General features: G+C 42.9%; 5 protein-coding genes and 5 long non-coding RNA genes across 30 annotated transcripts in view; 5 read left to right on the top strand and 5 right to left on the bottom strand.

The window, feature by feature from the left end:
* St8sia5 (ST8 alpha-N-acetyl-neuraminide alpha-2,8-sialyltransferase 5) overlaps positions 1-24,595 on the bottom strand; it is a 69,604-nt gene extending 45,009 nt beyond the window's left edge. For 2 of the 4 annotated variants that reach the window (NM_013666.2, NM_153124.2), the window contains exon 1: positions 24,217-24,595. In NM_013666.2, the coding sequence (NP_038694.2) occupies positions 24,217-24,347 (131 nt within the window). In that variant the 5' untranslated portion in view covers positions 24,348-24,595. The remainder of the gene's footprint in view (positions 1-24,216) is intronic. The other 2 variants (XM_006526430.4, XM_006526429.4) reach the window with 2 other exon arrangements.
* Gm7276 lies at positions 24,388-32,875 on the top strand. Its single transcript, XR_004691321.1, has one exon. It is a non-coding gene; the product is annotated as a predicted gene 7276 (long non-coding RNA).
* A 21,856-nt stretch (positions 32,876-54,731) lies between these two features.
* On the bottom strand, positions 54,732-145,266 carry Pias2 (protein inhibitor of activated STAT 2). Of its 11 annotated transcripts, none has more exons than XM_006526423.3 (14): positions 145,023-145,264; positions 112,719-113,193; positions 104,553-104,637; positions 90,480-90,530; positions 90,296-90,386; positions 83,451-83,585; positions 81,381-81,486; positions 80,319-80,392; positions 77,191-77,351; positions 76,375-76,508; positions 74,491-74,662; positions 65,300-65,439; positions 60,344-60,381; positions 54,732-57,830 (listed from the first exon to the last, which is right to left on the bottom strand). In XM_006526423.3, exons 1-14 carry the CDS (start codon positions 145,044-145,046, stop codon positions 57,648-57,650), a joined length of 1,869 nt encoding a protein of 622 aa, XP_006526486.1. In that variant the 5' UTR covers positions 145,047-145,264; the 3' UTR covers positions 54,732-57,647. The 11 variants fall into 11 exon arrangements, 8 of the variants coding, with proteins under 8 accessions (XP_006526486.1, NP_032628.3, NP_001157639.1 ...); NM_008602.4 differs by having other exon boundaries at positions 54,734-57,827; positions 145,023-145,234; NM_001164167.1 differs by having other exon boundaries at positions 54,734-57,801; positions 145,023-145,234.
* Positions 145,230-146,349, top strand: 4930520E11Rik. The gene is made up of 2 exons (XR_877578.3): positions 145,230-145,776; positions 145,864-146,349. It is a non-coding gene; the product is annotated as an RIKEN cDNA 4930520E11 gene (long non-coding RNA).
* Positions 146,350-149,108: 2,759 nt separating this feature from the next.
* Gm41782 lies at positions 149,109-149,950 on the top strand. The gene is made up of 2 exons (XR_877577.1): positions 149,109-149,353; positions 149,440-149,950. It is a non-coding gene; the product is annotated as a predicted gene, 41782 (long non-coding RNA).
* Positions 149,951-163,130: 13,180 nt separating this feature from the next.
* On the top strand, positions 163,131-234,413 carry Katnal2 (katanin p60 subunit A-like 2). 5 transcript variants are annotated; one of them, NM_001368657.1, is made up of 17 exons: positions 163,145-163,268; positions 187,677-187,888; positions 191,187-191,257; positions 192,815-192,981; positions 194,398-194,440; positions 198,338-198,458; positions 199,397-199,495; positions 202,559-202,657; positions 202,857-202,934; positions 205,621-205,719; positions 207,642-207,705; positions 207,893-208,011; positions 212,752-212,843; positions 215,938-216,048; positions 230,281-230,443; positions 231,910-232,012; positions 232,917-234,413. In NM_001368657.1, exons 3-17 carry the CDS (start codon positions 191,193-191,195, stop codon positions 233,054-233,056), a joined length of 1,563 nt encoding a protein of 520 aa, NP_001355586.1. In that variant the 5' UTR covers positions 163,145-163,268; positions 187,677-187,888; positions 191,187-191,192; the 3' UTR covers positions 233,057-234,413. The 5 variants fall into 5 exon arrangements, 4 of the variants coding, with proteins under 4 accessions (NP_001355586.1, NP_001355585.1, NP_001355584.1 ...); XR_001782393.2 differs by lacking the exon at positions 187,677-187,888 and having other exon boundaries at positions 163,131-163,268; positions 231,770-232,012; positions 232,917-233,295; NM_001368656.1 differs by lacking the exon at positions 187,677-187,888 and having other exon boundaries at positions 198,338-198,452.
* Positions 234,414-238,270: 3,857 nt separating this feature from the next.
* Hdhd2 (haloacid dehalogenase-like hydrolase domain containing 2) lies at positions 238,271-266,327 on the bottom strand. 4 transcript variants are annotated; one of them, NM_029826.2, is made up of 7 exons: positions 266,257-266,327; positions 259,219-259,329; positions 255,256-255,464; positions 253,519-253,603; positions 245,175-245,391; positions 243,235-243,298; positions 238,271-239,831 (listed from the first exon to the last, which is right to left on the bottom strand). In NM_029826.2, exons 2-7 carry the CDS (start codon positions 259,317-259,319, stop codon positions 239,728-239,730), a joined length of 780 nt encoding a protein of 259 aa, NP_084102.1. In that variant the 5' UTR covers positions 259,320-259,329; positions 266,257-266,327; the 3' UTR covers positions 238,271-239,727. The 4 variants fall into 4 exon arrangements, with proteins under 4 accessions (NP_084102.1, NP_001348156.1, NP_001034290.1 ...); NM_001361227.1 differs by lacking the exon at positions 266,257-266,327 and adding an exon at positions 265,911-266,058; NM_001039201.2 differs by lacking the exon at positions 266,257-266,327 and adding an exon at positions 265,915-266,058.
* A 2,500-nt stretch (positions 266,328-268,827) lies between these two features.
* Ier3ip1 (immediate early response 3 interacting protein 1) lies at positions 268,828-280,415 on the bottom strand. The gene is made up of 3 exons (NM_025409.3): positions 280,226-280,415; positions 270,773-270,874; positions 268,828-269,929 (listed from the first exon to the last, which is right to left on the bottom strand). The coding sequence occupies exons 1-3, from the start codon at positions 280,314-280,316 to the stop codon at positions 269,874-269,876; spliced, it is 249 nt and encodes an 82-aa protein (NP_079685.1). The 5' UTR covers positions 280,317-280,415; the 3' UTR covers positions 268,828-269,873.
* On the bottom strand, positions 271,589-280,217 carry LOC108167377. Its single transcript, XR_001782471.1, has 2 exons — positions 280,032-280,217; positions 271,589-279,818 (listed from the first exon to the last, which is right to left on the bottom strand). It is a non-coding gene; the product is annotated as an uncharacterized LOC108167377 (long non-coding RNA).
* Positions 280,398-287,539, top strand: Gm32058. The gene is made up of 3 exons (XR_386361.3): positions 280,398-280,632; positions 286,860-287,008; positions 287,414-287,539. It is a non-coding gene; the product is annotated as a predicted gene, 32058 (long non-coding RNA).
* Positions 287,540-288,358: the final 819 nt, after the last annotated feature.

Below are 288,358 nucleotides of genomic sequence, written 5' to 3'. Positions count from 1 at the left end.
ATACATTAATTTTCCATTCCCGTGTTAGTCTAGTGTATGGATCCACTTGCTCTCCTTTAGTATTATCCTATTATAAGTGCCTTTTAAGATTGAATTTTGACATAGCCAAAGCCAGTGTTCCAACAGTCCTAGAACGTCCTTGAGCAAGACCTTGGGCTTGGAATTCAGTGCTGCCCCTGGTATTACACTATCACTTTGAGTAAAAGTTAGGTCACTGCCCTTCACAGGAATTTACCATCACTAAGGAAGAAGGAAGTTTCAGACCAAAGGAGAAACCAGAATAGATACTTAGAACTATTACACCCATACACACATATTTACAATGGCCTAAGGGGAAGGTGGACTATACAATAGACTAAAATAGGAACTATGGCAAGGGTGCGAAGCCCTTGACCCTGGCTTCTAAGATTAGTGAATCTTAGGCGGAGCCCTTGTTGATCCCAGTTGTTAACAATGAATTCTATCCCAGGTGGTTCCCGTTAGACCTTTTGTGTTTGCATTCCTCTGTTTTATGTAAGATTCCGGTTACCTCTTTGTACCTTGCGAATATGTCACCCAACTTCCTTATTGTCTTCTGCATAAAAAGTCTGATGCTCGATTTGACAAAATATATTCAGATCCAACACAATCTCTCCTGTGTGCGTCTGTCTGTCAATTCATCCGACACTTTGCCCACCCACGACTAGAGACCCGTTCCACGCAGACAAAGGGACCCAGAGGGTCTGCAACAAGGATTATCAAAATATCTCCAGGTGCAAATGGCTTTTAGAGGTAAAATCACCCCTACTGGGAATCATTGCCATACAACAATGCCTAGAATTTCCAAAACCCACTTACATCTGCCTGGCCCTTAAATATGAGGACACTCTTAATGCCACTTCCAGTAGAATACACATTGAACTTAAGAGTCGGAATAGAGCTAAGGAGGAAGGAAAAGGGGAGTTCTAGGCAGGGGAAGAGGAGACAGAGGGAAAAAGCTGAGGAAAATAGTTAATAAAATTATTAATAAATAGCCTCTTTGCTGAGGGAATGAGGGCTGCATATGGGTTTTTGGAGCCATTCCAGCCACACCCTTCTAATTAGCCAGTGCCCTCAGTCAATTCTCTGCACTTCTTGTGGTCTCTGTTTTCATAATCTAATGAATGAAGAGTCTAGCATGTCTCTGGAGTCCTTGAGGGAGAGTATCAGAGACATGAGCTGCTCTTGTTGAGGTCATTTTGCTCTGCTCAGACAGAAATCACCAAAGGACAAAGAATTAGCTTTCCAGAATTCGTAGGCCTGGGCCCCTGAGCATCCTTGAGCTGACAGATTTGGATGCATATGGCTCTCAAGCCCTCAGAACTGGAGGTTTGTGGTTCCGGGTTGTAGAAGACAGACGCTTACAGTTTTAGGTACTCCCCTGGGGTTACTGCTCTGGGCCCTGACTACCAACATATCAGCACTTGCCAAGGCACATCTCTTTGATTAGTGGCAGCTGTCATAGCACTCAGCACCCACCTATGCCACAGTTCCCAAGGGTGCTAGAACCCTCGGCCCTGGTCCTCAACAGCAACTGTAAAGTTCTCAAGCCTTGTGGGTCAAACCCCTTGGATCTTTGGGCCTTGGAAGTTCTCTGGAGTCTTCCAGTAACTGGAGCACCAAGCCTACTTCAACATCTTCATAGCCTTAGGCTTGCTTCTCCATCTTCTCCATCTCCAAACCTTCACCACCCCTCACTACCTCTGCTCCCTGTAGGAGCCACTCGCACTCACTCCCCTGGGACACCTTCTTGCTTGTCTTTCTACTGCTAAATCTGCTGCTACAACTGTTACCATTGCCACAGTCATGGCCACTGCTATCCACTCCTCATGTTAGCAAGTCAGCTTGCCCCTACCCAGGACAACAACCACAAGTAAGCAAGAAAAGGTCACTTAGGAGGCATCTTTTATTGGAACTAATAATGCAACACAACCAGATAGAGCCCAGAAGACACCCTCACTGACTCAAAAAATACATAGGGAACAGCCTAGTTGTGTTGCTGCACTCAGAACGGGTGTGGCGTGTAAATGTAGAATTGTACTTTGCACCAATAACAGCACACCTTCCAGTTTCTCCCCAGAACAATCACAGCCCTTCATAAGAACTAGTCTCCGCCAACCACAAGCTTTTTGCTGGGTCACTCGGCGAGGACTCTTCCCCACTCTACCTGTTGAAGGTAGGGCAGAGCTCTGCAGCTGCAGAACAGCTTCATGCTTGGTCATCTGGAAATCCCTGAGGCTGGCAACGGCCAGAGTGCCATTTGCCAGTGCTGGCCTACTGGAGTAGCTGTAACTGCTGCGGCTGCCAGCGTGGTTGCAAGGGTTAACTTGTAGCAGGAGCTGTGATTTTTTTCAGTGTCCATACAGTATTCAAAGCCACCAGGCTGCCGTAGAACAACCCGGTCAGTCGCCTGCTTAGCTGGCAACTCCCTGCTCAAGATAACAGAGCATAAAGGATGCATCTATCAACTGTCAACCAAGGACGGATAAGTGACTGACTTCCCACAGTTTTGCTCATTCTCAAGGAAAAAGAAATGAAAGCTCACTCACAATAAAGACCTAGGAAATGCATGTTCCTTTCAGGATAGCCTTGCTGAGCACACAGCTATAAACCCTTAGGGAGAGCTGGGCTCCTTTGGTCTGCTTACTCCAGGGCCTTCCATCTCCCTCCTTGGAGTCTGCTCACTGCCCACAAGCATGCTGACCCAGCTTCTAGCCAGTTCTGGTGTGAGTCCTCCTGGGGTCTTCCTTATGGTAGCTACTATACATGAGGCCTTCACTCATACTCTGGTGAATGGCTGCTGTTGCTTTTCATCCCCTGCCCCAGGCTCCACAGTAGAGAGAACTTAACCCAGAACAGATGACAGCCCACAACGCCAAAGCAGAGGGATGCCGATCTAGTTGCCAGGCTGCTCAGAAAATGCAGCAATCCGCTGTGGTGCAGTCCTACACTGTACATGGCTGTTTTTGTTGATGTGACTGTGCTTTGTTCTTTAAGGAATCGGTGAGGCATCCGTCGGCTTACAGGTGTGGTTTACTTGGAAGAACAGCATCTGTTGAGCACTTTTCAGCAGCAGGCACTACGAATGCAGAAGGTCTCAATGGCTTTAGTTGCAGACGAAAAACAAGAATCCCAGAGTTTAGGCATATGCCCAAGATGCAGAGGCTTAAAGGTGAGCAAGATTTCTGCCCTGGGCTGACTTTAAAAGCTCTCATTTCTAAAAGGCCTTACCAAACCTACCTGTAGGCGAAGAAGACATTTCCACCTGAGGTTCTGACAACTAGCTGGTTGTGCTGGTTAATTTGCTGGTTAGTTTTTTGTCAACTTGACAGAAGCTAGGGTCATGTGGGAAGACGGAAACTCAGTTGAGAAAATACCTCCATTAGATGACCCTGTTACAGAGTCTGTGGGGCATTTTCTTGAGCAGTGGATTGCTAGGGGACGGTCCAGCCCACTGTGAGTGTTGCCATTTCCAGGAGGGTGGTCTTGGGTTATATAAGAAAGCAGTCTGTGCAAGCCAGACAGCAGGTGTCCTTAGTCATGACTTCCGTTGCTGTGATGAAATACAATAACTGAAGGTGAGTTGGGGAGGAAAGGGTTTATTCATCTTGTATTTCCCCATTGTAGTCCATCACTGAAGGAAGTCTGGACAGGACTTCAAACAGGAAAATAATCTTGAGGCAGGATCTGATGCGGAGGCCATGGATGGGTGTTGCTTACTGGCTTGCTCCTCATGGTTTGTTCAGCCTGCTTTCTTATAAATCCCAGGACTTCCAGCCCAGGGTTAGCACCACCTACTATGGGCTGGACCCTCCCCCATCAATCACTAATTAAGAAAATGCCCCACAGCTGGCTCTTTCTCAATTGAAATCCCCTCCTTTCAAATGACTCTAGCTTGTATTAAGTTAACATAAAACTATCCAGGACAGTTGATTCCCTTGCCAATTTGATGCACACACATATCACTTTTAAGCCTTGACCTTTCCTTTCTTGTTCCTCCCCAAGATCACACATTAAAATTAACAACACAACCTAAAACATTTTACAAACTTAAAAAGTCCCACAGTCTCTACAAATTCAAACACTTTAAAATTCAGTCTATTTTTAAAAAAACCAAAGTCTCTTTTAAAACCTAACATCTATTTAAAAATTCAGTCCCTCAACTGTGGGCTCCTGGAAAATAAAAAATAAGTTAAACACTTTCTTGCTTCAAGAGGGAAGAACCAGGACACAGTCACAATCTGAAAAAAAGAAAGAAAAAGAAAAACCAAACTCCAAATGTGTAAATAACTAAATGTTCAATTATTCACTCATGATCTTCTGGGCTCTTCCAAGGGGCCTGGGTCACTGCTCCACACACACAGCACACACAGCTTGTGTCCCACGCCTCTGGTAGGCTCCACTCCACCACTACTGCTATTCTTGGTGGTCACTGCATGGTACCAACATCTTCAAAATGCTGGGGTCTTTGCTGCAACTGGATGCTACTTTTACTGAAAGTCTCTCTTGAGCTCTCTTCATGCTTCTCTCCATGACTTCTTCAATCCTGAAATTCCAACTGCTGATGAGGCCGTACCTTATCCAATGGCCTCTCTCAGCACCAAACCTCAGTGGCTTTTGATGGCCCCTTCATACCTTCAAAACTAGTACCACTTGGGTGACTCCTACACATTAACAACTTTGGCTACCAATGCAAGGTACAAATTTGGCAGCTCTGTGAGCCGACTTTCAGGAAACACTTCCCAGAGGATTTCACCTCAATGATGCTGCTCTCTTCTTAATTACCACTAATTTCTTCGCTCCAGCTGACCGTCATCCATCGTCCCAGTAAGATAAAGGTTTTACTTTAGTGGTTCTGGCCTCTTGTTGATCGTAGCTGTTTCTTCAGCTCCCCAGCTGACCAGACAACACAAAGAGCCTTCACTCAAAAGACCGGGTAGAGTCTTAGCTTCCCTCTGAAACTTCACAAGAGAGGCCACCATCATCTCAATGGCCTCAACATTCTTACCTCCAAGCTACTACAGAACAGCTCACCAAGCTTTTGAACACTAAGTGGCTTTTCCCATCCAAAAATTCCAAAGTCCTTTCACAGCCCTCCCCAAAACAATACGGTCAGGATTGTCACAGCAATATGCAATGCTCCTTGTATCAATTTCTGTCTTAGATAGGGTTTCTTTTGCTGTGATAAAACACTTTGACTAAAAGCAAGTTGTAGGGAACGAATTTATTTGGCTTATACTTCCACACTGTAGTCCATCATTGAAGGAACTCAAACAGGGCAGGAACCTGGAGGCAGGAGCTGATGCAGAGGCCATGGAGGGATGCTGCTTACTGGCTTACTCCTCATGGCTCGTTCAGCCTGCTTTCTTATAGCAGCCGGGACCGCCAGCCCAGGGAATGGCACCGCCCACAATAGCCTGTGCCCTCACCCATTGATCACTAAGAAAATGCCCTACAACTAGATCCTATGCTAGCGTTTCCTCAGTTGGAGTTCTCTTCTCTCGGATGACTCTAGCTTATGTCATATTTTATGTCAAGTGGATATCAAACTTGCCAGGACAGCAGGCTAGCAAGTGGTGTTCCTCCAGGGCTTCTTTTCCTGCCTCTAGATTAATACTTGAGTTCCTATCCTGACTTCTCTCTATGATGGACTGTGATGTGGAAATGTAGGTCACATTAAACACCCCTCCCCCGTTTCTTTTGGTCATGGTCTTTATTATAGCATTAGAAAGCAATTGAGGATGGTAGTTTACAAGTAAATTTAGACAGCCTGGTGAGAAAAACTTACCCATGGACTGGTCACAAAGGTCATCTGGCCACACCATCGTCACCTTCCCACCCACAAAAGGCAGCCTCACCCAAGAGCTATACAAAGATTAATATATAGCCATTAAGTGCAAGGCCTGTGCACCAGATGAGGTGTTTGCTTAACTTAAATAGGCAAAAGCAGGCTACCAAAGAGGGTGTGACATGTCCTCGTTTATAAGGTTTTTGACCATAAAGCTGGTCATTGGTGTATGTGGCAGTAAAAGGTTTATTCTTCTTTTAAGCTAGTAAATTTTTTTCTGGTTTATCTAAAAATGATTTACACTGTTTCCAAAACCAAATATCATATAATTTAAACTTCCTTCCTGGGCCAAGCATAAGGAACTGTCCACTGCTACCCAATGTGACCATGATGAGAAAGGTATACTTGGGATGGAACAGGACAAGACGGGGAGAGGAGGTTTCTCCACTCTTCCCTGAGAGTAGCAAACATTTCTGGAGTCTCCGCTGGGATGACGAGTTGGGAGCATGCTCTGGTGTTTGGAATCCTTACCATAAAGGTGAGGTGGCAAAGCTAACCCACAGGAAAATCTCAACAAGCAGAAAACAACAGCCACGAGGACTAAACTAGGATGAAAACATCAGCACACATCTAAGTAAGAATACACGCTAGCAAGCATGATGGGCAAAACCAAGCACCAGGGAGAGGCTGCATCTATTTTGTTGGGTTTTATTTATTTTTTAAAAGGGGGACAAAATTAAAAATGAATATGGCAGAATGTCACCATGGTTGACTCTCTGTCCTGTCTTTGTGCATGCTTCTTACGTAGTGCACCATGCTCTCGGGCCTGCAGGATGGCACAGCGGGTCAATGACCTTATTACCAAGCCTGATGACCTGAGTGCTGTCCCTGGGATCCGTGTTACAGAAAGAGAGGACTGGCTTCAAAAGTGGTTCTCTGACCCCTACACCATGGCTCACACTTATGTGTGCGTGCACACACACACACACACATGCACGTGCACACACACACGCACACACACACACACGCACACACTACCCTTCCACCATAGGCAAGCCTGCATACTGTAAAATGCTGCAGGCTGACCTTTATTTGAAGGTCCTGTTATTGATCATGAGGCTATGACAAGCAGCTCATTTCTAAATTAAAATTTTACATTACATATGCTATGTGTCTGTATGTGTGTGCACACACACGTGCTCACACATGAAGTCAGAAGTCAACATTTGGAATCTTCCTCTATCGCCTTCTACCTTATTTTTCGAGACAGGGTCTCTCACTGAATCTGAAGCACACTGGCTAGCCAGCAGGCCCCAGGAATACCCTGTCCCTGCCATCCTAGTACCAGGATTATAGGTGTTTGCCACCAAACTCTACCTTTTTACATGGCGGGAGGGGGGGTCCTAAGGATCACATCCAAGTCGTTTTGCTTGTGTTGACTAAGCTAGCTCCCCAGCCCCCGCCCTCCACACACACAGCAAACAGCACAGGAAGAATTATCTCAGCTAATATATTGAAGGCCTAGGCTATCAATATTCAGTGGCTTCAAGCACTAAGAAGTGTACAGTACTCCCTGACTGTCTCTCAGGTACACACCTCTCAGAACAGTTTGGGTCCTGAGGTCCTGGCTATGAAAGGCAGATCCCCCAAGGCTCAGCTCAGTTTCCTACTGTGGTGGTGGCCGATGACCTGTGCCAGCCTCAGCTAGGACCCTGGTGCATGACCTTCAGATATCAAATTAGACCCTCTGCTCCCAAGATGATCTCACAGTCATATAAGGACTGGGGACCTGCCTAGGTAGCTGCCCAAGGTGGCTGGCTACCAAGGAAACTGTGTGTGTGTTGGGGAGGGGAGGGGTGTCACTTCTCAGAGAATTTAAAACAGAAGGAATAGCCCCCTGAAGTTTAATTACTTCCACTAACAATGCCCTCCAGAGACTGGAAAGCATTATCTTATTTAAGATTTACTAGTGGGTCTGAAAAAAACTGTGTGCTGTCTCCTTTTCTGTTTCCTACTCGACATGAAGTGAACTTTGCCCTTTGCCACACTCCCACAGCCATGATGTTTTGCTAAGTGAGTCCCTTAGAAAGGACACCAGCATTGAGGGGCAAAGGAGACACAAAGCCCCATCCCTAACCCAGAACCTGTCTGCAGCTGATAACCACTTGCAAATGGAAAAAGACTTGTTTTCTCTAGCAGGTCTCACTGGGTAGACAAACCACTCTCAGGGGCAGGCGGTAGACGGTTGGCACAAAATGGACTCAATGACATCTTTGGAGGGTCCTTTCTAGTTTTGTCAGAGCATTTAAAAGAAATTTTTAATTAACTAATTACTTAATTTAATACCTTTGCATATATATGTTATGGCTTGCAGTCCTGTGGTTTAACGGGATTCCTGTGTGTGCAAATGTGTCTCTGCACCTGTGTGTCTCTTGTTCTTCTCCTTTGGCTTTTTCTTTTGTTCATTCTATCCAACTCTGATTGGTTCAGTTTTGTCTTATCTCACTTTATTTTGTTGTATTATTACCCTTTAGGTGAATGTTTCTGTTCTAACAAGAGACAGAAAGGGGGTGGGTCCAGATGGAAGGGGAGGTGGCGAGGACCTTAGAGGGAAAAACATACACAGCAGGATATAGTGTATGAAAAAAATCTATTTTCAATAAAGGGAAAATAGAAAGAACGAGACGGGGGAGGGAATGGAAGGAAGACAGAAAGCCCCAGAGAGAGTACTGTTTGGATCAGCTAGACCTTGGCTCCAGAAATTTCCAGAAAGCAAAAGGCAGATCACCTGATCACACTGTGGTTCAGAGAGTCTCCCAAAGGTCTTGTTCCACACAAGATCCCCAAGCTCTTCATATGGCATTATGGGTAGAGAGAGGGCACCTCTTTTTTTCCAGCTGGCTGTGGTGCCTTGAACCTGGAATCTAGGCACTTGGAAGACTAAAGCAGAAAGATTTCGAGGTTGAAATCTTGTCTCAAAAATAATTGATTGATTGACTGATTGATTCCCACCAGTGATTGTTAAGACTTAGCAATACTTTTAATTAAATAATTTTAAATGACCCATTTCTCTCTCACGAAGGCTAGCTTGTGAAATTAAAGCTATAACCATCTTCAGTTAATAGTTATCAAATGTCACACATGAGCATATGTCTTTTATGCATTCATTCTATTTTTGTTACAGTATGTGACATATATTATATCATGCTATATTTATCATGCAGCCATAAGGCTGGATGCCAAGGCTCAGTGTCAGACCCAAGTGCTAAATCCCAGGTAATGTTTCTCAACCTGTGGGTCGCGACCCCTTGAGGATTGAATGTTCTTCTTATGTGGGGGAGGGGGGGCTAAGACCATCAGAAAACACAGAGACTTGCACTGCAATCTCTAACAATAGCAAGGTGACAGTTATGAAGAAGCTATGAAATAATTTTGTGGGGGGGTCACCACAACATGAGGAACTGTATTAAAAGGTCGCAGCATTGGGAAGGTTGAGAACCACTGCTCTAGAGAACACTGCTAACAGAAGAGTGTGCCAGAGGGTGAAAGGTACGATGGGTAACAGTAAATGGTAGAAGGAGAGACCTAGGACTTGGAGGGTGGCCTTTCAAGACAAGAGTAGGAGAACTCTCTTGGTAGCAGGGACTTCTGGGAAAGAGCGCCCAGCAAGGATGGGCAGCAAAGACCTGAAGCATATGGACACAGGGAAGCCAGGAGCAGGGTGGCAGCCGCTGAAGCCTCAGTTCATGGAAGTGATGCCACCTGTCTCTGCTCCCTTGAAGCTTCCTCCTCCAGGGAGGTGGCCCAATTTCAAAAAAAAAAAAAAAAAACCCAGTGTTTATGGGAGATTAATAGTATAATCGAAATGCTCCTCTGTTCCCCCTCACGACTGACTGACTCGTGATTTTTCTCTCAAAGCGCCATGATAACATTACTAGAGAAACGTGGGGCGGGGTGGGGAGTGAGGGGCGGTGCTGGTTTTCTCGTGGTTGGTCCACTGCGCATGATCATCCGGCTGGGCCCCCAACTCTCCCACTCTCAAATAGGGAAGGAGGAGATTGGCAAACTGGTGGCAGAGCCGGGGAGCGTGTGAGGGCTCTGAATGGACAAGGAATGGTTTCTTGAGTGACTCCTGGGGAGCAGCTGAGCCAGGGAAAGTCTAAAGCCCTGTAGCTCCGTAGAAGCCTTGGAAAGGTGCAAGACCCACAGTGCAGGGGGACAGAGAAAAGAAAGGAATGCCTGGGTGTCCACCAGCCAAGGACCGGTTCAGAGGAAGAACACAGAGCATGCTCCAGGCTAGGCTCCGGGACCAGTACAACAGCCACCTCGGCACAGCAGTAGATGGAGGCTGCGTCCAGGCCCGCACGGTTATGCTTAACGTGTGGCCGAGACTCTGAGCTTCAACTGAGCACCCCATTCCCTCCCAGGCTGGCCCACTTCCAGGTGGCACAGGCACAGAGGACTCTTGGACCACCCAGTGCTGCCACATTCTCCCCGAATGGGCACACCCCCACATCATGGGAGCCCCTGGGCAGGGTCCTGGGAAGTGGGATGAAGGAAGCACCTCTTGCCCGGACCTTACAGACTGTGGGCTTTACAACGGGTCCCTCAATGTCCCACAGAGACCCACCCTTTGAAGGCTTGGTCACCGGCCTGTGGTGCTATGGAGATGTGGTAGAGTCGGTAGGGGATGGATCTTAGTCACTGTTCTGTTGTGGGCTGGCTTCCAGTTTCAGAGAATCAGTCCATTATCATCATGGCAGGAGGAAGCATGGTGACAGGCAGTCACAGGGCTGAGAGCTTTATCCTAATCAGATGTACCTGGACCTGAGCTGAGCCTTTGAAACATCAAAGCCCATTCCCAGTGACACACCTCCTCCAACAAGGCCACGCCTCCTAATCTTTCCTAAACAGATTACCCACTGGGGACTTAGTACGCAAACATATGAACCTATGGGGCCACTGTCATTCAAACCACCGGTGGGGTCTAGAGGAAGTTAGCTATTATCCCTGAGGGATATGCTGGGCTCCAACCATTTCTCTCTCTACTGCTTCTTGGTTTTCATGAGGTGAGCAGCCTCATCTATGACCAAGTTCCCACCATGACTTATAGCCTCACCCCAGATCAGAGCAACAGCACAAGCAACCGTGCACTGAACCTCCAAATCTGCAAGTTCAGACAAACCTACCCTCGGCAAACTGGCACTCGCTGGGCCACTGTCCCCATGGCCCCTGGACAGCACACTTACCATCTGTGCACAGGGTGAAATAGAGAAGACCATCTATTGAACGGTGTGGAATAATTAGTGTATCCTCCCCTTGGAGCTAGAGCCTGGCTCGTGACTCTTCACCAATATTTACGGTAATATTACCTAATAATAGTATTATAAGAACAATAACAGAGCTGGACGTGGTGGCACAACGCCTTTAATCCCAGCACTCGGGAGGCAGAGGCAGGTGGATTTCTGAGTTCGAGGCCAGCCTGGTCTACAAAGTGAGTGCCAGGACAGCCAGGGCTATACAGAGAAACCCTGTCTCAAAAAACCAAAAAAAAAAAAAAAAAAAAAATAATAATAATAATAAACCTTCTCCTACTAAAGAGAAGGGCCCACAGGATCATCTTAGGGTTAAGAATGAAGTGGAGAAATATTTTTTAGGTGAGAGGTAAATGAACTTAAAAGGGGGAAAGCTAAACAAGGCTAACTTTCCTTCAAAAGAACGTGGTTCAAAAAGGACTGGAGAGAGACAGACAGGAAAGAAGAGATGGGATAAAGAGTGCATAGGGGATCACAGTGTCCCTGAGGGACACTGGGGAAGGACAGGCACTCCAACGCCTCTCCTCAGGCAGGGCACATAGCAGGGGAGGCTCTCCACTCAGGCTCGCGAGGCACAGGCCCGACGCAGAGAGCAGAGTCTCAACGCACTTTGCTCCCCTTTAGCCTCTCTCTCAACCCTGCAGCAGGCGCTCCAAAGCAGCTAGCTTTGAAGAGCCAAGCTGTAAAGCTATCACACCAACAGCATAGCTCCTGACCCGGGACCACGGTCTGATTGACGTCCTTTCTCCTTTCTATCCCCACCCACCAAGCGTCACGCTCTAGGTAGATAAACCCACCTGCCACTGTCCCAACCTCTCGGGCTACACCTGCTTCTTGGGGGCGGGGGGGGGGGGAGGGCTAGAACATCGAGCTTTGCCCCCCGGAGTGGGTTGGGGGGCCGCTCCATGATGAGAGCACCGGGGTGGGTTGGGGGGCCGCTCCATGATGAGCGCCTCAGAATGCGTGTGAAGGCGGCACAGAGGCAGGCTGTACTTTACCTTGACCCAATTTCCGAGGAGCCTCAAGTCTCAGGTGTGCCCCAGCCACAGCGTGCAGCCTAGATTCGTACCCTGGAGGCACCAGGAAAAGGAGGCTGGGCCGTACAGACGAACCCTCTACGCTTGTGCGATAAGAAGAGACCTCGGTCGATCCAGGGTACAACCAAGAAAGTCTCAGCCTGGTGCCGCACACAGCATCCGAGTGCTGCCAGCACGGGTGCTAGGAATTCAGGGGACAAAGGGGTACTGTGGACCGAGGAATGGAAGGAGTGGGAGGACTTAGATGGCCAGGCATCCAGTTAGGAGCAGGCACAGCAAGGCCAGAAGCTAGAATCAGGGCAGAGGTCACACATGTGAAAGACTCTTGACTGAGAAGGAAAGGCTTCAGGGTAGACTTGCAGCACACGCTGACCATTAGGAGGCAGACCACCATACGGCTCTGTGGGGTGGGAAACAAAGCCATTCAAGGAGTTCAGTTTCCAACAAGACCTGCAGCCTGGCAGTGCTGTGCAGAGCCTTCATGGCTCTCAGGAACGAAGGCCCCTTCCCCATCCGTGGGGGAGCACCATACCTGACAGAACCAGCTTTCAGCCAGGAGAGCCTCCTTCCCTGAGGTATGAACCCTGATCGTGGATCACGAACAGCCCTGATCCAGTAACTGATCACACAGAGCCACAGTGACCTAACTAACTTCTCACCCCGAACCTGGGCAAACCTGAAGGGGCACCCCCGTTGGGAGCCGTCTGTGTCCAGAGGAGGCTGCCTCCGTTTCTCCCTCTTGCTCCTTTCTTGGGGTCTTGATCCCTGAAGCTGCCCTCGGAGACTTCCTGCACTCTCATGTCTGGTCCAGAGCCTGCTTTTCAGGGAACCCAGCCCCATCAACCCCTTCCCACACAAACAGACACAACGAAGAACACATCCCTAAGTGTCTTCTTAAATGCAAGACGTTGGCAAAGAAAGAAGTGTTGGATGAGTCTAAAGCCAGAGCTACGGGGGCGGGGGTGAGGTGGGGGTGGGATGGGAGGACATCAGCCAATCCCGGGAATCTGTGCTACCCACTCAAGAGCCCAAAATGGCCTACCTAAGGTGAAGGGTCACTCGAGAAACTTCTGCCTAAATCCAAAAACTCTACTCAAAAGGGCAAGGACAGGGTTGGGAGATGCGGGATATGTAAAACACTCAGAAGAAGATGGTGAGAATTAACCCTTAGATGTCAGTAACCACAACAAATACAAATGTGTTATGCTTTCTAAGGAAAAGCCAAAGATTATGACAGTGGATACACAAACTGTGAATGCATGTACTCTGTTGCAATGGGAATAAAACAAAAGGCATGCAAATGCTGAAGAGTGTGTGTGTATCTGTGAGTGTATGTGTGTGCATGTATGTGTATGTGTGTATATGTGTGTATATGTGTGTGAATGTGTGTATATATGTATGTGCGTATATATGTGTGTGTGAATGTGTATGTGTAGGTATGTGTGTATTGTGTGAATGTGTGTGTATGTATGTGAACGTGTATGTGTGTATGTGTGTAAATGTGTGTGTATGTGTGTATATCTGTGTCTGTGTGTGTATGTGTACATGTATGTGTATGTGTGTATATCTGTGTCTGTGTGCGTATGTGTACATGTATGTGTATGAGTGAGTGTGTATGTGAATGTGTGTGTGAGTGTGTGTGAATGTGTGTGTGAATGTGTGTGTATGTGTGTGTATGTGTGTATTGTATGTGTATGTGTGTGAATATGTGTGTATGTATATATGTGTGTATATGTGTGAATGTGTGTATATGTGTGTATGTATGTCTGTGTGTGTATGTGTGTGTGTCTGTGTCTGTGTGTGTATGTGTATGAGTGAATGTGTGTGAGTGAGTGTGTATGTGAATGTGTGTGTGTGTGTGTGTGTGTGAATGTGTGTGAATGTGTGTATGTGTGTATTGTATGTGTATGTGTGTGAATATGTGTGTATGTATATATGTGTGTATATGTGAATGTGTGTATATGTGTGTATGTATGTCTGTGTGTGTATGTGTGTGTGTGTCTGTGTCTGTGTGTGTATGTGTATGAGTGAATGTGTGTGTGAGTGTGTGTATATGAGTGTTCATGTGTGTGTGTTAGGAATCAGCACTATAAATATCCCCTTCTCTCACCAAACACTTTGAGCCAATACAATTTTTTTTAATTCATTGAGTTGTATAGACTTTAAATGTGGTTCATTTTTGTATGTGTTGTTTTTATTTATTTTCATAATATTTTTTATTAAAAGCTTTTTCAAGAAGATAAAAGAACCTGAGCATGGTGGCTCATGACCTTATGCACTTAGGAGGCAGAAGCAAGCAGATCTCTGAGAGTTCAAAGTCAGCCTGGTCTACATAGTGAGCTCCAAGACAGCCAGGGATGTATAGGGAGACCCTGTGAAGAAAGAAAGAGAGAGAAAAAGAGAAAGAGAAAGAAAGAAAGAAAGAAAGAAAGAAAGAAAGAAAGAAAGAAAGAAAGAAAGGAAGGAAGGAAGGAAGAAAGAAGAAAAGAAGGAAGGAAGAAAGGAAGGAAAGACAAAAAAATAGGAAATTTTAAATATTTCTAAATTTGTAGGTGAAATCTACCAGTGGTAGGTGCTATGTCTGTAAACACAAGCGTATCAACACCTAAGGCGTGTGGGCTACTACTTGGTACCTGGTAAATGGAACAGCTCTGAGTTGGTGTTGCCATCACCCCTCAGCTGAAGAGGAATAGCTGACGCAGTACCCTCCTACCTTACTGGCTGGCATAGACAGTACGAAACATCTACCATTACAGAGGCAAGCATCCAGCATGGAACAGTAGAAAAATGCCCAACGGAGGACACCCAGAGCGTAAGCACAAGTGAACCAGGGAGTGTTCAGGAGAACACCAACGCAGGAAAGCCCCATCATGACAAAGATCAGCAAAACCACACAGAAAGCAGATGGGAAGATAGCTCAGCAGCCAAGAGCACACACTGCTCCTCAGAGGGCCCAGTTCCCAGCACCCACACCAGGCCTGTGGCTCTAGCTCCTGGGAATCCCAAGAACTCTGCTGGCCCCCTTGGACTCAACGCACACGCACACACACATAAAATAAAACTGAGGAGCTGGAGAGATGGCTCGGCTGCTAAGAGCACTTACTGTTCTTTCGGGGGACCTCGGGTAGGTTCTCAGCATCCACACAGTGGCTCACAATCATCTGTAACTCCAACCTCTGGGGTCTGACCCTTCTTCTGGCCTCCGTGGGCATCAGGCATGCCCGTGGTCCACATTCACACAAGCATCCAAGACACTCACATATGTGAAATTTTTAAATAAATGTTTAAAATATATATAAACAAATATGTAAACAAATGCTAAATTTTAAGGGATTTAAAGGAAGACAAAAATGCAGATATAGCAAAGACAGACTCTTAAACTTCATATCATTAAACTCAAGGTTTTGTTTTTTAATTTCTAGAAAAATCTTAACCAATGTTTAAAGGGATAGAAAGCCTAAATAGTCTCAACTCACTAAAGGAGCTAATTGACAAAGTTTCCCAAAAGAATTAAAAAAAAAAAAAAAAAAAAAAACCCTTTGGCGTGAATAGCTGTAAAGGCTAGCACTACTGAACTTTGACAGGGTAGTCTCAAAAACTTGCAGAAACAGCAAGTTTGGATTTTTGTCATTGATTTATTTTGTGTCTGGGTGTTTTGTATACATGTGTACCTGGGCACCACATGTGCGCCTAGTGTCTGCAGAGGCCAGAAGAGGGCTTCAGGTTCCCTAGGGCTGGAGTTACGGATGTAAACCACCGTGAAGATGCTGGGAATTGAACCCAAGCCCTCTAGAAGAGTAGCTGATGCCCACAACGCCGAGCCATCTCCTCAGCCCACAAAGAACAGTGTTAAAAGGATGATTCTGAATTCATCCCACAAGATTTTATTTTTAAGGCAAAGACAGTATGGGAAAGATACTGCATGCCAAGATCATCCTAACTAAAAATAATAGCAAAATCTCGCGTGGTGTGACGCATGAAAAGCTAGGCTTGTGCCTAAGACCGTGCACGGAGCGTCTTTTAGGAGAATCTTTTGGGGAGCACTTTTATGAGACTGGGTGTTTTTGTACAGCTTGAGCTTGCTTCAAACCCAAAATCCTTTGTCTTAGCTTCCTGAGTACTGGGATCACAGGTGTCCACTAGTGAGACCAGTTGTGTGAATATGATTTACCACACTAAATGGTAAGAAATGCAATATTTTTTAAAACAGGACTGTGTAAACATAGTCTATGAGTGCACGAAACTTTCTTATCTGCTTGAAGATGTCGACCAAAAGTACTAAAAGCTAAGTCATCAGTCGCAGCGCTGAGATGCTCTTGACAGAGTCGTTTTATAATCAGGGTGTACAATGTCATGCACAAACATGAGCTCAACATGGCTTAAAACCTCAGCGTGAGAGCAGAGGCCACGAAAACACTTCGAAGAAGGCGGATGTGTCAGCCTTTGTGGTCATGTTGTAGGTGATGATCTATAAACCTATAAACCTGATCTATAAACCAACAGTGAAAGAGCAGCCACCAACAGCAGCAACAAAATGATGGCTCGGGCCTCACCCAAACTTTAAGCTTCGGTGCTTCAAACAACACCATAAGCTAGTGAGAAGATGAGTGCTTGCTCGCTAGCCTGACATGGGCCTGATGTGATCCACAGGGCCACAGCAGTTTTATTTTAAAAATAGATTTGTTTGTTTGTTTGTTTGGGAGGAAAGGGTTTATTCGGCTTACACTTCCAAACTGCTGTTCATCACCAAAGGAAGTCAGGACCGGAACTCAAGCAGGGCATGAAGCAGAGCTGATGCAGAGGCCATGGAGGAGGGACAGGGAGACTGTCATCCACTGCCCTGGTCAAAATCCAGGTTCTGTTGCCAGCGCCCACACGGTGGTTTGTAACCCTCTGTATCTCCACTTCCTGGGGAACTGATCCCTCTTCTGACCTTCATGGGTATCGCATGCATGTGGCACACGTGAGGTAAACCCACACACATATCGTAAAGATAAGGAAGTGGATCTTGGGGCTGGAGAGGCGGCTCAGCCCTTAAGAGCACTGGCTGCTCTGCCAGAGGACTTACACTGATTACCAGCTGTTCACAACCACTTATAATTCCAGTTTGAAGGGGATCTGATTCCTTCTTCTGGTCCCTGAGGGCACCAGCCACACATCTGGTGCACAGACATACATGCGGGCAAAACACACCTGTACGTGACAGTAAGTGAACTAATAAAAATTTGAAATCTACTAAATAAAATGGAAAATAAAATTCATAGAATGAGGAAAGTGCTTTGTCAATAATACATAATAAGTAACTTACATTTGGAATATATAAATTAAAATTTAATTTTTTAAAAAAAGACAAACACTCCAATTTTAGAACAGACAAAAAAACCTGAAGAGATATTTTCCCAAAGAAGAGATAAACACAGCCAAGGAGCATATAAAAATGTGTTCCACTCCACTGGTCAACTAGAAAAGCCAGGAGCTTCCCACACTGCTGGGAGTGGAATGCTACCGCCACGTTGGAAAACATCTGCAAGTCTTCCTGGGCTACTGTGGGCACCGTATGATCAGCAATTCCACTCACAGATCCAAGGCCTAGAGAAACGAAAATACTGCCACAGAAAACCCTGCGCACAAACTAGTCATCACGCCAGAAACAGAAAGGGAGCCATCAAGATCCGAGACTTGAAGAATGGATAAACAACCCCCCATGCCTCTCACGTCTCCCAGCCTCGGGTTCCAGAGGCTGTGCCTTTCTACTCCTGAATGAAGGCATTCATTTCCCCCGAGGAACCCTTTGTGATTGACCCTCTGTCGCTTGACAGTCTGGTTCCTCCTGTTCCGTTCAGCTCTATCTATCACACAGATCAGAGAGGGGACAGGGATGAGGTTGAACCCAGAACCCTGCACGCACCAGGCAAATACTGTACCACTCAGCTACACCTCTAGTCCTAAAGACCAGAATTTTTCTAACTAAAGGCATATTCCCAATGGTCGGTTATAAAGCCAATTTAATGGATTGTTCCCAGATTTTAAAAAGCATTTTCCCATGGTAAAACACACAGCCTGGGGCCAGCAAGATAGGTCAGCATATAAAAGTCCCTGCTGCCAACCAACCCGACTACTGGAGTTTGTTCTCCAGGATCCACATAGTGGAAGGAGAGACTCAACTCCCAGCAAGTTCCCCTCTAACCCACACACTCATGCCCTGGCACCTGCACACATACAAGAAATTCCTACACACACAAGAGATCAATAACTGTAAAAAAAATAAAAAATTGCATAGTCAGAACGTGGCCATTTTAAGAAGTTGGAGTAGCAGTAAGCTCATCCATTTTGTTCTTGTGTCTTTTAACTTTTTACCCACTAAGTGATGACTAATATCCTTCCCAGAGCCTCCAGCTATCACCTGCCTACATTCTGTTTCTGTGTTTGACAACTCCAAATGCCTCATCAAAGTGGAGTCATACAGTGCCTGGCCCTTTTGTCTGTCTTGTTTCATTTAGCATGATAGCTGCAAAGTTCATCTGTGTTGTAGCTCTGTGTTAGAGCCTTCTTCTTAAGACCAAATGATAGGTAGATAGATAGTTAGATAGATAGATAGATAGATAGATAGATAGATAGATAGATAGATGAACTATAACCCCAGCTGACCTAGAACTTACTCTGTAAACAGGCTATCTTGAACTCAAAGGGATCCCCCCCTGCCTCTGCCTCCCAAGTGCTGGGATTAAAGGCATATGTCACCACTTCCTGTTTCCATTGGTTTTTGTTGTTGTTGCTATGAAATAGAAAAGAGGGTGTTGATTTTTGTTCCTGTGCTGGAGACTGACTCCAGGGCTTCCTGCATGCGAGACAATATACCAGTGCCATTAGTTACATCCCCAGCCCGAGAAAGTTCATCTAACGATTTTGTTTATTGCCTTTATTTTATGCATATGAGCATTTGCCCCCATGTGTGGAAAGTGTACCATGGTTGTGTGTTGCCCACAGCAACCAGAAGAGGGCGATGGACCCTCCAGAACTGGAACTACAGATGGTTGTGAGCCACCACGTAGGTGCTGGGAACCAAATCCATGTCTGTAAGAGGCTGTTGAGGCCATCCTCCGGCTCCCCTACGAAGCTGTGTTTTAATACAACTGGATAGAAAATATCAGAGCACATTCTCATACCAGAGCCAAATATTACTCCACAGAGTGTTTGTTGTCACCAAGAAGCCTGTGTTTCCTCACCGTACATGACAATCAGAAAGTTCAGAACGCACTGATTTGAGGCCGGTGATTCCAAAATCCTCGATGCCAGCCTGGTTCTTCCCCATGTGTCACTTCAGAGTGTCTTTCCAATGAGTTCGCTGGCTTGCTGCAGACAGACTGCCTTCCACAACCAAGCAAATACAGGCTCAAACTCATGCTTCTCCACTCCCCAGCGCACGCCTTCTCACACACAGTCCAACCTTGTCCTCGTTCCGTGACCGTCTCACCTGGCTGGCAATGCAGCTCTAGCCCTGTTCTCTGTGGGCCGCTCCATCCACTCCACTCTCCATTCCTTTCTCACACTGGGCTTCTGAGCCTCCCTCCCACCCCCACCTGTGCCCAGGGATCATGGCCCTTTCTTTAAGACCTCTTCAGATGTCCTCTACAAGCCAAGCAAACCCTTTCCTAAAGCAGCTCCCTCCTCACCTTCAGGGCCGCTAGTCTGTGCCTCCGTGGTGCTCTCTGTCTTCCTTGAAGCCCACACATGACCCACAGAACAGCCCAGGGGTACTCGGTGTGGAGTAAGTACTCAATGTACAGCAACTACTTAGTATATACTAAGTACTTGGGATATAACAAGTGCTCAGTGTATAACAAGTACTCAGTGTATATATAACAAGTGCTCAGTGTATAATAAGTACTCAGTGTATAAAAAGTACTCAGTGTGTATAAGTACTCAGTGTATAACAAGTACTCAGTGTGTATAAGTACTCAGTGTATAATAAGTACTCAGTGTATAACTAGTACTCAATGTGTATAACAAGTACTCAGTGTATAGGAAAGTATACAGTAAGGCTGAAGCAGACATGGGAAGCCAAACATCACAACTTCACTCCTTCTTAGTCCTTTCCTCCCGAGCCACCGTGTACGGCTTTTGCTGCGGAGAGATGGCACTCACTAGGCCACCACACTGCTCCCTTTGCTTCCTAATGAGGCACGTCACTACGATTTTAGCCATTTATGATGGCTCTGGTCAAAAGAGCCCATTGCACATTCCAGGGAAAGACAAAGAGGTCAAGATAGATAGATAGATAGATAGATAGATAGATAGATAGATAGATAGATAGATACGATAGATAGATAGATAGATAGATAGATAGATAGATAGATAGATAGATAGATAGATAGATAGATACGATAGATAGATAGATAGATAGATAGATAGATAGATAGATAGATAGATAGATAGATAGATAGATAGATAATAGATAGATAGATAGATAGATAGATAGATACGATAGATACGATAGATAGATAGATAGATATGATAGATAGATAGATAGATAGATAGATAATAGATAGATAGATAGATACGATAGATACGATAGATAGATAGATAGATATGATAGATAGATAGATAGATAGATAGATAGATAGATAGATATGATAGATAGATATGATAGATAGATAGATAGATAGATAGATAGATAGATAGATGATAGATAGATAGATAGATAGATAGATAGATAGATAGATAAAATGGATAGATAGATAGATTGGATAGATAGATAGATAGATAGATAGATAGATAGATAGATAGATAGATAGATAGATAGATACGATAGATACGATAGATAGGCAGGCAGGCAGATACATGGATCGAAGAATGCACATCAGCCAACATTGCCCGCTTCCTGCTGCAGCAACTTCACCTAGCATCACTAGACAAGCTTACCATCCTTGTGCCTCTACTGTGGGCTTCAGAATCCCCTGAGCCACGCTCCCACTTCTGCGAAGCTGTAAGCACACCCCCAGTGCCTCTCCCTCCCTGAGCCTTCCTGTACAATATCCGGATAGCCTTCCTTTCCAAGAGCTTTTATCAAGTTACTACCCTACTCAAGGACCATGTGTGGCTCCCCGTGACCTATGAAACAAGCTCAATCTGCCCTCAACCTTTGGAGCATGTCAGAGAGGTCACCAAGCACTGCTGTCACACAGCCCTGCCCCCCTTATATCATATGTCCCTTCCAAAGACTACACCTAAGTATAAAGCCATGCATGTATTCACACACACACACACACACACACACACACACACACACACACCTGCTCCAACCTTCAGTCATCTGTTCATTATCCATATTTATTAATGACTTCTTTTGTCACTCATGTGTGACACATGCAACCTCAGGCAAACCCATAATCCCTCCCTCACAGCTTGTGACCTAGTGCAGTTTCCAACCTCAGCACCACTGACATTTGGGGCTGAAATATCTTCATCGTGCAGGCAATCTGGACCTAAAGCGATTTTGGGGGCATCCCAACCCACTCCCTCCTGGATGTCAGCAGCATCTCCTCTCCCCATGTGGCAAACCAAAGATGTGGCTACGCTAATATCTAAGGGAAAATTGACCTTACAGAGATCTACTGGCCTATGGCGTCAAGTGGAGCTTTGCTGCTTGTCCCTCAGGGGACCTGCCAGAGAGGCAGCTTTTCAGATGACAACCTAGTTGTTTGATCCTGGAAAGGAGTTCAACTCACGGGCTCAGGAGTCTGCATCCCAGGCCCTTCCCAGGGAACTCCAGTGCAGATCTTTGCTGTTTCCAGATAGACACAAAACAAACACTCCCCTGGAGCCAACTCAGAGCAACTATGATGTGTGAGGAAACAGGACACATAAGCAAATGAGTCGGCCACAAGACACAGGACCAGGGAAGGCTGGTGACAGGCCAGATATGGAGGCAAGCATGGCAGTGCAGGTGGGGTCAGGTGCCAGTGAGAAGGAAGAGGACGAGGCCACTCTTGTATCCTGTCTCAGGGTTGCTCCTTCCTTCCTTCCTTCCTTCCTTCCTTCCTTCCTTCCTTCCTTCCTTCCTTCCTTCTGTTACAGGTGTGCCCCATCCAGATCTTACCTGCCTTCGAGGCCCACGAGAGCTCTGCCTCCTCCAGGCAGTCTCCCCAGCCATTCCCACCCACCACTCTTCTCAGCTGTGTACTTCTCCTCTCACTTGTGGCCATTTGTTTCCCCCAGAGAGATTTTAATCCCACTGAGCACCAGAACTCCATCATCGGCTTCTTTATAGCACTCTCCTTGACTCCCCTCCTGGATGGAGCATACACCAGTCTTGACTGTTTGGTTACCATTAAACAGGATTCCTGGAGTGAGGCCTGAAGGGTTTTATCTACTGTTTAGGGGTCAGGGTCTCTAAGAAATAGAGAATGGGAAGCAAACCATCCACCGGCTGGGTTCTGGACAACTAGCCCACCCATCCAAACCCAGGCAGGGTTTGCCAGAACAATCAGGCAGGAGTGTGGCTGGCACCTAGTGTGACCCTGATGCCTCTCTCCTTTCTGTCCCACCAGAAGCTCCAAGAATCCCAGACAGCTCTGGGGAATTACCAGCAGGGGGCAGAAACCGAGAGCTGCCCTACCAAGAAGCAGGTTCGAAGATCCAGCAAGGCTGCAAGGCAGAGCGTTCAGGAACATCCCAGCAGGTGGGGAGACTGGAGAGTGTTTAAAGCCAGCAGTGCCACACAGAACACATGAGCTGATGCCAACCCGGGAAGGAAATTATCTGGGGAAGTCGGGAGCAGTGCATGCCGGGAAATGAATGTATGTAGCAAAGGGGCCACACAGTCCTCAGTTCTGGGGAGTCAGGAGGAAGGAACAGCCAGACTGGTTAGCTTTCCTGTGGGGAGCAAATCACCAGCAGCAACTGTCACCACACACACACACACACACACACACACACACACACACTCACGCACACGCACACACACACAGAGAGACACAAACACACACACACATACACACACAGACACACACACACGTGCACACAGACACACACACACGTGCACACATACACACACGCATGCACACACACACACACACACACACACACACACACACACACACACTTTGAGCAGCCCGGAATGGGAGCGTATGTGACCGATGCAGACCCCCAAGGCTGAGAAGAGAAAGGGCAGCATTCTGTTACTGGGACAGTTCTGAAAAGAAAATTTCATTCCTATCCATTTGAGTGGAAGGCAGTCAGCTTCGATGGGCCCTGGTGGTGAAGGAGGGGCATCCAGCAGAGAGGAAAGGAGAGGAGAGGGGCTCTTTCTACCAGAGACTCTAGCATGGGGGGCATCCAAAGCAGAACTCCTACCTCCAATCAGGCACTAGCCTCAGCTCCACCAGACAGCAGAGCCTCGGGAGCCTGGCATATCCCTGTATGTTGCTCACACAGAGACAGAGGCCGGGCCTGAATTTTGAGCGTCATGTACTGCCCTTTCTCTTCAAGGAGTTTGGCTGTGGGTCACAAGGGGTGAGAGAGCCCAACGCCTGCTGCCTTTGATGCTAAAGCAAAAGAACCAATCTGCTTTGGAGGCGATCAGGTTGTCTCACAGGTCTGTAGAAGTCACCGTACCTGTGCCATCACCACCCCACCTAGTTGGGAGTTTCTGGGGAGAAATAGCCTATACCTCCAAGGTCCTCTACAAAAATTTAGACTTTGCCAAACTAAGAAGGAAAAACTATCTTCCCCCCCCCCCCTTCTGTCTGCTACAAATGGCCACGGAAATGTAGATTTGGGGGACAACAGCACAGCTTTGGGCATACACATGTATTTATGGTCAGCTTTGCTGCTTGGCATTCCAAGCTGCTGCCCACGTTCACACACACACACACACACACACACACACACACGTCTCCATAACTGCACCAGGACAGGCAACGCAGCTGGCGCTGTCCTCTGGCTGGCAGCAGAGATGCCATAGGGCACACCACAGAGGTGTCCCTGCTAAGGGACAGGCAGACCTCAGGAAGGCTACCGCCGGACTCGGTGTATCCCACCCCTCAGACTTTCTTACCTTTTGATGTAGCTCTTGCTGTACAGGATCTGCTGAAGCAAGGTCACCAAGGCAAAGGCGCAGATGAAGATAAAGAGCAAAGTTCGATTCCCCAACAAATCTCTGTTGGCGGAGGGGTCTGCGTAGCGCATCCTGGCGGCCCGGCGCCGCGGACGCACTGTGCGGGGCGGGGCAGCAATCACGCGCGCTATGCGGGGGCCCCGGGGGCCCTTAGGAGAACTGCGTGGTCAAGAGGGCAGAGGACTTGGCGGGGCAAAGTTTCCCGCGGGCGCAATCCCGGAGGCGGCAGCAAAAGGACAGGGCCGGCCGCGTGGAGATCCTCTGAGCCCCAGGCCTGCCCTCTCGTGCTGCGGCTTCTGGGAGCCGGTGTCCCGCAGCCGCGGATCTGCCCGTGGAGGGGCGACGGCAGGTGCGGGGACCGGACCGCCCTCCCGCCGAGGTGACGACCAATGGGGATCCGGGCCGGCGAGGCTGGGCCGAGACTCAGCCCGACGCGCCGCCCACTCTGGGCTGGCTCGGGATTCGGGGCGCCAGGCGCATGGAGCTGACCGGGGAACAGCGCGTCTGGTCCCCGCGCCCGCAGCCCGGGAGTGCGAAGGTTGGCCTCCGATGCTGCGGAGGCGAGGTGGGCGACGCAACCTCAGGACGCCGGGCCGTGGGGAGGGGGAGGGGCGTAGCGTAAAGAGCCAGGTTGGAATCGGGGTTCGGAGGACGCAGACCGCAGAGGCAACCTCATCGAGACGAGCATTTGCATGCGGTACGCAGGTCATTGAGTCACCGCGGCAGCGTCCTCGTGCGCGGCTGGAGAATCCTCCGTGAAAGCGGAGCAAGGTCAGCCGGGCAGACCTTCAAGGACGGCGCGCGCGGCCCCTGCATGCTAATGGACTGAGGGACTGTCCCTGGGGCCTTGACTTCCAACTCTGGCTGAGCAGAAATTCAGGGTCTGCCGTCCCGTTCCCCCACCCCACCGTGCACTATCCCTACCCCCGCCGCTACCCTCTCACCATCCCAACATCTGCAGCTCGCGGCCTTTTGTCAATAACCCCATTGTCACCCAGATAGTAGGACTTTGTCTCATCCTTTGGAGCTATTCATAGACAGTAGGTCAACAGCAGGCCGCCTTCGGGTACTACGGTTGCCCAAAGCTGTAAGAAGTCACTGGGTCCAGCAGTGAGCACTCTGTGCTTCAGTGTAAGCTGGGGAAACCGTCCCCAGAGATGCAACGGGAAGCCGTGCTATCACAGAGATCCTTACCTGAAAAATGCCACCCTTACAGGGTTCCTTACAGCCATCCCGACCCTGCGTAGGCTTGGGAGTCCACTACTAAGCGATCCACTACTAAGGCGCCGTTCCCAGAATATGCTAGAACACTCCAGAGGTTCCAGAGTCAGGGCTGCTTTACACCGAACTTGACAAAACTTGAATCACAGCAAGAAACGCAGCAAAGGTTTAAAAGTTAACATTTTTGGCCCATAGCTGGCCCTCTGTATGCATAACCAGGGCGAGGTGCATTCAAGAATGTCAGGTTGTGGGAGTTGGTGACTGGGAGGCAATGAGTGGGCAGTGAGTGCGATGTAAAGTGAATAAGTAAAAAGTAAATTTAAAAAAAAAAAAGGCGAGAGATAGCCATCTCTTCAGGCACATTCCTGGGGTCAATTCCGCAGGATGGAAACACTCAGAGAATCTGGTTACAGTTTAGTTCTAGGAACCTAAATTGACTTTCAGATCTGTCGCTATTCAACCATATGGAAGAGCTTTATAAAACGGGGTGGCTGACCCAGGCTAACCCCTTCCTCCGGTACTGTCACCTTGTTTCCTTTCATTCTCCCTCACCAGCGGGTACCATTCTGAGAACTGTCTTTGGATGTAAGCTTCCCTGGAGAAATGAACAAACCGTATTACAGTAATGAATCCAAGTTATTTCATGAGACTTTTAATTAAAGTGTAGTACATTTACTAAACGAGTATGGAGCATCGATATCTGAGTCGCTGCATTTTCATAAGCTGAGCACGGTGATGTGACCAGAAAATGGCTCAGGAGTCTTCGTCACCCCCCTGGATCTCCTCGTGCTCCTTTATGGCCTCTGCACACCCAATGGTTCTGAGGGTCAAACTCTATAGGCATCAGGTTTGCAAAGCCAGGGCTTTTACCCACTAAGCCACCTCACAGAGCCTCCTCTGACTTCCAATACCAAACTAAACGCGTTTGCTGTTCGTACATTTCCTGTAAATGTAAATGTGTCTGGTTTCCCTTGCTCACGGTCAGCTGTGAAGTCACCCATGTCATTGTTCATGGAAAGGGGGACTCATGTTCTCACACACACACCTTCCCCCGGGTCACTCAGCTTGAGTGTTAGTTAGCACAGGTGCTGCTGCACATACGGGTTTCTGTATGTGATCAGCTGGCCTCTCTCTCTCTCTCTCTCTTTCTCTCTCTCTCTCTCTCTCTCTCTCTCTCTCTCTCTCTCTCTCACTCTCTCTTGGATCAGTGGTTGTTCTCTATGGCCCTGATCACCGGTCCTTGAAGAGAACTGGACTCTGCCTTGGAGGTGATTTGAATCATGAAAGGGATTGATTCAAGACAGCACTTGCTTGCTGATGGCTTTGAAGATAGAGGGAAGCTCTTGGCAAAGAGCTCAGATGTCCTCTCAGAGCAGAGATTGGCTCCTAGCCAAGAGCCAAGAGCCGCACCAAAAAAGAGTGAATTCTCACAACAACCTCAAGAAGCTTCAAAGAGGGTCCTGAGCTCCAGCTGCCCTGACCTTGATTTCAGTCTTTGAGACTCATAAAAAAAAAAAAAATGAGACCCCATGGGGCTGGAGAGATGGCTCAGCAGTTAAGAACACCGGCTGCTCTTCCAGAGGACATGGGTTCAATTCCCAGCACCCACATGGCAGTTCACAACTGTAACCCCGATTCCAGGGGATCCAACATGCCCTCTCAGATATGCCTGCAGTCAAAACACCTATGCTCATAAAGTAAGTCATTTTAAAAAGCATAAAATTTATAAAGAGAGAGAGACACCCTAGCAACACAGCTTGAAGCTGTATGTGTGCGCCTTATGATACTAAATGTGTAGTCCTTTTGCAATGGAACAAAATGTATACAGTGCAAAGTTAGAGATTGTGCAATCTTTATGATGTACAGGACTGCAGCATAGCTTTTTGCTTTTTGTTTTTAAGACCTTAATAGGACCCAGTGTGTCTGTTAGGCAAGCATTATACTACCATACTACTACATGGCCACATTATCACTATTACATGGCCACACTATCACTACTACATGGCCACACTATCACTACTACATGGCCATCACTATCACTACTACATGACCAGTGCTATCACTACTACATGGCCAGCGCTATCTCTACTACATGGCCATCACTATCACTACTACATGGCCAGCGCTATCACTACTACATGGCCACACTATCACTACTACATGGCCACACTATCACTACTACATGGCCACACTATCACTATTACATGGCCAGTGCTATCACTACTACATAGCCAGTGCTATCACTACTACATGGCCATCACTATCACTACTACATGACCAGCACTATCACTACTACATGGCCATCGCTATCACTACTACATGGCCATCGCTATCACTACTACATGGCCAGCGCTATCACTACTACATAGCCAGTGCTATCACTACTACATGGCCAGCACTATCACTACTACATGGCCAGCACTATCACTACTACATGGCCATCGCTATCACTACTACATGGCCAGTGCTATCACTATTACATGGCCAGCACTATCACTACTACATGGCCAGCACTATTATTTCTACTGTTGACACACATCTGGCAGCTGCTGCCACAATCCATTCCAAGCCTTCTCTCTGATAGATGCATGCATGCGTGCATGTCAACTGGGCATCCTCGTTTGGAAGAGAAATTGTTCACTCAGATAATGTGTGGATATTCAGCTTCAGCGACTACTGCCAAATGGTTTTCTGAAAGGGACATATTTTTAAGTAGATATTTGTCTCGCCATCGCCATCGCCAACCGAGGTGACATGAGCATCACCTTCTGACCTAACAGGGAAAAGAAGAGCACGGGGGTCACCGAGAGACAACAGCAGCCCCAGACGTCCTTACTCTCTGTTACTAGCATGGATCTGCAGGAAATGAGATTGGTGCAGGTGATGGGCACAACTGAGGCTTTGTGACAACATGTAAGGGGCGGGTCTCCATCACTTGATACTCTGCGGAAAGGCCAGGAATAATCTGGTACATGTCTGCTGACACTGCTCCTCTAACCCAATGGCATTTGAAATCCGATTTCTTTCAGATCTAATCAAAGAGTTATATTTAACCCACTAGTTGCAAGTCTAGGGGAATCAGAGACCTAAGGTCATGAAATGAATAAGTTTGAAAACGTCGATGCTATGAACAGTGCAAAGCCGAATGATACTCTAGGCCGATAAAGCTCTGGTCGTAGATCTGCAGCTAACAGTCGGAAGGACTTAGCAGACAAAAGAGTAAACACGTGGCTAAGTGATCGCAATGCCAGATTCGGGCGAACACCATTTTATATTGTAATTGCCAGGAATGGGGACAGCTGCATCATTGTTTAAAACACACACTCATGCACAATTAAGCCGGGAACAAATGTCAACATTGGCACAATCTGCTAAATTACTGATAACTGATGGGAATTACTCATGCCGCGAGCATTGTCTCCAGTATAAAATGGAACAGCCTGAAAGGAGGAAGGAACTTAGCAGTTTCTGTGGGCTTCTAGAAGCTGGCTTTTATTTCATGCGGCCCAACCACGGCCTGCCAGATTATGTAAGTGATATTCCATGCATGTGCTCAAGGCATGTGTGATAAGTGTGTGCTGCTCTTGTGCCTCCTTACATTTGTGTTAACGAGTTAGACCTTTGAAGGCTGCTCTTGGCTTCCGGAGAGTGTTTGTGACGAAAGCATCGGTTACCATGTGAGCACAAATGCTCCAGTTACAGCCTCACAATCTACAGAGGCTGGGCTAACAACCTGAGTTCTGGTCCTGGGTTTTACATCATCCATCCTGATATTTAATCACTTAGCATTGGGTACTGGAGCTATGATTTCTACCCCTTGTTCATTGCCCCTATGAAGTACATAGACATCATTTCTAATCCTGAACCTTCCTGCAATGCCACCTCCAACCCAGGAAGCTCCTCCTTCCCACCTTCCAGCCGTCAGCCAACACAGCAGAGTGCAAAAAAGGTTCTGGCCCATCTCAAGTTTGCCACATTCTTGTAGCTAGCCAGGCACAGGCTGGCTGTGGGATAAGGTCATTTGGGTCCTGCTTAGATGATGTGGGCGCTAAATGGAATGCCAAACTTCCTTCACTCATCTTAAAGACTGGGTCCTGGGAAGGAAAGATGGCGTCAGTTTGTGCCTTCGCAGGAGATTAGCGTCCAGTGAGGAAGTCGGGTGGACAAGCCTTTAGGATAAGCCAGTGGGAGTGGCTGGGAGGGGTGGTGGGACTGCACAGAAGGTCTGTCTGGAGGAAGTGACTGGGGCTTGCACAGGATGGGAAAGGATGCTCATTCAGGTGCCGACAATGCTCTAGGTGAGAGCATGAGGTGAGTAGAGGCTCCAGCAGGGGCTGTGTCAATGCTGGCTCCATGCACCTTAGAGACAAGGTTGGTGGGTGAGCCTGAGGCAGAACCTTGGGAGCTGGGACTCTACCCATGGACTACTGCAAAACTGCATCTTTGCTATCCATGCTTCAAGCTGATGGACCCTTGTCTGAGACATGGAAGGCTCTTAGTCTTCTAGTCCCTACAGGCATTGGGCCTCACTCCTGGCATTCAGTCCCTCGTCCTATCAGCAGGCAGTACTAAGCAACCTAAGGCTCCATCCTTTGCCTTCTTCCATGGAAGCAGGAGAAGAGGAGTGAAATATGATCAGTGTTTTGTAAAAGCTGTCACGTTATTAAGTGTCTCATCATTCAGTTCATTTGAGATCCATGGCAGGAGGTTAAGCGTGGCTAGGGATGGTCCTCGGAAGAATTACACAGTTCCTAGAGCTTGTGTATGCTGTGCACTGCCCCTGCCTTCTGGGACTCTGTCCTCCAGATGGCTGGTACAAGTCGATGCTGTTCTCTGCTCTTCCAGTCTCCCCTCTTGGGAGAGACTCTGAGAAGTCTCATCTAATGCCTTGATGGAGAGACTGAAGCTAGAGTATCATCTGAGAACGTCGTCGTCGACGTCGCATCCCATTCGAATTGTGTTCCCAGCGCTGTAGAGGAACACACACTACTGACATCCTAATCACAGCCTCGGGTACTTTCAGCCACTGCGGCTGGTTTCCCCATGGAACACATACTTGATTTTCTAACAGAACTAAAGGGAATGGGAACAGAATTTGCTGTTCAGAAAATTTCTTGCCTCTTACGAGCCAATGCTCCAGACCGATGTGCTCTGCCTGAGAACCTGAGCAGAGGCCCCAGTCAGTGACATGTGTGGTCATCAGTTTGACAGTCGGGCTATGACATGAGTTTACCCTGACTCATTCTCACGAGCGAGCCAAGTGAACAATGAAAAATAACAGGAACCGGCATGATCTCAAAAGGCCAGATGCTAAGTGTCACACAATTCATGAAGCATAGTTTCCATAGCCAGTGTTTCACTAAGTTTCTCTAATGTGGAAGCATGGCCAACCCACAAGTAGAGCTGGCCTGTGGGCTGTGTCGCAGGCTCCACTCCACAGCGGAATATGCAGAACCTGTGCACAGACCTAGCCTGGACAATACAAAAGGCCTTCCCTTGGTTTATACATTGTCTCCACAAAGGCTCGATGAATCATAACATATGAACCTATTGTCTGCTACCAACCCGTCAGATTTATTTACCCTTGTGTTGGACCTGGAGCTCACGGTATGACACTTATATGCATAAATGACCCTCTGACTGTGACCTGCAGTCTCATAATACTTGTCTCTGGTCACCATGGGTTACAAAGCAAGTGTTCTTTTGGTTGTCTGATATGACCCCATCTTCCTCCTTGGAGACAATAGACTCTTTGGGTCCTGAAGACCAGTGTCAAGCCGCAGAGCACGAGCCACAGGGAAATTAATTAGTACATTCGGTGTGGTAGATACTTGTGATTCTGGGAAGTCAATTGAGGAAGTGCAGAAAGAGACTGAGAGACTCTCACGTGCGCGGTTATAATCATCAAGTTCATGGTGAGGTAATAAGCCAGTGTGGCCTCCTTGCCTAGGGTAGAGACAAATTTCTTTGTTGACTGAGTGCCTTGATGTTCGACTCCAAAGGCTGTGACAAGGCTGGAGGAGGTGGCCGGGTGGTGTCGCACAGCCTGGGGAGCACTGAGAACCGTGGCGCAGGAATAAAAGCAGCTTGTCAGGATCAAATGTGACCTTAGATGGGGGAAGTCTTCTCACTATTACACACTCAGCGAAAGGGTGACATTGGCCAGGTGTCCACTGTTCTCCCCTGTCCCCTCCAGCTTCTCACTCAAGCTCTCTGATCTCTGTCCGACTCTTCAGTGGTCGCAGTCCAGCCCGAACTGTGGCTGCTTTTCTTCCACCAAAACCTTGCTGCCATGGGTCTCGCCATCCCACCTTCTCGGCCAGGTCAGAAGCCTGCTGGGGCATATGGGCGGTGGGCAGGACGCAGGCTCAAGTGCCAAGCCTGGTGCTGCCACGGACTGGCTGTCTGTATCAATCAGTTAACACTAGACTTGAGGAACTTTGGAATTTTACCTGAATATCTTCAGATTCTTAGCAGATATCATTTGCATAGATGCAAACAAGAGCCGCATGAATTTGAGAGCAAATTTAAAATACATTAGGACTCAATAATCGCATGATGTTCAAAATTACAATAGGACTCAATGATTCTTTTCTTTGTAACCTTTGTAAAAAGTAGAACATATGCTCCAAAGAGGACATCAAATCAATCCTGATGTGCGGCTCTCTGTTAATAATCACAGCATGAAGATGACCATGTAAGAAAAACAATGAAGGAGAGAAACCGCCCAGCACCTGCGGCCCCTCGTCTTCCTCCAGGCTCAGGTGCCATATTGAACTCTTTCATCTCTGCTACTCTTCCGGGCCCCGTGTCTTCTGTGGTACACCCTGGGCCACCTCAGGAAACACACAGTGGAAAGAGCATGTCCTTTGGGTCCTACCTCCAAAAGTCTCTCTCGCCTCTCCCACTCACTAGTTTTGAAGGTCTGATAAGATGTATTATCTCCCTATGGGTCTCTAAGCACAGTCCTGGGGAACCACAGGACAGGGAGTAGCCAGTGAACTTTCCCATACATGCTCTGAGGACCTCTAAATCCCTGTATGGGAAGTCACTGAGTTTGGTTCACAGGTTGCCTCTGTGATTCCCACGAGGGAGGGATGGTTAGTCTGGTCTCAAACCCTAGTCATGACAGGTTGGAAGCTGTTTTGGAGCTCTGGTGCTGTTGAGTGTGACCCAGAGGTGACAAGACCAAGGACGGGATTCAGAATTACCTAGAGTCCCAAAGACATCTGAATGCAAGCTTGGGCCAGAGTGCTGGTCCTTAAAAGAGATTATCTTCATTAATATTTATCTCAGTCTTGCTAGGATGTTTCCTAAACAGACATATAAATGCTAGCCTTATGACACTTGCTAATAAAAACCAAATCCTTTGGCTTGATTGGGTTGCAGTGGTGCCTAATAATAGCTGCAGAGGCAGATGGGTGCTTAGCCGAATATGTGGGACACTCAGGGACAAGAGAATGTAGAGCAACCAGAGCCAAGGGCAGCATGAGCAGTCAGGGCAGGGGCCAGTCTGGCCTGGGGATGAAAGCAGCATTCGTAGGCAGTGGGGAAGAACATGCTGTCACATAATAAACATATCGGGCAGCGACTATGGAACGGGAACATCCTGGTGTATTTTGAGGATTCAGAGGAAAGCTCTTTACCCCTTCCAGAGATGTTCAGATGTTTGATTAGATGGAGGTCAGGTCTCTGCTTGTTTTAGAAAAACAAACCCAACAAGTTCTTAACTCTGGGCAGAGAGGCCTGAGGAATACATACACAGCGGAAGGTTCCTTGCTCTCTTTATGGCAAGCTGGCTAAGGGGAGGGACAGCCTGAGTCTGCTTGTCCATAAGGCAGCCTCCTCAACTGCCATGGAATCTTCATCACATCACAACTCTATGTCTTGTCCATGAGCTGAGAAGTGTGCACACTTCTCGCAGAGTTGAGGTTGCCCTCCCTATGCATAGGGAGTGGAGGGTCCTGGCTGGTTCTGTGTGTCAACTTGACACAGGCTGGAGTTATCACATAGAAAGGAGCTTCAGGTGAGGAAATGCCTCCATGAGATACAACTGTAAGGCATTTTCTCAATTAGTGATCAAGGGGGAAGGGCCCCTTGTGGGTGGTGCCATCCCTGAGCTGGAAGTCCTGGGTTCTATAAGAAAGCAAGCTGAGCCAGACAGGGGAAGCAAGCCAGTAAGTAACATCCCTCCATGGCCTCTGCATCAGCTCCTGCTTCCCGACCTGCTTGAGTTCAGTCCTGACTTCCTTGGTGATGAACAGCAATGTGGAAGTGTAAGCTGAATAAACTCTTTCTTCCCCAACTTGGTTCTTGGTCATGATGTTTGTGCAGAAATAGAAACCCTGTGTAAGACAGGCTGAGTGTTCCCTGGACTAATCCATTTAGCCATGATAATTTCATGAACTCAGAGCTGTGACTATATCTGACACGTGAAGACTCCAGGGTCACCCCTGGCCTAGGAATCGGTAATAGCTACACAACGGAGGAAAGGCGAGCTCCTTCTGCTGGTTCCCCTCCTGTTCTGTCAGTCCAATGTCTTCCTCTCCCATCTCACCCCAGAGCTCAGACACATGGCCATCCTGCTTTAGCTCATTTTACAGGACCATATTAAAGAAAGAAGAGCAGAGGCTGCACTAAGCATTGATCTGGCATGGCTGGTCTGCTCCCACAATAACAGTCACCATGAGCACTGCTCCTATCTAGAGACAGACACATCCGCCACTCTCCAACATTCCTGACCCAACCACTCATAATGCTTTTGCATGCAACATGGCTGTCCAACCAGGCATCCTGTTGCTTTCCTGCACTGTTGTTCAGGCAATGCTGGGAGTCTTGTCTCTTTCCCTCCCTGCCTCCAGCCTTGGACTTCCTTTTCATCCATCAAAGCTCCATCCCTGCTCGGGTGAGCAAAGGCAGGTTGTTTCCACACCAACACAGTGCCACCATGCGGCCAGCAAAACGGACCTGAGAGCTAAGAAATGACAGCTTCATAAGTTCTTATGGAAGCCCAATTCTAAACCTTCTCTAGGGGGAACTCAAGGCCCCAGGCAAGAAGGCAATCCTGTTCTCCATCAGCCCCACGCCTTTCCTCAGATGGGTGACTGAATGAAGCTCAGCATCACATTCATTCCATCAGCTTGGCCCCCTTGGGTGACAGGTCAGTCTCCATGTTTAGTCCCCAGGCTTGTAGGAATAGCATCCTGAAACACAGTCCACCTCCAAGAAAGGAAAACTACTTTGTGGAGAATGTCAGTATTTCTTGAGCTGAGGGGACAGTGCCTACATTCTTACTGGATGCCCTGGGCATTCCTTGCTGTTGCCTAGATCTGGAGGCTCCTGACTGAGTATGAAGGTGATTAGTAAGTAGAAAAGGGAGGGGAGGGGGAGGGGAGGAAAGGAGCAGGGGCATTTGAAGTCCACCCAAGCTTTCTGCAGTCTCTGGCACTGCCTACCAGAAGGCTAACCACCTTGGCCCCCAGGCCTAGCATTCTCTCTCCCCCTTGCTCCCACTGGATCTAATGAGGCTGTGGATCAGGAAACCACTTGGAGCCTTGTGTGAAGAGCCAGACTTGAAGGTTGCTATAAAAAGCAGAAGTAACAAATGTGACTTTTCACTTGTCTTTTGCTCCATCGAATTTAGCACACACATCTTCTAACAGCTACGCTCACGTTTGCAGACACTTCCTCCAACGTGCTCGATTAAAATAAGTCTTCTCAGGGTGAGCCTTGCATCCACATGAAGAGGGTACCTGTTCCAGGACTAGGGTTGAGCACAGACAAAGTGTCCAGCTTGGCTCGTCATGTCCTGCCCAATCTCAAGCAGTGCAAGGCAGTGCTGAGTGAGGAGACCTGGGGATCCCACCTGGATGATACTGGACATTCCCGAGGACAAGCTGAGCTATGAGCACAAGAGAAGATGCATGGAGAGAGCCCCTAACCAAAGACAGTGTCTACATTCTGTTGGACAAGTTGTCAGTATGCTGTGTGGCATGGGCAAGTTGCTTTCCCTCTCTGAGTCTCAGATCCCTTATCTGTAAAGTAGGGAATCTGAGGGCCTTTCCAGTGCTGGCTTCTGGCTAAGGCTCCTCCACATTCATGACAATCTTAAATCAGTTTCTTTACCACCCACTGCAACTTAAACTTGGCTTGCCCTTGACTTCGATACCTACTGACTTGATGCCTGACCTTATCTAAGAACTTTGAACTTCTTCCAGCCCCCAGGGCCAATAGCTGCCCTTAAGTTTGTTCTTCAACCTGACCTCAAGCTGTCCTGAATGCCAATCTCATGTCTTTAAATCCTTCATTGTGGAACTGAAGAGATGAATCAGCGTGGGCACTACTCTTGCAGAAAACTGGAGTTCTGATCTCAGGACTCACTCTAGCAGCTCAGAATCACATTAATTCCAACAGCAAGGGACTCAAGGGCTCCTCTGGATTTCCCAGTCACTGCAGCTATGTAAGCACACACACACACACACACACACACACACACACACACAACCTATTCATACCGTTTCTCAGAGAACCCTAACACACTGAGTAACTCATCTTCCTCATTTATGTGGTCCAGTGGCTGACCATCTGTGAGAGAGTTAGAAAGCACGCGCATGCTCACCAGGATTCCTGCCTTTAAGAGACATGTTTGAGCACTTTTTCCACCTCATGGTACCACTAATTCCCTTTCATTATTGATTTGTAGTTGTAGATAGTGACCGGTAATAAAAAGACAGATGGCAGATTTTATATATATATATATATATATATATATATATATATATATATATATATATATATATATACACACATACATACATACATATATGTATATATATGTATGTGTGTGTGTGTGTGTGTGTGTGTATGTACACACACATTAGATGATAGATTGCTGATAGCTGACTGATGATCTGGGTACTTTTATCAAATATATGTGACTTGTGAAATTTCCTCCCAGAATATGGTACATAGTTTAATTTTTAAAATTTATTTATTTAATGCATATGAGTACACGGTCTCTATCTTCATGCACACCAGAAGAGGGCGTCAGATCTCATTACAGATGGTTGTGAGCCACCATGGGGTTGCTGGGAATTGAACTCAGGACCTCTGGAAGAGCAGCTGGTGCTTTTAACCACTGAGCCATCTCTCCAGCCCCCCATAGTTTAATTTTTAATGCTGTTTTTAATTATAAGAAAAATTTCATTTTGATAAAGTCAAGTCTATTTTTTTTCTTCTTATTCCTTGGAATGTTTGTGTGCTAAGAAGTCTCCTAAAGTACTGTACACACCTCTGGTGTTTTCCTGTAGGAGCGTTACACACTTACCATTTGCAGATGTGTGATGTGTGCTGTAAGGCAGAGGCTGGATCCCACTTCTCTCCCATACGAGTATCTACCTCCTTCCAATACCATCTACTGATATCCCCACCACCACTACCACCAAGTTGGCACTTCTGTTGAAAACCAAGGTTACTACATGTATGGATTAATTCTGAATTTGAAGGGTTTTTTTGTGTTTTTTTGTTTTGTTTTGTTTTGTTTTTGTTTTTTTTTTTTGTTGTTGTTGTTGTTGGGTTTTTTTGGGTATTTTTTTTTTTTTTTTTTTTTTTTTTGGTTTTTCAAGACAGGGTTTCGCCTTGAACTCAGAAATCCTCCTGCCTCTGCCTCCTAAGTGCTGGGATTAAAGGCATGCGCCACCACTGCTCAGCTGAATTTGAAGTTTTATTCGATTGATCTACTCAACTACAGATATGCAATAACAGTTTCTAAATATAGCTTTCTAGTGTGTTTTGAAATCTGAAATCCTCAAACCTTAGTCTTCGAAATTATTTTGGTATAACTTAATGAATTTGTAGAGTCTGATAGAATTCTAGGAATTTTATTTAACAATGTCAAATCTTATCCATATTGTCTTTAAAATGATGGGATTAGAATGTGTGTGTGTATACACACATATATATATGTATCTGTCCATCCACCCACCCATCCATCCACCCATCCATTTATTCATTTATTCTTTAATTTCTCTCAAATAATGGCTTCTTATTCATTCACTTGAATCTTGGGTTAGCTTCAAACTCGAGATGTAGGTGAAGACAGCCTTGAATTCTAAGTCTCTTGCTTCAATATCTCAAGTGCTGAAATTGCAGGTATTCACAATCACAGCTGATTTATGCAGATCAAGCCCAGGACTTCATGCACACTAGACAAGTACTCTACCAACTGAGGTACACCTCTGGCCTAATTTCTTGAACACGTCTATATAAAATATTAAGAGAGTGCAAGAAGTTCTCACATTTTTTTGCACTCCACTCAGCTTCCCCATCACAACTCATATTCGTACGCTGTACCTGTCAAAATGAACGAACCAATATTAACACGCTGCTGTCATCTACAATCCAGAATTTACTCAACACTGGCCCCAAGTTCTGAGATCTCGTCTAACACTCATTAGTCTTCATGTCTCCTCATGAGCCTCTTGACTTGCCCTGCTGGACGACGTCAGAAGCCTGGAGGAGCACTGGGCAGACATTGTGGCAGAATGTCTCTCAGTGATGGCAGAGTGCCCCAGTGAAGACTTCTCAGATGCTTTTCTCATGGCTCTACAGGGCATTTAGTGGGATAAGATGCTGCCTTCATCATAACAAGAGCGTGTAAGAGCAACACTACTAATTACTGTTAAATTTGACCTTGATCACCTGGTAAAGCTTTCTTCTATAGAGAGACTTTCTGCCCTTTCCATGCTAGAAGGAAGTCACTATACACAACCTCGTTTGAGTTCCACATCTTTCAGGTTTTATAACAACATAAATTATCTGGAAGTTTGCATGGAAGAATTGTCTCATCTTCCATTTACTGACTCATTAATTTGATTGTTTATATAGCTCAGTATGGAATAAGCTCAGTGCTTATAAAATTTGACTATAGCCTAAAACTAATTTGTAGACCTTCCTGTATTTACTCTAGCTTACGCCTGTAGGTGTTGCTAAGGGGAGGAGAGGCCTCCTGCATCACTCTGGCATACCTTCATCCACACACTCTCCCATTTTGTTATGGCAGTCCCTTTCGTTTTGTTTTAAGACAGTCATCTGGAACTCCTGATCCTCCTGCCTCTGCGTCCTCAGTGCTAAGATGACAGGCGTGTGCCACCGTGCACAGCTTACCATTACGTGTCTTTCCAGTGCTGAGCTGCTTCTAGCTCGTGTATTTCCTGCTACCATTCTAGAATCCACCATATTTCCAAAGAGTTCTGGCTCCTGTTATTGGAGAATGCTTTAGAAACCCAAATCTCACCACGCTGTGTGCTTACCAGTAGGAGAAGCTGCTACTCAAATGGAATTTCTATTTTCCTCAATAATTCCTTGCCAGTATACAGAAAATGTAGACACATACTTGTTAATGTAATTCACTTATTAGTCCTGGAGATTTCTTGTTTAGGGTTTTATACATAAACAGTCATGTCATCTGTCTAATGAGAGTTAAACTCGCCTCCTTTACAGCCTCCTTTCTCTTGTCTCTTCCCATTTGCTGTGCCTTACAGAACTCTAGCCTAATGAGTAATGGTATTTTTTGTGTGGGTTTTTTTTTGTTTTGTTTTTGTTTTTGTTTTTGTTTTTTGGTTTTTTTGGTTTTTTGAGACAGGGTTTCTCTGTATAGCCCTGGCTGTCCTGAAGCTCACTTTGTAGACCAGGCTGGCCTCGAACTCAGAAATCTGCCTGCCTCTGCCTCCCGAGTGCTGGGATTAAAGGCGTGCGCCACCACGCCCAGCTGAGTAATAGTATTAAACATACATTTTTGGATTGAATATGTGTATACTTAATATACAACATATATATAAATTTGTTGAGATGTCACAGACTTTAAAATACAAAAAAATAGACATATAAGGTCAGCAAAGATTTAAAAAGAGTAAGACAAAATATATCCGAATGCCAAAAATAAAACTATGGCCGGGCAGTGGTGGTGCCTGCTTTTAATCCCAGCACTTGTGAGGCAGAGGCCAGGCTGGTCTACAGAGTGAGTTCCCGGACAGCCAGGGCTACACAGAGAAACCCTGTCTCAAAAAACCCACAACAACAACAACCCCCCCCCCCCGCACAAAAACCCCAAAACTAAAACAAACAAACAAACAAAAACTATGTGTATAAAAGAGAGTAGGAAGAACAGAGAAAGTTTCTGCCACTGAGTCACTGTCGTCTAAAACTTAAGCTGGATGTAGGAAAAGGGTTGTGGGGAGTAGTATCAAAATATGTTAAACAAGAATCTTCAAGAATACTACACACACACAAAGACTTTTTTGTGTTTCAGGGAACAGTTTCTCACTGGGAATTTGCACTGGGCAGCTTGTAGGCTTAGTTACTGCAGTTAGGTTTAGGTTTTGAAAGGGTACGTGGGCAACAAGAGTATATTGTCCCAGGAGGGTTGGCAAATGTGCTTTCATAGAACAGCTTGCACTGGCCAAGTTTTCACACTCAAAAGACAGGCCTCTTTGAGTAAAATTGGCTGAGGCGGTATTTTTTTTTTAACTGCCCCCCCCCCCCCAATCTCTCCTTTTCCGTGGAGTACCTAGTTTGAAGCTTGGCTGGGTTTTTTTGCTTGCTGAGCTGTTGTCAGTGTAAAAGTCTTCTAGGACATTGAGTCGCAGCTTCATGAGATTGGTCCCTTTCCTTTGAAGCTGAGCCTGTCCCAGGCTTTCCTTTCCTTGCTCCACACTAAGACTCACCTTCTTTGTATATTCTAGTTGCTCCTCCAGAGTCCAAGCCAGGCTTGAGTTTAACTATGTACTTTCCCCTACCTGCCTTACCAGTTCTTGTTGGACCAGACTTCTTGCTCTTTTTAAATGTCCGACGTTTGTTTTTTTCCTTTAGTGATGTTTTTCTGAAAAGAATGTTTCAGGTAATCATCAGCTTGTACTTTCCCCAGCTCTAAAAATGGAATCTTTCCTTAAAGAGTTTTTTATGGATAAAATACGCACTTGGCTACTTTGGGTCATTGAGTTTGGGGACAGGTGGCTTCTAAGTTCACAGGGTGTCAACTCCAAGATGACTCATCTGGAGGCTTCAGCTAGCTTCCTAGTAGACTACACATTCCTCAGAATCAATTATTTGGTTGAGAGAAGTGATCCTGCATGCACGTGTGTTTTGTTTTGTTTGAGACAGGGTCTCACCGTGTAGTCCTAGCTGGCCTATACAGAGAAGGCTGGTCTCAAGCTCACAGAAACCTATCTTCTGCCTTTCAAGTGCTGAGACTAAAGGCATGCACCACTATATCCAGCCTCTTTTATATCTACTCATACACTGTATTTTATATATTTTTGGAGGAAAGTAGAACTTTTATATTTTCTTCAAATTTCTACCTCATCCATTTTACTCGAATGTCTATGAAGATAGGATTTTATTGAAAAGTTCAGTATACCTGTTTAGATATTTAAGGCATTGATCTAAGAAATCTTTCTGCTTAATAAAAACATAGGCGCTTCCTTTGCTTTTCTTCTAAGCATTTCATGACTTTATGTATTTCATTTAGGTCTATGATCCATTTTGTTAACAGTTTCCTCCAGTCATTATACTTCGACAGCTGACATGTCTAAGATCCCCTTTTAACTGTTTGCTTGGGTACACTACCTTTTAGTTTAGTAGACCTTTTAGAGCAGTTTTAGATCTGTAATAAAATTAAGGGCCCAGTCCACATGCTTGCACAGCTTCTACCACTGTTAACACTGGACCAAGTGCTGTGTAGATTACAGTCTGTGACTTAACATCACCCAAAGTTCATAGTCTACATTAGGGTTCTCTATGTTACTCTTTAATGACCTTTGACAAATGTGGGACATATGACCTATCACAGCACCATACATAGTAATTTCGTTGTCCTCAAAACCCTGTATCCTCTGCTTCTTCATCCCTTCTGCCCCACTACCCCTGGCCACCAATCCCCTTGTCACTATAAACTTTTGCCTGCTCTAGTTTGCCATAGAGATGAAACCACACAGTGAACAGACTTTAATGACCAGAGTAATTCTATTACAATTTCTGTGTGTGCACGGGAATGTGGGGGGCAAGTAAGCAGCATGCCACAGTGCACATGCAGGACATGAGTCAGAGGACAATTGAGGGAGTTGGTCCTCTTTCCACTGTGTGGGTCCAAGGGATCTGATCAGGCTTGTCATGAGATGATCAGGCTGGTGATAGCTGTCTTTTCTTGTTGAGCCATCTTGCCAATCTTCTTTTCTTTTTGTGTGTTGTATATGTGTACATGTTTGTATACATGTGTGAGGCTGTTTATGTGCCCAGAGGCCAGAGATGGTGTGGGTCTCAACTTTCCTAATGCTACAACCCTTTAATACAGATCATGTTGTGGTGACCCCCAAACAACACATGCATTACTACTTCATAACTGTAATGTTGCTACTGCTACAAATCATAATGTAAAAATCTGCTATGCAGAATATCTGCTATGCAATGCCCATAAGGGTCAAGAGGTTGAGGACTGCTGATTTACACTATTCCGTTGAGGCAGGGGTTCTCTTTTGGAGTTCAAACTTTTAGCTAGGCTGGCAGACAGCAATTCCCAAAAATCCTCAAGTCTCTGGGCTCCACAGCAATGGTGTGATAAGTGTACAGAAGACCAAGCCCAGCTAATAATCTGGGTGATGGGATCCAAACGTAGGTCCAGATGGTTATGTAGCAAGTTTACTTAAACACTTTTGCTATTTTTCTATGGACTGCTGAAATAGACTTTTCTATTTTCTTTAATAAACGCTTCCTCCACATATACCATTTACTTACCCACTTGTCCACTAAAGGACGCGCACCCTGTTTGCTTTCAAGTGTCGGCAGTTTCTAACCAAGTTCCTATAAACTTTCACATTGAATTTTTGCAACATGTACTTTTTAAATTTGCGTAAACACTAAGGAAAATAGTGGCTATGGTCATATGGTAAGAGTATTCTCGATTTCCAAAGAAACTACCAAACTGACACGGCTATACCATGTTGTTTTCCCACAACTGAATAGAATTCCTGTTGGGCCACATCCCTTGAACATTTGGTCTTTCAGAGAGGGAGTGAAAGGGGAGGAGAAGGAAAGGGAGAAGCTACAATGTTTGTGCAGTAATATAATGTGCAATGCATATGTAGGCTCTATAACTGCAGTCAATGTGAAGACCTGAGATTTTATCAATTATCATGCATTAAAATAACAAGGTCAAATTCTAATATTTAGACCTTGCTAGCAGCCACGGGTTTCTGTGGCAATACTCCACAGGGCAAGTTCTGGGCCCTTTACAATGGACCTCTTCTACTTACAAAGTCTTACTTGAAATAACAAATGTCATCAAAGCCAAAGACACCACACAAAGAATTGCAAGAGCAAAGTGGAAAGGAATTTTCAGCTACTGATGAGTAATAGAAGTCACAGTAAACTTGTAATTTTGATTAATTTTTTAAATCCAATATTTGAAAAGAACAGAGGGCAAAAGTTTGACCAGATGCTAAACCATGTTGTAGAAGTATCAGCAGCAGTGGAAAGTCACAACCCAACCCAGTCTCCCTTTTCGGGGACCTCCACCCAGCTATTGACAGATCCTCAACTATACAGAAGAAAAAAGGATTTCAGGATGAAACAAAATCAGTAATTACTGTCTATGGAGACTAAAAGCTAATACATGGCTTAAATTCAAGCGCATTAGAGAACACAGCCACTGGGTGTTTCCAGTGGACACACACGATTCTGGCCAAGCTACCTTCCCCAAAAACTCAATTTACAAGGTTTAAAGATTCAACAAAGTTTAAATTTTAAGTAAAGTTTTTTTTTTTTTTTTTTATTTATTTATTATATGTAAGTACACTGTAGCTGTCTTCAGACACTCCAGAAGAGGGAGTCAGATCTTGTTACGGATGGTTGTGAGCCACCATGTGGTTGCTGGGATTTGAACTCTGGACCTTCGGAAGAGCAGTCGGGTGCTCTAACCCACTGAGCCATCTCACCAGCCCTTAAGTAAAGTTTTAAAATTAAGGGGAAAGTACCATTGGTTAGTAACTTCATTTTCCTATTTTATAGAGAATTTCCTTGTGTAAGTAAATTTTAGGTTTTATTTCTGAGGTGCACTGTCTAGAATTATGGATGTGAGCTGAGAAGTGGCATGGCCACAATTGCCACAGCCTTAAGTAAGCTGCTTTAGCATCCCCACTGAAGGTGCCTATACACGCTATCTGTAGGCAACTATAATTTCATCAGCTGTGTTAAAACTACAGATTCTCTGCGAGACTCCAGTATAAGGGTTCTTTTCCTTTGCATGCATGTTGCTTTAATTTTTTCTACCTTACTTGAAAACTGTATTAGTATGGTAGTAGAACGTGAACTATATTATTTCTAGTGAAACACAAGAGAACACACACAAACAGATCAATATGTACACAAATTTATTTTTATTTTTTTTGTAGTTTCTTTTTTTTCTTTTTTTTTAAGATTTATTTATTTATTATATGTAAGTACACTGTAGCTGTCTTCAGACACTCCAGAAGAGGGAGTCAGATCTTGTTACAGATGGTTGTGAGCCACCATGTGGTTTCTGGGATTTGAACTCCGGACCTTCGGAAGAGCAGTCAGGTGCTCTTACCCACTGAGTCATCTCACCAGCCCCACAAATTTATTTTAAATGAACAAAGATTGTTTATAAAACAGTTGAACTGCTTGGACCTCTCTGGATATGAAGGCTTTCCAACTTGAGATTTTTAAACTTTGTTCAAACTGTTAAACTTACCTGAATGTTTTAATAGTTCTGAGTTTTATTTGTTTGGTTTTTGGTAAATTAATTACCCATGAATAACAATTACCAAGATTAACTCAAGAAAGAGTAGGGAGTCTAACGAGGCAAAACTAAAAATTGCGAAAGAACCTAAAATCTCAAACACCTAACAGGAGTCTGAAGCCTTTAATCGCCATTTTAAAATCAGTAATTTTGAATGTAACCATCCTTTTTAATTCACAGGGGCCCAGTTCGCGAAGCCAAGGCTCACAACATCCTGGGCTGTCATAGCTAGGGTTTCCATGGCTTTGTAGAGACATCATGACCATAGCAACTCTTACAAAGAAACACTTCACTGGGGCTTGCTTACAGTTCAGAGATTTAGTCTATAATCATCATGGTGAGGCTTGCAGGCAGAGATGGTACTGGAGAGAGTTCTACAACCAGATCCACAGGCAGCAGGGAGACACACATGACACTTTGTCCATTAAGACTTCACCTCCTAATGCTGCCCTAAGCATTTAAATATGAGCCTTTGTGGGCCATTCTTATTCCAGCTACCAAATGGGCAGAAGTAGTTTTCATACCCAACTCTATGAAACCCCAGAAGACTAGAGGTACCAGCTTGGTTTTTGCCTGCATGTCCATTATGTCCCTTTTGCAAGCGTAACCTTTGCCTAAAAAGTCTAGCTATTGAAAGCTCTCTTCTGTAGCTTTTGGTTCTTTTTCTAGGTGGCCCCATAAAAGGACCAAGGTGATTCTCAGGTCTCCAAGAAAGTACAAGCCGATGCTGGATTTTGGAAGGACGTCTTTTCTGTTTCACTTTTAAGAACACCTAACTGCTCACTGACTTACTCTACTGTAATTTTTCCATACTGTAGATTTTTAATAAACTAAGTTTGTTTTATATTTATGTTCAGCCTTTTATTTTTTTCTTGTAATGTCTCAACTCTATACTTCATTTCATTTTTGCTAGTTTGTCCTTTTTCTTTTAGAAACTGGATTGTTCTGTAGCCCAGCTGTTCTTGAACTCTCTTGAATACCGGGGATTAAATGTTTAAGACACTATGCCCAGTTAATGTATTTATTTTTTAAAAAAACATGAATTTAGCTGGCTATGGTGGCAAGCATCTGTAATCCTAGCACTGGAAGGGGACAGGCAGCAGGATAGCGGGATCTTACGTCAAGGATAAAAATGAAGGCACTACTTTAAGTTGTATACTACAAGTATTAACGTATCTTCAGTATCATTCAAGATAGTTTCTAACTTCCTGTATGATTTCATTTGCTGTTAGAATTTACTAAAAGAATTTTTAATTTTACATGACTATTTTGTTTGCATATATTTTGTACCATGTGTATGCTTGGTGTCCAAAAGCCAGAAGGTGGTGCCCTAAAACTAGAGTTACAGATACTTGTGAGCCTGTATGTGGTACAGGGAATCAAACCTGAGCCCTGTTAGGGCAGCAAATGCTTGTGACTGCTAAGCTATCTCTCTGGTCCTCATATTATTTCATTTTCAACCCATGGAATTAATTCTAAATAGCTAGGGACTTTGCAGTTCTTTTTCCTAGCTTGATCCCACTGTAAGAGATCATGGGTTTTGTTTTTACTAGTAGTACGCTACGATCAATCCTAGCAAATACTTCAAAATAATTAAAATGAGTGTCAGGCTGGGGAGACAGCTGTTACTAACATGCCTACCTGCCACACAAGCATGAAGACCCAAGTTTGGATCTCCATCCCCCACATAAAGCGTGTGGTGTGGTGGCATGTATCTATAATGCCAGAGTGGGGGAGGTAGAGATGGGAAGACCCTTGGGGCTTGCTGGTCCATCTAGCTGAATCCGTAAGCTTTAGGTGCAATAACCAACTCTGTCTGAAGAATAGGGTGGAAAGATATTGAGAACCTGACATAGATGTTTGGCTATCACATGCACCCACCCACACATAAACATACACAAAAGAAGGGGCATTTTGCTGAGAAGGTGTGCAGCATTCAGCCAAGCATGGTGGCACAAACCTGAAATCTCAACACTTGGTGTAGGCAGAGAAGTAGGATGATTAGGAGCGCAACGTCAGCGTGAGCTACTTAGTGAGTCCAACGTTGGTTTGAGCTACATGAGAGTCTGTGTAAAGAGGGAGGAGAGTTGGCAGTGACCCAGGGGTTAAAAGCACTTACGTCTCTTGTAGAGGACCTACAATCAGTTCCTAACAACCACATGATAGTTACAACCAGCTGGAACTCCAGTGCCAGGGGACCTGGTGCTTTTATGGATTCCTTGACCACCATACACAATAGTGCACAAACACTCAAGAAAAAAAAAGCCACAGAACACACTTACACAAACACACGTACAGGAACAATATTTAAACTGTTGTACAACTGTTCAAAATTTCTTATCAGCTTTAGAAGTGGTTAAAATATTTTCCCCAAATTAAACTCCACATCGTATCAGTTAAAAAAAAAACAACAAAAAAAAAACATTTTATGCTTACCTTTATTCATTAGCTCACTTACTCTTCTGAGAGCATTAACAGCTGTTTTCAACTACTTACTGAACATAAGAACATTTTGTGTAAACACCTTGCTGAATTTCTTTTGTTCCTTTTAAAGTTACAGCAACTTAAGGAAGTAAGGGTTTATTCTGGTTCTTATTTCCAGGGGATATGTCGTCATTATCAGGGTAGTCATGTGGCTAAATCAACTGCTGGTCACCGCGCATCCACAATCGGGACACGGGGTGACGGCCCAGTGAGTGCCATGCCCAGCTAGCTTGCTCCTTTTCACTTGGTCTGGGATCTCAGTCCACGGAATGGACTAGCTAAATAACTCCTAATAAATGCCCCTGGCACTGTGACTTGTTTGCATGGTAATTCTACATCCTATCTTTCACTCCTACTTCCTACGCTCTGAGGAACAGAGCATATGGGTAAGGAAAAACAATTGGTGAAGTGAACCCCGGTTAAAATAAAAATTAGTAAACGATAGTAAGTTTACTACATTAAAACAAATGGATATTGTATCACACTAATGAGCAGTGCAAAACCAGGTTACTTTTAAACTCAAGGTTCAAATGAATACAACTGGCACATACTTTGGTACACTGGATCTGATAACTTATCTGCTTTTGCTGCCTCACTACTTTTTCAGGTCAGATGCATTCACAGTCCTCATGAAAGTAGAAAACAGTATTTGGGCTAAATTGAGGGCCGGATGAACAAACGAGCACCATTTATTACAACCCGGACGTTATAATCCATTATTTGTTGGCCACTTCTCCAAGTTAAGAAAATAGCTTTTAATAGTTGCTGAATAGTTTCCATTCTCAAAAATGACAAGTCTCCCTGTGCTGGGTAGTTTTATATCAGCTTTACTGTCATGTGAAAAGAGGGAAACTCAATTAAGAAAATGTCTCAATAAGATCAGGCTGTAGGCAAGCCTATAGGGTATTTTCTTAATTTGTGATTGATGGAGGGCCCAGCCCATTGTAGATGGTGCCACCCCTGGACTGGTAGTCCTGGGTTCCTTTAAGAGGTGCACGCCTTTAATCCCAGCACTCAGGAAGCAGAGGCAGACAGATTTCTGAGTTCAAAGCCAGCCTGGTCTACAGAGTGAGTCCCAGGACAGCCAGGGCTATACAGAGAAACCCTGTCTCCAGAAACAAACAAACAAACAAACAAAAAGAATGGCCCCTGTAGGTTCATGTTTGAATGTTCATGTCCATCCCATGTATGTCATCCCCATTATTGTCTACACACACATACACACTCACACAAACGACACATACACAGTTGTTGAAACTGTTTGGAAAGGATTAGGAGGTGTGGCCCTCTCGGAGGAAATGTATCATGGGGAGTGAGCTTTAAGGTTTCAAAAGCCCAGGCCAGTCTCATCTTGTCTCCCCTCCCCTATTCTTATTCCCTCCTCTCTTCTCTTCTTTTCTCTCTCCTCTCTCTGCCTGCTGCCTGTGGATCAGTATGTAAAGCTCCTAGCTCCATATCTAGCACCATGCCTGCTTGCCTGTTTCCCACCATGATGATCCTCTGAAATTAGGCACCCCCCCCCCCCGCCCCAAGTAAATGCTTCCTTGTGTAAACTGCCTTGGTCATGATGTTTCCCCCAAGCAACAGAATAGTAACTAAGACAAGTGATTATGCTCAATATGTGTTGAAAGTTCTATCTGGTAGAGTAATCCAAGAAAATAAAAGGCTGAATAGGCTAAAAATGAAATACTAAAATTGCATCTCTAAAAACTAACAGCGAACAAGGGTAATGACAAACAAACCAGAACAAAAAAAGCACCCCACAGCTTTATAAACACTCTCAAAAAATTAAAATTATATGTAAAAATATAATAGGCATACTGAGTTTATATGTTAAAAGCTACAAAAACTAGAGGAAAAAAATCTAAGAACAAATGTATTCTTCATGTGGGTTTTTTTTCAACCATCTTCCCCTAAACTATAATAGATGTTAAATAGTTAACTAAATCTCAGCAGGACATTTTGTGGACTCATGCTGATATTCTTCTAAACTGTACATAGAAAAGACAAAAGAACAAGAAGAACTGCTTTAATCTTTCTTTTAAAAGAACAGAGGGCTATGTGGCTCAGTGATGAGAGTGGTTGCGTTGCATGGGCAAGGTATTCAATCAACTCTCAGCACCAAACCACAAACAAACGGAGAGGAAATCAATCTATCCCAGCTTCACGATACAACTTCAATAATCAAGATTCTAGATTGTGTTATATCAAGCCGGGCATGGTGGTGAATGCCTTTAATCCCAGCACTTGGGAGGCAAAGGCAGGTGGATTTCTGAGTTCGAGGCCAGCCTGGTCTACAGAGTGAGTTCCAGGACAGCTAGGACTACACAGAGAAACCCTGTCTCAAAAAGCAAAGCAAAACAAAACAAACAAACAAACAAAAAGCAGGCTGAGCAAGCCAGTAAGCAGCACCCCTTCAGACCTCTGCATCTACTCATACTTCCAGGTTCTTGCCCTGCTTGAGTTTCTGTCCTGATTCCCTTCGATGAACTGTGGTGTTGAGGTGTAAGTCAAATATACCCTTTCCTCCCCACAAGTTCCTTTGGTCATGGTGTTTCATCAGAGCAACGTAACCCTAACCAAAAAAAAAAAAACAAAACAAAAAAAAACCAAAAAAAAAAACCAAAAAACAAAGATTCTATAAACCTCACTTTACAAAAGGAACCTGAGTCACAGGGAAACTAACTTTGCAAAACTCCCAAGTGATAGAGGCATCCTTCAAACAGACAGGCGGGCACAAAGTACACAACACACCAATACCATATATTTTGAATTATAAAACACATACTTTCAGCTTAGTTTATAAGTGGGTCTCTGACATTTGTGCCTGCACTTCAAGTTCTTCTTCCATTGGGTTACCCTGTCTAGCTTCAATGTGGTTTTTGTTTTATATCATATTTTATTGTTATGTTTGGTTATTATTGCATACGTTTGTTCTATTGAAACACGGTAGAGGGGAAACTATAATCAAGATATATGAGAAAAGAATCTATTTTCAATAAACTAAAAAATTCAAAAAAGTTAACTCATGATGAGTCAGTTACAAATTTAAGTTAAAATTATAAAACTCAGGAAATACAAATAATTTCCTTACTGTACTACTTAGGGCTTTGATTGTTATGATAAACACCATGATCAAAAAACAACTTGGGGAAGAAAGGGCTTATTCAGCTTACAATACCAGGTAACAGTCTGTCCCCAAGAGTAGTCAGGTCAGGAAACCAGGACAGGACCCTGGACACAGGACTGAAGCCGAATCCATGGCAAGTGCTGCTCACTGACTGCTTGCTACCCATGGCCTGCACAGCCCAGGAGTGACACCACTCACAATGGGCCAGGGTAGTCATGTAAATCATCAACCACAGACTTGCCTACGGACCAATCATATTGAGGCATTTTCCTGCTTAATTAAGGTCCCTTCATTCCAGATAACACTACCTTGTGTTAAGATCTAGCCAGCCAAACTACCTTGGATTTGGTAATGGAATCTTAACCATGACTCCAAAAACATAAGCAGCATGGGAAAGAAATAAACTAGACCCTATCAAAATTTAAAACACAGATTTTGAGGGTATCAAGATTCCGAAAAGATACTCCTCAGACAGGAAGTCTATGCAAATTAGTCTATTAAGGACTGGTAGCAGCAAACAACAGACCTCTTACAATTTAGTAAGACAAATAAACAATAAAAATGTGGGCAAAGAATTTGAATACATTTTCCCCAAAGAACACATACAACTGACTAGCTTATAAGGCCGGAGTTCAATTCCCAGCATCCATGTAAACAGGCAGGTATGGAAGTGTGTGCTTGTACTTTCAGCACTGGAGGGGTGGCAGAAACGCAGGCAGTTTCTTGGGACTTTGCTAGCCAGCTGTCTTTGACTAATCCTAACCCATGAGCCCAGGGTCCCAGTGGGAGACCTTTTATCAGAAAGGAGGGAGAGATGAAGAAAAAAGGGAAGAGAAGACAAGAGGAAGGAAGGAGAAGCAAACAAGGTGCACTGCTCCTATCCTCTAGTCTCCACATATGTACATATGCACACATCAACCCAGGAAAACATGCCCACAACACTGAGTACATGAATGAGCATAGCAACATAATCATAACAGCAAGCATAGCTCAAATGCCTCTGATGAGAAAATAGGGAAACAAATGTGTGAGGAGCGGGTGTGACGACAGTCCCAAGAAGGCGCCAGGGACTGCAGCTAAGTCTTATGACTTGCACCTGACTTCCTCATACACCTGAAAATAAGCCACAACCATCATGAGAGCTGCGCAGGTGTACCAGGATACTGGCGAATCCATTTTGGTGGAGATATGCCCCTGCTGCCCTAATTAGCTGAAGCTGCGTACCTGGTAAGGTGACGTGGCCTGTTGTGAGTGGATGAGGGCTGAGAGTATATAAGAGTGAGAGGCCCGGGTTAGGGAGAGGATTATTATTATTGGGAGATATAAACAAAGAGAAAGGAGAGAAAGACTGAGGTTTGCTGAATAAACTGCTGTTAGAAGGACTGGTGGTCTTGTCATTCTTGCTGGTCGAGCGTGGACGCGACACAAATGTACATACATGTAAGGAACAAAGCACATATACTTACTACAGCTTGGGCGAAACTTGCAGACCTAGGCTAAATTAAAGCTGCCATCGAACACAGATATTCTGATTCAATGTACACAAAAAGTTGAAACAGGCATCTGAGACCGGAGGTTAACAAGCTGGCTGCCTAGGGCTTGGTGAGGGTATGTATAGTATGATGAGAAATTAGGAGGGGTGCTAGTGAGTGTGGTGTCCTTTCAGCCTGTTGTATGGCAACCTGTCTATATCTTATCTAATATCATCTTTGGTCATCAGGTTAACTTATTCATGTTTCTATTTAAAGTCCTGAGTCTAATAGTGGGTCAGTTTACCAGCTTCAAGACTAAAAATAAATTATATTTATACATGCTACCTTCCTTCCAATTATACACTTCTGTAACCCACTCTAAATATGTTTCTTTTGGGTTATTTTTTTATTCTTTCTTTTTATTTATTTCTGCGTTTCTTTCTCGTAAATTGCTGCTGCTATGTGAATATTCAACAAGTATTAAATCTGCATATTCAGCGCAAGCCAGGTGCAAATGGTTATCATTGTTTCTTCACTAACAAATATGGAATATCCATCACGCATGACATACTATTATTGTGGGCTACAAGCAAAACCACCAGGCTGTCATGGAGCTTACAGTTTAGCAGAGGCTAACCAATAGCACAACCACCATTTGCAGGATATAAACAGGGTAAAGATGCAAGGCCCCTGAACAAATGATTAAAAACCAACTCAGTACTTAGATGTAGGATATTGGACAAGTCCTTTTGAATGTTTCCCTATCTGTAATGTAGAGGAAATGATCTAAGTTTACAACAAATCATTCCCGTTTAATGTAGTTTGAAAAACTCTCTCTCACCAGCTCACCTATTTGAATGTTTAGTCTTCTGCTGCTAATGCTGGTGGGGAAGTTTACAGAAACCTTGAGGTGGAACACTGGGCAAAGAGCATTCACTGCCGACTCTGAGGTTTCGTAGCCCAGACCTATTTCCTGTGCTAAGATGGAATGTGCCCATGACTTTCTGACCATGATAACTGTATTTCTTCTGTAACTTTAAAGCAAAATAAATCCTTTTTCTTAGTTTGCTTTGTGTTGGAGATATTTTAACAAAACAACAGAAAAGAACTAATATATTCTTCATAGGAAGCTCTCCAGGGCTATTTCACAAGGCCATTCAGCTATCCCTCCTGGAGGCAGACTTTACAACAGCAGGTCAGCAACTTCCTCTTGAGCAAGCAGAATAGAAGACACTGTGGGGATGAAGGGCTCAAGGTGGTACTGCTTGGTAGCAGAAGCAGTGAGGTGATTACAGGAAAGAGATAAGATGTAGCAAGGCTAGTTAAGGAGAGAATGGGCAACTGTGACTAAAAAGAATGTACACACTACAGAGGAAAGGCAAAATGGTTGACAAGGCAGGTCACACTAAACTGTCTCCTATAAAAGACTTGCACTGTGCCTGTCAATAGCAGCAAACACAATCTTGTTCCCAATGACCAGAGTAGGATACCTGACCTGTGCTTCAATTACTGTGGTCATCATCTGAAACTAATTGTTGTCTACAGTTTCACTCTAGTTTCCTAAACCCTACAAATTAGCAACACCTTAATTGAGAGGAAAGATTTTCTTCTTCAGTTGGTTCATGCCAGACTCCCTAGGTCAGTGTTCACCCTGTATTCTGCCAAGCACACTTTAAGATGACCAAAATAAAAAGAGTATCTCATCCTAACCCAGAACTTTAATACTTCAGTTTTAGAAAAAAAGGAAGCTGTAAAAGCCATAAACCAAAAGAAGCAGCCAGTCAAAGAAATAAAGTAGATGCCTATTAAAGTACTGTATCGTAGCCATCTGAACACATTAACCTACCTGGTTTTAGTTTCACTAGGTAGCGTGAGGAGATTCCCCGGCCTTTGCCTGTAGAGTGCAGAGGATTTGATTTGGAGCTCACAAGTAAAAGATGTCTGAAATCCAACCTAATACCCTGAGTTTGATACTTGGTACTCACATGATGGCAAGAAAACTGACTCCTGTACGTTGTTCTGACCTCCACTCACCTGGTGGCTCAGTAATCAAATAAACACTTTAGAAATGCAAAGTGAAAGGCAGATGGTTCTACTGTTTTGGCATTACCATCTTCCAGTTTAGTTGGCCTGTCTTTATCCCAGCAAATCCTGTTGGCATTAGTTCAGAAAGAAGAATGGAACCTACAAGAGCAGATGGCAGCTTAAGGGCTGGCCTTACCACAAATGGTTTAAGAACAAACCAAAACAACAACAACAACAAAAATCAAAATTTGGTCTGACAAGATAATGCTATCTTCATAGGGCTGAGTAAAACCGTGTAAATAGTAAGATGGGTGTCCACCCACATACAAAAGCTTCAAGAACACGTCACACAAGGGCGGGGCGGACAACTCTCCATGTCCATTTATCTTGTATCCATGGATCCAAAGCAGAGTTTAACTGCCAACAGGAGGGCTAAGATTGTATTCTGAGAACAGACTTCTATTCCCTAAAGTGTACCACCTATTTACAAAATTATTTGTATTAAGCATTATATTTAAGATGATTTAGCCTGAGAGTATAAATGTCTGTTTTATGACGAATGGCAAAAATATTTATGAAAATACTATGTCATTTTATAAGACTCAGGCATTTGTGAATGATTGATTGTACTGGAGGGGAATTCTAAAAATCACTCTCCTACACACACTGAGACAACTCTGTATTTAATATTGAAAGGTTGGGGGCTGGAAATACAGCTCAGAGGTTAAGAGCAAATATTACTCTACAAGGGGACCTACATTCAGTATAGTTCCCACCACTCACATCAGTTGGCTCAAAACTGCTTGGTAACCCCAACTCAAAAGAATCCAAGGCCCTCTTCTGGTGTTCACACAAATATGCACATAACAACCTTTTCAGGATATCTGCTGGTGTGTATGATGTGCGCCCTGCAACTATTAGAGGTGGTTGTTTGTTTTCTTTGGTTTTCTCCTTTGTCTCAATTCTCAGCAATGAACATACATTACTGACAAACAAAAAACAAACAACAAAAACATTACTCAAGGCAGGCAAGGACGAATGGGCAAAAATTCTGATCTACCTGTATCTGCTGCTTTTGTAAATTATGATATAACTGCTAACAAAAAGATACAAAACAGTCACTTACCAAGAGCATTAATCTCTGAAACAGCAAAGAAATTCTTCAAATCTTTTCTACAAGTTTCATCCTAATATATGAAGTATACCAAGAAAGATACTGAGTCAGACCCAACAATCAGTAGCCCTCCAGATGGCAACTCCAACTCCCACACTACCTGGACCCAGAGCTACTAAAATCAATGTCAGACTCAAATTAAATGGGCACTGATTTTTATTTTTAAGATGAAAAAAATGTGGGAAATAAATTATGATTTTCCATAGAACTGGAGATAAACTTCCAAGAAAAAAAAAGTTTCTAAAAAAAGAACTTATTTTTTCTTTTAAATAATCAAGCAAAGATAACTGAAAACAACAACAAAAATTACTTTATGAAAACCAACCTTACTTAAAAAACACAAATGCAACTAATGAATATCTTTATTCGCAAAAGTCAAAGGTGAGTGTCCAGGACTGATTGAAGACACATTAGGTCAATATTTTAAGTCTATTGACTTAACTTCATTCAACATGACTGTTTAAATTCAACACCTTCCCTTCAAATTCACTACTACTCCTCTAATGGAAGCTTGTGTGATGTAAAAGGTTAGGACCAACGGATTACAATCACTATCCCTTACCTATGATCATGTTTTCATTAGTGTTCTAGAACAAACTAAACTTATCTGACCTATTTCATTTGCCTTTACAATTGTCTCAGAACAGATATCAAGTATTAAGCTAGCTAGTGAGAGCTGTGCAGCAGCTATACTGCCTAACGTTAAGTAAAGCAAGAAAGCCCGTTCATAGGTCTATGTGTATTTTTTTAAAAAGGAGGTGGGGTGGGGATGAAAATGCAGGTTGGCCAAGTGACTACAGCATTAGCCACCACTCCTTGGGTGTAGATATCTCAGATAATGGCGAGGTGGAAGATCTCTTAATTCTAGTCTATCTAGTTAAACAGAAATCTGCATTACAGAGACTCTGCTTATCAGGATCTTCATAAAACGTGACATTAAGGAAAGAAGAGCTTTGCAACAACCATGTAAATACAGAGCCAAGTGCAGAAAGAAAATACTTGGTATGCCTTCAGAGACAGCTGCAAAGCAATCCCAACTTTAATATGCTAGTCAACTAAAGTGACTTCGTTTGTAATTTCATGAACTGTTGACATGCAAAGTGACAGATGCAGGACAACGACAAAAGCAGAGGCATGTTACGAGAGCTAAGGAAGCACTGCAACCTTCAGTACTCATGGGACTTCAGTGACCCCTAGTGAGGAGTCCTCGAGACTCTCCTGGGTAAACAGAATGATGGCAACTGCATCACTTCTTTATAACACACCACACTACAGAAGCCAGGTTATTTTTCCTGGTTACGTGGGTAACAGAAACTGGCTCTGTATGTAAAGCAGCAATAGCAGAACATCCTAGGGGAAGAAACCTTTACCTGGGCTGGCTAAGGTCAAGCAAGCCAGGGGCCACAATGCAGTAACCACTGTGATCGCAGGGGTTTGCTTTGCTTTCCATATCTTTGATGGCTCGAAAGCCCTATCAAAAGGGAAGATCATCAAACACGAGCAACTGAAAGCAAAGTAGGAAACATGTGGACAACTCCGCAGACGTACAAAAGGTGCACAGAGGCCATGAAAGTTTGAGAAAATAAAACACCAGCCACAGCCAGGGAAAAGCCAGCTCACTAGAGCTCCACCAATGCTGCAGTGGGGAACATGTCCCTGTTTGGGTGGAAGTAGAGCCATTATGTTAGTAGTTGAGAAATTAAGAGTAGCCACTTAAAAAAAAAGCTTTAAGTCGACATAGCAAAAGTAGAGATCACTAGGCATCAGGAAAATAATAAATTTAGGAAACTAAAAATTAAGGAACCTAAATGAAGCAAGTGGTAAATACGCCCAGCACTGCCACGTGAGAGGTGTGTTTTAAAGTGGGACTTTGGGCACTTTTGCTCAATTCATTTCAAATATTTGGTGTGTGTGTGTGCTCACAAAAGATTTCTTTTAAAAAAAAAATTAGGAAAATGAGATTTAGTACCACCCTCTGTCATTTACCACTGACTTTTCTTTAAACTTGAAAGTCACTGCTGAAATTATATTGATGAGAATTATGATCAGAGATCTTAAATATAATTTATGTATTAGTGCCATTAAAATGGGAAGAATTCCAACCAAGATAGTATACTACATTATCCTGTAAAATATATGAAATCAATTAAATTCTTAGGAAGAATTCAGTTATTTCCACCTCTAAGTATGTTCTGATGTTTTCCAACATTAAATATTTTTGAACACTGTGAAGAAAATCCTACCAGTATTCTAGCCACAACTTAACTCAAGCATATTTCACTCAAAGGATGTGACTTTCTGGGGGAAAAAAAAAGTCTCAAGTCTGCAGAAAATTCTACAAGAATGTATAGTAACCCAAAATAAAATAACACTTTATATCAGAACATCTGTGTAGTATTCTTAAACATAATTATAAAGAGCAACCAAGTCCCAGCACTTTACTCTGCACATATCAGCAAACAACATCAAAGCGTAAACGACAAGAGAAAAATGCACAGTACAAAGATTATTTGCTTTGATGGGATCATGAAGAACAGAAAACCTAAAGAAGAAAAGTAGAACCCAAATTCTGGCCAGTTATTGACACTTCATTACTTCAACAAAATAGAACAAATCTCCATAGAAAGTATTCATTCAGGAAATAAGACTTCTTCTATTTTTCCTTCATACTGGATTAAACAGAAGTTGTTGTTAGTCTATATCAGTGATTACATCTTTAATTAGAAAAGTTAACTATTTACATAACTTTATTGCTGTTTATTGTAACAAAAGATTAACTGGTGTGTAGAATCCATCCAGTAACGTAGAAACTGAAATCAACTGTCCCACAAGCCACCGTTGTGGATGAGATAGATCTGATGCTCCATGTACAGCATAAGAAAAGTCCTTGCATGTCATCTGGTTCTTGCTGAAGTCATCGATGTTCATCTCTCAGAGAGCAAAGAATCCATTTGACATTTCAATAAATATTAAGTTGCAAAAATCAGCTTCCATGGACTAAACATCCAAGAAAGAGTTTTGATGAATGATTCCCAGAATCAAGTATGTCCGCCTTTAGTCCAAAGAGATGATGTCAGGAATGTTCCTCCCACTGCTGGTTATGACCCCTGTCTCACTCCTGCTGCTGGATGAACTAACGTGAGTACTGCTTTCATGGGGGCTGGTGGTGGTGACAGACGTACTGCTTGCTGTTAAGGGTGAGGTGAGACTATCCAAAAACATAGGAGGACAGTACTGCTTGAAACAAACAATGATGCTGATGAGGAAGAGGCTACATTGGTCTTAAATAAAGAGACTAGAAATTGTTAGATATGTACAACTGACAGCCAAAAGGTCAAATCCTGGTGGGATTCAAAAATAGCAAATTTTCTATTTAAGTGGAAGACAGAATGGACTAGATATTTTACATTCTTTACTGAATGCCACACATTCTTAATTAATTGTCTTGAATGTGCAGAACTTGTTTATTGATCATATCATATATATATAGGGAAAATGTCAAAAATAACTGAAATCAGATCCCACCCACAAATTATGACTCAAATTAAACTAAAAAACTACTTAATAATTGAAACAAAATTGAGTGATTTTTTTTCAAAATCTAGACTCAAACAGACCCTTTGTGAGTAATATTAAGAGTAACAAGCTGAAAGATGGCATTTGATTCCTTTGTAAACAAATATAACAGTACTTATAATAATGTCAACATTCATTCTGAATTAGAGGGCATAAGGCAGCAAATTAGCATGGGATTTTCAGAGAATATCATAAATACAATTTTAATATTTTTTGTAATGTTTCTTAACATCCCTCTCTCCAAGTATTCGTATTTCAAGTCTTCTTGCATCTTGGGTGATTCACATACAAATAAAAACCTGAGTGTAGTAATCTAAAAATGAGGAGGCATTAATATAAGAGCTAAATGGAATCTTATATTTCACTTTAGATGTTTTACATGAGACACAACTGCATTGACTTTAGCACATGTAATATCTAGTGCGACTAAAATATTCAGTTAGACAACAGAAAAAAATCAATAAGGATACCTAATGTTATCTATATCTCATTAGATTCTTCTTAGAGACAATGAATTATGAACAGTAATTCAAACCTGAGCTGTTCACATTACATGACTTTCAGGGTGCATTAAAAGAAGAAAGAAAACAGCTGGAAGATTGAGCTACCTTTTTATTGATTAGTTGGTTGGTTGGTTGACTTTTGTTTTTGTTTTTTCGTTTTAAAGACAGGGTCTCACTATGTAGCTCTGGCTGTCCTTGAAGTCACTATGTAGACCAGGCTGACCTTGAACTCCTAGAAATCTGCCAGCCCCTGCCTCCAAGTGCTGGGATTAAAGTTGTGATCTACTATGTCCGAATGAGGCTTTCAACAAAGAAAGTTACTGGGTTTTTGGACCAGAATGCCACACATGAAGAAATTCAACAGACATTCATAAGAAGCTCTGACAATTGTCAAATGTTAAAATGTTTTTTCTCTAAAATCATGTCAACATTAGCAAAACTGAGGAAGGCCTAGATAATTCCATTGTAATTGCTACCATCCATGCTTGGCTTTGCCTGTAACAGAGTACTAAATTTTAAAAATGTTAAGTGCTGCTAATGGACCCTTAGACTCAGACTTGGGTTGCGGCCATCTAACTTTACTCTAGATCCCTTGGGTACACCACCTGCACAAGGTTACTAGGGATTATGGGCCACTATGAGGATGCAGAGGAGTTTGAAACCTGTGGATTCTATAGTCAAGAGAAAAGGCACCATTCTTACCCTCCTACCAAGTTACCAAATAAATCAGCCTCCCTCTAAGCATGTTAAATAAAACTATGAAATAAAACCCATGGATTCCAAGATTTCTTTTCTTTCAAAGCATTGTTCACATCAAAGTATATAATTTTCTTAAGCTTGAACAACTTACATTCTAGAAAAATATGTAACTCCCCTATAAGGACTCACTCATATAACAAAGTCAAGTTAGGGTGAGAAGAAAATGCTTAGTCCGCACAGATCTTGGGCTCAAATTTCCTGTGCTGTTTGTACAACCAGATGCCGATATTGACATAGGAGGCTCACACCGACCCTGTGGCCAGTCAGTGGTGAAGCTGATGAGACAGGTCAGTTCTTCCATCTCTCCCTAGGTGCCACATCTGTGCCTCAAGTACTTTCTTTTGCTGCTCCACCTTGCCCCTGTCGCTTTCTGTGTTTTGTCTCTGCTGTTAAAGACTGTCATGAAATCCATGCTCACCACGCAGTCTTAAGGTTGGAACTTTGGGATACTCCTAGAATTTCTTTTCTTTGATTGAAAACAGCAATACTGCAACTTTCAATTGAAGCCTTTTCAAAGTCTGACTCTGTCTGTCTTTCAAACAACGTCCAGTCTCAGTCAGTAATCCAAACTGGATGAGCTTTAATTGATGGTTTTATATAAGTGTTTAGTGTGTAAGATCTTAAGTTCTATGAACTTAGTACTGCTTGCACTCCTTCTAACCACTCAAATATTTGTAAGAAATACCAACTGATTATGTTTCATAAAAATAGAAAGTTTAATAAGAGCAATAAATAATAGATTGAACAAGAGTAACTTTATTCCTTCAAATGAAAGTGTGATATTTATATAGTACTTCCTTTCTAGCCACATGAGAATTTACTGTCCTGATTTTATGCAACTGATCATTTTTAGTTAGTATGACATAATCAACAACCAAATACAAATTAGTTGCTTAAATTCAGGATACATACCTGGGGATCAACTGGAATAAGGGAAAGAAAATCCAAACCTAAAACAAAAATGCTTTGTTAATAGTTGTCTCATATTTTGGAGACAAGAAATTATTTCCCAAGATCATTCTGTATTTATAAGCCAAGAGACATCTGTGGTAATGTTCATTTCACTGCCACAGTGAAGTTCTATGATCATAGCTGGTTATATTGAATGCATCTAAAACCCAAATACATTTTTTTTGACCAAAACAACTAGAAAAAAGTGCTTCCCAACACAACAACTCAAAAGCAGCAGTCCCAAAATTTCCAGTGCCAGACTACTTGAACCAAGGCTTTCTCTTTTGTCACTCAGAGGAAAAACCAGTCAAAATCATAATAATCTTTAGACCATTACGAAAAAACATTCTTAGGTTAAGACACTTTGTGTTTATTTTAAAGAAATACACATTAATCTAAAAATACCAATTCTTTAACAGCTATTTACTTCCTCAGGAGCTAGCTGTCTGTGCATTCCCATGTCAGAGTTCTACAGAGCTCTCTGCACAAAGCAAGCACTTAGGGGCTGCTATTCACCAACAAGTTTCTTTATAGCTAATAGGTCCTCAGCTAATAAAATGCCTTAAACAAAAAAACTCAAATTCTACAACTACATTTTGAAAATAGATACGTGAAAAAGATTTTCTTTGTAAGTACTCAAGTAACAATAAGGTATACGAAAAAAACCTCATGTCTGAAAAGTCTAGCAAAAGTCTTAAAAAGTCACCATCTGAAGACTTCCCTGTGTAATCAAAAGCTTTAAATTATTTTAAGACATTTAAAAAAGGAACTAAATACTTGAGTATAGGCTATTAAATTAGGGCAATGTTGCCCAGCATGTGGGATGCAGAGACAGGCAGATCTCTGAGTTCCAAGCCAGCCAGGGCCACAAAGTGAGACCCTGTCTAAAAAAAAAGAAAAGAAAAGAAAAAAGACCAACCAACAAACAAACAAACAAGCCAAAGGTCAATGTCTATTTGATCCCATAAATGTTTATGTTTTCAGCCTGGAACAACCTTATACCTAACATGCATCAATGCTTTCGCTCTCTTTCCAGTGCTTTGTTTGTTTGGTTGGTTGGTTGGTTGGATTGGTTTTTGGTCACCCTGTGCAGCCCTGACCTGGGCGTCTTGGAACTTACTCTAGACCAAGCTGGCCTCAACCAGAGATCCACATACCTCTGCCTCCCACGCACTGGGATTAAAGATGTACATCACCACTGCCCTGCACCCATTAACTTTTATATGCTGGCTTTAATGTAGCAACCACGTGGAGTGAAAGTCTAATACTTTATTACTATGAAAATAGAGATTAGTAAGAAAGATAATGGACACATTCAATAAAAACTATAAATAATTTAACTAAAAAATTTAAAGTATCACTAGTTCCTTATTTACAAATGAATTTTAGACACTTATCACACAAGCTATAAGCCCTGCAATTTGAAAGGAATTGCTCAATTTCTAAAGCATTTTTAAAAACTTGTTAGCATAATCTGTTACTAGCTACATGATATATCAGTTTAGTCTGATGAACAATGTAAATCATAATCCACTATTGCAATGATTTACCCATTAAAATGATAACCAGAAGGTAATATATTTAAATAAGGATAACACTTTAAATTATTCAATCAATCTGTCTGCTTTTAAAACCAATTCAAGCCTGTCTAGCCTTTATATACCTTTTGAGAGTTTTATAGTCAATGGTTCCACCACTGATCAAGACATCAAGATTTATTGGAATATCATTTAATAAACTGGGTTGATTTTATTCATTGTTGTTTCGCCCTAAGTAGTGTAACATTTTTTGTTCATCTTTACAAAGAGCTTCTACTTTTTAAAGACATTTTTAGTATGCATGCATGTGCGTGTCCACTCAATGCACATGTGTACAGGTGCCCACAGTGGTCAGAAGAGGGGGCACTGGATACCATAGAGTCGCAGTTAAAGGTGCTGGTGAGCTGTCAAGTACTATAAAATAAACTCAGGTCCTTTGCAGGAACCGTAAATGCTCTTAACTAGTTGAGTCATCTCGTAGATTCAGTTCCTGCCTTTTTAAAATCTTTTTTGTTGTTGGTTTGGTTTCATTCGTCAGGCAGGGATATAGCACAGGCTGACACACTGAACTCACAGACCTCCTGCCCCTGCTTCCTAAGTGCAGGGCTCATATGCAGAAGTCACTATGTCTGGCTCGCCACGTGTAGTGTTGGTTACTCATTCTATTTTAATAATAAGCTAAATAAAAGCTAAAGAAAGCATTACTATTTCAGAAGATGTACCACAAATTCAAACAACTCATTTGAGAATGCTCATTCGTCCCAATGTCCAACTGCTGCCACGTCATGACTCTAAGTAAACATGTAAGTTTGATAAACTATTCCAACTGTTTCTATACTCTATTATTACAGATCGTACACTGAGGGCCAAGGTCTTCCAATATTACTTATTCCAACCCAGCTTTACAGATGTACTGTGATTCTCTTTGCTGACTTCATGTGTACCAACAAATGTAAAATCTATTTAGAAAAGCTTTTAATTGTTTTTGGTTTGTTTTGCTCTCTCACCCACAGATAACTATATATACTACTAATTATATAATGCCCTAATATGATGTATAAACATTTTTCTAAAGATTGGTTGGAATTTTAGATTGTCGTTCCAGCATCACAAATGCAGACAATTTAAATGTGACTGTTCCTCAGGGAAAACACTGCCATGTGTTTCAAAGTCACTCCTGCTGATAAAAGAGTAGGCTACCATCAACATATGTCATTTAAGTACACTATTTTGCATATGAAATAGTTTCGTCAATAGTAAAATTTTACTCCCTTGTTGATAGCAAAATTATTTTATCATGTTTCAACTGTAACAGTGTATTGATGGGGGTTATATTTTGCCCTCAAGTATTTCAATTAAAAATGCTCTTGACTTTTTTTTTCCACTTAAAGAAAAAAAATAGTGCTGTTAGAAATCTAATAGCCTCAGGTGTTTTAGTTAACATTAATGAAGTTGTGATTGTTAACTTTTAGATGCTCTGTTAATAAACTGGACTCATTACTTGCTTTTCATCCCCTCTTAAGCAACCATACAATTTTCCTTACTTGAGTCATAAACTTCACAAAGCATAAATGCTACATAGTTAAGTTTGTAGAGGTTTTAGCACTTTGAAATTTTAATCATACAACTTTTAAGCACCATTCACACCTGACAATATGGCACTAACAATAATAAGGCAGACATATTTTTTCTTGAAAGAATCAAGCTCTTTTCCAATCCATAAATACAAATTATGTTTTATTTTGTATTCACTGTTGCACAGTATCAGAAGATGCTCCAAGCTGCACTTCGTTATTAATATCATTTCTTCTTTGTTCTCCTGCAGATTCAGAAGATTCAGATTTATGATGTTTAAAAGGAATGTTAGAATCTATGAAAACTGTCTTCTCTCCATTCTTGGTGTTCTACTTTAGTATTACTATAAAATTATTAAATCATCAATACCAAAACTGCACATTATGACTACTTACATAAAAACTATATACCTAACCACTAATTACCAAAAAGTGCATTACAGTAAAACAGAAGTAAAATCTAAACTGCTTAGGTATCTAATTGCTACAAAACTTTTAATATTTAGAATTTTTCTGAGAGTAACTGTCTCTGCTCTATTTATCAACTGCTAAAAGTTTTTCAATATTTAAAAACCAGAATATTGGTTTATATTGGCCATTTATCAGCCTTAAATATAAGTACGATCTCTATAAGTTAAAGTTAATTTTATAAAATGTTCAGGCACATTTAAGACACACAACACACAAAAAACAAAACAATACAAAGTAAAAAAATCTTTCATTTATACTCAAAATCAGAATATACATTCTCCCACATTAAAAAAGCATTCAAATTCTCATAATTTGAAAACTTAGTAGGATTAGTGATTCATAGTTTTTTTCTGAATTACTGCTAAATAGTTACTTTAGTAAAAAGAAATATTCACTAACTTTTTTCCAAGCCTTTTAATTGAGAGTCTTAAGTCAATCCTTTAGAAATATCTGTTTCTAACACACATGAAGATGATGGTCATTTACCCAACAACTTAGCAAAGGTTACAACAACAGATGGCTGCTGAGAATTTTGTCCTGAACAGTGAGCCCTCACTGCTATCCTTAGTAGAGTCCTTGCACACAATGACTATGTGATCAATGTGTTCTCACTGGGGTTAGCTAGTTTCACGAAGAAGATGAAAATACAAAATCACAAATTATACATAAAACAAACATATGCTAGTCTTAAATGTCCCTCTGTGTGTGTTAAGATATTTTCAGGGTATATTATTTTTAGTCTACTCTTTTCCACTACATTTTATTCAAATAAAACTAAATTCAAGAGGCAAGACTCCATAGGCATGGGTAATATAACTACCACTTACTTTTAAAAGTATGGATTTTATCCAAAGCATAAGCATTGTGCTTACAATCTTAAGAAGAGCAAGAATAGAAATAAACTGCAGATCAAAATCAACTTCCAGAAAGCAGAAGGGAAATGTATTAAATTAAAATGTTTCTAAGGTAGAAGTCAGGAATAGAAGATGCATTGGTCCCCACTTTGCTCAGACTTGGATTGATGAGAAATAGGAAAAGGAAACAGACGTCTGAGGAAACTGTCCCATAGCAATGAAGCTTCCAAACAAAGCCCAAGTGCAAATTCTCTACAATTCTATAAAAATTCCCCACGATAACTCTTGTATCTCCTATTATCAGAAATCTGTAGTCTCCTTAATTAAAATTAAAATAACAGAATATGAAATGCTAAGACAGTAATACTTCATGCGAAGCTTTGAAAATTCTTTTAGCACTTGCATTCAAAATTAAATATACTTGTTCTACCGATTAAGATTAAAAAGACTGCAACTAAAACACACGAAGTGCTCACATACCTGGCAAATCTGATGACATGCTTGACACTGGCGTGTGGTGGAATGGTACTGAGTAGTCTGTTAATGAAGGTGGAATAGCAGCAGGATCAACTGAAGTCACACTGGGCACCCTTACAGAAGATGGCTGATACATGAGAACCCTGTTTTAAATAGTACGGGAAATGATCTGGCTGTTAGTTCACATGAGAGAAGAGCTGAACCACTGGGCATTCTCAGACATGTGCTCACTAAGTCTCATTGCAAGTCTATGGCAGCCATTCACTACACACCTCTATATCTAGTCTTTTCTAACAGCCTTCAACCTAGCATGACCTCACCTGACTTCTCAATACTAGCTGTTGGCACAGGAGCAAGATGGAGTTAAAATATACCGTAAAGCAGCACTTCTCAACTTCTGGGTCGTGACACTTTCACAAGGGTCACATATCCAGATAAACTGCATATCAGGTACTTACATTATAATTCATAACAGTAGTAAAAGTACAGTTACAAAGTAGCAACAAAAATAATTTTTCAGGTGGGGGACATCACAATGCGAAGAATTGTATCAAAGGGTCACAGCATTAGCAAGTGGGAACCACTGCTGTAAAGGAATACTTTAATTCACAAATAGAAATATACATTATTTATATTTTATGCTAACGTACAAATACATATGTGGATGATAATTTATATATAAAGAAATTTGAGACTAAAATGGAGAGCTGCTATGGTTTAACTGCTGGGGACAGGGGTACATGCTTTCAATCCCAGCATTTCCTAACAGCATGATTTACACAGTGAGTTCCACAGCAGCCAGGACCACACAGTGAGATCCTGTCTCTCAAAAACAAAAAAACAAAACAAAAAAAAAACAAAAAAAAAAAAAAAAAAAAAAAAAAAACCACATTGAAAGGTTTTTAAATAAAAACACTTATATGAAGCTACTAACACCAGCTGACTCAGTCTCTTCAATTACAAATCCAATTGGAAACATTGGAATGATCTGAACAAAATTAATCAATCCTAAAGCTACTCAGCCTGGTGATTCAACAATACAATCAGAAATTAGGACAAGATAACCAATCCACAGGATTTAAAATCTTTATGGTATTCAGAAATAAAAATGCTAGCTACCATGACATACTACCTACTCTTCTAAGAGGGCTTATACCTTTGAAATGAGCTATTCAGGCTACTACAATTACAAATCAAGCACACAGCAAATATCTTACAGTTTATTTTATATAAAAATATGTGAATACTATATAATTAAGACTATAATTCCAAGAAGAAACAAACATACCTAAAAATTGAGCATATGTTTGAAAGGCTGGGTTTAAAGAGCGACTTCACACTCATATTTAGCAGACTTTTTCTTAGTACTTTGTAAGATAAATATTTTCACATATTTAAGGAACTAAGCAACATTATGGACTGTTTATATTGGGAATGAATATCTTAGTAACAAGTAATGAGATTCAGAAAGAGAGCAAAATATTCAAGTTGGCCTCCCACACCTGCCAATCAACACCAAACTCAACAAGTATGAGGATGAAGACTGCACAATCCACTGCAGGGAGACAGCATGCCTGGCATGGATGAGGCCTTGGCTTCAACCCGCAACACCACACCAAACTAGACTTGGTGAAAAAGTCTGCAATCCTAGCACTAGCAGGGTCTGAGAGGCAGAGACATCAGAAAGATTCAAGGTCAATTCTTCACCAAACAAACAAAAGAACCAAGGGGGGCTGAGGGGTGGGTAAGGAGGTAGGGACAAAAGAGAGGATCATGGAGAAGGGAAAAAGAGGAAAGGGAAAGTTCAACTTCCTTAGAAACCCAAGAACCACTGTGCCAAGGCAGAACTAGGATGGTAATGAGGGCATCTAGACATCATCTCCATGGCTGCAACACGTGCTATCATACCTGCTTAACAAATAGACATTTCTATCATCTTGACTTAATGTCAAAGTCTTAAGTAATCAGAATCCAGTTAGGCTCAAGGGTCCTTCTAAAACTAGTTTTTACCCTTACATGAAGACACTAAAAACTGCCTAGCTGCTATTCCACATCATTTATAAAAAACAAGAGATACTGGAAATGTAGAAAACAAAGTTGTCTTCAGTATATATGCATGACTGTACTGCCACTTAGGACAATGCCAAAAAGTAGGTGATAAGGTCAGGATTCAGACGTCTTAGATGAAAACTGACCAGGGTAGGATGTCTAGGGAATACAATATACTTATGAAAATACATAAACCTGGTGTGCTGGTTAGTTTCTGTCCACTTCACACAAACTAGGGTGATCTGGGAGGAGAGAACCTCACCCAAGCATCCATCACACTGGCCATTTTCTTCACTAACAATTGATATGGGATGGACAAGTCCACTGTGGGCAACGCCATCCCTGGGCAAGTGATCCTGGGTTTTATAAGAAAGCAAGATGTTACTCATGGCTTATCCCGTGGACCATAAGTCAGTAAGCAGTACTCCTCCATGGATTCCGCTTCAGTTCCTACCTTGAGTTTTCTGTTGTGATTTCCAACAATGGACTGTATTAGAGAACTGCAAGCTGAAACAAACCCTATCTTCCCAAGCTACTTTTAGTCATGGTGTTTTCTTACTGTGTTATTGCTGTGACAGAGCAGACCAGGCCGTGTGTCACTGAAGAATTATGGAGACATCTGAACTCTGGGCTGGAAAAGCCATTGCCTACTCAGAGTTTCAGTGGCTGCTGCTTGTGTAGAAGCTCAGAAGATAGGAACATTTGCAATATAGGTGATGCAGGCCTGGCTTGTGAAGTTTCAGAGGAAAGTCTCAAAGTACCTAAAAGACTTAATCAGGGCCATTCAATTTGAGGAATTAAAAATCTTGCCTCAGTTGGACTAAAAAAAAATCAGTGATGATTGGCCAGAGTTCTGCACCCAAGCAATGAAACCTTTGCTTTCCTGGAACAATAGATGCTGGCTGGCTAAAGCTGAGAAATCAACAGTGATTAAGAAGATACCAGCATCACCGAGGATTGAAAATCTGGCAATATTTTCTCAGGATCAGCTTTTTGTCCAGGAGAGTTAAGACTATATCTCATGCTTGCAGTTGAACTACCCAGGTAGTACTGGAGGCAAGAAGGTGCCACAGAGAGCAGCTGAGGTTGGGCACCATGTGGCATGGTTGGAGTTACTGAAAGGGAGCTAGGCTGTTGAAGGCACAGCCCAATTGCAATGGAAAAGTTCAGCATTTTGGAGATGCTAGCGCCATGCAACAACTGTCAAGCACAGCAGGCAGTGTGCAGTGGAGAGGTCTGAGTTTATGAAACAAGTTGTATGTGCTGTAGAGGACAGAGCTGGAGAAGTGAAGGCCTATAGAGCTAAATCAGGAATCTCAGATGTCTGACAATGAAAATGGTTTTATTTTGATTTGAATGAACTATGCCCTAGTTATTCCCTATTGCACATCCCTACAGTAACACCTAATTAATGTATACCTATTCCATTTCTCCCATGCCAAAAAGATTGAGTTAAATACACAAAAATATGAAAACCTAATAGGCACCCCATTAGCAAATCATTAAAATCTCATTAAAGATGGTTGATGTTAAAGAATTCAGGCTGATTAATTCCTATTGCTTGACCTTTGCAACTATCATTATAAACCCGACTTGCTAGCTAGGCAGGATCATATAGGCCTGCAGTCCTAAGAGTAAAAAGCCATCCTTGGCTACCAATATATCAAGTTTGAAACAAAACTATGTACTATATGAGACCATGTATTATAAAAAAAAAACCAGGAGAGATATGTATTTATAGACATGAATTAGAAATTCCACAGAGAAATGAAAATGAGTATGTCACCTTCAAGTAAAGGTATAAAATTCTGATACTAAAAATTTAATAAAACTATTTTTTAACTTTTAAAATGTACTACTAAACTCCTCATAGGATTCATATATACATACATGTATATGCACATATTAATAAGCACATGTACTTGTTCTAAATTTTCATAAGTTTATAATATAAAAGTAAATTGGCAGAATGCTGTTATATAGTAAGCATTAGTATTTTAGATCATGTTTTATACCAGAAATAATATAGAAATCATTTGTGGTCCAGATCTCAGTGTCTGAAAACTAGTTAACAGTTATCATTCACATACTTGGAAGTTTGCTCTGGGTTCCCACTCTGATCACAGGAGCAGAAAGAGACTGGAATTGTCAGCAATACCAACTAAGAGACAAACACATTGAATCCTTTTACTGTCTGCTCCCTACTTCTGGAGCATCATCAACAACAACAAAGCAGCCAGCCATGTAGGCCCTTAAGAGCTGGGAAGGAGCGTAAGATAAAGTTAAAGTTCTCCATAGGCTATGTTCCAGACAGGAGTTAGAAAGCTGCATTAAAAGGGCTGTGGCTCAGATTACTATCAAAACGGTGACAGTAATTCTCTCTACGTCAGAAGTGCTTCACTTGCTTCTTGGTTCTCTGAAAAAAAAATACTTAAAATTTTTACTAAAACTAAAATACACCCCTTAAAACTTAAAAGGCCTGTGTGATTCTTGCTGTTTAAGTTACAGTAAGTTCTCTAATTTATCATTCTCTATTCTTCATTTGCTTACTCTCTCCCTTAAATCAGCAGTTAAAATTCTAAAACTTCCAGACACTGCGCTCTTAGAAAATAAATGATGAGAAAAAAAACACTGAAAGCAGAAGAGCTGGCAAGGAACAAGGAAGGTGTCTCTGGCAACACTGAAGGTGTCAACCACAGCAGAAACTGACACCAGGGCCTGCTGACAGAGGGCGTCTACCCTGACTTAATAGAAAATAAATTAAGAAAATGTTTTTAAGAGATTGTTTCAAGTGTATGAGTGTGCTGCTTGCATGTTAAATATACACACAGTGCCTGGTGACCATGGGGGCCAGAAGAGGCCATCACAACAGGTGCAAGTGGGGTTACAGACAGTCGTGAGCCAACATGTGGGTGCTTGGGACAGAACCTAGGTCCTCTGTAACAGCAATAAGGTGCTCTAAACCACTAAGCCATTTCTCTCCAGCTCTCAGAAAATGAGATTTTAACACAAAACATCAACTATCAATAGTCAGTAAGTTTTCCCATCTATCTTTCTTCTACTGGTCCAAACTCTGTTAAATGTCACACGAAGGAAAAAAAAAATCCAGCCAGTTAATATTTTAAGAATCACAATAATTGTGACAGTCTCTTTCTTGGCTTCATACTGTCAGTCCTGACACCCACCTGCCCATCACATCCTAAGCGCCACAACTCACTCTCCTGTTAAATCTTCTTGGCTATATTCAAGAGCATTTCTCAATGATCAGCACTGGCTAAAATGCTAAGTACAGTCACATACCCTAAATGGAACAAAATGATAGGGTATGAGTGCTACACACTATGTTTCTCCTGAAGCAGTCTAATATGAACTCGTTTTAAGCAGTGAGCCCATCACCATTTAGTGAATTCAGACAGTTAAAAGACATTAAAATTTCTACCAGGAGAAATTTATTGAATACTTTCAAAGCATCTATGAGGAAAACTAGATAACTGTCCTTCTGACAAAATCACTTTATCACTGTAGTTTCCAATACTAAAGAGCTTGGAGAATGAACTCTACTTAGCTGTAGTGAATGCCACTTTAATGATAATTGCTAGCTTCATAAGACTCATCTTAGAATTCTCATTTATATCTCTGTATGTTCATTTTTGGTTTTTATGCAAATGTGGTTCAGGTATTAAGGATTATTTCAACTTTTATGGCTAAAATTTACAAAGACTTTTAGAGTACAAGCTTTTTTTCTCTCAAGTATTCTTAATACTTGAAAAAAGTATTAATTTCGTAAAAGTATTAATACAAAATTAAAAAACTAAAATTATTCAAGTATTCTTGATATTAGTACAATTTCCACTTTATATTTAGCAGTGTTGAGTGTTCTTCTTTTCAATCTATATAAAGAGTTTTTTTTTTTTGGTTTTTTGAGACAGGGTTTCTCTGTGTAGCTCTGGCTGTCCTGGAACTCACTTTGTAGACCAGGCTGGCCTCGAACTCAGAAATCCGCTTGCCTCTGCCTCCCAAGTGCTGGGATTAAAGGCGTGCGCCACCACGCCAGGCTTATAAAGAGTTTTAATATCTACCTCCTTTGTATGTATCCTCAAGTGTAAACTCTCTCCATTCTTCTGCATGCTGTAGTCCATTTGAACTTTTGTCACATAATTAGTGTGTGCACCACTCCACCAGTTTTATCTCATCCTCATGGATTGGTTGACAGAGTGCAGGACACACATAGAAGATCCTTGTAGGATGGCACAGGGCACTATCTACAGTTACTTCAGTTTGAGTCAGCATCACTGTTTAATTCTCAGCACACATGAAATGACCTCTAACACCTGCAACTCAACTTTCCTCATATTCTAAAATGGTTTCTGGAACTATGGGTAATGTCCGCAATGGATTAACAGGAAAAGGTTCTAAGTAACAACTGAAATGTTAATTTGTAATTGAATGCACAATGAATTCAAGGTGTCTCTGGCAACACTGACCCATGCTGCCCAGCCAGATGACTTCATTTAACCCTGAGATCCTAACAGATATGTGCACAGTTTACAATGCACATGCAGTTATACTATGCTACCTGATGCCACCTTAAACACCTTGGCTCAAATTCATCCCTATTGTGACCTGCTATGTCTACTGTGCTTATGTAATGGGAATATAGTATTTAATTAAGGAAAATAAAACTTCCTTTTTACAGCACCATTCTTCAGTATGTAAGTATCAAATTAAAATCTCTTTGAATAGTACTGCATTACAATGTTTGACTTCAAATATTTCTTTTAGAGTGGCTCATTTGAGGTGCATTTAAAAAAAAATCATTAAATGGATGTTAGAGTTATGATTAGGAAAAATTTCCAACCATTTTTGGTGTTCTTTAACATACTTATCTAATTTTGTACTATGTATTTATGTGAATGGGTACTTTAAAACTGATATGTTCTATATCCAACAATATCAAACATTTATCCAAATTTAATGTATGTATTTGCTCTCTTGTGTGTCAATGGAAGCCAGAAGTGGTCACCCTGGCATGTTTCTCAATCACTTTTCTATCTTATTTTTTAAGACAGACTCTATCACTGAACCTGGAGCTCACTGATCCCACGAGACTAGATGGCCTCCTAGCCTCTGGGATCTGCCTGTCTCTGTCTCCAGAATCACCACTGGGGTCACAGATGCAGAGACTTTATATGGGTGGTGGGGACCTAAATTCAGATGCTGCACACTCTTGTAGGGAAATCACTTTACTCACTGAGCAATCTTCTTAGCCACCCACTTAATTCTTTTTATGTAAAAATAGGCACAATTATTTCATTAGAATGCAATATTTCCACTTTTAATAAATAGTAAAGTATGTATAATAAAACACTGTTTCTGAAAGTTTATGATTTATTATCATCTGTAAATGTTCAATTTGTATATTTAGTTCATATTCCTGGGATCACAAAAAACTGATCATGAATAGAAAAAGTCTGAAATCCTGTTATAAAACTGAAACATTTAATTATATTTAACATGATAAAGTAAAAATCTAGAATATTTAAGCATCCACTATCTTGATTCTATACTTCACTAAATAGTTCAAAATTGTATCTTCACTTGTTTATCATTTCATTTTCAGAAGTATTAAACAAGTGGGGGTGGGTGGATATGGGGGACTTTTGGTATAGCATTGGAAATGTAAATGAGCTAAATACCTAATAAAAAATGGAAAAAAAAAAGAAGTATTAAACAAGTTGTCTCAAAACAGCAATAATTAGCATGTAGGAAAAAAAACCCTAAAATACTTTTCTTACTTTCTGACACTAAAAATAAAAATTTATTCTAATTAAATAGGTAACAGAAAAATATAAGCCCATACTCATACTGCGATATATAAATCACACTTGGAATATAGGTACTTTATTTTAGCTTTTGTTGTTGCTGTTGTCGTCCTTGTTTTTGGCAGAAGCCTAAGGCTGGTCTTAGATGCATGGTGATATCCTGTGTCAGCCTCTGAAGTACTGATATCACAGGTATTAGCTACCATATCTGGGTTAGAAGAGTAAGTGCCTTCATCGTTCAGAAAGCAGTTCAAAAGTGTTAAGTCTAAACGATAGCTATTAAAACTTATTTCAAAGTACCTATAAAGAATTATAAAAAAGAATCTGAAGTATACTCAGAATATAATTCATTATATACAATGTCCACAACAGGTAAATTCAGAAATGTAATGCAAAAGCTATGTTGACTACACCTAGGAGATGCAGGACAATAAAAGCAAATGATTATGTGCGTTTTTTCTCGTTGAATATATGCTAGAACTGACTTGCAGTGGTGAACAAACATCTTCGTGATATATACTTAAAATGGGTAATTTATGTTAGTACAAAAAGAATGCTTAAGAAATACTAACTACACTGAAGACAGAGAAGAGACTAGCACATACAGGTTTAAGGATGTAATCATGGGCTGTCACAACAATTCGTGGGTGTCAAGATCTCTCTTATGAGAAGGATCTGTCCAATCTGTTTTGTCATAAAGGTCCTAAGCTTCCCTGTATTAGTCATAGAAAGTACACGGTAAGTAAGATGCACCCATCTCCTTGCCCATATTTTGCTTGTAAAGGGGAAAGGAGAGAAGATGGATTTTCACTAAGAAACTGTCAGGTTCCTGACATGGTGGCCAAGCTCTGCTATAATCTCATGAACACCTAGCAGTGATCCTATGAAGCAGGCATTATCTTACCTCATTTTAACACAACACCAAGGGGGTCAAAAAAAAAAAAAAAATCAAGGATTATAACCAAAATCACCTAACAAGAATACAGAAGTGCCAGGAATGGATTTGCCCTCAGAAGCCTCCTGTAGCTGCATTCCCTTCTACCAACTTCCTCAAAATGGCCTGAGATGCCAAGTCCCTTGTGAACAGGCTCAAGAATGGAACACAAGGCAAAAATACTTAAACTCCCACTTCCCAGACATGTCGAATTTTTTCAGCAAAATTTAATCTCCTGTAAATAATGTGCTTTCTTGAAGTATTTCAACTGTACCAAAGCAGATGAAAATTGCTTTCTATAGTTACTTCTCACACAGATATTTCAAAACCATCCCAAGAACAATTCATTTCAAGTACAATGAACAGTAGTGAACTATAAATCGACAAACCCTTTGGTTGGACTGCTTTGTGTTTCTGACATAAAGATGCATTTCCTTTTGGCGGGAGGGTCTTCCTCTTCATCAGAAGAGCTCTCTATTGTTAGATCAATAACATCTATCTTCTTCTTGCTTGCATCACTGGCTACAGTCACTGAACAAGGTTTACTAAAGACACTTGAACCTGGATGGAAATAAACAGGGGGACAAAAAAAGAAATATCAAAGAATTAACAAAAACTAGCTATAGAAGTCTTAAATATGTGCATATATACATGAAAATACACAGCTAAGGAAACCATATTCTCTAGCAGGGACTAACTCAACATAAGTGAGGACTGCCAGGGCTATTCCTGACAGAGGTCAGAAGCCCCCTTCACAGCATGCTCTCTCCAGCACTATCAGTGGGTTACTACAGAACCTGGGGCTACTCATGTTGTCTTTCTAGGTTAGCAATCCGTGTACAGACAGAACATGAGGGTTAGACAACTGGCCTTATCCCGTGGGACAAGAGTATAGAATGTGACCAGCTCTGCACTGTCATCATACACGTGTGGCAGTATTGAGTATGCAGTGTCAGTAGCTGCATGTTTCTATATGCGGCACCGCTGAGTTAGAGACAGACATTTCAACTCCAGTGGTCGTATAAAAGTCACAAGCTGGTAAACAAAGCTACTATGGCATGAATCATCTAGTCACTACTCATTCAGTCTATACAAGCAATCACATTTATCATATTATATAACATTATTCTCTATAACCTACCACAAAAAAATGAATGCTATTTCATTAGGGAAAAACCATCAGACATAAATCAATAAAACCATACCTGCCCACACTTTACACTAATGTGGACAACCCATGCAATGTGACTCCTAAGAGTTCGAGCAATCACAAGAGAACAAGTAACAGAGTACTTGCTCAATTCAACAGAGCCAGAAGAAAATCAAAGGAAATGAGTCCAGAGGTTGCATGTGCACATGGACTTCAACTTACCAAACTCCTTTAGCAGGGCCCTTCAGTGCAGATAGCTAAAGGAGCTAAAAGTAAGTACACACGCTGGGTAACTAAAGCTATAGAATCCCTACACCAACAAATGGAAGAATCTGCTCAGTAACAGCTAATTCATGACCAGTCTCCACACTGATTAATAAATGATATATATGGCCGCTCCAACCACAATAGGTTCTATAAAGATATACAAAACAGTTCCTAATCCTTCTGTCTCTCAAGTGTGCTTCTGTGCAATGGCATGCATGTGAAGGACGGGTTAATATCAAGCATCTTCCTCAACTGCGCGCCACTTAAAGGTCTCACTGCACCGATTTCCTTACTTAAGTCTAGTTTAGTGGTTCTCAACCTTCTTACTGCTGGGACACTTTACTACAATTCCTCATGTTATGGTGGCCCCCAAACATAAAATTACTTTTGTTGCTACTTCATAACTGTAATTCTACGATGATTTGCAATATACATATCTGTGTTTTCCAATGGTCTTAAGTCAACCACTGTGAAAAAGTCACTCCACCCCCTCAAGGGGGTCAGCACCCACCCACAGGTAGATAACGGGATGCCCTACGGATTCCTGTCTCTGCCTCCAGAGGACCAGGATTACACAAAGGCCACCCATGGCCCGCCCCATCCGTAACTCAGGGCTGAACTCCAGGCTTCATGCTATCTATACCCATCCTCAAAGCCTTCTAACTTCTCTGTTTTGTACATGAAACACCATTTAAAAGCTTGAAGAATGGTATATAAATTAGCACATTCCTTAAGAAAATGAGGAAGGATGAATGACCTAAAGTTAGCAAACTAAATTCTGAATATAGTCCTAGTAGTTAGAGTTTATACTTCATAATTTATACTGCTTTGAACGTTCCTGACATTCAATACATACTTTCTACTTTTGTACAGGGCTGGCTGGTTACTTTCATAGCTTCTTTTTTAGGTCTCATGGGACACCAAGAACCATCTTCCTGGAATTTGATCTCATCCACATCAGAACAGTCATTGAGAATTTCCATAAAAAGCCTGTAAAGTACATAAATGTCATAAAAGTCAATGATGAAATAAGAAAATAGTATACACTGAAGTCAAAGTAACAGTCTGACCTAAAAAGGCCACTGGAACTTCACTTATTTAACATTCCATGACAATTATAATTCCTCTCTATGGGAGGGAGATAAAGAGATGGATGGGAGGGTAGAGGATGAGCACAAAGGACAGGAATAGAAATCAGGGCCTACCACTGCACACACACAGACTTTGGCACACATATATACACATAATTAAAAATCAAATCTTTAACAAAAAGGAAGACCTAACTTATTAAATCAATTCATACAATTTTCCCAATTCTAATATAAACAATGTAAGAAATCACATTTAGAACTTAACTCCAGAGCCAGAATAACCTACACACAAACTACAGCTTCAAACTTAGCACCTATGTAATATGACTGCATTTATAAGGTACACATAACTACTTAATACTTTGTAGGGTCTCACTATATACTACACACACACACACACACACACACACACACACACACACACACACACACAAATCCAACTAGTCTTAAACTGAGATCTACTTGACTCTGTCTCCTGAGTGATAGAATTAAAAATGTCCCCTACCCCACATCAGCAGTAGCCTGCTTGTTTTCCTCCACTTATTCTATTTCTCTAACTGTTTGCCCAGAGTTACACTTACCCATCTAGTATCAGACTCTCATAGGCAGCCTTTTTGTCACAAACAGGACAGATCCAGGTGGGCTTTTTCTCATTCATCTGAAGATAGAGGGCAGCATCAAAGCACTGCAGATGTGTACAAGTCACTGCACGGCACGGGATTGTCAGCCTCATTTTTCCTAACTACAGAACAGAGAATACAGCAGCAATGAGTTCAAATAGGACAAGAGAACCTACAGGAGAAAAGGTGCTCATTAGAGTCTTAACAAGTCAAACAGGATGTTCAAAATAAAAAGCTCCAGCCTGCCGGGCGGTGGTGGTACATACCTTTAATCCTAAGCACTTGGGAGGCAGAGGCAGGTTTCTGAGTTTGAGGCCAGCCTGTTCTACAGAGTGAGTTCCAGGGCTACACAGAGAAACCTTGTCTCGAAAAAAACCAAACCAAACCAAACCAAACCAAAAACAAAAAAAACCCTCCAGCCTAAATTTACTCTCGTGAAGCTGTTTATCTTTTTATTTATGGGTGGTTTCAAATTTTTTGAAAGATCATTTTACTTCAATAATATCTAAGTTCAAAGGCAGAGAAACACACACACACACACACACACACACACACACACACACACACAAAATTAATGATGCTTTGAAAACAAAGCTGCATAAAGATAACTAAATAAAGGCCAGGCAATGGTGATGCACTCTTTTAATCCCAGCACTTGGGAGGCAAAGGCAGGAGGATCTCTATGAATTCAAGGCCAGCCTGGCCTACAGAGTAAGTTTTAGACCTGGAATTCCAAGGCTACACAGAGAAACCCTGTCTGGAAAAACTCCAATAAAATAAAATAACTCAACAGCAGCAGGTCTACTAAAGCTCAGTGCATTGATATTTTAGCCCAATCTGTCAGCAACTGTTGGAAACAAAATTGGAATAATTATCAGAATAAAAGCTTTATTCCTGTTCTACTAGTGACCCTTTGATTTGAGCTATCCAACCTCAGTCAGTTTCTTATTTTGCAAAATAAAAATGATACCTCCCTCAGGGTTTGTTGAAACATTTACACATAATGGAAACTCAAAAGTTATTTTCTTTCCCAATCCCCCCACCTGATAATTACTTTCTCTCAATTTTAAAAAAAAAAAAAAAAAAAGCACATTTCACATTGGTAGCAATCATCAAACGTCATCCAAAGCTACACTAGAAATGCGTTATTCACAGCTTTCCTCATAAAAGTTCTCTTTCTTCCACAAACTGATTTAAAGAAACTTTCACACAGGAAAAATATGGTGAATGATGTTCAACTACAATGTAAATAAAAACAACAGCTATACTACAAGAATGGAATTTAAGGGAAGAGTCTTTAGCAGGAGCAAAGAAGACCATTTTGTTCTCAAAAAGGAAGCAGTTTTCAAGATGATATAATTATAAAGTTCTAAGTATCTAACAATTTAGGTTTGACTATATTAACACAAATATAACTCATGAAATTATGACAAATAAAGTCTTATATTGAGAATTTAGATGAAATGTGCTGCTGTTTCTAAATGTTTCTGTTTATGTTCCTGAAATAGAAACAGGAATAGAAAGACAGGAGTAGATTTCAATAACCATCAAAGTAGGTACCACAGTCATATCTTTTTATGAATTTATGTTCAAAGAAGACATAATCTCTCTCTAGTCATAGTCTATCTCATAGAAACCGTAAGTGAAGGTGAACAAGATACTCCCGTGAACACACCTTTACTTCCCTAAACCTAATCTCATTGATCTTTTATCTAATAGTAATTCAAACTTTTAGAGGAGGGGGAGGGGGGTGCTGATAAAGCGGCTTTCCACACGTGTCATGGACTCCTGACATAAACAGTCACTACAGGTTTTAGTCATGCAGTGACTATATACTTGCTTTACATAAAATTAACTTAATTGAATTAAAATGTTTTGCTTTGCTTCTGGTGAGGGTTGGGGAGGAGTCAGTTTTCTTTAAGGAACTCACTACCTGGGAGTTTGACCCTGCTCCAATGAGTCTATGTACAGCACAAATTGGACTTGATAGTTTTGGTGGGTGACTCAAGGGTGGATCTGGGAGGAATAAAAAGTGAGTGGGATTGGAGGACACTGTATGAATGTTAGGAAAAAATCTTTTGTTTCTGCTTATGTTACTTAATATATATTAATCATTACATTTTATTACCTAGCTATAACTAACATAAATTGACCCTTTAAAAGGCCAATTCATTTATTTGTAAATATTTTTGAGTTTCTGTTGTATGTAGTCATTCTCCTAGGTATGTGGAATAAATTATTGAATAAATAAAACAATAAATCCCTAAAAAAAAAGGAGGGGGGGAAGAAACGTTAACTATTCCTGACATTTCTCAATCCCTATCATTAGGTACAGTCGGCTACTTTTTCACGGGCTGTGTCCTCTAACTGAATTGTCTACTTTCTCTCAGTTAGCTTGGTGCCAACAACACATTATATAGAAGGGTCTCAGGTCTGCTAATGACTTCTCACCCACATGTCTATGTAAGAATATAGGAAATAAACATTTTGTGTAGTTTAAAAGTGCATTGCAAAGACAGCCCATACATCATAACTCATTGGGCCAAAACCATCAATTAGCATTTATTAGACTCCAGTAATGTTACTGCTATTTATAGTATTAGATGCACTCTGAAAAAAGCTCTTAATTATTAACCTGCATTATTTCACAACATCAATGACGATAGTTTTCTGAGCCTAAGGTTTTGTACTCTTATATAACAATTTTGTACATTCATTCTTCAGAACCATTTAAAGAATACCAAAAAAACAAGCCAGGTGCAGTGGTGCTGGCCTTTAACACCAGCACTTGGAAGGCAACCACAGGCAGATCTCTGTGAGCTCGAGGCCAAGCTGGTCCACAAAGCATGTTCCAGGACAGCCAGAGCTGGTACACAGGGAAACCATGTCTTGGGAAAAAAACAAAAAAAAAAAAACAAGAAACAAATAAAAGAATACAAAAAACCCTTAACACTTAATATCTACATGGAAAAGACAAAAAGTTTAGAATTCTCCCAGTACTCTTCCATTCACCCCACCCTCACTCTTCTACCACACTTAGTCACTTACGAAAAGCCAAGCTGGCCTGAACGCTTTGTCACTTTACTTACAGGGCACATCAAGGACACTCGAAGACTAGTTGTAGCAATTTCACTATCAGGGTCTGCAGTAAGTTTTTCTTTAACTTTAAAAAGAACAAAATGGTAATGATAAAGTTTAAAGTTAATAGTAATATTAGAGCAGAATTACAGAAAGCATTTTAAAAGTTCCTCCTCTGAATAGTTAAAAAAAAAACAAACACAAAATGTTAAATATTAATGTAGTAAACCACATTCCTATTATTAAAGAATTATCAACAAACAAACTCTGCATCACATATTTAATTGAACTTTTAAGATTTCTTTTTAAAAATAAGACCACTGAAAAAGAACATTTAAAAACAAGAAATTAAGCCAGGCAGTGGTGGCTCACGCCTTTAATCCCAGCACCCGGGAGGCAGAGGCAGGTGGATTTCTGAGTTCGGGGTCAGCCTGGTCTACAGAGTGAGTTCCAGGACAGCCAGGGCTACACAGAGAAACCCTGTCTCAAAAACCAAAAACAAAAAAACAAAAAACAAAAACCAAGAACAACAACAACAAAAAAACCCTACAAACCAAGAAACTATTTTAGAATTGGACACAACAGTTGGGAGAGGACTGGGATGGAGCAAGGGGCTGAGCTTTAACTCATCCCTTCAGACTCTCATTACATTTTTATTGGGCTGACCTGATTGTTTCCCACACTATTAAATTTGTAAATAAAAAACATACATCCTTTACTCCCTCTGACAACTGAAAACAATGTGGCAAAGTGTCTCCAATTTCTTCCACTAGGTAACAAACAAAAGTTATGTACCCCAGCTATTTATTTATATTTATAGAATTATTAATTATATAACAGTAATGCATATCAATAAAATTAATAATTAACAATGTTATGTTATAAAATGTTACCAATTATAAATTATATAAATATATGTACATGTGCATAAAAGATGTATATATGTGTGTGTAGTATACATATGTGCGTGTATTTATGTGTGTGTGATTAAAATTATCATATTATCGCTATGTATGTAAAGATTTCCCTCCTCCAAAGTGTCTGACATGCATAGTCTTACAAACATTACTTACTTAGTGCTCTGGAATGATCAGGATTTCTAATACCTTTCATTTTTAATCTCTGTAATAACATGGCTGATGTAAGCTGTCGTACAAGATACACAGACATGGAGTAATTCTACAAAGAAAGAAAAGCCGTTTTACAGACAACATAGTGTTTTGGTTTGGTTTTTACTTACAGAAACTCCAGGCTCTAAAAGTGACACTCAAAACATCTTCCAAAGGAAGCTGGCAAATGGACAGGGACATCAACTAAGCACTTAAGAAAGAAAATGGTTTTCTCATTGTGAAATCATCTTCAATTATCTGTTATTTTAAAACACCCATTTGTATGGTAAATAAATAGTGTGGACAAGTGCTTTTGTGATTGTTTTCTCTAATTTAGCCAAATGAGTAGCTTGGGCGTCATCATGAGAACATTCCTTGGTTTTAGTTACTTATATAACAACTTGCTTTCATAGTTTCATGTGAAAATGGTTCACACTGCACAAATCAAGTTCAAATGACGCTGCTCTAAAATTAACACTTCAAATTTAGAGTGCCAAAGTTCTAATTCTTTCTGATGAGACTACCTGTTACATGGCTTGGAGCAAATCACACCAACAAAGCCTATATACTGACTTTTTTTCTCTAAGTCTAATAAATTAATTCCATTTCTTGAGTGGAAGGACAACTAAAACACAAGAAACAAATGACAAAAATAAAAACCAAGGCCAGAAAGTGTCTATATACAATTCCATACTTAAGTAATACACAAAGGTACTGTTGACTATACACAGAGGCACCGGTGCAGAAATACTTTACTCTGCCTTTTCACTGCATATATTCACTCAATTTCACAGCGAAGAATGTGTTTGATAATTGCCAAACCAAATACTTCTATAAATTCTTTTAAGTATCCAAATTTCAACAAAATTGCCTAAATTTTAGGTTTGTAGATCACCTTATTACAAAAAATATATTTTTTTATTATACAACACAACTAAGATGACTGCAATGACTGTAACCCATTTATTTAAAAATGTAAGTTTTCCAGATCTATAATTATCCTTGTGGTTAAAACAAAACACATCTTAAAAATCCTACTATAAAGATCTACCTCAATTTCAAACAGGATTGTGTTTTACTTGAAATAGGACTATGGCAGTTGATATTAAGAAATATTTCAATTATTTATTGGATAAAAAATGAATTTAATATAAACTTTCTGCTTTACTCAGTATCATAATTGTTCTATTTTATTTTGAAAATGAGCATCAGTAGAAGTCATGTAAATCAACCTGGAGTTTTAAGGAAGCAACTCTGACTGAGCAGCTTATGAGATGACCTGGATCGTATCTGAACCACGAGTTGTTTATTTTAAGGCTTCTGTTTGTTTTGGTTTTTGAGGCAGGCCTTGGTTGGTGTGGAACTTGCATTGTAAGTCAGGCTGGAGACCTATCTGGCTCTGCCTCCGGAGAGATGGGAACAAGGGCATGCACCACCACCTGGCTAAGAACCGGTTATTAATAGACTGTCTTTAATTACACTATGAGTACAGGTAACCATTTCCCACAAATACCAATAAAGTGGTGTTTGATCCTCTTCATAAATACTTGAGATTTTCACTTTATAAAAATACTACGTAAACACTAAAGTTAAAGTTAAATCACTATTTGAAGAAATGTAAACACACATTTTTTCATTGTAAAATAAAAACAAAATTTATGGAAGATTAAGCTCCTATTACCATCACCAAACAGAAAACAACTGCTTTTTAGAGGTTATAGTTAGGAACCTGAAGGACATAAGAGTTCTGCAGTATCTATGTTAAATACCTCACAGACTCATATGTCTGAAGAATTGGTCCCTAGGTGGCGGCACTGTTTTGTTGAGATACAGAGCAAGCAACTGCTAACCAGCATGCTCTCTCCAGGACTACAGATCGCCTTGAACTAGGAATTGAAATCAACTGTTCTTCATTAAAGTTGCTTCTGTCAGGTATTTTCTTACGCTTCACTGCTCAAAGCTACCGGCCTAAGAGAAGAAATCAACTCCCAATGAAGACACTTTCATACTACGTAGGAAAAAAAAAAATCTTACCTTTCCAATTTCAGATGCCCAAGAAATAGAAATCTGATTTGGCACAGCTGAAGACAACCTAACTAAAGACGTAATGTTCAGGGGGCGTCCAGGGCGCTTCTGTTCAATCCCATTTTTAGGTGGTGGCGCATAGCCCTATGATCATAAAGATAAGTTTAAAAGCTCTACAGAATTTAAACATTTTTACATCCGTTATGTAAACAGGATCTTGCCTAGTTTTTGTTATACTGTTATTTCCATTTTATCTTAGATACAAATACACCAGAAAAAAATCTACTTATTCCTCCATTTAAATTAATTAATACTGACATTATATTAGCATTTAATCTTTTTATAGAAAACCAATCTCTAAAGATAAACTGACGGCTCAATAAAAGCTCATCTTAACGAGGCCCCATTCAAAACGCATACACATGACTGAGTGAGAAGGAGTAGTGAGCAGTCTATGGGAATTAAAGAGGGATTCATTAATGAACTTTCAAGGGCTCATTAAAATCTTTTGAGTAGTTAAAAATGTGTTCTATTGCCTCATTGGAAAGAGAAGCTATGATCACTAAAACCAGGCTAAGGACTGGAAAGGTGGCCCAACAGTTAAGAGTGCCTGCTGCTCTCTCCCTGTGAATCTGGGGTGAATCCTAGTAAACTACACTAGGCAGCTCACAACCACCTGAAACATCAGTTTTAAAGCATTAGGCTGCCTTTTCTGGACTCTGCTGACACCCACAAACAAATGCATGCATGTACACATACCCAAATAAAAATGAAACAAAATATTAAAAATAAAATCAAACAAAGCTATAAGCTTTTAACAGGCAGATCTCTGAGATCTAGGTTGGCCAGGACTACATAGTAAACCCCTGTTTCAAAACAAAACCAAACATAAAAACAGAAACCAAAAAAAACAAAAAAACAAAAAAACAAACAAACAAAAAACCTCAGGTTAATAAGTTTTTTTTAAAAGACATTATTTCAGTAGGTATTAAATTGGCTTGACTTTGCTTTAAATAGTTAACAGTCACTTTTTATTTATACTATATACAATTCTCAATTACCAAAAGGATGTGATCTTCAAAAGTAAAATAGTATACCTTTTAGAAAATAAAACTTTCTTAGCTGCAATAATGCCTACATATTAAATACACAGTATGTTTCACTATGTATAGCAACTGATGGGCAATTTAGAACTTTCCCTAAAACACTATTGTATCATTACTCATTTTTACATACTAAGGAAATATAAGTACAATAAATTGACTACCATATTCTTGCCCTCCAACCCCCAGTCTCTCTATTAATAGGCCTGGGTCCTTGAACTCATTATGTAAACCAGGCTGGCTTCCAATTCAAAGATCCACCCTCTGCCACATGTTAGGATTTAAATATGTGTACCACCACAGACAGCCTAGAATATTCTTCTGAACAGAAAAATCTTCTGAAGAACTTTTCATTCCATCATTAGCACTTACTTTTTTATCCTTGAACATGGAAAAGCTTTACAACACATCTTAAAACTATACCTCATTCCACTAACACACCTCAGATTTCCTTGAGGTCAAAGACAATCTTAATTGCTTGTGTTAATGATAATTCAGTCCAGGTTCTTCCAATAATTATAGGTGAGAGGTTTTCAAACAGCCAAGATTGATGTTTCCTTTTCAAAGTGTCCTTAAAATTATTTATGTTAGCTCAAAAGCTGAGGGTACAGAGCTACCCAGTCAGGCCAGTAGGAAGAATATCAAAATTATACACACAGAGGCCAAACATGACAGCTAACGTCTGATCATCAGCAAATGTTAAGACCTGTATAGATTTCAGCAATGTTGAACTATATACCTTACAAATTGTAAAATTCAGCACTGGTACATAAGCAGGGTTACAGAATACACCCAAGTCAACTAGCACTGAAGAACATCCTTTCCGTCATTCTCTTAATGGGAGAATGTATTCAAATGATAATTTGTTATCTAAGACTATTAACAAAATTCCAAATATCAAAAACCTCCAGCATAAAGAATTCGCACTATAACATGTACAGGAGTGGTATGTATTTATAGGTTTAAGAGAGGCATGCCCATTTAAACTGGTCCATCTGAGGCACAGAGGAAGAGGGAAACTCAAAAACAGAACCTCTTACTTTAGGAGATGGGCAGATGGCTCAGTGAGGACATGAGAACCTCAACTCAACTCCCCAGCATCCACATAAAAAACTGGGTTACAGAGGCCTGTAGCTCCAGTACCAGGAGGCAGAGACAGGTGGATCCTGAGAGGTGGATGGCCATCCAGTTGACCCAAGCAAAACAGCTTTCTTAAAATTATCTGTTAATAAATATTAACAGATTTTAATATTTATTAAATTAAATTTAATATTTAAATTAAATTAAATGCCTGTCCTCAAGCATTAGGAGGCAATGATAACACTTATCAAGCAACGTACACAGGAATATTAGTGTCAGCATTTAAGCAATTATAAATGCAAACTTTTGTTTTTCTCTGTTTTGAACCCTAAATGCTTTGGCTTTATCTATTAGTAGGTTAACCAAATAAAAACAGTAGCTTGGGGGCTAGAGATTTGGCTCAGTGGTTAAGAGCACTGACTGTTCTTCCAAAGGTCCTGAGTTCAAATCTCAAAAGAGATCTGATTCTCTCTTCTGGAGTGTCTGAAGACAGCTACAGTATACTTACATATAATAAATAAATCTTTAAAAAAAAAAAAGTGGGTTGGGGTCTGCCCCCCCCAACACAAAAAACAAACAAACAAACAACCCCCCCCCCCCGTCCCATGCCCTAGCTGAATGTCAACTGTAGTTGGGACTTGAGTGACAATGCATTGACAGTGTGGAAGAGACAAGAACAGAGAAAGCAATAAATGCACTAGAAGTGTTAAAGACATTTGCTTTTATGGCATTTGCTGAGCATGAGCAAGGCTATGGGTTCTATCACCAGCATGCCTCCCCCTCTTCTACTGTGTATCAGGTTCAGCTTTTATTTCCTTAATCTTCTTTCTTTTAAAATGTGTGTGTGTGTGTGTGTGTGTGTGTGTGGATACAAGCAGAAATAAGAGGAGGCTGTTGGAATCTGGAACTGGAGTTCCAAGCCCTTGTGAGTGAATGCTGAACTCTAAACCCAGATCTTCTGCAAGAGTATCAAGTCCCCTTACCACAGAGTCATTGCTCTAGCCCTTAGGTTTGAAGTCTTAGAAACAAACATTTCATAGGGAATGCTGTGTCCTTCCTATGGTACCACATCTAGAAGCAAATGAAGGCTATGTACCCCATTTTCATAGACTGAACAATCCAAAGACTTCTTCACTCTGCACTTTCCACAATAAGATTCCCCACAAAGGGGAAAATCTCTCCCTTAAGTTGCTTTTATCACAGTGTTTTATAATACCAATAGGAAAAGAAACGAAGATCTTTGTTGAGTTCCAAGTTCAGCAAAAGATTGTCTTTTTAAAAAAAAAAAAAAAAAAGAGAACAGAGAAAGATAACCCAATGTCAATCTTTGGCATGCACACGTGCACCCATTACCCCCCCCCACACACACACACACAGAAATTAAAAAATTAAATTAAAACATGCAGTTAGCTCAATGGATAAAGCACTTGCTGTAAAATCATGAAGACCAGAGTTCTGGACCCCAGAACACAGGAAAAAGCCAGGCTGGCATGGCAGCCTCTGATAATTCTAACACTCAAGAAGCAGAGACAAGACTCCCAGAGCAAGCTGGGTAGCTAGACTAGCAGGAACACGTGGCATTCACTTCAGGCCTCTACATGCATACACATAATATACATGCCAAAATGTGAACACAAAATACTATATACATGCACATGACATATATTCTTAAAAAAAGGAAAAAAAAAGAAAAGGAAAGGAAAATCATCTTGAAGTGGGTAAAATAAAGCTAGCTTTGAACACTTACTTTATATATGGGAGCTCAAGGGCAATTAATAGTTTCCTATTTCATTTACTTTGTATATCCAAAATAGTAGCCATCTGTAATGGGTCCACAATGAGTGGGTTTTTTAAGAGTCACATATGAAAGGACTTATGCTAGGTCAAAAACAAGTTATATTCAGATTTACCACAGGAGATTCCATAATCATATGAAGATTATACCTGTTTTCAGAAACTGAGATCATGGACAAGAATAAGTTACAATCCTCTGTGGCCTACTAGCACTTTAAAAAAAAATAAAGAGAATAAGGTCCCATTAGCTATAGAGCTCAATTCAACCCCTAAGGATCCACGGCATCTTTCTTTAGGCTGCAGCATACTTCTGGTTGTCATGAACCTCAAAATCCTGCCAGATGCAAATGAAGACAGCATATTTCATTATCCCAGTGACTAGTAGTTGGAGACCAACAGGTACTTTGAGAAGTTTTTCATTAGTGGCATATGAGCTTATGCCATCTGTTCTGTAAGATTTCCCAGGTATGGTGGCAACATCTATAATACTCCAGCTCAGGAGATAAGCAAGAGGATTATAACTAGGACAGCCAGGTCCACATAACAAGTGCCAGGGAAGCTAGGCCTCAAAAATAATAAGAAAAAAGTTTTCTTAAGCTTGAAGTAAAAAGCCACTTTGTGGATGGAGCTGATGCAAATGGCAAGCCCCTTCTTGCTTTCCATCTTGGGAATATGCCTCTGCCTTCCTCCCAGCACTCACATTCTTCCTCATAACCAACCCTGTCTCAGGGGGAAGTGCCAGACACCTAAGACAAAGGATGCTTTATACAGAACTCACACTTCACAAACAGCCAAACGTAAGAGCTTAAGGGTTCCTGGTGCTTTAGGGCAAAAACAAACATTGACTGTCTAACAACATCACAGAGGAAGTACTCAAGTATCTCATCTTCTTTGTCTCAAAATATCTGGAAGAGTAACAAATTGAAATCTGTCACAGTGAATGAAGTAACAGACTGCACCCATTAAAATACTAAGTCAAAGCAAGGTATGACTGAGTTATTTAGAGTTTTGTGGAACTCACAGACACACTCTACAGTCATTACAGTTACTATAACAATGTCAGAGTTTAGGGTGCAAGCAAACTCCACCAATGGCAAAATCATATTGCACTGGACAGGTTGGAACTGAGTCTGTAAACACACAAAAGCCTCCACAGTTCTATCTCTCGTCAAGGACAGTAAAAGAGGTAAAGAGAAACGGGAGTCAAATGAATCCTAGCACACATTAGGCAGGGAAGAAAAAAAAGCGCATAACGTACGCACTGAATGATTTGTGGTTATGATAGGTTTCTTTTTTCAAACATCAAACCACCTACACACCTAGCACCCTTCAATTCAAAGTAGAAAAACCACCTCCCCTGGTTCAGATGTTTGTGCAATACACTCAAGAAAAGACAGCTCTTTTGCTCTTATTGCTGAAAGTCAGAAATCCAAGAGGCACAGTGTCTTACCTGTTTTCTGAGACAATGCAGTCCATGGCCTTGATCCTTAGATCCTTCTGCCTCAGCCTTTCACAACCTGGTACTCCAGGTGTGTTCCACCACACCCAGCTCACATGGCTTTTGGACATGTACACATCAGGCAACATAAGCAACCCTCCCTGACCATATGCACCCAGACCCTCTCATCTCCCTTTCTGTTTTTAAAGGACTATCTCAGACTTCAGTATTTCAAACATCTACTTCTAGAAGTCAGAAAAACAGCAGCGTTTACACTCATTAAGCAGGCCAGAAAAAGAATTCATTAAGGTAAAGGAGCTTGCCATTAAAAATTAATTACCAAAAGTTTAATCCCTAGAGCCCATATAAAGGTGGAGTGTTATTTTGAGTCACCTGACTCTGGCATGTTCACCATGGCACTCCTATGCATACACCACACTCATTTTTTTTTAAAAAAAAAAAAGCATTTTTTAAAATTCATGGGACTAGTTATTTTTCGGGTTTCTAAGTCCCATAGCCCATGAACAAGACAAATGATATACCTAACAACAAAGGAAGGTCAGGTTCCTAGGCTACAGGGGAGCCTGAGCCATGAACACTCACAAGCACTTGGTTCTCGGAGCACCTGATCACTGGGTTGCACTGTGTGACTTGTTCAGCTGTTCAAATGTACCTCTCACATAATCATTCTAAGTCAAGTCTCAAGCTTAGCAGGAATACAAACAGCTTCCCTCTCTAATAGCAGCTTTTGCTGAAATGGCAACTTGAAATACTGGGAATCATGGAACACTTCAATTACGACAAATATACAACCCTCTGCTTTGTAATACTTACTAAACAGGCCTCTCTTCCACTTCTAAATTAAAGTACTGTTGGCGTCTACCCAACCATACTAATTTAGTGAAGTATTCCAGACCTCCGTGGGAACTAATATACAGTACAGTTCAACAACTGAAGTGCTCTTTTAAGACCTAACAGTTTGGAGATTCTAGTTATCTCAGGCCAGAAAAGGCTAAATATATTCATACTGTATATATTCTAGGAGTTAGTTCACTGTTAAGACAACAAGCTGCCAAACAAATATTTGCTCCTAGGCCCCTAAGTATATGAATCATCAGGCCAAAGTTAGAATCCTTTTTCTGTTTTCCTTGATAGAATCTACAGACCAAACCCAGCTAATTCAGAAATTGACCACAGCATGTTCTGCGCACTCAAGCTCAGCTGTTAGATATGATCCAAGAGTCAATCAAAACTTTGAATTCTACAGTAAAATGTTTCAGGTTTATCCTATCTTCCCCAAATCAGCCATGTATTTCTGAAAGAAGTTTATATGCACCTTTGACTAGAATAATTCATCGGTCCTAAGTTGTTACTGTTTCTATCCCTTGTTAGTGTTTATACTAAACTTACACAAGTCTGGTAAATACATAGCTACTTACAGGCAAAGGAAAGAGTTTCCCATTGACTTTTATACACAAACTATTGGGATAGTTATCTTCTTGAGGGCAACTGGTCTCTGCCAAGCAAAGTCTGTATTAAAAAAAAAAAAGTTAGATTACCAAAACATGCTTATTTGTTTTAAAACTCAAATGTATATAGCAATTAGGGAACTATCAAACTCACCGCAGCTGGACTTGGACTGTGTAGTCTCTCCTGCCACCCGGCAAAAAGTCCCTGTTGGCAAGGGGGAGAAACAAGTTAAGAATGTACAATAAAATTTCACAGAACAGGAGCCTCAGCTCATGACTCAATGAGTACTGGTTCCAATCCGAAGTGCCCTTGTAAAAGCTAGGTGCTGTTTAACAGTGAGCAACTACACCCCACCCCCAAGACCCAACCCTTGGGCCCTGCAGGGGGCAGGATTTATGGAGACAGGGTAATGCCCGAGTTTTGCTGCCCAGACAAACTAGTAGAACAACTTCCAGGCTCACAGACCCTGTCTCAACGAATAAGGTAGAGACTACAGAGAAAGGTAGCCAACATTGTCCTCAAGTCACCTCTTGAGCATGCCACTGTCGAGGTCACAGGTGATCATGTATACACATACAAGTACATTTTTTTTTAAATGTTAAATGACACTAACCAAACCAAAACATAACAAAAACAAAACAAACAACAACAAACAATGAAAGAATGAACCTCCACTCACTAAACTTTCAGTCATTCTTCATGTCAGTTTTGAGGTATTTTTTCAGTTCACAGGAACTTCAGTGAGACACTATTTGCTTTTATATATAACAAATGTAGTTAACATGAAGAGGCTAGGTTCCTAAGGAGTTTAATGAATTAATTCCCATGCTTAGTTGTTCTTCAACTTGACTGAACATTCTGATCACTTAGAGATGTTTTTGTTTAATATAAAGTTTCCTCATCAGGTAATTCTTTGGTTTGAGTATAATGTCAACAGTTTTTAGAGCTGTACAGTTGACTGTGGTAAAATAGAACTAATACTTAGAATTTCAACATGGTAAGAAGGGCAACTTCATAACCATCTATTCAACTATAGACACAGAAACTGTTATGATTTCTAGATTTTTTTTTAGTCTCAAAATGGAGTCTACACCTAAGAAGTGTTTTTTTTTTTAGGAAGTGATTAAACATGCAGCTTGCCAGCCCTTGTCCCAGACATATACAATTAGAATCTGCATTTTAACAACATCTCCAGCAGCTGGAGAGACAGTCAGAGGTTAAGAGCATGCAGTGCTCTTCTGGAGGACAAGAGTTCACTTCCCAGCACCCATCTGAAGATCCAACTCTAAGAGGAGTCAAACTGCACATGCACGACAAACACAACAAAACAAGACCCCAAACGTCAAGTCAAATGGATGCACAACATCACAACACAAGAGGCATCTTCCTTGCTAGATGTCTTAGGGCTACTGTTGCTATGACCAAACACCACAGCCAAAAGCAACCTAGGGAGTAAAGCGTTTATTTGGTTTACATATCCACTGAGGGAAGTCAAGGCAGAAATTGAAACTGAGCAGGAACCTGGAGGCAGGATCTGATACAGAGACCAGGGAAGAGTGTCACTAGTTAAGAAAATGGTCTACACGTTTGTCTACAGCCTAGTCTTATAAAGGCATTTTCTCCATTGAGGTTCTCTCCTCTCAGATGACTCTACCTTGTGTCAAAATGACTAAACAAAACCAAACAAACCAAAAACCAAACCACACCAACCTAGCCAGCACATGTGGCAGTGTATGCCTGGAAGATCACTCTTAACCATTATTCTAAGTGTTGGATGATACCAGAGACTGTATTACACAGTAGTCCTAACATGAGAAACCTGAAGAAGCAAGTTTAGCCTTCACCTTGCTCACTGCTTCACATTCTGTAGTTCCCTGGAAGGCACAGGGACTCTCGAATCCCAATTCTATGACCTTGTGCAAATTACTCAACCTTTCTGTATTCAGTTCCTTTATGTGTTAAAGACAGAATACAAACATACATACATATATACATACACCCACACACACACACATATACATACATCTACTTCATTAAGTTATTGTGATGATCAAACATATAATTCAAATGCCTAGGTTTAATATCCGGGAGCCTACATCCTTCTGAACCATTTCTTCTATATATTCCAATAAACCATACACTCCTGACCCTTTCTAAGCAATGCTTTGATTAAGTCATTCAAATATTCCACTTATCCAAACCAAACAATTCAGTTTGGCTCCTGAAGCTTCAAAGATACATGAAACATAGTATTTTCCATAAAAACTCATGCTAGTAGTAGATACAAACAAAATAAAATGTGACAATTCTTACACACAAAAAAAGGCCCAGAAATTTAATTTGTCTAAAAGCTCAAGTCACTTTCCACAAGCAAATTAGAATACACGAGTTTCCCTGACTGAAGGGATTCTCAACTGGATAACATATCAGAACTTTGTTAGGTTGTGGAACAAATTTTGAAAGAGGTGCCAAGAGGTGAGCCCAGAAAGAAAAAGTGCGCAGCTGCTAGAGAGCAGGACAGAAGAAGCCATGCACCAGCAGGAAGGGGAAGGGCGCAGTAACAGATGTGAAGAATAACAAAGGACCAAACACAAAGGCTACAAAAACAAGTCCTACTGAACAACAGGTTTTTTTTTTTTGGTTTTTCGAGACAGGGTTTCTCTGTATAGCCCTGGCTGTCCTGGAACTCACTTTGTAGACCAGGCTGGCCTCCCATGTGCTGGGATTAAAGGCGTGCGCCACCACGCCCGGCTCGGAACAACAGGTTTTTAAGCACCAAAGAAAAAAGAAGCAGATTTTTAAAAGATTACATGGGGGGCGGTGGGGGAGGGGAATGGGGGGCGGTGGAGAGATACCTCAGCAGTTGAGAGTACAGACTACAGCTTGGCTCCCAGAAACCTTATTAAGTGGCTTTCAACAACTTAGAGCGACTCGAGCACACACAAACACACAAGCATACACACAAATAGAAATAAAATTAACATTTACAAAAAAGGATTCCATGGCTAGGTGAGGGGTGGTTAGAAAACTATTAGAAGTGTGCAGACAAACATAGGCCTTCAAAAGAAACTTAAACATAAATATTGATGGTTGATTACAGTAAAAATCTGGTGAGATCTGGGTTGGAGAGCTGGCTCAGTAGTTAAGAGCACTGAGTCCTGAATTCAACTCCCTGCAACTATGTGGTGACTCATAACCATCTGTAATGAGATCTGATTCCCTTTTCTGCATCTGAAGACAGCTACAGTGTACTTATATACATAAAATATATAAATAAATCAAAGAAAAGAAAAGAGAAGAGAAGAGAAGAGAAGAGAAGAGAAGAGAAGAGAAGAGAAGAGAAGAGAAGAGAATCTGGTAAGATCCAATGACTTCTGAGAATAGATGGATGTAGATAAATAAGAACGATTCCAGGATGGAGGCCAGGTTTCAGAAGTGCTCCTGAATGGTTGGTGACACAAAGTCAGACTTAAGGAAAGTAGAACAGGTTTAATATTAACACTAACATTAAGTTACCTCACTCAATGGGGTAGTAACTATTGTTCCAATTTTACATACAGGGTAAGAAAGATTCAAAAAGACTTAGTTACTTGCTCAGGGACATAAATGAGTTTATTAAAAGTAGTATACTTTCCAACTACACTGTTTCTAAAAACCACAAATCTCAGTCAAGTCCTACATTTTGAACTAAGGAGGAAATATCAATGGCAGACAGTAAACAAACATGGCATGCTTAATGAACAGGAGAATAATAATAGTATGAGGCAGTAGGAGGCATCTGGTTAGCAGACTCCATGTCCATCAGTGAAATGGAGAAACTCTTTCGGGCCAGTTTATTTTTCAATTTTGTATCTTTGTTACATTGAGAATTGTTGGGGCTACAGCAGAGTCAGTAAATATATGCTAAGTGGATAAATGAATGGAAAAACAAGATAGACAGGAAAGTTGGGGGGAAAAAATTTCAATTTTAGACATAATCTGTCCCTTTCTCCCCCCCCCCCCCCCCGCCTTCCCCCTCTCTCCTCTAAAGGGTCCCTATGTCCTGACTGTTCTAGAGATCACCATGGAGACCAAGCTGGCTTTATACAGAGAGATCCATGTACTGCTGCTGTGATTAAAGGTGTTTACCACCATTCCTGATTACCATTTCCATTTGTTTGTTTGAAAAGTCATGTTATGAAGCTAGAAAGATGGCTCAGTGATTAAGAACACTGGCTGCTCTTCCAGAGGAACTAGCATGAATATGTCATCTTTCAAATGCAACTCTTGTCCCAGGGGACCAGCGCCCTCCTCTGGTCTTCCCAGATGCACCTCACAGAACACACTGACACATACACTCAGGCAGAACACCACACACATAAAATAAGGCTGAGGAAGGAGACTGAAGCAAGCTCAAGGCCAGTTGGGACTATACCGTAAGACCCTAGCTCAAAAAGGCCAAACATAACAACAAAACAACAACAGAAAGTGCCATTAAGTAAGATAGTAGCAACAACAAGAAGTTAAAGGATCTAGGATCTAATCTGAAAGATAACTGAAGTAAGATAGAACAATTTGAACCATAAAATAAATTCCTATAGCACTGGGTTACACCCCAAAATTTATCTATGAACCTATAATTATACAAATAAATAAATGAAAGATTAGTTAACAATTCTTTACAGAAAACTAACCCAAATAGAAACTGAAAAGTGCAAGATTCCAGAGGGTTTGCAAGGGCTTAAGGAGAAAAATATGCCCAGGCTCGTAGTATTTCCCCCAAGATATTCACTTATAATAATGAGGAAAGATCAGGGACATTATAATATAACAGACAGATGATCCAAATGATATGTCAGCATGAACAAAGAACAAAAATATTATGTAGTGCATGATATTCTCTGAAAAGAACATATTAACAAGATTTTGGCAAGACACACATAATATAATCACGGTAAAACCGTAAGGGCCAACAAAACAGCTCTGTATGTGCTGACAAGCCTAACAATCTGAAAATCATCCCAGGGTCCCATATGGTAGACATGAGCAGCCAACTCCTACAGATTGTTCTCTGATAGCTACTCTAAAACAATGTATATGGAGTGATGAATTTCATGAAGAAATGAAGAAGAAAACAGTCACTAAATGAAAGAAAACTAAGATAGTTTCACAATTAAATATAATTAGGGACTGGATCCAGAAATGAAGTCCACTATGCTAATGTTACTTTCTTGATTGTGATAATTATACAACTTATGATAGAGGCTAATATTATAAGAAGCTGAGTAAAGGGAATATACATCATGTTTTACAATTTTTCTATAAGTCAAAATTGCCTTAAAATGGGGTTTTAAAAAGCACAATAAGGGTTGAAAAGACAGGCAGCTAAGAACCATACTGCTCTGGCAAAGACACGAGTTTAGTTTCCAGCACCTGTGTTAGACTGCTTATGAGCTCCTATAACTCCAGATAAAAAGGACACTTCATACTCAAAGGAAAAATCTACCAAGAACAACTCTCAATTCTGAAACATCTATGCTCCAAATGCAAGGGCACCCACATTGATAAAACAAACTTTATTAAAGCTCAAAGTACACATCATACCCCACACAAGAATAGTGGGAGACTTCAACACCCCACTCTCAGCAATGGACAGATCCTGGAAACAGAAACTAAACAGAGACATGGTGAAACTAACAGGAGTTATGAAACAAATGGGACTAACATATATTTATAGAACATTTCATCCTAAAGCAAAAGAATATGCCATCTTCTCAGCACCTCATGGTACCTTCTCCAAAACTGACCACATAATTGGTCACAAAACAGGCCTCATCAGATACAAGAAGAATGACATAATCCCATGCATCCTATCAGATCACCACAGACTAAGGCTGGTCTTAAATACCAACAAAAACAAGGAAGAAACTCATATACATGGAAGCTGAACAACACTCTACTTAATAAGTTGGTCAAGGAAGAAATAAGGAAATTAAAGACTTTTCAGAATTTAATGAAAATGAAGACACATCATACCAAAACCTATGGTACACAATGAAAGCAGTGCTAAAAGGAAAACTCATAGCTCTGACTGCCTCCAAAAAGAAACTGGGGAGAGCGTACACTAGCAGCTTGACAGCACACCTGAAAGCTCTAGAACAAAAAGAAGCAAATTCACCCAAGAGGAGTAGATGGCAGGAAATAATCAAACTCAAGGCTGAAATCAACCACATAGAAACAAAAAGAACTATACACAGAATCAACCAAACCAGGAGCTGGTTCTTTAAGAAAAATCAACAAGATAAATAAACCGTTGGCCAGACTAACCAGAGGACACAGAGACAGTATCCATATTAATAAAATCAGAAATGAAATGGGAGACATAACAACAGAAACTGTGGAAATCCAAAAGCTCACCAGATCCTACTACAAAAGTTTATACTCAACTAAACTGGAAAACCTGGGATGAAATGGCCAATTTTCTAGACACATACCAGATGCCAAAGTTAAAACAGGATCAGATAAACCATCTAAATAGTCCCATTAACCCCTAAAGAAATAGAAGCAGTCATTAATAGTCTCCCAAACAAACAAACAAAAAAAAGCCCAGGACCAGATGGGTTTAGCAGAGAATTCTATCAGATCTTTAAAGAAGACCTAATACCAATACTCTTTCTTCAAACTATCCCACAAAATAGAAACAGAAGGAACACTACCCAATTCGTTCCATGAAGCCACAATTACACTTATACCTAAACCACACAAAGACCCAACAAAGAAAGAGAACTTCAGACCACTCTCCCTTATGAACATTGTTGCAAAAATACTCAATAAAATTCTTGCCAAGAACACATCAAAAAGATTATTCACCATGATCAAATAGGCTTCATCCCAGGGATACAGGGATGGTTCAATATACAGATATCCATCAATGTAATCCACTACATAAACAAACTCAAAGGAAAAAAAAACCCACATGGTCATTAGATGCTGAAAAAGCATTTGACAAAATTCTGCAAATTCCTGTTAAGTCCTGGAAAGATCAGAAATTCAAGGCACATACCAAAACATAGTAAAAGCAATCTACAGCAAACCAGTAGCCAACATCAAAGTAAATGGAGAAAAACTTCAAGCAATCTCACTAAAATCAGGGACTAGACAAGGCTGCCCACTCTCTATCTATTCAACATAGTACTAACTAGAGCAATTAGACAACAAAAGGAGGTCAAAGGGATACAAATTGAAAAGGAAGAAGTCAAAATATTAATATTTGCAGATGATATGATAGTATACTTAAGTGACCCCAAAAATAAACAAATCAGTAGCCTTCTACTTAAAGGATAATCAGGCTGAGAAAGAAATTAGGGGAACAATGCCCTTCACAATAGTCACAAATAATATTACATACCTTGGGATGACTCTAACCAAGCAAGTGAAAGATCTGTATGACAAGAACTTCAAGTCTCTAAAGAAATAAATCGAAGAAGACCTCAGAAAATGGAAAGATCTCCCATGCTCATGGACTGGCAGGATTAATATAGTAAAAATGGCCATCCTGCTGGAAGCAATCTACAGATTCAATGCAATCCCCATCAAAATCCCAAATCAATTCTCCATAGAGTTAGAAAGAACAATTTGCAAATTCATTTGGAATAACCCAGGATAGCGAAAACTACTCTCAACAATAAAAGAACTTCTGGGGGATCACTATCCCTGCCCTCAAGCTGAATTACAAAGAAATAGTGATTAAAAAAAACTGTATGGTATTGATACAGAGATAGGCAGGAAGATCAATGGAATAGAATTGAAGACCCAAGCTGGGTGTGGTGGCGCACCCCTATAATCCCAGCACTCAGGAAGCAGAGGCAGGCAGATTTCTGAGTTCGAGGCCAGCCTGGTCTTCAAAGTGAGTTCCAGGACAGCCAGGGCTATACAAAGAAACCCAATCTCGAAGAGAGAGAGAGAAAAAAAAATTAAAGACCCAGAAATGAACCCACACACCTATGGTTACTTGATCTTTGACAAAGGAACTAAACCATACAGTGAAAAAAAAGACAGCATCTTTAACAAATGGTGCTGGTTCAAATGGTGGTCAGCACATAGAATGCAAATCGATCCATTCTTATCTCCTTGTACAAAGCTCAAGTCCAAGTGGATCAAGACCTCCACATAAAACCAGATACACTAAAACTTATAGAGGAGAAAGTGGGGAAGAGCCTTGAACACATGGGCACAGGGGGAAAATTCCTGAACAGAACACCAATGGCTCATGCTCTAAGATCAAGAATTGATAAACTGGACCTCATAAAATTGCAAAACTTCTGTAAGGCAAAGGACACTGTCAACAGAACAAAAAGGCAACCAAAAGATTGGGAAAAGATCTTTACCAATCCTAAATCTGATAAAGGGCTAATGTCCAATATATACAAAGAACTCAAGAAGTTAGACTCCAGAAAATCAAATAACCCTATTAAAAAATGGGGTACAGAGCTAAACAAAGAATCTCAACTAAGGAATAGCAAATGGCCATGAAGCATCTAAAGAAATGTTCAACATCCTTAGTCATCAGGGAAATGCGAATCAAAACAACCCTGAGATTCCACCTCACACCACTCAGAATGGCTAAGATCAAAAATTCAGGTGACAGCAGATGCTGGCGAGGATGTGGAGAAAGAGGAACACTCCTCCATTGCTGGTGGGATTGCAAGCTGGTACAACCACTCTGGAAATCAGTCTGGTGGTTCCTCAGAAAATTGGACATAGTATTACCAGAGGACCCAGCTATACTACTCCTGGGCATATACCCAGAAGATACTCTAACATGTAATAAGGACACATGCTCCACTATGTTCATAGCAGCCTTATTTATAATAGCCAGAAGCAGGAAAGAACCCAGATGTCCTTCAACAGAGGAATGGATACAGAAAATATGGTACATTCATACAATGGAGTACTACTCAGCTATTAAAAATGATGAATTCATGAAATTCTTAGGCAAATGGATAAAACTAGAAAATATCTTCCTGAGTGAGGTAATCCAAACACAAAAGAACACACATGGTATGCAGTCACTGATAAATGGATATTAGTCCAAAAGCTCCAAATACCCAAGATAAAATTCACAGACAACATGAAGGTCAAGAAGTGTGGGTGCTTCGGTACTTTTTTAGAAAGATAACAAACAAGGAGAACAAAATACTCACAGGAGCAAAGATGGAAATAAAGTGTAGAGCAGAGACTGAAGGAAAGGCCACCCAGAGACTGCCCCACCTGGGAATTCATCCCACATACAGTTACCAAACCCAGACACTATTGTGGATGCCAAGGAGTGCATGCTGAAAGAAGCCTGGTATGGCTGTCTCCTGAGAGGCCCTGCCAGAGCCTTACAAATACAAAGATGGAAGCTCGCAGCCAACCATTGAACTGATCGCAGGGCCCCCAATAGAGGAGTTAGAGAAGGGACTGAAGGAGTTGAAGGGGATTGCAACTCCACAGGAAGAATAACAATATAAAGCAGCCAGTCCCCCAATAGCTCCCAGGGACTAAGTCATCAACCAAGGAGTACACATGGCTCCAGCTGTATATGTTTCAGAGATGGCCTTGTCATGCATCAATGGGAAGAGAGGTCCTTGGTCCTATGAAGGCTTGATAGATGCCCCAGTGTAGGGGAAGGAGGGGAGGTGGGAGTGGGTGGGTGGGTGGGTGGAGGAACCCCCTCATAGAAGCAGGGGTGGGGGAGGATGGGATGGGGGGGTTTCGGGGGAGGGAGGGACCAGGAAAGGGGATAACATTTGAAATGTAAATAAAGAAAATATCCAATAAAAAGGAAAAAAGAAAAAAAAAGGTAGTATGCAGCCCTTCCTTGACAACATCGAAAGTTTGAGCATGGGCCAGATACAACTTTATTACAGAATTAATTAACTTCTGAGTGAGAGCTAGAGAGATGGCTCAATTTATAAAAAATTCATGAGGACCACAATTCAAGTCCTCAGCACTCTTATAACTAAATACCAGGAGTAGCAACTCACCTACAATCCCAGCAATCAGGAGATGCAAACTGGCATTGCCCAAAGCAAACTTGATAGCTCAAGTAGCCAGTGAGCTACAAAGTTTCAACTGAGAGACCCTGCCTCAATACATAAGGTGGACAAATCAAAGACTTGATGCCAACTACTGGCTTTTACATACAGCAACCTGCACACACATTTGCTCAAGCACAGATACACACACAACTTTATGAATAATCCTGTAAAATCCATTAGAGCTGCATACTCAAGCACAACTGTGTACTACATCATGCAAGTGACCAGCTTTGAAATACTTCAGTACAAAAAAGAAAGGAGAGCCAAACACAGGGGGATTAAATGTTGGTAATAAGTCTCAGCAAACCTTTATTTACATGTATTATGAAAAGGATTGTTTTTACCAATAGATCCCCCAGTTCTGAAAAGATTGTGTTTGTAATGTGCATGTTCTTTTCTTTTCAAATCAATGGAAAACAGCATTACTTGGTAAAATTTTATACTGGGATAAATAGACACGAGATTGTTACTATCAACCATCTAAAGCAGTAAGCACATTCGTAATGGGTAACAGCTAGCACTGGGAATAAGACGGTTTGCCTCACAACACAAAATGCCAGGCACAATCGTAACTGCAACTCCCGCACGGGAGTGAAGGGTTGACGTCAGAAAGCAACAGGAAGAACATAGGAGCTTGCTGGCTTCAAGCCTAGGTACAGGATCAGTGAAGATTCTGTGTCAACCGAGTAAGATGGAGGGTGAGACGCTCAACAGCTTCCTCAGGCCTCTGCATATGGACTTACACACATACCACATGCACACATAGAATAAAAAGCACCTTGAAATATGTATTTTCCAATCTACATCTTCACTTCCTTCAAAAGCCCACATACTAACTCAGCAGTTTTCTACACAACCAAGATTAAGAGTGATCTCCTTCCTCCTCACATCAATTCATTTGTCAAAAGTAAACTGGGTTTTTAATATAATATCTTGCAGTGCCAATGGACACTTCAGTTAAGTAATATGGCTCATTAACAAGACTGCAATCAGTTGTAGAAAGTCATTATGTCATTTAATACTATGCCTTGTACAAATCACTTAAAAAATGATCTCAAAGACTTATCACTAGATTAATGATACAAAGTTCTATTTAAAATAATTTTTACTTTTGTGTTCTTTGTTGGCTTATTTATATCCCAAAAGTGTTACAAACCAGTTTATTTATATAAACATTACTCTGTGGAACCTTAAACTTGATAAATTATAAAATCTTGAGGATTTCAAGATATATAATTTTTTAAAAACCAGTATGATTGCTCAAAAACATCTAAAGTTGTGTCTCAGAGTCTTTTCCATACAATATTAAACACACTTTAAAATGCTAAGTGCCAGAATTTCATGATGTATTATCTGGATATATTCACCCAGAATCTTGATAATGCACACTTCCATAATAAAGACTGAAGGAGGCTAGAAGCGGCACCAGACCCTGCGCTGGAGTTACAGAGGGCGACAACAGCACTAAGTGTTCTGAACCATCAGTCATCTCTCCAGCACCCAACACTGCTCCTTCTAGATAGAACTGAAACTCATCACACTACAACTTACTAAACTTTCCCTTTTTACAGAGTAATAAAATGACTCTGAGTCCCATGCCACTAGGATCCCTCTTCTTCATCCAAAACCGAAAAGAATAACAGTATTTCTCTGGTTTGGAGGCTACCTATTATTTTGGCCAGGGAGGGTGACTATATAGCTAACCTTGCCCAGAACTATTCTGGTTTGTGCAGTTTTATTTGTTTCTTGTCTTATTGCAGTGATAAACACCATGACCATGGGGGTGGGGGGAGGGGTACTTTAGCTTACAGCTTTTATGTAACAATACTCCGCAGCTGAAAGAAGTCCAGGCATGAATTCAAGCAGAGCAAGAATCTGGAGGGAAGAGATGATGCAGAGGCCAAGGAGGCCTGCTCCTTACTGGGCTTGCTCAGCTTACTTTCCCACATTATTCAGTAGCAGCACACATGGGTGGCATCATTCAGAGAGATGGGCTGCCCGGAAGCAATTGAGTCAAGAAAATGGTCCGCAGGTATGCTTATTTCAATAAGAATGTTCCCACGGGGGGGGGCGGGGGGGGGCTGGAGGGGTGGCTCAGTGATTAACAGCACAGCCTGCTCTTCCAGAAGTCCTGAGTTCAATTCCCAGCAACCAGATGGTGGCTCACAACCATCTGTAATGGGATCTGATGACCTCCTCTAGTGTGTCTGAAGATAGCAACAATGTACTCATAAACATAAAATAAATAAGTCTTTTTTAAAAATAAAAAAAAAAGGTCCCACAAGTTTCTGTTGGAATGCTTTGTCCTCATTTACAGGAACTATTTAGGACTAATTAGAGGTATGGCAATGTTTAGAGTAGGTGTGGTCTTGTTGGTGGAGGTGTGTCACTATGGTTAAGATAAGGTTAAGCTTTGAAGTTTCAAAAACCCATGCTGGGACCAGTTAGAGTCCACCTCTCCCCCTCCCCAACTCTGCTCTGATCAGGCTATTAATTCCTACACCAGTGCCCACTGTAAGCACTCTCTGTAAGCAAGCCCTCCAATGCAATGCTTCCTTTTATAATTGCCTTGGTCTTGGTGTTTCACTACAGCAACAGAACAGTAACTAAGACAGCAGCAGCCCTACTTAGGCCAATCTAGTGCCAGCACTCGCTCACCTGATGTTCCCTCTTCCAGAGTGACTCTATGTCAAGCTGAAATAAAGGAGCCAGTACTTTTCTTTTAAAGACAGGTCTCAGAGTTTATAAACCAGGTTGGCCTGTGTCTGCCTCTTCCTCTTGAGTGCTGGGATCAAAGACAAGTGCCACCATTCCTAGCCCAGTTTTTGTTCTTTCTTTTTCTTTTTTTCTTTTTTAATTTATTTATTTTCTGTATGTAAGTACACTGCAGCTGTCTTCAGACACACCAGAAGAGGGTATCAGATCCCATTACAGATGGTTGTGAGCCACCTTGTAGTTGTTGGGAATTGCACTCAGGACATCTGGAAAAGCAGTTGGTGCTCTTAACTGAGCCATATCTCCAGCCCCCAGTTTTTGTTCTTACCCAAGAATACCATTAAGTTATTCACATTTAGTCCCAAAATGTCCGCTTACAGTTATTTTATCTTTGGGTAACTAACAAATTCATTTTTACTTTGAAACAGATCTCAGGTAGCCAAAGCTGACCTTGAACCTCTGATCCTCTTGTCTCTACCTCTGAAGCACAAGGATTACAGGGATGAATCACCATGCCAAATTTTCACGTTTTATTATGCTGCCCTATTTAAAATAAACCTTTCAGTTGAAACATTGAAGGTGATAGGAGCACTTGCCCAGCACACAGAAGCTCCAGGGTTTAATTCCAAACACCAGTAAAACAAAAAATATTGGCCAATGTGTCTTTAAAAAAAACTTAAAATGATTCTTAAGGTTTAATTCAAAGGTTGCAACTTTTTCTAGTACACAGTATTTATTATATGACTTATCAGTTACACTATTATCACTTAAGAAATAGTACAATTGGGCATGGCAACACAGCTCAGTGGTAAAGGCACTGGAGGCTAAGCCTTATGTCCTGATGAGTTTGATCCCTGACGCCACATAAGAGAATTCCTGACACTTGTACCATGACATTAGACACCACCACCACCCACACACACAAACCAATGTATAAAAAAGTGGAAGGAAGGAAGGAGGGAGGGAGGGAGGGAGGGAGGGAGGGAGGGAGGGAGGGAGGGAGGGGGAGAGAGAGAGAGAGAGAAAGAGGGATTGATTTAGATTGAGAGAGAGATTAGTTCAACTTTTGTAGACTGAACTGTGGGCTCCCAGAGTTTATACATGGAAACCTTAACCACAAAGTGACTGTATTTGTAATTGCTTTTATAGATGCAATCAAAATTCTTAAAGAAACCCCTAAGTTAACAGACATGGTCATCATGACAGTATCATTTTGCATAGCTGGAATGCATGACAACAGAAAAAAAAGTCATGTATGACGCAGCAAAATGTGTAAACCATTAGAAAAGGCTTTCGGAGCAACAAAGCTTACCTTGATCTTAGACAGAACTATCTAGAATTTTGAAAATAAATTTCTGTTTAAGTTACCTAGTCTATTGTATTTTGTTATAACTCTAAAAGGCAAACACATAACCTTCAAGGAAAAATATATTTAAAACATTCCGCTTACCTTGAAATACATATTTCTCTAACTTGCTGAGGTGTCAAAGCAAAAATAAAAAACTTCTCTTGAAACCGCTGAATACTGCTTTGAACTGAGGAGGGAAAAAGATGTATTCAGTAACAAAGAAGCACCTGCAATAACGAGCTAAGCCCTGAAATGTTAAAGGTTAAATGTAATTAATACTCTAAAACTCCAGGATTGTATGAAAATGTATTCATCTACAATCTTGAGTATAGTTATCCAAATGAGCTTAATTTTAAATAATCATTCAGTATTCTAAAACATGAACTATGCTGTGATATCAGAATATAATAAACCATTCAAGACGACATTCACTCTGGCTATCTCCTGAGTGTCAAACACAGCCATCAGAGCAGGCCGCCCATGAAATGCATGTTTTCTCGGGGCTGGAGAGATGGCTCAGGGCTAACAGCACTGGCAGCTCTTTCAGAGGACCCAGACTCAATATCCAATACCACATGGCAGTTCACCACTCTCTTTAACTCCAGTTTCAGTTCTGACACCTTCACACAGATATACCAATGGATATAAAATAAATAACAATAAATAAAAATTTAAAAAGTACATGTTCATACATGTGGGGGTGCATGCCTTTAATCCCAGCACTTGGGAGGCAGAGGCAGGCGGATTTCTGAGTTCTAGGCCAGCCTGGTCTACAGAGTGAGTTCCAGGACAGCCAGGGCTACACAGAGAAACCCTGTCTCGAAAAAAAAAAAAAAAAAAAACAAAAAAAAACCATGTTCTTAGCATCTGTGTTATTTTAGTGCTTTATATTTAAGTACTCAGAGCATACAAAAGTCCAAAAATTTCAAAACTTTGGGTAAATTTGCTAAGTAGTAATTATAACCTAGTTATAAAGAATTAATTATCTAGTAAAGTTATTCTGCTAAACTATATTATTAAAAGCTAAAATGTATTGGAAACATCATGAAGAACTATAACACATTAATACTGATGTTCTAATGCTCATTATAGGCATTGTGGCACAAGCCTGTAATCTTAGCTCTCAAAAGGGTGAGGCAAGGGGATCATGAGTTCAAAGCCAGCCTGGACTGTACAATGAGCTTAATGCTACAGAGATCTTGTCTCATAAATACTAGCCTACAGACAGACAGACAGACAGACAGACAGACAGAGAGGAAGAATAGACCATAAAGTACTGCAACTTCACCCAAGAGCAAAGCCAAAATAACTCCTTGATATTATTGCTACAACTATCCAAGATCAAGAACAAGATGATGGCTAAGTGTCTAACATCACAAAGCTCTTTGTCAGTCACATCAAATCAAGAAAAGTATTTACTCCTTGAGTAAAAAGCATGGGTACTTTACTATGGGACATAGAACAAAGTAAGTTCCCCCGTCCTGGGCTCCTGCTTGTCTTTTCTTCCCTTCCGCCTGTGTGGCTTCCTCTTTCCTCTGTCAAAGACTTAAGTTCACCCTGTAACTGTCAACCATAATACAACAGCCCATATTGTGAGATTACAAGGGACACAAAGTGGCTGGGCTATATCCAGCGCAGCACTAGGAGGACTGGCACAAGAGCCTAGACCCAATCTCTAGCACAAACCACGCAACCAAGTGAATAAGCAGTGTTTTCAATCCTACCTGACAGCGTGAGTACTGTGTTTCTCTAGCCATAAATCTGAAAATATCTAACACAAGTACAGAGTGCCCCAAAGAGAACAAGGTTAAAAAATGAGGAACACACACACACAAATAAATTGACATAAAACTTCTAAATCTTTCTCAATTAATATGGTAACACTTTTCTCTATTTTTTATGACAATTAACACACATGGAAGCTTTCTGAAAACAAAAAATATATAAATTTTTAATTCTGGTGGTCTGCATTTAAGTCTTTGGGAGGGAGGGAGGGGAGGGGGGAAAGGAGGGAAAATGAAGGGTCTGAAAAGACGGCTCAGGAGTTGAGAGGGCTTTTTGCTCCTACAGAGGACCAAAGTTAAACTTTTAACACCTACATCAGATGGTTGGCAACCACCTGTAACTCCAGCTCCAGAAAGTCTAACATCTTCTGACTTTAATGATCTCAACATGCACTCAAAAAAAATTTATAATCTGGGTCAGGCATGACAGTACACATTTTCAATTACGGCACTCAGAAGGCAGAAGCAGGCGGATCTCTGAGTTCAAGGCAAGCCTGGAAAACATAGTGCTACCAAGTCAGCCAAGGCTGCATAGTAAGACCTTGTCTCAAAATAATTAAGTAAAATAAATGAAGTATTTCAAGGAAAAAAGCTATAGTCTGATACATACCTATTGTCACCTACTTGACAATAATTAAACTGGCTTGGTAAAATACTTAGGTCAAAAGCTGTCATTTTAACATGCCTTGTTAAATTTTTTTTTTTAAGTATAGAAAGAATAGAGCTTATTCAGGGCATGAGGAGTTAAGAGAGTAGTAGAGGCAAAGAAAGGGAGAGAGAGGGAGAGAGTAGAGAAGTAGAGGCCGGCTATGGCCATGGGTTGGGGGGGAGAGCCCAAGAGAGCAAGAGAGAAGCAAGTGGCTTACTACAAGGTCAATATAAACTTTTTTAAAGGTTTAATTTATGTATATAAATTTAAAATGTAAAGGGTTTTTTTTAAAGATTTATTTATTATATGTAAGTACACTGTAGCCTGTCTTCAGACACTCTAGAAGAGGGTATCAGATTTCGTTACCGATGGTTGTGAGCCACCATGTGGTTGCTGGGATTTGAACTCTGCACCTTCGGAAGAGCAGTCGGCGCTCTTAACCACTGAGCCATCTTGCCAGCCCCAAATGTAAAGTTTTTAAAAATGTAAAGTTGATAGGTAGATTTGTGGCTCAGTTTAGCCAACCTGGTAAGTCATAAAGTTAGCATTGAGTGAACTAATGTATTACACTGCATCATCTAAGACTATGATTGGAGTCAGGTAGTGGTGGCGCGAACGCCTTTAATCCCAGCACTTGGGAGGCAGAGACAGGTGGATTTCTGAGTTTGAGGCCAGCCTGGACTACAGAGTGAGTTCCAGGACAGCCAGGGCTACACAGGGAAACCCTGTCTCGAAAAACCAAAAAGATTGTGCTTGGTTTCTGTCCCCATCAATCACTGCAATGCCATCTACAAATACTTTCCTTATATGCCTTATTACGTTCTATCTCTAAATCAAAAGTAAATGGCAGCTAGGGAACAGAGATGGGGACTTCCTCCGAAAATTAAAAAAAAAAATAGAACTGTAAAGTAATCCAATTCAAAACTGGGCAAACGATTTGTAAAGATTTCTCTCTAAACAATATACATAATGGCTAATGATCACATGAAAAAGCAATCAATATAATTCATAACTAGAGAACTCCAAAGAAAACTCCAATTCAATATTACTTTATACTCACTGGGTTGGCTACTATCCAAAATAAAGCACTACCCCCAAAACCAGAACATTTTGGCATGGGTGTGTAAAAATTCTCGTGCAAAGCTGTGTACTGTTCATAGCAATATAAGATATTTGCAGCTGTTGTGGTAAATAATATGGTAGTTGCTTAAAAACTTAAAAACAATCATATGATCCAACAATTTCACTTTTGATAAAGAGATATTTACATTCATGTTCAAGAAGTATTATTCACAACGGCTAAAATGTGAAAGCAACCAATTGTCTAAAAACAGACACATGGAGCCGGGCGTGGTGGCACATGCCTTTAATATCAGCGCTCAGGAGGCAGAGGCAGGCAGATCTCTGAGTTCGAGGACAGCCTGGACTATAGAGTGAGTTCCAGGACAGCCAGGGCTACACAGAGAAACCCTGTCTTGTAAAAAACAAAAACAAACAAACAAAAACAAAAAGACACATGGATAAACAAAAGGCAAAAATACATAATAATTTTCAGTTTTAAGAAGGGAAAAAAGTGATATGTACTATGCAAAGACAAGTATGGAGGATATTATGTTAACTGTAAAACAAGCCAAATAGCAAAAAAACTGTATTCTGTGATTTTATTTCCATGAGGTACTTAGCAGAGTAAATATCAGAGACAGAAAGTAGAACTGTGGTTGTCAGAAGCTAGGGGAGAAGAAATGGGGAATTATAGTTTTATGGGCTCAGAGTTTCAGTTTTTACAAGATGAAAGGAAACAGAGATAGACTGGTGATGAGAGTCTGTAGACAGTTTGATGTTAGAGACATTTTATGACAGTAAAAATGAAATTGGGAGAAAATAAATATATTTCAAGGGGATATTAAAGCTTAAAATTTTTATAAAAATGTACAAAGGCTCATTTATATACAATTGGTGACAGGAGAAATAAAGCCATTTTATATTATCAAACTAGTTCAATTTTGATTATTTGGTTAACAACCAACAGATATCATTATAATAATAATCACCACTGTAAAAGCTAACTGAAGAGGTCAGAGAATTGAGATTTCTTATATCTGAAAATTAGTGAGTTTAAGTCAGAGTTACGAAGAGGAAGATAGCTACCACAAAGTGGAATTACCAGAAGTCCTTTCCTTGACTTCAGTATCCTCTGTCTTTCACATTGAGTGTGTGCCTAAAACCTTCTTCCCTGTCCCTGCTGCCATTCTAGCTGCCATTGCTCTGCTCACTGTCTTATTTTCTCTGCCACCTCCCTCCCTGTGAGAGAGAACAGGTGTGGAGTCAATCATCGACAGCACCCCTTCCACGCCCACTCCTCTGCTACTGCGTCCCACATCTGAGTAAGCTGGCTCTAGATTCTATTCTGCAGTCTTCCATTTGCAATCGCCTTAGCCCCTTTTCTAGCAAACCTGTACTTTTCTTTTCAGTTCTTCACTAGTTGGCCTTACAATTATGCACTACAATTTCAACTTCTATGATTAACTAGAGCTCTCTCTTTTCTTGACATAAATTCCAACAATCCCAAGTATACATATTTGACAACCTAAGCTCCGTCAAGTCTCTATAAGATATCATAATTGAATTCTTCATTAATTAGGCTGAATAACATCTGAGCACAATTTATAGTTCTTAATCACAACCCCACTCTCTGTTGTTACTCCCTGCCCCCTTTGCAGCTCTAGGGATCAAATTCAGTTTCAGGCCTCACACATGCTAGGTGAGGCCCTGAACACTGAGCCCAGTTTTCACACCCTCTCTGAAGTGCCCTGCTATATAACCGAGGCTGACTTTGAAGTCTCCATACTTCTGCCTCAGCCTCCCAAGTGATAGATATGTGCACTACGCCCAGCTTCCTTTTCTTCTTTGTTCCTATTAAAAACACTTAACTACATTAACATACTCCCTAAAGGCATCTCATTTCTTCCCTACAAATAGAACACATGGCCACCTCCAAATAAATAATCACTTATTATCTTATTTAATTAAACTGTTTGCTTGAATTTATTCAAATACTTAAAACAGTCTATTGTAATGGATATAACGAGTCAGCATATCACTTTATACCAGTTTGATCATACTCAGGAGCTTACCAGTATATCCTAATACAAAGGACTTAAGGATATGAAAAGAATAAAACATTATTAACTCTGTTATCGTTGAGATTAGCAAGAATTACAAAACCAGTAATACAATGTTCATGAAGATGCTGGCAAAACAATACAATCATATGCTGAAGAATATAAATTGGTGCAAAGCTGAATTCAACTTCACTGAATATCAAAATAGCTCTTTGTTCCAACTTTTCAGCTAGGCATTTATCTTTCAAAAATATGTGCAGTTCTTCAAAACTACAAGTAAAGATGTTCACAGATGATATATATGATATAGCATATATGTATAGAGGACTGTAGAAATGGTGCCCAACATTTGATATAACAAAATATTCTAAGTGAGAGAAAAGTAAGAATGTACATGAGAATACTGGCATAGTGCCAAGGCAACACACTATAATCTAAGACACGTAACACACTTCCAAAGAACACTACAATAGATTATCCTAGTGAGACTCTCTTTAGGACAGCACTCACAACTATCTCCAACAGAAAGACCACACAGTGCCCCTGCAACTACAACAGTCTTTTCAAATGGAGAAAAGGAAAAAAACAAAACAAAACAGGCACAATACATATAGGGAGATGGCTAACTTTAAAATATCTCTGGCTGAACTAGAAATGGGATCATGAAAGGCCTTCCCTTCCTGTTGTGTTTCTGATGTCTATAAGCTGAGAAAAGGGGGAAAATTTTTAAAAAAATAAAAAAGTATCTATATAAAAACAGTGACAAGTAAGAATCCTGAAAAGCATAACCCTTTTAGTTCTAAGGGTAGCTATAAAGCAGGCTATATGCATTACTAGCGTGGCAGTCTCAATTAATTCATGAGCATGTTCTGGGGCAGCCAGGGCACACAGAGACCCTGTTTCAAAACAAACAAACAAACAAAAAATGCCAAACAACAACACTCAAGAAGCAGAGGCATGCAGTTCTTGGGGGCTCAAGGCCAGCCTGGTTATACAGAGAATCCTTGTCTCGAAACAAAGCAAAAAACTATTTTCCTTTAGTCTTGCTGAAATTCATAAAAGAAAAACTACAGGGCTGGCGAGATGGCTCAAGAGGTTAAGAGCGCCGACTGCTCTTCCAAAGGTCCCGAGTTCAAATCCCAGCAACCACATGGTGGCTCACAACCATCAGTAATGAAATCTGATGCCCTCTTCTGGAGTATATGAGGACAGCTAGAGTGTACTTACATATAATAAATAAATAAATCTTTAAAAAAAGAAAAAAGAAAAAAGAAAAACTACAAGGATGTTAAAGAAAGAACATTTCTATTTCTTTTTTTCTTTTCTTTTTGTTTTGATTTTGTTGTTGTTGTTGTTGTTTTGTTGGGTTTTTTTTTTCGAGACAGAGTTTCTCTGTAGCCCTGGCTGTCCTAGAACTCACTCTGTTGACCAGGCTGGCCTCAAATTCAGAAATCTGCATGCCTCTGCCTCCCAAGTATTGGTATTAAAGGCGTGAGCCAACACTGCCAGGCATAACTGGCTTTTTATGCCTCTCCCCAAACCCCGTCACAGAGACACAATTCTTACAAATTAGAAAACTAAAGACACTCAAATGATAGAACATTTTAAAATTAAATTTGTTATGTCTATCACAATTTTTTACTCATACATTTAATGTTTAGCAGTAATACCTAAAGTTTGTTAAGTTTTTGTTTTGTTTTGTTTTGTTGTCTTGTTTTGCTTTTGAGACAGAGTCTTCCTCTGCAACCCTTGATGGCCCAGTATTATGTAGCCCAGTTAGACGCAGATTCTCAGCAACCCTCTTGCTCAGTTTCCCAAGTCCTAGCACTATAGGCATAAGTCCAATGGGCACGAGTCACACCACGCATGACTTGCTTTGATTTTAAATCGTTTGTTTGTGCACCCACATTCACCTGCCAATGCAGGCAGGAGCATGTAAGTTAGATCACAATGTCAGTCGTGTGTGTGTGTGTGTGTGTGTGTGTGTGTGTGTGTGTGTGTGTGTGTGACTCTAAACTTGAAGGGATTTTCTGTCTCTACTTCCCACCTCCCTGTAAGAACCCTGAGATTACACAGTCTGGGTTACCCAAGTCTGGGTCTACACAGGTTCTAGACATTCATACTCTCAGGTCTTCAGCTTGCTGCATTTTTATACATTAAAACATTTCCCTAGCCCCTTAATTTTTGTGGGCTGGGGCTTGGGGCTGTTTCTTTTGCTTTTGAAATAAGGACTCAATACGTAATCCAGGTCAGCCTCAAGTTTACTAGGCAGTCCAGGCTGACCTCCCTAGGATACCCTACACCTGGCTATCAATTTCTTAACATTAATCTGTGGGGGTATGCATGCTATGGTACATGTGTGCAAGAGCAGAGTCTGCTCCAGGAACAGGTTCTCCCCGGTCTTTTTTTTTTTTTTTTTTTTTGGTTTTTCGAGACAGGGTTTCTCTGTGTAGCCCTGGCTGTCCTGGAACTCACTTTGTAGACCAGGCTGGCCTCGAACTCAGAAATACACCTGCCTCTGCCTTCCCGAGTGCTGGGATTAAAGGCGTGCGCCACCACGTCCAGCTGAAAACATCTTTATTACCCTCTGAGCCATCTTGCCAATCCTGGCTTTCAATGTTAAGATATTAATAACAAATCAGTAGTAGTTGAAGGTTATTTTATTTGCTTCTAAAAAATTTTTAATTAAAAAGTAATTTCTCTTAATACTCACCTAAACTCGTGGGCTTGATGAGAACATCAAGGACATCATAGAAAGGCAGGTTTTTTAACTGCACATCAGGATGGACAGGAGGAATGGGCGGAGACGGCTGCTGCATCTCAAAGGTGGGCTTAGTGTCTTGCAGCAGTACAGAACCAACAGGAGATGACGGTGAATGAGGTGTAATTGAAGTCGAAGGCAACGAGTGGATCCCAGCCACAGGCAAGTCAGGTTCTACGGGTGATGAGCTACCATCCAAGCTGAAAACCGATGATTTGATTGTGGAAAGATCACAAAGTCCTTCAAGTGTCCGTGGGTATCGGCGTCTATATAATTCTCGAATTTTAATCTGAACCGCAGGGCTGCAGCCACTCTTCAATAAATGCAACGCCCTCATCAGGAGGTCATGCTTGCGCCCACTTTTATTCCGTCCAGCAAAGCCCAGTAACACTTGTAACTCAGAAACCCTAAAACTAGAAACCATATTCTAAAAAGGGAGAGGGAAAAAGATAAGTTATTGTCAAGTATGTTTTTTAAAAATCCTACCTAAAATATTGTAAAATCAGATTTTTTTCTGATGGTAATATTACACATACCATAACACATAGACTATAATATTCAGAAGCTATCTCCTCTTGGAACTTCCATTTCAGTTATGTTATTAAATCAAATTTTGCTCTCCTCTTCATTTTAGAAACTAGTCTTGGTTCGTATACTAACCACTTTACTGTCAGATTATGCTAATACAAATCCCTATTTGCTTCTTCACTACCAACTCTTTAATGAAAATGTTTTCAAAACTAAGACTTCCCTAATATACAACAGCATGCTACAAAACTGTCACTAATTAAACAAACAAGTTGAACTTTTATGTAACAACTTAACTTCTAGTGAAATCTACAAAATCCAACTCTACCTGTGATCTAAAGCCAATGCATTTTTAACCCCAACTCAAGCATTAAGGAACAATAATTTTTTAAAGATACTTAAAAATACTAAGACTGGGGCTGGAGAGATGGCTCAGCAGTTAAGAGCACTGACTGCTCTTCCAGAGGTCCTGCCTGAGTTCAATTCCTGCAACCACATGGTGGCTCACAACCATCTGTAATGGGATTCGATGCCCTCTTCTGGTGTGTCTGAAGACAGCTACAGTGTACTTACATAAAACAAATGAATAAATCTTTAAAAAAATATATTAAGACTAAGAATTACATATATCCTATATTTAACAGTTCAACTTCAAAAATGATAAGTGCCAGGCGTGGTGGCGCACGCCTTTAATCCCAGCACTTGGGAGGCAGAGGCAGGCGGATTTCTGAGTTCGAGGTCAGCCTGGTTTACAGAGTGAGTTCTAGGACAGCCAGTGCTATATAGAGAAACCCTGTATCGAAAAAAAAAAAACAAAAAAAAAAAAACAAAAACAAAAAACAAAAAACAAAACAAAAAAAATGATAAACAATGTAGTTTAGTATCCACATGAGTATAAGAGCTCTACAGAGTACCCACACGCATATCTGCATAGTTAAAAATAAGATTTTTTTTTAAACAAATGCTACATTTTTTTCTAAACTCAGCCTTCTAACCAAGTTTCATCCAGTTAAACCATCAGAGCCCTCAAGGCATAAGGCTAACCTGCTCTAACAACAGGGCATAAGGCTAACCTGCTCTAACAACAGGGCATAAGCTAACCTGCTCTAACAACAGGGCATAAGCTAACCTGCTCTAACAACAGGGCATAAGCTAACCTGCTCTAACAACAGGGCATAAGGCTAACCTGCTCTAACAACAGGGCATAAGGCTAACCTGCTCTAACAACAGGGCATAAGCTAACCTGCTCTAACAACAGGGCATAAGCTAACCTGCTCTAACAACAGGGCATAAGGCTAACCTGCTCTAACAACAGGGCATAAGGCTAACCTGCTCTAACAACAGGGCATAAGGCTAACCTGCTCTAACAACAGGGCATAAGGCTAACCTGCTCTAACAACAGGGCATAAGCTAACCTGCTCTAACAACAGGGCATAAGGCTAACCTGCTCTAACAACAGGGCATAAAGCTAACCTGCTCTAACAACAGGGCATAAGGCTAACCTGCTCTAACAACAGGGCATAAGGCTAACCTGCTCTAACAACAGGGCATAAGGCTAACCTGCTCTAACAACAGGGCATAAGCTAACCTGCTCTAACAACAGGGCATAAGGCTAACCTGCTCTAACAACAGGGCATAAGGCTAACCTGCTCTAACAACAGGGTATGAGCGAATTTTGGTTATTTTCCTTCACCAATAGTTGATGACTGTATCTGTAGTATCATCTTTTAAGCTGTTGTTTGTTGTTATTCCCATTCTACTTCACTGACTCCAAAGTCTGGCTTTCAGTATGTCTTTAACTTCTACTAGCTCTACACAGAGGAATTTCTCTACAAAAATGTTAGCATGATTTTTCTTTTAAAGATGCACAGAGCTAGGGGTACCTCAATAGCAAGGCTTAAATCTTATTCACAAGGCCATAGCCTCAATCCCCAATTTTAAATTAAAAAAGAAAAAAAAGCAGAGGCAGGTACATGTCTGTGAGTTCAAGGCCAGTCTGGTCTATTTAGTGAGTTCCATGGCTACATAAAGAGATTCTGTCTCAATCTTAAAAAACAAACAAAAACAAATAACAACAACAATAAAAAAAACCCACAATGAATTATAAAGTTAAAATTGGTGATATAATATGTATCATATCTACTTAAACATAAACTATAAAACTTTAAAGCTATAGTATATATGAAGGCACACTAAACCCACTCCATTAGAAAATACCTCATTAAGAAGGAAAATATTCTAATTACATGTAAAAACAATGCACTGTTTTCTTGAAATTGCTTATCAACCCGCACAAGATGGAAACGATGAAGTCTGAACTGTAGATAAATCCTACTTGGTTACAAGTTGATACAAGTGGTGCTGACTTCCCATGGGTCACCATGTATGACAGGGCCTGGGAGGCCACTTTGCTAATTGCCAGGGAAACTATAAACTGTATTGTTTTTTGTTTTTTTTCAAAGATTTATTTATTTATCTCATTTATATGAGTACACTGTAGCTGTCTTCAGACACACCAGAAGAGGGCATCGGATACCATTACAGATGGTTATGAGCCACCATGTGGTTGCTGGAATTTGAACTCTCAGGACCTCCGAAATGCAGGCAGTGCTCTTAACCACTGAGCCATCTCTCCAGCCCTAAACTGTATTGTTAAATGCTACCTATTTTAGTTTCTACTGTGTGTGTGTGTGTGTGTGTATAAATAGGAATAATAAAAAAGTTAACAAAATAAATATAGCAAAAAATATCCTAAGATAGTCTGTATAGCAAATCATACAGATCTCATTTCTAATTCATCTGTTTCAGAGGTCATAGAAAGCCCCATTCTTCATAAAATCATTCCCTATAAATAAGCCTACTTATTTGAGGGACTTTAAGTAGATCTCTTGCTTACAATAAAATATTTTAACTCATCTCAAACCAACAAAAAACAAAATTAAATGTCATCTATTAAAAGAAGTAATAAAAATATACTATAGGGGCTAGAAAGATGGCCCAACGGTTATAAATACTTTCTGCTCTTGCAGAAAACTCAGGTTCAGTTCTCAACAGCCACGTGTCAGTTCTCAATCCTTTGTAATTCCAGTTCCAGTGGATCTGAGACATTCTTAAGGGTTCCACAGGCAGTACATGGACATGATACATAAACATACATTCAGACAAAACACTCATATACATAAAGTAAAAATAAATCCTTGAAAACCAACATACTAGATTTCAAAATCTGTAAGACAACCACAGTTCTTATAGAAAATAGTTCAAGAAACAAATAATATCAAAAGCAACCCAAAGGGAGGAAGAATTAAAGGATAAAGCAAAAAACATTAACTAGAAAGCAAAATGAAGTCAAACTTAAAAACAGAAAAAGAAACAAATGCACAATTTTTTTTTTGGTGATGATGATGATGATGACGACAACAAAAGGCCAGGCATGGTGGCTCACACCTTTTATCACAACACTGCAGACACAGAGCCTGGAGGATCTCTGTGAGTTCAAGCCCAGCCCTGATCTACATAACTAGTTCTAGGACAGCCAGGAATACATAGAGATCTGGTCTCCAAAAGAGTAATAATAATGGTAAAAGAAACTGGGCATGATGGTACATACTTGCTATTTTAGCAATCTATAGAATGAAACAGGATGATGGGAAGTTTGAGAGCAGTGTGGGCTATGAAAGCCACTCTTTCTTGAAGATAAAAAAAAAGTACATACAAAAACACTTTTTAAGTAGTATGGATCACGCCTGAAATCCCAACATTGAGAAAGCTGAGGCAAGAAGAGTATCATCTCGCTGACCTGGGGCACAAGCCCCTTCTGCTCCACTCGAGCCCCAGGCTATCTTGCCAGCGGAGTCGCCTGACACCCGCAAGGGCCCACACAGGATTCCCCACGGGATCCTAAGACCTCTGGTCTGCTTATAGAGGCTAACAGAGTCACCTGAAGAACAAGCTCTTAACAGAGACAACTATAACAGCTAGCTTCAGAGATTACCAGATGGCGAAAGGCAAACATAAGAATCCTACTAACAGAAATCAAGACCAATCACCATCATCAGAACGCAGCACTCCCACCCCACCTAGTCCTGGGCACCCCAACACAACCGAAAATTTAGACCCAGATTTAAAAACATTTCTCATGATGATGATAGAGGACATCAAGAAGGACTTTTATAACTCACTTAAAGAATTACAGGAGAGCACTGCTAAAGAGTTACAGGCCCTTAAAGAAAAGCAGGAAAACACAGCCAAACAGGTAGAAGTCCTTAAAGAAAAACAGGAAAACTCATCCAAACAGGTAATGGAAATGAACAAAACCATACTAGAACTAAAAAGGGAAGTAGACACAGTAAAGAAAACCCAAAGCGAGGCAACACTGGAGATAGAAACCCTAGGAAAGAGATCTGGAACCATAGATGCGAGCATCAGCAACAGAATACAAGAAATGGAAGAGAGAATCTCAGGTGCAGAAGATTCCATAGAGAACATCGACACAACAATCAAAGAAAATACAAAATGCAAAAGGATCCTAACTCAAAACATCCAGGAAATCCAGGACACAATGAGAAGACCAAACCTACGGATAATAGGAATTGATGAGAATGAAGATTTTCAACTTAAAGGGCCAGCTAATATCTTCAACAAAATAATAGAAGAAAACTTCCCAAACATAAAGAAAGAGATGCCCACGATCATACAAGAAGCCTACAGAACTCCAAATAGACTGGACCAGAAAAGAAATTCCTCCCGACACATAATAATCAGAACAACAAATGCACTAAATAAAGATAGAATATTAAAAGCAGTAAGGGAGAAAGGTCAAGTAACATATAAAGGAAGGCCTATCAGAATTACACCAGACTTTTCACCAGAGACTATGAAAGCCAGAAGAGCCTGGACAGATGTTATACAGACACTAAGAGAACACAAATGCCAGCCCAGGCTAATATACCCGGCCAAACTCTCAATTACCATAGATGGAGAAACCAAAGTATTCCACGACAAATCCAAATTCACACAATATCTTTCCACGAATCCAGCCCTTCAAAGGATAATAACAGAAAAGAAGCAATACAAGGACGGAAATCACGCCCTAGAACAAGCAAGAAAGCAATCCCTCAACAAACCAAAAAGAAGACAGCCACAAGAACAGAATGCCAACTCTAACAACAAAAATAAAAGGAAGCAACAATTACTTTTCCTTAATATCTCTTAATATCAATGGACTCAATTCCCCAATAAAAAGACATAGACTAACAGACTGGCTACACAAACAGGACCCAACATTCTGCTGCTTACAGGAAACCCATCTCAGGGGAAAAGACAGACACTACCTCAGAGTGAAAGGCTCGAAAACAATTTTCCAAGCAAATGGTCTGAAGAAACAAGCTGGAGTAGCCGTTCTAATATCGGATAAAATCGACTTCCAACCCAAAGTTATCAAAAAAGACAAGGAGGGACACTTCATACTCAAAGGTAAAATCCTCCAAGAGGAATTCTCAATTCTGAATATCTACGCTCCAAATGCAAGGGCAGCCACATTCATTACAGACACTTTAGTAAAGCTCAAAGCACACATTGCACCTCACACAATAATAGTGGGAGACTTCAACACACCACTTTCATCAATGGACAGATCGTGGAAACAGAAACTAAACAGGGACACAGTGAAACTAACAGAAGTTATGAAACAAATAGACCTGACAGATATCTACAGAACATTTTATCCTAAAACAAAAGGATATACCTTCTTCTCAGCACCTCACGGGACCTTCTCCAAAATTGACCATATAATTGGTCACAAAACAGGCCTCAACAGATACAAAAATATTGAAATTGTCCCATGTATCCTATCAGACCACCATGGCCTAAGACTGATCTTCAATAACAACATAAATAATGGAAAGCCAACATTCACGTGGAAACTGAACAACACTCTTCTCAATGATACCTTGGTCAAGGAAGGAATAAAGAAAGAAATTAAAGACTTTTTAGAGTTTAATGAAAATGAAGCCACAACATACCCAAACCTTTGGGACACAATGAAAGCATTTCTAAGAGGGAAACTCATAGCTCTAGTGCCTCCAAGAAGAAACAGGAGAGAGCACATACTAGCAGCTTGACAACACATCTAAAAGCTCTAGAAAAAAAGGAAGCAAATTCACCCAAGAGGCGTAGACGGCAGGAAATAAACTCAGGGGTGAAATCAACCAAGTGGAAACAAGAAGAACTATTCAAAGAATTAACCAAACGAGGAGTTGGTTCTTTGAGAAAATCAACAAGATAGATAAACCCTTAGCTAGACTCACTAAAGGGCACAGGGACAAAATCCTAATTAACAAAATCAGAAATGAAAAGGGAGACATAACAACAGATCCTGAAGAAATCCAAAACACCATCAGATCCTTCTACAAAAGGTTATACTCAACAAAACTGGAAAACCTGGACGAAATGGACAAATTTCTGGACAGATACCAGGTACCAAAGTTGAGTCAGGATCAAGTTGACCATCTAAACAGTCCCATATCACCTAAAGAAATAGAAGCAGTTATTAATAGTCTCCCAGCCAAAAAAAGCCCAGGACCAGACGGGTTTAGTGCAGAGTTCTATCAGACCTTCAAAGAAGATCTAATTCCAGTTCTGCACAAACTATTTCACAAAATAGAAGTAGAAGGTACTCTACCCAACTCATTTTATGAAGCCACTATTACTCTGATACCTAAACCACAGAAAGACCCAACAAAGATAGAGAACTTCAGACCAATTTCTCTTATGAATATCGATGCAAAAATCCTCAATAAAATTCTTGCTAACCGAATCCAAGAACACATTAAAGCAATCATCCATCCTGACCAAGTAGGTTTTATTCCAGGAATGCAGGGATGGTTTAATATACGAAAATCCATCAATGTAATTCATTATATAAACAAACTCAAAGACAAAAACCACATGATCATCTCGTTAGATGCAGAAAAAGCATTTGACAAGCTTCAACACCCATTCATGATAAAAGTTTTGGAAAGATCAGGAATTCAAGGCCCATACCTAAACATGATAAAAGCAATCTACAGCAAACCAGTAGCAAACATCAAAGTAAATGGAGAGAAGCTGGAAGCAATCCCACTAAAACCAGGGACTAGACAAGGCTGCCCACTTTCTCCCTACCTTTTCAACATAGTACTTGAAGTATTAGCCAGAGCAATTCGACAACAAAAGGAGATCAAGGGGATACAAATTGGAAAAGAGGAAGTCAAAATATCACTTTTTGCAGATGATATGATAGTATATATAAGTGACCCTAAAAATTCTACCAGAGAACTCCTAAACCTGATAAACAGCTTCGGTGAAGTAGCTGGATATAAAATAAACTCAAACAAGTCAATGGCCTTTTTCTATACAAAGAATAAACAGGCTGAGAAAGAAATTAGGGAAACAACACCCTTCTCAATAGTCACAAATAATATAAAATATCTTGGCGTGACTCTAACTAAGGAGGTGAAAGATCTGTATGATAAAAACTTCAAATCTCTGAAGAAAGAAATTAAAGAAGATCTCAGAAGATGGAAAGATCTCCCATGCTCATGGATTGGCAGGATCAACATTGTAAAAATGGCTATCTTGCCAAAAGCAATCTACAGATTCAATGCAATCCCCATCAAAATTCCAACTCAATTCTTCAACGAATTAGAAGGAGCAATTTGCAAATTCATCTGGAATAACAAAAATCCTAGGATTGCAAAAAATCTTCTCAAGGATAAAAGAACCTCTGGTGGAATCACCATGCCTGACCTAAAGCTTTACTACAGAGCAATTGTGATAAAAACTGCATGGTACTGGTATAGAGACAGACAAGTAGACCAATGGAATAGAATTGAAGACCCAGAAATGAACCCACACACATATGGTCACTTGATCTTCGACAAGGGAGCAAAAACCATCCAGTGGAAGAAAGACAGCATTTTCAACAATTGGTGCTGGCACAACTGGTTGTTATCATGTAGAAGAATGCGAATCGATCCATACTTATCTCCTTGTACTAAGGTCAAATCTAAGTGGATCAAGGAACTTCACATAAAACCAGAGACACTGAAACTTATAGAGGAGAAAGTGGGGAAAAGCCTTGAAGATATGGGCACAGGGGAAAAATTCCTGAACAGAACAGCAATGGCTTGTGCTGTAAGATCGAGAATTGACAAATGGGACCTAATGAAACTCCAAAGTTTCTGCAAGGCAAAAGACACCGTCAATAAGACAAAAAGACCACCAACAGATTGGGAAAGGATCTTTACCTATCCTAAATCAGATAGGGGACTAATATCCAACATATATAAAGAACTCAAGAAGATGGACTTCAGAAAATCGAATAACCCCATTAAAAAATGGGGCTCAGAACTGAACAAAGAATTCTCACCTGAGGAATACCGAATGGCAGAGAAGCACCTGAAAAAATGTTCAACATCCTTAATCATCAGGGAAATGCAAATCAAAACAACTCTGAGATTCCACCTCACACCAGTCAGAATGGCTAAGATCAAAAATTCAGGTGACAGCAGATGCTGGCGTGGATGTGGAGAAAGAGGAACACTCCTCCATTGTTGGTGGGATTGCAGGCTTGTACAACCACTCTGGAAATCAGTCTGGCGGTTCCTCAGAAAATTGGACATAGTACTACCGGAGGATCCAGCAATACCTCTCCTGGGCATATATCCAGAAGATGCCCCAACTGGTAAGAAGGACACATGCTCCACTATATTCATAGCAGCCTTATTTATAATAGCCAGAAGCTGGAAAGAACCCAGATGCCCCTCATCAGAGGAATGGATACAGAAAATGTGGTACATCTACACAACGGAGTACTACTCAGCTATTAAAAAGAATGAATTTATGAAATTCCTAGCCAAATGGATGGACCTGGAGGGCATCATCCTGAGTGAGGTAACACATTCACAAAGGAACTCACACAATATGTACTCACTGATAAGTGGATATTAGCCCCAAACCTAGGATTCCCAAGATATAAGATACAATTTGCTAAACACATGAAACTCAAGAAGAATGAAGACTGAAGTGTGGACACTATGCCCCTCCTTAGAATTGGGAACAAAACACCCATGGAAGAAGTTACAGAGACAAAGTTTGGAGCTGAGATGAAAGGATGGACCATGTAGAGACTGCCATATCCAGGGACCCACCCCATAATCAGCATCCAAACGCTGACACCATTGCATACACTAGCAAGATTTTATCAAAAGGACCCAGATGTAGCTGTCTCTTGTGAGACTATGCCGGGGCCTAGCAAACACAGAAGTGGATGCTCACAGTCAGCTATTGGATGGATCACAGGGCTCCCAATGGAGGAGCTAGAGAAAGAACCCAAGGAGCTAAAGGGATCTGCAACCCTATAGGTGGAACAACATTATGAACTAACCAGTACCCCGGAGCTCTTGACTCTAGCTGCATATGTATCAAAAGATGGCCTAGTCGGCCATCACTGGAAAAAGAGGCCCATTGGACATGCAAATTTTATATGCCCCAGTACAGGGGAACGCCAGGGCCAAAAAGGGGGAGTGGGTGGATAGGGGAGTGGGGGTGGGTGGGTATGGGGGACTTTTGGTATAGCATTGGAAATGTAAATGAGCTAAATACCTAATAAAAAATGGGAAAAAAAAAGAGTATCATCTCAAGTTCCAAGGCAAGAGTGATGTCTACTGAGTGGTCCCCTTGTATGTACACACCAAGAGAACACAGAGGCAAGCTAGGCATACAGCAATGTTTTATATGCATGCAGTCTGAAAGAGGGAGGAAAGAGATAAAAGTGCTTTCCTTAAAAAATGTTAAGTTGGGCTGGTGAGATGGCTCAGCGGGTAAGAGCACCTGACTGCTCTTCCGAAGGTCCGGAGTTCAAATCCCAGCAACCACATGGTGGCTCACAACCATCTGTAACAAGATCTGACTCCCTCTTCTGGAGTGTCTGAAGACAGCTACAGTGTACTTACATATAATAAATAAATAAATCTTTAAAAAAAAATGTTAAGTTATGCCATCTGATTCAAGAGGAGGTAGTAGTAATCTGTCTCCCACCGCCTCTAAAACCACTGCACAGATCAAGCAGTTTAGTGAAAAAATCCTGCCAAACTCCAAAGGAAAAGAAGGAATTCTATATTCTGGACTATTCAAGAGAATGTGAAGTTAATATTCAGCACATTTTAGCACACACGGTTTTTACAGGGGAATGCATATATGTCAGAGAGCCTCTATTTTAAAAAGAAAAAAAATGTTGAACTATGTAAATTGTTGCTACTCAAAACTTCAGCAAGTGGGAGTTGTTATACGAACACAACTTTTTCTGGAGAGATACACACACAGTCTCCTCACCTCAGACAGGGATCCCAGGACAGAAGAAAGGAGGTGGAAGGCTGTGAAAGGAGGCTAGGTTAGAAGAGTGAGAAGGGAGCAAGCGTGCATAACCCAGTTGAAGGACAACTGAAACTGGGGCCACTTTCCTGCCAGCAGCTCAGTTCTCCCACACATTCCCTGAAACGATGGTCTCCTCACGATAAGACATAATATATAAAAGAACCACAGACTGAAATCTCTGAAACTCTGAGCCAAAATAAATCTCTAAATTGACTACTTTCACCATTTTATTACAGCAACAGAAAGCTAACGTAACTATAACATAAAGGGAAAAGATCACTGAGAAATCATTATTAGTATTCGTCTACTGGAGCTATAGTAAAACAAGTTGCATCTTTATTCATACCTGGGATACAATTTATAAATATTAACATATCACTGGTACTGTGAGAAGTCCTAACTATGCCCCATATAGTTTAATTTAGGGACCTAAGAAGCATTAGCATATTTTAAGTGAATTACTTAGTTAAGATGCCACGCAAGGCTGAAGACATGTCTCAGTAGAACACTTTCCTAGTATGTATAGGGGGAAAAATGATATTATTATAGTCAGCACTAAATATGCATGAAATATACAATATGACAGATACACTCAAATAATTTATAAAGATTAAGTATAGACATAAAAATATTTTCACCACCTTTGGAAAAAAAAAACAATGTTTCCCTGTTTGACTAAGCATGTCAAAGTTGGCACAAGACATATAAAAATTATTAATTTCCAAACTTTGCTTCAAATCTAAATTTAAATAAATAAAAATATTAGTATGTTTCAAAGTAGAGTAAAAAAGGACTTTGGTCAAAATCCAATTCAAATTTTTTTTAAAATCCATATTCTATATAGAGAAAATGGCTCATTATAGACATTATAGACAATGGTTTAAAATTATACAAGATGAACTTACAATATTTTATCATACTAAAAATTTTTTTAAAACAAAGAAATTATACAAAAGTACTGAGGTCTTATGAAGGACAAAGAAGAAAAATCTAGGTGTCAGCCAGAGTGAGAATTAGAGAAGAGTAATTACACTGAATTCAAACATAAAATAAAATCTGCTCGTGACACTTAGAAAATTCACTGATTTCCTTTAGAAAAGGGACTGAATTCCTTTAAAAACATACTGATTTCCTTAGAGGACATGAGTAACCAAATATTATTCTGAAGTTTATAAAAAGCAAACCACTTTTTAAGAAAGATTTACGAGCTGGAGACATGGCTCAGCGGTTAGAGCACTGACTGCTCTTCTAGAGGTCCTGAGTTCAATTCCCAACAACCACATGGTAGCTCACAACCATCTGTAATGAGATCTGATGCCCTCTTCTGGTGAGTCTGAAGACAGCTACAGTATACTTATATATAATAAATAGATCTTTGAAAGAAAGAAAGAAAGAAAGAAAGAAAGAAAGAAAGAAAGAAAGAAAGAAAGAAAGAAAGAAAGAAAGGAAGGAAGGAAGGAAGGAAGGAAGGAAGGAAGGAAGGAAGGTAGGTTGGCTGGTTGGTTTACTAGTTTAAGAAGGAAAGCCATATGATTTTGATAAATGACAAAAAAGTACCTGATAAAATTTTATTTTAAACAGATAAACTCACTTAAATAGGTATAAAAACCTTGTCAACATGAAAAATGACATCAGAAATCAATAGCAAATATCCTATTAAAGATGAGACACTGGATCAGAAGTCTAAAACCCATAAAATGTATACTGTTTTGTCATTAAACATTATTCCAAAGATTCCAGATAACAGAAGAAAACAACAGTCTTTGATTTAGGAGTTGGCAATGGAGCCGAGTTGGCACAGTGTTTTCGTAGTGTAAGTGATGTCCACATCCCATCCCCAGCACTGCAGAACCTGGACAGCTGTCACAGCTGTACCCTTACCACTCAGGAAACTAAAGCACTAGAATTTAAGTTCAGCCAGCCAGACAAGGCATGATCTTACCTCAAAACAAAATAGAAACATTTGCAAGTGATTAAGGAAAAAATATTATTTAGTGGGAGAACCTAAATAACACAAATTCAAAATACAAAAGACTAAATTTCAAAACTTTTCAAACACTAAAACACAACTGGGAGTGGGGAATAGTGCCCACCACTTTAATCCCAGCACATAGGAAGGCAACGGCAGACAAATGAGAGAGTCTCTGAGTTCAAGACCAGCCTAGTCTGCAGAATCCCAGGCAATCCAGGACACAAAAAACAAAAACAAAATACATGAAATGTAAAATAAATGCTAAATATAATAAAGGCCAAAAACCACATTATCAGATTGAAAGTAAAATTCTGTATTGAAGGTAAGTTAATTTTTCCCAGCTAAAGTTACAAAGAAGATAAAATTCTAAATTTTGAAAGAATGACTCGGGCTGGAGAGGTGGCTCAGAGGTTAAGAGCACTGACTGCTCTTCTGAAGGTCCTGAGTTCAAATCCCAGCAACCACATGGTGGCTCACAACCACCTGTAATGAGATCTGACCCCCTCTTCTGGTGTGTCTGAAGACAGCTACAGTGTACTTACATATAATAAATAAAAATAAATCTAAAAAAAAAAAGAAAAGAAAAGACTCATGAGTAACTGAAAATTTTACTAGAACCAAGTTGGAATAATTGAAAAATTTTTATAAGTAGTGATGAATGAAGTAAATAAAGACAGGGAAAGGAGACAACAAAGAAAGAGGATTTACAATTTTAAAGGGAGAATGATTTATTGACAAGTTAAACATAAATAAGGAGAAACACACACACACACTATGGATATGCAAGGACACACATTCCAAAGCAGGACAAAAATAAAAAGCACCAGGAAAACAAAACAAAACAAACAACAGCTTTAGCACATCGGAGAAATGATCGCCTCTGCTCAACTACAATAAGCTAGAAGAGTAAGTGCTACAATAGCTGGATGACTGTGCTGCTAAGAAAGCTCACTCAAAAACAAAGGTTAGAACAATGAGAAAAAAATGAAAATAAATAAAATAAAAAAATAAAATAAGAAAACCTGAATAGGGAAGGATAATATTTATCCTAATAAATATTTACTGTAGAAAAGAAAAAAAATGTGTGAGGTTAAGAAAAACCTGAAAAGGTAACAATAAGCATGTAAACAAGCAAGGTGGTGAGCTGTTAAGTGTTCTATAGGTAAAAAAGCAAAAGTTTTTTAGACTAATATATCAAATTTTCAAGATATCAAGAGAATATGAAGAGGCAAAAGTATATGTAACTTCACAAGTAGTAAAGTGAGAAAAAAATTGACAAAGAGGGAAGAAAAAATAAAATCAACCCCAAAACAAATAAGCACAGGCAGACAAAATTTAAAGCCTAGAATCACATAAAAGAGAAAAGAAAAAATGACAGGTTAAAAACTATAAAAATGGGCTGGTGAGATGGCTCAGCGGATAGGAGCACTTGACTGCTCTTCCGGAGGTCCAGAGTTCAAATCCCAGCAACCACATGGCAGCTCACGACCACCCATAATGAGATCTGATGCCCTCTTCTGACACATCTGAAGACAGCTGCAGTGTACTTATGTATAATATAAATAAATCTTTAAAAAAAAAAAAAGGTACTCAGGATCTACTTTTTAAAAAACTATAAAAATATATTAATAAACCCCAAATAAAAAATTAACTGTATTAAAAGCCAGATTAGGAAAACCAGTACAAAAACTAAATTAGAAAAATAACACAGGGGGCTGGTGAGATGGCTCAGCAGGTAAGAGCACCCGACTGCTCTTCCAAAGGTCCTGAGTTCAAATCCCAGCAACCACATGGTGGCTCACAACCATCCGTAACAAGATCTGACTCCCTCTTCTGGTGTGTCTGAAGACAGCTACAGTGTACTTATATATAATCAATAAATAAATCTTTAAAAAAAAAAAAAGAAAAATAACACAGGAATGGAAAGAATTCTACCTGTAAATGTGGCAATTTAGAGAAAACAGACCCATTTCTTACAAAACAAACTATCAAAACAAATAATGTAAGTACCCTTCTAATTTGCCAAGAAATTTAATTGATTGCAGGCGGCGAGGGGTCTCACTATGGAGCCTTGCTGGCCTAGAACTCACCATGTAAGATAGACTAATCTTGAACTCAACAGAAACCCTCTGCCTCCCCAAATGGTGGGATTAAAGAGGTGCCACCACACCAACTTTTTAAATCATAACTCAAAAATTAGCCCCCCTCCAAATTATGAGACCTAAGAACAACATTTGCAGCTCTTAGAAAGGACTGGAGGTTAGCTCCCAGCATCCACCCTGGGTGGCTCACAATCACTCTAACTGCAGAGGAATCCCGTCCTCTTCTGGTCTCAAGTGCTACAGTGTGTGGTGCATATGCTCTGGCATATACATATACACATTTTCTTTAAAGAAATTGAGGCCTCAATTTAACAGAACTTTACAAAAAAAAAAAACCCTACAAACCAATATAAACAAACATTTTAACAGAATGATATTAAATAAAGTATAGTAATATCTAGAAAAGATTATGTACTACACTAAGTGGGAGTATGCCAGGAAGGCAAGGCTGGGTTCAAGAAATCGTACAGCAATAAAAAAAAAAAAAAAAAAAAAAAATTTTAAAGTCATGTGACCATAATCAACACAGAGAAGTACCAAAAAATTCAAACGCCAATCATGATTTTAAGGAGGGAGAGGCTGTGTAGTGCATGCCTGTAGTCAGTACTAGAGGCTGAAGCTCAGTCAAGGAGATTGTTGCTAGCTCAAGGCAACCTAGACTATATAGTATCAGGCCAGTCAAGGATATCCAACAAGACTATCTTAAAAACAGACATAAAAGTAAAGTCCTCATTTGACAAATAGTATCTACAAATGGTGGGGCCTTAATATTTTACATAATGGTTAAATACTTGCCCCAAATATCAGAAATGAGACAAGAATGATATGGTTTGAATAAGAATGGCCCCTGTAGCCGGGCAGTGGTGGAGCACACCTTTAATCCCAGAGGCAGGCAGATTTCTCTCAGAGTGAGTCCCAGGACAGCCAGGTCTATACAGAGAAACCCTGTCTCCAGAAACCAAAAAAAAAAAAAAAAAAAAAAAAAAAAGAATGGCCCCTGTAGGTTCATGTTTGAATGTTCATGTCCATCCCATGTATGTCATCCCCATTATTGTCTACACACACATACACACTCACACAAATGACACATACACAGTTGTTGAAACTGTTTGGAAAGGATTAGGAGGTGTGGCCTTCTTGGAGGAAATGTATCATGAGGAGTGAGCTTTAAGGTTTCAAAAGCCCAGGCCAGTCTCATCTTGTCTCCCCTCCCCTATTCTTATTCCCTCCTCTCTTCTCTTCTTTTCTCTCTCCTCTCTCTGCCTGCTGCCTGTGGATCAGTATGTAAAGCTCCTAGCTCCATATCTAGCACCATGCCTGCTTGCCTGTTTCCCACCATAATGATCCTCTGAAATTAGGCAACCCCACCCCAGTAAATGCTTCCTTGTGTAAACTGCCTTGGTCATGATGTTTCCCCCAAGCAACAGAATAGTAACTAAGACAAGTGATTATGCTCAATATGTGTTGAAAGTTCTATTTGGTAGAGTAATCCAAGAAAATAAAAGGCTGAATAGGCTAAAAATGAAATACTAAAATTGCATCTCTAAAAACTAACAGTGAACAAGGGTAGTGACAAACAAACCAGAACAAAAAAGCACCCCACAGCTTTATATAAAACACTCTCAAAAAATTAAAATTATATGTAAAAATATAATAAGCATACTGAGTTTATATGTTAAAAGCTACAAAAACTAGAGGAAAAAAATCCAAGAACAAATGTATTCTTCGTGTAGGTTTTTTTTCTCAACCATCTTCCCCTAAATTATAATAGATGTTAAATAGTTAACTAAATCTCAGCAGGACATTTTGTAGACTCATGCTGATATTCTTCTAAACTGTACATAGAAAAGACAAAAGAACTCGAAGAACTGTTTTAATCTTTCTTTTAAAAGAACAGAGGGCTATGTAGCTCAGTGATGAGAGTGGTTGCGTTGCATGGGCAAGGTATTCAATCAACTCTCAGCACCAAACCACAAACGGAGAGGAAATCAATCTATCCCAGCTTCACAATACAACTTCAATAATCAAGATTCTAGATTGTGTTATATCAAGCCGGGCGTGGTGGTGAATGCCTTTAATCCCAGCACTTGGGAGGCAGAGGCAGGTGGATTTCTGAGTTCAAGGCCAGCCTGGTCTACAGAGTGAGTTCCAGGACAGCCAGGGCAATACAGAGAAACCCTGTCTCGAAAAACCAAAAAAAAAAAAAAAAAAAAAAAAAAAGATTGTGTTATATCACAACAGATATCAGGTGACAGGCAGGTAGGTAGTTCAATGGAAGATAACAGAAACCACAGAAATAGAAACAGACCTATAGGGCTGGTGAGATGGCTCAGTGGGTAAGAGCACCCGACTGCTCTTCCAAAGGTCCAGAGTTCAAATCCCAGCAACCACATGGTGGCTCACAACCATCTACAACAAGATCTGACTCCCTCTTCTGGAGTGTCTGAAGACAGCTACAGTGTACTTATATGTAATAAATAAATCTTTAAAAAAAAAAAAAAAAAAAAAAGAAACAGACCTATACAAATATGCCCAAATAATATTTGACAAAGATGTAAAAGTTAAATTATGCTGAAACAATTAGACATCCATAGCTTCAAATAAGTCACATGTTATTAGAAATAATAAAACCAGATGACATTTTCTTTAAAGGCAGGTAAGGAATTTTCAGTATCTAATTTAGGAAGAGTTCTTAAATACTTGGTTAAAAACCAAGAAACAAAAAGAAAAATGACATACCAGACTTCACCAAAGTTAAAACTTACATCTTGCAAAAGACCCCTTTAAAACAATGAAAAGGCAGGCTTTTCATCAGGCCTGGATACAATGCATGCAAACTTCATAGCTAATAAGGGACTAGAATTCAGAATATACTTAAAACTGTTATTGTTCAATAGGAAAAAAAGGAAGGAAACAATCCATCTAGAAAAAGGTCAAAAGACATGCAGAAACATTTCATTAATGAAAATGTATAGGCAAACAAGCACGTAAAAATTAACATAATTAGCCATCAGGGAAATGCAAATTAAAACCTCGCTAGCATATCACTTAGATACCTACCAGAATGGCTAAAATGAAAAACAGTGTTAACACCAAATGCTGGCAAGGAGACAGAGAACTTGGATCAGTCCATACATTGCTGGTAGGAAGGTAAAATGGTACAGCAACTCTGGAAAAGTTTAGCAAGTTCTTTAAAAAAACAAAAAGCAAAACAAAACAAAAAACAAAAAAACCTTACAATAACCATAAGCTCCATCAATTAATTATACTCCTGGGCAGAGAAATGAAAATTTATGCATGCACAAATGAATCTTTATAAAACATCGTAACAACCAAAACCTTAACACAGATGTCCTAAAAAATTTTCAGTAAATACATACCAACCACTAATACTTATTCAACAGTAAAATGAATAACTCAGTTTTTCACATATTATGGAGCAGATGGCACTCAGAAAATTAATTATAAAAGGTCAACACTGGGACTGGGAAGCTATGGCTCCACAGTAAGGTGCTTTCCATACATGTCTGAGGACTAGCAAAGCACAGACTCAAAGAGGAGACAGAATCCCTAGCACAGGTTGCTGGCACATTGGCAGACTGGGCTTATGAGACGCTGCTTCAATGAGTAAGGGTGAAAACAATCAAGAATGTTTCCTGACATCAACCTTGGGCTTCCATGTATATACCATGCATTGAGAGTGATTGGCTGGTCTCATTCCTGGATTCCTATGGAAGGAGAAAACAGACTCCTAGAACTCTTCTTCTGACCTCCACAAGAACACTACAGTGTACACACACACACACACACACACACACACACACACACACACACACAGAAATCATAAAATTTTAAATGCAGGGGCTGAAGAGATGGCTCAGCAGTTAAGAGCACTGACTGCTCTTCCAAAGGTCCTGAGTTCAAATCCCAGAAACCACATGATGGCTCACAACCATAAGTACAGCTACAATATACATATACATAAAATAAATAAATCTTCTTTTAAAAACTTTTTAAACGTGCATGTGATGTACCATTTCTTTCAAAATCAAGTGAATAATTCTATTAAAAGCAAAATCTAAAATTAAAAAGACTAAGTCTAACACTAACAGGCCAGATTTAAATCTTTAAATAGTATACGCATAAAAATTTTAAATTAAGGCTGGAAATGTGGCTCAATGGCTGAAAACTTATTTGAATACACTAGGTCCTGGTTTTAATGTCCAGTACAGTAAAAATAAAACAATGCGCACACACAAAATGTAGAGGGAATTTTCAAAATCAAGCAAGATGGTCACCCACCCAGCAGAACAGATTCAAACTCTTATGTAATAACCATAATCTTAACTTTAAAAATAAAAACAAAAACATTAAGAAAACACTGAACTGAAAAAAAAAATCCCAGGGGGAGGAGAACTTCTCAGGAAGTAGCTCAGTTGGTAGATGCTTGTTCAGCCTGCACCAAGCCCTAGGCTTAATTCCCAAACAGTGCACAAAATTGGGCCTGCCCGCTGATGCATGCAATTGCAGCATTCCAGAGGTGGGGGGTAAAAGGATCAGCAATTCAAAGTCATCTTTTCATGGCCAGCCCTGGATACATGAGACACCATGTTCCATAAATAAATCATGCTGGCCTAAGACAGGTATAATTCGGTCTGGGGGGGGTGGGGGGTGAGTGGGGGTTAAAGCTGAAGAGCCTATGGCTCAGTGGTTAAAAGCATGTGTTGCTCTTGCAGACAACTCTTGATTCCTAGCACCCACTACCTCCTTCTGACCTCTGTTAACACCTGGTATGCACATACCTGTAAAATATTAATACACATAAAATAAATCTAAAGAAAAAATTTAAAAACAAGATATGAACAACATAATTAACTAGCCAGATAATCATTTTCAGTTAGCTCACTCTACCTTATACTTACAATCAAGATGTTAAGCTATCAGCTACTGATTCTATATTATTCATGCCTGCCTGCTGCTATTCTTGCTGCTATTCTCCCTGCCATGATGGTCCGTGATTCTGACACTGAAATTATAGGCCCCCAATAAACCCTTCTATAAATTGCCTTAGTCATAGTGTTTATCAGAGCAATAAGCCAAAATGAAAGTGTGTATTTTGTCTTGATACAAACAGTAAGTGCTTTTCTTTTTTTAAAATATTTTTATTAGGTATTTTCCTCATTTACATTTCCAATGCTATCCCAAAAGTCCCCCATACCCTCCCCCGAACTCCCCTACACACCCACTCCCACTTTTTGGCCCTGGCATCCCCCTGTACTGGGGCATATAAAGTTTGCAAGTCCAAAGGGCCTCTCTTTCCAGTGATGGCCGACTAGGCCATCTTTTGATACATATGCAGCTAGAGTCAAAGAGCTCCAGGATACTGGTTAGTTCATAATGTTGTTCCACCTATAGGGTTGCAGATCCCTTTAGCTCCTTGGCTACTTTCTCTAGCTCCTCCATTGGGGGCCCTGTGATCCATCCAATAGCTGACTTTGAGCATCCACTTCTGTGTTTGCTAGGCCCCGGCATTGTCTCACAAGAGACAGCTATATCTGGGTCCTTTCAGCAAAATCTTGCTAGTGTATGCAATGGTGTCAGCGTTTGGAAGCTGATTATGGGATGGATCCCTGGATAAGGCAGTCTTTAGATAGTCCATCCTTTCGTCACAGCTCCAAACTTTATCTCTGTAACTCTTTCCATGGGTGTTTTGTTCCCAATTCTAAGAAGGGGCACAGTGTCCACACTTTGGTCTTCATTCTTCTTGAGTTTCATGCGTTTAACAAATTGTATCTTATATCTTGGGTATCCTAAGTTTTTGGGCTAATATCCACTTATCAGTGAGTACATATTGTGTGAGTTCCTTTGTGATTGGGTTACCTCACTCAGGATGATGCCCTCCAGGTCCATCCATTTGCCTAGGAACTTCATAAATTCATTCTTTTTAATAGCTGAGTAGTACTCCATTGTGTAAATGTACCACATTTTCTGTATCCATTCCTCTGTTGAGGGGCATCTGGAGTAAGTGCTTTTCAAGTGACCTTTTGGGCACCTGGCTAAGGGCACAGTGCCTGTAATCCCATCACTTAGGAAATTAAAAGTAGGGGACTGCAATTTCAGACCTCCCTAAAAAAATAAAACAAAAATCTGCCTCAAAGCATGAGGGACTGGGTATATAGCTTAGTTACAGAGACTTCCCCAGCATGTGCAAGGCCCTGGGGTCAATCTTTACCACTGGGGGTGAAGGGAGGAGGGGAGAGAGTGTTTTTTAAATTATATAATTTCAACAAATTTAAAAGAATCATTATCACATTGAGCATGACCACCAGCATAGTGCAATTACAAATCAATAACTGCTGGTGTCGCACACCTTTAATCCCAGCACTTGGGAGGCAGAGGCAGAGGCAGGCTTATTTCTGAGTTCCAGGACAGCCAGGGCTACACAGAGAAAACCCTGTCAACAAACAACAAACAAACAAACAAACAAACAACAACAAATCAATAACCAAATTTAAAAGCCAATTGTGGCATACAACTGTAACCCCATCATTCAAGAGGCTGAGGCATGGAGGCTGTAGAGATGGCTCTGCAGTTAAGAGCACTGACTATTCTTCCAGGGATCCTGAGTTCAAATTCCAGCAACCACACGGTGGCTCACAACCATCCATAATAAGATCTGACGCCCTCTTCTGGTATGTCTGAAGACAGCTACAGTGTACTTACACATAATAAATAAAAAAATCTTAAAAAAACAAAAAAAGAAAAAGAAGAGGCTGAGGCAGAAGCATCACAAGTGAGTTTAAGACCAGCCTAGGCTGGCTGGAGAGATGGTTCAGCGGTTAAGAGCACTGACTGCTCTTCCAAAGGTCCTGAGTTCAAATCCCAGCAACCATCTGTAATGAGATTTGTACTTACATATAATAAATAGAGCGAAAGATGGCTTAACGGTTAAGAGTAGTTGCTGCTCTTGCACCCAGTCCAGCACCTACACTGTAACTCACAACCATCTGTAACCCGTGTGTGTGGTGTGTGTGTGTGTGTGTGTGTGTGTGTGTGTGTGTGTGTATTTGTGTGTTTTAACAGATCTGATGCCCTCCTCTGGCTTCCATGGATACTAAAAGCCCAAATGTGGTACACATCCATAAAACATCCATACACATTACATAGATGGATGGTGGGTGGGTGGGTAGATGGATGGACGGATAGATAGGTTTGTGAGATGAGATAGGTAGGTAGATTGATTAATTGGTTGATTGATTGATTGAGATGGCTTAGTTACTCAGTAAGCATGGAATTGCAGCAGATAGAGAAGGGGGCGGGGGGAGTGCAGGGACAAGGACAGGGAGGGGGGGTGAGGGAGAGGAAGGGAGGGAGAGAGAATATGGGAAAATGAGAATATGAGACTATCAAGAAAGCATAAAGCTGCAGCTTCCAGTCACCCATTCAACTGTAAAAGGGAGCAGAGGGGACTGAGGGGCTAAGCTAGGGTAGTCAGTGAGTAAGGTTTATTATTTCAGGCACTTGTTTTTTACTTTGCTATAGAACATTCAGTATAAAGGTAGCAAAATTTTCTTTAAAAAGATTTTTCAATTATTTTAAACTGTGTATGTGGGCTATCTATGAGGAGAGTATCTAATGTGGGTGCAGGTGCCCACGAAGAGCAGAGGTGACAAGTGGTGTGCCTTGCCTTACAGGACTGCTAAGACTCAAATATGAGTCCCCTGGAAAAGTAGTACACACTCTTAACTGCTGAGCCAGCTCTCCAGGCAAGTGTTTTCGACGGGTTGGTTGGTTGGTTGGTTGCTGTTTTGTTTTGTTTTGTTTTGTTTTGTTTTGTTTTTCCAGACAGGGTTCCTCTGTGTAGCCCTGGCTGTCCTGGAACTCACTCTGTAGACCAGGCTGGCCTCAAACTCAGAAATCCACCTGCCTCTGCCTCCCGAGTGCTGGGATTAAAGGTATACACCACCACTACCTAGCTCCCTCTCTAATTCTTAAGTGTATGTTTCAAATGCTATATATTTAGAAACAGGATGACTTAAACATCTAAGATTTATTTTATCAAAGTAATTGAGAGTTTACTGAAGCCTCACAGTAGAATCAATAAGTCTCTATACATAAAGGATATAAATGAGTATTGCAAACAAAACTTTCATATCACCTACAAATCCTAAAAAAAGTATCTCTAATAATTATCTCTAGTAATAATTCTCTTATACAACATAAATGCTATATAAAGAGGAGTAATACTACACTGGTCAGGCAACAAACAAAAACCAATAGGGCATTGGAGAAAAGACTTAACCGTTGAGAACACTAGCATAGCACCTCACATGGTGGCTTACAACCCCTGTAACTCCAGTCCTAAGGGATTTAACTCTTCTGACCTCCTCAAGCACTATACCCACAAGTGGTACTCAGACAAAACTCCCATGCACATAAAATAAATAAATTTTTCAAAAGAAAAATAGAAAATTTACTGCTAACAACACATCCTGTTATAACTGCAAGCAGCCTCCTTAACCTCTTGCTCTGCCAGTTTTTTTAATTACTTCATTTTCTTTTATGTTTGGTTTAATTGAATTGTTATTTTGTCCATGGCCGTAGGAGCAACAGGCTATTGCATATAGCATATGTAAATACTATCCACACAGCTTAAGTATATACTAGGCTATCCCACCTAAATTTATGTAAATACAGTATCTAAAGCCTAGTGTGGTGGTGCACCCTAGTAAGATCAGGAGCTCAGAACTATCTTCAGCTCCACAGTGCCCAAGCTACATGTGACTGTGCCTCAAAAAAAGAAAAGAGGAGGAAGGGAAAGAAAAGGGGTCTGAAGAGATGCTTCTATGGTTAAAAGCACTGTCTGCTCTTCCGAAAGACGTAGGTCCAATTCCCAGAATCCTCATGGTGGCTCACAGCTGCCCATAACTCCAATACTTCCAGAGGCTCCAATGCCATCTTCTACTGTCTATGGGTTCAGACATACATGCAGGTAAAACACACATACACATAAATAAAACAGACTTTTAAAAAGGAAGATAAAGATATACCCAAAACAACACCCTATGATAATTACACAAAACTGAAATTCCATGTCAATATATTTATCAGAGTGTGATGTTGGGTGATGCTTGAGTGTAATTCCATATCTGAGGGGAAAGGAAAGAAAAGTCAAAAGTGGTGGACCTTCCCAATACTCAGGAATTAGAGGCAGGAGTTCCAGGAGCTCATGACTAGTTCATGACTAGCCTTGTCGTCACAGAGAGTTTGAGACCAGCCTGAGCTCAAACATAAGATGTTCTGTTAAATAAATAAAGTTAACCATAGATGATTATGTATCAATTCCATTCCTAAATGTCCACTCAAGAGAACTGAAAACCTATGCCCAAATAAAACTTATGCTCATGTAGATGAACACTGGTACTAGCCAATAAGTAGAAATAACTCAACACCAGCCAATACATTCACAGAACAGAACACAAAGGCATAGATCACTGGTACTCACTACAACACAAATGAATCTGGAGGACATTATGCTAAATGAAAATGAGTCAGACATAAAAGGCCAGTGTTGTGTGATTCCATCGATAAGAAATGCTCATGACAGGCAAACCCACAGACAGAAAGTAGACTAGTAGATGCTATGGAACAGATGAATTATACGGAGTGACTACTGAATATAGGACCTTTTTTGGAATAAGAAAACTGTTCCTGAATTAGACAGTGATGATACTAGTGTGACTTTGTGTATGTATATTATCTCAATTTAAAACTAAATAAAAAAAGCAGACATCAAACCAGCCGAATTGGCACACTCAAAAGGAAGAGGCAGCAGATCTCTATGAGTTCCAGGACAGCCAATATCTCGAAAAAACCAGAGACAGAGGGAGGCAGTGTGTGTGTGTGTGTGTGTGTGTGTGTGTGTGTGTGTGTGTGTGTGTGTGTATGTGAGAGAGAGAGAGAGAGAGAGAGAGAGAGAGAGAGAGAGAGAGAGAGAGAGAGAATCGATCTATCAAACCCACAGAAACAAAAGCAAAACTGCTAAGAAAAAAGGAAAGTGTTCAGATGATGTCAGGAACCTGCCACATCATAGTCAGAAAAGTTCTTCATGTTTACTAGAGGGAACATACAAAAAGTACCTACTTATAGCCAAGAATATCATGATTCATTGACAACTGGAAATTATCTCTTTCATTTTAAATTAACATCACTTTGGCATGCCTTCAAAAGTATTAAAATCTCCATTGTGTCTCCTAATAGCGTTGAAAACACTATGGATTCTGTCACAGCATATATATTAGTCTGTTTTCCCAGTTCAGTGATTTGGGGGGGGGGGGGTGGAGATGAGGATTTCTAACTTCAACAGCTCATTAACTTCTCATTCTCCCTCTATCCTAGAGGTACCTGAGGTTTTAAAACAGAAGACTCCTGGTTGATGTAATGGATCAAACACGTGGATCTTCCAGGCAGAAAATTACCTGTTACAGAATTACTTTAGCCTCTTAGTATCAAAGAACCACCTCTAGTTTCTACACCCCACCGTCCGTGCTTCCATCAAACACAGGGCATGAAGTATGCGAGGCAAAATCCACATGGCAATGAGTTATGTAGCAACCAGCCAAGCTAACTGATTTCAAATTATGATGCCACAAACTTTCCAGGTTCTAGTTTACCCACAACTATGATACACATCCAAAGTTTCATAAACATCTTCATTCTTTCTATAAGGTACACAGACAGAAATCTAGTTCTCAATCCATGAAAGAAAGGCAATGAATACAGGAGGGATGTCCTTTTAAGAAAAATAAATAGGATTGTCACTACAAATAGATCTCCCATCCACTGCTGTGTAGAGAATGGAATGAATTGTCTACATTGAACTGCTGCAAAAATTTAAGAATGACTGCCACCAGAAACCCAACACTAGAACTTTGTAACAAGGAAGGAAAAACAAGGGCAGAAAAAAACTAGTGAATGGTTGAACAGATTAAATTGACTCAAGAAACCCAACTGTTCTACCTCCATGACTTCACCCAGCACTTAGCTCCTTAAGAGATTATTTTAAGGAGAAAAATCATAGTAGTAATGATAGACCTACTGTTGATCTTTGTGGTAGTTTGAATGCAAATGTCCCCCCAGAGTATAATGTCTAGATATTTGGCTCCCAGTTAGTGAACTGTTGGGAATGATTAGAAGCCTTGTTGGAGGAAGTGTGTGGCTGGGGGTAGGTTTTGAGATTTCAAAAACCTAGGCCAGACCCTCGCATCTTCCTGTTGACTATGGATCAAGATATAAAGCTCTTGGCTCAGTGGTTCTCAACCTGGGGCTCAAAAGATCTTTTCACAGGGATGCCTAAAGACCATCAGAAAAATTGGGATATTTAAGATTCGTAACAATAGCAAAATTAGTAATAAAGTAGCAATGAACATAATCTTATGTTTGGGGGGTCACCACAACATGAAGAACTGTGTAAAGGGTCACAACGACTTACAAAGGTTGAGAACCACCACCTTAGCTACTGCTCTAACCTATGCCTGTTTGCTTTCCATAGTAATGATGATGAACTAACCTTCTCAAACTGTAAGCAAGCTCCCAATTAAAAGTTTTCTTTTATAAGAGTTGCCTTGGTCATGGTGGTTCTTCAGAGCAATAGAACAGAAGCTAAAACAATCTTGTACCAACTTAATTCCTATACAGCTAGTTAATTCACAAACTAGTTAGTCATCTCTTTAATTATAACAAAGATGTTATACTTGAGAATCTAGGAAACCAAATAATTTCCCTGGCACTTGAAAACTTCTTATATCAGCCACACTATTATAACCACCTTTGATTACACAGGCCACCTTCTTCCTTCTCAAAAGGTTCCTCCTTTCTTTTCCTTCAAGCCATTAGAATGTCTTCCAAAATCAAGTTTGTACCATGATTCCAATACCCTGGAATTGGACAGTCCAGTGGATTATGACCAAAGCTCTAGACTCATCATATTGTTTCAGAACAATGGAAGAAACCTAGGCTGGTAATCTACTTAGTCACTTGGGACTGAAAGGTAAAACACAGAACAGCCATAGTATATGGCCACACAGTGTCTATGACTTGCTCACAGTCTTGAAAAAAGAAAAACCTTATTTAGCAACCCTTTAAGGTTCTACGGGTGCCTTTTTGTCTTAGGGTTTCCATTGCTGTGAAGAGCCACTATAACCAAGGCAACTCTTATAAAGGACATTGGGATTGGCTTACAGCTTCAGAGGTTCAGTCCATTAGCATCATGGTGGAAAGCACAGCAGCATCCGGGCAGACGTGGTACTAGAGGAGCCTAGAGTTCCACATATTGATCTGAAGGCAGCCAGAGGAGACTATATTCCATACTGGTCAGAGTGTGACCATAGGAAACTTCAAAGCCCACCTCCACAGTGACACACTTCCTCCAACAGTACCAGACCTAATAGTGCCTGCCATTCCTTATTCAAACAAATGAATCTATTCAAACCACCACATTTCACTCCCTAGGCCCCATAGGCTTGTAACCACATCATAATGCAAAATGCATTTAGTTCAACTTTGAAAGTCCTCATAGTCTATCACAGTCTCAACAAGGTTTAAGAGTTCAAATCTCCGGAGATTTATGCAATCTTTTAACTGTAACCCCCTATAAAATAAAAATAAAAAAGCAGATCCCATACTTCCAACATATCATGACACAGGCTATAACATTACTATTCCTAAACAAATACTGAAGGAAAGTAAGACTGAAAACCAGCTGGGCAAACTCCAAACTCCATGCCTGATGTCAAAATGCTCTTCAGATTTCCATCTCCTTTCAGCTTTGTTCATTTCAATACACTTCTCTCTCTTGGGCTGGTTATACTGCCTGTTAGCAGCTCTCCTTGACAAGTGTACCACGATTCTGGCATCTCCAACATCTGGAGGTATCCAAGGCGATCCAGGCTTCACTTTCTCAGCTTCACACAATGGCTTCTCTGGGCCTCCATGAAGGGACACCCCTGCCACACATCTGGTCTCAGCAACTTTCCTTAGCTGTGGAAAGATCTTCTTGACTCTAAAGCCAGAATTACGTGGCCGAAACTGCCAAGTTCTGTGTTTGCTGAGCCTGGAATATGGGCCTCTTGTTCAATTATATCTTCACCAACTTTGTGTTTTCCATGGTTTCCTTTGATGCCTATGCTTGACTGTTCTAGAACTTGCTCTATAGATCAGGCTGGCCTTGAACTCAGAAATCTTAATGCCTGTCTCTTAAGTGCTGTGATTAAAGGTGTGTGCAACCACACATGGGTCTGAGCTTTTCTTCAATTCCTTTTCATTATAGATTTTAATAAGCATGGTTACTAAGCCTCAAGATCTGAATTAAAGCTTGTGAATTTCACCTCATGATCCTCATCAAAACCCTGGGTGGGTCTTCCAAGCTCAAGATCAGGTATGCCCTTGATTTCTGGATTGTAGTTCATTTCCAGATATAGTCAAACTGACAACTGAAAATAGTCAACACAATCTACCCACCAACTTAACATATAATCCTAACTCTTTATATACAAATGAAAATAACCAAGTCATTATATTGCTTAACATGATATATTATCCCTCATACAACTGCAAACATGGTATAAATTTACAATGAGTGGAATTTGGTCCCTTGGGAAACATTCTTTTCACAAGATGTAAGTTTAGCTGGGTGGGATTTTGGCTGAGGTCACCATTCCCTAATTCCAACTAAAATCTTGTATTTATCCCCTTGAACACAAAATTTAGTTCTATTCCACTTCCTGATACCCCTTTAATCTTTGAACCATACAGTTTGTATCTTTCTTTCTCAGCTTGCTATGTGTGATCAAAATGCTCTTCATGAGAGGTAACCACAGACCTGGGCTTAGTGGCAAACACTTTTAATCCCAGCACTCAGGAGACAGAGGCAGGCAGATCTTTGTGAGAGTGAGGCCAGCCTGGTCTACAAATCAAGTCCAGGACAGCCAGGGCTGGTTACACTGAGAAACCCTATCTCAGAAAACCAAAAAAAGGAACAGCAGGGGTGGGGGAGGGGGAGGAACCACAGTACAGAGTCTATATTAGGCTGTTTTGAGATTTACTTTGCCAATGAAATTAATCTAAATCTCTTCACCTTAGCCTCAGCCAAACTTCAGACAAGGGTAAAAAGCAGGCACGTTCTTCACCAAAATATCACAAGAACAATCTCTAGGCAACATACTAAAATTCTTCTCCTCTGAAACCTCTTGAGCCAGGCCCCCACAATTCAAAAATCACCCTCAGCACCAATGTCTTCCTATGTCTCTTTGTATAACCCATTAAGCCCCACTTAATGCATTCCACTGTTTTCTTAATCTAAAATTTCAAAATCCACATTTCTCTAAACAAAAATGGTCAGGCCTATCCTAGCAATACCCCAATCCCTGGTACCAACTTCTATCTTCTTCTGTCTTAGGGTTTCACTAATGAGATGAGACACCATGACCAAGACAACTCTTACAAAGGAAAACGTTTAATTGGGACTGGGGTTTAGTCCATTATCATCATGGTGGGAAGCATGGCAGAGTCCAGGCAGACATGGTGCCTGGAGGAACCAACATTATCTGGATCTGAAGGCAGCCAAGAGGAGCCTGTGTTCTATACTGGCAAGAGCCTGAGCATTGGAGACCTCAAAGCCCACCCCAACAATGACACACTTCTTCCAACAAAGTCACACCTGTTCCAACAAGGCCACACATTCTAACAGTGCCATTCCCTATAGGCCAAGCATTCAAACACTTGAATCTATGGGTCATACCTATTCAAACCACACTTATAAAATGACATCTCCCTCCCCCCACCCCCACCACACCAAGCCTAAAAAGTGAAAGAACATGATTACTAAAATGAGGGGATGATCTTCATCCAAAATGGACAGTACCAGCCACATGCTGACTAATGCTACACTGATCCTCAACAGCTTAAACTACAGTACCCCAATCAGTCTACCATTTCTTCCACTGCCAAGATAACCAGAAAGCTAATGTCCATAAAATTTTTTTTATTTTATAATGTAATTAACTATCACTATGATCATCTGAATATAGTCTGTGCCAGAAACCATCATTCTGAGTGTCCTGGATATTTCTTCCCCTTCTCTTTCTTTCAGATTATAGTTTTTGGGTTTTGTTGTTTCGGTTTGGTTTGCTTGCTTGTTTGTTTTTTTGGGGGGTTGGGTTTTTTAGAGGGGCTCTGTTTTTCTTCCACTTTTATGATACAAAAGGATGGTATTTATCATTTAATTTATCCCATAAATAGAAAAATTAGGAATCCCACCTAGTTCCGAGGACACCTGAACAATGAAATCAAACATGAACTCAAGATTCTAAAATCAGATAACTAGTGTTTAAAATTTTAGCATTTCTCCTCTCAAAGGATAATATAGGTGAAAGTTTATGTGTGTTTGTTGTCTTCATAGAATTAGGAGAATACAATGTATATGTCAAGTATGTGAAGCGAGTCTGGCATGTATTCGGTGATATTAAAATGAGTATGTACCACCATCACTTTCTGCACTGTGGACTGAGATAAAGTTTTTAAAATACAAGCTAACATGGGTCTGCCCTAAGCAAAACAGAGTTTAATTCTGCTGAACTCCGCCTTCCTACCTTTCCTCTGGAAACTCGGGTTAAGTCTCTGCTGGTCACTTACTATATGACTGGGGAAACCAACAATACTATCTTTTACCAAGCACAAGGAGAGGCCAAACCAAGTTGATTTAGAGATGAGAAAATGAAGCTTGCCACAAAACAAAACAGAGACATCTGAAAGGGACTGCTTCTAAGGTCCTGCCTGGTTCCACTTCAATTTGAGTACTGATGTCCTTTCTTCCACCCTTTATGATTAAGGTCAATTCTTCCCTTAAACCAGTGACATTTCTAAAAGTCTAATACACCTAGGAGGTTTTCACCAACCAAAAAAAGCTACATCTCCTTTTGAGAGGAAATATACATCTGTTTAATGTGCAAAAGTTAAGGTAATACTGCAGGTAAAAATTTACTGTAGTGAGTGAGGCTCAGGCTATCTCAGGAGCTCCACTAAACACTTAGGATGGATACGGTTCAATTGCCCTTGTCAGTTATGCTACCTGTATAAACTGATAAGGGATACAACATGTAACCATAAAATCAATCTTTCCTGAAACAGGAGAGAAAATGGTAGGCCCTATGCGAGCTTTCACATTCACTCTTTTGTTGGCTGTCCGGCCTGCCAACATCCTTTTCCCACAAACAATAACAGTCTCACAAAGCAGAACCAGATTAAAGTAACCCAAACACCAAACGTGCCTAAGGTACCCCAACTGGCTGCAAGTTCATTTAACTTCAAATCTATATATACTTCTGTCTCCACTTTAAAACAGACAGACAGACAGACAGACAGACAGACAGACACACACACACACACACACACACACACACGCACGAGTCAGGGTTTCTATCTGTAAACATCCCACATATGTCGTCAGTAACTCGGCCTTCAATGCAGCTCACCATACCTGGCTTAGTTTGGGATAAGGTTTCTGTGAAGATTATCTAATGGAGGAAAAAAATAAATCCTTTTTTCTTATAACCTCCACCAGCCTCTCCGTTAGAGCCCGACTACAAAGGCACCAACGATAAAGTTATGACCTTGTTCTCATGCTAGCAAACAGTTGTTCCTCAAGAGCACCGACTACACACACATGACAACACGGACTCAGAAGCTTTCTTACCATGGTTACAAACCAAGTCTCTGGGTAGGAGGCCGACTACGGAAGGCGGCGTTCCCAAAAGAGCGCGCTTCTCCCCACGCCGAGGGAGACAGCACGGGGTGGGAGGAAGGGGCCTCATCTCGTGACAGACCTGCCTAGACCCCAGCGGGGGACAGGGAGCTCCCTAAACGCAACTCCTTCACGGCTCCGAAGGCGGGCGGTCACGGCGTGCCCCGGGGTCGCCACCGCAAAGGCGACCGCCGTTGGCTGTCCCGTGCCCAGCCGAATCGAGCCACCCGCCCCGCCAGGTGTGCGGCCCGCCGGGTGCCAGGGCCATCCGCCTGCCCTCGCCCGCGCGGCGCCGGACCGTACGGCTCCGCCAGCCGGCCGCACGCCCCGGCGACGACCGCGACGGCGACAGCGGCGGCGCCGCGCTGCTCCCGCCTCCCCTCCCCCCGCCCTGCGGCCTCCGCTCAGCCCCCCCCACCCCCCGCCCCCGCGACGCTCACCCTCAACTCCTCGAAATCCGCCATTTTCTCCCGCCCGCAGGCGCCTCAGCCGTCGCCGCTCCTCCACCCGCTGCCGCCAACGACACCGCCGCCGTCTCCTGCAACATCCTGCACTGGGCGCCGCTCTAGACGCCGCGGCCGCCGCCGCCGCCGCCGCCGCCGCCGCGCCGACACCTCCACCACCTCCACCGGGCCCCTCACGTGACCTGCGCGGGAGTCCCGCCCCCCGGCGCGCGCTGGCCCCGCCCCTCGCGGCGCCCCCAACCCAACGCGCGCGGTCTTCCGCCCGAGCGCGCCCCCGACCCACGCGCTTCCGGTTGGTGGCCTGTCCCTACCGAGCGCGGTCCTGCTCGCCGCTTCCTGTCTCCTCCCCTCACCCTGTTCCCCGCACCGGCAGAGCGGGCAGCTCCCGAGGCTCGTACCGGAACTGTGGCCTTCTCCCGGGACTTGGAGGACCGCCTCGGCTGAGGAAGTGACCGAGAGAAGAGAGTGGACAGGACTCACGGAAACACTCGAGAAGATTCTCTCAGTGCCATCCCCAGAGTGGCTGTGATAGGATAAGCCAAGTAAGGGTGATGTGGAAACCGTTGTTCCAAGTTAATGGTGATCGCGGATAAGAATTGTTTTGTGTTTCTGTTGTTGAGACAGGGAGGGCATCACTGTGTAACCCAGGCTTGCTTGGAACTCTTTCGTGGAGCAGTTTCGAACTTGAGATTCACCTGCTCCTTGAGTCTCTCAAGTGCTGAGAGTAAAGGTGTGTGCCACCACACCCAGTTGGCTAAGACCTTTTAATTTGTGTCTTAATTTTTCACCTTGGCTGATATTTTTCCTGACCTTGAAGGGGATGTCAACGGCCTGGACAGCAACGTTGAAAGAATTGTGGGTACGGTGAGGAGAAAAGTGAAGTAAAAGAGAGCACCCCAGAAAACTCTGATGAAAAAAGTCAGGAAATCCTGATAGCTGAAGAAAAATAAAATGAAGAGACGAGAGATAGAAGAAAGATTGCCGATATTCCCAGATTCGATGGAAGAATGAAAAAAGGAGAAATAAAACAGATACTTGGACTTGGGATGTTGAAGCAGGAGGATGAGCGATTGTTATGCAGCCGGGTGGAAGCCAGCCTAGAATAAAGTGTGAGAATGAAAAAAAACACATAATGACAGACATAATGCAGAGTCAAACTGGCTGGTCACACACAGTTCAGATTTCATTGATAAGACTGACGGAATCCGTTTAATATTGTTACTACCTAAGGCTTCTTTCCAGTTACAGTCATTCTGAGAACATTGCACTTGTATGAGTTTTAAAGTGTTGATCTGTGAGCAAAGAATTCCTATTCTATACCTCCGTCAGTTCTCCTTAGCATACAAGGATCTTTCTTCAAACATACTAATTCAAATGCCTTGATAAGGTTAGGCCATAGTCCAGTGGTAAGCTCTGGGCTAGACTCTGTTAGTTCCTGGCCTCCATTCCCAACATAGAAAAACAAACAACAAAAACAAAACTAAGCTCTAGACTGCCTCTCCTTAAACTCTTGCCCAAGAGCTAACTGAAGTACGGTATACATATAAATAATTGAACTTTAATGAGTAGAATGTGGACAGCTGACTCAAGGTTTAAAAAAAAAATACTCTTTCTTAATCACAGTGGTTGTATTGCTGTGAAGAGACACTTTGACCAAGACAACTATTATAAAAGAAAGCATTTAATTGGGACCTTGCTTACAGTTTCAGCAGTTTAGTCCAGTTATGGGGGCCAGGGAGCAACGCAGTATTCAGTCAGGTGCTGGAGCAGTAGCTGAGAGCTATAACCTGATAGAGGAACTCTGGGCTTGGCATGGGCTTTTGAAACCTCAAAGCCTACTCCCACTGACACACTTCCTCTAAGAAGGCCACACCTCCTAATCCTTCTAATCCTTTCAAATAATATCATTTGTGACTAAGCATTCAAATATAAAAGCCCATGGGAGTTACTCAAACCATCACACTCTATTCACTGGCCTCCACAGTCCCCATACTCTCACAGTCTCAAAGCTCCTTAAAAAAAATCCAAAGTTTTAAGTATCTTCTGAAAGTCAAGGCTTCTCTTACTGGAAACCCGTGTAAAATCAAAATCAGATCACCTACTCCCAATATACAATGACAGGTTACACATCACCATTCCAAAAAGGAGGAAAAAGAGCATAGTGAGAGAAGACTGGATCAAAAAGCAAAACCAGAAACCTAGCAAACTCCAAATTATGCATCTCCATGTCTGATGTCAAAATGCTCTTCAGATCTCCAGCTCCCTTCAGCTTCTTTGACTATAACACGTCTCTCCCTTGGGCTGGTTCACACCCTCTTAGCAGCTCTCCTTGGCAGGTGTCCCACCACTCTGGCATCTTCAATATTTTGGGGCCTCCAACACACTCCAGGCTTCACTTTCACAGCTTCTCACAATGGCCTCTCTGGACCTCTATGTAGGGACACCCCTGACTTATGCCTGGTATCAGTCAGCATCCTTCCTTAGCCTTGGATGGAGATTCCTCAAGCCCCTTCCTGTCTCTTCAGCTCTAAAGTCATGACCACATTGCAGAACTGCCGGGTTCTGTGATTGCTGCAGCTGGAGCTTAGTCCCCTCCTATTACATTTTACTTAAGCTTCTCTCTCTCTCTCTCTCTCTCTCTCTCTCTCTCTCTCTCTCTCTCTCTCTCTCTGTTTTTGGTTGGTTGGTTGGTTTTTTGAGACAGGGTTTCTCTATAGCCCTGGCTGTCCTCTGGAACTCACTCTGTAGACCAGGCTGGCCTCGAACTCAGAAATCCTCCTGCCTCTGCCTCCCAAGTGCTGGGATCAAAGGTGTACGCCACCACGCCCGGCTTAAGCTTCTCTCTAATTCCTTCTCACAAGTTGGAAGGCTAGCCGGGCGTGGTCTTGCTCTGAGGTTACAACTCCTTTTATTTCATTTAGCATCAGGCTTTTATCTATTTATTTATTTTAACTTTTTATCTCCTTGAGTACAGGACTTAGCTCCATTACACTTCCTGGTGTTCTTTTTCTTCCCAAACTACATTTATATGTCTTTGTCCAGCTTGTCCCTTTTCATCATTGCAGATCTGCATAAGAATAATTACTAATAACCACAGGACACAGTTAATACTAGGCTGTCTTGAAATCTTTTCTACCAAACCATTAATCCAAAACTCAGTTTAGCAGCTTGGGTTGGGTTTTTGTTGTTGTTGTTGTTGTTGTTGTTGTTGTTTTTGTTTTGTTTTGTTTTTGTCAAAATACATCAAGAATGCTCTCTAGGCCACTTGCTAATATTCTTCCCCTCTGAAGCCTCTTGAGTTGGGCTGGTCATAATCTATATTGCTCTTAGAACCACCACTGTCTTCCATGCTCCTTCTAGAATGGCCCATTAAGCCCCACTTAAACAGCTCAACTTCTTTCCTAATCTAAATTCCCAAAGTCCACACTCTACCAACTAGCAACATGGTCTGGCCTGTCACAGCAATACTTCAGTCCCAGTACCAACTCCTGTCTTGGTCAGTGAGATATTGCTGTAGAGACACCATAGCCAAGACAACAACTATAAGAGAAGGCATTTGAGTGGGGCCTTGCTTACACTTTTGAACACTCAGTCCATGATCATGGCAGGGAGCCTGGTGGCATGCAGCAGTGCTGGAGCAATAGTTGAGAGCTACATCCTGATCACAGGCTGAGAGACCAAGGGTTTGAAACCTCAAAATGTGGGGTGGTGAACTGTGCACAGACAGCCTGGTCTCCAGTAGAGCACAAGCCTGGAACCCCGGAGACCTGGTAGGTGGTGACTTCTGCCTTCATGGGACATTAGGAGTTCAGCCACACCTCCTGGGCCCCTGGCTCCTGTCACAGCTACAGCCCCCCACAGCCCCCTGCAGAGAGGTGTGTGGCCATCAGTCACATAGGCAATGCCCCAAGTCCCTGGTATTCTGTCTGGGTAGCCACTCCTAGTTACCTCCCCACTACTACCTGACAACAGCAAGGTAGCCCAGACCACTATAAAAGGAGCTGCTTGTCCCCTCCTCGCTCTCTCTCTCTTACCTTTTATTCTCTTGCTCTTACTCTCACCTCTCTCTTCCCCTCTCTCTCCACGTGGCCATGCCGCCCTCTGCTTCTCTACTCTCTGCCTTTCTACAATAAACACCTGAAAACAAACCATTGACTACCTCTTATCAGGATCCGCCATGCTGGAGCAACAAAGTAGATATATCTAACAAGCTGCGTGTCTAACCTCCCACCAGAAAATTTCCTTGTGCTCCAGCCACGACCACCAACCCAAGCCGCCTGAGCTAGCCAGAATCTCTCCTCCCCAAGGTAACCACCCAGAGCTCTCTCCTCCTGCCCTTTTTCCTTCAGCCCCCGGGCCAGAGTCCGCCCGAGGGTACCAATTCTATTCTCAGCTCTTCTGCAACCAACAGAGGTATCTGGGATGTCCGAGAGCGAGAACTTGTTGTGCCTGGCCTCCGTGCGGCCCAGGGACCCCAGAACTGGCTCTTCCAGGATGCCCAGTGATCTGTGATGCTGAGAGTCGGAGCCCGACTTCGGCAGTTCCACAGGGACCCCAAACTGTGCCCTTTCCTCACATCCAGAGCGGGATCCCGCGGCTTCTCAAAGTCCAGTGCCCACCTGGCGGTTCCGTGGGGTCCACTGTGCAGTCAGATCTCCCACATCCCATTCTCGCCCAGCAACCCTAGCTCCGAGCGGACCCCATTTTTTACTCCACACCCCCCCCCCCCAGTGACACACTTCTCCCCACAAAGACACACCTCCTAATTCTTTCAAATGGTGCAACTCCCTGGCCTTCAACTTCGAGATCCACCTGCCTCCTCCAGCTAAGTGCTGGGATTCAAGCCATGTACCACCACTACCTGGCAACTATTTGTTCTTAATAAAGGATAAATCATCTTCCTATTTTGTTATCTTCTTTCTATGCCTCTTTTACATACCTTAAAAGCATTCACTTGCAAATTTCTTCCTTTTCTCTGATTTATAAATACCATAAAATGGGTAGATTTAAAGCCTGTGGGAATAGTGGGGAATAGTGGTCTGCAGTATCCCCACTCCTGTGGGTGAAGCTCGGGGACAGTTTTAGGGTGAGATAAGATGGACCCTACAGTCCTCAGGCACTTGAACATTTGCTTCCCAGTTGGCAGTACAGTCTGAGAAGCATGTCATGGGGGGTTGGTAGGGGTATGTGGGGTGTGGCTTTTACTTTTCGAAAGACAAATATCATTCCTAGGTTGCTTTTTGTTTCCTGTCTGTGGTTTGAGGTTTGAGCCCTCAGCTATCAACTCCAGCTGCTGCACTTCCCAGCTGTGATAGTGATGGATTCTTCTCCCTCTAGAACCATGAGTTAACTCTATCCTTCTGTAAGTTACTTTGGTTGTGGTGTTTTTATCACAGCAATAGAAAAATGACTAAGACAGAGGGTAAGTACCAAGCCACCCTGATCTGCCTAGTAAAAAGACCCTGTTTCAAGCAGACCAAAAATGAGGAGGAGGAGGAGGAGGAGGAGGAGGAGGAGGAGGAGAAGGAGAAGGAGAAGGAGAAGGAGAAGAAGCAGAAGCAGAAGCAGAAGCAGAAGAAGAAGGAAGAAGAAGAAGAAGAAGAAGAAGAAGAAGAAGAAGAAGAAGAAGAAGAAGAAGAAGAAGAAGAAGAAGAAGAATATGAGTTTAAATTCCTAGATTCTAGAACCAAGCTGGCATGTTGGCACAGGTTTGGTAACATCATTGGTTAAAGTAAATCTGCTTTTAGGCAAAAATGAAGAGCCAATGAGTGAGCTGGTAAAAACAAACAAACAAACCAACCCACAAAACAAGGGATAAGTAGTTTGAAAGGATAATAGGGGCTCTTTATATGATTCAGCAGGCTAAGGCTCTGGCCACCAAACCTGACCACCTGCGTTTAATCCCCAGGACTGATGAGCTTTGATCATCATTGATCTGATCATGGAAAGGTTAGGATACCACAGGTCTAGAGCCTAACATCCTGTGACTATCAGGTGACAACACCTTTTGGAATGTTAACTCAGTAGACCACTGGGTTGTACCAACTCACAAGCTAATAGTGTCCTCAGATGGTGTATTAGTCAGGGTTCTCTAGAGTCACAGAACTTATGGATAGTCTCTAGATAATAAAGGAATTTATTGATGACTTACAGTCGGCAGCCCAATTCCCAACAATGGTTCAGTCGCAGCTGTGAATGGAAGTCCAAGGATCTAGCAGTTACTCAGTCTCACGCAGCAAGCAGGTGGAGGAGCAAGAGCTAGACTCCCTTCTTCCAATGTCCTTATATTGTCTCGAGCAGAAGGTGTAGCCCAGATTAAAGGTGTGTTCCTTAAACTCGGAGATTTAATCTTCTGGAATCCATAGCCACTATGGCTCAAGATCTCCATACCAAGATCCAGATAAGGATCTCCAAGCTTCCAGATAAGGGTCACTGGTGAGCCTTCCAATTCTGGATTGTAGTTCATTCCAAATATAGTCAAGTTGACAACCAGGAATAGCCACTACAGATGGTATCTAAAGTCCACGGCAGAGGTTTCCCTGCTTGGTTAAAACTCGTCTACCTGATGTTTTCACTGGTGTATTTGAAAAATACATACAGGCAAACTATTCATATACATAATGTTGAGGCTTGCCCAACTAGCATAGCTGTAGCCATTTTGTTCCATGCCTGCCAGTTATTGCATATTGCTGACAGAAATAAAGCTGGACTCAGAGCAGGACCATGCTGGCCACATACCTTCTTATGTTCTGGGTTTTTTTAACCTTAAGAAATCCCACAACCATAATTTCCACTTAGGACAAATCAGAATCTGGGCTCTGACCTGAATAAATACAGCCCTCACCTACAAAACTCATCGATACACAAGTGCACTAGGCAATATTCAGTAAAATATATACTTCATTACTGTTGATAACAATGAAAACAAACTCATGAAACAAGTGAATGGTTGTGTAGAATGCAGGGGATTCCTGAAAAGCACACTATTTATAAAACAAGAAAATGAATAAGCCAGAACTGTATGGAAGAGTGGACAAATCTCAGAAACATTGCTAAACTGGGCTGGGTATAATGGTGGATGTCTCTAATTCTAGGACTCGGAAGGCTAAGGCAAGAGGATTACTGAAAATTCAAAGCCAGCTTGGTGAATATGTGATTTCCAGGCCAACCGGGGTAACATAGTGAGACCTTGTCTCAAAAGGAAGGAGGGAAGGAAGGAAAAAAGTAAGTTATTTGAAAGAGTTGCCAACTATTTATGCAAAATTTTTAAAAAATTACACATTCTGTGCATCCATGCCCATATAACATATATGATAGAATTTCAGCAGCAGCATACATTATGAAAGATAATTATCAAAAGTGGAGGAGTAACTGAGTAAAAGGGGATAAGATCTGTAAGGACTGACTGGGGCTTACACAATATATAACATGTGGGATAATATGTATTATATGTTGTGGAGTATACATACACACACACAAATCTGTGTGCATTTTTAAAAACGGGGTATCACTCTAGCTGGCCTGGAACTATGTTGACTAGGTTGGCTTTGAACCCACAAAGGCCCACATGCCTCTACCTTCCCAGTATGTGTGTGTGTTTAAAAGTTGAACTTCATTTTGATGGATGATGTATGATGCGGCTGGCCACATAGCACAGCATACAAGTAGAGGTTAGAGGACAACCTATGGGTATAGATTTCCTCCTTCTACCATGTGATGCTTTGAATGAATGAATGATCAATGCCCCTCATCACTTATGATATTTGAATACTTAGTCACCGGAGGCTTAGGAGGTGTGGTCTCACTGGAGGAAGTACGTGATGGGGCAGGCTATAGACTTGTGCTATTTTCTTGCTCTCTCTTCTTGCTTCATGCTTGCAGTTCACTGTGACCCCTGGCTTCCGCTTCAGCTGCTGCCTTAGCTACTTTCTTTTGTTGTAACCAAGTACCATGATCAAGGTGACTTGGCAAAAAAAAAAAAAAAAAAAAAAAAAAAAAGGTGTATTTGGGGCTTACAGTTTCAGAGAGTGAGTCCATGACTGCTATGGCCAGGAGCATGGTAGCAGGCAGGTAGGCATGGAGCTGGAACACAAGTGGAAGGCTAAGAGAGCTAACTATGAATGGTGTCGGCTTCTGAAATCACCAAGAATCCAAACGTATGAGCCACCACAGCTGCCATGCCTCCACTGCTTTTGCTTCCATTCTCCCCCACCACGCTTCTTGTCTTTCTGGAACCATAAGCCAAATAAACTCTTCCTTTTATGAGTTGCCTTGGGTCATGGTGCTTCATCACAGCAATAGAAAAAGTAACTGATATTCGCCGCCATGTGGGTTCTGATCAAACTCAGTTTGTTAGGTTTTGTGCCTTTCCTGGTTGGCTTTTCGTTAACTTGACGAAAACTGGAGTGGCCTTGCAAAGAGGGAACCACAACTGAAACACATGTCTGTAAGACTTGCCCGAGGGCAAGTCTATGGGGCATTTTTCATGATTAGGGAATGGGGTGACAAGGAGCCACCCAGACCTTTGTGAATGGTGCCAATTCTGGGCAGATGGTCTTGGAGAGTCTATGAAGCAAGGCATGAGAATCAAGCCAGCAGGCATAGCCTCTCCATCAGTTCCTGCCTCTAGGTTCCTGTCCCGAGCTCCTGCCCTGAATTCCCTGGATGATGGACTACAAGCCCAAGCTTTAAGATGAAATAAACCCTTTCCTTCCTAAAGTGCAAAAGTCATAGTGTTTTATAAAGCAAAACAATAGAAACCCTAACTTGTTCTTTTGAGACAGAGTCTCATTGTGTAGCCTTGGCTGGACTGGGGTCTTCTGCAACTGCAGCATGTTCTCTTACCCACTGTGCCATCTCTCTAGTTGCTCTAGCCCAACTTCCAGGTGCTTTGTTTGTTTGCTTGTTTGTTATATGGAGACAGGGTTTCTCTGTATAGCCCTGGCTGTCCTGGAACTCACTCTGTAGACCAGGCTGGCCTCGAACTCAGAAATCTGCCTGCCTCTGCCTCCCAAGTGCTGGGATTAAAGTCGTGTGCCACCACTGCCTGGCTAGATGCTTTTTTTTTTAAAGTTGTCCTTGTTTGTTTGTTTTATGTTTATTTGAGAGTCTCACTATGTGCATCAGACTGGCCTAGAACTTGCTTTATATAGCAGGTTGGCCTCTAGTTTACAGAGATCCACCTTTTGAGTCTCAGGACTAACCATGTGCACGGCCATGTCTGCCTCTTACCTTGTTTTATTTGTTTAGATGGGTGTGTGTGTGTGTGTGTGTGTGTGTGTGTGTGTGTGTATGACTGGATGCCCAGCAAGTGCATGCAGAAGCCCAGAGGAGGATATCAGATGACCTGGAACTGCAGTTACAGGTGGTTGTGAACCAACATATGGGAGCTGGGGACTGAACTAGGATCCTCTGCAGGAGCTGTAAGCACTCTTAACTTCTGGGCTCTCTCTCCAGCCTCTCCTACCACCCCTCCTCTGGTTCAGTGGAGAATTTCACTTTGTAACCCAAGCTGGCCTCAAGACAAATGATTTTCCTGCTTCTGTCTCCCAAGTTCTGGGCTTATAGACATGAGCTACCATGCCCACTCTTTCCTTGTTCTCTACATTGTTCCAGCAAAATCATTCCCAATAACCAGAATAGAATTCTATCAGTAAATCACATGCAACATACCCTTGTTTAGAACTACATCAGTGCGTGTGTGTTGGGGTGTGTGTGTGCACACCTCTAATTGGGGGAGAGAGGAAGCAAAAACCCTCCAGCAGTCTAAAACAGAGAATCTACTTCCCCCACAGTCCTCAAGCTCAGAGTTTCATTGTCCTTTTCACTCCATGAGTATATCTACCTCCTTACACTGTTTTATTTTCTTTATAGAATTAACTACTCTTTTAAATTATATTAATTCATGGATTATAGGTGTAAGAATCCTAGCATCTGTTCCCTACTAGAATGCAAGTTCCATGAAGGCAGACTTTGTCCAAGTCTCTTTGCCAAAAACATTGATTTATAACAAGCATGAAACAATTTTTTTTCTAAATGAATGGATGGATGCGATTATTTTCACTTAAAAGGGGGGAAGGCTCCATCCAGAGCTCAAAACAGATGTGAGGAGGGAGGAGGGAAGGAGGCAGGGAGGAAAAGAGAGAGAGAAGTGGGAGAAAGGAAGGTCGCTGAGGTAGTGCAATCAATCAGGAAGGCTCAAACTACTGAGCACACCAGATTAGTGGCCGAGGCTGCCGACAGCTATGTGCTGGGCGTTTCCAAGCATTAGAACCGGATATGTTTAGGTTTTGGGTAGTTCTTCCTCCCATAGGCTCTGCAGACCGGTTTCTATCATGAGATCATACACTACAGCTAGGGCTGATTTGTCTGGGAGAAGAGCCATCTGTCAGTCAGGGGAGAAACATTTTAGCCTTCTGAGTTTGGAAAGAGCCTTTGAAGTGAGTCACACTGATGACAGGGACACTTCTGAGTGAAAGGGACAGCTGTTGAAGCTGCTCTGGTCACAGCCCTTTTTGAATTGTGTCCTTCAGTGCTTTCTGGAATAATGATTCAAATAACCACACATCCACTCCCTCCAGTAACATAAACTCCTTTTTTTTAAACCTGAGGATAATTTTATTAGTGGTTAAAAGAAAAACTTTTAGGTCAGACAAGGAGCCAGAGGAGGGAGTCAGAGAAGAGAAAGAAAACAAAAACTACAAAGTTTGAATTAAGCTGTCATGGCGGTCAGCAACATGGTAGACAAACACACGTGGCAGACATGATTTAAAGAAAAAAGAAAGAAAGAAAGAAAGAAAGAGAGAGAGAGAGAGAGAGAGAGAGAGAGAGGAAACAGAGAAGGGGAAGAAGAGAGGGGAGGGGAGGAGGGGAAGAGAAGGGAGGGGAAGGGAAGATGTGCTTTTCTGAGTCAGAACTTCTGAGTCAGGACTTGGAAAAGTGGGCAGAAAAAACAGAGAGCAGGAAATGTTTTATTTATCCTTTTTTGGTTTGTTTGGTTTGGTTTTGTGTTTTCAAGACAGGGTTTCTCTGGGTAACCTTGGCTGTCCTGAAACTCACTCTGTAGACCAGGCTGGCTTTGAACTCACAGATCCCACTTGTCTCTGGCACACTGGAGCACCAGGATCAAAGTTGTGCACCACCATGCCCAGCGACTGTTTTCTTACAATTTAGTAGAGGCTGGCCTTGAATTTAAGATCCTCCTGCCTTAGCCTCTCTCCAGTGGTGCTAGGATTACAGATTAAGAGCCACTGTGCCTGGCTAGCTGTCCCTGCTTTTTTTTTTTTTTTCGATGATGGGATTGAACCCAGTGCTAGTAAATGCTATTCTTGGTAGCATTCTTCTGAGCTACATCCCCAGGATGGTTCTTAAAGCTAATACAACAAAGGTTATTTGTTTTGCTGATGAATCATTCTAAATAATAATAATAATAAATAATAATAATACATTTTTGGAGGCAAGGTCTCTCCATGTAGTAGTCCTGGCTAACTGGAATTTACTATGTAGACCAGGCTGGCCTTGAACTTACAGAGCTCTGCCTGCCTTTATTTCTTGAGTGCCAGGATTAAGGGTATATACCACCATGCCCATCCTAAGTCAATGTTGTTTGGCTGTTGCTGTTTTTTGAAACCGTTTCACTATATAACCTTGGCTGGCCTGGAAGTAGCTAGGTCAGCTAGGATGGTCATTTTCACAGAGAGCCACCAGCCTCTGCTTTCCAAGCGCTGGGATTAACAGCATGCACCAGCAGCACACTTGGCCTCAAACCAGTCTTTAATGAAACTGGGCTCTTGCCTGGTTCCATTTCATCCCTGAACAGCTGAACATTTTACATAGGAAAATCAGTGCCCGTATGCTTCCTAGAGCTTCCTAGGGCAGTGACAGGCAAGAGTCCAACCCTACCCTGTATCACTTTGGACAGGACTTCTGAAGCCCACTTGTTGGGGTCCAGGAGTCACCCCACAAACCACATGAACACCAATCTTAGTCAGACAGGGTTGGATTATTGAACGCAAACCCTATGACTGATCGGTAAGGGCTGTAGCTCAGAATTTGGGCCTGAGGCTATGACCCTGAACATTTTTCTATGTCAGCTTATAAAAGCTAAAACTGCAAAGACTACAATAAGCTCATACACAGGTGCTGGAAGTGCGGCCCAGTGGTCAGCCCTGACTCAAGCCATTTTAGACATAAATTTATGTTGACCTTTACTTTGACATGAAGATTATAGTTATGGAATTTAAGATTATCAAGCCTCATAACATACAGAACAGGGTGTGTGGTCAGCATGACCCTGCTCTGAATCAAGTTATTTTTCTGTGTCAATGACTGGCAGGAGTATTACATCAACAGTATGAAATATCTGGTGGACTTAGAACAAAATGGCTACAGCTGTGCTGGGGGGCCGGCCTCAACATTACTGATAGGTTTTTCTCCTCTGGTATAAGCCAATTCAAACTGAATTAAAGTCATGCAGACCCAGAGACAGAGAAGCAGGGGCCAGAGAGAGAGTGAGAGCACATGCGTGTGTGCAAATGGACCAAAATGTCTGGACTATATAGTAAAGAGACCTAGGAAAGTTCAAGGTAGAGGTATGCCCTCTGGGAGGGACTGAGGGATGCTGGGAGAACCCGGAGGCCAGGTCCATCGGTATGTTAAACAGGCACCTCAGCCTCTCCTCCAGGGTCTGAAACTCAACTTCTACCTCTATCTGAAGAGGCAATCTGGTTCTGTGGTTTAGGATGTGTAAGAAAATGGCACAAGGAAGTGAGGTATGTTGGAGCATACCTGAGAGCCCAGCTCTTGAGAGGTGGAGGAGGAAGGATTGGATTACACAGCAAGTTTTGAGGCTGGGGTTGGCTACAAAAGAATGTTAAAAAGAAAGAAAGAAAGAAAGAAAGAAAGAAAGAAAGAAAGAAAGAAAGAAAGAAAGAAAGAAAGAAAGAAAGGAAGGAAAGAGAAGGAAGGAAGGAAAGAGAAGGAAGGAAGGAAAGAATGGGGAAAGGCCAAGGAGAAGGAAGAAAACGCAGTAACGTCAAACCAGCAAACCAGCAAGTGATATCTTTGTCTCAGGGCCATCAACTGTACAGTCAAGAGCTAAGTACAGAGGACCAGGGATATGAGCTGCATAACTGTCCACAAGAGCTTCAAGATTGAAGCACGCACAGAGAAACGGGGGGGGGGGGGGGGGGTGATAAGGTCAGCTCAGGAACTTTGGGAAGGTCAGGAAACTCTTGCCCCTCCAAAGGGAGAGGCTAACATTCCTTAGACCACAGGGTGGGAACCGACCTGCTGGTGGGGACACATTCCGCAGGACAGACCTTTGCCCACCTTCAGACAAGGGAAGTCTTTGTCACCTCTTTCCCTAAAGACTAATCAGTTTAAAGGGTGCACTGTTCCACCAATCATATTGTGCCTAGTTGCTGATGCTCTAGTCTGTCTCTGGAAACCATATAAAAACTTGCCAAACAGGCACTGGGGGTCACAGACCCTCCTTAGAGTTTGGGACGACCCCAGTGCACTGGAACAATAAATTCCTCTTGTTTTTTGCATTGATCCTGGCTCCACGTGGTTCACTCAGGGGATCCCCAGTAAGGTAAGCCTCCCTGGAGTCTTACAGTAAGAGTGAACTCTATTGTAGAGCCTGTCCCCAGACCCAACTAACCCTTTTTTAAAGATTTATTTATTTATTTTATGTATATGAGTACACTGTAGCTGTACAGATGGTTGTGAGCCACCATGTGGTTGCTAGGAATTGAACTCAGGACCTTCAGAAGAGCAGTCAGTGCTCTTAACTACTGAGCCATCTCTCCAGCCCCCAACTAACCTTCTTAATTACTTTGTTTATATTAAATAGGGCTCTTAACTGCTGACCCATCTCTCCAGTCCCTAAATATTCTTTTTTTTTAAGCATGAGGGTTTTAAGCATTGGAGAGTTAATGACAAAATAAATGAATAAACAAACAAATAAGGAAAGGTATGACCGCTCCTAGTTATCCTGGAGGAGAAAACTTACTACAGATGTGTGGGAGAGCATAACAAAGAGTCAGAGACATCTAGGAGATTGGATCAAGCTGAGCTGGGCCATGTGGGGAGTGGGGGAGGCGAGGGGGAAGGGAAAGAGAGTGGAGCCAGGTACAGCAGCCAAGAAAGGAAAAGTTAAAAGGGGGCAGATAGTCAAAATGGATATATAGAGAAAAGCCTCTGTGGGATAAGTAGCCCAGCCCCTTGGCTGAAGAGAGTGGGGTATGCTGGACTGGGGGGATGCTGGAAGAACGGGAAGGTCAGGTCTGCTTTGATATGTTAAATAGGCACCTCAGCCTTGTGCTCCAGGTTTGAATCTTAACCCAGAGATAGCTCAGTGGTTCAAAGCACTGGCTGCTCGCACAGAGGACCGGGCTTCTAATCTATGCATGCACATGGAGGTTAGCAACCATCCATAATTTCATTTCCAGGGGATCTGACACCCTCTGGTGGCCTCTTTTTTACACGTGCAGTGCAAAGATACACACGTGGGCATAACACCCATACACATAAAATAAATCACAGGGTTGGTTGCTATGGTGGCAAAACTGCTGTGCAACTATTGTGCTCAACCAATCCTCCTGCTTCAGCCCTTCCGGATAGCCAGGAGAGCTTTCGTATATAAGAGGGGGATTCTTAATTTTTTCTGTATTACTGGCTTAGTAAGTAATAAATTGATTTTATGCAATTATATTTATCTTTATGGGTTCTTTCATTCCCCTTCTCTCCTATGATTCTAGTCTAGGGGCAGTATTGTTAAAGGCCTCTGCAGCCTTTAAACCATGCTGCAAGTTGGGCACAGAACACTCAGAACACTGGGGCTCTGTCTGCCGTCCACTTCTGATTCAGGCCCCGACAGGCTTGCCTGAAGATGCTTTGGTTATTACAACTTGAGGGCAGGGGGTGCTGGCACCTAGTGGACAAAGGAGAAGGGAAATTTCTCTGTGTACTGGGACAGCCCACAACAAAGACAAATGGGATCCCAGACTCAGCAGCGATGAGATTGAGAGAATCTACCCAAACCTAAACAAGTCCAGCTCAGAAACCTTCCTGAGAGCAAAGTGCGTGATTCCTAAGTGCAATCCCCTGCACTTCTGGGTCAGAGACACAACAGTAGTCGCATGCATGGTGAGTTCAAGGCCAGCCTGAGCTACATGGTGACACCCTGCCGCAAAATAGTGAAGACTGAGGATGCAGTGTGGTAGCAGCTCATTGCTATTCGAGCATGTGCAAGGCCCTCAGCGCTCCATCGCTACAAAATTGAAACAAAGCTTCCCCAAAGGAAAGGCTACGATTCATTCATCTGCCTCGGCTTCTTTTTTCTAAAGTTGGCCCTAGTTGAAATACAGATGAAATAGATGTACTTAAATGTATTTAAAATACATTTTAGCATGGACCGAGATACGACTGGTATGCTGTTCACTCCCTAAGGGGTGAGGTGGGTCTAGGTGATCTGGGACACCACAGAAGGGTGAGCAGAGAGGGTCTGGTAAGGTCTTAGTCTAGAACAACCAGGGCCTGTTTCCTCACCACCTTTCTGATCTTCGTCCTTTGGTACTTTTGCCCCCTCAGAGGCCTCTTCAGTTGTTTTTATTCCTTTACAATGTCTTTCTTTCTTTTTTTTTTAAAGACTTATTTATTTTTATTTATACGAGTACACTGTAGCTGTCTTCAGACACACCAGGAGAGTGCATCAGACCCCATTACAGATGGTTGTGAGCCACCATGTTTTGCTGGGAATTGAACTCAGGATCTCTGCAAGAGCAGTCAGTACTCTTAACTGCTGAGCCATCTCTCCAGCCCTACAATTTCTTTTTTAAAACTACTTATTATTGTTATAGTCTGGAAAGGCCCTGAAACTCAAAATGTCACACAGGCTGGCCTCAGCCTCAACAGTGCCTGCCCCAAGTACTCAACACTGTCCAGTGTTAGGACTGAAGCCACATGGGACCACACTCCAACTCCAGCAGACTTACCTTCTGCCTCTCTTTCCCTCACCTTCTGCTTTCTCCTCCCCCAGACCCTCCTTATCTTAGGCAATAGTCTAGCCTGGATTTGAACTCATGGAGGTCCCCCCTCCTTCTTCCGGCCTCCTGAATGTCAGGACTTTCGGCATGGACCACCACACTCAGCTCACTAATGGTTTCTGGAGTGGCAAACCCCAGCAGCTTTCATTTTGATTCGCTCAGATCCTTAAGCTAAGGTGCTGTGGAATCACTGTCTATGTCACTAGGGCCTTTACAACTTGAAAGCTAAGTTACTCTTTGACCCATAGGCTGAAGACTACACGTCTGCTCGGAGACCTGAAAACAACATTAGTCTTAGAGCACTTGGGTGACCATGGGGATTGTCAACAGACAATACTATCTTGAAAGAATCTTTTCTTCTGACCAGTAGTTCTGAACTTAAAGGAAGGTTGCAACATGTTGTGACCAGGTGTAGTTATCTGTGTTTGTAGAACACAGAGATTTAAGGACATGATGACAAGCCCTAGGAGGTTTTGAATGGGAAATGAACATTAGCCACCAGTCCCATTAGCTCCTAAGAGAACCATCCTGTCCTTTGACACTTTAGGCTAGGCATTGACTTCTTTCTATGCACCAAAGTCCTAGATGGCACCCTTTTCCCAATAAAAGTCTGTTTTCCTTTACACTGATAACTGTCTTGTTGTTCTAAAACAGAGCTGCACATAGAATGTCCTTAGGCTCTACTCCAGGGCTGGAGAGATGGCTCAGTGGTTAAGAGCACATACTGCTCTGCTGGGGACTTGAGTGGTTTCTGCACCCACAGCAGCAGCTCACAATCACCCTTCAGGGGACTCTACACTTGTGGCCTCTGTGGGCACCATACTCAGTCACAGGCATACACATACACACTCACCTATTTAAAAATACTGGTTCAAAGCCGGGTGGTAGTGGTGCACGCCTTTAATCCCAGCACTTGGGAGGCAGAGGCAGGCGAATTTCTGAGTTTGAGGTCAGCCTGGTCTACAGAGTGAGTTCCAGAACAGCCAGGGCTACACAGAGAAACCCTGTCTCGAAAAACAAAAACAAAAACAAAAAAAACAAAACAAAACAAAAAAACAAAAAAAAAAGTCGCTTCATAGGGCAACAAAATGCAGCATAATGAGGTAGGACTCTAAATCGCATAGAACCTGTGTGCTATAGATATTTAATGAATTATAGGTGTTAGTACTTCCAAATTAGTGGTCAACAGTCTTAAACAGTGTTACAGGCTGGGTGTGCTTGCTCATGTCTGTAATATCAGCACTCAGGAGGCTGAGACAGAAGGATTGCCACATGTGAGACCCTGCCTGTTTCTCCTCCACCCCCCCCAAAGATAAAGTATAAAATAATGTTATCGAATTTCCCAAGTAGGAAAGAATTCAAAAGAACAGGGGTAGAACGCGTTGAGAAGCAATTGGGAAGTGAAGAAATTAAGACTAGTTCTTCCAGAATGTTCACAGTGACTGAGAGGCAACTCAGCCCAACAGTTAGAAGGTAATATTTTCAAAGATGGAAGACACTTAAGTATTTTATATCTAGACCAGGGAGTGATGAAAATGGCAGACACCAACGATGACACACTAAAGCTTTAACACAAGAAAGGCATAACGGAAAAGATAACAGTATAGTGGCTCACACCTGTCAATCTCAGGGCTATGCTGGTAGAGGAAAGAAGATCGCAGTAAGAGAGGTCAGTCTAGTTCAAACAGCAAGTTCTGGGTCAGCCAGTGCTGCACCATGAGATCCTGTCTCAGAAAGCTGAAAGCAAGAAAGAAGTGGCCTGGAAAGATGACTAGGTGGTCAAAAGTGCTTCTTGCTCTGCCAGCTGCCCAGACCCAGGGCTAAATACAGTACGAATTAGGAGAACCCAAAAACTGGCAAATCCCTTCTCCAACGGCTCTACTAATCATACGCTCGCAGCCTCTTGATTGACTGGGATTGCGCAGACTCTCTGGATCAAACGCTTAGTGTGACCTTGATTGACGCGTTAAAGAATCCGTCTGTGGCCGATGATTGGTTGGCATGTCTGGGCTCTGGCCAATCCCGAAGGGGGCGGGCTGGTTAAGCGTCCGATTTGCAGCAGGCACAGGTCCGTTGGTGGCGTGCTACTCTTCTCTCTTCGTGGTCCCTGGCCCAGTGTCTAATGGAGCTTTCTTACCAGACTCTCAAACTCACTCACCAGGCGCGGGAGGCGGTAAGGAAAGCTATCCCAAACAAGCAAAACCCAGGATTGTACCAGGAACTCTTGTTACAACAGGCAGATTCGCGACTCTTCAGTTGCTATGGCGACAGAGGCGGCCGCCCAAGTGGCGCAAGCGCAGTAGCTCTGGGTTGTCTTAGTGAAGGAGGCTGGATTTGAAGCAGGATACATAGAGGGGCGAACTGTGGAGGGTTTAGGGATGACATTGAACTTTTTGAAGCACCGCTGCACAGTCGGTTTGTGACGTAAGAAAATTGGATTTTGAAGGTCAGATTAGGCTACTGGTTGATGTGAGTTTGAAGTGTGCAAAATGAGATTGTTGAGTTAGGCTGGTGATGAATGCCATTTAATGTCAGCATCCGGGGCAGAAACAGGCTGGCCTTTGTGAGGTCGAAATCAGCCTGGACTATATACATAGCAAGAGTTAGGCCAGCCTGAGAGGATACATAGTGAAACCCGTCTCAAAACAAAACAGAAAAACAAACAAAAAATGGGATTGTTGAACGGTCTCCCCGCTATTAAACAAATAAACAAAGCAATGACCTGAAGGTAGAATTCTAGATTTACGTTCTCAGTTGTCATTACCAAGGCTCATAGACATTAAACAAGCCCTTCCCCTTCAGGGTCTCCATATGAAGTAAGAGAAAATTGACCGTGGTCCTTTTCAACGAGGGTTTCGCGAATTTACAATACACCCTGTGGTATCCTGTGGTGTGGGTCGTCTGCTACTGCCAGCAATATTTCCACAACAGTGAACATGAATTGAAAGCTTACCGTGTTGCAGGCACAAGCAGCAAAACAATACTGCGGGTACGGGGGTGGGGTGGGTGGGGGTGGGGGGTCCTGGGGAAAGATGAACACAAGGAAATACGGACATCTGGCGCCTCCTCAGGGATTCAGGGTGGGTCTTTTTTATTGTTTTTTTTTTTCCTTAAAGCTCCACAGGTGGTGACTGCATTGGGTAGATAAGGCTATTTAATCACTACCCTCCTGTCTTTTTACCTTAAAAAAAAAAAAACCAAAATTATTTGTGTGTGTGTGTGTGTGTGTGTGTGTGTGTGTGTGTGTGTGTGTGTTTTATCTGCGTGTATGTCTGTGCACCACCTGTATTCAGGAGAGGCCAAAAGAGTGCGTTGGAGCCCCAGGGTCTGGAGTTACAGACGGTTGTTAGCAGCCTGTGCTAGATCCTCTTGGAAGAGCAGCCAGTGTTCTTAACTGCTGAACCATCTCTCCAGTTCTTCTATTGCTCTTTAAAGTGCCAATAAAACCACACGCCCAAAACACACCACCTCCTGTCAGGCATCCTCTGTACCTTCCAACCTCTGCACTGCACGGTCCAGAAGGGGCAGGCTACCATGGAAACTGCTACTTCCTCACCCGGGCGTTGTTTAAGCCCCACTCCACTCAGCCTGAACCGCCTGCATGAGAATCAGAAGCACTGCCTCCTGACAAGAGCAGACCCGTGGGCTCCAGTGGGACTTGCTGAAACAGACTGGGAAATGGGCTTGTGAAACTGGCCTCGGAAACACACACCAAGCACAGGCCTAAATGGTTTCACACATCTCCTTGATTTCAGTTCTATCCATATGTGGGAAAAACCCAAACTCCTCGTAGCCCACTCTGCTCAGTATGGGACCCTTGTCTCAGAAAGATGCTGTATGGAGGGCATAATGATTGCTGGCTACTCGCTCCTGCATCTTTGTCTTTGTTTTGTTCACCGCCTACTTTCAACCTTCTTTGTCAACACCTATACCTTTTCCATCTCCCTGACTCTGGGATAGTGTAATAACATGCACCATTATTAAAATTGGAACTCCCAGTTACCTACAGTTCCTCACAGAAGGAAAACTTCAAAAAATGGTCTTTATTCTACTTATTTAACTTCTCTTTAATAGTTCATGTTACTGCCCCCATCCTGCTGCCCTAGGAGCCTTCACCAGCCCCACCTCAGTAGGCTTTTATCTATTCTCTGTTGATGTTGCCCCCCTCCACTCTTCACTGAACGTTACTCTTTGGCTGCGACTCTTTTAATGGATTTCTATTATACTTGGAAATACAAACTCAAACTTTGGCAGGACCCATGGAACACTATAGTGAGACAGAAAACTGTCCTAGAGGTTTTTGGTTTTTTTGTTTGTTTGTTTTTCCTGACACTCTCTACTCTGTCTCCCTCAGCAGCAGATACATTCTTTCTGATCAGAAGGTCTCCAAACTCCTAGTGTCTGTACATTAAAAGGTACTCCCTAACTGTAATTAATTTATTATCTGTTGTCTGCATGTAGCATACTCTCGAAAACAAGTTCTCTGAAGCTTAAAAGACAAAGAGCCAAGTCTTTTTTTTGTTTGTTTGTTTTTGTTTTAGGCTCTAGATGGCACCAGAGCAATGTGTAGCTACCCTCAACGTTGCATGCATTGGGTCTGTGCTCACTAAAGCAATCTATAACGATGTACTGTGCACAGGGATTTGAGGTCTTGAGGAAGGGAAAAGGTAAAGATGGCGGAGGTGACTGGTGCATTCGTTATAAAGAGAACTGGTTGTCCACAGGAATTGTGATCATCTAATCAAGATAGAGTATGAAGGTTCCCGGCATGTTTCCAAGTGTCCAGTGTGGCCCAGTGTGGTCTCAGGTTTGTCATAGGTTACTTAGAATAGAGAAACTCATGCCCCCAGTTCTGAAAAAGTGTCATGTATTTTAAGATAATTTTTCCCTCCTCCCCTCCTCTGCTTCACTCCTTGGCTTCCTTTTACCCTCCTTTAGGAAGAATTTATAATGGATATGTAACCTGGAAGTGACTCTAGGTATATGGGGATATTGTATAGGTTATGTGTAAATGCTATTATATTTTACATAAGACAATGGAGATACAGAGTCTGCCATTTGACACCCAGACGCCCCAGGACACCAAAGGATGCTTCACAGTGTGTGTGTGTGCGTGTGCGTGCGTGTGTGTGTGTGTGTGTGTGTGTGTGTGTGTGTGCGCGCGCGCGTGCGTGCGTGTGTGTGTGTGTGTGTGTGTGTGTGTGTGTATGTGTGTGTGTATGTGTGTGTGTGTGTGTGTGTGCATACATACTTGCATATATATATGGTGTATCTTACAGGTTTGTCTCTCTGGAGAACCCTGATGAATACAGATTTGTGTTACAAGAGTCTATGAATACTGATGCTATGGGTGCCTTGGGTGGCAGGCTTCCTCTTCCAGTATTTTAAATTTAGTGTTTAATTAAAGTTAGACTATATCCAGGGGCTGGGAATATAGATCAGTTGGTAGAGTATCTTCGTAGCATGTAGGAAGCCCTGAGTTCCATCTTCAGCACATCATAAGCTTGGTGTGGGTGTGGTGGCGAGTGTTTGTGGTCTTAGGAGGCAGAGGTCAGAGTGTAAGGCTCAGGGTGGCTGCCAGCCTGAGATACCTGAATGAGACTTTGTCAAAAGAAAGAAAGAAAGAAGAAAGAAAGAAAGAAAGAAAGAAAGAAAGAAAGAAAGAAAGAAAGAAACTACCAGAAATAAGGTTGAATCCAGTTTATATACCTCTGCTGGTGTTTGTTTGCTTGCTTGTTGGTTTTTCAACTCAAATATAAGAACCTCTGAAGTGCTCTGAGACCAGGCAGGTTGTAAGGAGCAGTAGCTCCAGTGTTTTAAATGTGAACACACAATTAGAGACAAGTAATGACTGGCTTAACGCCCAGGAATGGTTATGGAAAGCCTGAGCCACACACTCTTGTGGTCACTGCTGCAGATACGTGGCTGCAGGTACATGGGGCCCAAAGCTGGTTTTCCTGTATCAGCCCAGTCTCAGCTGATCCGGAGAGTGTCCTCTCCTCTGCTGAGGGCTGTGCGCTCTTGCTCTCATGTACTTTTAAAGACGTTTCTGCTTTGCCTAAGGTGAGCCTTTGTATTAAAAATTATTTAGTATGTGTTCAGATAATTGATGGAGCAGTTGACTAACTTTTAAAATGAGTGTTAAATGCCTTAGCTTTTATTAATTGCATGGATCCCTAAAAAAACCCAAGTAATTGAAAATTTAATTACCTCAGTGTTTTCCTTCAAAGAACTGAGGCTTATTAAACTTTAAATGTTCAAAACATTTAAGCATCTATTGAAATACCAATAGCTAGAAACAATGTTCAGTTCTAAATACTAATTAAACAAGTTCTAAATCACCATAAAGCTAAGCTGAATTTTAAGTAACTTGTGTTTTATGTTTTGCTTTTTTTTTTTTTTTTTTTTTTTTTTGTGAGACAGGGTTTCTCTGTGTAGCCCTGGCTGTCCTGGAACTCACTCTGTAGACCAGGCTGGCCTCCAACTCAGAAATCCACCTGCCTCTGCCTCCCAAGTGCTGGGATTAAAGGCGTGCGCCACCACCTCCAGGCTGTGGGCATCTTTCAAATTGCCGTGGCTTTAAAAGCTACACATTGAGATGCACTGGTATAATACCAGCCCCAGCACTTGGGAGGCAGGGGCAGGAGGTCTGAGAGTTCAAAGGTAGCTTATAAAGTAAGTTCCAGGCTAGTATGGGTTAAATAGCTAGACCATGTTTCAAACCAAACACAGCAAAGCAAGAACCCAGAACATAAATGCATGAATCGCTGTTGCTGAACCACATTCTTCTGGTTCAACCTAGACAAGACAGGGGGACCTCGCAGATAAGCTGCAATACTCGGTTAGCGGCAGGATGGAACGATGAAGATATAGTACCACCCCTAGGAATATCCAGATTTTGCATTAAAAACATCCTTACTTGGTTTTGTTTGTATAAACAATTTCTTTGGGGGTGGGGGCATTGAGATAGGGTTTTTACTAAGAAACTCACTCTATGGACTATGCTGTTCTCTAATTTGCAATGATCCTCCTGCTTCTGCCTCCCACATACTAGAATTACTGCCATGAGCCACCATGACTGGTTAGGTTCTAATTTTAACCACAAAGAAATATAAATCTCATCACCCAGATATATCCTTTAAAAAAAAAAAGATTGTGTTTTTTGAAGTTTAGTTTTTTCTTTTTTTAGATTTATTTATTATTATATCTAAGTACACTGCAGCTAAGATTTACCAGAAGAGAGCATCAGATCTAGTTACAGATGGTTGTGAGCCACCATGTGGTTTTTGGGATTTGAACTCAGGACCTTCGGAAGAGCAGTCAGTGCTCTTAACCACTGAGCCATCTCTCCAGCCCCTGCTTTGTTTTTCATTATGTGTGTAAAAACGTGTGTGTGTGCATGTGTGAGTGCAGGTGTCCAGGGAGTCCTCAGATCCCCTGGGGTAGCACTTAAGGCAGTTCCAGGTGCTAGGAACTGCAGGTCCTCTACAAGAGCAGTGCATGTTCTTAGCCACAGAGTCATATCTCTAGCCTGGTTTTATTTTTATCTATATGTGTGTGTCTGCCATGTGTGTGCAGATGCCTCCAGAGGCCAGAGGCACAGGATCTCTCAGAGATGGTGTTATAGGAAGTTGCTAGTTATCCAACCAGGGTGCTGGAAACTCAGGCACTTCTGCAAGTGTTTATAACTTCTGAGCCCCATCTCCAGCCTCACCCAGATATATCTGAAAAGCACTTTTAAAACTGGCATATGACTGGGCATAATGGCACACACCTGCCATCTTAGCACCCAGGAGGCTAAGGCAGGTAAATCTCCAAATTCAAGGCCAGCCTGGTCTACATAGAAAGTTCCAGGTCGGGCTGGTGAGATGGCTCAGCAGGTAAGAGCACCCAACTGCTCTTCCGAAGGTCCGGAGTTCAAATCCCAGCAACCACATGGTGGCTCACCACCATCTGTAATGAGATCTGACTCCCTCTTCTGGAGTGTCTGAAGACAGCTACAGTGTACTTCACATATAATAAATAATAAATAAATCTTTGGGGAAAAAAAAAAAGAAAGTTCCAGGTCAGCCAGGTCTACAAAATGAGACCTTAATTTTAAAAATTGGTATAGCCTTCCACTTTAAACTTTGATAGCAGGTTCCAGAACTAGTTCTCTTGCTGTAGAGACCTGAGTTTGATCAGTAGTCCTCATATTAAGAGAGAGGGGTATATAGTGGTTGGTGCCTATAATCCTAGAGCTGAACAGGCAGAGACAGGAAATTCACTCAGCCTTAATTGTCAGCCAGTCTAGTCAAATTGTCAAGCTTCAGATATAGTGACAGACCCTGTCCTAAAACAAAACAAAGAAAAAAACAACAAAAAACAAACAAGCAAACAAAAAACAACCAAAAACCCCCTAAGTGCAGAAATATTGAGGAAGATACCTGATGTAGTTCTCTAGCATGCGAGTGAGTGAGTGTACATGTATGTTTATGTGTGTGTGCACACACAGAACAAAGGAAACTAAACTGCAACACAGCACTGGGGCATCGACTTTAGTGTGGTGGGGGGAGATGCTGGTCTCCATGAGAGCAGTGCCTGGATTCTGGCATAGGAAGAAGAGACTCAAGAGCATGGTAGGTGTGCTGAGACAGGTCAGAGTTTGGGACGCTTATCATTGGAAATTGGGGATTAGAGTCATAGAGAGGAGAGAGAGCTATGAAGTGGAAACTTAAGGGTTCTTTGGAAAGTCAGTTGGATGGTGTTTTGCTGGGGCAAACACAGGGAGGGATGTTTAGCTGAAGTGGACACAGGTGAAAGGCTAAGGCAGACTTGTGAAAGACCGTTTACCTGAAGCTGACACAGGAGGCAGGATCTTCTGCTAAAGCAAGCACTTGAAAGGACACATGATGAAGGATTCAATATGCAGGTATTGGTCTGTCTGCCTTACATTGCATAGTTAAGCTGCGTTTTTCGGGACTCCATAGTAAGAAACGCTCCAAAAAAACTTCTGGTGGTGTGCTGCAGTGTCTTATGGCTTCCAAGAACTCGGGATGATTGACAGAGTGATGTCAGCTGAGACAGATGAACATGCTGAGGCAAGACCGGTGGAGGACATGTTTGGAGGATATAAATAGGACTCAGTGGACAGTGACAGAGGCTGAGCGAGGCTTGCTTATAGAGCTAGCAGCGCTTGTGAGTCTCAAGTCTTCACTGATCTTCAACTCACTGAGAAAGGCACAGCAGAGAACATTTCCTGGTGTCCCTCCGGGTCCCTCATGCCGACTTGTGCCGAGGCTGAGGCCTGGCTGTCTCTATGTGCCACCGCTGCTGATTCATGTTTGCTGTCCCAACTCTACTGCACTGGACTGCTGGTGTGTCCATGAAGTGTTTGAGAGTGGGTCGAGCTGCCTCTGCCTGCTAGCCTGTGAACTGAACTGCAGATTTCCAGACAACACAGACTGGAGTTGCTCCAAAGAACCTTTCTAAACAGGTCCACTTCCCCCGTATCCTTTCTTTCCCACTACCTCTGGTGGATGGTGTGCTACACGAGAGGTTTAAGCGTTTGAGAACCATCATTAAAAATAGGTGTTTGAAAAAATTAAAGTTATAGAGCTGTGCTGAAAAGCAAGTCCAAAGTTCTTTTTGGGCTGAATACTAAGTCACACAGTGGCAAACTGACCAAGTGAGGCTGAGAAGAGCAATGCCCGGGAACTGTAAAGGGAACACCCATTCACTCTCACAGCATGAGAGACAGTTGAGTTTGTACCAAACCTATGTGAAGACCCCAAAGAGACAAGCAAAACTAGCCCCAGAGTAAAGCCGACTTCAGACGCCCTCCCCAACAAAGCCCCCAAGAAACCTCGCTAGGCTCAGACTGCCCCGGAAATAGCTACCCGGTCTGCCAAAATAAAAGTTTCAAAGAATACCATAAATTTTGGACATCCTCAGCCTGACTGTTGGTCTGTAATCCCAGCACCTGGTAAACTGGGTCAGGAGGATTGCTAGATCAAGGCTAGCCTGGATTGACTAGTAAGCTTTGGGTCAGTTTAGACCTTATTGTCAAAAGATAGACAGAAGCTTCACAGATGGCCTAGTTGGGGAGGTGTACCCGGGACCTGCATGGTAGAGGCAGAAAGCCAGCTTGCTCCCCTTGATTGCCCTCTCACCCCACAGGTACTCTCCGGAAATTTTTAATAGATTTTAAAAGAGAGAAAACAAAACAAAACAAAATCTTAATTCATATCCTCAATGTCTATCACATGCTGAAAAATTGCTTTAGTCATAAGAAACAAGAAAAAACCAAGGCAAAAAGCAGCCAGTACCAAATTGGTTCAGAAATATTGCAGGAAACAAATGAGTAGGCAAGGATTTAAAACATACCTAGTCAGTAGGGCAGGAGAACTGGCTCAGCAGTTAGAAGCACTTGCTGCTCTTGAAGAGGCCTGGGTTCTGTTCCCATCATCCACTGTCGAAAACTGCTCACCAAGGACCAGCCTTGGCTTGGAGAGGGGTCCTGAGGAAGGGGTGTCTGCGAATGGTCAAACAAAGGGCTCCAAGTCAAATTGTGGCCTATGGAACTAGCTTGTGGCCTATGTTCTGCTAGAGACAGCTTTCTAGCCTGCTTTCTTGCGGTTCTGTGTTCGCTCTCTCTCTCTCTTTCTCTCTCTCTCTCTCTCTCTCTCTCTCTCTCCCCTCCTCCTTTCTCTCATCTGCTTTCTTTCTTAGGAGATCTCTAGACAGCTCTCTCTTTCTTCTGCTTGAGCCATTTCTCCAAGCAGTTCTCTCTTGCTATTCTAAAAACTTCTCTGGAGAGTGGAACCCAAGCTCCGTCTTATATTTTACACATCAATCCAGTCATTTCCTTCAGGTTCCCTTTTGATTACCTAGTTAAGCTTCATCTGGAGACCCAGCCGGCATTTTCTTTTAACATTGCAAAAGCATTCCTGATCTGCCTGCCTCGGTTGAGTACAGATGCTGAACTACCTGGGTGGGACCCAGTCCTGAAATTACCATTTCTATCACATCCGGGCCTACTTACCCTTGCTCTGTCCCAGACTGACCTTGAACTCAGGAATCTGCCTGCATTTGTATCTGCCTGTCTTTGTATCTTGGACAAGCGGGCTCAGAGTGTAGCTGCCTCTGTTCCTTTAGATTTGTGAAGCCCCTCATAATTCATAGTGCATCCTTGTCTTTTTTTGCATAATTGAGAAATTACATATTTGCATGTTTTTAGAGTTCTTTCCCACAGCCTAAGGCCTGTCCAGGAGGTCCCAGGCTTTACCATTCTGCTGAGACCTTAGCCACACCTTTGCCTGCTGGATTTGGGCTGCCTGATTATCATGGAGTCATTAACAGTAAAAGTGATTTTAGTCCTCAAAGGAGGAATGTAAAATATGCACATTATTATACAAACAAGCCTTAAACCCTTGGCAGCCATTGACACTAAAGGAGGCCCATGTCCTTTGGCCCTGTACCTGTGCATGAACTGTGTCATTCTGTACCCACCAAGACGATACCGTGCCTGATCTGGGGGATCTAATGACCTCTTCTGGTTTCTGTAGATACCAGTCACGAACTTGGCACACAGTCATACTTGCAGGAAAGACATAGACATAAAGAAAAATCCCATCAAAATACACTTAGGGATTGGAAGGAAAACATGACCCCGAGGAGGAGAAAAGCACAAGGGATGATAAGAGTGGAAGTGGGAAGCTGGGGTAGCGCACACCCTGCCCCCCCAAACTCAGAGATTTGCCTGCCACTGCCTCCCCCATCCCCATGCTTGGATTAAAGGCGTTTATCTCCACCACTGGGCTAATCCCAGCATTTAGTGGGCAGGAACAGTTGGATCTCTTTGACTTTGAGGCTAGCCTGGTCTACATTGAGGCCCTATCTTAAAAACAAACAAACAAACAAACAAACAAACAAAGAAGAAAATGGAACTTTAAGAGTTGAAAAACATAGTACTACTCCTGAATGACAAATGCCCTGGGTGGAGTCAGAAGCAGACTACTGAAGAAAAGATGTAATCATTTCCACACTAGAAATGATGTACACGGAAGCGCACAGAGGAAGTCTGAAGGAAAAGAGTGGAGGACACAGCCCAGAGAAATTCAGTTCCTGCCCAACTCTGGGAGGAGAAAAGTAGACGAAGAGATTATGGCCAAGCATGGTCCTATAGATCATAAAAACCCCCAAAGCCTCCAAACAGGAGAAACATCCCCCCCAACTGTCAAAGCAAGCTGCTGTATTGTGAGCTGCTGCTTAGAAGCCAAAGTGGAAAGGAGTTGGAGGCAGCTTCCAGCCAACAGGCAACCAGAAGCAGACTCAGAGCCTACCCCAAAAGGAACTGGATTCTGCTAATAACCATGCAGGCAGAGGCGATATCTTACGACGATGGGAAGGTTCTAAATCTCAGGAGAGTATTGATGACCTGTGCGTGTTTCTTAAAACTCGTCGGCCTGGTCCCCTTCCCCATTTTATGTGTATACGTGTACCTGAGTGGAGGCCAAAAGAGGGAGGCAGATATTGAACTGGTTTGAATAAGCATAGCCCTATAGACTCAGATTTGAATGTTCATGGAGTGGCATTAGGAGGTGTGGCCTTGTTGAAGGAAGTGTGTCAATGGGGGTGTGCTTTGAGGTTTCATATGCTCAAGCCAGGCCTTATGGCGCACTCTCAGATCCTGCAACCTGCAGATCCAGTTGTAGAACCCTGAGCTACCTCTTCAGCACTGTGTCTGCCTGCACCATGCCATGCTTTCCACCATGATGGCAATGGACTGAACCTCTGATTTAAGCCAGCCCCATTTATAATAGTTTCTGGGGTCATGGTGTTTCTTTACAGCAATTAGAAACCCTAACTGAGATAGGTACCGTAGACTTGGAGATGCAGGCAATTGTGAGCAGCCTGGCCTGGGTAGTGGGAACTGAAGTAAGGCCCTCTGCAAGCACAGCAAGGGCTCTCACCTCCTAGCCGTCTCTCTGGCCCCCTGTGCTCTTCAGCTGGAGACATTTTGTTGTGTATAAATGTTAGGCTTTATATAGTACATTTCAATGTGTGTGTGTGTGTGTGTGTGTGTGTGTGTGTGTGTGTGTGTGCACGTGCACCATGCAGTTGTGAGAGTGCTACTGTAGATACTGGCGGCTGAACTCAGGTCCTCTGGAAGAGCAGCAAATCTGAATCATTAGCCATCTCTGCAGCCTCAATACAGTTTGAAATTTGTTGTTGTTTTGTTTTTCGAGACAGAGTTTCTCTGTATAGCCCTGGCTGTCCTGGAACTCACTCTGTAGACCAGACAGGCCTCGAACTCAGAAATCTGCCTGCCTCTGCCTCCCAAGTGCTGGGATTAAAGGTGTGCGCCACCACGCCCGGCGTGACTTTTTATAAAGACATAAAAGTGCAAACAGGCTTGGTGCAGTAACCACCTTTTAAATCCTGGGGCTTGGAAGGCTGAGGTAGAACAATCTCTGAGAGTTCAAAGCTAGCAGGGCCAATCAATAGCTCGTTTATGGAATGTGTCAGCGCATAGCCTCATGTCTGTAATACCGTCTCTCAGGGACAGAAGCATGGGAAACATTGTAAGTTTGAGGGTAGCCTGGTCTACATCGCAAGTTCCAAGCTAGGCTTACATCATAAGAGACCTTGTCTCAAAGACAAACAGACAAGTGTACAATAAAAAGTCAGTGCCACTTTCCCTACCATTGATCTTTGCTTACCCTTTGCTTCGTGACACTTGTCATACAGTGCAACACGCATGCGTGCACACACTTGCTCCAGAAAGGAAACCCATCGCAGACCAAAGTAATGAGGGTTTCAAAATCCAATTTGTTTTTTTTTTTTTAAAGATTTATTTATTTATTTTATGTAAGTACACTGTAGCTGTCTTCAGACACTCCAGAAGAGGGCGTCAGATCTTGTTACAGATGGTTGTGAGCCACCATGTGGTTGCTGGGATTTGAACTCCGGACCTTTGGAAGAGCAGTCGGGTGCTCTTACCCACTGAGCCATCTCACCAGCCCCAAAATCCAATTTGAACCAAGTTTTTATTGGGGTCCCTACAGGAGTGTGGGTGAGGGGCTGTTTACAGGGCCAGAGATGAGCCAAAAGCAGCTGCATCACTGCAAAGCCCCCTGACCCCCACCCCTATGGGGACTCCTGAAGGCTGCACATCTGGAGCTCTCCGCTCACATCTGGAGCACTGCACAGCTTGCAGGCAGTTCCCCTGCATGTCTCAGGGAACACACACGCCTTACTGTTTTTATGGTTCTGGCTTACTTTGTTTAACACGGTAATCTCCCATCATGACAAGTCAGAGCAGGGGACCTCCACCCCTCACCCCAGCGGCTGCGCTGCCCAGCCTCCCGCCCAGCAGGTGTTTTCTGCAGCTGTTGCTGTGGAAAGGGGCCCTAGTGAACCTTGCAAGTTTCAGCTTTTCCCAGACTTGTGAAGTTTGTTGACCTCCTGAGTCTCATAAGCCCCAACCCCCGCCCCCCATCCCCCCCTCCCAATATGTTCCAATATGGAGGAAACAACCATCAGTAATGTCCTATTCCTTTACATGTTGTCATAATAGAATAATAGCATATGGGTGTATATATATATATATATATATATATATATATACATATATATATATATATTAAGATTTAGTTATTATTTTATCTGTAGCTGTCTTCAGACACACCAGAAGAGGGCATCAGATCTCATCATTACAGGTGGTTGTGAGCCACCATGTTGTTGCTGGGATTTGAACTCAGGACCTTCAGAAGAGCAGTCAGTGCTCTTAACTGCTGAGCCATCTCTCCAGCCCAGGTTTTTATATTTCTTTACACTGAAGAGAACAGTTTCTTCATCCTGCATCCCCTTGTTTTACTACCTACGTTGCAAGCCTTTTTCTTTTCCATATATTAACAAGACAGTGGGCCTCGTGGCATCTCCACCCACGAGCAGAATGTACTTTATAGAAAATACTCCCACTGTGTAACCCTCTGTCTCATCCCTTGTCTTCTTCCTGCTAGGTCCCGTGTTCCCCCTAAATTGTCTATTTATTTATTTATTTATTTAGTCAGGGTCTTGCTGTATAGCCTAACTAACCTGGCACTAGCTATATAGCCCAGGCTGGACTTGCCATTCCACAGTCTTCCCACTTCACTGGCTGTACTGGAACTCACTTTGTAGACCAGGCTGGCCTCGGACTCAGAAATCCTCCTGCCTCTGCCTCCCGAGTGCTGGGATTAAAGGCGAGCGCCACCACCACTGCGGCAGCAATGTAATTTTGTTCTTACTCTTTATTCATACAAAGTTAGCATACAGTAGAGTTTGTTCTCCTTGGTATACAGCTCCATGAGTTCTGACAAATGCATACATGCATACAGCAACCCCAACACACAGAATGGACCTGTCTTCATTTGTGCCTTAGCAACAGTGTGTTGGGACCCACTCTGTCCATTTCCCCACTGTGGACATCTGGATTAACGCCTTCTCCTCTTCCTGGAGTGAAGGGTGTTTTCCCCATCTGGTTGGATGGACATCCACTGGGACAGGAAATGGACCCCCCCCCCCAGCTCCCTTGGCCTACAGCCTGGGTCATGCAGGGTGTGGCTGCACTGGCTTCAGGGGAGACCTTCTCAGCTTGCCCCGTCTGCTCTCACGGGTTGCACTTTCCCTGGCTTGTTTCTGTACACAGTGGGAATATGAAATCAAACCCAAGATTTTTAATAGCTCTTTTGAATCATTTTTAAACTTCTTGTTTCCTTGAGCGGAGGCTGCTGCTTTCGTTGCCTTTTCTTCAATAGCTTGTCATAGGTGAGGTGTGCCCCAAAGACGATCTTTCCATGCCAACTGGGTATGGGTGGCTTCTCTTTCCGTGACTTGGGAATGCTTGAAATTTGTTCTGCCCCGGGCACCACGTCCGCCGCTGTCGCTGCTACCCTCTCTTCTCTGTCCAGGCAGTTTGGATCTGGTGTCTTTGGGTCAGATTGGGTTTCCTCCCAGCGCTTTGGCACTTCCAACCTGTTTGAGGACATTTGCCTTTGGACAAACCTTTAGCGACCTGGCCTTCCCTTCTCCTCGCTTTCCAGCCACCACTAGAGGGCGACCAACGCCTCCCGCTGTCTCTGAGGGCGGCCTTGGATTTCCAGGCTGTTGAAAAGGCCCTGTGGGATTTCTGACCCTTCAAAGCTGGTAACTTCTAATCACCCTCCAGGCTGACTTCCTGTTCTTGCTCTTGCACCGGAGTTCTCTCTCCTCGGGACCGTCTTGAGCCCTACCTGTATTAGAGGGCAAGCCTTTTCCAGGTATTGGCTGGGATTCGTTAGGGATAGATTGTGGTTCGCTGCTGTGGGATGGGGCAGAACAGGTGAGCATGAGGAGGCCTGGCACATGGTGGTCATGAGGAGACCCCTGATGTAGAGGAGAAGCTGGTACACCTCTGGGGAGGGAGCAGCTGGTGTCTCCTCTCCCAGTGATGCGCCCTTTAGTATAAGGACCCTGGCGTTCCAGCTTTCTGTCCTCTTTGTGTGGATGCTCTCAGCTATGGAGGCAGTTCCTGGGTGCTGTCATGTTTACGAGATGGCACTGAAATTATGGTCCCCCTGTAGAGTACCCCTGGGGTGCTTTCTACCTTGGCTCCCTAAGGAATCCTCTGGGCCAGGCTCAGGGATGTGTCCCAGCAGAGCCAGCTTCTTCAAGTCCCTGTCAAAGGAACGAAGCAAGTTGTGTACCATCTTTCAGATATAGGTCTCCACAAGAATGCCCACTGTGATGGACAAGTTTCATCAAGTATTCCCACAGCTTCTCAGGGTCAGTGCTGGAAGCCAGGAGGGCTGCAGCCTCAGTACCGCGCCAAGCACCGGCTCGGCTGCCATTGAAGTCCCTGGTGCAACCTCCTCCCAGCAGCAATGTGGTCCGGGTTGTTCCTCAACATGGGGCAGGTCTGCTTCTGGCCCTCTAGCAGTGGCCTTGGCTGCATGCTGATGCCCAAGGCTGGTTGAAGCTCCAGCAGGAGACACTTACCCTGCCATTATGTAAGGGTAACCCACTCTGCTGGGCTGTGAGCCAGGCTTAAACTGCTGTCTGCAGTCTGTTGGTGGGCTATCCTGTCCTGGCTAGATTTTGTTTCCTGCTCACTACTGATTGGTCAAATTATCAGAACATCATCAGGGATCAATGACCACTCTTACCAAACCACTTTAGAGAGTTCTAAGTCCCCATATTGGTGTGTGTGTGGGGGGGGAGGCCAGGCCAGAAAAATCCAGTGAATTTGCATATACCCATGGACCAGGAAGAAGAAAAGAAACTGAATCCTAATAGTCTAGGCCCAGTGTGAGCACAGAAGTAGAAAACTAGAGAGAAAGATAAGGGTTTTTCCAGACAAAAAGCCCTGTGTCTGGTTGCCTTCCCAGGTATGGATGCTATGAAGATACTGAAGATATACATCAAAGACACTCTTCCTAGTCAGATGTAGTGGGGTCTGCCTGTTATCTCTGTACTCGGGGAGGTAGAAGCAGGTGGATCTCTGTGACTTCTAAGCTAGTCTGGTCTGCAAAGTATTAATATTTTAAAAGTAAATTTGGGGCTGGAGAGATGACTTAGCAGTTAAAAGCACTGACTGCTCTTCCGAAGGTCCTGAGTTCAAATTCTAGCAACCACATGGTAGCTCACAACCATCCATAATGAGATCTGACACCTTCTTCTGTGCGTCTGAAGAAAACTACAGTATACTTAGATATAATGAATAAATAAATAAATAAATAAGGACATAAAGTTAAAAAAAAAAAGTAAATTAAACGTTTCCTGACTGGACCAGAAGGTGGTGTGTTGCAGTCGCGCAATCACCAGCAGGCTGCATCAGAGAATCCCACTGTCATGATTATAAAGAGAGAAAGAAATATAAGAATATGTTCTGGCGGGGTGTGGGGGAAGGAGGTGTCTTGGTGGGCCCATGCCAAGGCATCCCTTCCCCCTGAGAGACCAGCTACACACGGGCATAGTATAGAATAGAGTTTATTCAGGGCATGGGGAGGGGAGTTAAGAGAGTAGTAGAGGCAGAGAAAGGCAGAGAGAAGGAGAGAGTAGAGAAGTAGAGGCCGGCCATGGCCACATGGAGAGAGGGAGTAGGGGAATGGGAGTGGGGAACAAGGGGCAAGGGAGAGAGAGAGTTAAGAGAGAGGCAAAAGAGACAAGAGGAGGGGGCAAACAGCCCCTTTTATAGTGGGCCATGCCTACCTGGCTGTTGCCAGGTAACTGTGGGGGTGGAGTCCAGACAGAATACCAACACCCACAACACCCAGTATCAGGAGAGTACCTACCCTTAAGCTGGAAGGCCCACATTTTATTTACTATTAAAATATAGAGCTAAAGGCCAGAGAGATAGCCCAGCAGTTCTACTCACACTTACAGAGGAGGAGTTTGATCGCCAGCATTCATATCAGGCAGCGCTGTAGCTCCAGATCCAGAGAAATCCAACACCCATGGCCTTTGCAGATTCCTACGCTCACAACGCACATACCCATATACACATGTAACGCTTCAAAAATGTAAAACCCAGTAATGCAGCTTATATCTGTAATCATAGTACTTGGAAGGCTGGGACAGGGGGCTGGTGAGATGACTCAGTGGTTAAGAGCACCGACTGTTCTTCCGAAGGTCCTGAGTTCAAATCCCAGCAACCACATGGTGGCTTACAACCATCTGTAACAAGATCTGACACCCTCTTCTGGAGTGTCTGAAGACAGCTACAGTGTATTCACATATAATAAAATAAATAAATCTTTTTAAAAATTAAAAAGAAGGCTGGGACAGGACTAGAGATGCAAGTTCAGGAGCAATCTGGACTCTATATTGAGTTCTAGGCCAGCCTGGGCTACAGAGAGACCCTCCAACCCCAAATCAATCAAATCCTATTGTTACAGGCCTATAACTGCAGCACTGCACTAAGGAGGTAGAGGCAGGTGGATCTCTGTGAGTCTCCGTAGCAGAGTCTCAGCTAGAGCGTCATCGAGAGACACTGTCTCAAAAAGGGTTAGAATTATTAGAATTTACTAGGTTAAAAGGTCTGGACTACCATCACTGCTTTCAGTGTCCTTAGTATTATAACTTTACAATTCTAACAATTAAGGTTCCAGTTTTACAAGCTGACAGCTGGGCATATAAAGTATGTAGTGTACTTTATATAATCCTAGCCCTTGAGAGGTGGAGCCAGGATGCTAGTAAGTTCAGACTAGGCTGTCCTACATAGTGTTCTAGGCAGCCTTAGTTATACAGCGAGTTTCTGCTTCACAAAATCAAACTAAGCCATAGGGGCAGAGAGCGCATACACGGTGACAGCCTGAAGGAAACTAACCCATGCTGTTCCTTTAACCCAGACAAACTTCCATGTGGAGCTGAAGATCTTATAACTTCTGCCTTAGTTACTTTCTATTGCTATGGCCAAGCACCACAACCAGCACAACTTATAAAAGAAACTGCGTATCGGGAGCTTACAGCTTCAGAGGATGAAGCCATGGCCCTCATGGGGGGAGTGGGGCAGGGAGCACGGCAGCAGGCAGGCAGGGAGCACGGCAGCAAGCAGGCAGGCATGGTGAAGGCACAGTAGCTGAGAGCTTACATCTGATCCACAAGCACAAGGCGGAGGGAGATTGGGCGGATGGGGAATGGCGTGGGCTTTTGAAACCTCTAAGATCACTCCTCCTCTGCAAGGTTGTACCACCTAACCCTTCCCAAACAATTAGACCGTCTGGGAAAAAAATATTCAAACATATGAGCTGATGGGGGGGGTGGCACATCTCATTCAAACCACCACATTATACTTTTCGTTTTTGGTTTATTATTTAGAGATGAGTGTGCACACGCATTTGTGAGTGTGGAAGTTAGAGGACAGTTGGTAGGAGGGAGTCAGTTCTCCTTGTACCATGTATACCTAAGGATCAAACTCAGTCCGTTTGATGGTGGCTGGATGCCTTTCATCATTGAGCCATCTCACTGCTTCTCCTTTGTTTTTGAGATGGTCTCACATAACGCAGCCTGGCCTTGAACTTTGACTTTCCTGGCTTCACCTCCCAGTGGGATTACAAGTGTGTACCACACCTGCATGCAGTGTACATTTCTGTTGGGCTTTTGAAAACCATGCAAACTACCTTTCTTCTAAACCTTGTTCAGTGTTCAATCATAGTAGCATGGTATGAACATTTCTCTTGCTTCCAAGGACTTTCAGTCTCTTCCCTGAACTCCCCAGTCACTAACCGATTTGTGCTTGTATTGGCTACTCTTTGTCACTGTGATAGAACCTCAGGACCAAGGCAGCTTTTGAAAGTTTATTTGGGCTCACAGTTAGAGAAAGCTAGAGTCTGTATGTCAGGGACAGCACAGCCGAAGACAGCAGGCACGGCAGTCAGAGCCGAAAGCCGAGAGCTTGGATCTTGAACCAAATCCTTTTCTCCCTCAGCCTTCCTGTAGCAATGCACTTCCTCCGACAAAGCTGCACCACCTAACCCTCGCCAGACAGCGCCACTGCCTGGGACCAGTGTTCAAAAGCCGAGACTACGGAGGAGAGCGTTTCCCATGCAGACTCTTTAATACTCATGACTATAAACGACTTTCCCTGTCAGCAGTATCTCTTGCTGAACTGGGGACCTTAGGCATACAAGGCAAGCATTCTACCACTGAGCTCCGTCTTAGCTCTTTTGGTTTTTTATTTGGAGATGAGCTAAGTTGGCCAGGCTGTAGTCTAGGCAGGTCTTTAGTTCTGGCCTGCTGCTTCAGCCTCCCCAGGAGCCGAAGTTACGGTCTTTCCTACTACCAAGTCTACCTCAAAACTTGTTTTATATTCACAAACACAGTTGATCAATTCTGGCTCTGTATTAAATACAATAGTCTCTTTCCTGGATTCCGGAACTTTCTATTTCTAGTTTTAGAACTAGAACATATAGTTCCAGTGTTCTTTTGAGGTGTACAGCCTTTGAAATATAGGAACTTTCTTGGTAGAATTAGGTAACCAGAAAACAAGCAAAATCCGATTAGAACCCGTGGGCATATCTACTGCAGCCTCTAGGTGAATGTTAGACCTGAGGACTGTAGACTAGAACGATAATAAACAGTGTTCAGAACAAGAGACGTCCCCTTCCTAGCTTTGTTTTTGAGACGGAAAGCTCACTGTAAAATTTAGATCTTATTACAGAAATTGAAACGAGCTCATGCAAATTAATCTCCACTGCACCCGTAAAAAGAGATTAAAAGCAGTAATGCTGTGCATGGTGTACATACGGTACCATTTCCTAAATATCTTTGGGGTCTAAAACTGGGAATGACACTCAATGCTTCCCTTTCCTCGGGCTACAGTATCATAGGATTCAATTTTGAATCTGATAATGGAAGCATTTTCGTGGCACAATAGCCCACAAAGGAAATGAAGGAAGAAATAAACAGCCAGATCATTGAAACAGACAAACAAGACCTCTTGATTCCATGTTCACTGCTGGGCTGCTTCTCATTGGTAGACAGAAATTAATTGAGCATCTAATTGTGTCCATTTCTAGGGCGCACCCTCACTGAGAATTTCTATTGACCGTTTGTCGGTGGCTCATTCTTAGTTTTTAATTCAGAAGATGATTTTCTATGCTAATTTGAAGGGCACGAAAGATGTTGCGGGTCTGGCAGACTTGACGTCGTTAATTTAAAGTGCTGTGAGTCAGGCATGGTGACTCAGCCCATAGGCAAAGGCAGGAGGATTGGCAGTTCAAGGCCAGCCTGAGATACAGAACAAGTTCCAGGCTAGCCTGGGGTACACAGAGAGAGCCTATTTCAAGTAATACAAGAAAACAAAGGAGGATCATATGACCAAGATGAATTGTTGGTATGTATAAAACTGTCAAAGAATTAAAGATATTTTATTAAAAACCCACAAACAACTCTATAAGACAAATGTGCTGGTTAGTTTGACACACCCTGGAATCACCTGGGAAGCACCTCAGTTGAGGAATTATGTCATCAGACTGACATGTGAACCCGTCTCTTAGAGATGGTCTTGATTGCCTTAGTTGGTGTGTGAGGACCCAGCCACTGTGGGTGGCACTATCCCCTAGGCAGAGGCTCTGCCCTCTATAAGAAGGAAGAAAGCTAGCTGGGTGGGCAAGGAGCAGCAAGCTTATATCCTTTTCTCTCCACCCTTGATTATAGATGGTGACCAGCTTTGCCAGCTCCTGCATCTGTGACTTCTCCGCTGTGATGAACTTTAATGTGGAATTGGAAGCCAAATGCATTCTTTTCTGGGTTGCTTTTGTCAGGGTTTTTATAACAGCAACAGACATCAAACCAGAACAGCCACCTTCTGTGCTGGACAGAAGCTTATCTTAAATGTTTCCCACTAGCTTTTTCTGTATCTCCACTGTGCTAAATGGTGACGTTGTATCTATCTTGTCTTAAAGTAAAAGTTACTTTATTTTAAAGACAGTGACTCCAACTGTAAGTTGCTCCACAGCACATGTTGTACAGAAACTCCACCCCTTCTTCCTCTTAGTTGTTTTGGAGAATCAACTAAGGCCTCTTGTATTTTACCGTTGAGCTATATCTCCAGCCCTTTGGAAGTCATTTTTAAATTGTCCCCAATTTCAAATAGAATTCTACTCAACTAAACTAAATGGAATGACTACCAGGAATGTAATGAAAACTGCACATGTCTCTCTGATAGGCTATTCCCCCATTTCTTTTTTTGAGACAGGATCTCACTGTGAAGCAATGGGTGGCCTTTATCTTGGTAACCTCCTGCTTCTGCCCCCTGGGATTGTAGGCATGTGCTGTTATGCCAGGCTTTCTGAGAAACTAAACAGAATTCAGGTCAGTGTAGAACCTGGAGTTCCCTCCATCTCAAGAGTTAGGGTTTCTTGTTGTTTGGGTTAGAGTTTTCACCCTCTTGTCCATCCTGATCAAGTATTTTCTGAGGTTAGAGGTTCAGTGTTTAAAGATTTTCCACAGATTTGGAAACAGCCTGACCATTATGATTCAGACATGCTGTGAATTATATCTTCTTTCTGCTCTTGGAGCTGGCTTAGTAGTCATAAATTCTTCCTTCCTTCTCTCCTTCCTTCCTTCCTTCCTTCCTTCCTTCCTTCCTTCCTTCCTTCCTTCCTTCCTTCCTTTCTTTCTCTCTTTCTTTCTTTCTTTGGTTTTCTGAGACAGGGTTTCTCTGTATATCTCTGGCTGTCCTGGAACTCACTCTGTAGACCAGGCTGACCTCGAACTCAGAAATCCGCCTGCCTCTGCCTCCCAAGTGCTGGGATTAAAGGAGTGCACCACCACTGCCTGATGTAGTGATGTAGTCATAAATTCTTTTAGCTTGCTTTTATCATGGACTGTTTTAACTCCTCCACCAGTTATGACAGCTGGGTATAGTAGTCTGGACTGGTATCTCTGGTTTTCAGAATTTGAAATTAATCTTTCCTTGCCCTTCTAGCTTTTAAAGTTTCTGTTGTGAAATTTGCTGTCCTTCTCATAGGCCTGCCTTTATACACAGTTGGGTGTTTCCCTCTTGCATACTACAGTATACTCTCCGTTCTGTATATTTAGAGTTTTAACTGCAGAATAATGTGGAGAGTTTCTTTTCAGGCCCCATCTAGCTAGTGTTCTATTCATGCCTCTTGTATTAGAGGGGCCTTTCCCAGGACTTGGAAATTTTCTGCTATGGCTTTATTGAAAATATTTTCTATGCCTTTGACATGAAGTTGTCCATCTTTTGTGCTCATAATTTGTAGATTTTATCTTTTGGTTATATCCCAAAGATTTTGACTGTTCTGTTCTGACCCTAAAAACAACTTGGGGAGGAAAGAAATCATTTGACTTACATTTCCAGGTCACAGGCCATCACTGAGAGAAGTTGGGACCAGAACCCTAATAGGAACAGAAGCAGGGTGCCTGGAGGGGCGCTGCCAACTGGCTTGCTCCTCTGGCTCACTTTCAGCTTTCTTTCTTATACAATCCAGGACCCCAACCCAGGTGGGGCACCACCCACCATATGCTTCATACACTGTGTTAGGATATGTCACACGAATGGCCCAATAGTATATTTGATTCCTTCTGAAATTCACAAGCCAGACTTCCATTGTCTGTACTTCTCTGTGAATAATAATAATAATAATAATAATAATAATAATAATAATAATAATATCTCATCTTCCAGGCTCCTGGAACAGCCCAGTAAGCCCTGAGCACTAACTGGCTTTTCCAGTTTAATGTTCCCCAGTCCTCCACTTGCCACCCACAACAAAGCACAGGGCATAAAGGCCACACGGTCAGGTCTACCACAGCAACATCCTACTGGATACCAATTATTTTCTAGTTCGGTTTCTGTTGCTGTGATAAACACCATGACTGAAAGCAACCTGAAGAGGAAAGGGTTTATTTTGGCTAATAGGTTACATAATGGAGAGAAGCCACTTCAGGAACTCAAAAGCAAGAGCTTGGGACAGAAACCACAGAGAAGTGCCACTTCCTGGCTTGTTCCAAGATTCACAGGACTGGGCTGAGTGAGAAAGCTGCTGTCTTAGTTGGGTTTCTAGTGCCGTGGGGAAACACCATGACCAGAAGGAAGCTGGGGAGGAAAGGGTTTAGTCAGCTTACCTTTCCACATTGCACTGCATCATTGAGAGAAGTCAGGACAGGAACTCTACAGAGTAGGAACCTGGAGGCAGGAGCTGATGCGAGGCCATGGAGAGGGGATGCTGACTGGCTTGCTCAATATGCTTTGCTTGCCCTGTTTTCTTATAGGAGTCCAGGGATCACACCACCCACAATAGGCTGGGTCCTCCTCCATCAATCACTAATTCAGAAAATGCCCTTCCAGGCAGTGGTGGCGCACACCTTTAATCCCAGCAACTTGGGAGGCAGAGGCAGGCAGATTTCTGAATTCAAGGCCAGCCTGGTCTACAGAGTGAGTTCCAAGATATCCAAGACTATACAGAGAAACCCTGTCTCGAAACAAACAAACAAACAAACAAGAAAATGTCCTATGGTTTGTGCATCTCCAGATCTTATGGAGGCATCTTAATTGGGGCTCCCTCCTCTCAGATGATGTTAGCTTGTGGCTGTTGACATAAAATTATCCAGCAGAGATACCTTTCTTATTCAGGCAGGCCCACCTGTCCAGGGGTGGTGCCATCCACAGTTGGGGGGACCTGTCAATCAACAATTAAGTCAGTTTTCAACAGTTTACCACATATGCCACTTTCATGGGTTAAAAAAAGAGAGGGTTAGAGAGATGGCTCAGAGTTCAAGAGCACACAGTGCTTTTCCAGAGAATTTAAGTTAGATTTCCAGCACCTAGGTCAGCTATCTTACAAGCACGTATAATTTCAGCTCTGGGAAGATCTGCTACCCCTGGCCTCTGCAGGCACCTACATTTAAGAGCACATTCTCACATGTGGACACATACACATAATTAAAACTAATACAATTTACAAAAGAGCTTTAGAGTCATGGAAGAGACAGGTCTCTGGGCATGTCTGTGAGGGACTATCTGGACTGGGTGACCATGGCAGAAAGACTGTGCATATGTGGGAGTTCTGGACCGAATCATGGGCATGTCTGTGAGGGACTATCTAGACTGGGTGACCATGGCAGGACGACTGTGCATATGTGGGACTCCTATACTGAATCAAAGAGAGAACGCATGCTTGGCATCCATTGTTTCTGCATCCTGACTGCGGCCGCAATGCTGTATGTGAGTGCACTGTAGCTGTCTTCAGACACACCAGAAGAAGGCATCGGATCCCATTACAGATGGAAGCCACCATGTGGCTGCTGGGAATTGAACTCAGGACCTCTGGAAGAGCAGTTAGTGCTCTTAACCCCTGAGCCATGTCTCCAGTCCCCAAGAAGTTTTATGTAAGGAGAAAGGACTGGACACACTGCAAAGGACCAGCAGCCTACTTGAGCTGGAGCGCCCAAGACCATCAGCTGTTGCTTGATGCTCCGTTCATGGGGTCCAGGAGCAGGAGTCAGTTGCTAAGGCATGCAGTATGGGTGGTTCTCTGTTTGATTGATAGGCTTGAGCTGTTGTGTACCCTTCCCCTACAACACAGGGCCTTTCTAAGAATACCAAATTGGAAAGAGGCATAAGATAGTAAGTAAATAGGGGCTCTTCCCAACATGTTCACTCGGAGGACACAGTTTATTTTAAGGGATCCAAAACCAGTCAAGGCTACGTGGGCCCGTGGTCCATAGTTCACAGATGTATTACAGTATGTATTTAGCAACAAAAGGCAGGGGAGGGGTAAATCAAGGAGTTTCTAAAAGAGTGAGTGTGACCTATCACATTGTTGGGATCAGGGAGTATATGCAAGATGAATGTGAGGGTCCAAGATGGCTTGGGGCATTGTTAGGACTGGAGTGTGTGTTTAACCCATGGCATGTAGAGTTTTAGGTTCTAAGTTCTCCCTATGCTTGTCTGCCTCAGACGTGCCTGGAGGAAAGCCATGGGGTGAGGGGAGGCATGGAGTTAGACTTCCTATCTGATGTGTTCCGAGGTGAGGAAAGGGATATGACAGTTTTGGGTATCTGATAAGTGTATTAAGGTACTTTTCTATTGCTATGACATCATGCCCAGGGCAGCTCAGGAGAGTTCATCTGGGACAGACCTGAGGTAGGCAGCAGGTGCTGGAGCAGCAGCTGAGAGCTCACAACTCAACAGCTCCCTGTGACACACCTTCTCCAGTGTGGCCACATCTCCTCTTTTTCAAGCAGTTCTACCAGTTCGGGATCAAGTAGTTAAACATACGAGCCTATGGGAGCTATTCTTACTCAAACCACCACAATAAGGTATAAGTATATTGGAAAACTAACCTAATAAAATGAACAATAACTATTAATTACAAGGAATAAATGTTGTAGAATAATAACCATAGTAGCTTGTGGCTCAGTTGGGGACAGTATTTACATGTCCTAACAGTAGTCACTGATACTGATATAACCATGAGGGGAGGGGGCAGGGAGAGTGTGATATGCTTAATTCTCATCTCGCTTAACAGGGCAGTCATATTTCATGATCCTGATGCATCAATCAGAGGCATGGAGCAGAATGTTAGGTTAGCTAAAGTGGTTGATTGTCCTCTGTAGAAAGTAGGTTTGGGGTAAGAATAGTAGAATTTGGCATAAGACTATTTTTATAAAGGTAAAAGACTATTTAAAAGTTTTATAGTAGTATATTATTTACAATTTTTAAAAAGTTATGGCTGGAGAGACGACTCAGTGGTTAGGACTGCTGGCTGTTCTTCCATCCACGTGACAGCTTGCAAGTCTATAACACCAGCCTCAGGCGATCCCAGCCCTCTCTGGCTTCCACAGGCACTGCATGTGTTGTGCAGACAAACATGTAGGCAAAAGACCCATACACATAAACAGAGATGATGCTTTTTAAAAGTTATGCTTTGTGTGTGTGTGTATGTGTGTGTGTGTGTGTGTGTGTGTGTGCATGAGGATGTGCATAAGAACACGTGGTGTGGAGATGAGGGGAGTCAGTTCTCCCACGAAAGAGACCAAGGGATTAAACTCGGGTAGTCAGGCTTGGTGGCAAGTGCCGTTGCCTACTGAGCTGTCTCACTCGCTCCAGTTTGCAGTTGTAGAAGGAAGGAAAGTTTGACACACACTACAAAGGGTGAATCTGAAGACCTTGAACTAAATAAAATTTGCCAAACACGAAAGGACAAATATGTGTGACTCTCCATGCCTGGGGGTCCCAGGGTAGGCAAGGTCATAGAAGCCAAGTTCAGATGTTGGTTGGGGACTGGGAGGAGGGGCAGGGAGCTGGTGCATAATGAGGGAGATGAAAGCATCCTGAAGATGGGCGTTGGGCTGAGAGTGTTCAGTGCCTCTCACCTGGACACTTACATATGTTTAATACAATAGAAGGTAACTTAAAGCAAAAAAAAGGAGGGGGTGGGGGGAGACGGTCACAGTGGCCTGTGCCTGCAACTCTGGCACTGGGGGATTGGAGGCAGGAGGATTGGAGTTCAAGTTCATCTTCAAGTTCAATGCAAGACTAAAGCCAGCCTGGGCTATGTGCTCAAGAAATAAAAAAAAGTACGAGTGCATTTTGACTAAGTATGTACATTTTTTTATTTTATAACAACAACACTAGTTGTTATAAAATAGAAAACTATGACCGTCATGTGCGTTATGAGTGTATATAAATTTAATTTTTAAGGTGTTTTCTATAGCTCAGACTAGCTTCAGCTCCGTATGCAGCTCAGGATGACCTTGAACTTGTGATCCTCCTATGTCCATCTTTCAGTTGCAGGGATCACAGGCATGGACCATATCATCCAGTTTTAGGTTTAAGGCAGTGCTGGGGTTGGGTCCAGAGCTCTGTGCGTGCCAAGTAAGGATCTTATTAATGGAGCTACACCCCCCAGCTCATATGCATAGATTTTATGATATAATTTGGACTACATTGAGACCATCCCTCCCCCCACTTCTTACCTTTAGTCTCTTTAAGTAAGGATGGTTATTCTCAAGTAGAAGAAATGCTATTGGATATGGATATTTAGAGAATTTGAAATTCCCGAGTACTAAACGTGCACATTAGCACTGCGAATGAAGGCACAAGTCCGTCTAGCGTGGAGGAGGACCCCATTGTGCTGGATTCCCCTGTACTGGGCCTTCTTCTCTCCGTGGTCAGGCTGAGGACTCGATGTACGATCACCTCTGAAGGGCTTGGAGAACCATCACTGAGTCGATCCATGAACTGGGTTGTACTCTGAGTGAATTAAAGATATGTTATCGCATGAACATGTTGTCACGGGTGATTTGTAGAGCACAAGTTTATTTTATGTTTAAAAATTGTCTCTTTTTTGTTGATCACAGTTTTTAAAAAATTTATTGATTGATTTTTCTTGTCTCATATATAACATCCTGAGTGCAGTAACTCCTCTATGCTCTTCCCCCAGTCGCTTCCCCCACCTCCCCTGTCCCCCCAATCCATTCCTCCTCCTGTTGCCCTTCAGAAAAAAGCATGCTGCCCAGGGATATCAACCAAACATGGCATATACAAGTTATAATAAGGTTAGACATAAACCTCATGTCTTTTTAAAAAAGATTTATTTATTTATTTTATGTATATGAGTACACTGTAGCTATACAGATGGTTGTGAGCCATCATGTGGTTGCTGGGAATTGAATTCAGGACCTCTGTTGTTCTGGTCAGCCCCACTCGCTCCTGCCCAAAGATTCATTTATTATTATATCTGGAGCTGTCTTCGAGCACACCAGAAGAGGACATCAGATCTCATTATGAATGGTTGTGAGCTACCATGTGGTTGCTGGGATTTGAACTCAGGACCTCTGAAAGAGTAGTCAGTGCTCTTAACCGCTGAGCCAAATCTCCAGCCCCCATAAACCTCATATCAAGGCTGGATGAGGCAACCTAGTAGGAGACAAAGGGTCCAGAAACAGGCAGAAGAGTCAGGGACAGCTCCCAGGTCCTCTTTGTACATGTTATGGTTGTGTAGCTTGGTGTTCTTGTGGGACGCCTAGCAGTGTGAATGAGGCTGTCTTTAAAAAGTATCTTACTGTTTCATTTGTATGGGTGTCTTGCCTGCCTGTGTGTCTGTGCACCAAGAACATGCAGTACCCCTGGAGGCCAGAAGAGGGCACTGGATCTTCTGGGATTAGCGTTTACCAGCTGCTATACAGGTGATGCCAGGGATCAGACACTGGTCCTCTGGAAGGGCCATTGCTCCAGCCCCCACAGGTTTATTTTATAACCACCTCTGTAACCTGATCTAAGGAGCAGGTGTTTGTATATTTATTTCTTCCTGGTCTTAGGCACCAATAGGCTAGCTAGCTTGCCAGTAAGTTCAACTTGTCACCTGCAGCCCTAATTCAAGTCAGTGTGTCTTAAAGTTATTGATGAGGAGCTGGACTGGAGAAGAAAGAGACGCTAGAAAACAACTTTATGCAGCCTCTGAGACCACAGAGGCTGGCCAGCCTCTAAGACAGGCTGCTCCGTCTTGACAGATCGCCATTTCCTCTAAGCCTTTATTGTTATACTGCCAAGCACTGCTGTCATTTTTTGTTGTTGTTGTTGTTGTCCCTTCTAAATTTTCCTCTTTGTTCACAGTACGAGATGAGAACAGAAGCACGGCGAAAAAATCTTCTCATTCTGATTTTGCATTACTTAACACAAGAAGGGTATGTTATCATCACAGGCGTTTACGACAATGACGATGCCCCTCCTCTCTGACCCTTCAAAAGCACTGACTAAGCCCTTCTGTTAGAGCAGTTTCATGTTTGCAGACAAATAAGCAGGAAGCATAGTGAATCCTATATACTTTTCTCCCCACTGGTTTCCTATATCATTATTACTATTAATAATATTGCTTTGTTATTATTATTATTATTATTGTTACTATTATTTGCAGTACTGGTGATGGATCTCAGGCAAGCACTCTACAACCAAGCTCCAGTGTAGTCCCTTACTATTAACATTTCTCATTAATGTAGTTTATTTGTCATAACTGGTGAGCCCTTACTAATAAGTGATGTTCTCCACAGCAACAAAAAAGTAATCGATACGGCAGCCACACCCATATTTGGCTCAAAGCAAGGAAAGGCAAACCAATGACAGTTTCTTTCTTTTTTTTTTAATTAAAGATTTATTTATTTGTTATATAAAAGTACACTGTAGCTGTCTTCAGACACACCAGAAGAGGGCATCAGATCTCATCATAGATGTTTGTGAGCTACCATGTGGTCGCTGGGATTTGAACTCAGGACCTCTGGAAGAGCAGTCAGTGCTCTTAACCGCTGAGCCATCTCTCCAGCCCCGCAATGACAGTTTCTTAATTGACTTACTTACTTGATTCTTTTTTTTTTTTTTTTTTTTTTTTGTCTTTTTCAAGACAGGGTTTCTCTGTGTAGTCCTGGCTGTCCTGGAACGCACTCTGTAGACCAGGCTGGCCTCGAACTCAGAAATTTGCCTGCCTCTGCCTCCTGAGTGCTGGGATTAAATACTTATTTGATTTTAAGCACTTTCTTTTTTTTTTAATATTTATTTATTTATTATATGTAAGCACACTGTAGCTGTTTTCAGACACTCCAGAAGAGGGCATCAGATTTTTTGTTACAGATGGTTGTGAGCCACTATGTGGTTGCTGGGATTTGAACTCAGGACCTTTGGAAGAGCAGTCGGCGCTCTTAACCGCTGAGCCATCTCTCCAGCCTGATTTTAAGCACTTTCAAATTGTTTTGAACAGTGGGAACATCACCAGATGTTAGTAAAGCAGGTAGCTTCCAGACGGAAGTGTTTCAGTTGACAGCGTTGGGATGTATTTAACTCGTGGTTAAATTACATGTCTGTCTATGATCTCACTGCCTCAGAGGCTGGCACAGGAGGATCAAGAATCCTAAGAAAGCGTGAGCTGTGGATTGTAACCTTATCCCTAAAAGAGCCAACCTGAAAACAAGGCACAAAACCAAAACCAACAGCGGCTGAAAAGACCCAACCTGTTCAACATCATTAAGTTACCCAAACCAGAAAACCAAAACCGAGAAAACAAAATCCCAAGCACACCAAAGAATCAAATGTAACGTTCCTTGCTGAAGAGGGGTCTCCTACACAGTTTTCTCTAGAGCGTGCTGCTTACTGTCAGCTTGCTCTTTGTCGTGAGTCCCCTAGGATTTGCAACTCCTGTCTGCTTTTATTCTTTAAACCCAGACCTAATGTTCTCTCTCCTGTAAAACTGCCAGCTACATGGATGCAGCTAAGGCTTTGGAGGAGGAGACCAAACTGGGATTACGGCGCTTTGAAGTTTGTGACAACGTTGACCTGGAAACTATTTTGATGGAATATGAGAGCTATTATTTTGTAAAGTTCCAGAAGTACCCCAAAGTGGTTAAGAAGGCCCCGGACCCAGGTACATAGGTTTGTGCTAGAAATGATGCTTTATCCCATTGCTAAGAATGGCGTTCCCAGTGGCCACACCTGTAATCCCAATATCAGGGAGTGGGGGGGGGGGGGTCCTGAGAAAAGTCAGCCTGTCCCTCCTGCAGCCTGTCCCTCCCGCAGCCTGTCCCGTGTTCCTAGGCTCATGGTTGATTGGTTCCCTTCCATGCCTGGAAGAGTAGACCAGAAGGATCTGGACCCGAGCTCAGACCCAGAACTGACCATTCAAACATGAGTGCCTGGGTTGTTTGACATCCTCCTGTCTTGTTAGCCTTTGTTTGAGGATCATGTGTTAGGGCAATGGAGGCAGAGCCCCAGTGTGTTGCAGTTGCTCTTCAGAAGGCAGCATTAGCTTCTGGAGTGATGGAGAGGGCTGTTGGAAGACTATAAATGACAAAAGACTTTTTCTTGTTAGGAAGCCCTGTTATCTATCTTGAAAAATAACTTGGAAATGAGTATTGGTGAAGCTAATAGCTCATGTATAGATAATGAAATGCTTTTGAAAGCCATCAATCCAGAGGGTGATCAATAGAATGCAAAGACCAGTGTAGGTCAGCAGTCATGGAGGCTGGCTGGAGGGAAGAGCTGAAGCCAAGGTCCTAGGTTTTGTAGTCACATGGACTTAGAAGTCTGTAAGTAGGGGAAGTAATTATAAACCAAGGGAGCTCATTGCCCTGTTTACAAGGCACTTGTTAAGCCGCAGAGTTTAACATTTCATGTAGGGACCAGGAAACTGAGAGGAACATCAATTAAAAATAGCCAGGGCCACACCCAGAGGAGGAGGAGGCCTGCCATCTTAGTTTTAGTTTTTCTTTTCTCTGACCTCTCTCCCAGTGAAGGGCTCAGAGCTCAGCTCACTCGGCTGGCCGGCCGGTCGTTTGAGCTAGGCACTGGCTCCTGACACAGAGAGACAAACACTGTCCCCAGCAGGGACTGGATTCTAGATGTCCCGTCCTCATCTATCTTGGCACCCAGTTTCTCCTGTGATTTGGACGAAGTGTCTTCATTCTAAAGGCCAGCACTCAGTAAATGTTCCTGTTAGTCTCATGGGATTTTGGAGTGCTCTTTGACCCAGAAAAGCAGTAGCAAATCTATGAAACCTCATCGGAATGGCAAGCCAGTAACTCCAGCCTGTGTGTGGGTGTTGTCCCCAGTGTGGGGTGTGCTCCACACTTCTTGAGGCCTGGGTGTCTTTCTCTGTGTGACTCGGAATGCCTGAGAAGCTGGGACCTGCGTCTCTTCTCTGGCCCCTTCACTTCCCATTCAACGAGCTGTCTGTGCTCTAGAAGCACACGGTGTAAGCACACGGGAAGAAAATATTCATGGAAGTTTGCTTACTCTTGTAAAACTCCATTCTTCCTTTCCCCCAATGTTTGTTTTTCAACAGTGGAAAATAATTTACCGTCACGAAGTGGAGGGAAGAACAAAAGGTAAAGTGACTCGTTTGATCAACTTCATTTATTCTTTCCTTTTTATTTTTTTGAGACAAGGTTTCTGTACAACCCCCCCCCCCTTGTGTAGACCTTGAACTCACAGAGATCCACCTGCCTTTGCTTGCTGGGTGCTAGGATTAAAGATGTGGACTTATACACCAGACCTGATTGCTTGAACTCGTAAGAGTGTGGGATCTCTTTCCTGTAGAGTCACAGTGCAACCCCATGACTCTCTGCCCCCCAGTACCAGGCTGTGGCCATGTGACCTTGGAGTCCCCCCTTGTCACCACTGGCTCGACTTAAGTCAGTGTCTTTAGATTCTCCCAGGTCACTGAAATTACGCTCAATGATATCCTGCCTTTCTTGTCCATGTAGCTTGGAGCATCTGGATCTTCAGGGTTGAGTGATTGACACCCAGTTCCCACCCCCTATTTTTCTAAGCATGAGCAAGCCTCTGACATAGGCCTCAGTGTTGGCTGACTTAGGGCAACAGGGACTGTAGGTTTTTGCTAGTGTAAAAAAGCCAAAAGCTCAAGGACAGGTGAACGTGTGGTTCTGGAAGGAACTGGACTGCACACCCAGGGCAGGGGAGGTGGGGGGAACCTAGAATGTGCCAGAAAAAGAACACTTAGATTGACATAGTAAGCAATTTATTCGGTCTTGAGAGGTGAGCATTCTGTATATTCCTGCCCCCTGCCCTCACTCAGTGCTTCAGTTTTATGAATTCAGTTCTCATATCCAGACAGAGAAGGAAGGATCCAGAGACCTCAACAGGGCCTCTTGTGCCTGTAACAATGGCTGGATGGGACCCATGCTTTCTTCAGATAGTAACGCCAATGCTCTTCTGCCCGAGGGCAACGCTGCCTTGCACTGTCCTTTGGGAACAGTTTCGGTGTGTTGATGGAGGTGCTATTGTTTTTTTGTTTGTTTGTTTGTTTGTTTGTTTGTTTTGGTTTTTTGAGACAGGGTTTCTCTGTATAGCTCTGGCTGCCCTGGAACTCACTCTGTAGACCAGGCTGGCCTCGAACTCAGAAATCCACCTGCCTCTGCCTCTGCCTCCCGAGTGCTGGGATTGTAGGCGTGGCCACCACGCCCGGCATGTGCTATTGTCTTATTAGCAGTTTCCATAAAGCCGTTCAGCCTCTGGCGAGGGCCTTCTAAGAGAAATGTCCTTGGGATGTGGTTGTTTTCGGTTGTTCATCCACGCCTGCTATGCCCTCAGGTACTTTACCTGGTACATACTTGGTGAGTGAGCCCTGGGCAGCAACACGAAAGGCAAAGGGAGGGAGGTAGTGGTATGCGTAGCCGCTGGGGTTTCCGCAGTTCCACTGCGTTGATGATGGCCATCTATGGCAAGCGCCAAGGCATGACACCAAGTGATTGTCAGGAAGGAGAACCACAGAAGCAGCGGGCAGTGTTTCTGGACATTGTGGGCTTTTAAACAAAAGAGATTTTTATTTCTTATTTATGTGTGTGAGTGTTTTAACCACATGTAAGTATGTGCACCACATCTGTGCAGAGCCCAGAGTCCAGAATTAGGTCGCCTGGATCATGTTAAACACAGTTGTGACCCCCCCCAACACAGGTGCTTGAATTGAACTCAGGTGCTAAGATCAACAAGTGTTCTAAGTCCCTTTGCCCCTTCTCTAGCTGTGCCAGGCACAGTTTTCTGCTGAGATAGTTGCTTGGTAACAGGGTGTATCCTCTGGTTGTCTACCAGTCATCCAAGGGTGCTTTCCTAATACTGTTCCTCACACCCATTGGCTGATGACCCAAGGAAGAGACGGTATCTAATGAGACAGATGACAGCTCGGGGAGCAATGGCTTGGAAACTTGTGGGATGGGCCTAAGATGATGGAATTTGATGGAATACTGTTTAGGCTCTTAACAAGTAGCTTCCCCAAAGTAAAAATCAGAAACCGAGAAATCAAGTTAACACCGGGACACTGCCCGAGGCAGCACCGCTTTTGTGAAGTGCGATTTCAGATGTGGTCTCCAGCCTCTTCAGTAGAAGACACTGGAGCCACTAGGGATTTTTGGTTGGGATGCAGACCGGCATGGCCGTCTCCTTCACCTTCTAAGGGTTATGTTGGTTGCTCTCCTCACCACTGTGTTTGTTTGTTTGTTCTATAACTTCATTTAAACCACTCTAATTAGGAAAGTGTTTATGTATGAAATGTTTGGTATTTGTTTCATAATTATTTCATTTTTTGTGCCAGCATAAGACCTGGAACATAGTTTTCTTATCTCAGATTAGAGATGAAAAAAGATGCCCCAGGTATGGCTAGTGCCTGCTTCGACGCTCTCCACCAGTGCGTGGACACTGGTGCTGTTATGGACTTGGGTTATTTCATTGGTCACATGTTGCCTTAGGGAGGGACACCTTTTCTTTTCTATAGTGAACTGGAACTGAGGCAGAAGCTGTCTGAGATCATTTAGAACGTGAGCGTCATTGTTCCTGTGAACCCCCTGCAGATCCCTGGCAGAGAGCTGAGGGGAGAGAGGAATTAAGATGTGTGGACTCATGCTTGCCTCCTAGTGTGTGTGTGTGTGTGTGTGTGTGTGTGTGTGTGTGTGTTTGTGTGTACGGATGAGGATGTACCAAACAAAGTAGTCCTGCCCTTGTAGTGAGTGTAACACATAAACTCAAATTCGTGTGTTGTGACTGTCCTGTACAGCCCACCAGCAGGCTCCCTTTATCCCTTCCCTCACACAAATGCCATCTTTCCCAGAATTGCTACTCTTCTGACATCAGTCCCGTCAGTTTGTTTTTCCGGAGATGAACTGTACTGATGAGAAATCATTTTGCAAAGACGAATGACATGCGTCAGTAGAGATGGCCTAAGTTTTGTTTTCCTTCCATAAGCTCCCCCCCAAGTATTTTCTCATTTATTTATGTGTTTTTGTGTGTATCTATGTGTTGTTGGTTACCTGTAAAGGCCTGAAGAAGGTATAAGATCCTTTGGAGCCAGAGTTGTGAGTTGCCTGGTGTAGGTACTGGGAACCACACTCAGGTCCTCTGGAAGAGCAGCAAGTGCTCTTGACCATGGAGCCATCTCTCCAGGCTATGAGCACATTTTGAGATTTACTGTGTACAACATGCTAAGAGATGTTTTACATAGAGGAAGTATATTCAGTATAATGGGTTACAACCCAGACAGATCCCCGAATCTTCTGATGTTTCATAACTTGAGTGGGAGGACTGTTCCTTCCCTCTACCCAGACGTCTTCCCAGACCCCTTATGAAGTCTGATGCTCATAAGGTCTATGAGAGATGTTAACAGTGGGGGCGTTCTTCTAAAACAGCACTTCTCAACCTTCCTAATGCCTCTAATACAGCTCCTCATATTATGATGACCTCCCCCGGCATAAAATTATTTTCATTGCTACTTCATAACTGTAATGTAGCTACTGTTATGAATCATAATGTTAACATCTGACATGCAGGCTATCTGATAATGTGACCCCTGTGAAAGAGTCATTCGACACCCAAAGGTGTCACGACCCACAAGTTGAGAACCACTGTTCTAAAGCAATGCTTGTTGTTATTGTTGGGTTTTTGTTTGTTTGTTTTTGTCTTTTAGATTTAAAAAATTTTTATTCATATGGGTGGTCTTTGAAAACTAAAGCAACTTGCCAAAGTGTGGAAGCTTTGTGGTGTGGACTAGGGTGAGGTGGGTCCTGGGGGGACCCCAGTGAGTAGCCTAGGGGTGGGTGGGTGGGTGGTTGGAGCCAGGTCAGTTAAGGCAGATGGTGCAGGTGAAAGAGCCTCATTGCAGGTACGTGCGTGTGTGGCTTTCAGGAACCTGCTTTAAGTATGCTCTGCTAGTTATTTATTTACCTTGAATTAAATGCTTAGAATACTTTCCTGGAGGTTTTTATTCCCTTCCTTAGGCTGACGAATGACAGTTGTCAAAATCTCCCCAAGATATGTCACCAGAAGTCACGACCTAAAACTTCAGCAGTGAAGACAGGGGACACCAAATCTGTCAAGGAACACCTTAAACAGGTCAAGGTGACTGCTTGATGTCAGTAATACCATACTTGGCTGATGAATGGCTTCAAGAAAAGTATCTCATGTCTTTGTGTGTGTGTGTGTGTGTTTTGAGGTTCCCTGTTTAAAAGTTGTTGTAGGATTTAACTAAATTGTAGAAGTCCCTGAATACCGGTGATATTTTAGCATACACGGGCTAACTTCTAGACTGGCTAGCTCCTTCTCTAGTATCAGGGTAGAACAAGGGTACTGGGAGGGGTTGGGCTGGCTGGTGAGACTTGGCATCTCCTTCTGGGCTTCTGCAAAGCACACAGCGTTGGTCCTTACCTCATATCTCAACACTAGGCTTTCTAGAAGGGAAGGCAGCAGGAGAAGTCGGCCCATCAGACCCTTCTTATCTAGGACAAAACATCCCAGGTTTTTATGTGAAAGGACCATTGGAAACTGAGAAAGGGGACAGGAAGTTAGTGCTGAAGATGAGTGGAACATAGAGTAGGACAGAGACAACTAATCATGGGATTCTCTTGGTGTGAAGAGCGTCTTTGGCTGTCCCCCAGGTAGAAGGGAAGTAATATGGGACAGTTGAGTTCCACAGGAGGTTGGGTGACTCTGCTGGATCTGCAGACTCTCCAGCCTTGGCCAGAGGAGAAAAGACAAGCCAGGGGGTGGGGATGGGCTGAGCGCAGGATTTTTCCATGGGCGGGCAGCTTTAGAAACCATAGCCTGGAGTCATCTCAGCCTCTGGGAATAGCTCCTCCTTATAGGCACAGAGACGTCAATGAAATCAATGTGAAATCAGTGAGCCATTGATTCATGGTCCTGTAAATCTGAGAAAACTTGGCCGTTATACAGAAGTGGTATCTAGCATTCACTGGCTTTTGTGTGGAGGACAGGCAGTCAGAGCCAGGGTCTCAGCTGCTTTCACAGGGAGCCACTCACGCATCTTCCATCTTTTCCAGGAGAGTGTCACTGACACTCAAGCAGAGAGCACTGACTTCGGCCTGAACATATCAAAAATCCACAAAGACCAGCCAGAGGAAAAGGCCCAACCACGAAGAGTGAGTGGAGCTCAGGGTCCTAGGATGGAAAGGGGCACTTGTCTCAAGAAAAAGGAAAATAAAGCATACAGTTGTTGCCAAACAGGAAAGCGAAGACAGAAGCATTAAAGACTGGCTGGGAGATGAGATGAGAGGAATGGAATACCCCACAAGGAGCAGAACCAGGTTCTGATCACCCTCTCCTTTCTGGAAGGATGATCTTGAGTGATCCTTCTCTAGAGATCACAGTCTCCTCATTTGCAGACGGAAGTGTTCAGAAGAGAGAGAATCCTATGTTCCTTTCAGCTTCAAAATTCTGTCATTAGCCGGGTTGTGATTGGGTGCTAGAGTTTGCCTGCCATTCACAAAACATGGTATTTGCCCCCTGGCATCAGAAATGGTTAAGAGAACAAGAGGAATCCCATGGTTACCATGATAAACATTGGTGTGCTGCATTATTTACTGAGCCATGGTCCTATGCTTTTGTTTGTGGCCCTGCTAAGGGTAGTTGTTTAATGCCCCTCTGCTCCAAAGCATGGCTGCAGACTTAAGTGTAATTATTGGTGAACCATGAAAGGTTAGTTGGTTTAGGGCTGATCCTGTGCTTAAAGATATTTCTGTTCTCCCATTCCTCCTCCCCCTCTTCCTCCCTCTCTTCTTTCCCCTCCTCTGCCTCCCTGTCCTCTGCCTACACCTCTTCTTCCTCCTTCTTCTCTCCCTCCTCCTCCTCTTCCTCCTCCTTTTCTTCTTCCTCCTCCTCCATCTTGATTTATTTGTTTGTTTGCTTGCTTGCTTGCTTGCTTGCTTGCTTGTTTTGTGACTGAGTCTCACTAGCTGGCATGGAACTCACTATATAGACTAGGTTGGTTTCAGACTCACCACCTGCCTCTGCTAACTGGGTGCTGGGATTAAAGATTTGCACCATCAGCTATTTCTGCTTTTTTTCTTGATGAAGCTCAGGTCTGGCTTTGTATATAATAGTTCCTTCAGGAGAAAAGGCCCAGATGGAATAAACGAACGAACGAACATAACAAAAGGCAGGGGTCGTGGAAGCTTTGGCAAAGAGGAGCGCATGCGCCTGCACCTGCTGAGGAATCCCCAGCTGTGCCTCCCTGACTCCTCTCCTTCGGTGAAGCTGTGGACCATGGGCTGCTCCTGCCTACCCTGCAGACAGACTGATAGCTGTGGTGTGTGCAGGAAGGACTACCAGGCCCACTGACCTGCACAATGCAGGCAGCTGCCTTACTGGCTTGCATGTCCTCCCCCTGCCCCAACACACACACAGACAAGCCTCTTAGAGCTGACTGCTGTAGGAGACAATGCATTTGCCTCTCACTGGAAGATGGTCTCTTTGTTAGTCCTCACTGCCTTGCTGCAGTCTTAGTCCCCTGTGGTGAACATAACAATTTTGTGGCTTTAGTCTCTTGTGAATGCCTCACATTCATATAAACAGGTGCCTCTGATTGGGTCACAAGGAAGGGACTATTTAACCCAGCACCTAACCTTTGAGATGGTCTGGCTATAAAATCTGTTTCTAGCAGAAACAGCTTTGGGGTAAAAAAAATATAGATTCCCACCCTCTAGCCCCCCACAGATTTTCAAATATTCATGAGTGACAGGACCTAGGGGTTTTCCTTCCCCTAAGAGGGTCTCTCCATCACCATGTTAGGGACTCTAGCTTTGGATTCTGGTGCCTTGTTGAAAATGTCAAAAGGTTGTTTTTCTTTGGAGCACCAGCTTGGGGGTCAGGCTGCCACCAGAGTCCACCGTGGGTCAAGCTGCTCACCATCACCCAAACCTTCTGTGTGCTGTCGTTTTGTCTGTAAAGTGGAGACTGTCACATTACCTGCTGCATGTGAGAAGGAAAGGGGAGCGTCCCATCCCTGCCTGACATGTAATAAGCACTCAGTGAACACCGGTGATTGCGCCGTGGCCTGGTCTACTCAGCCAATCTCCTTCCATAAGGCAACAGTCCCAGGAGCCTGGAAGATCATCTTAGTTACGCTTTGTATGGTGACCAGTGCTTGACAGAGGCAAGGGAGGAGGGAGTTGGCTCCCTGCTTCAGGGGATGTTCACAGCAGGCAAGGCATGGGTGGCGTGGCTTCTGTCTGTGGTCGTGACAGCTTCTAGTTGAGTCTCCTTCCACAGCAGCCAGGAGGCGGCAAGCTAGACTAGAGTCAGAGGTAAGAGTAACCTCACAGGGCTGCTGTTAACGGCCAGTGTGTGCCAGGCAGATGCCATGTTGAAAAGGTTCTACAACCTCTGGACAGACTGCCACCAGAGCCTCTCAGGACCACGTTCAAACACAAGACCCCATGGAGGATATTTGAGGAGCAGATATCTGGGTCTGAGTCCTGGCTTCAGGCCTTTGTTAGTTTTGTGGCCTGGACAAAATGTTTAATGCCTCTGGCTTCCCTCCACAGAAACAAAATGAGAACGCCACTGGCCACTAGCAGGCACGATGATGGGCTGAGAACCTTGTGTAGCTGTTCTGTCCCAGGCCTTCTCTGAACGATTCATGCTACTGCAGCGAGCACAGAGGGCTTCTCTCTGTCCATGTCCCGGCGGGTTCCTCCCGCCTAGATAATGTTTTAGAAGGATGTGGTCAGACAGGGCAAGTAGCCATGTGACGGAGCAGATGAGTGTCAGCAATGCAAGACGCCCGTGGGTTTTATTACTCCAGCTCCAGTCTGAAGAGTTATGTAGTTTTCATTTTCCCCGAGACCCGACTTTAGCACACCATCTTGTTCAGCAGTAGTTCAGCGCACGCTCTCTTAAAGAATTCTTTATTTTATGTATGTTATGTACCCTGTAGCTATCACAGACACACCAGAAGAGGGTCAGAACTTATTACATACAGGTGGTCATGAGCCACCATGTGGTGGCTGGGGATTGAACTCAGGACCTCTGGAAGAGCAGTCAGTGCTCTTAACCTCTGAGGCATCTCTCCAGCCCCCAGCTTTCTCTTAAGACTTGAAGGTTGCCTGCCATGCAAGGATAGGCACATGGAGCTACTAAAGTTACCGAGGTTACTCTGCCCTGCTCTTGTGTGTTCATGGCCTAAATAACCATTGCTCTTCTAGGGCCAAATCATTGACTTCCGAGGACTGCTCTCAGACGCTATCAAAGGAGCCACAAGTGAATTTGCATTGAACACCTTTGAATGTAACCCAGACCCTTCAGTAAGTGGCCAAGATATGCACCTCCCCCTTTATACTGCCCAAATCTAGTGGAACTTCCAGGGGTAGCCTGCGTCCAGAGAACTTGAGATCTAGTCAAAGGTCATAGCAACCAGGCACCATTTGTTTCGCCAAGATCCCGTTTTTCTTCCTAAATTATGAAGCAGTTTTGTAATGCTAGCCTATCTGCGCCTCTCACCAGGAGCGATTGCTGAAACCTCTGAGTGCATTTATTGGCATGAACAGTGAGATGCGAGAACTGGCAGCGGTGGTGAGCCGGGTAAGATCTGCTATTCAATTCACAAATTTATGGAGGCAGACCAGGGCTCCTGGAGCATTGTGGGCTGCTTCTTTTATTAATAACAATAAATATGATCATTTATTTATAAAGTGCCCCCACTTGCAGAGGCACTCATATTGTTTAGAGGCACAATAATGCATGATAAATAAATTATAGAATCATAAAATTACAATAGAAAAAGCCCACCATCCTACTATAGGGGCCAAGAAAACAGACAGCAAAAAAGATGCAGAAAGGAAAGGACAGGTGAAAGGCTTTCTAGTAGGCCCCAGAGCCAAGGAAAAAGGCTTCTAAGAAAAGCAAAGCGTGCAGGTGCATTTTATTTAAAGAGCCACAGTCTGGAAATACAGGGGTCTGGGAGCGTGATGACCTCAGACTTGGAAATTTCCATGAATATAACAAGATTTTTAAGGAAAGATTTTTAGCACCAGGCTATAGCTACTTGAAGCTTGAACCCTGGAGCCTAAGGCGGTGCAAATGAGTGGACAATGACACAGCCTTGAAGTCAGGTGACCTGTTTGCTTTCTAGAGCCTTCTCTTTCTAGCTCTGTGATTTTAGGCAAGCTTCTTGGGGTAAGGGTAGATTATTGATTACAGAAGACTTTTCTAATTTCCACTGATCTCAATTTAATTGAAGACTGAAACCGAGGAAGGCTCAAGAAGATGCTTTAAAATCATCCAGAAAGGTCAGCTGGGAATAACCAAGGGTGACTCTGCATCTCTCTCCAGACAGTAGATATGCACTGCGCAAGCACAGAGGCGTGTGGAGGACCTGTGCACTGAGGGGAGTGACTCAGGAGACTCTGGTTGCATGGATGAGTGCCTCCAGACAGCACGAAGAGAAGGATGGAGGAGACAGTGGAAGAGAGAAGGGAATCTGGAAGGCACTTGGAATAAAGGCGGGGTGGAGAGAGGGGCAGGGGAAGGGTCCCAGAGCAGTATCCAGGATGGAGAATTGGGTAGAGAGAAGAGAAAGTCAGAATAGTGTCCCTCTGTGGGGTAGGTCATCCTGTATGTTGATAGGTCATTTGTTCAGTGAGGTGGATGGAGAAGACTGGTGAGCTATGAGGTTTTTACCAGCGGAGATAAAGATGAAGTTGGGTCAGGATGCACGAGGAAGCAGAGGATAGCACTTTTCATGCCCACATAAATCTGTCGTCTTCTTTCTGTTTTTGCAAGAAGAAAACATGATGGAAGTTCAAAGTAGGGGGGCTCCACACTGCCAGAGGGAGCCAGCATTCAGCTCCTTCTCAAATGCTTCCACTGATGGCGAGGTCATTAGTTCGTGAGGCACACCTGTTGAGCTGTGGCAGCTAACTTTGGACATGAGGAAGAACTTTAGGCTGGGAAATTAAACACCACCTTGTTAAACTCAGTGTTGACTCTAGATCACAGAGAGAAATATAGTTATCTATGGATGGTTAAAATATCAGAGTAGATGTATCCTCACTGTGTGCCAACCTTTCCTAAGAAAAGCCTTAATCAGACATGCCTGTTCTTCCCAAGGTTTGGAAGCCTGGAGGCAGCTGTGATGTAGTCACTTGAGGTTGAGGCAGGAGGACCCCCGCCACACAGTGAATTCCAGGCCAGGGGTATAGAGTACACAAAACTTGGAAGACTGGGTCCTGTCACCACCACCCTGTCCAGCAATGGATGACGTACATTAATGCACAGTCCGATCATTCCTAGTAAATACTTCTCATTAAAGTGGAGCTCCTTGCGGAGGGCCTGGGGGGAGGGGAGATAGACATAGGACCACAGCATCTTAGGCCATTTTAAAAAACATGCTTTTATACTTCTGAAATATGTGCACATATCAGTAATTTAAAAAAAAAACAAACAAAACCAAGTAGATGGAGAAACACTTTCCAGACTTGTTCTTTAGTCTGAATGGCATAGGCAAGGGCCTCTGAGAGAAGTACTGCTCTAGACACTGTTAGCCTGAAATAGCTCCTATGGAGAAAGGCCCCTGAGTGACTGCTTAGAGGCATCTTGTGAAATTGAAATTGGGAAACTGTAAATTAGTTATCAGTAAAAGCTACTTAATTGATTACCCTCGGGTGGTTGCTCCGGGCTCTCCTGAAGAGGGAAGCTGCACTCGCTTGGTTCTTGGCCTCCCTGAATGCCTGCAGAGGCAATCGCTCCAGCTGGAAGCAGGGAACGCTCCCTAGGGAAAATGGAAATTGGTTTCAGGGGAGCGTGGGAGCAGTATGTCTTTTACACAGCAAATTAAGGAAGTGTTTGCCAGATCAAAAAGCTGGACAAACACCAGGGTAGGTGAGGGTCGGATTTTCACTAGAAACTAGTGTCATCTGCAGGGATTTGTTGATGTGGTCATAAATTCGCATGAGTTGCTACTGACTGGTGTCAGGCATAGCTCATGGTTAGATCCCCTCCCCGCCCCAACTCCCCAGCTCCTAAAAGTACCTTATTATCCTATCAATACCATCTTCAGGGAAAATCATTGAATACTTTCATGCCATCTCTTTACTGAACTAACTCCAAATTATAATGTATGATTAGGTCTACATTATAATATTCATGAAACATATTTTTATCACTAGCACTTTATATACGATTAAGTCAAGTGGTCTGCACTGCATTGTTTATTTCAGAAGTGGAAGAGAACATTAGTTTTAACAGAATAATCCCATGCACATTGCAGGACATTTATCTCCATAATCCCAACATAAAGTGGAATGACATTATTGGACTGGACGCAGCCAAGCAGCTAGTCAAAGAAGCCGTTGTGTACCCAATAAGAGTAAGTATGGAAGCCATGTTCCTAATCACTGTCACCTGGACACGCGGTGTAGTAGGCACACCTCCCAGGAGAGAAGCCTCTCACTTTGTTTCTGTAGATCCCCACAAATTCCTATCCCTCAGTCCCCATCAGGAGCTTTGCACTAGCTTCTCTTGAAGACACGACAGTCCCCTCCAGAGAGATGGTCAGCATGGAAAGGGTGATGTCATCACTTCTGACTGTTTTTTAAATATCTCACAGAACAGTTGGGCAAATGGAAAAGGTGCTCTTCAAGAGGGAAGAGGAGATGGTCAGAGTATTGCCAAGTGTTTGCTGTCTAACAGAATATAGTGCATTGCACAGAGTATAGCACAGTGTTTGCTATCTAACAGACTTCCCTATTACTCTCGGCCTTAAAACAGTAATCATTAAAACAGGAATTCATTGGTCCTTCTGTGAGTGGGCAGCCTGGGCTTGATCCAGCTAGACCCAAATAATAGTCACATGATACTGATTGCCTGGCTCTACCCAATGTGCAGGGCATCAGCCAAAGTGGAAGATTGGGTGAGAAGATGGGACATGTGCACAGTCAAGCTCTTTCCATAGGGCCTCATTACAGGAGTAACAAGCAAGTCCTGGCTTGTACACAGGGCTCGTAGAAAGAGGGAAGAAAGATCAAGTCCTACTGTGTGACCTTTCACATACAAGTCCTACTGCGTGCGCTTTCTCACAGCTCCTCACCCATCCACTCACCTGATATTTTCAAACCACTTTTTATGTCTCCCAGCATCCTATTGCGCAGGTAAAGGTCAGAGGGCCAGGCCTGGGTGAAAGTGGTGGAGAAACAATCTCCCTTCTTCTGTGGGGAGCAGCTATACAGAATTTGGGGCTAGCAACTATAATTTGCTAAGGCCAGGATTACATACTCGTAGAAAACAAACAGACAACCTGCAACTGCATATTACTACTGCTGACTCTATAAAGCTCTTGACTTGGGGTACTTTAATTCTAAGGGAACAAAGCCTATTAAATCATATTATTGCCCCCCCCCCTTTTCTGGTCAGATAGGAGTAAGAAATATACGGTATCAGAACTAGGAGAGAAACCGTAGCATGGAACTTTTGAAAGGATAGAACGTTTCATTGGCCCTCTGGATGCGTTATTTATTTATTTATTTTTCATTATTCTGGGGAACAAACTCATGGCCTTTGACACGTGGACACGAGAGCCACCACAGGGCTACAGCCCTCCCTGTTATTGCATGTGTTCCATGGTGTTATACCCCTCCCCCCATCCATAGCATCAGTTGGCTTCTCAGCAGCACTAGCGAGACACTAAGCCCCGTGGTGTTTTCACTGCTGCTTCCCTCTTCCCGCCTGAGCTGAGTCCTGTCCTGCTCCTAGAAGGCTTGAACTTGAACTAACGGAAGAGACTCAGCTGAAATCTGTGCACATTCTCTGGGAGTGAGTGTCCCCCGTCTCCACATAGGCAAACACCCTCATGAGTTGGTTCTGGGATTCATCCTGGATTTGTTACAGTTTTTAAAAGGGGCTAAGTGTTCCACATAAAGAATTTAGCAGGAAAGAAAATTATATGCAGAAGAAATAACTATTGTCACAGGGAAGACAATAGCTACTTTTCAATATACCTTTCTTTTGTCTTCCTTCCTTCCTTCCTTCCTTCCTTTCTTTCCTTCCTTCTTTCTTTTCTCTCTCTCTCTCTTTCTTTCTTTCCTTCTTTCAAGAAGCCACAAAAATTAAGTTTCAAAAAATGAATCCAAACATTTTACCCATTGTGAAAATGCCATTGGGACAAGAAAACACAGGAAAAGCAGCACACATTTAAAAAGTGGCCTGAGTGGCGGGCAGCTGTGGGCGGCCACTGTGCACTGACTCTCCTGTGCAGGCCTCCGTACTCATGTTCCTCTTCTTTTGTTCTCCAAGTACCCGCAGCTCTTCACAGGAATTCTTTCCCCGTGGAAAGGACTGCTGCTTTACGGCCCCCCAGGTAAACACGTCTTTCTGTTGTAGTCCTGGAAGTGTGTATGTGTGTGTGTCTGTGTGTCTGTGTGTGCTACTCTCTCTGTCTGCCTGAGGATGGGACAAAGGGTGCCTGTGGGACATAGGGGGAGCCTGGGCGCTGCCTGGCGGTGAGGCAGGGAGCACCGCTCATGTTTCCGCTCATGTGTCCCTAGGCACAGGGAAGACTTTGCTGGCCAAAGCGGTGGCCACCGAATGCAAAACCACCTTCTTTAACATTTCTGCATCCACTATTGTCAGCAAATGGAGAGGAGATTCCGAAAAACTGGTCCGGGTAGGAACTCTTAATATTCTTAAAAGTCAGTGTTCTAGAATACCAGAGTACAAAATTATGTTAGAGCATATTTGTTTTAAGGTGATGTATATCTTAGATTCCGCTTGGATTGTGACTACCAAAAGCCTAGGGAATGGGTTGACTATTACATGTGGATATCAGTCATATCGCTGTCAGCAAAACACAGACTCCCTTCTTTGGAATTTTATCAACAGTCCTTTTTTGATTCATGCAGTTTAGGAATGAAAGCTAGAATAAAAGTCTCTAAAGTGGCCTAGTGTTTTCTCCACTCAAGAAACATTCATTATTAAGTGTGTGCAGTATATCCACTTAAGGGTTAGTGAGAGGCCGCTGCTGGGTGCCAGACCCTACACTATGTACTCTGTGGAGGAATTGAGAGACTTAAAACTTAATTATTCTTTCGGATGTTCTGAGCAGCTTCTCTGCCATGGTGCTCAATGCCTACGCAGTACAGTGTTCTTTCCTTGGAAGGCTGTTTTCATCTTTGCAATATCTCACTCCTGGCCCACGGCCCTATAACATTTTGCTGTATCTTCCTTTCACCTTAAGAGAACAACTGTGTATGATGTACACCTCACCATCAAGGCACAGCCTTGCCAAAGAGAACAACTGTGTATGATGTACACCTCACCATCAAGGCACAGCCTTGCCAAAGAGAACAACTGTGTATGATGTACACCTCACCATCAAGGCACAGCCTTGCCAGAGATCCTGTTGGGCTGATAAGTAATCAATCCTAAGTAAATGTAAAATATTCTTTCTGAAAAGAATTATCCCAAAATACTACCCTGGAATTATGCTCCCTCATAAATACTAATTTCCAAATGATTATAGACTGCTTAGAAGATGTAATGGAATATTTCAAAAGGGTTGGTTTTAAAAAATAAAACCCTACCTATTATTTATTAGTTCACTATTTATTTATTCATTCATTCATTTTCTGGAAATTAAATGCAGGCCTTGTGCATGCCAGGTGAGTGCTCTAACATTAAATTAGATCCTTAGCCCTTTGACATTGTTTTTAGGTTGAAGTGTGTATGAATTTTTATCACCCCTTCAACACTGTTTTTCTCTCCTGTTGTTATTTTGTTTATTGTGGTGGTGGTGCTGTTTTGAGACCAGGTGTTTTTGCAGAAGTAGCCCAGGCTGGCCTTGAACTCACGATCCTTCTGCTGGGATTACCTCATTCTCTTAGGTGATGGGATTATATCATCTACCCCACCATGCTAGCTCAGGCCACATCCACAGGACTCCTGGTTATCTGCTTCCACACGTGTGGATCCCTGGGGGTCTGCTTGACTCTATTCCAGAGGACTGAGATTCAGTTAATTATCGTCATTATCGGCCTAAAACTCTTTGGGATGTGTGTTTAATTTCTGTGTGTTGAGTAACAATAATACAGCTCACAAAAGATGCCCTCCCCTGGATAGATGGATCCTTGTCCTGTCATGAAAAGTGTTTTGAACCATGAGCACAAGACATGAAAAAGTGCTCAAAGAAAGATTCCAGACTTCCTAGACAAGTCTTAGGTGGTCTCTCTCTCTCTCATAGCTATTTCATGAATATCCTCAACAGAGATGGAGACAACAAGGCTTTTTGTTTAGTGTTGAATAGCTAAAAACACCAAGTCACAGGAATGTCCTACCTCTGTGAGTAGCATTAGTCAGTTCCTGCCTCAGTATCCCTTTGTCAGATTCCTGGGAGCGAGCAATGATGCCTCCCTAGTTTTCTATCCCCTTCTCCATATACTTAAAGAAACTAGCTTTATGAGAAACGCGTGGAAGCATATCTGTCTTTGATTTAGAATATACGATCTTTTATCCTCATGTTCACGCAGGAAGCTCTTTACTGACCCAGCCGTTTCCCAGGCGCTGATTGGAGCATTTTACAAATTACTTTAGAAGATAACTTATATTTCTTTTTTTTCTTATGAAAAATACATTTTAATTTAATTTTAATTTAAGTATTTGAAAAATATTCAAGAAGAATCTGGAATCCTCTGCCAGTCTTGAAGGATCTTCTTTCTGGTTTTTATCTTATTTTCTTCTGGAAGTTAGTGTGTGTGTGTGTGAGAGATGTGGGGAAGATCCTCACCTGGAGAGCTTTCGTCAATCTGTCAGCTCCTTCCTGTAAAGGATGTTAGAGAAAGCAAACCCTTTAGGACCTTCCCCTAAATCAGAGAAGTGTTTTCTCCCATTTGTTTCTTTTTCTACTCCAATTAAGGAGTTATTTATAGGGACCCTTTGGGCTGTGAATCTCCCTCCTTGCCTAATGCTCCTGCCCCATAGGAGTTAAGCACTACTGAATAGTTGAGCGATCTCTTTAGCAAATGCACACACCTGTTGATGGTTGCATCTCCCTCCACCCCCGCCCCGCCATTTGATTTAACTTCCTCTAAGCACCCCGGGACATTTTAGACTAATGCTTCTAGAAGCACTTACCAGGATTCTATTTATTCTCTGGGAATGGAAACTCAGTAATTTGAGCAATATGGAGACCTAATGCCCGAGTGCAGTTAGTTCTAACTTCATGTATAGGAGAGGCTCTTGGTCTCCCATACCTCAGTGAGCTCCTTAAAACTGTGTACGGGTCTGATCTAGGGGGTCTATTAACCTCTTTTTCATTGGGTAGATTAGTGGCTATTGTAATCACCTTTAACATCAAGTACAGTCAGGTGTCTCTTTCCGACGAGGAAGAAAAGTTATTTGCTTTTAATTAGCTGAGCTCCCTTGTGTCAGAGAGGTGCTAGTAATAAGTCCTGTGCCATGACTTCGGCTGGGGAGGTGTGAACAAATGAGTATCCACCCAGGTAGGGCACCAGCAACACACCAAATACGCAATTCTACTTAAGTCTGACCTATTCAACCAGTGGGTTTATTGGGGGCATGGTGACCACAGAAGTAAAGCATCTATAGCCCATGAGGCCCAATCAACATAGGGGTGATTTATGGAAGCTGCAACCCAACATAGGGGGTGCTTCATGGAAGCTGCATCCTTGCTGTTCCCTGAACAACTTTCAGGAAGCTCCACCAATCCATGAATTGCCTCTCAGACCCGTTGTTCACGCTTTTATAAGCATGGGATCAACCTTGTGAATCTTGTATTTCAAGAGCTCCCTGAGCCTTGTAAGCTTCCTTGACTCCCTTAGCCTTGTAAGTTCTCTTTATTTCCATAGACCTACAAGTTCCCTCTATTCCATGAACCTTTTAAATTCCCCGTGTTCCTTGGGTCTTGTAGGTTCCCTTTATTTCCTGAGTCTTGTAGGTTCCCTTTACTTCCTAAGCCTAGTGAGTTCCCTTTCTTCCCTGAGCTTTGTAAATTCCCTTTATTCTCTGAGCTTTGTAAGTTCCTAAATTCCCTTTATTTCTTTAGTCTCTTTAGCTTCCCTTCTTTGTCCAGGAGGGAATAAGTGGAAGGAAGTAGCTACGCCTCATCCTTCTCTCTGTTTATGAGAAGCAGCCAGGTGCTGTGAGCCAGGATTCTGTGAAAGGGAAATATGGACACATCACCTTGAACTCACCATCCACTGAGTCACGCAGAAGGTGAGGGAGTTCCTCCCAGTGACAGGGAGTTCTCAGAGGGAGATTCTGCTGCTGCTGCTGATTCTGCTGCTGTAGCCTCTGCTCCTGAAAGCCACACTCTAGCCTCCTCCCTCTTACTTATCGTGTGATGCTTCCCTAGCACTGAGCGACACGGAGATTCAATCCCCCATGGCAACAGAAGAATCTCTGCTCTTCCCCAAATCTCTGCTGCATTCTCCAGTCAACAGTGAAGATTTGTATATGGTGCTCAAGAGATCAGTTGCAGGATTCAAAAAAAAAAAAAAAGATTTAGGTCTTTATGCTGTTCACCAGCACTATATCTCCCCATGGAATTCTTTATTTTGTCTTTTTAATGTCTGTTCTTTTGCTGGCTGCGTCCTGTTCAGTCTGTAATCTTTTACTCTGGAACAGAGCATCTTATTCAACCAAGACTTGCTTTTGAGGGTTGGATCCTCTGGAGTTTGGGAGGCAGGGCGGGCACATCACCTTGAGTTCACCAGCCAACCTGAGCTATATCGTGAGTTCCAGTCCAGCTTCTGCTGTCTCAAAGTAACAATAAAAACCCACCAGCAATAATAAAAACAACAAACAGACAAAAGAAAAAAGTGTACAAAGAACCTGATCCTAGCAGGCAGAGTTGAGGTGGGTGACGGCCCTGAGGAATCAATCACATGGCGAACAGAAAAGGACATTTTCAGCTTGTTACCCAGGCCTGTTCTTTTCCTCACTTTTTCTTCCTGTTGTCCCCAGAGGTGAAAGGGGAGAAGTTACTACATGATCATATATGTTCTAAGGATGCTTGTGTCCACATGGAACATGTCATTGGCAGTGTTTCCCTGGTGGTAACTAGGCAACCAGAAGCTTAGCAACTGGATTTTATCTTCAGCTCCCACAATTATCATCCGTAACCTTGAACTAGCCACCTCCTCTGTCTGGCTCTAGTTTTATCAAATGATAAATGAAATATTGGACCATATCCAACCCCCTCGGGTGGGACGAGGAAGAAGTAACGGTGATGGTTATAAGGGTGCCTCCGAGTACCATTGTAGGATGGATGCTTATTAGTAGAATTCTAAACTCTTAATCTGGGAGCATTTGAGGACGAATGTTTAGGTGTATGATGAGGGCTAACTTAAGAATATAAATTTGAACCTGCCCCTGCTTTCCCCCCGTTCAGGTGCTGTTTGAACTTGCGCGATATCATGCCCCCTCCACGATCTTCCTGGATGAGCTGGAGTCGGTGATGAGTCAGAGAGGCATGGTTCCTGGGTAACAGACAGGGTTGTGTTGTGTTGTGTTGTGTTGTGTCATCATTTCTCCCCTCTTTGTAAGTGTGTGTGATGGTTGGAAGCCTTTCAACATTTACCAGCAGAATGAGCCTATTAATAAGCCCACAGATTTTCTGCAGGGACACAGAAAGGTCTTTCTTTAGATTAGATCCTGTTAACTGAGTAGCTGACTTATAGTTTTTATAGCCGGAAGAGATTTCATCCTCTCTTCCCCCTCCCCACAGAGTGGCTTTCAGGCCTGAAGATCTTGCAGCCGCAGCCGCAAGATCCCAGGCTGCCATGATGGGCTGGCTGGCTCAAAATAACCTCCCCTGGAGCCAGAGGGCTGCCTGTGTGGACCCAGACTTTCCCATGAAGCCTCAGGGCGGGCTCCTTCTGCATTTCATTCTCTGGAGGCGCTCTTCGAGGCCAAGGAAACTGGCGATTCTTTGACATTATTTCTAAAGATAAAGTGTCAGAAAATGTCCCCAGCAGGAAGGAGAACCTCTCTATTATAAATGCTTTTGGGTCATGCTTTCAAAAGGCCAAGTAGGGTTGTTTGCTTGCCTGCTTGCTTGGTTTTGTGAGTGTATGTGGCATGTATTATGTGTGTGCATATGTGTGCGCTAGAGTATGTAACATGTTTGTGTGTGTATGTATGCATGTGCATGGGTGCACAAGCATGCGTGCATGTGTAAATGAGCATGTGTGTGCATGTCAGTGTGTGTGTGTATGTATGTATATGTGTATATATAGTAGGTTTACATATAGCTTTCTCAAGCATCCTTAGTGTTGTCATGTACCCTAGGCTGGCTCAGAACTCACTATCTAGCTTAGGATAGAGAACCCTGAACTTTTGATTCTCTTGTGTTCACCTCCCCAGTGTGGGACTGCAGGTGTGATCACACAGTGCTGGGGATGGGACCCAGGGCTTTGTATTTGCTACGAAAGCGCTTTATCAACTTGATTGATTTGTTATGATCAGTGATTTTTTTTTTAAAGAAAACCTTTTTATTAAATTTGGCACCTCCAACTGGAAAAATAAAAACAGGTGTCTGGGAACATTTTGTATTTATTAATACAAAGCCAGTGGTGATAAAATGCAAAGGAGCTGCTTGCTGGAAATATGAAAGTAGGATTAGAATATGATGTGTGCAGTTGTGCTCGGGGGAGACCATGGTCCCTGTTGCGATGCTGAGAATGCAGTCAAGATGACTGGGCTTTCAGTGACATGGGACACTGACCTAGCCCTACTAAACTAAACCATGCCTTGTCAGACCCAAGCTGCAGCCCTCTGCCTTGCTACATCAGCCCAACAGGAGCAACCAGCTACAGGCAAGCAGGAGGCCCTGACTACTCTAGTTCTCTCTCCCTCTGCAAGGACAGGCCTCTCTGACCCACCTAACTTCAACGGTGGCCTTTTGCCTGCCTGGTAGGTCACCCTTCTTTGACTTTTCTGCTGCCTACATTTCAATTCATCCATGTTCTCCCTACGTTTCAGCATCCCCATCTGGGACTTGAAGATGCCAGTTTAAGAAATAAGGGTAACTAAGCCAACCATGACAGTGCACACTTTAGTCCACCAATTGAGAGGCAGAAACAGGCAAACTTTTGAGAGTTTGATGCCAGGCTGGTCTACATAGTGAGGTCCAGGCCAGCCAGGGCCACACAGTGAGACTATATCTGAAAAAAAGAAAAAAGAAAAAGACAAAAAAATAAGGGCAACTGTTTTGAAGTCATATCATGGGCCATTGGATGCTAATTGTGCAAAAGTGTGGACATTTATCCTAAAATTAACACATGCACATATGCTGTGAATAGTTATGGGCAAAGGCCATGTGAACACATAATTGTACAGTGGGACAGTGGGGGTGCAGACTCTACAAGCCACACACAAGTAGAGCACCCCCAAAGAGAAAATGCAGCGTCTGAACTGACCCATCCTGAGCCGTCCTTAGCAGACAGAGTGGGAAGTCCTTCCCCATTAAAGTTCATTTCATATGTGAAGGTATAAAATATCATATAAATTACCTTCGTGCTATGTGAAAATGTATATGCTATGTGAAAACACAAATTAATTTCATACTTAGATTTGGGTTTTATCCCCAATATGACTCTGTATGTATATGCAAACATTTCAGAATTCAAAAGAAATCTGAAACACTGCTGGTCCGCAGCATCCAGGATGCAGAATATATAATCCAAACCTAACGTGGGTTGCTTCCACACACGCTCACAACAAAAGAAAGACGTTTTGTTGTAGTTGTTGTTGTTGTCGTCGTCGTTGTCATTTTTAAGTAGATCTGTGTGAATGAGGGAGAGTCTGTTGAGTGTGTTCTGGATTTAAACCTTCTGTGTTCAGCTTTCTATGGCGTGCTTTTTCTTGATGGAAGGAACTCAGGCAGTGGTAATAGTGTCTGAGAGTGCAACTCTGTACAGAAAACAGATTCTGATCTATGCCATTATCATGCATCTCATTAGGAGAGAATGAGGCAAATTCAGTGTAGGGAATTTATAAATATACAAATGTACATACACACACAAATAATAAGAAACATGAAAATTAGGTTATGCCTGCTCTATAAATGGATTATTCTCAATGATGTCATTTCAATTAATTAATTAAATTTGCTTTGTAACATCCAAGTGAACCTGAAATTATGTAGCCCAGGCTAGCCTTAAACTCATAACAATTCTTTTGTCTCAGCATCACAAGTGCCAGTCCACCAGCACATCTGGCCGTTGTGGCATTTAAAGGGTTAAATAAAGGAGCCCGCAGATACACTGGGCTATGTTTAATCTAACCTTCAGTTATCTATCTATCTATCTATCTATCTATCTATCTATCTATCTATCTATTTTTTAGTTCTCTGTCAACCTTTGCTTCTCTTTTAAACATCATCATTGCACTATTTACTTTTTTAAAAATACTTTTCATGCAAAATTAAAATACCAGAAATGCCCATTCTCTTGAACCTGTTTGCTGTCAGAACGGAGCCTATTCTGCAGTCATAGGGCCAAGGCTGTGAGTGTCACTCTTGTCATGAGGGCAAAAGCTCTGCCATGAGAGGAGTCATGTCTCTTTGTCACTGTAGGGGGGAACATGAAGGGAGCCTTCGGATGAAGACGGAGTTACTGGTGCAGATGGATGGCTTAGCACGCTCGGAGGATCTCGTGTTTGTCTTAGCAGCCTCAAACCTGCCATGGTAAGACATCCAGAGAACATGCTGCACACAGTTCCACCATGAATGGATCTCAGTGGTGTAAGAGCTGTAAGAGGAGACATGGAAGTTCTACATAAACTGAATCCACAGTGGGTGTAGGCGTGACCAGGAACCAATTGCCTTTGGATATAAGGATCTAGCATAAAAGTGGGCAGGGCCACTCCCTGGGTTTGGGTTCTACAATGTGAGAGCAGAGAAGGTAAGCTCACCAAGGGGCACTCGTTCATTCGTTTTTCTCTGCTCTTGACCGTGGGTCCTTTCCCACTATGGTGGACTCTAACCGGGAATTGTGAGATAAAATAAACCATCTCTCCCTTAAGTTGCCTTTGTCAGACTTTATTTTTTTATATTATTACTAAGGCAGCAGAAATGAGATTGGGACATAAGGACTGACTATATCATGTTTTCTAAAATCAAGCAGAGGTTTTGCATAGAACTATAAGAACTTAATATCTCTAGTTCTCAAAGAACATTCCAGAAACAATGTTTCGGTTTTATTGGTATTAAAATTAAACTTTCTTAAGTTAGTAGAAAAAATCTTTCTTTAATGCCATATAGTAAATAGAAAACTAAATAATCTCTAATTGAAAATATAATCTACTCTCAGAATCTTTTATTCAAACTGTATCCCAGAGTGGTTTAGGAACAATTCTAGAAGAAGAATTGGGAAATAAGAAACGTTGACTAGGGGAAAACAATATCTACTTGGAGAATATATTTTAAAAATGTTACAATCCTCTTCCAGTTCTCCGACCATTTTCCCATTGTTATGTTTTATGCCCTGGGTAGGGAAGGAGATGCGTGAGGGGACTTTCTCAGAGGGCGTCCAGGGTCAAGAGAAGCAAATCAGCCTGCGCCCAGCAGCAGTGAGCCGCTCAGCCCAGCCCCATCTCCTTTCCCACGGTTAGAGACAGACAGAAAGCACTTCTGTAGTACTTGATGATCATCTGGGGTCCCAAACAAGAAGAGACCGAGACAAATTTTAGGCAGTTCATGTGATAAATACATTCATAATCTAGACCTGGGCCCACCTCCTTACACACTTGGAAGACTTGTTTGATTATACTTAGATGATCAGCATTTTACATTTGAGGATATATTTATATGTAATATAGAGTGGATTCCAATAGAGAATCACTATTTATATGTTTAAATAAACGTTATTAGAAGCCACATAGATGCATGGCTCTGGGTGTGCCCTTTGTATTGGCCACAGCAGCACAATAGCCTGGCTTAGCCAGTAGATTTTGCTTTGTTTTGTCTTCTGCTGCTTTGTGTCTTTGTTCCCCACTTTCCAAGGCTCTCTACTTTGAAAAAGGACCAAACCACGTTTGATCTTGTTCTTTACTCTGCTGCTGGGTCGTGGGTGTTCACCGGGTGGGTGTGAAGCCATCGTGAAGCCATAGAGCCCCTAACATGAGTGTGGCAGGCTTATACTTTTGAGAGACTTAAACACACATTTTCCAGGAGAGTGGAGAACCCTTGTGTCTGCTTGTGGATCTAGTAGTTCCAGCTGTGCTGTGCAGTGCTGTGTTGATTGGCCAGGGTCAGAGGTGGTCTTGCCAGTGTCTTCTCCCTGCGATGTGTGCTCTAGGCTAAAGATGGAGCTGATGAGTCAGTTCAGCAGGTTTTGTTTCTTTCCGTAAAAGCTTGACTCTATGTTGGGAGCATCATCACACTGCATCGCACCCTGAGCCAGGCAGTATCTTGTTTTCTCACGCTTGCTGATGGTAAGATTGATCTGTGGGTGTACTGGCCTGGTTCCTCTACTGTACATCTCTCTTGAGTGTAGCATCCCCAGATCCGAGTTGCCTCAGTACTTAAGAGGCTCTTGTTGCTCTGGCAAAGGACCCGGGTTTGATTCACAGCACCCATGTGCTGAAACTCTAGTCCCAGGGGATCTGATGTCCTTTTTTGATCCTTTCCAGCACCAGGCATGCATGTGGTTGATAGACATACATGCAGGCAAAACACTCATGCACATAAAAAAAAATAGTAGTGAAACTTCAAAGCTGTTCTTTGTTTTTCTGTGAAAACTCTCTGAAGAGTGAGCCTGTGGCTTAGAACCTGAAACTAGCACGTGTAGAAATGTGCACCTGGGGCTGGAGAGATGGCTCAGTGGTTAAGAGCACCAACTGCTCTTCCAGAGGTGGTGAGTTCAAATCCCAGCAACCACATGGTGGCTCAGAACCATCTGTAATAAGATCTGATGCCCTTTTCTGGGGTGTCTGAAGACAGCTACAGAGTACTTACATATAATACATAAATAAATCTTAAAAAAAAAAAAAGAAATGTGCACCTTACCAACTCTACTCAGAAGTGTGCCCGCCCCTAAGCATGCTTTCCTACCTGAATGTGTGTGGGCAGAGCCTTCCTGTTCTGCTTAGGAAGAGCTTTGGAGAAGCCTTGTCAGTTCTTGCTCTTCCTCAGCTGCAAGAAGACTCTTTCTCTGGCCTTTTACGTCCTGTTCCCTCTGGCCTGGTGCTCACCGTGATCTGAGCCATCCCCAGGGGCTACAATCTTGTCAGTGCTTCTGGTTGGCAGCTCTTAGAAGCTGTTTCTTAGAATCACTTTAGGGCTTCTCTCACCCAATGGGCTTGCTTGGTTACCCTGAAATCTGGAAAATCAGGCAACACACCAGCAGTGAGTAACCCCCCTCCCCCACTTATCCAAACTGAGAAAGATACGTTAGAACTTCCAAACTGTTCCATGATTTCAAGGCTTGTTTAGTACAATGCCATTAGGTTTTGTCAATGATTTAAAAAAAAAAAGATTTAATCATTTATTTTTTGTATGTGAGTACACAGTCTCTCTCTTCAGATACACCAGAAGAGGGCATCAGATCCCATTACAGATGGTTGTGAGCCACCATGTGGTTGCTGGGAATTGAACTCAGAACCCCTGGAAGAGCAGTCGGTGCTCTTTAACCCCTGAGCCATCTCTCCAGTCCTTGTCACTGATTTTTGTTCTGGTTTTTGTTTGGGTTGGTTGGATCTTAGCATGTACTGGAGCTGACCTCGAGTTCTGGACCCTCCTGCCTCTGACTCCTGTCTCTTGTGATTACAGGAATGCATTATTCCCCATAATGAGCTTGTGAGTTTTTAAAAGAAACTCTCTTGAGCTATCACCCACATACTGCAGAGCCCATGGCGAATGCTTTTAGATAGTCATGCCATTTACCTGTACTATGTATTTTCATTGTATTATCCTTACAGCTATTGTCTGCATTGTGTGGCAATTAAAGCCAGGTCCTTGTATATCTTGTATTATGTTTTTCTAGAAGGACGGAACCAACAAAATGTATGTGTACTATAAAACTGGATTTGTACTGGGCCTGGTTGAACACCCCTTTTATCCCATCTCTCCTGAGGCTGAAGCAGGCATAACTGTGAATTTGAGCCAGCCTGCTTTACATAGTGAGTTCCAGGATAGCCAGGACTCCATAGTGAGACTCTGTCTGAAAAACAAACCAAAAGGAGGTGTCTACTAGAACTGATAGTGGCTGGGTAGTCCAACCATGGCCATCGGCGTGCCGGAATGGCTGAGAGCCTGGTAGCTGCTCGGTTCCTAAGCCGGATGTCTTAGCTTTCCCATTCTGTGTGGAAGGCCTTGAAAGAACCTGGGACCTTCTGTTTTCTGTCCTGTCTGGGAGGCCAGACAAGCTGGGTGCTGATGCTCGTTAGTGCACTGGGCGTTGATGCACTCACCAGCAAGAAGCTAGCCAAGCAGGCAGCCAGCAGCTCTGCATCTTGCCCAGACCTTTTGATGTTTGGGCCGTACAGTCTTGAAGAGGGTCTTCTATCTCAGCTAATCCTTTCTTACAGACCTGCACAGAGGATCCATGACGTTGACTCTTGAGATTCACCATTTCACAGGAGCGTAAGTCTCCTACTCTATGTAGCCTCCTGATGCAATCAAGAAATGCAGTACTGGCAGATAATCACTTGGCAAGTGGAAGTAGGAGGATCAAGAGTTCAAGGTCATTGTCGGCTGCATGGTGATTTGAAGTCAGTCTCAGCTACTTGAGGGATTGGGGGTGGAGAGAGTATTTGTCCTAAGATTGCCTGCGGTACTAATTTCAGAATCTTGATAATGTACTGAAGCCATGTACTGCCTGCCTCAGGCGACGATGGGTGCCTAGACGGCCATGGTACCGTGAGATAATAATGGAGCCACAGAGGTTCCACATCACAGAGTGTGAGCACGTTGCTGACATGTCTGTTGATGCTGGTGTCAATAAACCTACTGAAATGTTAGTTGTATCAAAGTGTAACGTACACAATACAATGCATACGACTGAGAGTAGACAACTGTTACTGATTTGCCTGCTTTAGTAAAGATGGTTGCTACTCTAGCTTTTCATTACTTAATATCTACACCTTCCAGTTATTCATAAGGTTTTACTATAAACAGCACTCCATGCTTTATAGGCAGTAGCTTCACACAGCTTGTATTTATCTCCTATACAAAAGGCGGTGTACCACAGCATGGTGTATATCTGGACTGTATCCAGTCAGTCACCTAGTGATGGCAACAGGGCTGCTCTTGCTGTTGCAGATGGTAGCGCAGTAAGGAGTGGCTATTGCTATGCTACTTTTGTGTTCCGTCCGTGCAGCTTTGGGATAGGTTCCTGGAAGGAAACCCACGGGGTCAAAGGGTAATGGGCATGGAATCATGGGATAGCCTGCCAAGTTTCCCTCCATAGAGGTTGTTCTAGTCTGCAATCCCACTAGTGTCTTGCGTTCATTACTTAACATTATAGTGAGGCCATTTCCAATGTCATTAAATAATCCTTGAAAATTGGATTTGGTAATGGCTGCCCAGAAATTCCCCCACGTGGACTATACCATAATTTAATCATTCCTTCTCGCTGAGCAGATCTGGTGTTCCCAAACTTTCCCTATTAATAACTAACGTTGAAATGAATGCCTTTGCAATCAAAGCCTTTGTAAACAGGACTAGGGAGAGAGCTCTGTCAGAAAAGTGCTTGTAATCCCAGCATCAGGGAGGCTGAGACAGGGGGATTCCTGGGCTTCACTGGCCAGCCCACCTAGCCTACGTAATGAGCTCCAGGCCAGTGAAAGGCTTTCTCAAAGAAGGGGGGTGGGCACCTGAGGAATGACACCCCATGATTGTCCTCTCGCCTCCACACATGCATGCGCACATGCACACACAGCGCTGAAGTGTGCACACATGCACAAAGTAACACCTTTGGGTACAGTTCTGCTCCTTAGGAAAGACACCTGGAGGTGGGATTACTGAATGGAAGGGTTTTGTATTTTAATCCTCTGTGGTATATCGACAAACCCTTTTATAAGGAAAGATCCTCTGAAGAAGGAATATTCTTAATAAGGTTTTCCTTGGCCTCAGGATCCCACTTGAGGAAGGGTGCTTATCTGCTTCAAGCGTTCTACCCTGGAGGAATAACCAACTAGTATGTGAAGACTCAGCCCTAAAATATCAAATCCCTTACAACTGGGGCAGTTCTGGTCAAAAGCATCATTCAGGCACTGGGCTATCCTTTACCGCTGTCTCAGCAGTGAGGTGGCGTACAGTTTTTGTTCACATGCCGTGGTCTGTGCCATGAGAGAGGACAAGAAGGAACAACTTCTCTGTATCATCGGATGTGTAAGTGAGCAATGAGAGGCATAAAAAATGTTGCACATTTAATATTACCACTTAATGTAATGGCGATGTGAGAAACTTAGCGAGTATAATTAGGGCTAATTTGACCTGCCTTGATTGCTGCACACTCAAAAGCTCAGGCCCAGCAGTCCAGAGGGAATGAACAGGCCCATTAAGGCAAATTCCATCGAGAGATGTCTACTTAACTCTCTGCTAGCTTGTACCAATCAAGTGTGGGAGCTGCGAGCGGCAGGCTGACACTCCCGTCTTCCTTGCTGCCTGTCAAACGGCTAGACATTCCAGGAACCCTCGATGAAAGCGGGTCCTGGCATAGCCAAGCTGCAGGCTGAAAATGCCAGGGGGCAACTTTCCTCTAAGATTCAAAAGAAGTTGTGAGAGCCGAGAGACCCCTGCTCTGCAAATGAATCTGTCCCGGCTTGTGTAGGGGACACCAGCATTGCTTCACACGGGCCATCCCCTTGGGACTGTCCTTCCATTTTATATAGGATTTAAAACGTTCCTCAAGCAGCTGCCAGCCCAGCTGCCTACCTACCACTGTGCAAATGGATTTCTTCCCATATGGACACTCCTTCCTGGTGTGGTGTTCCCATAGAAACACACATTTGTGAATGGAAAAGATCAGTTAACGTAGCCCCCGTTCTTTTGCACAGTAACCACCAGCATTCTGGACTTGGGGGAGGAGAAGTGCTCTTTGAGGCTCCGTCTTTCAACGCTGGGCTTTGCCCAGGTCTACATTTTCCTAATGTGGTCTGCCACAGGTCAATATGCATTGTGCAAAAAAGCAGGATCTAGCTGGGAAAGCAGAGTGCTTGTCTAGAATGTGTGACTGAGGCCTTGGGATCCATCTGGCACAGCAAACCAACAAAGTGGAAACAAGATGTAGAGATACCATGTGCTCAGCCCCTGCCCTGGCTGTCTGGTGGGTGGATCATGTTATGCTATGGCCCGATGTGTGTTCTGGGCTTGATGTACTCTGCAAACTTGCCTAATTCTATACACAGTTCTATTATGTTAGTGACCAGCATTCATTTGGCTTTTCTTTTGCAGAGGTATTTTTGTTTCTTTGTTTTTATGTCCCCCCTCCTCCCTCCCCCTTCCCCTGCCACTGTTGACTCTGCTCCCTCCTTGCCACGCCCCCTCCTTGGTGGGGGATGGGGGGGTGGGGGTGGGGGGTGGGGAGGCGGGGGTGGGGGTGGGGAGGGAGGGGAGGGGTATCTCCTTCAGTGCTTGGCTGGATGAGAACTGATAGTCTCAAAAAGGTTTCTGTCTTATAAATCTCCTTTTTCTGACCCTGAGGCTGGGGAAGAGCAAATTTTTCTTGGTGTTTTGTCCATGTAGTTTTGAGTTATGGGTTTCTCCAGTGAACCATCAGGACAGAGGCGAAGCAAGCAAGCTCAGGGCCCTTGTTGCCATGACAGTTCCAAGTCCCTAGATCCCCAGCCAGTCTGCCTCCTCTTCTGGCCTTTCAGAAGCCTTCTCTCTCTCTCTCTCTCTCTCTCTCTCTCTCTCTCTTTTTGTTTTTGTTTTTGTTTTTTTTGAGACAGGGTTTCTCTGTGTAGCCCTAGCTGTCCTGGAACTCACTTTGTAGACCAGGCTGGCCTTCTCACTATTTATTGTAGGAAAGACAGGGGTTTCAGTCATCAGAGGTGACATGTGCAAGGCTCTTGATCATATTTTTGATCCATCCTTTCCTTTCCTTATCAATTTTAAACATTATTCTCTGATCAATGGAGTGCATTTCTGTTGTTAGGTTTTTTTTTTTCTTCTGACTTTCATTCAGGGTGGTTGTAACATGTTTTGTCATTTTATTAGTGTCGTAGGTGCTATCTATGGGAGTCATGTAATGGGATCCTGTAGAGATCATTTATTTGACTGTTTCTGTTTTGGACCATTTTGACTTGACTTTTCTTCTCAGGTTAGGATATCTGGGACTGTCATAGTGAAGCCAATCGTTTTGAACTATCTATGAAGACTCTCCTTCCCCTAAGTGCAGTGCAGAAATTCATTTTCCTGATGGCTTCCATTGCTAATGGGGAGACATCCTAACCTACACTATCATAATGGGCATGTGCCCATCGGATATATAGGGATTTGCTTGACCTTGCAAGTCTTGACTCTCCCTCTGTTGAGTCTGCGTTGCCCCCCACAAAACCTTTAAAACTTAGTAACCCATTGTAACTGTCAGCCATATTTACATCTTCATCTATCTAGTCTTGGTTTTGAGTCTCTTTTTTTTGTTACTTGGGAACCTTCCCCCTGTCTCCAGCAGGGTTCCATGATACATTCAAAATGTATCTTTTAAATAATCAATTGAGTTTTAAAAGGGGCCTTAAGATAAGATTTCTGATCTTGTTCATCCTTTTGCTGTGGTCAGAGCCATTAGATTCCCCCCACCTCGGTTATTGGTATCATACTGGGGAGGGTAATCAATAGGTAATTTGAGGTGATTTTTCACTCCATTAAAGTGATACTTAGAGCTCACACATGAGTAGAGCAATGACTTGCCCTGCTAAGGCTCTCTTGCTGGAGTCTCTGGCCTCTCTGATGAGAGGAGATGCCCTAGACACCCATCTCTCGAATCATCCTCAGAAGTGCTGCCAAGTGAGCCTGGCAGGTCACCTGGAGGCTCACAGTTTCCATGGTTTCCACTGAGAATGAAAGTACAACACTTCCTTCACGCCCATGCAGCTTCTCCCCACTAATCAAAACTAATGATGGCTATACGGTCTTAATACACGCATGCGCACACATGCACACATGGATGCTGGACACTTAGTACCTGGATAGTGCTAAGTACATTCCCCTTGGTAAATAACTCCAGGAGTTTAAAAGAGCAGACCATCTTCTACAAAGCCACTCTCCCTGCACCCACAGTTCATTCATGCACCAGCAGAGTGGGATTTCTTGGGAACTTTTCAATATTCTGCATGAAGGAGGAAGCAGGGATCCAAGACATACTGTCCATCTATGAGCTGGGGATGCTCTCAGCACCATGTGAGCTGCACACACAGAAAAAAGTAGCATTGGTTTTCGTTTTGCTTCTCAAGACGTGGTCATGCTATGGAGCTCAGGCTGGCTTTGAACTCACTGTGTGGCTCAGGCTCATCTCCACCCTGTGCTCTGCCCACCTCACCTCACAGGTGTTGGAATTACAGGTGTGTACCACCATGCCTGGTGCAATAAGTATTTTTTTTTAAATAGACATTATAGCAAAGAAAAAGCCTTTACTGCACACAGAGCACTTGCTCTGGGTTTGACAGAGTAGAAGGTGCACATGAAGAAAATGACATGAAGATGCCACAGCAGCACTGCAGGTACTGCCCCACCTTCCTCCCTGCCGTGTACCCAACAAACCGCACAGGCACACAGGTACACACATGCACACACAGGCACACACAGGCAACACACAGACACACATGCACACACATGCACACACAGGCACACACACACACAGGCATATACAGGCACACACAGGTACACACAGACACACACAGGCACACACAGACACACACAGGCACACACAGACACACACAGGCACACACAGACACACACAGACATACACAGGCACACAGGCACACACAGGCAAACATGCACACACAGACACACATGCACACACAGACACACACAGGCAAACATGCACACACATGCACACACATGCACACACAGGCACACATAGGCACACACAGGCACACATGCACACGCGCACATGTCAGAACTAGAATGGAAATTGAGTTCAAGTACAGCAAGTAGATCCATCTGAGGAAGTGTGTAAGTAGGTGGCCTTCCATGTGAGCTCACTGTAGAAGGCAGCACTTGACTCTCTGGCTCCCTGTTATGTCAAAGACAGCTCAGTCTGCTCTTCTAGGATGGTCTTGTCATGACCATCCACTTTATGGTGGCTATGGATGGACCGCAAAGACTTTGTCTACAGCACAGTAGTTGGCTCTTCTGTTAGCACACTGAAATAGATTAAACTTGAAGTGCTTGTAAGTGTTGAAGGAACGAACTTGAACTGTGCTTGCTTTCTCCATGCTGTGAACTGTGGAATGACCTCAGGTGCAGGCACACCAGCAACGATGGGCAGAGGAGGGTACCTGCAGGTCTGATGCGGATACTTAGGCTGTCTAGTCCGAGGCATCGTGGCCCAAGGGGGCTCCCAGTGTGGCCAGGGGTATATAGTGCTTTGTATAGATGAGGCAGGGGTCTGAGAGCCTCGCTGGGTTTCATGTCTTATATACCTCATGCTTATTGGTTGATGTGACCACTGATGGGGGAGAAGTACTAAATAACCAGGAGGAAGGAGTCATAACAACTAAAGTAGCTAGTGTAAAATCTAAGTGCAAGAGCCAGGAGGCTCCCTCTCTGGTGGCCACAAGTTACATTTTTATATATACAAATATATTGGCATAAAGAATGATTTCTGGGTACATTCCATTTGTCCTTTGTTTCCTCTCTCATATGATTATATGATTATTGATGTCATTAAGAGTGCATTCATCAGGTCTGGCTGTCAGAGAGTTGCACTTATTTTGTACCCACAAGCAGTTTTGAGGTAAATCTCTCACTTTAGGGCATTAGTTGATCAATACAGACATCTATAGTGAAGGATTGCTTTCTCACCCCCTCTATGTGATTCTGTTGTCTTGAGCATCCTATAAAGAAGCCACTCAAGATGAGATGGGGACAAAAATTAGGTACTGTCCGAATCAATACTTGCTTGACACCCTTAGACGGACCATTCTATCAAGTTGTTCTTGCAGATATGTCTTCCCAGACCTTTAAACCAGGTCCAAACAGAGTCGCTTGTCTGCAGAGGGGACCCTGAGCTCTCGCCTTGCCACTCTGGCGGTGTTCTTCTCTTCTGTGTCAGTACTTCTGGTGCTTGGGTCCCACCCAGCTTTGGCTTGTTTTATTGTTTAGGTCTCACATGTTGAAACTGTCTGTACTATTGATCCATATAGTTTGACCAAGCTATAGATTTTATTAGAAATTATTTTCTTCCTTAGAATTTAGAAGTCTCTTTTAATATCTCATGTTGCTATGGATAAAATTTGTTGTTGTTGTTGTTGTTGTTGTTGTTTTTAATTAGACGTGATCTAGCTCTGCTGCCTTAGACTGGCTCAGAACTTGCTGTGTAGCCCAGGCTGGCTCAGAACTTGCTGTGTGGCCCAGGCTTACCTCGAACACTTGATCCTCTTCCTTCAGCTTCCGGAGCTCTAGAATTACGAGTATGGACTACCATGGCTTGAGAAGTGTTACATGTGACACGTTGTATGTGACCTGTTGTTTCTCTCTGGAAACTTGTCATCCCTTCTTGGTGCTCTGAAATCTCCCCATGATCTCTGCTGCCCTCGGCACGGCGCCTTGACATCTCTCCTGAGTCATTCTGAGCGTCAGGCCTGAGTTACTTTACTTTGAAGCCCTTGTCTTCAAAATGCAAGCAACGATAGCACAGCATCAGGAGGTTGCTGTAAAAATTAAATATATTAGCATCTATAATATACTTGAAATGTGTCTGTCATTTAGTAAATGCTGTTTAAACTTTAGGTCTCATTAACATTTGAAATATGGAAGCCCTGTGACTAGGAATCTGGAACATTCTCTGGAGTTGTCTTCTTCATGAGGTTCCTCTGTTCTTTTTCCTGGAACTCCTGGTACTGCATCTGCTGGCCTTCTAGACTGATGCTCTCATTAAGACAGAGTCTTCCCTTCGTGGAGTATGATGGAGCTAGAAAACCAAAGAAAATCTGTGAAGTTGGCGCAGTTGGAGGATTTCTGTAAAGGGTTATAGGACAAAGACACTTAGGCCTACTGGTGCAAGGCAGAGCTCAGATAAAAGGCTGTTCCTACAGGTAACAATGAATGGAAGCCTGAGGCTTCAGAGTGTTTGAAGGCTTTCTAGGTACATAAGGATTACTATTTCTATTATTAATGGTTATTCATGTTTGACCACTGTCACTGTTCCTAGGCACTAACACAATTTTAAAAAAATTCTTTTATGTGTTTTGCCTGCATGTTTGTCTGTGAACCACTTATGTGCCTCGTGCCCATGACGGTCAGGAGAGGGCATCAGATCTCCTGAAATCAGAGTTATAGAATGGTGGGAACCATCCAGTTTGGGGTAGGAAGCTGGCACCCCACTGTTGAGTGAGGGCTAACACACACACACACACACACCCTGCTTTCAACACAACACAGTTCTGACCTGCTTGGCCTGCTTGGTGTTTCTCAGCAGAGACCCCACCCTCCCCCGACACCCACACTGTCCCTGACAGGTGTGGCGGATAGAGGCAGGCCCTTCCCATAGGATGCAGGGAAGAAATTGTGATCTGTTTCTTAAACAAACTTTAACCCATTCTCCCTTTTCTCTTGGTCTTCACCTCAGCCCTAAGGGAAAGGGATGCTGCCAGCCCCCAGTGTCTTGGCGAGGAGGGCAGTGTGTGTGGTTGGATCAGCTTGTTTCTCGGCTTTCTTAACTGCTCGGTTAGAAAGCAGCTTCTCGGGGGTTGCAAATTGGTCGTCACTGAAAAGCTTTCAGATTTTCCAGCTTGAAGATTCTGTTGTTGTTACCAGTTCTCCTGTTCCATTTGCTTTTGTAGGTTTATTGCCAATTATTAACCCATTTTAGGGCATTGCAGCAAAAGAGGGGGGCGACTATATTCCCTCTCAACTTTAAGTACCATCTTAGTTAAGTTAAAGTCTTCCTCTCACCCCTCCTTCCTCCCTCCCCCATATCAGAAAAGGTCTCTCTATGTAGCCCAGGCTGACCTCCAGCCCCCAGTTCTCCTCAGCCTCCTGAGTGCTGGATTACAGTCCACGCTCTTGTTACTTCTTATCATTGTTAAGGCAGACAAATACACAAACATTTCCTCATTTCTATTATAGAAAGTTAAATGTTTCTACACTTCTCTGAGTTTGAAAATTTCACATATGAAGAGCTCACAGGTCACACACAAAGTAACCGTTAATAATAGAAATGGTGACCCGAGGTCACCAAGCAGCTCCACTGTAGAGAGAAGGAAAAGCTCTCTGCAAGTTGGTGCTAGAGAATGCCACAGCCATTCCTCGTAAAAGACCCGGGATAAAAACAGTTTTAAATCACTGTATGGACGCGTGTATGAACAATAATTCCTTCAAATAAAGGCTACTCGCAGTCTCTACAACTACTGATGGAGAGAAGTTGGGGAAACCATGGGTGTCAAAGGCTTGCACATAGAACGTTTAATACTTATTACAAGATGTGTCTTTTATGATGGAGAGTTCTGTCATCATCAGATGATCTCAGAAAGTGGCACTTGTCACTGATGGGGAGACATGCACCAACGTGTCCTGATGTGCTGTCATGCACAAGCACGTCGCCAGAGACACAAACTCTCCGGAGCTGAGTAACAACAGAAGGACACATCACACAATTAGGATGGGGGGCAGTTCACAAGGAGCCTTGTTCCTCTTCAAGGGGCTGGGGCAGAGAGGCTGGCTTTGAGTAATAGATTTAGGAGACACAGCTGTGCACAATCCACCATCAGTGGATTTGGTTGGGAAGTCCTGGAGAGAGATTTGGGCATGGCTGGAGATGCTGAACACAGGCTGAGCAGTGGGCCCGGCACATGTTGGTCTCTACTGTGTCAGGTGTCGTGGTCATCACCATGAAACAAAGTGTGCCTTTTCTTAGAAATACATGCGTGTTAGAGATGGGCCTAGTGATGCAGTCTGTTTAGAAATGTTGAGTAAGGCTGCCTGGAAAGCCACATGAGGCAGATGTGGCCAAGTGTGGCCTGCTCTTCACTCAGGATGGCGGATATATAGGTGGATGGCGGTCTGTTATTTTGCTTCTCTATTTATTCATATTAAGAGGTTTAGGAAGAGGCTGGAGAGATGGCTCAGTGGTTAAGAGTACTGGTGGCTCTTCTAGAGGTCCTGAGTTCTATTCCCAGCAACCACATGGTGGCTCATAATCTAATCCCTTCTTTTGGATGAACACTCATATAAATTAAAACAATATTAAAGAAAAACAGATATAACTTAACAAAAAAGATTAGGAAAATGATTTACAAATGTGAAGTTGCACGGATGGAAGTGGGGACAGTGTTCCAAAAGGCCACACTGGCACAGGTACTTTGCAAGGAGGTACTGGTGCTGAGTTCACCTGAGCAGTGAAGCAAGGTGGTTACTCACTCTAGCGGGGAAGAATGGTGGGCTCGCTGGCAAGATTGAGTCTAGCAGTCGATGTTCAAGTCTCAATGAAGTACTCGTAGCTGAGTCACTGTGAGATGTCCTATCCCGTTGTCACTGAAAGGACCTCCTCTACATGAGGAGTCTGGAAGGGGCTGTCTCTTTTCTCCCTTCTTTTCTTCTCCTTTTCACATATTAAAAACATTTTTTTTCAAATAACATGGAGTAGCTGTAGTAACTACTGAGTTATAGATACAGAGTGACAGCTAAGGTACAGACTTGCTTCTTGTAAAGCTAAACTGCACTTAGAATGTAGTTACTGGGCCCGTGAAATGGCTCCCCGAGTGCAGGCAAGCTGCTCGCTGCTCCATCCATTTCTGTTTTCCCGTGATACAGGGAGCTGGACTGTGCCATGTTGCGGCGCCTGGAGAAGAGGATTCTGGTTGATCTCCCCAGCCAAGAGGCCAGACAAGCCATGATCTACCACTGGCTGCCGCCTGTGAGCAAGAACCATGCCCTGGAGCTACACACACAGCTGGAGTACAGCGTGCTGAGCCAGGTGGGCAGCCTGGAGGGGGAGGCACAGGGCATGGGTGCAGCACACACCAAACCAAATCCAGGCTGCCCCGCAGTGCAGCGGAGCCCCGCCTCATGAACAGTCGGGCTCCAGGAGCCTGGCCACAGTGAAGCAGAAGTCGGGGAGCTGCGGGGAGTAGCACAGGGTTCAGATTCAGGGAGCCTATAGTCAAATCCTGGCCCTGTGTCATATTAGCTGTGAGGTCTTAGGGATGTGTTTACTCTCTGAGCCTCAGCTACTCAATTTCTAACACGGGCAACAGAGTCCACAGAGGGCTACGAATTGATAAAGCCTTGGCAAAGAAAAACTCAGTGTATGTATCTGTTAATCCCCATTGGATAGTGTACTAATAAGGGCTCCGTAGGGGAGCAGAGCTTTTACAACACATATATGTGTTACACACACACACACACACACACACACACACACACACACACACGGGATTTATCAGAGTGGTTTATAGGCTGTGGTTCAGCTCATCCAAAAATGGGCTGTCTACCAAAGTAAGGTCTAAGAATCCAGTAGTTGTTCAGTCCACAAGGCTGGATGTCTCAGCAGGTCTTCAGTATACTCCAGAATTCCAGGTAAGTAGTTGAATGGCTCTCTAATGAAGGAATAGACTTCCTTCTTCCAGGTCCTTTGGGTATGCTGAAAGAAGTCGTAGCCCAGGTTAAAGGTGGATCTTCCCACCTCAAAGATCAGCATTAAAAGTAGGTCTTCCAAGCTTAAACGATTTAAGAAAATATCCCTCATGAATATAACCGCCTTAGATTTTAGTTAATTACAGATATAGTCAAGTTGACAACCGAGAATAGCCACCACAGGCATACATTCCAGAATATCTGCTCTGGGTAGACATTTAAACCTAATGTGTTCTTTTTTCTTTTTTTCTTTCATTTTATTTTATTTTATTTTATTTTATTTTATTTTATTTTATTTTATTTTATTTTTTTGAGACAGGGTTTCTCTGTATAGCCCTGGCTGTCCTGGAACTCCCTTTGTAGACCAGGCTTGCCTCGAACTCAGAAATCCGCCTGCCTCTGCCTCCCAAGTGCTGAGATTAAAGGCGGGCGCCACCACTGCCCAGCCTAATGTTTTCTAAAGTCCCTCAAAAGCAGAAATGGTTTTATTTAACACAAGAACAAAATACTCTCATTTGGCTATCTTGGACTTAGGATTAGGGCTCCATCAGGCACGCTGGGTGGTTCAGTCCACCACTGGCCTCTCACAGCGTATTTGATGGCACGAGGGAACTGTCACCCAGATGGCTGGGTTAGCAGGACTTGTTAGCTCTTTCTCTCCTTCCAGTGTTGCTAACCCAGGGATGCTGGTGTAGTGAACAGGGATGACAAAATTCTAAGCTAGCATTCAGACACTGGATCCTGCCTACGAGAATGAAGAGGACACCAGCATTCTGCCCGCTTAGCCCGGCTTTGAAACTATTTCAGGAAACAGAGGGCTACTCAGGCTCCGACATTAAGCTGGTCTGCAGGGAGGCAGCCATGCGGCCTGTGCGAAAGATCTTCAGTGTGCTTGAAAACAACCAGTCAGGTATGGCTGGGCTCACAGTGCTGGGGCCTTGGGCGGGAACTTTGTGCTTAAGCATCCTAACTCTCGGCAGGATACGGTGCTGCATGCTTGATTTCCTGGCCACTTAGGAACTAAAGCGGGAACAAGTTTAAGGCCAACCTGGATTCTGTACTGAGTTAAAGGCTAACCTGGGCAACTTAACCAGACACTGTCTCAAAATACATACACTAAAATGGGCACAGGATTTAGCTGAACGGCAGAGCCCTTGCTTTTCGCGCAGAAGTCCTACCGCCTCTCACCAGCAGATGGCGCCCGGTGCCTGGTTTTCCAGGCTCCGAGGTGTTTACATTTGTATGCTCTGATCATCCTCAGTGTGCTCTGCTGCAAGATTCACACTGCTGGCTGATGATAATCTATCTCCTCAGAGTTTGGGCTTTTATTTTTCTGGCACACACTAATATGGGGCTGGATCCATCTGAGGCACTATACAAATAGTGAATAATACTTCGTTAATATATTTAACTCCCTTCTGGAGGCAGAATGGTATGTGTGTGTTTGGGGGGGTAGGTATCAACAGCTTTTTTGTTTTGTTTTTTTTTTTTTTCGAGACAGGGTTTTTCCTCTGTGTAGCCCTGGCTGTCCTAGAACTCACTCTGTAGACCAGGCTGGCCTCGAACTCAGAAATCCTCCTGCCTCTGCCTCCCGGGTGCTGGGATTAAAGGCGTTGCGCCACTACTGCCCAGCGGTATCACAGCTTTAAGCTCCATAGCCCCATCACCCCGTAGCCCTCTTCAGATGTTTAAGCTGCACTAGCCATCAAGGACAGGATGTCTGCACTGTCTGCAGACCTGGCCTAAGAGCCTTCCAAGAACTCCGACCCCGACGAGGCACAGCGCCCCATTCTGACGGTTGTCTTTTTGTCTAGAGAGCAACAATTTACCTGGGATCCAGCTGGACACTGTGACCACACAGGACTTTCTGGATGTTTTGGCTCACACCAAGCCTTCAGCAAAGAATCTGACCGAGAGATACTTGGCCTGGCAAGAGAAGTTTGAGTCTGTATAAAGCTGTGCCCAGCCTGACCTGGCCAGAGGCAGCCGAGAGCCTCCCCAGCGTGACTGGGATGGAAGGGAGGAAGTTATCCTTGAGAGCTGGACTCATTTGGACAACTGTGTTCCTTTGGAAACATGAGCTCTCGTGTCATGGATGTCAGCAGAGTGAAGATTTCAGCAGTGAGTGTGTGCTGTTGGGTCAGGCAATAGAGGTTTTTTTCACAATTTGATTATAAAATTTTGAAGAAGTTTCCTGTGTTTCTCCTCATTTGTGAACTGAGATCTTCATTTTGAAGAAAAATGTTTTCTTAGTCTCTATTCTTAATTTCTTTCTTGTAAGACATCCTCAAGTTTGTCAGATACCATCAGTATCCTCCCCTCCTCCCTCCCTTCCTTCCTTCCTTCCTTCCTTCCTTCCTTCCTTCCTTCCTTCCTTCCTTCCTTCCTTCCTTCCTTCCTTCCTTCCTTCCTTCCTTCCCTCTTTCCCTCCCTCCCTCCCGAGGCCCTGTAGACCAGGCTGGCCTTGACTTCAGAGATCCACCTGCCTCTGCTGGGACTAAGAGTGCTGCCCTAACCCAGCTGGCCGTATGCTTTTCTAACTGGCTGAATGCCCCGTGTAACTCTCTGTTCTCCCCACTGCCTGCTCCAGGGAAAGCAGACCACCGTAGAACCATAACCATCCCTCCTTTCCGCCCCTCTCACCCTAGCTGACCACCACGATCACTGCCTTGCCCTCACAGGTACTGTCCTCAAGGCCTTAACCGCTGCTTCCCCAGAGAATTTCCAGAAGGAAAACCTCCATCCCTCCTGGCTACTCGGGGTTCTGGAGTCCCGCTAGTTTGTCAGCTAATTTTTCAGCCACTTGACTTTCAGCCCTGCCTTACATTTCCCTCTACACAGTCGCTCAAAGATTCCAGTTTTGGAGAGTGTTCTGAAGGATAGAGTACGGATGTAGTTTGTTTGGTTTTTGCCTTTGATACCCAGTTTGGTTATTTAGAAACCCACTTTGAGTCTTCCAGTGTTAACATCGTCTCACCCGCATCCTCTTACTTTCTGATCTTGTGGGCTTATGACCTCTCTATTTCCTTCATTTTAGTGGAGGTTTGAGAAAGAGATCAACTCGTACACAAATTTACTGTAGACTACCTACAGTTACTTGTTCTTTGTGTGAGTGAATGTCACATGTGTACAGATGCCATGGAGGCCAGAAGACTGTGTCAGCTCGTCTGGATCACCTGTAGCTGGAGTTACAGGCAGTTGCAAGACGTTGTGTACTGAACTCATGTCCTCTAAAAGAATGCAAATGTTCTTAACCAACTGAACCATCTCTCCTGCCCTGATTTACTAATTAAATGTATTCTTTGACAGTTTCCTATGTATGTATAATGTACTCTGGCTACCCTCACCCTGCCCCGTCTTCCTTCCCTTTCCCTTGATAATGTCTTTGTGATTCACTGAGTCTAACCAAGGCACGACCATGTATATGGAACTATCTGTTGATAGTTATAATGACGCCTCTTCCCTCAGTACCCTTCTGTAAGCTAGAGTTCCCTAGGAAAGGGTAGGGACTCATGAACCCCTCCCAATCCACACTGACTGCTGACAGTCGTCTTGTGCAGGCTTGGTACGGGCAACTGCAGCTTCTGTGAGTTCATGATTGTAAAACTATCATTCTTAGGAGAGAGTGTTTTGTAGCTCATCTCCTTGTCGCCCAACTCTTAGATTTTCTTCTGTTCTTTTGCTGAGATGTTCTCTCAACTATAGATGGGTCTATCATTCTTTTAGTAGGTTAAGGGGTTGGGACAATAGTTCTGTTGACTTGCTTAAAATTTGAAACCTAAGTTTGATTCCTAACATTCACGTAAAAATTCCAGGTCTAGTGTTGCACGTTAATAACCCCAGTGTTGGGGAGGTAGCAGAGACAGGAGGAACCCCTGGCTCATTGGCTAGGCAGGCTAGCCTAATTGGTGAGCTCAAAGTCAATAAATCCTGTCTCAAAGGAGGTGGATGGTATTTCTGAGGGTGACACTTGAGGTTGTCCTCCGGTCTCTAGAACATATATGCACATGTTAAAAAGATTTTATATATATATATAGTCTTTACATATATACTTTATTAATATGTAGCTATTAACATATAGAACTATACATTTTATATAGTATATAACCTATATATTATATTATATTAAATATAATCTATAAGTATATAGATACAATATATATCTACATGGATATTATATAGATAGATGGATTATATATATAACATATATTATATATATAGTTATGAGGCATTGACTTCTTCGTAGTTAGAATAAATAAAATGTATCTTAACATGTGTTGACTTATTTTAGAGTTCACAACTCAAATGCGCGTGGTAGCGCAGAAACTGATGTCACATGAGTAGGGTGCTAGGTAGGAGTCATTTGTGTGGCGCCACGCTTACATTATTGTGCTTACTTGTCATAAATCCCAAAGGCCTTTCCTCACATAAATTCACGAGGGATTTGCTGGCCTTTTATGATATCAGCCACCAAGACCTACTAGCTAGAAGCACAGGCACCAGGTCAAGGTTCATAAACTGCATAGGCAAAGGGGGGAGGGAGATGAACTGGAGAACTAGTGAGAGCCAGAGACTCTCTGAAGTTCTCTGAGAGTCGCAACTCAGCCCAGTTCAATATGGAAACTTAATCTAAGATTGCCAGATCTCCTAATCTTCCTAGAAACAGCAGCGGCTGAGTCGCACCTGAACATCGCTCTCAAACTCTGGCAACTAGGGCTGGTGACCCCTTGCTCCTGTATCATCTGCATCCTTTTTGTTCATCTGGTTGACCACACTCACCTCCGTCAAAACCATTCCTGGTTGTCTTTATCACTTCCCAGCCACTCATACTGTCTGAGGCAGTTGTGTCTCTGACTCATTGTCTGTCCTCCGCAGATGTAAGCTCCATGGTTTGAGGTCCCGGCTTTCATTCTTACTAAATGAATGAAACATTCTTTAAAACAGTGTAGGCCAGTGGCTACCTGAGCTCCAGGAGTTATGAATACTGTTCCTAGCACTCAGCCTACTGCACTCTGTATAGGAAGTCTATGGTTGCTTTGAACTTGTCAGAGCCTTTTGTATTAGTGGCTTGTTTTCATATGCCTCAGTGCCCAGCATAGAAGATATACATCGTAAGGGACAGAGCTGTGCCTGCTGTCTTCCTATGCTTTGGCCACACTAAGCATTTAATAACTACAAAGTTCTCAGGCACATCAGCCACGGAAACGGTGCCAATATATGATATGAAAATGAGCAGTGGAAGCTACTCAGAGTTTTTGATCTGCTGCCTCTTAGACAGACATGTGCGTCTGGCTAGTAGGTCTTGATGGCTGGTATGGCAAAGCCAGCAAGGCCCTCATGAGCGTATGTGGAAAAGGCCTTTGTGATTTATGACAGCTAAACATGATAATGTAAGCATGGCTCCATGCAAATGACTGTAGTAAGAAAAAGGGATTCACCCTCCCACTCATGCTGGAGGGTTTGGTCAAATAGATTAATGCAGTTTTAAAAATTTTTTATTGCAGGTGCCTAAGGACTTTAATTTCATGTTACTGGAGCCATTGATCCAACGCTAACTGAACATAATAAATACAGGGATGTTTCCACCTTCCCCACCCTACAGGATACTGGAGTTTTAAAGTGTGGGATTAAAGGTGAAATGACAGCGCCATCATTCCAAGGTGGTATCTGACATCACACCAGGGGACATTTGTGGAGCCATCACACAAGGTGGTCCCTTGTTGTCACTATGATAGGCTCTGACAGATGTGGTATGGCAGGCAGGTAGAGCTGCACCCACCTGCAGCTGTGTGTGTGGTGTGATGGAAGCACATCTGGCCACCAAGAGGTTGGCTCTACATTCTACAACAGTGTTCACTGCTTCCGATACCCATCATTTCCCATTGCGCCCACTGGCCTTCCTTCTCCCAAAGTCTTTAGTGCCTTTTCTGGCCCAGGAGCAGGTAATTGTGAGACCAATGTGGATACAGCCTTTCATATCAACACAACCCTCTAATCATGGGGTGGCCTGTGCCATGGTTAGTGCTGTTCTGAAATGATCTGGAATCACTCTGGGCTCCTTACGGGGGATTTTCTTCATGTTGCTGAGGTGGTGACAGTTGTGTGCTCTGGGTGGCACCACTTCCTGGTGGAGACCCTGGACTGCAGAAATGGAGAAAGGCCCCAGGCAGTGAGAATGTGCACTCCCCAGTGGGGGTGGACAGCTGTTTCATGCGCCTGCTGACTTGAATTCCCCACCATGAAGGACTTGTACTATAAACTAAAAGTTAAAATGAATCTCTCCCTCAAGTGTCTTTATCAAGGCACTTTGTCACAGCAACAAGAAAAGAAACTAAGACAGCTGACAAAGGAAGCTCCAAAGACACTTGGATCACATTTCCTCCAGGTGGTCAAGATGACCAGCCAGCTGAGAGTTACTGGAGTGTTTCCGATTCTATCGAGTCTAAGATAAACTTCTGAGTTATCCTCCTGGGCCTCTCTGTGGACAGGCCAGTTACCAAGCCCTAATGTATGTTAAATATGTTAAGGAAATACCTCTAACTAAGATTGCCATGGTTCTCCGGGACACTGGAGCCGGCTGCTGCTCCAGGCTGGATGCCTGGCTGAGGTCTTCCATCTTGTGAGCATGATACACCTGGACCATTTCCAGCTTCCTTGCTTTAGCCCTGTCCTGTTTCCAGAGCATCAGCAGTACTGTAGGCTAATATCTAATGAGCTTTCGCTTTAGGCATCTGTGACAGAAACTGAAATGTCTCCTCTCCTAGCACTGACTTCCAGTGACGTTTAGTTCATTTCCATTGGTTCAGTTGCCTGTGTGGCAGCAGACATAAAAAGTGAGACTTGATCTTGTCCAGTGAAGAGATGTGGGACCTCTTGAGGGCACTGTTATAGTACCACCTGGGCAGGACACTGTGCCGCCTCGTTCCATCCTGCAGGTGGGGAAGTCAGCAGAGAGGACGTGGACTCCAGTCTTCCTAGTGATCTTCAGCAGTGTCCCTCAGCTCCTCAACTAGAGAACCCTGAGGCAGAAGCCTCCCGCAATGAGCAGAGCTGCACAGCAGTGCGTATGCAGCAGCTTCAGAGGACCTGGTAATTCCTGAGCAATCAACAACGAACCCTGGCTCCCAAATCCCAGACCGCATAAGGATGTGTCCCCTTCCCCAGGCTCTGAGCAGCGTGCTGTCCCTCAGGCTGAGCTTTCATCCAAATGCAGCTTTTCAAGACCAACCCTCATCGAGCTTGCTCCTGTGAGGTTTTCTGGGCTAAGTCCTTAGTATTTAGTTCCTACATTCCATGTTCAATACTGCACAGAAGGGGGTGAGGTGAGTTACGTGCTCTCAGTCAGAGCACCGGGCACCTGCCAGTGTGTGAGTACGAAGTTAGGGCATCCGTAAAGCCAAGAACAGAGCACTCACTAAGACACCATTTCCCTAGCTTTGTTCCCTTCCATCTAAGACGGAGCTGAGCTCTAAACAAGCATCAAAGCCTGAAGCTCATTAACATCAGTGTGCGCCTCAATAAGGTGAGCACTGTGATGATGCACGATTCTATCCTAATAATTCAGTGCCCAAGAGCCCCGTAAAACAACTGCCACGGCCGAGGATTGGCACAGCATGCAAATGCAGCAGGAAAGCCATTCCCTACTTCATCTCCTTCATCTGGGTGGGTATAACATGAGAAGAATCATCCAGGCACCGAGACGAGATCTCATTTTACAACTGTAGTAAGAAGTACATAAAAGCCTGAATCTGTCCCAATAGTTCCTAAAAGATTTCTCCCATAGTGTCAGAGGCAAAAATAATGAAATCTTGCAAATGCACAGTTAATAGGTCCCCGGGGGACACTAACTTCAGAAATGCACGGTCTATAAGACATTAAAGGCTTGATTTTGGTTTCTGCACTGTTCCTGTTAATAACAATGTCTAATTAAAACATCTGTAAAATACTGATAGTTTTAATTTTACATAAAATTTCCAAAACAACTGTTACACAGTATAATAGGTATCTGCAATGAATAGGTTATTAATGGAAATATTATTTTAAATTAAATTCGGGTTCTAAATTTAAATTAGTCATCTCTGGCTAATGAACAGAAAAAAAGTCATCTGCGCTGGGAATACAGTGGAAGATCTGGCTTTCCACATCTGTTAAAGCAACTTCACTGGATCTCAGCTGAAGGGCTCGCCACACTGCTGCTAGCTTGCTTCTCTGTGGCTTGTCTGCAGAGCTTCACGGCTCAACTCTGGCATCTTGCTGACAGCCTAATGCACCTTCCAGTGCATCTCTGTGTGAGTCAGTCATGCTCACAGAGGATCCTCTCACTTCCACCACGGAGGAGTGGAGAGCTACTGCTCCTCTGCGCCCACAGGAGCTTCTCCTCCAGCCCAGTGAACCTGATGAATATTTTAACAGGAATGGCACAAAATCTCAGCTCTCCCTTTCTTCAGGTCCCATCTTCTTTTATAAAACAAAAGAGATTAGCAAGGTTTAGGGTTGGCTGCAATCCAATCCCCCTCTTTCTAATTAATGCACAATGAAAGGGTTAAATAGGATCAGCACTGGATGGCGCAGCCTACTGATGCCACCTTGTTAGGGATCCATCCAGTCCAGACAACACATGCTGGTTCACAGGAGGTGCTGCAGAATGTGGTCCACAGCGTGAGGGAAGCTCTCGCAAGTTAAGTAGGGAGGTGGATTAATTTTTTCTTCATCTGCTGCTTTGTATTTCCCTGGAATGAAGGTAAAGCCAGTGAACAAAGGCTACAGCTAGAATGCCAGGTTCCCCACACCCAGGAGCACCCCACAACCACCAGGGAGTCAAGGCTCCACCTCTCCCAAAAGCACCTTCTCCTGAGACCTCAGGAGGTAAAGGAGCAATCCAGACAACGGTGACAGTATCACCTTCTCGGCCCTCTGGTTTTTTACAATGGACAGTTCTAGGAACAGTCACCTCGCAGTTAAGGTCTCCTTCAAATCATGGAAGCACTCTCTCTCTGACCTTCAATATAGGCAGGCAATTTAAATCAATACTTTTTAAAACAGAAGACTAGATATAAATCAGATGTCAAGTGCTGCCTAATTTGTGACTCAGGAGTTTGTGGGCCTGGTACACAACTCAGCACATAGGCCCAGAGAGGAGAGGAGCCAGTCTGTGCAGGACTGGAGAGGTTTTACATTTGCACAGGAGGCAGCAAGGTCCCTTTTCACAGCCTTACTGGGCCCAATCATTTCTGAATGTCCTCTTTCTCTCTGAGCATCCAGTTCCCTCTATAGTGTTTATAATTTGTAGTTACCCATTTGCTTGTCTTGCAGCTATGGAGACTGTAAATCTTCTGAGAATAGGGACTGTCTCCTTTACACACCAATGGATTCCTAGTACCTAACATTACAATGGGCACATCATACGCAGCCCCTAAATATGTCTTTAAAAAAATGAGTAGGAAGAAGGGTGGGGGTGGGGGGTAGCCAGGCCCAGTGAGAGGAGAGTGCACTTGCCTAAGGCCTGCAGGGCTTGGGTTTTGCTCTCTTTTCTTCTCCTTCTCCTTCTCTATGACTCTACTCATTGCTCCACTTTATCAGGTTTCCTTTCCTGAATTTAGCTTCCCTCACAAACCAGAACGAGTGTGTTCTGTGACTCCCTTTTGCAGAAGATGGCTCTTGTACTGTCCTACTGGAGCTCTTCCAGCGAAGGAACCAGCATGGAGTCTAGGGGCCATTAACACACACTGCACTCACCCTCACATCCTCAAGGCGCAGCTCCACTCAGCAAACTCTGCTGCTTAAATCTTAAGCTAAATCCCACTAAGAGCAAACCAGTAGGCAGGGCTTCTACTTAGCATGTCAAAGGCTGACTACGGCTATACCACCTACTTTCTAGATCCAGTGGTCTAAGGGACAAATAAGTGTCTAAGCCACGGGCTTCTGGAGCGCTTCTGCCCGACCAGAGACAAAGTAGGGCTTCTACAAGACTCAAACGACAGTGCTCAGCTGTATGTCTAGTTGTTGCCCACATGATGGTGCCTGACTCAATTTGGTGCTCAACAGTGTTGACTGAAAGAATGAAGCACCTCTGCCTAACTCACAGCCTAATCTACCCAGGAAGGCACTGGGTCAGTAAGGATGAGGAGGGAGAAAGCAAGGCAGTGCGCTGATGCTGTAAGATAAAGGGCCATCCATGCCACTGTTCTCTAGATGGGCATTTCACATGCTCAAGAGAAACAGATTCTGGTCAGGACAGACCCTGATCATCTGAACAGAGGAACACTGCCCACGGACCCATGCTCCCACTGAGACACACCATTGCTCAGGGCGCTCCACAAGAAGCACTTATTACTGAATATGAATCCAGATGTTCAGAGTCATCTTAAATACTGGGAAGACTAGAGCTTGTCCACTGTGCTGTGCTGGAAGTTAGTCAGTGCTGGCTGGCCTCGTGGTTTAGAACTAACATCAATAGTAGCAATGGGCCTGTTCTCTTGAGGGCCATAGTTGCTTTACTGATTACATGTTTGAGATGTTGGCTTCTTTAGGACAAAAACAACAAAAGCAGGGCAGGTGGAGGTCAGGGCAGACAGGCCATTCACAGCGATGCACAGGCCCAGTCTTGGCGGTTGCTACGAATCCTCAGTTATGTGAGCTAGAAAGAGGAACCGTTCATGGAATAACAGAAAGCAAAAGTTATTTCAGGTTCCTTCAAAGGGAGGGAAGAGAGAAGGAAACAAAGGGAGCGTATGAGAGGCTGTCTCTCTTGACTTATCCCTGCTTCCTGTTGCCTGCATCACATCATGGTTGTAATGCCCCTGAGGAGGAAATGCTGGGTTGATTCTGAAGTGCTGGCTTGCCCTGTCTGTAAGGCTCCCAATGGTCTGCGCACAGGCTCAAGCGTTCTCCTGAGCCACACAGCCCTGTTCCTTCTCACTCAGCTGTCTGACATTTTCCAGTCACCTGTTTCTGCTAACCTTGCTCTTCAGAGGTCAGAGTTCCATGGTCATGTTCCTGTAATAACTCTTCTGTGAATTTACACTTTGATCCTTGCTTGATCCATCTCACATAACTAGTCAGCACATGGCTTGATCCATCTCACATAACTAGTCAGCACATGGCTTGATCCATCTCACATAACTAGTCAGCACATGGCTTGATCCATCTCACATAACTAGTCAGCACATGGCTTTGACCAGGACACAGAACAATTAACCACTGGATTGCTGCCAAAATACTGGGTCAACTGAATCAACCTAAAAAAGGCATCCCCCTTTCTTCCCTAAACTTGACAGACTGTGTGAAGGAAACTAATTTTGGTGGAAGCAATTTGCAAACTCTTATTTTCCTATGATGCTAAAATTCTAACCCAGGGCCTGGTACAGACAAGCACTCTTCCACTGAGCTACAGTCTCAGTCCTCTGAACTTTTGATCACTAAAACCGAAGTTAAGAGAAAAGGAAAATGTCTTCTACATGTATGTTAAAAAATGCAAAGTGAGCACATAGGAGCATAAGAGGCATTAGCAGGCCGGTTCCTAACGCTGCGCGTCCTCACTGTGCTGCCCACAGAGTGAGCTCTTTTCTGAGCAGCTCGCCTCAGGCCTCCTGCTTACTCTGACCCTTAGTCAAAGCCATGTGCTGACTAGTTATGTGAGATGGATCAAGCCATGTGCTGACTAGTTATGTGAGATGGATCAAGCCATGTGCTGACTAGTTATGTGAGATGGATCAAGCCATGTGCTGACTAGTTATGTGAGATGGATCAAGCCATGTGCTGACTAGTTATGTGACCCTTGTGTCTGGGACGTCCTGCAACGGTGAACTGTCCACTGTGTGGTTGTCTCTGGGGAGCACGCACTGCCTCTAGCCTGCTCCAGCTTCGCAGCACAGCATCCCTCGCTGCTCTTCCTGGAATCCTGAACTCATTTCCCGCTTGCTGATGGTAGGGAGAGAACTAGAGCGGAAAGCTCTGTCCTTCTGCAAAGGTTGTGCTGGCAACTCTGGGTTTCAGGGAGACAGTGTTTACAGGCCAGACTGGTCCAAACTTACAGCGCTCCTCCGCTCAGCTTCCCAAGTGCTAGGTTAACGATGTACCACCGAGCCCCTCTCTATCCGTATCTCTGAAAGGGTCTATACAGGAAATACATACCGGTTTTAACTAAGATGCCCAGCATGCCAATGTTCTGAGCCCCATCGACATCATCCCTGCAATCCTGGAAAACACAAAGACATTTAGTTCAGTCTTCACCCAGCCGCCAACAAACTCTACCAACAGCCGACTGGACTGCACTGGCTACCCGAAATTCCTTGCTTTTCTTCTTCATTCTTAAAATGCAAGAAAAGGTCATGAGTACAAAGAGTTAAAGCATCTCTGTAAACCTTGAGGAGGAAATCAAGCTGGAGAGCATCATCAGGGCAGAAGGCGAACATCAGAGCAGGAGCCCCAGCACAGCACAGAACACACTGCCGAGTCTCTGGATTTCATACACCTGTCTATCCTTTTCAAGGAAACCACGAGACCCTGCATCTTTGTGGAAGTCCAGCCAACCAGGGAGAATCGAGTCAAGCGCCACACGCAAGCAGACTGTCTGCGTTCACTCCACACTGGGGATCCCAGCAGCCTGGAGGGAGCTCCCTGCACTGAGACGAGTATGTTCAGTGGAGCTGAGTATGGTGCACAGTCCTGTGGCCCCAATACTCAGGAAGCTGAGGCAGGACAACTGACTGAGCTTAAAAGTCTGAGGCTAGCTGAGCAGCACAGTGAAATTCCATCTTACACAACATCCCCCAAACCAGAAACCCAGCCACCATATACTTGGTTACTGTTGACAATGGACATGGGGTAATGAAAAAGTCAAGGCCTGGGAGAAGCATCAGGGCAGTCCATCCTGCCAACTCAAGTTTGAAAGCACACTCACTTATCAGATCATGTCTGAAGACAATTTCTTTCTAGAAAGAAAAATGGTTCCTATTATTTAACAATAGTTCTTGGAAATGATTTTCCAATGCCAAACCTTCCTCTGAGGTCCACCCAAGACCTTCTTCTATGTTACCACATCCGAATCCTCCCTGCTGAGGGCATGCGGATGGGGACATAGAGGAGAGGACCTACCTCTCTCCTGGACAACAGCAACGGCACACAGCTGAGGACATTGCTTGCAGCTCCCCGCCCTCCCTGGCCAGCCCCTCCTGTCAGCCCCAGATAATTAACTTGTGACACACACCTGTCTGGAGAACTCAGGCAGAAGAACTTTTGCAAGAGCAAAAGGTAGAACAAAAGCCATAGTTCCTCAAACTATAACCCAGTTCCATGAGCGTTCTATCAACTTCAGTGGAAGACTCTAGAAGAAGACAACACCAGAACTGTTCCACCACCATGGACTCAGAAACTAGGGGAGTCTAAACCCCATGGTCTACACTCAGCTGTGCTAGGTAGGAGACTCACCTCCCTGGGCTTCAGTTTCCTAATGTGCAAACTAAGGGTTGGCCCAGACAATCTTAGTGGCTGCTTCCATCCTATCATGCTGGCACATAGAGCTAAAACAAACCATTCATACCAACTTACCACAAGTGGCACACATAGGAAATAATACCAGCTCATCGACATGGACAAAAGCAAGGTGATCATCACCACAGGTGACTATTAAGGGCTTCCCCTCATTCCAGGCTGCTCCCCACTATGAAAAGAGCTAAAGTGGCAAGTATCCCTAACTACTGGACACACTAATTGGGCAATTCTTTCATAAATATATACTAAAAAGGCAAAAATGGTAGAATTCTTTTGGTACAAGTTGTTTCCCACAGAAGCTATATCAAAAAATGTTCAGATCTGTATTGGGGTTTTCCTTAGCAGGATACATTAAACATTTAACTGACTGGTGTATAAATCATTCATACACACACACACACACACACACACACACACACACACACACACACAGAGAGAGATATGGAGAGAGAGAGAGAGAGAGAGAAAGACACTGAGACTCTATGGAGATATGTTAGACACAACATCTCTGTTTTTACAAGAACACACTGCCCATGTACAGGAAGGCTGCTACAGGACATCTCTTTGGGCCTTGTACTTACGTCTCCTATCATGACGGCCTCCTCCGGTGCACAGTCAGCATCCCTCAAGGCTTCCAGAAAGAATGTCTTCTCTGGTTTCCCCACCACCATGGCTTTCGTGTCTGTGGCATACTCTAAGGCAGTCACAAATGGTCCTGGTCCCAAGGCTAAGCCATCTTTTCTCTTGTAGTACCTGGCCTTGTGGATAGCTATCAGAGGGGCTCCATCCAGGAGTAGCCTAGAGGGATGGAGAAAATGTAGACAGACTAAGAGCAAGTCTTTTATGACTGAGAAAAAGATGTCAGATTTACTCGGTGGTTTTATTCACACTCACAGAAACAAATAGTTTCTTATTAACTTTTAATGACTTGCTGTCTTCTAATGAATTCACAGAGAACTGCTGGGAATTACACACATACACTAAAGGTGATAGATTATTAAATTTGGGATTGCTTCAACCTTTTACCTTTAGTGATTTCACACACTTTACCCAAATCACCAGGGAAAGAGAATGAAGAGAACTAAAGCTAAATAAGGCACTGGAGGAAAGAACTTAACTTAATGAGATGAGTTGCTTCCCCTTCCCTAATGGGAAGCAGGAGGCTCCCAGGCCTCTGAAGACACCACAGGGTTGTTGCTGCAGTGATGGAGGAGCACGCTCACCGGGTGTGTGCAGTTGTGTCTCCTCTACTTCACAACCTAAGCTTCTTCTTGCACTACAAGTTGAATGGAGAATTTTCTAGTTTCTCCCTGAATTTTACCTCGTCGTACAGCCTTCTGATTGCTCTCCCCACTGCAAACCAGGCATCCTGAAGCGCTCACTAGCCAAGTTTAAAGGTGAGTCTACCACCAAGTCTCACACAGGACAAACTGTACTCTTATGGAGCAAGAGATGTCAGGACTTCTCAACAGTGTGACAAACAAGCTCCACATGGAACTAGGGGGCTTGAATGACTCAGGCAAAAACACTGCAAATCTCCACAAACCTCACACGTCCTCGAATCTGCTACCTATCTCAGCAATGCAGCTTTAGTCAAGGAGAGGAAGTCACACGTGGATTACTGTCGAGTGGAATTTGAGACAAGATAATATTACTTAATCTGATTTTAACCAATGTAATAAATGACCTCACTAGCTTAATTTACTTGAAGTCATCTACTTAGTTAAAATATTTAGTAAGTCCGTGGAGGAAGAATTCATCACATCTTATCCCTCACAATTATGAGTAATTAAGCGCTCAGCTATGAAACTGCTAAATTATTCTTGTCAGTGGGCACAGAAATAACTTCCTGTGGGAGATGCAGAATTCAGACATTTATGATTAAATATTTTATTAAGTAAAACCAATACCGGACTATTCCAGGGGTTTGCTGTCCGTTACTCCCAATGGCTCAGCGCACAGGCCAGAGCCTGCACAGCCCCTCTGCTGGTCTTCCTGAGCAGTGACTTAGCACTCCACAGAATGACTCACCTAGCCCATCTCCCAATCCCACTCATTCGCGTCTGCACCACAGAACGGGAATTCTTTGTGCAACAGACCTCAAGATTGCTTTCCACTTACATAGCTAAACTAAAAACTCATTTGACTTAGCTTGGTTAATATTTGATTATATATTAGCTAGGGATGAGAATTATCATCTTGATTGATGTGTGTACTTGATTTCGAGTGCTGTCCCTGGGAGGGCGGACCCTGTGGGTTCTCTCCATTTCTCTAGGCTGGAGCTGGCTCCACGGAGGCTGGGAGGGGGGGCTCTCTTGCTACTGTTCTCTGCTCGGCACCAGCCTCACTGGGTTTTGCAAGGGTTGAAGCACATTTAAGTAAATGTTTCCTAGGGTACAGACAAATGTCTCTTGTGGTTTGATATTTTTCAGAAAATATGAAGATTGGGTCAGGCATGGTAGCACACACCTATATTCCCAGAATTCTCTCTGTGGAGACAGAGGCAGGAGGATCTAAAGTTCAAGGCCAGCTTGATACACAGTAAAATGGCTGTCAAGAAAAATGATGCATGTATTAGAAGTAGCTCCTTCTATGCCATGAGTGCTCCTATTCCAGCAAGCAGGTAGCAAAGGGCGGCTTTCAACTTCTGTTACTAGAAATAACATGTGGGCAGGAGGTCTAAAATGTTCTAACTATAAGGCTATCGTGACATTAGAAAGAAAAGAAAACGATAAGACGGCCCCATACTAAAGCTTCTGGCTGGAAATTCAGGCTGGCGAAGAAAAGAACTGCGAAGATGCTGGCTGGGGAGCACGGCCACAACAGAAAACCCAAGGCATTCGGCAGGGAAAGCTGCCGGGATGCAGGCCAAACAGCTGCCAGGTCTTCCCGTCCCTTGCCCAGCCGCTTCTCCAGCCACCTTCCCAACCATGGAGTTCAGACACCAGCTGCTCTCACTTCCAGGGAAAACTCTAGAACTCTGTCCTGCTTCACAGACGTCACGTTCCCGCTACCTGCACAGTTTGGAACAGTTCACAGCTTCCTCCTGCCCATCTGACAGGTCTGATTAAGTGTCAGGACATCAAAGACAGCATTCTAATCTCCTCCTTGGACTAAATGGGCTGCTTCTTCTTCACTTGCCGTGGTAATTCTGACTATCTGTGTTTTGAATATATTCCTTGCTATAATATCCCAAAATGCTTGTCAGTTTTATTCCTCTCTGCATTTTTGACTTAAAAGAAGGGCCTGGTACAAAACTCTTAAATAAATAAAAATATACTTTATATTTGTAGACTGGAGGATGCATTACGGTTTAGATGCAAATCCATATATTTAATAAAGCATAAGTGCATGCTAGGGATTAACAAGCTGATTCTAAAATTCATATAGGTGTGCAAAGGACGGTTGATAGCCGAGGTAGTCATACAGTAGTCATGGCAGTGTGAAGATGGAGAATCTAGAAACAAGCAATGCACATGGCCACTTGCTTAAGTCAAGGAACTCACTGGGGAAAGAGCAAGTCTCTACAATGTTTCTGGAACAAGTAAGCACATATGAAGACATGAACTCTTCTCTGGGCGTGGAGATGCACATTCGTAACCTGGCTCTGGAGAGGCTGAGGTAGGAGATCACAAGGTCAATGCCAGTCTAAGATGTATCGGAAGCCCCTGCCTCAAGCCTCTCTCAGTCACTCACTCTCATCTCATATGAGTCATAAAGACATAAACAGACCCCACACCTAGTTGCTAAAGGCAAAAACAACAGCTTACAGAAGAAAACATAGCATTTTCATGTCCTTGGGGTATTAAGTATTTATTAAATAGAACAGAAGAAAATGTTGACAAATTGAATTCCATCAAAATTAAGAACTTTGTGCTCTCATATTAATAGGAGAGCAAAAATGCAAATCCAGTCCAGGCTGAAATATCTGTGGTACCCTAGGGAAACTAAGACGGATATATACAACACATAAATGCCTCTTATATATCAATACGAAAAATAACTCAGCCAGAACAGCAAAAGATGTGGACAAGCACATCATAAGACAAGCTATCTGATATTCAATAATACATGAAAGGTTTTCCAATATTACTCATTAGAGAAATAAACTCATTAAGAAGCTACCATGGAGACCACATGGACAGCCACAGTTCCACAGATTACAAAAGACTGGTGGGAACGTGGGGTGAATGGAACTGGCGGAATGTGTGACGTGGGGCTAGCACTGGGTGAACTGGCAATGCCGACCGAGGCTAAAACTGTTACCTACACCACTATCTGGCAACTTCACTCCTAAATCCACACCCATGAGAATAATGTGCATGTCCCCACAGACATGCAGAAGAGTGTTCATCACAGCAGCAAGACTGGAAACAAAGCAAGAGCCAGGATCAGCACACAAAGAGGCCCGGGAAACTCGTCCAACATGCCACACTACATAGTGCAGGAATGAGAACGGGAAAAAGGAGGCCCACTGCCTGTCATGCATGGGTGTCTCAAAGCAGCAACAACAAAAGTGACCCGTGTACAATTTCATCCGTGTGAAGAGCAGGAAGCGGACATAGTGACAGAAACCAGAGGAGGGTCACATGGGGAGCAGCACTGCCTGGCAACGGGGTGCAGGCCAGTCCTTTCCTGTGAGCTCAGGTCAGCTTACACAGGTGCCTGAAATCTTCTGGGTTGTATTTCTATGTTTCTCATGCCCAAGGCTTTGACTTCTAGTTTGAACTTGCAGGAGTAGGTTCTCTTCTTCCACATGGGCTCCAGAGACGGTACTCAGGCCACCGGTCAGCAAGCGCCTTTATCCTTTATCTGGCATCTCGCTGACCCTTTTTGGACTTTAATCAGGACTGCATAGCTGACAGCCATTTCACAAATGGAAGAGTCCCACAAAAAAGCTTTCTAACTTGACCTTAGTAGCACAGTGCTGTGAAATGTCTCCTGCCCAGGTTCCAACTCCTGAGACTCGAGTGTTACTGCAAACAGTCCTCAGTGGCTGTCACTGTTCTCCTCCTCTTGTCCCCGTTGTTTTCTCCTGGTTCATAATTAAATACATTACAACACTTAAACCCGATCCTGTTGCTGTTGAAAAAGACATGCAGGCCCTAAGCAAGCAATCCTCCATTGAACAACAACCATCAGGATTTCCTGCACACCCTGCTGGGAAGGAAGGCTTTCGGCGGAAAAGGGAGGAAGATGAGAAGAGTGAGACGGAAAAATTCTAAATGCCTTTATATAAATGTATGGAACTATAAAAAATTAAGAGTTATTTTTAAGTATGAATGTTTCACCTCTGTGCCTGTAAGGGACCAATGCAGTTGGATCGTCCTCAGGAAAGGCAAGCTGTGCTCCTGATGGCTGAGCCATCCCTCAGTCCACCCCCAACTGTTTAATTAAATAAAAAAAGACAGAAAACCTCTCCAGTCCAAAAAGTACCTTAGAAGAGTGCTCAGACCCTGTATCAGGAAAGAGAATTTCAGAAGAGAGGCCATCAGAGAAACTCCAAAGCTGCCTCTCAAACAGGACTTCCTTAGGGGGCTTGGGATGCCCTGCATCTCTGAGTTGACGTTCTAGTATATACAAATCTGTGCACCGAAACCCATGTACATAACTAGCTATGTGCTAACACACCGATGAGGATTCTCTTCAGGTGGCAGAAGCAGGGAACCTTTAGTTATTCTTTTGTGCGTTTTCCACAACTAAAACACGCTGTTTCCATGGTCAGGTACTCTTTAGTCTGACTAGGATCAGGCTAGATTAGGAAGTAATCTATTTACCTATGTGGTCTTCCGTCCAATTAGCCCATTACTTAAAGCCTCAAACACTGGGCTTCTAGTTAAGATCTTAAGATAAACAGGCTTTGCACTAATGTAGTTATACTGCTGTAAAATTAAAAAAATAGAGCTACCTTCATATAAATGAATCATACAGTATTTTTAGGAAAAAGCAAAGTAGTGAGTAGGGTTAAAAAGATAAAAACTTAATACTTTCTATCATTTAGGGAGAGCTACAGATGTACTGATTAAGAAATGCGTGAAAATAAGAGAGCATCAAGCCCCTGGTCCTATTATTACAGCGATTACCAAGGAGGGCGGGGAGGGCATTTGTAGGAGGGATCAAATGTACTGATCATTTCTACTCTAAGATAGCGGGGAAGCACAGCAACATTAATTGTTCCTGTATGGTGAGCATTAGGTGGAGAGGGTCTAAGGACCTGAATGCCTTCAACAACACAATCCCAGGTCAGACCTAATGTGTTAAAGAGCTGGTTTACATCCTTCCCCCAAAGCAATTCTTTAAAATCATTCTCAATTTTGCTCAGGCAGGTAAGATATATGTATGTGCCATGCATCTTAGAGAGGCCAGTTCATTAAAAATATAATAGGGATAAAGCGGTGTAATATGAAATTTGATGCATCTGTCTTGATGCATAATGCCTGGGAAGGCAGTTATGCAACGGGCATCAACATCCAATGTTTATTCTCATTATCAACGTGAATAGTAATTTAATCGGTGGTTCATTTGAGATGCCTATATTTGCCACATATAATCCAAACAGCTGCAGCCACTGGGTAGAAGGCACAGTCTCTGTGGGGACATCAATATGCAAACAAGGCCAAGACCTAGAATCTCTGTTAACTCTCCATCCAGCTGTTAAGTGCATTTGTGAAATTAGAGCTGACCTATAAGTACACTGTAATGCTTTAAAATGTGGTGTTTGGAAAAATCAATATGGTTAGGAAAGTGTACTAATTAGACAGCATCCGAGCAATTACAAAGCCAGTATTATGTCAACATACATTTTTATTACCCTGAGTCTAGTATTCATTTAAAAGAGACCTCCCGACTTCCTATTAAATATGTCCTTCCCAAATTACCAGCTAAAATCAATCAATAGCTTCTTCTTGAAACTGTGGGTAGAGGAGTGCACAAAAGGGAACAGCAGAAGGAACAATGCAGGCTTCTCTTTTAAATAAACTCTGATACCACTGGCGGCCTTACAAAAGGACAGCAGACAGTTTCCCAAGAAACTAAAGCAGGACAATTAAAGTATGTGAAAATCAGGTATTTTTTATTATTATCTTTAATCTTTTTTTTCCATCCTATGCTGGGAAGTACAGTCTCAAGCCATTTGTCGGTGACTGGATGAATTTCTAAATAAAGGCCTGAGCATCGCAGTGACCGCGAGAGCTGCCAACGATGGTGGGTCCGTTAACCAAGGTCCCTCAGTGACGGGGCACACAGCAGAGAACACTTGACCCAAACTGCAATTTCTGCTGATTCAGATTTTACATGAGGACGGTCACTTTCTAAAACTGACAGCAAACAATGGGGGTGGATGTGTAAACCTGCTTAATTAAAGTTTCTTACAGGGCATACATGTCAAGAAACACATTCTACACTAAGTGTGCATTAGGGTGATTCTTGTGTGTCCTCATCCTGGGAGGGGAAATAAAAAGCAGTGTTTAGTTATGACACCAGACATCTATCAGGCCACTGCTTGGTTAGTTGTTCTTGGCTGTTGCTTTGACCTAGAGCATCTTGCTCTCCAGGCCAACCTTGACCTCCACGAAGGTGAGGATGACTGAACATTGATCCTTCTGGCTCCAGTTTGAATGCTGGGATTACAAATGTACGCAAAAGCACTGCCACTGTATATGGAGCTGGGGACTGAACTAGGGGCTTTGTGCATGGTAGGCAAACACTATACACGCCTACTTCTCTGTCCAACCATTTTTTTTTCAGTAAATTAATTCAATATATCTTTCTGCAACATTCTAAAGTATTCACCGGTCATAAATACAAAGGCAAATCACACTATTTAGTTGTTTGAGAAGACATAAAAAGCAAGATGAGAAAACAAAAACTTTAAGAAAAAACCCAAAGTCTTCTCTGCAGATCAGATCTGTGAGCACATTTTGTTGACGTATTTTGGGGAGTAGGAGCACAAGTTCATAGTGTTCTTTTAGAAGCTGCAGGAGTTGGTGTAGGCCAAATGCTCGCATACACTGGACTTACAGCTTTGGCGTGTTATGTGCCTGCCAATCCCACCAAAGGCTCTCCACCTGCCTGTCTCATAGGACGAATGTCTCCAACCCCTCCTGGCTGCTAAAGCAGGCCTCTCACCTTCTTCTGGCCTTTTACTCTTTACTCTCCCACCCCGACCTGGTAATTTAGTAGCCATGTGGACACTTGCTGATTCTCCATCTTTACAGCCACTTGCCAGGGCAGTCTTTCATTAGCACTTGGTCTTCGTTGCTTTGAAAATATGGTCAAAGGGCCCACTCTTCCTAGCCCGGCCTCTCAGTAAGGTGAGTCACCCTCACCGTCTCCAGCTGATTAGCTGGGTGCTGTTTTCTCTCAGTGACCAGCACTGTTGGAAAATGCCAACAGTAATAAAGTAATAATAACAACAACCACAAAACCCTACCTCCTTTCCAGTTGCAATTTTATTGTGAATTCTTGTTCTAGAATATTGATTCTCTAAATAAGAGGAAAAATGATCATCACGTATTTACACAGATGACGAACAAAACCAAAAGCGAAGTGAAGTGGTGCAGGTAAAGCTGCCTAAGACCAAAACCTGATCCTCAGGACCCACAGGGGAAAGGAGAGAGCCAATCTCTGAAGCTGTCCTGCATCCAGCGACAGCTGTCTGTCTCTCTCTCTCTCTCTCTCTCTCTCTCTCTCTCTCTCACACACACACACACACACACACACACACATACACACACTCACACACACACACACACACACACGCCAAGATAGTTAATATTATTTGATGTTGACACTAAAGTGACTTTTTGAAGATGATGACCCTATTGTGTAATCTAGGTTGTCAGAAATTAACAAAAAATCTTACGTGCCAAAATCTAAAGAAGAAATGAAGGAGACCCTTTGATCGGATGAGAGGCAGCTGCTTACCGGAATGCTTGGTTCAGAAGCTGATAATGAAAATGCTCTGGTGCCAGTCCAATGACCACAGCGTTGGGGTCCTGGGTTTGAACTCCTGGCAACAGGGAAGAAATGTAACCATTTATACAGTCACACTGTATTAAAAAAAATCTCCCCCATGTGCACATTTTGCTATCACCATAATCTGAAGTACATTTTGGAAGAGGGAAGAGGAAAAGAGAGAGGAGTGGGCTGGAGAGGAGGGAGAAGAGAGGGACATTAATATCTTTCCATATTCTTCATAGATGTTTTTATAGCTAGAATACCTGAATTGAAAATTGCAACCTGATATTTGTGAGTGATTTCTGATTTCAAAATGCTTTATTGATTATAGCCAGGAGAACATCTACGAGTTTTATCACAGTAACAGTAACTGATAAGGGAATGAAATTCTAAGAGGCAAGGGAAATGGGACTCCTAATTGGCACATGCATGACAAATATGAAAAGCACCATTGTGTAGAATTCTACAGTTTTATAACCATTTCCTAATCTACATTTGGTTTCACACATATTAAAGCATGTTTAAGAGCCTGGTATATAATACTAGGACTTCAGATATGACAAACCAGGCAAAGTTTGTCCGTCGTCTGATCACAAGGTCTAAGAACTATGCACAGCTAATGCCTGAGTGCCCTTCACTGTTTTCAGATGCCCACTGTCAGTTTCTTTCTTACTCACTGCCATGAGTGTTAAATAACTTGTTAAAGTTTGTTGAGGGAACAAACTAATTGCCCACAGTGAGAGTTGAATATTTTTAGTGTTATTTCTTTTTATTACATCTATTACTGAAGCAGATGTTGGCAAAGATATTTTCATTTTCTTCAAATACTCACATATATTGGTTATTTTCATATAGATAAACATATTCTAAGAGGTACAGTCCATCACTGAGTGACAAGATTTCTTCCAGTCCTGACCAAATATTCTGCTTTTCCATCCCAATTCTAGTTTACTGCTAGTACATCAGAATCTTACTTAAAAAAAAAACAAGCTAGAGTTTTAATATTGTTTTAATACAGTCAGAAAGGAAATTCAGATTCAAAGATTGCTTTGCTGTCCTTTAGCTTGTTCATGTAACTAGGACATTTTTCTATAGTCACTTTTTCCAAAGTGAAAACAATTTACTCTTTATTGAAAAGTATTTTACAATCATTACGGAATAGCTGTACTATCTAGAATGGCATCTATTTTTAAGAAGTCCCTGGTTTATCTCACTTAGCCAAGTTATGAGAGCACATCCTGGATTAACAGTTATAATACTCAAAAGAATTACTTTAAGACATGCTCATGATTCACTAATAGATTACTAACTTGGGATGATCTAAGTACCAATAAAACTCAACCCAAACATATAATGCCGCTTACCTCACCAAGTCAGTACTGTAGATGGTGGTCAGAAAGGTCTGAGAAACATCAGCTCAGACTCTATAAACTCTATAAACACAGCAGGGGACTTGGAGTCAAATGCAGGGGTGCAGAGGCAGCTCTTACCTCCTGGGCTACAGCAGCAACTAATGTGGTCGAGCTGACCGACCAAGTGTTAGAGGGTAAGTCCTGTACTGCTATGGACAAGGCTGCTTTGTCTGTCTGTCTGTCTGTTTTGTGGACCATCTCAGCAATGGGAATATCTGAGTAGATGCCTCTTCTGCATGGTTTCAGGGATCCCCACGTGAAGAACTTGGTCAACTTCTCCCAAATCTCTCACCTGTGAACTCAGGCAGTGCGCGGTCATCAACCAGGAGCATGGGCCTGACTTGCTTCTGCTCGATTAAGTTTCGGGCTGCTGTCAGGGAAGTAAATATTTCATCTTCGGAGATCTCAAACTCCAGTTTTTTCAGTCTCTCCAGTAGGTCTTTCTTGCTCTCTTTGGTTGTATTGGTCACAAACCGAACCATCACAGAAGTGGCACGCAACCTGGAAAAGCCAGATTCACAAGTGCAGCTTTTACCTCTTAGTTCATGGAGCCTCCCAAGCCGGCAAGTGTTAGGACGTGAGCCCATGTCCCTGTGCTTTGCTTTTAATCTACTCAGAATGCCTACAAATGATACACACCCTGTGGGCAGTGTCTCCCACACTGGAAAGTCAAACTTTGAAAGCTATCTCCACTTTGTGGGAGCTTCTGGACTTTAGCTGCCCTTGGCTGGCTGAGGAGTTTAGTAAGGACATGAAAGTCCACTGTCCTCACAGGGTCTGGACGTGAGCTATCTTAAAGATCATTCCCTGATGTGACATGGCAGAATTGAGACTCATGGCGACAAGTAACTGCAGCCACTGGGTAGCAGTGGGGCCGTGGCAAGGTTTACTGTGCTCTGCCAGTGTTTTATTGCTCCTGTTACAAGAGCTGAGGATGCCACAGTTATTAGAGTCTTGTGAAATGGACTGGAAGGGAATAAAAAAAAGACCAAACTGAGATGTTGACAGAGATAGCTACACACCAGTGCATTGCTGGGCGTATGAACAGAAACTCCCTGGACAGCTCAGAGAGATGCTCAGAACTCATTTTCTTGTCAGACCCAGCAGCCCGGAGAAGAACGGAAAGTCTGAGGCTGCCTGAGCCATAAGTGAGTTCAAGGCCAGTGTCTACACAGCATGTGTGTAAGTACTACTAACATACAGGATTGATTTGATTCCATGATCTGGTTTTGAATAACAAATTGGGATTATTTCAGAGAAAGAATTTGTGAATCTAGCCTTCTTTACAAATACTTTCTCAGTTCAATATGTTGAACAGTGCTTCAACATAAAATCTAAAGGTAATTATAATTTAGTTATAATTTAGAATTCATATTAATAGCCTGTTGCTTTTAATGTCTTCCCCAGAAGGCTACAAGGCATAAAAGTGCTTGACATAATTTAAAACAAGCAAATAAAACAGAAGAGAGTTTTAAGAATGCACTCAAAGAACATTAAGTAAATTTATATGATTAAATAATCCACTGTAATCATGACTTCCTCTATTATATCTGTGTGGCAACTTCTCAGTAGAACACATTAAATTTGGTAGTTTATCTCACAAAAGAAATTGCTACGTTAACATGGCTATTATCTTCAAAGTGAGCATTACTGTGGAATACCCACATCAGCTTTAATGAGTTTTCTTTAAAAAACAAAACTTTTTGTGTAACTAGTACCTCAACTTCCCTTGTCTGTTTCTATAGAAACCACAGTGGCAGTGCCAGCGCAGGGATTCCGACAGGGAAATGTCCAGTGCCCCAGAAAGTTCAACAGACAGTCTCCTGCCTGGCAGAGTGGCAGGCTCAGCGGTTACACTGCATCAGAGGTGGGAGTTTTCTTTCAATCTAAGCAGAAAGGCCACCTTCACAGCAATGAGACCTGGGACGGAGGCGTGATTTTGATGAACTTGTGGACAGAGATTTAAAGACAGGTGGGAAAATAAGTTCTCTTTTTTGACCTAGACCTCATTGTTCAGTGTGGGTTTTGACAAACATATGAAGGACTATGATACTTAAGACAATTAGAAGTACTGAAGGTACTGACGGACACGAGGCAGGTCGCAGTTGAAGGTGTGTGTCTGACTGTGAGTGAGTGGCGTTTGTCTCAGCAAAGTGTTGGCATGTCCCACAGACCTGCAGTTCCGCAGTGTGGCCAGCAGCTTGTGGATGGGTATTATCTGGGCTCACTCATGTCAGGAGAAGTGGCAGCGTCCTTTCTAAAGCAGACTCTGCAGTAAACTGCTTCTAGGAATCAATGCTAATAATCTTAGCAGGGAACACTGACGTTGCCACAATTCAAGTGTGGATCAAAGAAAATCAACTGAAAGGACTGTGGGAGGGCTGGAAGGGCGACTAGAGTGAACGTCAGCTCGCTCTGACTGGCAGAAGGTGAGAGGGAGCCTGGGCTCTGGCTTTGGGGGAGTTCTGGTGACTTGGATAAGTGGCAGAGGAATCACAAAGGAAATTCCTTAGACAAAAAAACTAGAGTTTAAATAATTCTGCCTAATTTACTTATTTTTATATAAACCCTCTTTTATACTTTGTACAAAGTCAGCATCATTTTTGGCTCAGTTTCTCCAGCGTTTTCTATGGAGGAAATAAAAATTAAATTTAGCTGTTAAAAATAAATAGACCTGGGGATGTTTCTGGGCCGGAAGAGTTGCCTACCTAGCGTGCACAAAGTTCCGGCTTCCACTCCATGAGCCGGGGGCGGCGCACACCTGCCACTCCAGCCCGAGACATTCAAGTGGGAGGTTCAGAGGGGCAAGGCCACCTTTGGCTACATTTTGAGTGCAGGGCCAGTCTGAGATACTAGAAAAAGCAAGAAAGCAAGCACTAGGATGTCTACTCACTGAGGCTCACAGATCAGCTGGCACCCATCCTGGCCCGAGAAGGCCTGGCGCATACAGAGGCCGGGCGCCCAGTTGTTTTTTGGTTTTAAAGAAAGCCCATCCTTCCTCAATTACAAACTCAACATCAGGGCTCCAAATGAGAATGGCAGCTGCACCACCCAAGCACAGGTACACTGGCATCTTCTGTTTGGCTCTCTAAGTGGGCAGTACATACTAGAGAGAGGATGAAGCCTGTGCTGCTCTTGCCCTCATACCCAGCAGTGCTGAGGCTTGTCACCAGATCTTCTTATGAACAGGACACAGTGGACATTCTGGAGTTTGAAAATGACAGATACCAAACTGTACACCATTGATTTTGAAAACCTCTAGCTTTTTTTTTCAGGATGACTACACTGAATAGTAAATTTTTTTCATGGCACCTAGAAGCAAACATCCATATTTGGCTCACCATGTGTACATACGTGTATATGTGCACTGGGTGTACATACGTGTATATATGCACATGTGTGTTCATGCATATGGCCAGGGGACCACCTCAGACGCTATTGCTTTGACACCTCTTTTGAGACAAGGTCTCCCATTAGCCCGAGGCTTTCAGATTTGGCTAGGCTGTCCAAAGCCTCAGGGAGCCACCACACCTGGCTTTAAGTGGGTGCCAGGGCTCTCAGGTTGGCAGAGCAAGCACTTGACTTAATGAGCCCCCTCTAGCCTTAGTTCTCTTTAACACGCTTTCTTCATGTATTCTCTGCTGGTTTCTAGACCTGCTTAGTGTTGTACTTGGTGAATCAGAAATATAGTCTTTAATCTTTGGAAGTATTAAATGTAGTTGATAGAAATCTTTCAAAAATTCCAAGTCTTTCAACCAAGCATTACTCTTAACAGTTGCAAATTCAGTGTTGGATCTTAGGCGATCAGGAGGCAGAATATGTCTGTGTGCTTATCTGTGTATTTCAGTTAGATCCCAGGACTCATGTGTTTTTTTCCCCCCCAGTGCTATTCATTCTATAGTTTTAGAATTAAATTACTATTCTAGTTTCTTGAGACTTCACCTCCAAATTTACATTGTTGGTTTAAAACAAAACAAAACAAAACAAAACAGAGTGGGGGACTGGTGGGAGTGGAGGTGGGGGGAGGAGAGAGAACAAAAAGACTAGAGCAAAAGGCCAAGCCTAATAAAGCAGGGAGAACGATGTTGGGAGGATATTACAACGCATACATCTTCTAGCTAGACCCAAGGCAGTTCGGCCATGTATGGTAAGCTGGTGAAAAGCCATCTTCAGGCCATCCATTTAGCTAATGATCCGCCTTGGTAAAGCGGCACTTAAAAACGTATTTGTCATCTGAACCTGGAGGACAGCTTGCCTTTTAAGAGCTTCCTGTGCGCCTGGCACAGCTGCATCTTCAATGTGAAGTGTGCCATTGAGATCCACCAAAACAGCTTTTAACGCACGGCGCGCTGCCATCCTTCATGCCCTAGGAGAGAGCAAATGAAATTAAAAATACACTTTAACAAACAATGGACAATTAAAAACTGGTAAGCAATCAAAAATACCATTCACATCCAGGAAGATATTGCTTAGCGTTAAGCTGCTTCTCTTTTGGAAAAAAAAATAATATTTAAAAAAAATCAAAATTCAACATTTAATGCATGAAACTTTTATAATGCTTAGGTTTTTATATATTCTCTTTTAAATCGAGTTAAAACTTGGAAAGAAAATGTTAGAACGAGATGCTACGACTTACTTTCAGGCTTCTCAGAATAATTCTGGTAATACGTATTTTATTTTTAAGTATGAGAATAACGAATACACAGACAGGGACACTACATTAGGAAGGTCTTTTCATAATTGGTTGTGGACAATTAAAACATTCTAATTGTCACTGCTATGTTCTGAACCGGTATGTGTGGCCAAGGAGCTGCCAGTATTTAAAGGAAGCTATGATTTCCTATAAATAACCTATAAGTTGAGGGGAAGAATCAAGTTCTATAGTAAAAATAAGATGTGTGTGGTGTATGTGTGCACATGTGGTGTGTGTGTGCCTGTGGGGTGTGTGTGTGTGATGTATGTGTGCACATGTGGTGTGTGTGTGTGTGCTTTATGCATGCAAGTCAAGCGAGCTATCTACTAAGCTGCATTTCTAGATCCATGCTGCAAATTTTAAAGATTGTATCCTCACTTTCTAATGTAGGCAGCTTTGCAAATTTTCCCCTCAAACACTTGTTAAATACTTTGCTGTTTAAATTGTTTGACAAGATCTTGTTACGTAGCCCAGACTAACCTTGAATTCACAGTCCTCCTGCCTCCTAAGAGCTGGGGTTAGAGCCCTATGCTACCTCGTTAATCTTTATTCTGAGCTGTATCACACAAGGATACATTTGGTTTAGAGATCATTAGTAACGGGGTCTTAAGAAGAGGAATGAGATTTGATGTAGTCGGGACTTAGGGTTTGTTTTGTTTTGAGACAGGATCTCACTATGTAGCCCTACCTGACCCGGAACCGCTCTGTAGACCAGGTTTTCCTCTAGTATTACAACCATCCCTGCTTCTGTATCCCATTGTCTGCATCAGAGGCATCTGCCACCATGCCTGGTGATTTATACGTTCTTTTTAGGCTTGGGGATTACTTTATTAGTCACTTTTCCCATTTGTTTCTTATCTTTACAAGCTGTCTTACTACAACATGACCCTTGGCGAGGAAAGGATTACTCAGCTCACACTTCCACAGCACTGTCCATCAGGGAAGGAAGTCAGGGTAGACACTCGACAGGGTAGGAGCCTGATGCAGGGGCCATGGAGGGGCTCTGTGTTCTGGGGAACCACCACTGTTTGACCCCAGGCTACCACATGGGACACTGTGTCATAGGCCTCCCACAAGGCTGGGAGATGGGCAACACCGAATCTAAACTCCATCTTCAGTCACTACAAAATTTTTCCAAAACACCTTTGTTCTATGGCTTGGCTTCAATAAATGGCTAACAGAGAGCATTCTTAATGTTAATATTCTCTATGATCTTAAAATTTCTGCTGATATATGGGCAAACGTCCAGGTTGGTTGGTAACTGCACCCTTGTGCCTCCTCTGTAGCCAATATTCTAAGGCTCAGGTTCTACTTTGAAAGTATGGTCAGTGCAGCAGACCCCGTGCCTCCAAGGACTCAGACCCCAAACCGAAGTCCCCTCCCTTGTTCGAGCACCGCCCCCCCCACCCTCTTCTTCCTTTGACAAACTCACAGTTTTAGCTGCAGTGATCACTCCAAACCAGGCTGCTAATCTATCCTCCTTAGGTATGTGGGAATCACTTGTCTGTGAATTCGATTCTAAATTCCAGAGCCTGATTCTTCTGCCTGCTATGTCCTTCACGTGGCCCTGACTCTTGCAACACCCTCTCCCATCTTCCTTTCAGTTTGCCTGAGGTCCTGCAGCCCCCCTCCTCCTGGTAGGCCCCCCTTTTCTCACTCATCCTATGACAGATCTGCCCACTCTGCACAGTCTAGCCTGGCCCTCAATGCTCACAGTGGGGAGGCCTCAACGCTCGCTCTCATACTGAGCATATCAGCCTCCCAGCACTCCTAAACAACTGGTCACTCTCGTCCCTCCAAAACCCACAGCTTCCTCAAGCCCAACCACAGTAACCAGTTTTCGTTTTTTGTTTTTCCCCCATCCCCCACAAGATCTGCCCCCCTCTGCCATCCTAGGTCCCTAAACTTTTTCCAACTGCATCACTTTAACAGTCCCACCTCCTCACTGACATGACTCCAAAAAAGCCTCCTTTCAGCTCGATGTGCCACCCCACCCCCTTCCTAAAGCTAAATTCTACACTGCTGGTAATCAAATTTGTGACCTTGTGATAGCAGTTTCCTCAGCCAAGGTCCTTAAAGCAAAAAAAATTGCCATTTTTTCAACCTTATTAACCCTTTCCTGTCCTAACATTGAAGTTTAAACATACCATTCAAGCATTTGTTATAAACTGTTAAACATAATTAAAACATACAATTATCGACTACCTCATAAAGAATCATATTCTTTAACATGTTCATAACTATACTTATAATCATAATTACCAAAATAAGCTATATTCAGCTTTCTCTATATATTTTCAAAGTCAAAACAAAAACTAAGTAGCTAAAAACCAAACATTTGTCTATTTAGATATACTTTAGATAAACAAATGGTTCTCAAAAATCTACAGACTATGTTACTTAAAATGTTTGATAAAAAAACCTTTTTGTAGTAGAGACACACAGGCCCCTGACAGCACTCCTGATCTCCTCCAAAGATGGGCACAGAAGAACCTCTGCCTGAGGCTTGCTTTAAATGTGGCACAGATAGACACTGGGCTATAAACTGCCCTTTGCCATGACTGCTGACAGCACACTGGCCAAACTGTGACAGGCGAGACACTGGGAAGTTGACCGACTAGCTTTGCCCACACAAAGTAGGTTAGTCCTTCCTCCGAGTCCTGCTTCACAAAAAAGTCTGTCAGATTTTCTGGGGCTGTTGGCCAAAATGGATGTCCCACTGACCACAGAGATACCTTGGATGACTGACTATCCTGGTGCAGCCCAGTGTCTGTGTCATTTTTAAACCTTGGAGGCTGCTTGCTCAGATAAAATTTATCTTTCTGGGGTCTCTGATGGGTTTGAAGATCAATTTAAGGACAAACCCCCAAGCTTCAGCTGCCTTCTCAGTCCTCTGCATATGTAAAAATCAGGCCTCAAGCCTCGCTTTCCTAGAGCTGCCATTCCTAGGTCTAGAGACAATTTCCCTTGTTATCAGACTCAAACAAGCAAACAAATCAATATAGCTTTATCTAAAGGAGCTCGCTTTGCAATGGCTATGCTGAAGGGTCAGCCACCCGTGTCTAGTGGTAAGTAGCTGCATAAAAAGAGATATAAAGTTTCTAAGAAAATGTTTGAGGGTCTGGGGGGGGGTGTTTTGAGGTTGGTAAATGAAGTCATGAAGGTTGGAGGATGTGAAAAGAAAACTTGGATGGTGACAGGAAAGTGATTTAAGGATCTGGGAGGAATGAAAGCTGCTTCAGATTCTTCTACGTTAAGTTCAGAGCTTCAAGGTCAATCAGATTTTAATTGTTTCCCAAACCTCGACAAAGACACAAAGGTATGGGTTTCAGTATAGATTACAAACAATGATAATGCTAACCTGTCTAAATGAATTTTTTTAAAAATCTTAGTAAGATTCTTAAAGGTTTCAAAAGCCTTAGAAAACTAGAGGGCCTTTAACCTTAACCTCCTCATGACTTATAAGGGTGCATCTACATGTTTCTGGGAGAAAATGCTACTATTACATCAATGCATCTGGCATGGTGGAGACTCAGACTGAGTCACTCCACAAACTGTCTGAAGGACCCCACCAATACAACCAGGCCACATCTCTAGTCCATGCTTTCTAAGTCTTAACTCTTCACATGGCTAGCTCTGCTCATAGGGTTTTCTCCTAGCACCTTGCCCTCTCCTTTTCCTCCAGGAGTAAAATTTCCCAAGTAACAGTCAGCCAAATGCTCCGACACCCATACCTCCTGATGAGCAGGAGCCTGGGGCTCACTCTGCTCCCCCCTACCCACTCCCACCTACTCCCAACTCTCCCACCCACTGCTGCCCCTCTTCAGAAGGAAGGAGTGAGATCTGAATCGGCACCCCTATACCCAAAGAGGTTAGGATGTTAGGCTGGGGCACCGGCTCATCCCCTGCACAAGGATCCTCATCCCTCCGTCCCCCAACCTCACCTGCAGAGAAAACTCAGGCTAACAAGTCATCACCCCTCATCTCTGTGTTTCCAGCAACCCTTCCAAGAGCGCCTGCCCAGGGGCTCAGTTCTTTACCATGTATGGGCACCATGCCAGGTCCTAGCTGGCACCCCATCACTCCTCCCCTAAGCTCTAGAAAGTCCCCTTGCTTTAGCCTGGATGCGCGACTCCACTGACCTCCTTCGTGAGATCAGTGAACCCACCCGAGAGCTGCCTCCTAATAAATTTGCCTTTATCTACCTTTAATCTGGTCTAATCTGACCTCTATCTGCGTCCCTGAGGAAAATGCCTATCAGTGTGCACAGTTAGTGATTTCCCTATCCTGATAGATGTAGGTAGGTTACTCTAGGTAGATCTGGACATTCATTTTTACAACTGTCTTCTTTTATATAAATGTACTATCATTATGTTCTCCTAAGTGTAAGTAACTGTTGTTTTACTATTTTATTATACTACAAAGCACACCTATCCATAAGTTTGCATGTCTCCCTCTGGATACCTATAAGCACTTCTGTGGGGTCTTGCTGGGTCTGAACGTCTACTATCATCCTACCCTTATAGAACACTGTCAAGTTGCAATCATGGTCATTTTATACACTCGGCATAAAACTCCATACAAGAGTTTGTTGAGGAAATGCTGGGTGTGGTGGTCCAGGCCTATAATGCCAGCTCCAGTGTTCAGCAGCATCCTCAATTATCTACTGAACTTGAGGCCAGCCTGGGCTACATGACAACCACCGCCCCATCCCACCACCCCTAAAAGAAGAGAGAAAAAAAATGCATTCTGCTTGTCTTTGCCAAATATCTACTGGAAAAGAGTGCAGAAATAAAAAGATATTAAGAACTGTAGAGATGATTCAGTAATAACTGCTCTTGCTCAGAACAGGGTTCCGTTCCCAGCACCCACAGGGCAGTAACTGTTCCAAGTAACTCCAGTTCCAAGGGGATAAGACATTCTCTTCTGACTCTCTTGGCTCCTGCCTGCACACAGACACACTCAGACATACACACGTGCACATAATTAAAAAAAAAAAAAAAAAAAAAGCTTTAGTCAGTCAAGTCTCAAGTGCAAAAATCCTCCCCTTTATGAGTTTTCTTGATATTCTATCCTGGTCCTTTGTGATCTTTAAAATGCATGCCTGGGATCTAGCTAGCATTTGGAAAGGCTGCAGCAGGGGGCAGTAAGAAGCCAGTCTGGGCTGTATATCAAGTTCATGGTCTACATCATCTACTTAGCAACTTTCTCCCATAACTAAAAGGAACAGAAGACAAAAACAAAAAACAAAAAAACACCACCACCACCACCAAAAAACCCATCACCAGAAAGAACAGTACTTAAATAACTGTCCAATTAGTCCAAGGGAAAAATCATAAAAACTACTGATGTTAATCCCTCCAGAAGCACCTGAAAATGTAATGTTAATTTAAAAGCCTACATTAAAAAAATTTTCCATAGAACATACCTTGCTTTTTTGGGGCTTCACACGTGTGAGAGGAAAGGGAAACAGAACTTAGATGTTCAAGTCAAACTTTAAAACACTCACTTCTTCAGATAGCCCTATTAAGCCATTCATATCTGCCAAGTTCCCTGTTCTCTTTATAATTCCCGTTAGCTGAACCACAACCAATATTGGACAGAAGGAACATCTGGTATCCATGGACTTGGTCCCAAGAGCCCCTAGGGATGCCCAAGTCCAAAAGTCCTTTGTCTAAAGCAGCACAGTACTTGCACACAGCCATTCCCTTCCTGGTAGATAATTGGAATCATCTTTCAATACAGTACTTAAAACAATGCAAATCCTGTGCACTGTTGTTATATTGAGTGCTCTAGGGAATAATGACAAGAACTTCATATTGTTTAGCATAAATAACATTTTATTTCTCCTTTAGAATATTTCTTACCCTCATTCCTTCTCTCCCCTTTTCCTTCCTTTCTGGTACTTTTAGAACACGGTCAGCCCAAGCTGGCCTTGTACTTGTGAATCTGTCTCCTGAGTGATGGAATTACTGGTGCCTACCACTGCATCTGGCTTTTTTGGAGTAGTTCTGATCTGCAGTTGACTGTATGTATAGATACATCCAATGTATGTATGTAGACATGAAGAGTTAAATTAGAACCTAGATAAAATATTAAGGCTTAGATGGTCTTCAGGCCTAGATAACTTTTACTTGTCTAGCCTGCCATTATAAGGAAACTTTCTAAAGCCAAGACTGATTACATATTGTCATGTTCTGTGCCCTTGGAAACCAATCACGATAGAAGTCAGTAGAACTATTTTGTATAGTTACCCACAATAAGCTTCCACCTCTCCAGGATGGCTTCTGCATTCTGCCCTAACTCGAGTTCCAGGCATCCACATTATACAGGGCAGGACGGTAGATACGACGACCACAGAGCAAACCACCCGTCCGCCCGGGGAAATAGCCCAGCCCCCCCTGGGAGAACAGTTCTGCGCGTGCGCACGCCGCAGAGGGCCGGTCACCGCAAGGACGCGGGGAGGCCCGGGCCGTGAAGCGCCATTCTCGAGGAGAGCGCAGGCGTTCCCCCAGCCCGCTCACAGGAGATGCCGCCTCCGGCAGGGGCGCGGCCGCCATCCCCAAGCCCTCTGCCTCTTGGTTGCGCGCGCCTCCTCACCCTCGCAGCCCCGCTGTCCTCTGGAAAGGCCCGAGCGCCGCCGAGCACGCCTTCCAACCCGGATGCAGTCGTGACGCGCCGGAAGTCCCGCCCAGCGTCCGGGCGGCGTGGTAGATGCTTCTGCTCTTGCCCACTGTGAAGCTCTGTAAAACGTTGCCTCCTCCCTCCTTCGCTTCCTCACTTCTTGTCCTTCTCAGAGACGCTTCACAGGCCTTCGTAATCCTTCAACACCCTATGCCTCAATTTCGTTACTTGAACAACGATGGCGTTTACTTCTGGGTCCCATTAACTTCAGGCAGCGACTTTGTCCCATCAAGCCATCCAAAACTGCCTTCTGCTTGCCTAGTCTTCTTTCCATGAGAGCTCCCACGGGCCTTACCTGTTTTTAGGTGAGGAAGTTCTTGGTCTACTTGCCCCAGCCTTCCTTACCATCCTTTTCTGCACATGTTAGTAGTCTCTGCTTGTCTCCTTTTGATCCAAATACTTTTCATGTAGGCATAGGCGTCCTTCTATGCACGCTGTGTGTGAGGATTAATTTTCATTGTCAACTTGACTATGTTTGGAATTGAAATCACCTAACGACACACTTTTGGATATGCCTGTGAAGGTGCTTCCTTCCAGTGTTTATCCAAGGGAAGGATAAACCCATCCTTAATGTGGGCCTCATGTACCATCCTACGGACCGAGGTCCTAGGCTAATTACAAAGGGGTTGGGGAGAAGCCAGGTGAGTGGCGACATTCATCCCTGCTTCTTGTGGATGAATATGACCAGCAGCCTCATGTCTCTGCTGTCATGCTTTTCCTCACTATGACGGACCATATCCTTAAACCAGAAGCCAAGATCAATCAACCTTAAGTTGTTTTGGGTCATGTAATTTGTCACAGCAGTGAGAATACACATGAAAAATTAGTTAACTTTCAGGAACAATGGGACGGGGCACAATAGTTGACATGCCTGGAACCTCTTGTGTGAGACAGCTGCTGACTCTGACCTAGAAACCATAGAGCACTGTAGCATTTGCTCTACCCAGTGTTGCAGTCAGCAGTGTTACTGAGACCGATGAGGGAGGCCCACTTCTCCTTGAGCCTCCGTGGAGCAGATAAGTGGTGGTGAAGCACTACTCAAGTCTGTTAAGATCACTTTGTGTATTGACGTTTTTACTGTAGGCTTTGCTCTATAGCCAGCAAAGACGCTGCGGAACAGGCTGCTGGCAGATTCAGCCTTGTGGCTCTCTCTAGCCGCTTTGAGCGAAAAGACGGAAAGAGCCACCCTGGCTTCTCTCTGCCTGCACTAGTCATCGGGAACGCTCCACAGATACTGTGGTAGCTTGAATGAGGGTACCAACAAGCTCATGTTGAGTGCTTGTTCTCAGTTGAACTGTTTGGAAGGGATTCGTTGTTTCCTGGTTGGGGGGAGTCTATGACTGTTGGTGGGTTTTGAGGTTTCAGAAGCCTGCCGGCCCTGTTTGTCTTTCACTGTCTGGAGTTCAGGATGTAAAGTTCTTACACACTGCTCCAGCACATGTGAGGCACCTTATGTGCTGCCATGACCCCACCATGATAGTAGGTGCTAGCAAGCACCCAAGCAACCAAGGCAACTCTTATTTTTAAAAAATAAGAGTTGCCTTGGTTGCCCTCACCCTGCTAGCAAGCAATTCCATTCCTTCACTGGCATCAGAGCCCATTTCTTCAGTATTCTGTCGTATACTGAAGACTGGCTCAGAGATCCACTCTTGTGGATTGAACAACTACTGGATTCTTGGACTGTCCATTGGTAGACAGCCATTGTTGGCCTAAGTGGAACACAGGCTGTAAACCACGCTAATACATCCTATACACATACACATTCATCCTATCAGTTCAGTTCCTGTAGAGAACCCAAATACATCCATTGCTGAATACCCTACAGTCTGAAGGTGCAATCTAGGGCGGGTCTAGATCAAACAGTTTGTATCAGGCATTGTGTTAACAAGACTTGAACACTATTCCAAATTAAATTAATAGAAAGGTATGTTGTTCTGTCTTACATGAGCAGTGGGGTAGGACCAAAGTTCCTTTTTGAAAAGATTGTATGACCCAGTATGTAGAAACAGGAGTGCCCTGAATTGACTGCTTTTTAAAGATCTGATTTGAGGCTCAAACTTGGATGCAATCATCTTCAACAATTAAAAAAAATAAAATAAAATGAGGTGTGAGTCAGCAAGATTGGCCTGTTAGCTTTGAGGCCAAGGGAACATCCTGGGACCAAGCTCCTCACAGGGGAGGGGCCAAGGATTCAAGGACACTTTTTTGGTACCGCTGACAGCCCTGAAGACTGAAGGAAAGACCCACTCTCTCCAATTGAGACATTACCAGGAGATCTTCAATACCTGCCCCAGTTAGCAGTAACTTAAAAGTTACGCAAGGATTCTCTTGATTTATGTCAACAATTCAGTTAATTCACTGAAGAAACAAATAGATTATGAATATTAACATTCATTAAATTTCTACTCAGCAATTTTACAGTGAAGAATAAAAGAGGGATCAACAAACTCATAATGCCAGGTCTATATAAAGGCATAAATCAGACGCTTAATATGAAAAGTCAACTTTATTTATAAAAGTTTTCTATACAGAAAGATGCCATCCCACCCCTTTAAATTATGGTAACTGAAACATTTCATACAATATTTGCACAGTTTAACTCTTCTGATATAAACTGAACAACAGTATTATGAGATGAGCCAAGAACACCACAAAGCTGGTCTAAGACATAAGACAGACGAACAAACGAAAGCTACTTAGAATCAACAACCTACCTACAGACAGAATTAAGAATCATACCTACAGCATGCCACTCCGCCGAGGAATGGAAGCACAACCTAAGGAAGGCAAAGGCTTCCTAACAGACAGTCACGGGAGCAGGCTAGTCTGACTGTATGGGCTGATTTTGCCAACTAACAGTTACACTGATTTTTATAAAACAAATCCTTGTAAAACAGGCAAGACTTCCTACAAAGGAAAATATGTAAGCAGTCTGCTCTCACTGTTCAGGTCAACTAATAAATAATATCGTAAAAACCACAGTTCCCAAACAACTGGTTTCCAGAATTAGAATTCTCTCTGAAATCACGGCATTGCCCCGTAGAGTTACCTACAAATTTCTTTATAGCAGAAACGAGGTAACCAAAGAGTTCAAAATAAATTACCCAAATACCAATTTGTCAACTAGATGTAACTGTTACTTTAAAAAAACTCTTAAGTTTATATAGGAAGTTATATACTCTCAGATTATATCTAAATCCATCCCTGAGCTGTAACAGGGTGTCGTATGGAGTGACACAAAGGCAGCAGTTTTGTGCCCTTTCCTAGCCTTTACCTATTTTAGCTAAAACAAGTATGCTCCAATCCGGGAGTGCTCCTGCCTCTGATAATCTGATCTACAAGTGCAACTACAATTAAAAAAAAAAAAAAATCAGATAGATAGAAACTCTGGTTTTATTGTCAACTTTACTTTTTTTTTCTTTTTTTTTTTGTCAACTGCAAGATGAGCCTGCTGAAACATGAATATTCCGGTCACAACAGAAAGTAACTTCTGGGGCTTTTCTTCTTCTCAGTCTCTGATTTCCCAACGATGTTCAGCCAAATAACAGAAGCAATACAATAGTAATTGAGTTTACTATTATCAATGGCACTAAAAGAAAAAAATAAAGTTTGTTAGTATAAAAAACAAACAAACAAAAAATTAAACAGCAATAAATAGCTTCCGAGGAGTATGGAAGTATCTATAAATATGCCATCATAATCATATAGTAATAGTAATAACAGAAAAATAAATGACCATAAAACCAAAGACATTTTCTTTTGTTGGATGGAGGTGAACCAGGAATGCCTCTGTAGCCCTCCCAAGGGATGGGACTGCAGGTGTGGACCACCATGCCCCACCCCACCATATGTCTGGGTGTTTGGAGGCACCACTGGATGGTGCTGCTGCAGCTCTGGGAACACAAAGGATCAGACAGATCCACACAGCTGCACACTGGAGCAGAAATACAGTTCAAGGAAGGTTCTGCAGTTTCATCAAAAAGAATAAAATTATTAACAATAAACCCAAAGCTATGATTAAGGTTTGAAAAGGCTCTAATCCCATTGTTTAAATACAAGGTATCTGAACTCTTTCTTGATTGAAGAGTTGCTCCAAAGTATTTTTCAATACAATACAGAGCCTTTATTTCACTCTTGGAAACTTCTTCATGACTCTACATTACAAGATGGCAGCTACAGTTCCTAAGCAGTAAGGACATCATTTTGTCTTTCTGCCCTGACAGGAAACACACAGAGTGTACTAGTAACACTGAACTTCCTAGAAGTCAGATGCAATGGAAGAAAGCGGCCAGCAACTCTGAAGCAGTAAATTCAGGTTACAGAAGTCCATGTTCCACACAAAGAGAACCTGAGAGCTCACATTCACCCACGCTTTGGGGTCTGAAACTGGACCACGGACTGTAACTTATAACGTCCTCTAAGTTCTTCTTACCTCTCATCACGGTTCTTACAGACCGAATAAGGTTCATTAGTTGAGATTTAATTCCTGGCTCCTCTCCAAATCCACCGATTCCCTGGTCTGTTCCCCAGCCAACTGTGCAAGACAAAGATGATTAGTTGAGTTAAATGTATTATGCACTTGTCTTGTTCCCTCATTAGCCATCTTTTAAAAACTAGTTTGAGCCCTGTGAAGATATTAAGTATAAACTCATACATCTTAAAGTTAAAATATTGAGTTCTTTAATTTTTTTCTTTTGATAGTGGCAACAACCATATTTTCTTCATTTCACTATGATTTTACAAAATCTACAGTTCAAATGATTTCATGGTGTTCAGTTCAGTAAAGATGGCAACTGTCACAACCTGATTTTTTTTTTCCTTTTTCAAAATTATCAAAAGAATCTTTTGTCAATGAAGAACTAAAAAACAAATGCAGTGCTAGGGTGAGTAACTACGAATTCAGTCTAAGAGTTCTGTCATCTAACCAAGTATCAGTATGAAAACGCCTGAGTGGGCAAATTTTAAAGTGCATTTGGAGGCCTTGGGAGCACACTGATCGTTCTTCATTTTCCATTCTGAGCTGAGCTCTGTGAGCCAGTCTCTCACCTTCCTCCGTCTGTCACTTCCCCACTTACAAACCCCCTAGGCCTTATATGCTGGTTCTTTAAAGCCTTTGTTGTCACTGCTTCTAAAGAGTCCTGACTTCAGGTCCTTTTTCCACTCTCACGTGACTACAGTTTAACTAATTCCTGGCATGCTAACCTCTAAGCATGAAGGCCGAGAACAAGTCTCTTTTATACATTAAACCAAACCAAGCGCCAGGAAACGTTCACTTAATAGGCTGTTTGCTGGTTTTATTGGGTTAAATATGGCTGCCTGCGTGGCATGACACTAATTTAAAATTCAACTTAACAAAGAGCCAACTTTAGTGCTGACATCCCACCGTCCCAAGCCTGGCTGAGGGTCTGCTTCTGGCCCTTCAGCTTTCAAGGGTGTTAGTGGTTTTTGCCTTTCACAGCAGTTCACCACAGAGGGTTGGTCACATTAGATGTTTCTTGCATTTCACTGCTTCAATCCCTTTACATTTCCCCTTAAAGAGTTGGAGCCTTCCATCTCAGAATTGGGTGATGGTGTTCACTGGACTGCAAATCCCTTAAATTGGTATCTGGAATGTGTTAATTACCAAGAATCAGCTTTGGCATCCACGAGGTGGGTAAACTGAGGCAGCAGCTGATGGAGGTCAGTACTTAGAGCCATAATGGGGAGTTGGTCCAGGTACTGATGGGGCTGTTGTTGCCTATGGCAGCCAGTGATTAGATAAATTACTCAGCATTCTCTTTTCTGAGGAAGAAAGCTTAATTTCCTGGGGCTGGCACTCCCTCTGGCCAGTGAGAGACTCTGAGCTCTTTTAACTCCTTGGGGCCAGCGAGAAAGAAAAGGAAAGAAAATTCACACACACACATACATGCACACCGAGTAAATGAAGCAAAAGGAAAGCGCCAATAACTTCATACATACAAATAAACACATGCATACAGACAGACATATACATATTCATACATAGAATGGATGGAGCAAAGCTCCAGCGAGCAGACTCCAGGCATTTCACACAAACACATGTACATATACATATATACCTGGTGGATGAATGGAACAAAGTTCCAACAAGCAGGCTCCAAACATTTCTCACACACACACACACACCCAGACAAGCTTTACATTATATACATACATACATACATACTTGATGGATGGAACAAAGTTCCAACACACTCTCACACAAACTTTACATATATATACACATATACACATATACATATTTACATAATACATACATACATACATGCATACATATTTGGAAGGAACAAAGTTCCAGCATACGCACACACAAACTTTACATAGATACATACATACACATAGTTGATAGATGGAAGGAACAATGTTCCAACAACTTTACTCTTTCTCCCATGGCTTATACATCCCAGCAAAATCTTTTAAGCAGTTAAAAAACTACAATGTGATTACATTCTAGTTTTCTTCTAGAGGACGACCATGAAAAAAACAGTATAGTCCCCAATACCTGTACAAGAAATAACATTACACAGTACAGGTGAAAAAACCAAATTATTCCCAAGAATCCACATGTATTTGTAATGAAGCAACTTGTTATAGATTAACAAAGTGTAAGCCAGCAAGGGAGTTTACTCAGCCAGTTTCTCTTACTGGCAGGCAGCAATTTGCAGTTACAAAGTAAGGATTAATAATTATTTATCTTTAAGAATCTTAAGAGAATCACAAATCTGAACTTTTGTATAAAAATCAGTCATATCTACTTTACACCTCAGAATGCACATCTACTCATCAACAATTCTTATTAAATCGTATCAGGAAGATGAGGGCAAAAGTGGGTATAAGAAATCAATCATCCCCAGTCCAGCCTCAGTGAGAGTCACGTCAGCCAGTGTTGCCCTTGTTTTTGTTCCCTGACCCTGGCTTAGCTAATAAGAGTGCCTTTCTGTACTTCAAAGTGTTCCCTAAGACATCAGAACTAGTAGCAAAAACAGCTCAACCTAGCTTCACTAACAATTGTATTTTTCCAACTGTTTTCTAAGGGTGGTGGTCGCTGCTGACAATCTACATCTCTAAGTTCTTTCCTAGGGTGGTGACTGAATCATTAATTGCTCCAGCAGCAATGCCTGAACGAGATCAAGCCCTTTACTATGAGTGCCAGAGACACTGCCCACTGAGGGCCTGGAGGCCCCCTAGAGTTTTCATACAGTTCTTAGATTAAGAGGGATGTGAGGGCAGCAAGCAGAGCAGAACTCCACAACAGCATGAAGTCCTCAGAACAGGTAGTCCTGGGGCCATGCCCGTCCAAGGCATACCCATCTTGTGCTAACTGGTGGGCTGCATTCCATGAGTTCTGAAGCTGTTTGTCGTTTCTCCTGCATGGTCCTTGGCAGCTAATGTGAGCTGGAACCCAGTCCCCATAAGCACTAAGGGACAATGGCACTGTCCAGTACTATCTACTGCTAAAGCTGGCTTCCCTAATATGCCCAGGTCACAATAAACCTTTCTCTTTGTTCCCAAATCCCACCTATGATAGACTCTTCTCCCTGGCTAGGGCTTTTCAAGCATTTCCCATTTTACTACAGATTCCTAGAGGACGGGGACTCCAATCCAGTCACCTGTCTCATGTTTCCACTCTCCCCCATACCAGTGGGACTGAACTGAGTTACAGTGGAAAGGTTCATCTGAAAAAACAGTACACAAGATAAATTCCTGCCTGTGGAATTGAACTGAATTATAGTAGACTGAGTTAATAAGGGAAGATACTTTGAATTCTAGGATCATGAATTTCTGAATAACACTATTTATATTACACATGAACAATAAGATGAACAAATCTTATAACAGCTTTAGGGTCTGGGGACAAGGTTCCCTGAGTAAAGACTTGCTGTGTAACCACAAAGACATGAGTTCAAATCCCCAGTGCCCACATAAAGACAGTTGCAGGAGCACTCACACATCTAGTAATGTTAGTGTGAGATGGGAGATGGAAACAGGGAAACCCCGGAACTAAGACATTAACATTCTTATTTCTAACATTAAGCTATTCCAACATTAAGCTATTCTTCAACAAAACAAGCAAAGCCCAGGCCAGAGCAGGGTCACCGGGAGACAGCTGCATCTGCACTGACATACCTGGAAGAAGCTCTTGGCTTATTGTATAGCCCAGCTGCCACTCCTACACTGCTGAATGAAAACAGGCAGAAGTTTGGGTAAAGAGCAAACGATCTGTGCAGCTACTCGGCAGACAAGCACCACGTGACGTGTTGAAAGGCAAAGGGAAAGAGATGTTTATCAGTTTCTCTCTAACTGATATTGGGGCATCTCAACTGTTTGGTTCAAGAATCGTGTGCATTTGTGAGAGGGAGTTGTGTGCGCCCGTGTGCATGGAGACCAGAGGCCGATGTCATGTGTCGTCCTTGACTGCTCTCCACTTACACATTGAGGTAAGTCTCTAGCTGAACCCGCTCACACACTTGACTAAACTGGCTAGCAAGCTTTCTCAGGCATCCCTTGTCTCCACGCCTGGAGGGTTACAGGCAAGTCACCAGCTCACCCAGCATTTATGTGGATGAGAGGGACTCAGATTCAAGTCCTCATGCGTCTATGGGAGGCTTACCAAGCCAGCCGCACTCCAGCCCAGCCCCTCACAACGTAGATCCTTTATTTCTTGCTTATCAAATTATCAAATTTCCACAGCTAGAATTTCCAGCACACTGTTAGACAGGAACAGGAGGAGAGGGCTTTATTCAGACTCTCCCTGGTAAGTGTGATGTTAACTGCGCCATTCTCATAGGTGATGTATGGCTATTTGAGGTATTTCCTTTTATTTCCAGCTTGATAAGTATATTTTTGTTATCGTGTATGTGTGTGTGTGTGTGTGTGTACACGTGTATGCAGAGGTGAGGGGTTACAATCAGGTGTCTTCCTAAATCATGCCCCACAGATTCTCTCACTGAACCTGTAGTTTTCAGACGACACTGGACGAGCTGGCCAACAAGCCCAGACACATCCTGTCTCTGCCTCCCTAGAGTGTGATTCCGGGTACAAGGCACACCTGGCTTTACTGATGGTGCTACGATTAAACTCACCACTTCTTGCTTTTGCAGCAAACACTACCAACACAGTCATTTCCCCAGGCCTGGTGATTAATACTAGTGCTTTCCTGCGCCTACTGTATAATATTGATTTCTGGTATCAATATGATGGGATGCTGAACCAATCTTGCAATTCTGGGTAAATCCCCCTTAATCACGATGAATGGTGTTTTAACACATTGGTGGATTTCTGTTTACATAAATATTCCTAAGAAAGTTACAAGTATTTTATTTGTAGGCGTATGTGTATGTGTGTGCCTGCCTGATTTATATGTACCACGTGCATACAGAAGCCAGAAGAGGGCACTGTGAGCCACGGTGCGCATGGTGGGAACACAACCCAGGTTCTAAAACTGTTTTACTGAGATTGAATATGGACCCTCAAAAACAAGTGCTTCTCTGTTTGATGTGAGCATGCTCCAGAGGAATGGGAGGAGTCTGGTTTTTACACAATCGCCACCAACCACAGCTGCTAGAAGGTGAGTTTAAGAAGGTCTTCACACCCACAACCACCTGCAGCTCTCCATTAGGAGTCCTGCTTCCAGACCTGGTGCGGTTCAGTGGGAGACATAGGCCTCATGCGCACGAGGCCCTGGCTTCAAAGAAAGGTTTTTCCACCTTAAAAACAAAACAAAACTTTCATGCATAAGGATATTTCGTCTGTATGTCCAAGTAACACATGTGTGTCTGGTGACTTCGGAGGCTTGATCTCTCGGAACTGGCGTCTTGGGTGTTTGTGAGCACCATGTAGGTGGTCAGAGTTGAATCTGGGTCATCTGGAAGAGCAGCCAGTGCTCTTAACTGCTGAGCCATCTCTCCAGTCCCATTTTTTCACATTTTAAAATAATCACCTAAGTATATATAATGTGTCTTGGTATGCTCTCTAAGGGAAAGTTTGTGGGTTTTTTTTCAGAAGCCTGGCTTCCCTGTCAGGAGCCATTTTGCCTGATTCTGTGAAAGCCTGGTTGTCAGGCAGAGTCAAGTCAGGCCAGCGTCTACTAGCAGATTTCCTGGCCTGCTGAGGCATGGACCGGTAAGAGGGGATACACTTGAAGCTCAGGGCAAGGGGCTGAATGTTCTGTTAATCTTGGAGGAAGCAACATGGAGGAATAGGGAGGGCCCCGGATGGGTACAGAAATCTAATGTACATCAGCCATTGGCTCTGCTGGCTTGTGACTTTGTTTCCCGAGATACTGTAAAGTATATAAAGCCTAAGAGAGGCTGGGCGGTGGTGGCGCATGCCTTTATTCCAGCACTCGGGAAGAGGCAGGCGGATTTCTGAGTTTGAGGCCAGATTGGTCTACAGAGTGAGTTCCAGGACAGCCAGGGCTACACAGAGAAACTCTGTCTCAAAAATATAAAATAAAATAAAATAAAAATAAAGCCTAAGAGAATTAAACTTGGGGCTGCCGCAGTACTTACTGCCTGGCTAGGCCTCCCGATTTCTAACCTATGTCTCTGAGTCTTCTTTCCTATAACCCTCACTTCCCCCTCAGAGGACTGCTCGGCTTCGTACCAGCTGGCCCGGTGCACTTCCCCATTCTCACTTAGATCCTCTGTGCTCTTCCAACAGGCTTGGGTGTTTGGTATGATAGGTCAAGACTCAATTATTCCTTCAAACCTGCCATTCTGTATAATTCATGTTATTATACAGTCATTATTTATTCCCTTTTGGAAATATCTTTTTGGTTGGGATGGGGGTGGGAGGAGTCCTTTTGCTTGGTTTCTGTTGTTCCTGAGACAGGGTCTCCAAAGCCAGCCTCCATCCCCCTATGCAGCTGAGGATGACCGTGACCTCTGACCCTCTGCCTTCAGCAAGTGCTGGGTTGTAGGAACATGCTACAGTGACCAGTTTTATGTAAGGGCTTTCTGCATCCCAGACACTGTCTCTACCAACTGAGCTCCACCTTCAGCTGACAATCATTCCCTGACAGGACCAAACCACAACCAAACCCGGCACCAATTCTTTCTGTGTCTTTCTGTGCATGCGCCACAACTGCCCAGCTCAAAACTGTCATTTTAATGAAACTCCACTGTCTAGGTCTTCTGATTGGTCTGTTATGTTTTCCCGCCAGCTGTTCTACCCTCACTCAACATTACACAGTAGAGGAGATCTGTAGTCCCGGGAATCAGTTCTGTGTGCTCCCTTTTGCTCGCACTCTATTTGCCTCCCTGGACCTGTGCGCAGTGCCTGCAGATCTCAGAAGAGAATGCAGGAATCCCTGGAACTGGAGTAGAGGTGGCTGTGACCCATCACGTGGGTGCTGGGAACCGCATCTAGGTGCTCTGCTAGAGCAACAAGTGCTCTTAACCACGTACTCATGTCCCCAGCCCCCCTTTTCTAGTAATTTTATCGCCTCACACGGCTTCATTCACTATCTGTACTAAAAACAACTATTAACTGTTCTACATCTATTTGCACATCCCAAAGATGTGCAGAAATCCCAAAGCGGATATGGTATGTCCAGACTTATTTCAAGATCGGTTTACTTTCTGATCTACTACCGTCATCCGATTCTCCTCCAAGTTTTTCCTAACACCTATAGGTATTTCACTCAGTGGCTTAAACCAGAAAACCAGGAGAAGTTTTTGGCTTTATCTTTTCTCCCTCACTGCCAGAGTCTAACACGTTCTTTATATGTGGCTGTGGGTCGCAGGGACTAAATAAACCTAGGGCTTATGCACGAGAGGCAAACACTCTACTTATGTCTAGGCTTATGTCTAGCCTTCCTTTGGCTTTCTGTGACAGGGTCTCACTAAGATTTTATTTTTTTAAAGATTTTTTATTTATTTTATATATATGACGAGTACACTGTAGCTGTTTTCAGACACACCAGAAGAGGGCATCAGATTCCATTACAGATGGTTGTGAGCCACCATGTGGTTGCTGGGAATTGAACTCAGGACCTCTGGAAGAGCAGTCAGTGCTCTTAACCGCTGAGCCATCTCTCTAGCCCGCAGTGTTCATTTTTCATTTTTATAGCTCAGTTTGGCCTTAACATTTCAAGCCTCTCCAACACACTATCTTGCTTTCTGGTCTGAATCTAGGGCTGCCTGAACAAAGCAACAGGAGCTAATGCCTCACACCACAGAAATCACTTTCCCACAGTTTTAGAGGCCAGAATCCAGCAGAGCCTACTCCTCTGGCGACTGATGGGTAATCCTGCCCACACTTCCAGGAACAGCTGTCTGGGAGCTGCTGGAGCTCCTGGGTTCCTTGGCTTGAAGCCGAGCCACTCCAACCTCTGCCTCTGTGGTCCCACTCTCTTCTTCCTGAAGTGCGTGTCTGTTTGCCTCTGTAGCTCGCTCTCCTTGTAAGGACACTGATGATTAGATAGGCCATCACCCAATCCAGTTATGAAGAGCTCAATGTAATTATAAACTTTCGAAGGCGGCATTTCTAAATAAGGTAGCAGCCACAGGTACCACAGAGTCAGAACACAATTCAACCCATCCCATGATCACAAAGTTTTCTGTATAGTCTAGAGATAAAGAACGGGACTCTGGAGTTAGCATGTTCCACTGTGCCACCTTCTACACACGTGACCTACAAGTTAACTAACCATCATTTCCTGCTTTAGATTCCTTACCTGTAGAGCTGCAATAAAAACAGTAACTATATCACAGAGCTGTGGTGTGACCTCAAGCGCTCTCTCTCTCTCTCTCTCACACACACACACACACACACACACACGTATGTAAAACACCTAACACAAATCCTGCACACATCAGGGCCATACTCCACCTCCCTATCTGAGACTGCCCTTTCCAAATCCACTCCTCCTTTCCTTTCACTCCTCCACAGTGAACCCGAACAGGGACTCCGTAACAGAAATCTGGCCATGTCCCCATTCACAACTATTTCACCTGCCTTGGTTTTCATGCCAGGGTGACACTGCGCAAGGCTCTGGCCTCCAGACTTTTCCCAATCCTTTTCCTTCACCTAGTTACTACTTATTCATGTATCAGACTTCAGGTCAGACTCACTTCCTCCAGGTCTTTCCAGCTTCTCATTTTTCTTTAGATAGCTACATGTTTCTAATATTTGGCATATCTGTTACTCATCTCAAATTAGATTAAACTCCATTTTAAGGGCAGATGATTGGTGTAACCAGCCTCTGTAACATAGGTCTGGTACGTTTCTGTATTCATCTCTTCCTAAGTAATATATAAGACCCATCATTCTTCCTTGTGGGTTTGAGAACACAGCTGGTAAACTTCAACAAATCACTCACATCGCGCAGTCCTGTCTCACTATACAGCATGAAGCAACTGGACCCGGCTGGCATGAAGATTTGATTGCCAAGTTGCAGAAACCATAACGTGTGCGTGTCTTCGTTTCTGTATTCATTGATTCCAGTCCTTGGTTCACTGTAGGTACCCAATGGGGCGTACGTATTGAATGGCTGGAGACCCTGCTCCCTCCTGGTCCCATCAACCCAAATACCACCAACCTCTACTGTTCTCCATCATTCATTCTCCCATCAATCATTCCAACAACAAGCACTCTGGAAAAAAAAAAAAAAAAAAAAAAAAAAGCCATATCCCTCCTCCTCTGCCCCCAGCATTTAAGTCAAAACTCACATGCCAGCTTTTTCTCCTGTAAATCGGCAACAAGAAAACGCAAGTAAATGACTAAGCGAATTGAAGGCGGGCACAATAGAGTCCAGGTCCCTCTTCCACCGGCCCCAGACCCCAGATCGCCACGCAGGGCCGCCCCTCTCCTGGCCGCCCCGGTTCCCAGCGCCTGCCCCCCTCGCCCCCGCCCGGGCACTCACTGTTCTTGAGGAAGCGCTCCTCGTGCAGCACGGCGATGGCGTTCACGCACAGCAGGGCCGCCTGCATCAGGGAGTACAGCGTGAAGGCCATAGTTACTTCAAACTGTCCCCAGGCCCGACTGACTTCTCCCCGGACACCGCCCGGGACGTGGCGCCGCCACCGTCCGCGTCCAGCTACGGAAGCCCGCCTGGCCCGAAACGCGATCACGGAGCAGCCCCGCCCCCTCCGGCATAGCTCCGCCCCTGCCATCATAGCTCCGCCCCGCGCTTAGTAGTTTGTGGAGTCACAGCGCCTGCGACCAGGGAGGGGACCGAAGAGAGTCTGGAACACAGTTCTTCAATGACAGGGGCTGAAGTAAATAACGTGTAGAATATCGCATAATTTTAAAATGTTCTTACATACCGAAGTAAGTGTTTTTCTAACTTTTTTTTCTGCCTATTTTTGCTTTATTATTTACTGTGGCTGTAAGAATTGAGCCACTCTTGAGGCTTGTATTGTGTTTCTGTTGAATTCCGCTGCCCCACATTTCTAAACCTGTGAAAAGTCTGTATTCAGATTTTTACCCCTGAAGATGTGAAGACCGTCAAGATGTTTAAAATTACAAGATAACATCTTAACATTATTCATAAAGAATCATTCTCTCCTTGATCGAACTCTATCCAGTATGTAAATACTTTAGAACAGTAAAATAAAGCAAGCTCTTTGACCCATGGTCACATGGGAATACATTAACGTTTCTCACAGTGATGGCTGGAGTTTGCCCAGTGCTTTGCTGTAGGAACAGGAAGCCAACGGAAACAGGAAGTAATTGAAGACTTGGGAGGATGGAACAGAAGCTGGAGCAAGCAGCCCAGAGCAATACTTTCTGCTGCCACACTAACCGATTCTCTTATCCCCATTAAAAAAACAAAAACAAAAAAACAACAAAAAACAAACAAAAACAAACAAAACAAAAACAACCCCCCAAAACAAACAAACAAACAAAACAGATTAATCTCTCTGGACTTTTGCCACTTTCATTTATAAAATTTGATGATAATCATCTCTGAGGCCCTTTCTGCTCCAAAAAAATCTAGCAAAAGCAGCTTAAAATATAAGATAGTGAACCAGGTGGTGGTGGCGCATGCCTTTAATCCCAGCACTTGGGAGGCAGAGGCAAATGGATCTCTGAGTTCAAGGCCAGTCTGGTCTATAGAGTGAGTTCCAGGACAGCCAGTGCTACACAGAGAAACTCTGTCTTGAAAAACCAAAATAGTAAACAAACAAACAAACAAACAAAAAATATTTTTACAAAGGGGTTGAAGAGATGGCTGGCTCAGCAGTTAAGAGCACTGGCTGCACTTCCAGAGGTCCTGAGTTCAGTTCCAAACATCCACACGGTGACTCATGACCAGCTATAAATGAATCTAATGCTCTCTTCTGGCACACAGGTGTGCATGCAGCAGGGCATTCATGTATAGGATGCTATACATGTTCCACTGCCGTATAATTTGATTCATGATTTCTGAAAAACTCTAGGCTTGAAGCCTAATCTGTTAACAGCAGATTATATCCTTTAAGACAAACTGTTGCTTAATTTTCAAAGAAATTCAAACGCCTAGGTATTGTATTATATATATTTAAAAAGTAGAAGTTACAGTTTATTTACTTATCTTGAGACAGGGTCTCACTGTCTAGGCCTGGCTGGTCTGGCATTCTCTGTAGACCAGGTTGGTCTAGAACCCACAGAGATCTACCTGCTTCTGCCTCCCTAGTGCTGAGATTAAAGACTTGAGCCACAATGCCAGCCCAGATTGTTACAGTTTTTAAAATCTCTCAAAGGAATTGGGTATGGTGACCCATGCCTTTAATCATGGTACTCGGAAGGTAGAGGCAGGTAGATCTCTGAGTCTGAGGTCAGCCTGGTCTACACAGCGAGTTCCAGGACTTCCCAGGCCACACAGAAAAACCCTGTCTCAAAACAAAACAAAACCATACAAAACCAACAAACAAAACAATATCTTTCAAACAACAGCAGTAAGTAAAGACATGTGTTAGCCTGCATTTTTGAAGGTCGATTGCTTTTAAACTGGTCGTGGTTTGGTGCTGAATTTCTGATGGATGTTTGAGAAGGTTTTATGTGTTCCTGTAATCACCTTATCTGATGTTTCTGCTTTTTTTACAAGGTCAAACATTGATAACCTTTCACCATTTCCTTCAAGGCTTTGTTGGTTTGGGCTATTCTTTCTGGGCTAGGAGATGACACCATTTGTTTTTATACAATACCTTATCATAGACTTTCTTTATAACTACTAATTTGGAGTCTGTTTTTATTTGCTTAATAAGAATCAAAGGATTGAGGTCTTCAATAACCAATTGGTTCCTTTCTGCAAGGGGAAGCAATAGCTAAGCGTATATATGGGATCGGGCTGGAGAGATGGCTCAGTGGCTAAGGACACTTAGCTGTTCTTGCAGAGGACTGGGTTTGGTTCAGATCATTCCCAAGGCCACCAGCATCTATAACGCCAGTTCCAAAGGATCTGACACCCTCTTCTGGCAGATTCTGGAATTGCACAAATGAATGGCACCAATAGACAATCCAGGCACAACTACCCATACCCATAAAATAAAAATAAATGAATCTTTTAAAAATAGGACGTGTATGTCTAGAATAATATTCATATTTGGTTTGGATAATGGATAAATGAATTTGGATAAAGGATAAATGGAGGTTTTTGAAGAAAAAGGAGTTATAGGGTTCAAACTTGATTGTTAAATATGAATTTTTATGTGATACTTTCTTTCTTTATCCCAGCTAGCTCCCAAATAAAGAAGGCTGCGACTATTAGATTTATTTAATCAAGTTTACAGCACAACATCTGAACAATTATTAATCTATTCTAATCCTCTAAGATAATTTGGCTACCCCTCCCTCAGCCAAAAATCCCCAAGATACTTGCATTTTAGTGTTGATCTGGCTCTTTCTGCTCCGGGTGAGTTCCCGTGCACTCTCCTGGACCTTTTCCTCCTGGTGAATCTTCTCTTCCTCTCTCTTCCCCGTCCCCTTGCTGGGATTGGAAGTCCAGCCCTAGTCTCTCCCCTGCTCAGTCATTGGCTGATCAGCTTTTATTGACAAATCAGAGAATAAATGGGGAACAATGTTTACACAACATTGAGGCAGGAGGTACAGAAATCAGCGTTTGAATAATACAAGGATAAGTTTTACATGGTGCACAATAGCAATATGCCTACACTGGACATTTGAGCTATGTTTCAGGACTTGTCCTTATGCACATGAGAGGTTGCATTTACTGAGCCCACTTCTCTCTCTCTCTCTCTCTCTCTCTCTCTCTCTCACACACACACACACACACACACACACACAATCTTTGTTTGTATCGATGCCTTTAATTTAGAGTTGTCTGATTTTTAACCTGAGGTTCCAGCTTTGGCTAAGACTGAGGAGAACTTGATAACGTGCCTGCTTTGAGTAGAGACCTCAAGAGATCATCCATAGGCCTGCTTTCTTTTTCATGCCTTGATAGTGTCAAAAACAAACAAGAACAACGACCACTGGGATGAGCACCACAGAACAGGGTCACAGACAAGACTCCCCTCCATCAGTTTCTCCCTGTCCAATCTCAGACCCCTGAGAATGAGTGCTGGTAGTGTTTGTTTGTTTGTTTGTTTGTTTTTGTTTTTGTTTTTCGAGACAGAGTCTCTCTGTATAGCCCTGGCTGTCCTGGAACTCACTCTGTAGACCAGGCTGGCCTCAAACTCAGAAATCTGCCTGCCTCTGCCTCCCTAGTGCTGGGAATAAAGGCGTGCCCCGCCACGCCCGGCTGAATGTTGGTAGCTTTAAGTCACTAAGTTTTAGGATTGTTTATTCTATGGTACTTTTAAAGCAGTAGATTTCTTTTGGATCTACCTATGCTCACTTTATTCTAATGGCCCAAATACAGTGCTATTCCCTGGAGGCCCACATTTACTTCATTCACATTTAGTTCATTTAGAACTCACTCATCAACTCTAGACTAGTAATTCAGCTGACCACCCTCTTGGGTATCTCTTAGATATTTCAAATTTACCTTGCTCCCAGTAGAAATAGACTTTTCTTCCCAAACTGATTTATGTGTCAACTCATTTGAGTGACTCAACTCCAGACTTGAGTGGAAAATTCCAGGATCACTACTGACTCGCTTTCACTTTTATACCCTGCATATGATCCAGCGGTAGCTCCTGGTAACTTTCACTTCAGTAAATGCTGGGCTTTGAATGTTCTCTCCAAAGCTTAAGCTGAGATGTAATCGACTTTGTAGCCCACTTGTGCGTGCGCGTGCGCGAGCGTGCGTGCGTGCGTGTGTGAGTGTGCACGTGCGTGTGTGTGAGTGTGCGTGCGCGTGCGTGTGTGAGTGTACGCGTGCGTGTGAGTGTGCGTGTGTGTGTGTGTGTGTGTGTGTGTGTGTGTGTGTGTGTGTGTGTGTGTGTGTGCATGATATGTATATGTGGTGGATATGCATGAGTTTGCAGGAGTGAATGCCCATGCAATTAAAGCCAGAGGAAGAGGTCCGGTGTCTTCTATCCTTCTCTGCCTCATTCCCCTGACACAGTCTCTCACGCACCGGACGCTCAGCTAGGCTGGCGGGCCAGTGAGCTCTCAGGATGTGTCCGCCCTGAGGTTGCAGGCGCAGGCAGACACGCCCAGCTTTTTATGTGGGTGCAGAGGATTAGAGTGCAGCTCCCCATGCTTGCACAGCAAGCTCTCTTACCCAATGAGCATCTTCCCATCTGTGGTGATTCGAATGAGAGTGGCCATCATGGCCATGTTTGAATACTTGGTTCCCAGTGGGTGGAACTGTTTGGGAAGGATTAAAATGCCTTATTGGAGAAGGCGTGTCACAGGAGGTGGGCTTTGAGGTTTTTTAAAAGCTGATGCCATTCTAAATTCCCTCTCTCAGCTTCAGGCTTATGCAAGAGCTCTCTGTCTCTGCTTCAGCACCATGCCTGCCTGCCCGCTGCCACGCTCCCTGCCATGATGGTTGCGCTGGCTAGTCTTTCCTCAACTGGTCTTGGTCATGGTGTTTTGCCACAGCAATAGAAATCCCCAAGAGAACAGTCATGGACTCACCTCTGAAACTCCAAGCCCCCAGGAAGTGCTTTCTTCTGTAAGCTGTGTTGCCACTGTGGCAGAAAAGTAACTAAGACACTGGCCCTATGACCGAGGTTTTCAGTGTAAATGTCTAGGCCCTGGTAGCTGCAAACAGTTAGCCTTGGCTGCTTGCCTCCTGAATCCCAATTTAAAAGCACTAAAGAGCCAAGAAACGTAGTCAGTGGGGCTACATTCAGAAGAGGAACAAGTGAAAGGCTCTAATGAATTCCAAGGCCATATTTGGGAGTACTGATGTGAGGCTTAGGTTTAAATAAAAGACAACTCCTGAGTGTAAGCAAGCATCCTACTCAAGGCGCGACCCCGCCGATCACTGACCTATTATTGTTGTCTCTCTCTGGTCCCTGTTGCCAGGTGCCCTGATAGCCTGTCTAGAATGGTGTGAAGTCTCTTCCTGTCAGACAAGTTCCTCTTCTGGCTGATAGGAGCACTTTTGTCATTTATTTCAATTCTTTGGAGGCCAGTGTTTTAATCAACCAATAGTCAAAGGGAGAGCCAGGTGTGTCTTTTTCCAGTATTTCCTTTCCTACCAGGATGGCTACAGGGCTATTAAGAAACAATTATGTCTGAGGACTCTGCATAGGTTGATATTGTTATTTCAAAAGGCAGTCCATTGATACTGTTATTTCAAAAACCAGTCCATTGATACTGTTATTTCAAAAGCCAGTCCATTGATACTGTTATTTCAAAAGTCAGTCCATCATAGTAGGGCAGGCTCATGTCTATGCCCTTCAACCATGGGATGTCATAACAGAAGTTCCTTAATCTTGGGACTTCTGGATCCCAGAACCTCTAGCTAATACATTTCTTCTCATAAACCACAGAGTGTAGGATAGGTATTCTAACTGCGTCACGCCTTCTCATCAACTGATCTGGGCTCCCATCACTTCTTGCGCATCCCTGCGAGGCTGGCTGCTGAACAAGCTTGCGTGTCCTGGGAAGGATTTTCCCTTTCTCAGTTAATTCTTCCTAGAGTATCCTAAGAATTTCTTCTGAAACAGAATAATGAAAGCAGGTTCTTTGTTGGGAGAATATGGGCCATCAGTCCCCTAGAACTCCTCACATTTCATAGGACCATAGTGTCCTGTCTGAGCCAAATCACGGAAGGAAACTGAAAACGCTGACTAAGCAACAAGGGCATGGTCATCTTTATGCTGCCTGAGACCTCCTTCACTTGCTCTCAGTGAAGACAACAAGGGTTGTGGGAATTTTTTTTTCAAAGGTTAGATCTTAGTTGTTTTTTTTTTTTCCAAAAAACTTACTAACTTGGCCCTTTCTCTTCCTAGTTTTAAATCTAAGCATCTCTATTTCTGCAGTCATTAAAAAAATAGCCCATGGAGATACATATTATGTGTTACTTATTAAAAATTTAGACTCAGGTTGAAGTCTGACAAAAATGGATTATGTTCTGTTTTAAACTTTTTTTTTTTTTTTGGTCCTGGTAATATATTTAGTAAGTATTTTTATTTTCTTATCTATGTCTGCAGTGGGAATCAATGATGAATGAAGGAAGTTTGCTTTTAATCCTGTTGTTTACAACAGCAGCCCTGAGTGTAAACGGGCTTACGGTAGCAGAATTCATCCAAATGGCTTCTATTTGGAGTCATCATCGGACCAAAATAGAAAAACCCCACAAGTGAGTTCCATTCATGTTTGTTGTGGACATGCATAAGCTATTTCTGCTACAAGGCTCAAAATGAAGCCATTTGCAAGCTGAAAGCTTGTGCATTATAAAGTGTTTCTGGAAATAGGGCTTAAAAATGGAAAGTTTCTCTAAAAAAAATTAAAAAAAAACTAGTCACTGTACCTATTTTAAAATGGTAACTAATCCTAAGTAGCCACACCGAGCTAATTTTATTTCAAAAGTACCACTAGAGTAAATAAAATCAGTATTAAAAAAAAAAAACTCTGGAACTTAAATGTGTGTAATTTATTCAACCATTCATCCTTTTGTTCATTATTCTTCATTCATCAAGAATTTATTGAACTTTAGGGAACAGACAGGTGGTTTAGAAACTAAGAGCGCTTGCTATTCTTGCAGAGGATCCGGCTTTGGTTCCCATCATCCACGTGGTGGCTCACAAACATCTGTAACTCCAGTTCCAGGGCATCCGGAGCCCTCAACTGACTCTTGAGAGCACTGGGCCCACATGCGCACAGACATACATGGAGGCAAAATACACATGTAAAATAAATAAATCTAAAAATAATTTAAAGGCATTTATTAAACTTTGAAGGACTACTTTACATCATGCAAGGGCAAGGTGCGGCAGGGTGAGCACAGATAATCAGGTATGTTTCTTTTGCTGGGGAGGGGAGAGGTTGCTGACTAAGAAAAATGAGTTCTAGACTGCACACAGTTGCAAAGCAGCAGACACTCCGCACTGAGTGGGACATGGACCAAGAAGGCCGTGTAGAGCTGAGCATCGGGATCATCCGAAGGCTTTAACATACGTGTAACTGTCTTTCATTTCAAGGTGGCACACGAAACACATTTGGGGGGTTGTGGGTGGGACGTCATGGGCCCTTCTTTGATCCATGCTTGGATAACCTGCTTCTGAGCAGGTCCTGTGCATGCAGGCGCAGCCGCTGTGAGTTCATGTGTGTTAGGGCCGTTATCCCTGCAGACAGGATTTCACTGCAGATGCTGGCTTTTAACAATCTCCCCTCCTCTGCTGCAATGATCCATGTGCTGTGCTATGCTGTTCTCTCTCTCTCCCCCTCCCCCCCCCCTGTTGTGATGTAGCTGTCCCATTTAGAGCGTGATGCCCCAGTTCGTTATTCTCGGCATGTTGACCTGCTGTGGGTCTCTGTTTTAATCAACCACCTACTGCAGAAAGAAGCCTCCTTGATGAGGAGAAACACTATTATATGCATGTACGAGATCCTCAAACAGTAAAGAGAGATTCTAAAAAACAAATAAATAAAAGGAAATACCAACTACCACCAAATGTAGAAGGCAAAAGCATACTTGTTTCATTATAAA

Source organism: Mus musculus, chromosome 18 (genome assembly GCF_000001635.26).
Source record: "Mus musculus strain C57BL/6J chromosome 18, GRCm38.p6 C57BL/6J".
Lineage (NCBI taxonomy): Eukaryota > Metazoa > Chordata > Mammalia > Rodentia > Muridae > Mus > Mus musculus.
This window is presented reverse-complemented; position numbering and strand designations above follow the sequence as displayed.

Coding starts and splice junctions, on each gene's coding strand:
- Pias2 (XM_006526423.3), bottom strand. CDS start 145,046: ATGGCGGATTTCGAGGAGTTGAGG. Junction 90,531..104,552: donor AGAGAAATATGTATTTCAAG/GTAAGCGGAATG, acceptor CCTTGCCAACAG/GGACTTTTTGCCGGGTGGCA. Junction 60,382..65,299: donor CATGTCATCAGATTTGCCAG/GTATGTGAGCAC, acceptor TTTTTGTTTTAG/GTTTGGATTTTCTTTCCCTT.
- Katnal2 (NM_001368655.1), top strand. CDS start 163,218: ATGGAGCTTTCTTACCAGACTCTCAAACTCACTCACCAGGCGCGGGAG. Junction 163,269..191,186: donor CTCACCAGGCGCGGGAGGCG/GTAAGGAAAGCT, acceptor CTTTGTTCACAG/TACGAGATGAGAACAGAAGC. Junction 202,935..205,620: donor TGGCAGCGGTGGTGAGCCGG/GTAAGATCTGCT, acceptor TGCACATTGCAG/GACATTTATCTCCATAATCC.
- Hdhd2 (NM_029826.2), bottom strand. CDS start 259,319: ATGGCAGCGCGCCGTGCGTTAAAAGCTGTTTTGGTGGATCTCAATGGC. Junction 255,465..259,218: donor GCACAGGAAGCTCTTAAAAG/GCAAGCTGTCCT, acceptor TGGCTTTTCCAG/GTTGCGTGCCACTTCTGTGA. Junction 239,832..243,234: donor GGGCATCTTAGTTAAAACCG/GTATGTATTTCC, acceptor CCTTCATTCCAG/GGAAATACAAAGCAGCAGAT.
- Ier3ip1 (NM_025409.3), bottom strand. CDS start 280,316: ATGGCCTTCACGCTGTACTCCCTGATGCAGGCGGCCCTGCTGTGCGTG. Junction 270,875..280,225: donor GGAGCGCTTCCTCAAGAACA/GTGAGTGCCCGG, acceptor TGTCTTGCACAG/TTGGCTGGGGAACAGACCAG. Junction 269,930..270,772: donor TGTAAGAACCGTGATGAGAG/GTAAGAAGAACT, acceptor TTTTTCTTTTAG/TGCCATTGATAATAGTAAAC.